General features: G+C 36.7%; 1 long non-coding RNA gene across 1 annotated transcript; it reads right to left on the bottom strand.

Moving 5' to 3' along the window:
* Positions 1–150,496: 150,496 nt before the first annotated feature.
* On the bottom strand, positions 150,497–267,634 carry LOC130456086 (uncharacterized). Its single transcript, XR_008914394.1, has 4 exons — positions 267,510–267,634; positions 188,138–188,244; positions 186,783–186,949; positions 150,497–150,560 (listed from the first exon to the last, which is right to left on the bottom strand). It is a non-coding gene; the product is annotated as an uncharacterized LOC130456086 (long non-coding RNA).
* Between the last annotated feature and the right edge of the window lie 20,724 nt (positions 267,635–288,358).

The following is a 288,358-nucleotide window of genomic DNA, read 5'->3' as shown; positions in this document are numbered from 1 at the left end:
TAGGTGACCACTGAAAGGAAACATACTTGAAGGGCTCAGGAGCTATAATAACCTTGATCATGAGCTAGCTTCCTCAAGGGTCAACTTGTGAGATGGGGGGTGTCCCAGCACTGTACATAGATCCTAGAGAAGTCCACCACCCTTTTTTATCCCCCTCAATCTATGGTTTAAATGAAAAGGAACAGTGTTGCCTGTTTGAAATTAAAGGATTTATCTCTAACAAGGACATATGTAGGCAAGTTGGCTCAAATCTGGAAAAATAAATTCACAACACTATGTTCCCAGGATGAAAACTATTGTGCTCATAACTTTCAACTGCCTTAAACAAAACCAGAACTGCTGAAATGCAGTCCTTTAAGCTACTGACCCAGGGGAACATTACTGAGGCCCCAAATAGTGACCTTGGTTAAAGCAGTGCATGTCACCAATGCCCACTTTGCTATTGACTCCCACCCAAATTAAACCTCTATGTATCTATGTACATATCTATGTATGTATCCATCTTTGTATCTATCTATCTATCAATCGATCGATCAATCAATCTCCTCTTTACCTTTACCTTTCTACCTCCATACCTTCACCACTATGCTGACCTGTGGAATTTCCTTACTTTTGTCCCAGCTTCTAGCCAATACCTCCTCAGAATTATCCCTTATAAGCTAAGAGCATGAATTTGGTGAATGGAATCTGAGGGTAAACTTTAACTTCCCTTTCCTCTAGAACCTTAACAATGATTCTCCTGGCAACTGTCTTTTGCAAGGCTACTTCTTGCTCAGTTCCTACAGAGCAAACCTTCTTTCTCTAGTTGAATCTGTCTTAGGCCCAGATACCAAGCAGTCAGTCCTGGAAGTGAAATCTCCTGTCAAGCCGGGATTACCAGGTGGCTTCCTTAACCAAGGTGATCAGGAACTAGGGTAAAACAATCTGTCTTCGGTTGTAAAAATAGATAGGGGCAGTACTTTCAGTTCTTCCATAGCAAGAAAAAAGATAAGCTTTGGACCTAACTTTAACCTAGGTAAAACTAGAAGCTACCAGAAAGGAGAACTTCCTAAATCCTATCCCCTGCCTCTATTTCCAAGGACTTCATTCCAGGCGAGATACTGCTTGGCTTTGGTTCCAACCCAAGAACATTGTGTAATGTGGGCTGGGGTCTTTGTCTACTTGAAGTATGGAGAGACATTCCTCTAGGTGGCTCTTTGTCTTCTCCCTTGCTCTTAAATTTTGAAGGCAAATTTAAGGATTTGTCTAAGAAACTTGATTATGTGGGTACTTTTCATATTGCTTGGCCAAGGTGCCAAAATTGCTTGTCATGACTCTGGCAGACTTTATGTCTTTGGGCTTGAGCCTATCTGTATCACTAGAGCCCTTTCTAACCACTTTAACCCATGGTCAAGGATAATAGAAACCAAAAATAGAGATCACAAAGTGGAAAGGGTCTAGACTGTCAGTCATGTAACCCTTCAGCAATCTAAAATAAAGGGCAAGTCTATGAGAAGCTGGCAAAATAGTTATATAGTAAGATAACTTTAAGAACCAAGGGAAAAAAGACATTTTTAAGGAATGCAGACATAAAAAGAATATCACAATAAAAATGTCAATATTTTGCTATCAATCTGTCACATTGAAATGAAAAGATCAGATGTTGTGAATCTATTAAAAATTACACGAATTCAAAGAGCTAACAATAGGAATGTAAACAATGAAAATGGCTGACACCGGGTGTATTGTGCTACTGGGTTACATATAGCATAGAAGACAGAGAAAATAAAGGAGAGATAAAAAAGGAACCAATGAGATCATTATTGCTCACTTTCTACCATGTCTCCTCTTAGAAAGCTAAACAGAATTGAGCTATCATTCAAAGGAAGTCAATTCAATTCAACAGTGTAGTTTTAATCTCTATGGGACACACAAATGATATAGATGACCCAGTAGCTGCCCTTGAAGGACTTATAGTCTAAATGGGGAAACAAAACAAAGATTCATAACAAAGGTATATGATAAAACAAGGTGGATATGATCAGTTGACCCAATGAGTTCATCGATAAGTCCTGGAGGAGTACATTTTTGATCAAATAATCATGCTACCAAGGGTCATTTCCAATGGGCTTTGGAGAAAAATACATGGGCTAGAGGAACTGGAGGATGAGCCCCTATTCTGTATAAGCTGTAACAGAATAGAAGGGCAAATGAGGTCAGCAATAGTTAACTGTTCTGATTCTGGGAGTGATGAAGGCTTTGTAAGTCACCAAGATTCAACCCAGTATGGAAGGCTAGGACATTGTTGCTACATTCCAGCTTGACAAAGAATCAAAATGACTCTGTGATTATGCTGTCAGAGAAAGGAGAATGGTGATGATGGTGGCAAGGGATGATGCTGGTCTCATCGATCTGCAGATAGGAAACAGTGCTAAGAAACCCCTTCTCCTCTTTCCCACTGATTTTTCAAGCTTGAGCAGAATGGGTATTTCCATGGCCACTAAGTCGAGCAGTCCTTTCTATTCTCCAGGAAATGATCAAAGAAGACTGTAGAGTATATCATACTATGCTGCAGTAGTACTGTGGAGCCAAGCCCTTTGGTGAAACAGAATTCAGTGATGACAATTCATGAGAATCCACATTCTTTTTTTTCTGATATCCTAACTGGTCTCACTACAGGGTTGAGTTGAATTACTGTGATGGATATATGGGAGAAGAGAAAGCAGGAGTAATGAGATGTAGAGATGTCATTTCCAAATGACAAGGTATGACAATGAATTGCATGTGTGGAAGAAGTAAGAGGGTGGAGTCAAAGATTTAGACTGAGGTTGTAAACCCGGGTAACTGATTTCAAGAGAAATTGGGAAGTTCAAAAGAGAAGGAGATTTGGGGAAAATACAAATTTTGTTTCAGATATATTGAGTTTGAAATATCTGTGGCATGTTCACTTGAAATACTCAGTGAACAGTTAGTAAAACGATACTGGACCTTAGGAAAGAGGTCAAGGCTGGATATATAGATCTGGGAGTTACTGGATTAAAGAGGACAACTATACCCACAGGAATTGATGAGATCATAATGTGTGAAAGTGTGGAGAAAAAAGTGAAGAGGGACAAAAGGACACATTCATGAGGATACTCATATTTAAGGTATCTAATCTAGAGGATGTACTGTAAAGATTAAAATTTAGGGGGAGACTGAGGCAGGTGGAAATTACTTTTCTCTCTGCAAGGAGTATTATATTTTTATGAGGTTTATTAAAGATTAAGGATTAAAGAAAATACAGGATAAGAAAGCACATGACTAGGCCCAGGGGCCTAGACAACCTCACCTACATTATGAAAAGAGTCGCGTCTGCTCCAAAACGGAAGTCCAAAAGAGAGAGGTTGAGCCTATTCACAACTAGGTTTAAATACCCCATCTCGCTCTCGGTCCAGGTGAGAATTCAGTGATATTACAAAGCATTCTGGGGAAGTGGAGCAAGGAATTCTGGGGATTGAAGTCCTGGATTCGAGTCTATTTTTTACAGTACACTCTAGAAATAGATAGGTAACAAATATACTCATGACTATTATGGAGCCCAAATAAATAGTAGGTACATAAAGTGTTAGGAAAGCTAGGTGGTACTATAGTAGATTCAGCACTGACCCTGGAGTTAAGAAGACCTGACTTCTACCTGCCTCAGACACTTATTAGCTGTGTGACCTGGGCAAATTATTTAACCTTATTTACCTCAGTTTCCTCATTTTTAAAATGAGCTAGAGAAGGAAATGGCTAACCATTCTAGTATATTGCCAAGAAAACTTCAAATGGGGTCATGAAGAGTCAGGCATGACTGAAATTACTAAACAACAACAATAAAAGAATAAAATATAAGATCCTTAGCCTGGCATTTAAAGTCCTCTACAATCTAGATAATAACTACTTTTCCAGCCCTATTTCATTTAACTTACCTTTGGGACCTCTACATTCCAACCAAACTATCTTACTTAGTGTTCACTGAATTCAACAAGCCATATCTCACCTCCATGCATTCACATATGCCATTTTCTATGCATGTATGCATGGAATGCACTCTTTCCTCAAGTTCATCTTTAAGGATCCTTAAGTTGTGGTTGCTGTCCCCTGATTGGAGAGTTTTAAGTAAGGGATAAATAGTTTATATTGTAGGGAAGTGGAGGAGGTTTTCTCAGGTTGAATTAAATGGTCCCTGATTTCCCTTCCAACTCTAGGCTTCTAGAACATACTTTTAAAAACATAATATAGTTTGTTCTTGATTGCCTCAAGTCTGATCAAGAAATTTACAGTTGCCTACTCAACCAGCTCCTTCATGGCCCTTCTCCACCGACCCCCACAATTCTAGGGGGTTGAGGGTATGACTGCCATCTTGCCCTCAAACTCTCTTTGCTGCAAGTATTTGAAGAGAGGGACAGTATTTTCCTATCTAGAAGTGATTTAAGTGTGAAAATGTCAGATTCCCACTAGGATGAGCAGACTGAGAAGAAATTAAGTATAGACATATAAGGTAAAAGAGAAGAAGGAAGGTAAACAAGATTAAAATGTTCAAATAAGAGACTAAAAGTAATGGTTGTTTACATGATGAGTGCTATTTTCCATGGCTGGAGTAAAGTTCCTTTATATGGATATCACAAAAATGGGGCGGCAAGTAGAGAATGTTCTACATACATATTACATTTAAGTATCTAGGCATATGGATAAAGTGGGCCTTTGTTCTTGTAGCAAGGCTAGAATGAACTCCTAGGCCCTTCCTTACCCTCTCAAAATGTTCCATCTCAAAGGCATCCCTATAGAAAGATGACTTGGGGTAACAGTCCTAAACTTGATGCATTTGAGAATCCTGTGTTCCTGAGGGATTAAGGGATGAGCAGAAGGCCAAAAGCTTTCTTGATTTTGATTTGGAATACAAACCATAAAAGTAGGGTGTTCCCATCTTTTGTGGAGGGGGTGCTAAGTGGAGTTTTTATGGCAGCATCAGGTGGGGCCCAGAAAACAAGATTCTGACCCAAGATAGTCCTTAGTCTTCTCAAAGCTAAGAAGTCTTTGTCTCTATATAGCCATGAAACAAATGAGTGGTGGAAGAATATCAAATGAGATAATACAGTATATGAAAAGCACACTGAAAACATTAAAGGTTTATATACTCGTTAGCTGTTATTAACAGTATTGCCCTGTTTCTCCTAACATAGACTTCTCAGATTGCATATAAAGTCCTGAACTTTCACAATATGCTCCTCCCCTTTTCCTCTTCTAGGTTACATTGCTCTATCCCAAATTAAAATCCAAATCTCTATTATCATGCCACAATGAACAAGCAGGAACAATTTAGAGAAACCTAGGAAGATTTCTATGAATTGATACAAGGTAAAGGAAGCAAGACCATAAACACAACATTTTTTTAAAAATCATGGTTATTTGAACAAAAGAACAAGAGATTAAAACCCAAAAGTAGTTTAAAGAGTAATGCTGTTAAGAATGTCAGGAAAGATGGGATTTTACCTGGAATTTGAAAGAATGCAGAGAGGAGGAAGGAGAGAATTACAGACAGGGGATAACTGATGAAAATGCTCAGAATTGGAAAGTGGAGTTTCTTTCTTATTCCTGGAACAAGGAAGCTAGTGTCAATGGACTTACCCTTTGTTTCCACTCACCATCTCTAACCAGAACACCTTTCTTTGTCCACCAATCCTCAATATTTTTTGATATCCTTATTAGAATGTAAACATCTTGACTGGAGAGACTGTCTTAGCTTTTGCATTTGTATTCCCAGAAAGTAATGGGCAAAGAGTAAGAGCTTGATGGAAATTTTTCATTCATGAAACCTCATATGTAAGAGGAAGATAATAATAATCTTAAAATTTTATGTGGATGCTAGTTATTTATGCCATAAATGTTCTGTATTTGTGCACATATGTAGCAGTGATACCTAGTATCTGTATGGTGCTCTAAGGCTATTATTGGTGAACCACTTTCCTTATGTTAGTTACTTCATTTGATGCTCATAGCACTCTCTGTTTTTGATCCCCATTTTACAAAGACTGAATGAAAGGCATTCATTAAATATTTAAAGCATTGCTCTAAGCTAAAGGGAGGACTCAGAGGAGGAAGAATACAGGTATGAAGGTCAGGACAGTTCTTGCCTCACGGGGATGAGTTGACCGGGAAAGGTGTTTTGGTTACTGAAGGAGAGCAGGACAATTGGACAATCCAAAGACTGAGTATCCAGAGGCTTTGACAGTGTGGATAAGTTAAATAGAGAGAGGAAAGTGGGGATTCCAGGGAAAGGAAGGAAGAAGGTAGTTACCTGCATCAAACTTAAAATGACTGAGCTAGAGATCAGGACACATGATCAAGGCAGTACAGAACACAGTGGCTTAGAAACTCCTAGTCATGATATGTCCGGTGTTCTAATTTGGAAGCTGGAACAGAGAGGAAAATAGGCAGAGTGAATATGAGGACTTTTGGTCTAGGATATACAATATGAAGTAATATACATATTAAATAATAAATCTGAAGAAGTCTAAAAAAATTCAAGAAAAGAAAGACTAACACTTGTCCTTGAAAAGAGATATAGCTCCCTCCTTATCCCAGAGAGGTAAAAAGCTATGGTTATATATGTTGCCTACACTGCCACAAGTAGGCCCTATGGTTTGGTTTTGATAAACCAAATTCATAATTATCACAAGGGAACATTCATAGTTTGAGAGGGTAAGGCTAGAAATGACAGAATTATGAAAACCAAAGTCATCAATAAAATGAAAACAATAACAACAACAACAAAGAAGTCATTTCCTCAGAGAAAGGTAAATTTTGGTCACACTCATACAAGTGTGAAGGAGTTGGCAGCCATGTTTAATTATTAGTTAGGAGGCATAAACAGAAACAACCTGGGTGGGTCATAGAGGAAGAGGGATAGACTGAGAATTTCTGGTTGATCTGAAGAGAATTTAATATATATTTATATATATATCATATGTACATATATATGATATATATATAAATTTTAAATATTCTGGCTAAAGTTTTATGATAAAATCTATAAGGGAATAATTCAAAAACACCACAGATGTTAGCATCACATTCAGTGGGATTCCAAAAGAATTTGAAACTTATCACTGAAAGTGGAGAGTGTTAAGATCATTTAGGCGGAAAAAAGACATCCAAGTGGATTTCCTTGGTCTTCTTTTTATTCCTCAGCAACTGTGCCACCACAGAGCAAAGGGATGGCTGCAATTAAACAGGAAACTATCTACCTGAAAATAGCAACAACAGATTTTTCTAGGAGTATTTCTGATTAGTACATTTCTAAGACCAGTGATCAAACACTCCCCTTAGTGCTCCCCTTTGGAGATGAATGTTAATGGAATTATGGTTTGTGGGGCAAGTTCATTCTTGTCATTTCTGATCATTAGAAAACCTCACCCACCTCTGGATTCATTGATTCTATTTTTATTCTTTAGAAGGAAGGATGAGCTGGTTTAACTATTGGCTAATGTATTCCCAATAATGAGAAATGATCATTATTTCCCCTTGGATTTTTAAAAAAAAACTACATAAATACAACAGTAATGTAAAACACTAAAAGTAATTTTTGCAAAAATCCCTGAAGATATCTATCCATTTATATATTACCTGGAAAGGGGAATGTACAGAATTATAACCAAAGAAACCCAACATTGTATTAGTTTCAAGGATAGTGTAGTAGACGTAGGGCACCTATGAGCATTTGTAAACTCCACCAGTCTTTTGGTATACTCGTCTAAAGAAACCCCAACATGGCATCAAAGGGTACAGGGCAGGACACTAGAGAGGAGAACAACCATTTTTAATTTTTCTGGGATTTCATGTCACTGTTGTCTCTTTTTCCTGCTACAGCAGAATCTGTAATGTAGTTCTACAAAACTCAGCAAAATGGCTCCTTGTTTAAAGTGGATCTCATGCAATGTAGGAGTCCTGGTGTGAATCAACATTTTCACATGCCTGGAATCCAGACATGCCTGCCATCACAGCTGACAGCCGCTCCCTTGGAAGACCAATTGAAGGCAAAGTTAACACTGCTAGCACTGAACATCAAAATCTTGGTTCAAAACAAGCAGACATAGAATTCTTTAAATTTTGTTTCCTTCTTGGGAATTTATTTTTTTAAGTTCTGGCTAATGGGAAGAAATGCAACACTTTTTTATTGGGGAGAAACTTTTACACCAATACATTAGGGGTAAATACTTTTTTTCTTTTTTGTATATTACATAAAATTTCTGCTGCTTTGTGTGGAACAACTTATTATTATGTAATGGTTGTCCCTGCCCAAAGGGCAGTTGTTAGGAATATCCATACATTTTTGGGGTTCATGAACTTAAAAATTTTTAATAAACACATTTCAGTATAATTCATTTCCTTTGTAATTCTATGTATCTAATAACATCGTTCCGTGAAAAGATCCATAGGCTTTGCCAGACACCCAACAGGAGCATCCACAACACAAAAAAGAAACAAGGCTCTGAGCTACTTCAATGCTCATAATCAATGTAGATCAATCAGTCAGGGGACTGACTTCAAGTTCAATGAATCCCCTGTGATATGGTAAGCCCCAAAACTAATGCCATCATAAACAATATTAAGAGATTTCTAATTATTTGCTTTAGAGTGTTCCTGTAACTATCAGTTATTCTCCTGGTTCTGCTCACTTTACTTCTTCACTGCATCAGTTAATACAAGTTTTTGTTTTGTTATAAATGTTTGTTTGTTATAAGAGTTTTATTTTTAGGTGACTCAGTAGATTGAGAGGCAGACCTAGAGATGGAAGGTCCTAGGTTCAAATCTGGCCTCAGATACATCCTAGCTATATGACCCTAGACAACTCATTTATCTCCTTCTGTTTAGCCCTTAGCATTCTTCTGTCTGAGAACCAATACACAATATTGATTCTATGACAAAAAGTAAGAGTTTAAAAAAATGATTTTGTTTTCCTTTTTCCCAAGGGGAGGGAGAAGATAGAAAAAGAAATAAAAGCTTATTAAGTGGAAAAAAGGTGATTTTCAAATTAAAAAGAGAGAAGTCTATAGTCTAGGAGTAGGGATGTTATAGTCCAGGTCCTCCAATTTAGAGATAAGATAACAAACTGAGTGCCAGAGAAGGTAGGCAGTCAGTCAATAAATATTTACTTACTTATTCATCCATTTATTTATTTAAAAAACCCTATTTGTCTTAAAATTGATACTAAGTTTTGGTTCTAAGGCAGAAGAGCAGTAAGGATTAGGCAACTGGAGTTAAGTGACTTGTTTAAGGCCACACAGCTAGGAAGTATTTGAGGATAGATTTGAACCCAAGACCTCTCATCTCCAGGTTTGTATCTCTATCCACTGAGCCACCTAGCTGCCCTCTAAAATATTCATTAAGTACTTACTATGTAGCAGGAACTATGCTAAGTACTAGAAATACAAAATGAGGCAGAAGACAACCCCTACTCTTAAGGAACAATCTAATGGGAAGGGTAATGTGCAAATAGATATGTATAAACAAACTACACACATGTTAACTAGGAAATAATTAACAGAAAGAAGGCACTAGAATTATGAGGGGCTGGGAAAACCTTCCTAGAGAAGGTAGGATTTTAGTTGGGACTTAAAAGAAGCCAGAGAAGGCAATAAGTGGAGATAAGAGAAAGAGATATGGTTTTGGGGGAACAGAGAAAAAGCCTAGGACTGTAAGACTGAAAGGGTCTTGTTCATGGAACATCAAGGAAGCCTGAATGTCACTAGATCAAAGACTGCATGATGGGAAATAAGGTGTAAGAAGACTTAAAAGGCAGGAGATGTGGTTATTGAGGGCCAAACAGATTTTTGTATTTGATCCAGAATGTTTGATTGATTGAGTAGGGGCAGACCTACACTTTAGAAAAATCATTTTGGTTGCTGAATGGAAGATGGATTGGAACAGGAATAGTACTAAGGCAGGCAGAGCTACCAGCAGACTATTGTAGTTGTACAAGGAAAATTGATGAAGTACCAGAGAGGTGGCAGTGTCAAAACAGAGAAAGGGGTCCAGTAGAGAGAAGTTGGTAAAGGTAAAATCAACAGGCTTTAGCAACAGATTGGATATAGGGATGGTGGTGAGGGACAATGAGATGTCCAGAGTGACTCCGAGGTGATGAGCCTGAAGGACTAGGAAGATGGCATTATCCTCTACAGTAATATGGAATGTGACTTCAATTTTGGACATGTTGAGTTTCAGATGTCTACCAGAAATCCAGCTTGCAATGTCCAATAGGTAGTTGGAGATATGAAATTAAAGGTCAGAAGACAGGTTAGGGCAGGATAGGAAAATCTGAGAATCATTAATAAAGAGATGGTAATGAAATTCATTGAAGGTGATGAGATCATCAAGTGAAGTAAGATAAAGAGAGAAGAGAAGTGGGCCTAGGACAGAACCATGAGAGACACTCACAATTTCAAGGCATCATCTGGAGAAGGATGGAGAAAATCAGACTCAGAGGGAGCTCATGACAAGCAAGATAAAAACTGATCACCACTCTCTTAGACATGGCTGAAATTAAAACTATGGAAATGATTCTGGCATGATTAGAGTAGTAGCTGGCATTTTTAGCATCTTGGGAGGTTTTCGCCACGTACATTATCTATATTATACCATTTGAATTCTCACAATGCCTGTGAGATAGGGACTGATAATCAAACAAGTGAAGCAAGTGGTCTAAACTACATGGGAAGTAAATGTGGATGTATAGGTTTTTGTTTCCCCTGAGCCAAAGTCACAGAGGAGAGAGTGGATGATTGTGGAACAGAATTCATATCTCTTGACTCTCTCTGTAATCTGAGTTAATATACTCACTTTAGGCCCAACAGGCACCTGAGAGGCTTGGGGGAAATATTTTGGGCTTGAGAAATCTCTTTCTTAAGACCCTATAGGTAATCTATTCCAAAAATATCATTTCACAGATGAGAAAACTAAGGATCAGAGAGAAGTGACAATTCAGGATCACAGCTAATAAATAGCAGAAAGGACTTGAATGCAGGTCTTTTGACTTCAAATCCATTGCCTGCTGATAGCTTCTATTGGTCCTGCTCATGTTTATATTGCGTACATGGCTCCCTATTCCTTCTCTACTCACTCTTCCTCAAATCCGTCCTCCCCGGAGACCACCATGAATCCCTGGAAGGGGAACCCACCAGAACCCTGTGGGACTCCCTCAAATAGACATCCTCCCAATGACCACAGCCTAAACTAGGAATCAGCACAATACCCTGGCCCTGGAACAATCATGAGTCTAACCCTCAATGGCCACATCCAGATCCTACCCTTTCCCCTACCTATTGATCCTAGGGCCTTGCTATTTGCACAGCTGATGAACACAAAGGACAATGGGACCAGTTCAACTCCATTGCAGCTTAACTTTTCTGTGTGACTTTGTCATCCCCCAGTTGGAATGTGGACTTTGAGAGCAGGACTCACTTATATTTCTATGTATATTCCTGATGCTAAAACACTGATCCGCATAAAGTAAGTGCTTAGTAAATGCTTTTCCATTCAAAATAATTTTACTCCATTCCATTTCACTTGTAGGCAGTTCTGTTCTAGCCAACAGCAACAAGTCTCTCATCCCTAAGGGCAGCCTGCTTCTAATAATTGGCTCTGAGGAGCATGACCCAATCTTAGCTATGTTTGAAGCCTCCTTCCCTGTGTGGGGAGGAGAGAAACTGGACTTAATGTGCACCTATTTAATTGCTTTCATATAACAGAAAAGAGGGAGAAGAGCATTGTAATTCTGCTGTTGTGGTCGAATCTATCTGACTTTCAATCTGATATCAATTTGATTTCCTTGAGGATATGAAAGATATACTAAGCAGGAAACCTTTGCATTAGAAATGAGAGGTAATCAAATCCTTAATCAGCCAAACTTCCTCTCTTCCCAGCAATACAAATTATGCCCAAGGAAGCAAACACCAGGGGGCCATCACAAAATTCGACATCAATTTCAATAGGAAGATTCTAATTGGGGGGGCAATTCCTGTATTGGGGGTCTTAGGAAATAAGGGAAAGGAAAATTTTTAACCTGCCACTTTTTTCTAAAATTGAAAATGCAAATTTAAATTGGCAAAGGGTGATTTTCAGCAACCTTGAAAAGCAGTGGAAGATGGCAGAAAATCCCTCCCTCCCTCCCTATTATCTCCATCTCATCTCCATTCTAGAAGACCTAAGATCCAAACAGAATCAGTGAAGGAGTTAAGGTTGCTGGTAAGTACCTGAACCTTCCAGGTAGAGTGATTTTAAGAAGTGAGGACAATTATAGGCTGTGGAAGGATGGGTAATTTCTACTGATTTCTACAATGGGAATGTGGCCTTGAAATATTAGAGCTAAATTTACTTTTTGTAAATTGAAGTATTTCTTTTTAATCATTCCATGGCATTTTATCTTTGAGGAAGGTTGAATAATTCACCCTTAGAAACACAACAAAATATTTTAAAACTCATAGAGTAGAAAATATATAACAGAAATATAAATGTAGTATTTGAAAGGTGATGCAGCATAATGGAAAGACCACAGGACTTGGGTCTAAGAGACCTGGGTTCTAATTCTAATTGCTATTTTTACTTTTTACTTAAGGAACCTTTGGCAAATTTCTTCAGAGTTCTTTCATTTGCAAAATGAGAATACAACTGTGAAGTATAATAAATCTTTCAGACTTCATATCCGGCCTCAAATGCTAGCTGTGTGACCTCACGGAAATCACTTAACCCAGTATGCCTGCCTCAGTTTCCTCATCTGTAAAATGAGCTGGAGAAGGAAATGGCAAATGACTTCAGTATCTCTGTCAAGGAAACCCCAAAAGAGGTCACAAAGAGTCAGCCATGACTAAAAATTAACTGGAGAAGAACAACAAAAATGGTTTATAGTGAGAGGGTGGGCATGGTTGACCTATACCTGAGAAAAATAACTTGGCAGTTGAATAGACAATGGAGTGGAATCAAAAGAGACTTGATTCAGGGAGACCAGTTAGAAGGCTATAATAGTAGTCAAGGAGAGAAGTGGTAAGACCCTGAACCAAGATTATGGCTTACATAGGCTATGAACATATTGGGAAAGATTCAAAGTGGTCTAAGGTGACAATAGAAAGAGTATTGGATTTTTAGTCGTAAGACCTAGATTGGATTTCTGTTCTGTTATTTGCCTCTTATGTGACTCATTTATCCTCTCTGAGCCTCAGTTTCCTTATCTATAATATGAAGGTGATAGCCAAGAGAGGACATATCAAGCATACAACCTGTAGGCATCATTGCAGTGGTAATACTCAGAGTGAGATCCAAACAAAATAAAATGTAATTGCCAAGTATTTGGCAAGGGAAATAAAACACAACAGAACAGACATAATGTTAATATATGCTTTGCTAGGTCAATATGTGACTTTAAGAGAAGTATGCATGGCTTAGTAGCCCCCATTTCTATCAGAGTTTGGTACCAATGAGTGTGAGGACCTCCAAGATCTCTTCTGGCTGAAGAGCTCTGATCTTTTATTCAATGTATTATGAATGAGTGAGAAGAGATACGTATTCCAAGGGGAATATTGGTAGAGCCAAGAGATAAAAAGATATTGGATAGATCCTCTATTGAGAACTTCTTGGAAAATAGAAAAAGAATGAAAAAGAACAGGAAAAAGCACGGGGGCACTGTGACCTGTACTGGTGGAAGGAGTAGCTACAATGAACACCTATACCAGTGACATCATTCAAAGCCTCTAAGTATCAGTTATACCTCTTAGCTTTCATAGTTATTGTAAGAACTGAAGGAAATAAAGGATGTGACAGCACTTTGCAATTTATTAATTTTATTCATCTCTATTGTTTTTCTTTTTGTATTAAACTTGTCTGGAACCCTTATTCAAGTGATAGGAGAAAACAACTAGAAATACTCCAGGAATTCATGCATATTTTTCTTTATTTCACTACAGGTGATTTCAGGCTGGTTACAGATGTACAATTTCAGGTGAGAAACCGTATTACCCATCCTATCCTTCCATGGACATCTTTTTTTCCCAATACATAATACCACAAAAGCTTGGGATACTGATCTTACAGATGAAAATAGTAACTCAAGGCCAGGACTGTTTTTCTTTTGCCTTTATATCCCCAGCATGTGGTGCATATATAGTAGGTGCTTAATAAATACTGGTCTGATTGACTGAATAAACTTGGAAGGGTCCAATCCTCTAAAATCTAATAATGGATAGCTCTAGTTCATGGTGGCTGCTCCGCTCTCAAAGCTCCCCAAGGGTGTGGTTTAAATCTCTGTGATTCACCTATTATGTTAACTTGAGTTGGAGCTAGTTCTTTGTGTAGATAACATAACCTACTATGACATTAATTAGGACATGGACATCTCTTATCTCAAATTCAAATTTCTCCTAAGCCTACTATGGTATTCTGTACAAAGACAGATCCTTAATTACTGTTTGCTGCATTGAATAAAAAAACACACAAGTAATTTGAAGGAGTATTGACGGTATGTTCTTTGCCAGAGATAACCCATTAGCTACTTAAATCTATTAGCAGGAATATCTGATCTGATTTCTTATTACTCTCTATAGGGGGGAAATATGCTTCTTGGGAATTCTATCCCTCACAAGCCTGTGTAGAGTATAGGTAGTGAGCATGCTGTTCAAAACTAGATTCTAGTTGGAAAAGGGAGTATTTTCAAATTGTATCAGGAGAGCCTTGATCCAACTCATGAAAGAGGTGGGCCAGGGAAGAAATATTCTTAACAGAGTACTAGAAGAGTGAGGAAGCAAATCCACGTCGAGCCAGAAAGCTGCCATGTAGCTATGTCTCATTCCTGGCACTTCTAACAAGAGATTTTTCCTTTTCTGTGACAGAAAGCAACAGCTGTACAAATGCAGACATTCTTCCAGCTGTAGACATTCTTCTAGTTGTAGGTCTTTATCTTGTGATGCCATGGTTGTAAGACATTAATGGCTCTCAGAGTTGGGGCTGAGACTCAGGCCTTTTGAGACTCTATAAAAGTCCTGGGTTCAATAGATGGGTAAATCGTTAATCCCTTAAAGTGTGTTCATTTAATAAATCAAAGAATGACAAGAGAGTAGACCCACGAGCTTGTTTTTCCTGTTCTGGAAGCTTCTGGTACTAGGCTCAGAGAAGACATATAACTTGCATTCCCTAAATGTTTGGGAGGTTATAGTTTAAGAAACTGGCTGTAAGCTTTTTGCTGCTTGATTCTTATCACTTGTTATATGTCTTGCTTCATTTTAACCTAAATGAGCTTTTGCATTGCTGTGCTATCATGATTAATTCTGGCTGGTTAGAGGGAGATTCAGAGAGAACTATGGGGGCTCATAAGCAATGGCTGAATTGAAACCTGTTTTAAGAAACTGAAGGTATCATCGGGATACTAAAACACCCACTATCACATGGGGGAAAACAAGTTCTTGAGAAACAGGGAACATGGGAAAGTGGAATAGTGTTCAGGACTGATCTGTAGGGAATAGTCACCCAGACTGGGTGCAGTCAGGAGGCAGCAAGAGGTCCCCTGGAGCTGCTGAAAGCAGTGGGAACCTGAAAGAAGGGCTGGTAGGCTACATCCCAACAAGTGTCACCAATGGTGTGTGGGACCCTGGTTGCTTTGCCGATATCTCTGCATCTGGACATTGTGCTCTAGCAAGTAGCAGCCAGAATGAAGTCTCCAAAGTGGGAATGTTCTGGTATGGAAAGTTTCTTGCGTTTATAGATTCTGAGGTATGGATTTATGTTGCTTTGAATCGATTTCTCAAAGTAGTATGAGATGTGACATGATTTTTGATGACTGGCAAAACTGTCTACAGATCCTTAAGCTAAATAAATCTGTGCATTCAGAAGTACAAACACATTTTCTCACCCAGCACTTCCAATGCCAACAAGTCCTACACAAATGATTTATTGTTTTAATACATAACTTTGAGTTGTTAGAGTTACATTTAAAACTTAAGTTGTGCAATTTCTTACAAAATCATAAATCATTGCATTTGACTTTTACTCATTCAACCACTATAAATATTGAGTTTTTCTGACCTTACTTCTTGAACCAGAAAATCAAATAGTTGGTCTCCTGTATTTTCTCAGATAATTAGCTTGAGTATTGAGCACCTGACCCAGGCTTTTTCAAATTTGAAGCTCATCACTTCTCTTGATAATCTTGCTTCATTTTATCACAATCGACGAGAAATACTTAAATTAGGCTAATTTAAGAAAAACTGGATCCAATGACCCGAGTCTTGCTAAAAAAAATAAAGAAGATATTTGTATAATGTTTAATTGTTGATTATTTAAAATCCAGCGTCTGTGTTTGGGACTGAATTAATGTCAGTGCCAAGTAGGAGCATGCAGACCACAGAAGCATATGGTCAGGGCACTTCCAGGTCTCTCATTTGTATGTAATTACCACTAAAAGAAGCGAACAGTTGCTTCTAGATCCTCAGCTAATAAGCATATACAAAGTAGTTGGGGATTTTTTTGGGGGGGTATTATTATTTGTACAGAAAAGAAGATGATATGCAATGGACTGCAGTAGTAATGCCAGACTGGATTATTTTCCAACACCTTTGGCACAATTTTTCTTGAAGACTACCCAGAAACCTCTGAGTAGTCTAAGCAACAGAACTGGAGGAGCATGGGTAAAAACTATCCCATACTTCACACTGACTGTTTCTTTGCTCCAGTGATGGTCTCTAAGAACACAAAAGAGCCAATTGAGAATTAAATAATTCAGTCAATCTCTAAAGGTTTTTTTTTTCATTTTTTGTTATTTCCTGCAAGACTAAACAATCCACTAGACTGCTGCTTACCATCCTACTGCCGGGCTGTTTGGTGCCTTGCAGAGATACAGCCTAGCATCTATTTTAGCATGATTTGAATATGTTTGGATACTAAATTTCCATTTTGGATACTATTGCTATGCCACTTTAGTCTCTGAAATCAGCTAAACAAGAGCTTCCCAAATCCTTAAAAAAAGAGAAGACATGGGGGCAGCTGGGTAGCTCAGTGGATTGAGAGCCAGGCCTAGAGATGGGAGCTCCTAGGTTCAAATCTGGCCTCAGACATGTCCCAGCTGTGTGACCCTGGACAAGTCACCTGACCCCCATTGCCTAGCCCCTAATGCCCTTCTGCCTTGGAACCAATACACAGTATTGATTCCAAGATGGAAGGTAAGGGTTTTTAATAAAAAAAAATAAAAAACCATCATTTCCACTGCTGAAAGAATATTGATCTTTGATGTTGAGTCATTTCATAGTGCCCTAGAGTTAATTTTGTGCTTTTCCATACCCCAGGAACAGGTAATCACCTTATATTAATTTTTCAGAAACAAATATTACAAACATCATGACCAATCTGGTGTCATTTGCATCTTCAAATCCTTCTTGTCTACTGTACACAAGCTTTTCATTAAAATAAATCATCACATATATTGGCTCTTCCTTCAAAAAGCTCCATTTGGGGGGGATTTCTAAATTAAGAATAGTTATGGGAGAAGTCACAGGCACAATTTGCTTTGGATAAACACTTAATTTCTACATTATGGGACTGAATTTTCTGGGATTATCTAAATGCCTAAGCAAAGATGAATTTACCATCTCCCCAGAAATGCGGTACTTCCTGAGACTAGACAAATACGAAATACACCTTTGCTTCCTTTCCTTTTCACAAACTTTTCTGCTTCTGGGGTGAACTTGGAAAAAGTCTTGAGTAATTTTAGTGACAAAGGAAAGATTTTGAAACATGTAACAATCATGAGAGTTCAGAGGAAAAAGAAAGGACTGTTGTGGATTAAATAAATGGATTGTTCTTCCTTTGCTTCAGAGGCTGATCATTTGAATGTTTACCAAAGAGAATGAATTTGGGAGATTTTTTCCCTACTAATTATGAGCCAGAAGTTATTTACATGCACTAGGTCATATGAAAGGAAAACAGCTGAGTGCTTTTGATATCTTCTAAAAAGAAATACTTTCCAGTAGTAGCCCCATTTCTCTAAGGGATAGTTGTGATTAGCACACTCAGGGGAAATGAAAATTGGAGAAAAAGGAACCAGAGTAATTAAGATATTAACGTAATGTTTCGAGCCATTCTGAATCCGGATCTTTTCAAACACATGTGTAACTAGGGATCCAAAAGTGCAATTGCATTCAAAATAATGAAGAGAAAATTCACGGGGCTCTCAGATGAATCACGATTATAGCCGAAAAGGCAATGCTTACATTAGGAAATTTATAATGGTAGGTAGAATACAAAATGAATATGTGGGTTCTGGGTGTTTCATAAGAGTGTGAATGTAGTTCAGTTCAACCGAAATATATACAACAATGAGTGCATAAGGAGAATTTTGCTATGCTCTGAGAACATAAAACCAACAAAGGAAGCCATCTCTGCCTAGAAGGAGGTCATATAGCCAATCAAACTGAGTGATAGTTTCTTAGGGCTGCCAGGTGCCAAAGTGGCTAGACTATAAGGCCTGAAGTCAGAAATATCCAAGTTCAAAGGTGGCCTCATGCACTTACTAGCTGTGTGACTCCAGGCAAGTCATTCAACCCAATTTGTCTCAGTTTCCTCATCTGTAAAATAAGTTGGAGAAGCAAATGGCAAAGCACTGTAGTATTTTTGCCAAGAAAACCACAAATAGGATCACTAAGATTCAAAAAGAACTGAAAAGCTGAACAATAGTTTCCAAAATAGCGAGTCCACAAAAAAATTACAGGAAAATTCTATGTAAATATTTGAATAATTGTTCATTGGGCATATACTGTAGGCACTAGGAGTTGGGCAGAATGAAGGAAAAAGACAATATAATCCGCTTCGGCTTTAGCTAGGAGACAGAATATACCTTTTAGGGAAAAAAAAAACCTTCAAGTTCAGGGAACTCTGCCCATCAATACAAACTTATTTTTGCATCAATCATCTTTGCCTTAATTCCCATTTCCTGAGATTGTCAAGGGATCGAGGTATGAAACATGATGTAGAAACCAGGTGTTTTGACAACATTGATTGTTCTGTAATATACGGTTGGCTAAAACGGTGTGAATCACCCTCAGAGTCACATTCATTATTGCAGTATCTCATAATTCGTCCCTTTTCCTTGTAACTCTAGCTGAAATCTTAAATCTCTTTTATGTTGCATGCTAATAGCATGGTGAGGGGGAAGAGGCAAAGCTCCAAGTGGAGGAGGAGATCCATCTGTGTTCCAGTGTCTGGCCTTCTGCAAACTGATAGTAAAGATGAATGACAAAGTGGCCACCCACTGACTCTGCTTTAAAGAATGGATTTAGGACGAAAAGTCAATGATCGGTTTGCGCCATGCAATAGAAATCATACACGAATGTCAGTCTCTAAGAGGTCTGTAAATGTAAGTTGTTGTATTGTCATATTCCATGGGGCTCTTGTCTTGCCAATGATGGCCTTTCCTTCCCTCCCCATGAAGCAGATTAAACCCAAAACAACAATAATAATCATTGATAATCAAGGCATTAGGGGTCCTTAGCATTTTAAGGAACATAAAAGAGGTTCTTTGTTTTCTTATAAAGCATGGAATTAATTTCTAAAAATAAGTCTCAGATATTTCTCATGCAAAATGGCATGTACTGAGTTTGCTTAAAGTGAAACATGGAAGCACAAGTCATTATCTGGATAACAGACACCTTGAATGGTTAGGATGAATGAAAATGATTGGGGCTGGGATTGTTTCCAATACTATTAAAGGGAAATGAACCTCTTCCTGCCAGGAATAGCCCCTTCCCTCCATTTTATACAATGCCTCTACTGTTCCACCCTTCCCACAAATATCCCCAGGTTACTTTTTAACAGTCAAACTTCCAATGCCCTCATTTGGAGGAGTAATCAATCTCATTCTCTAGCATGCAATTTTTTATGTATCAAATCCTGGCAAGTCATAAAAATATAAATGGACTGTAGTAACAATGGGGCTGGGCTCAGACAGGACACTGGGAAAAAGGATGAAAAATGAAGGTAGAGGGGGTGGGTGGGAGGGTTCCAGTGAACTGAAGATGTTAAAGCCAGAGGAAACAGAAAAAGTTTCGTGAGTACATCTCAATGGAGGACATTAAATAAGGAGCAACTATACTCATCATCATCAAAAGAATACTTTAATTTAGTCATAGTCCAACAATAAGTAAAAAGCTTAAAATGCAGAGAATAAGAAAAAGAAAACAGGCAATAGAGTTTCTACTTATTTGACACAAAACTGTTTTTATGACTGTGTTATTTTTTTCAATCTCGTGTTTCAAAAATAAAGGACCATTGACATAGGACTTAAACACCTTAAATCATCGGTTCTCTAAATAAAGTACAGACTAAAATAAACTTTCTGTTAATGGTTGGTAATGTTTTATCATCTCCTTTTTCAAGTTCATATCTCCCATGATACTTGGGGAGGCAGATAATCTTAGAAAGTGGCATATTTGAAGTTGTATGTACATGGTCTATTAAAAACAAACATAAAATGTTCTACCAAATGGAAGACATGAGACAGAATGTCACTGTCTACATGGAGGCTCTAGGGAACTGAGTCTGATCAAAATAATCAACTGATTGGTTTTAAAGCCCTGTCTAGGCATCCTCTCTAAATAACTAGAATCAGCCCAGAACTGGAAACGCAGACAATGAATTACTTTCTCAGAAAATCCAGAGTGTGTGTGACCTAAAATAGCAAGTCATGGAATCACAGTAGAGATCTAGCTTTCCACTCTACACTTGCTATGTAATCTTTGTGAAGTCATTTCCCCAAGTCTCAGCTTTATCAACAACAACAAGAAGAAGAATATAATGATTTTCTTATGTATAATAAAACACATATATACACACATATATATGCATGTGTGCACATGTACACATACATGTATATGCATATATAGCCACCGTGTCATGCTGCTTACCTCTATACACATGTGCATGTGTAAAGAGAAGTAGGTGATTTTTAGTTCAAGAGGTTTGTTTTATTTTGATTTTTGCTCATTTGTCTTACAGGAACTTGACTGTCCCCTGTAGTTGCCTGTCATGGCATAGAAGCGTGTGTGTGTATGTGCATATATGCATATACATACATTCAAGTACATGTACATATACATATATACATACATATATGTATATAAACACATACATACCACCATGACAGGCAACTGCAACAGACAATCAAATTCCTGTAAGACAAATGAGCAAAAATCAAAACAAAATCTAAAACCCTGAGAATCAAATACTTAGCTTTTATTTACACATCTGCACACATGTATATTTAGATAGAAAGAAGCAGCATGACATAGTGCGAAACCAGCCCCCTGAGTCAAAAGAACCTGAGTCTAAGTTTTGCCTTTTACCCATCCTGGCTCTGTAACTGTGGGTAGTCTGCAGTCCTCACAATGCTGTATTCCAGAGGTATAAACTCTTGCCTCCATGGCCTAAATCCCAAGTGAGCCTCACAGTGGATTAAAATGTAATTGGAGGACGTTTAGGAAAATACAACTGTAAAGTACAATACATGCTATGTTAACCTGGGGATTTCCAAGGCATGTACTTAAGAGAAATCTCTACAAATCTGGGTTGGAGAGGAGGTGCCTACCTGCATCAGGAGAGGGAATTCCTTGGACCAATGAAATCGCAGGGCCAGTCACTCTCCCTATTGTTATCACAGATTTCTCTACCAGATTCCAACAGAAGTTTCTTGCCAATATGCCAAGGTAATTTAACTCTAACATTCCTACATGTCCTTGTGTAAATCACCATGAGAATAATTTTCTTCATCTGTAAAGTAAGGGAATTGAGTTAGATGAATTATGTGGTCCTGTCCATTTTTAAATAAATTGCACACACACATACAAATTTGTGTGTGTATATGTATAGATAGACACATATACACACATATATACACACATGCACATATATATTTTGAATGGGATATATCATATAAAATATACACTATGTATGTGCACATATATGTGTCTGTGTGTATGTGTTAGGCTACATTATAGGAAATATGATTGAAACCCAAATTTATGGTTTATTTGCTTTTTAAAAAATGATTTCTCTCTTAGTTTGGCCCTCTATGCCTCAATTTTGGTCTCTATATCCATTTGAATTGTTCATCTCCAGTGATCCTGGGATGGAAACCTCCTCAGGAGTGATTCCACATTTCTTATTTAAAATTATATCTTCATTCGCTCATTCATCTGTCCATCTATTCATTCAATAAATATTTCTCAGGATCCTAAGTGATCAACAATTTACTAGTTATTAGTAATATAGAGGAAGAAGTTCTAGTCCTACCCAAGAGAATATTATATACTACAGCTACAAAGAGTATTTAGAAAGTGCATTATTTTTTTGGAGATTTTTATCTATACCTGGAGCTTTATCTTTTAAATTGTTAAGAAAAAATATCTGATGAGGATATACTATCTAGACATTCCCTGGGACACCATGACCCTGATGTCATGTACATACTGCTCTTCCTACCCATTCTCTGTTCCAGAATTCCACTAAGCTCTCAACCTCTTCACCAGGAAACAATAACCATCTCAATATCACCACTACTAGTAAAACAGGCTTGCCAGTCTACTGCCATGTATCTATATTCCTAATCCCTGTGACACTTCCTAGAAGAAGAGTTCTTCACCTTGGGTTTATGAACTTAAAAAAATTTATTTTGATAACTGTCTTTCAATATATTTATTTTATTTGTTGAAAGACGAAGAAGAGAGCTATGGGCTTTACTAAGCTGCCAAAATGATCTATGGAATAAAGTTAAGAACTTCTGATCTAAGCTAAAGTTCCATTACCAAGTCACTACTCCTGAATACAATGTTCCACCCTCTTAGAGGCATATCAATTGCTTGGGGGGTGCGGAAACCATCATAGTTTTGCATTTGCAATAATAAATATTTGCTTATTGATGGCATTCCAAGTATTGAAAATGTTCAATATTTGCCACCCAAAGAAGTATCTGTTCAAAATTTTCATAACAACATTATATTTAACTATAAAAAGAAACAAAACTAAAAAGAATCTAAATGTCCAACAATAGGAAAATGATTAAAAATTGTGGTTAATTAATATAATGGAAGGCTCTAATGAAATTAATATGTCCAGGCATGAAGAATGTGGAAAAACCTTTATGAAATAGAACAAAATGAAAAAAGCAGAGCAAGAAGAATGAAATACATGCTAACGACCATCATATGAGGTTGAGAATGAATGGGAAAAAGATGCTAATGGGAACTCTTTTGAGGGAAAGATTGGAAATTATTGAAATTAATGAATTTAAATGTAAATACTCAATAAGCAGTTTTTATTGTTTATATTGAAGTTTAATATCAAGTTTCCAATGAAACATTTACTTTTTTTTAAAAATCTGTGTTTTCAATCAAGTTCCCACATTTAAAAAACAATATATTTCACCAACAGAGCACTATTTGGTTGATGTAATCCCAGAAGTTATTTTTGAAAAGAACGGAAGAGAAGAGGAAGATTTTTGTTGGAGGCCCTCTACAGCAGGCCACATCTTGACTGTTACAAAATTGACTGAATGGTAAGAAAATACTACAATTTGCTATGTCTACTGTTCACTGATTTCATTAATAAACATTTATTAAGCACCTAATAATAATAGCAAACACTTAAATGAGCCAGGCTCTATGCTAAGTTCTACACAATTATTATCTCATTTGATCTTCACAATAAACCTGTGAGGTAGATTCAATTCTTATCTCCATTTTAGAATTGAGCAAACCAAGGCAAACAAAAGTTAGGTGACTCTCCCAGGGTCACAAGTTTGTCTAATAGAATTCAGTTCAGCTGTCTCAGTGTCAGATCGAGCTGAGGTGGCCCAATTGGCTTATGGTATGAAGGTTGTAGCTGTTCAGTTTAACTGGATGAAATTGGGTTCTCCAACCTCTACCTGCTCTAGGTGGTTCCTGGCCCCTGTTCCAGCTGGCTTATGTTGGCTGCTTTCCTCCCACTGCTACTTGTTCTTTATTGCTTTTGTTTTCATTCTTACCCTTCTGGGGCTGGACTGAGATGGCTCTGCTTTTTCCTACACCACTTAAGCTGTATCACATCCGAGTTTTGCTAAGGTTTGTTCAGTGTTCTCTCCTCATATTCCAGTGAGATTACTCTGCCTTGCTGCCTCTCTACATTGTTTTGAGTCCAAACACTGCTTCACCCCTTCTTCTGTAGTAGGTAGAGCGAGCCTCGTTGTGAGGCATAGTACCCTTCAATATTAATAATTAACACTCCTATCATTTTATAACTGTGCAACTTTTAGATAACTGTCACTACAAAGTGGCTGATCATTAGTAATTTCTTGCCAAGGATTCATATGTATGTCAATAATTGAAAAGTGCATTATAATTTTGATTATTCTGTCAACAACAAGCATCATGGAAACCTATGATGACGGGTAGACAATGAATTTTTTAAAGATTGTCCCACAAAAGGACTATCAAGAAAAGTTAATATTGAAATTAGATTTCGGAGCCAGAATGGCACACAGAAAAAACACTACAAGTACAATATAAGAATAGGACAAAAAAATCTCATCCGACAAATCAAAGGTCAGAATCTAATCAAATACTAATAAAAGGGAGTTGTAAACGGTTTGGAAGTTGGCCTTTTTCCTTCAATTTAAACTTCAGCCAAAGAAGTAATATCAGTAAAAAGGAATTGTTAACCAATGGTCAGGAGACTGTGAAAAGGTTGCCTCACTGAGGTATTAAAGACGCCAAGTGATCTGGGATACAATACTTAACAATTTCTGTCCTTCTGTGGGAAGTGCCACTTCTGTGAATGCTTCCAGGGTCTCTAGAGAATGATTAGAAATCATTAGGTAAAGAGGAAACTTCTTAATTACTTTTTCAGAGGATATATCTAATGTCATGGAATCACTTGCTTCAGCCTTCTCATTCTAAACATTAGGCAAAGCACAAAATAGGTTAGTGTATACCCAAGAAATGTGCATGCCTCTCACATGGAATAAAGCCACAAGAGAGAACAAATGGAAATGTGATTGCTTTGCCATAGACGGTAAGGTCTTCCAGCTGCTCTTGTATACTGATGACATTACACCAATAACATCAAGCCCCAGATCACTGTAGAGCCTCCTCATTTAACTCTTTATTCAATTGAAAAAATAGACTATATTTTTGTGAGTCTGACCTTGAAAAAAACCAATAAACAAACATTTCCAGCTATAAAAATAGAAATGGATAGTTATTCATAAAGACATACATCTCTATTTAAAAGGTGTCAAATGAATAAATGACTTCACAAAGTATTTATTAAGAGTTTACTGTTTACAATTGTTGTTGTTGTTCAGTCATTTCAGTCATGTCCAACCCTTCATGACCCCATTTGATGATTTCTTGGCAAAGATCCTGGAGTGGTTTGCTATTTTCATCTCTAGTTCATTTTATAAATGAGATAATTGAAGCAAGCAGAGTCAAGTGACTTGCACAGGGTCACACAGTTGCTAAGTATCTGAAGATAGATTTGATTTCAGATTTTCTCGACTTCTCTCTTTATATTGGTACCCTCAAGTTGCCACTTAACTCATCTGTGCTTCAGTTTCTTCAGTTGTTAAATGAAAAAATGGTCTAGATAAGCTTTAACACCCCTCCTAGCTCACAAATATTTGACTACAATGCCATAATACAGGTTTTAAAGTGTTCATGGAATAAACAAATCTTCCACATAATGAATAAGAATCAACTAAAAATAAAGACCTCTAAGACTAGGAAATTCAATCAAGAAGATCACAAAATGATTGGCAATACATTTTAATGCTTTTGACTTTCATCAAGGGACATTTGTTGCTTTCATATCATCTACCTTCTCACTTCTAAATCAATGGCCACATGGTTTCCAGCCCCATCTCTCTATGGAAGCTTCACTTTGACAATTTCACAAATAAGTCCCATTTTATGAGATTCTAGATTAATACCTGCAAAAAAGTTTTATTGGTGCTTTTCTTTAATTTGTAAGTATCCCTTCCCAATGACTCCTTCATCCCTCACAAAGAATCCTTTTGGATAACAAAGAAAACCAGTTAAACAAGTCAAAGTGATGCAGCCCCAGTATGTCATCACATGCAAACATCAATATTGGTGGTATGCCTCTCCACAGCAGTGTCTTTTTTTTTTGTAAGCACTGTTTAATCCCACTGTTCCTGCCTAGTTCCTTACTTGAAATGGGTTGGATTCCCACCCAGCATGCCCAGCCCTTTGGATGATCCTTAAGTCATCTCACAAAAGCCTTTTCCTTTTCCTACAAACTCCTATCTTTGTTAATGTCATCACCATTATTCCCTCATTGACTGGGCTCAAAAGCCTTACTTATTATCTTTTCTGCCTTTCCCTGCTTTGCCTTCTCAATTACTATCATTTTCATTTTATCTCTACACTATCTCTCACACTCATCTGTACCTTTCCACACCCTAGATAACCCTAGATGAGGCTTTCATTGTCACTCATTTGGAATATAGCAGTAACATTCTATATTGGTCTCCCTGCTGCCTTCTTTCCCCCATTCAATCTGTTCAGTGCACTACTGCCAATTTGACTGAATGAAAATAGCTCTCATCATATGTCATATGTTATATATCTTTTGAATGCTTACTGATAACATTCAAGTATCTTTGGCATTAAAGGCCTTTAGTAATCTGGCCCCAATATACCTTGCCAATATTATCTCACATTTCTCTCTTTCACTTCTCTTTAGTTCTAAGCCGTTTCTTATAACTGAATTACTCTGTCTCCTATTTCCAACTACTTGTTGAAATTCTACCCATCCTTTGAGGAAAATTCAATGACCATTTTCTCCATTGAATCCTCCTTGATCTCTCATTCTCCTTGGAACTCTGATGGCACTAGGGAACCCTCTGAACCCTCTGATGCCCTTATACTACTCTACATTATCTGAGTAAAGTTCCTATCCTTCCTAACACAGATAGTAAAGTATAATTGACACACAGCTGAACTTGAGCTACAGAAGGTTCTTGTACAGACCCTAAGCCTAATTCTGATTCAGTTTCATCCTCAAATTTCTACTGAACCTATTTCAAAGGGCTACTGGGATATTCAAAGGAGATTAATTGCATAAAGTGCTTCGTAAACTTCAAAGCACCCTTGGCACCTTACTTATTAATCCTTTAGTATAAGACCCTTGAGGGCAGGGATATATTTTCTTCATTTTTGATCACTGTTTTCCCTTCAGTTTAGGTTGGGTCTGGGACTAGGAGCACAGCAGTACTCACATCGTAGGGTTCAAATATAAACTTAGTGAATGAAAAGAGAAGATATATAAAAACAAATTTCAGAACGGGTCATACAGCATATTATAGTAAAACTGGGGAAAATTCAGGCAACTCAAAAACCTGATAGCATATAATGATAATTGGTAGTGGGTAGAGTGTTGAGCCTGTAGAGAGGAAGATCCAAGTTTCAGTCCTGCCAATGACATTTACTAGTTGTGGGACCTTGGGCAAATCACTCACCCTGACTGCATTTATTTCAAAAGATCATAGGTTTACAACATGAAGGGGACCTTAAAGACGATCGAGTATAACTCTCATTTTACAAGTTGAGGAAAATGAAGCCCACAGATGTAAGGTGACTTGTCTAATGTCACAAGAGTAGTTAAGTTACAAAGGGAAGGATGAGAGCTCAAGCACGCTTCACTACAAAACCAATGTTCTTTCCTGGAGATCGTGCTTCTTCAGACAAATCTCTGGGACTTGTAGGATTTAAATCAATGTGCAATACTCCAAGCACTAATTTTTATAAAGTTTATTAATAATCACTTGAAGTAGAAGGAATAAAAACCTAATTATCTCACAAAGTTAAGACCATATAAGTAATATTCTCCTGGCTGTCATCTCACACCCCTTCCACCAAACACAATCACCAGAAGAGAGAGAGAGAGAGGGGGGCGGGACTACATAAAACTCATATTCTCCCTACATCAGCACATAACATGAGAAGGAAAGTGGAGTGCTGGGAATTGTAGTTCTAGGGTTCAAATTAAATTATATAACCCCCCCCCCTGTGATTCCCATGGGAAATGAGCATGTAAAAATCTCCCAGATTTACATGCCTGGTTTCCCCATGGAATTAGATCACATAACAAACTAATATGTCTAAACATCTTCAACTAGAGGTACATATAATATTGTACTTTCTAAGGGGAAATTAAAATAATTTGGGGATAAGAGGGAAATAAAAGAGAAAGAGAACAAAGCCAATGATTGCTAGGCACATTGACAAAAAGCCAATTAGGTGGCAGTCACCTTTGGCATATGAGTTTACATTCAAAATAAATGGTTCAACCCCCCACAATTCAACTTCACCAAATCCCAAAGTTCATTCTGGATCCTTTGGTGCAGTTTAAGGTTTCTGATGGCATCTCCATCGTGCCTTTTCCTAACATTTCATTTTCTGGATTCGGGGAGAAAGCAAGTTTCTTATCCTGAAATTACTCTCAAACAAGAAAAAATTCTAAATCTAGAATTTTATGACAATTATACAATTCCCCCTGAGGAGGGTGTTGACAAACACATGGACCATCCTGAGATACATGGCTGATTTATGAGGTATGTGAATCAGTTGTTAAAAGGAAGTCAAAAATATAAAAAATAGAAGAGAAAAAAATAAAAATTAAATAGTATATAAAAATTCTGAATAAACAATAATAAGCCCATAACAGGTCTTAGAATCAGGACCCAAAAAAGTGATTTATGTACCATGAGCCTGTAGGTCCACAGAAGCAATATACACTTACCCAATCAGCCACCAGGACTACAGAAAATTGCCACACCATGAAAGGCAGAAAAAGGACTAGATTTTAGCAGCAAATGGGAAATATCCTTCCCTGGCCTGACTTCACCTTCACTCTCAGTGATAGGGGAGCCAAAATGGCCACTAGACTGAGGTACTTTGTCTGAATCCGGCACAGGGAAATCCTGTGTCTGACATTGTCAAACAGCTGCTTTCTCAAACCCTAAAACAAGTCCTCTGTCTTGGAGCAGATTCTCATTAATCTCACTGGGATTGGTTGGTCTCCTTGACCTTGTGCTTCTTGGTATTGTATAATGGCTCTTTTGTGATCCCTTCTCCTGGAATCAGACACAATCATTAATTAGAGTCCTATAATATTTAACAATTAATGGTAGGTTTCCATAGTCTAAAGGTTTGGGGTATGCATTAATATTAGGGCTAATGGATATTGTAAACTTATATTAGTGAAAAATTTAAAAAAACATTAATGCTGGTAACATGTGCTTCAAGTACAGAAAATGAGAGAGAAGAGAAAAATGCAAATACTCTTGCACGTATAACGAAAAAATAATAATTAAAAAAATAAGAAAATATATAGATCACAATCAGTGACACACTGTTACCCAAGGAGAGGCAGAATACAAAGGTTTATCACCCCAAAATGAGATCCATTTCCTTTTTAACTTAGCCATGATACATAGTGCAAGAGCAAATGATTTTCACCAAGTAATAGCTTTATAAAATAGTAGTATAACAGGTAATGGATATTCAAAGAAGCACCAAAATCCCCCAGTCACAGAAGCCCAGTTAATGGCAATAGCAAATAAACCCATTATCATTAGGATTCACATGAGTTGCTATGTGAGATTAAAAAAAAAAAAACCTTTGAAGCTCATGGATACTTGTCACAAGGTCTCCAGATCTATCTAGCCAATCTTTCAACCTTGGCTGAGATATTTTTAACAAAGGATATCACTGCCATCATTCCAAAATTTGTCAGAATAGCCCAGAAAAACACAACCTCTGTACTGCTGATGAAAACCTTCTGGGTCTAAACAATACCAAGAATCTAGATCATTCTGGTGGAAGGGAAGAGTAAGATGAAGAGTTATAAATATAAGAACCATCCAGAAATCCCTAGGCTTCTGGAAATTCTCCATCTTGAGAGTCATCCAGAGTTGCCACACCTCCTAGGAAAACCTTCCCACATTCTTGATGAGATTGTAACAGCCATAAAAGGCATGTCTTTACATGTCTCATCAATTACATTTTTATAAATGTGGAGATGGGGAACATAATAGTGCTATAGCACTTCACTTCAACTTCTAAATGGACTCTTATCTTTTGTTACAAACAACTCAAAGGCAGGAAAATAGTCAGTCAGAGGTAGTGGTGCTCCTAGATATCTCAAAATCATTTCTGAAGACCCCTTAAAATTAATTTAAATTTTTAGATCATTAAATTCTCCAAAGGTTGTATGCAGACAATAGTTTGATGGAGTCCATCCATCATCATCTATGTGACAATTAACAAAGGCAAAAAGGAACAAAAGACTGTATAGGCAACATGTGACCTCAATGGATCTGGAAACAAATTCAGCATCCATAAGGACCTATGGTTTTGCCATGGAAAAGGGTTTGTCCAAGTTAACTATGGGCTTTTACAATGATATTTTCTCCAGTCCAGTCATAGGAGAGGTACAAATAAAGACAATGTAACAGAACATATAGCTAATGTCCAAAACATGGTAGCTAAAAATGACACAGTATAAAAGAATAGTATAAATTAGATTAATATGTGAACTTAAAACCAAAATTAAATCTTAAAAGAAACAAACAGGAAATACAATATATGTGACAGGATGTGAGCAATTAATTCAAGAGTCCTTTTCTCCAATTTGATAGCTGTATTACAGCGACTCCTTCATTATTTGGAGGGGAACAAACAGAAACAGTTAGCAGTGGAGTCTGAAAAGGTAAAAAATTACCTCCACACTCTTTAAGGTTCCTTTCCCTCCCAAGTATCATCATCCATCTAGATTCCTTTGGTTATACTTCTGATGTTTCCCATACCCTCACTGTGCATAGTGTGGACAAACCCCATATTGTATGTGTTGCAGTGACCGGGCAGACCAAAATGGCAAGGGGGTATAAGGAGATGAATCTTCCCCCTGAATCTTAGGATTACTCAAGCTATCAACTTCAAGGTATCTATTCAGTACACTCAGGAATAGTAGCAAGAAAAGACACCCCAAAACTTTGAGCTGTGCAAGCTCTGTAATGCTCTCCTGGAACAGGAGCTGTTTGAGATAAGACAAGAAACTGGGACATGCTTACAATTCTACTTATTAAATTGTTTGCAAATCTACTTCCTGTCTGTAGATGGCACTAGTCTAGTATGTACTGGCTAGGAGTAAAGACCACACAAGACAGAGACAAGCCCCAATCAACCTTTGAATGGAAGTGGCCGAAAAGGCTTTAGCTTTCTATTTTAGGCACAGTGAAGGTAAAAACTCCTCAGACCTGCTTAGCTAAGTTGGTCTGGGGGAACCAAAAGGGTTTAAGTGGCTACCAAGCTTGAGACCCACATGGGGATTTAGGATAGACTTTAAAAAGAGAGCAAACTTCTAGGAGTAAGATAAGGCTTAACTTTTTCAATTTAGCTCAATAATTAATACGTTCTAATGACAAAAAGAAACTGAGCTGAAATAATTAACTTCCTCCAATACTCTAGGATTCTGGGCTAAGAGATGGTATCTTGTGAGGGGGCAGGATTGCTTCCCACAGGGGAAAGGAGTTAGGAAGGTTAGAGTTTATTAATAATCACTTGCAGTAAAGGAATAAAAAATATGAAAATATAATTATCTAACAAAAACCAGACCACATGAGTAAGTTCTGCCTGTCTCTCACCTCACACCACCTCAACCAAACACAATCACAAGAAGAGTGAGAGAGAGGCAGGGCTACACAAAACTTGCTACACAAAACTTATATCCTCCCTACATCAGCCAGTAATATGAGAAGAAAAGCGGGGTGCTGGGAATTGTAGTTCTAGGGTTCAAATTGTAATTATAGACTTGTAATATACATACTTGGAGAGAGTTTTGATCTGCATTGAGAGAAGAGGCTCCCAAATGCAGAATTCACTATTCAAGATGACGAAAGGTTCTAAATTACATTAAGAAACAATGTTTAAAAAAATCCTTATGGCTGCAACAAGTGGGACAGAAGTTTGCAATCAATGAGAATCCAGAATTAGCCATGCAAAATGATACACAATGTTCCTGTCTATTGGAATGTAGGGCCTTACATACTGCATCTAGGGCTTAAATTTGTCAAGTTTTCTGTTCCTTTTTTCTCCATATGAAGGGTGGCATTTCTGCATGCCAGCTGGCACTAGAGAGACAAAGGACAAACAGCATCTATTCAGTGTAATTTTTTTCCCAACTAGAAGTGGAAATTACTGGATTTCTTTCAAGAAAGTCTATTGTATTTCTACCCAGATTTTAGAGAGAAAAAATGTTCAGAAAAGGACCCAAACACTAGAGTATGGTGCCAAAATAAGCCTCTCCAGTTTCCTCTGTCATTCGTTTTTCAATTATTTTGAAGAATTCTCTAAGCTTAGCAGGCATTTGATACCTGACAGAAAATGAGGAGGAAAGAAACAATGGCTTCTTCCATGGAAGAGGAAGAGGAAGAGGAGAAAGAGGTAGAAAGAAAAAAATCTTTTAACATTTGTCACATCATTAGAATTTGCATATAAAAACAGCTAAAGATTTTCACAAATCTGACTGGCATTTCATTTCTTAGAGCTATTTAACTATTTCATGCTATAAGGGAATCAAGAGCTGGGGAGTGGAAAGATAAGAAGGGAAATTCCATTGATGCTGGCACATGTATTTTAAATGATTGGTTTGGTTGTGCTACAAAAGATAATATAAAAATAAAATGTTATATATGGATGGGAGGGCTCCAATGAAGAACCTCTAATAATGATCACATCTGATGTAGATTTGTGAAAATTTCTGGGTAGGCTAATATACTTTAGGACCAGAAGGGACCTTAGCAATTAGATAGTTCAATCCTTTCATTTTGACAGATGAGGAAATGGAGACTCAGAGAAATTAGGTAACTTGCCCAATGATATGGGTACTAAGCTGAAACTTTTTCCACTACTACCTTAAGAGCTGAAAATAGTATCTAGTACAATCCACTCATTTTTCATTTGAGAAAACTAGGGCCCAGAGACATAAAGTGAGTGGTCGAAAGGCCAACAGCTAATGAGTGGAAGAACTAAGGCTCACATCTATGTTTCCTGGATGTTTACTCTAGTACTGGCTAATCTGTTCCAAGCTTCTTCCCTGAAACTTCTTTTTCTATCCTGGCTTTAGAGGGAACAGTATATCCTCCTGGGAATGTTATAATCTCTCTTGGAGTAATAATAGCACTTATCTCACAGGGGTTACTGTGAGGGTCAAATGAGCTAATTCATTTAAAACACACTGCAAATCTAATGTGCTATATGATGATAATTGTTATTATTAGAATTACTAATTTTCTAGACTTTGAAGCCAGGATGACCAAGGTTCAAGTGTTCTCTTGAAACATCCTGGCTATGTGATCATGGGCAAATTACATAACCTCAGTACCTAGGAAGACTTTCTATACAAATTACAGGGAAGGTGCTAATCTTCATTGGCAGAAGATGTTTCCTTATCTAGTAGTTCCTTAAGTCAATGAAATCCAAATATTACTTGATTAATTATGTAGTCTTGCCTATAAGCTACATTATATTAGTGCCTGCCATAGCATATAGTTCCAAAGAGTTATGAACATGAGAAAAACTCATGATGAAGAGGAAAAGAAACTATATATGGTCCAATCTTACAAATAGAGAAATAGAGACCCCCAAGAAGAAAAGTAATTGAGAAGCCAGTCTACCAAGCAATGCTGTAGCTAAGAGCAAAGACCAGTACAAGAATTGGAGAGAGAAGACTGCGTTAACCTATGCCCTCTCCGGTGTGGAATACATCTCTTACTTCTAGGAGTCAATTTAACAAATATTTAGTAAACATCTGCTGTATGCATAGCTCTCTTCTGGGGGAGGGGGGGACTGGAAAATTTAAACAGGGCCGAGTTTCTGTTTCATGGAGATCACAGTCTATTGGGAGCACAAGAAAGCCTAAATGTCTGCAATATATAATGATGCACGCCACATGCATGAAAGAAGTATAAAGTATGCAATTCTCAGGGATAAAACAGGCTGAAAAGGTAAACTGTTAGAATATCCAAGTTAGTGCATCACTTATGGGGGGGGAGAGTTCAGGAGAAACAAACTTTAAGGGGATTAAATGACAATCTTGAGAAATACTATTATTCATTTTCCTCTTATGATTCTGGGATCTAGTCTAGAATCTACACTTATCAAGCAATTCTTCAAAAACAAACCAAAAAAAGAAATAGGACCATTAACAAAAACTCCAGAATACTAGCTAAACAATTTTATTTAATGTCTAACTGTTTCTTTAATTTGGGAATCATTTAAGTACCTATATCCTCTGTTCTAGGCCCTGAAGATAAAGAGATTAAAACAAAGTAATCCCCTTTTCCAGGACCCTGCATTCTCTGAGAGGCAGATGACAAGTAGAAACAACCTAGATAATGGCCTGGGAAAAGGTCAAAGATGACAGAAATGCTCTGGGCAAATGTGAGGACAGACTAAGCACAATGAAATAAAGGGATTGATTAAGGCTTCACTGAGGTACTGGCATTCCAGTTTAGCCTTCAAGGAAGACAAAGATTCTGAACGGTAGAGCTGAGTAGGAAAAACATGCCAAGTGTGGGGGACAACCTGTAGGTCAGAGACTGAGTATTAAGTTCATAACTACTTTATTAACTAATCGATAAAAGATAAATTAGAAAATGCAAGAAATTTCATGGCTTATTATTTGTTTCACAGATTTTTCACATTTGGGAAACATGGGATGATAATTCATTAGGTTTTCCAGTAAATGTCAACAGTAAATTGAAATGAGAGCCAATTCTTTCCTTTTACAACTATCTTACAGATATCCAATTCTCCATCAAGTCAAGTATAATATTGAAACATTTATTTGTTTATTTTTTGTATGACTTTGTATTTGTATGACTATTTTTTAACTTTAAGAGGAAATGTCAGAGAGTATACACACACACACACACACACACACACACACACACATATATATTTACTTTTTAAAAAATTCTATTTTGTTTTCAGCTTTTAATTATTTTCATACGTTTATCTCCCACGATTGGGAAAAAACATGATTAAATGGTTATTTACAATGCTTCTTTCCTACTTTCTGTTCTTCCTTGTTTTCTCCTATTTGGATGAAATAGAGAGCCCATTTAGGTTTATTTGAGACTAGAGGATGTTTTCTCTGTGGCTATATTTGCCCCATTACACCTCATTTATAGGACAGCACTTATTTAATTATTAAGGGGATAGTGAGCATGAAGTTTGAAAAAGCTCAGTTCCAACAGGAGCAGTGGGGGGTTGGGAGAAAGTAGGGGATTTAGAGTAGGCTCATTTCTGTAGCTAAAAATCTTTAAGCTTTAGAAGAGGAAGCTTTGGATAATTTTATTCTTTTGACTTCAAGAGTTACAAATTGCTGGAAGTAATTCATATAATGAACATTAAGGAAGCAAAAAGTATTTATTGGAAATTCTCCTAGGCAGTAGAATAGAAGGGAATAGAAGAACATTTATTCAGTGCTTATTATGTGCCAAGTACTAGGAATAAAAATAGGAAAGTGAGGGCCTCAACGTGTTCATGTTCTAATGAAGGAGGCAACATATAGAAAATTCAGCAAACAAGACTCAGATGTACTATGTCTTTCCATGTTCCTGTGAATCCTTCGTAATTGTCAATTTTATGCTATAATAATATCCTTTTCTGTTCTCATATTGTAGTGGTTTTCCACTATCCTCTAACTCATGACTACTCACTTTGAGGTTCTTTGATAACACAAAGAGTACTGTTAAGGAGATACTGGTGTATGTTGGATCTTTCTTTCCTTCTGACTTTCTTGGGATATATGTCTAGGATTACTTTCCAAATTTAGTCCTCCATTCCTCTTGGTTGACCCCCAATGACTCTGACCTTTGAAGACAGGAATGTCCTGCATATACACCACAGTACCTTGCATAGTATTGTCCATGGAGCACTAACTCAATATGCTTCCAATCATATTTATATGACACTTTATGGTTTGCAAAGCACTTTACATCAATTATCTTATTCAATGTTCACAATAGTCCAATGTGGTAAGTGTTATATCTGTCCCCATTTTACAGATGAAGAAACTTAGACTAAAAGAGGTAAAATATCTTGGTCAGATGACATCCTCACCCGTATCTTCCTGAATGCAAGTCTAGAGCTCTACCTGCTATGCTATGCAGCTTAATCCCTGCTTTAAAGTAAACATATGAACAAAGAAATAAAAATAAAAAAGACATATCCCACCCCCCACCCCCGAAAGGTACTGCCAGATGTGGTTCCACGAATACTTAAGTCTCCTGTATAAGTATCACTTTTATACAGAAGGCTGCTAAAAAAGTATTTTCTAAAAGTCTGTTGTCTCCCATAGGAGATTGTCCCTTTGAGCTTCCCCAATGTTCTATCCTCCCTTCCTTATTCTGAGGCTCCTTTCTTGCTTCCTGTGAATAAACCCAGACCTCTCCTAGCATCATAAAACCTTCACTTGGCCCTGTCATCTCCTCAGTCTGCTGAGCTCTCCCTCTTTCATCCCGTTCACAGGCAAACTCCTAGAAAAAGATGCCTCTACTTTCTCACTTCCCACTCACTTTTCAACACCTTGTAGTCTGATTTTCTCTCCAAAAGCAATCTCCAGGGTCACTAATGATCTCTTTACTGCTCCATCCAAAGGGCTTTTCTTAATCTTCATCTTTTTGATATCTGGCTATTGTTTTTATATCCTCCTCAGCTAGCACGGCATCAGGCAAGTGGTAGCTAATAAATGCTTGCCGATTGTTGACTGGAGTCTATCCACATTTTTTTTGTGGTTCTTATTGGCTTATCTTCACTGTGAATGTCAAGTTCCATTTCAGCTTGAGCTTTTATGTGAATTAATACACAACTCAAATTGGTGAACTTAACCACGACCAAACTTTTTAACTAATTTTTCTTCTTATCACTTATTTATAAAGAAACAGGAATACTTCCATTCAAAGGCTTAGAAAGGCAGAGTCTTAAAACTGGGAGTTGTTATCAGGAAAGTTTTCAGCTATCCACTAGATGCCACGAAGAAAAATGAGACTCATGTTTCATCATGCTTCCCTCTTACCACCCACGTTTTCCAATTATGATAGAATATGCCACCTGATAAAGATCCCAAGTCTAATATATTTTAGTCCTTAACCAACATGCTCACTAGAACCTCATGGAGGCAGACTTTTATACAAGGCACTATGCTGTTGTTTTTATAAGTGGCAATTTGTTTTTTTTAATGAACCAATGATTTGTACTACCAATAATTAAGTGAGGTTAAATTAAAATGTCCTGTTGTTGAAAAAGAGCAATGAGAAGGAGGTGGCCAGCGATCCGCAAGTTCTTCAGTCACTCGTGCTTGAAGTTTCACACCTTGCAAGTATAAAACTGTTTCCTACAATTGCATGTGAAAATAGTGTGGAAAGAGAAATCATTTGGGTGAGCCAACTCCAAGTCACCTTGTGAAACCAGGCACAATTAGTGATGATGCTTTTGCTGAATTGATTGGCAAAACTGATGTTTGTCCTGGAAAATGTCAGGGAACCAGAGGAGACATAATGAGTGATTTCCATGAAGTGGGGGAGATCGGACTGCGGGATTGTAAGAATGGACTGAAATGCTGAGCTCTCTTTATAGTACAGTGACCTGCCCAGCCACTCCAAATTTCCCTATTATCTGCAGGGCAGACACAAATGGCCACCACCTTAAGAATATTTAGTAAATAAAGGCACATTCCACAAATGGGCTTAATGAGCAGAGACATCTCCAAAGCGGAGAGAGAAGGCTGATTCAAACGTGGGCAGAAAAGCAAATTTTATCATTTTTCACATTTCGCCGACTTATGTGTGAATATGAATCTTTTGGTTTCTCACTTGAAGGGCACAACTCAATAGTTTTGTAAACCATGTGCAAGAAAACAGTATTTCAACATGGCAAATCATACTTCAAACTCAGTAGCATAAGCTTCATTTAGAAGTACCCTCCAGCCTACCTTGTTGGTCTTGTACTTTCTGGGACAATTAAATAGGCAAAGACTGTTCCTCAAGAGCAAAACAAATTGCTGGCTGCTATAGATTCCTAGAGAATTTAGAAATGGGTCAAAGAAAGAAACAAAATATTTTCCCCATCATATTAAGAATACATAAAAATATGTTCTCTTATCACTAAACTAGGCAAGGGAACATACTACACTTTAAAAACACCAATAAAATAAAATCCCAAACACAGGATTTAGAACTAGAAAGGTATAATCTCAAAATTTGACTCTAATGTTTAAATACTTATGTGACTTTTGACAAATTATTTAACCTCTCTGAATCTCAGTTTCCTCATTGATAAAATCAGAGAAATGGGCAAGATTATCTCTAATGCTCCTTCTAGTTCAAAATGTCTGACCCCATGATCCATATTTTCCACATAAAATCATATAAAATCATAGTTAGGAATATGTAAGTATACATATATACTTACAGAAATATAGGTAGACATGTTATGGCTAAGATCTATAATAATTAATTAATTAATTAATATTCAATTATTTTCTAACATCCAGCAGCTAGACAAGAAAATGGCCAAAACAACATGTGGGGTAATGTATTTGCTCTTTATGAGAATAAGGAGAAAAAATAATGACAAAGATCTGGAATAGGCTCTATTCATTAGTAAAAAATATGGCAAGGATAATGGCAAGAGGTACAAATATCCATATGCAGAGAACAGGTTGGAATGGAAGATGGAAAAGATCTGTTCTCCCCTCCAACCTCCAAGAAGTGCCAAAGTTCTAAATAGTGATGGTGACTTTTCCTGTATTCATGTCACATTTTTGTCAAATGGCTAGAGTCAATGTTGAGATTAGCTCACCAATTCTCACCTTACTTGTGGTTCACATTGTGGTTGTTGTCTCTTTTGAAGGCTACTGTGGTATATCACAAGGTGATGCTTGACTGATTAAAGGAATACTAAGAAATGGACTGTGAAGCCTGCTATCTTGAAGAACTAAGAATTTGCTCTCTTGTGTGCTCCTGATGTGCCCTGCTTGAAAAAAATCTAACTATTAAATCATATTAGCCTCTCTTAAGGTTTACAAAGTATTTTCCTTGCACCAAACTTACGGGGGTAGACAGTGCAAATATTATTACCCACATTTTGAGAACAACGCCCTTGAGGTTGAGATCTTTAGTGATTGACCCACAACTATAAGTACAGAATTGACATTCAAAACCAAGTCTTCAGTTTCCAAGTCTTATATTCTTCCATTACATATAATATATGCTTTACTATATATGTATATGCATTTAATAACTTAAAGCTGCACCAAGCCTTTGGGGATAGCCTATGTATGCATATATATCTATACTAAATTGAATGAATAAATATCACCTTTCAGTTGTCAAGATAGGAAATACATATCAATGTCTACAGTGGATTGACCTTTCTCATAACTAAAGTGTAAAGCCCATCCCTTTTAAAAAATGAATCAATTAAACTACTGTCAGTGGATTGACTTTTGTAAACTGCCCAGAGATGAACAACAGAGAGAACTGCCTTGTAGGACTGCCTTTTTCGAGCCTCAAATCTCATCCATTTTTCCAATTCTGAACATTACCAAATATTACATTTGGATTAATTTGCCTTTGAAGGAGAAACATATTAAGCACATGGGAAAATGAGGAGATTATAACCTTTCTCAAGGTGAAAATTGTCTTGAGTTTCATCTTCCTCACATGATTCATTTTTGTTCTTGTTGGTGAGCATTTCTACCATCAATGAGAAACCAAATGGTAATGGTACAAGCTATCTGGAAGGTGGAAGAAATGAAATGTCCTAGTTAATGCGATAGACTTAGGCCATCAGCCTACCCCAGTGGAATATTTCAGAGATGTTGGACTGTTCCACAAAAAAGGGTAGTTCTGTTCCAATGGGGATGTGCTGACCACTCTAATTATGATTCTCAACTTCTTCATTAATAATAATAATAATAATAGTGATGAGAACAATATGAACATATATAGTACTTTTCAGTTTACAAAGTACTTTCCAAAATAACCTTGTGAAGTATGTAGTATATTCCTATCTTTCAGGTGGGAAAATTGAACCTCTAAGAAGTCATGTCATTTTACCTCAATCACTGGGTTTCCAAAGCTCATGACTTGGGAACCAAATTCAGATCATTTTACTCTAAATTCTGAGCATTCCCCCTACCTTTATATTGCCCCTTGGTGAATATGGTGATAATGAGCCTTCAATTTATGGAGTATCAAGAATATGGCTTTTAGTTTCCAGAAGTCATTTAAAAATCAAAAAGATCACGAGGCAAAGTGGTGGAAAACAATAAACAGGTAACAAATTACCAATGGATTCCATTACCTGGCTCTCATTTCTATGATTAATTGATAGTTGATTAAAGAAAATAGAAAGTGATTCATGCCATTACAATTTTCACACTTTGAGAATCTTTATTTCTTCAACCCTTTCTGTTTTATTACCAATGAAAAACAAACTTATATAGGGGGCCTACTTAGAGCAATATGAAACATAATGATGCAGTCCCCTAAAGATTCTAGAGATTATTACGATAACACTGAAAAGAATTTCAGTTGTAAATCTGTATTATGGAAAATGAAACAGGTTACTTACATGTCATTGCAGTAAAAATACTCTAAAATTAAGTGATTATATTATCAGTATGTGTTTATCTTTAATGTAGAAGATTTTAATATGCTTTTCTGTTTTAAAGAAACCTTTTTTGTCTTGTTAACAACACTAGTTTATATCATCAGCATTTATACAAACTAGGCATTAAACATGTCCTTTCATGTTAGCATTCCTTCAAGTCTTTGTCATTCCAAGGCCCAACACTATATATCTTGGTAATCCAACTATCTTTTGGTCTTGGCAAAAAGCTCTCCATCACATCAATTAACAGTCAACCAATTTGAGTCATGAAAGGTTGGTTTGGTTATTTTGGAAATCTGAGCAACCCATCTGGACGGGCTACTACTTTGTCAAATGGTTGGCTTGGTGTTCAACTGTTCTGACCATCTTCAAATTCAGTTGGTAAAGGTTCATTATTGAATGAATGACATAGATTATTTGAACCACAAAGAAGACGACTACTAATTTTTCTTAAAGAAATATAAGCTTTTTAATAATAAGGTATCAATGGTGGCCCAAAACTGGAAAACGAGGGGATGCCCATCAATTGGGGAATGGCTGAACAAACTGTGGTATATGTTGGTGATGGAGTACTATTGTGCTAAAAGGAATAATAAAGTAGAGAAGTTCCATGGAGACTGGAACAACCTCCAGGAAGTGATGCAGAGCGAGAGGAGCAGAACCAGGAGAACATTGTACACAGAGACTAATACACTGTGGTATAATCGAACGTAATGGACTTCTCCATTAGTGGCGGTGTAATGTCCCTGAACAACTTGCAGGGATCCAGGAGAAAAAAACACCATTCATAAGCAAAGGATAAACTATGGGAGTGGAAACACCGAGGAAAAGCAACTGCCTGAATACAGAGGTTGAGGGGACATGACAGAGGACAGACTCTAAATGAACACTCTAGTGCAAATACTATCAACAAAGCAATGGGTTCAAATCAAGAAAACATCTAATGCCCAGTGGACTTACGCGTCGGCTATGGGGGGTGGGGGGGAGGAAAAGAAAATGATCTATGTCTTTAACGAATAATGCTTGGAAATGATCAAATAAAATATATTTAAAAAAAATAATAAGGTATCAAACTGTCTGAAAATGGTTTTATAGGCAGAGACCCATTTTGGAAGGAGGAGAGTGAAAACTTTGTTGAAAAATATGAGAGCCTCAAAAAAATGAAAGCTATAAAGGCTTGTAAACTACATAGAGGTTTTCTTGAAGAAGAAAATTGGGAAGTCAAGGATATGGGAATCACCAAATAAAATCACAAAAAATACAAATGATTGTATCTAAACTAACAGAAGAGGAGTGATTACAATTTAAGAATGCTTTGAGAATCAGTTGTCTATGCATATAGCCAGATCACTGATTTATGTGAAAGGGAATTCTTTGTTCTCTTTGAGTTTACACTCCTGAGGGTGAATTCTTTATTCCTTTTGTCTATTTTGAGTTAACACTTTGGTTAACAATAACTTGAGTACCCCTACTTAGTACCTCACTAAATTTTGAAGGAAGGATTAACTCTCCTTTGTCTACTTTTTTTCATTCTCTTTTTTAAATTAAATTTTTTTATTTGGTCAATTTCAAACATTATTCCTTGGTTACAAAAACCATATTCTACTCCTCCCTCCCCTCCCCCTGACATTCCCATAGCCGACCCGACACACAATTCCACTGGGTATTACATGTGACCTTGATCAGAACCTATTTCCATGTTGTAGATGTTTGCACTAGAATGTTCATTTAGGGTCTATATCCCCAATGATATCATATTTGTCTACTTTTGAATTGAATCAACAAACTATTAAATACCCCACTTCATACTTGGTGAGAAGCTTCAATCAGCCCAGAATCTGTGAATCTTTTTGATGAGAACTTAACTTTCAGAAGGTGAGAAGTCAATCCTACAGATACTGCCCCCTGGGCAGTGCTAGATAATTTGGAAATAGTGATTGGCTCAGGTGAAGAAGGGAAGGGACAAGAAGCCACCATAAAAATCAAGCCCCAAACTCCTTCAGAGGAGATTATCTTTGAGAAGATAGTCTGAAGAGATTGTCTTCTGGAGATAGTTTTAGATAGTCTTTGAGGGAGCTTCACTGGAGACTACAGCTTGAATCATGGGCTCAGAGCTCAGCTTCTACTTGGACTCTTGGATTATTTTGTTGGGTGAGTAAAAGGCTGACCCCTTTCCTAGCTTCTAGAGAAACTCACTTCCATCTTGGGGGAGGCCAAGTGGTTACTCACTACCAGCATTCCTGGTTGAGAGCTAATTAAGCAGACCCAGAGCAAAACATTTAGGTTGATAGGATAGATAACTTCTCTATCCCCCTCACATTTCTCTTCTTTATTGTTTCCTCTCTATTTGTAAATACTTGTAAATAAATTTCTAACTCAAGATATAATAAATACTGGTAATCACATAATTTCATATAATCATCCTCCAACCACTAATTTTAACCTTTACATTTTCTATAGCAAAGATTAAGATCAGTACAAAATTAGGGGAAGCAATACAATTTAGAAGTTCTAGCACACAATTAAAAAAGTTTCAGCCTGACCTACTTAAAAGTATGGCTGACCTTGATAAATGATGAATGGAGACAGGAACAGATAACAATGTAGACTATCACTATTTACTTTGGAAGTTTAGATGATATAAATTAATTTCTACAATAAGGAAGTCCAAAAGAATTTGGAAACAGTATCTAGTAAACAACTGATCTCTTTGCTAGATAGAGAGATAGAGACTAAGGGAAAGAACAGTTTATACTACAAAAACATTTACAGAACCTTATGGAAGACAGTGGTGAAAAATTATGGACACTACTATTTCATGAGACAGAGGATAGAAAAAATCAATTTGTGAAAGGCTTTGTATGAGACTCAATTAAGCCAGGTGATCCACAAGCTTTTGAGGATGAAATAAGAAGGAAGATAATAAATACGTGAAGAATTGAAGCCATCTGTCAAGATTTCTATAACAAACTATTTTCTCCATCAAGGACAGTGACAGTACCATATCTATACTCTGAAATCACAGTCCCTGAATTTGCTATACTAGGAAGTAGAAATGACACTGAAGGAAACAAAGACAGGAACACTGAATTGAATATGTATAGAGTACTGGAGCTAATATACTTTTGAAAGTGTTGAGGAAATGATCTGTAACCCTGAAAAATAAATTTGAGATTTCTCCTAGCTTTAGATCTATGATCCTATGGTTATAATATATATGAACTGAAATATAAAGATTACCTAACTTTAAGTCATCTAGTTCAACCCATTCATGTTCCAGATATGATTGGATAGCTATTACTGACATAAAGAGAGGCAAAGGGGTTTATCAGCACAAAATTTCAGGCCAGGAAGATACTTCAGAGATCACCTATAAAGTCCAATTGTTATTATAGTAGGTAAAATTTAAGCACAAAGAAGGGAAGAGACAGGATCTTTTCCATGACTATACCACAACCAAGTTCTGCTGAGAAATGCAATGCATTCTTCAAATTTGTGAATTTTCATTGGGCCATTGTCAGCTTTACTGAAGCTAGGGGTGAAAACTCAGCCTCACATACCACATACTATAACATTATGCTTTCCCATCAATATTTCCCACATGCTCTACTGTACAAGAAAGTAGTGGGTGGGAGATGGGGGGGAATGCAAGAAAGAAATGGTATGGTTTCTTAACCCCAAGAGTTTATATTTGGGAGAAGCAGAAAATTAATCAATTTAAGGACATTTTATAAAGCAATAAAGTGAGAATTAATTTAGGACAAAATTCAGTACATAAGTGTTTAGGGAATAAAAGATCTAGGGAGGAGGGAATCTTGGTGTTAGATAAAGAAGGCCATATGATTAAAATAATTGAGTCCTGGTATTAACAAAGGCCTGAAATGGGGGTAGAAATTGTGATAATAAAAAGGACAATGATTACAAAATTTCTCTACTATAATGACCTTGAGCAAATCATTTAACAATTCTAGACCTCAGTTTCCTTATTCACAAGTTGAGAGAGATGATCTCTGAGGACTCTTCCATGTCTAGATTCATGATCTCAAATACTAAGTTTTAATACCCCATGGTTTTATGATTATGTACCTAACTGATAGTGATCTCTAAGATAAGCACAGATGCCAATGAGAACTAGACTTTACCAATAATGGGAAAAGTTAGGTAGACATAGTGATGGAGATAGGAATAGACATCAACATAGACTATCACTATTTGCTTTGAAAGTTTGAATGATATAAATCAATTGCTACAATGAGGAAGATGAAAAGAACATAGAGACAATATTATCCAGGAAACAACTGATTTCTTTGCTAGGCACAGAGAAATGGAAACCAAGGTACAAACACTTTATAAAATTCTGCATCATATATGAATAACTGAATAGAAATATAATATTAATCATTCTTCTCTGATGACTAGTATGATAAATTTGGAGCTAGAAGAGCTGTTAAACAACATCCACTTCAACTCCTTCATTTACTAGAGAAGAAAAGAAAGGTTCAATCAATTTACAGTTGGCCTAAGACCCCAGAGTGGTAAAGTAGGATGGATCCCCAGGTCTCCTGCTTTCCAACTCCAGAGATCTTCTCCTCAAACACAACAGCTGAGTGTTTTCAGTGCTTTTACATGAACTGTATCCTCAAAAAAAAAAAACTAATAAAGAAAAAGGCAAAGGTATTGATATTCCCATCTAAAACATGAGAAAACAAGGTCACATAGTCTTTTCCTAGCAAAATTAGATGATGTTAGTTATAGGTACCATAGAAAGACATTCTTGATACTGTATTTGTGTTGAAGACAAGGGGAAGAGTAGGCAGGGGAAGGACAAAGAAGAGGGAAAGATGGTGGCTAAATTGCAGTGCATCCCCAATGAAGAAATGTCATCTAAAATATCCTAAGCTTTCTATGATACTGAAGGGTTCACTTCTCCCAAGAAAGCCTCTATTAAGAGAATATATTTCTAAGGAGGAAGCTATTGGAGGGGTTATACAGACAGGAACTCACCTGGAGTGAGGCCACTGGAGGTGGGAGGGGTAGGAAGCATACCTCAAAATCGTCCAGAGACAATCTCTAAATTTAGTTGACCAGGATAAAGCCCTGATTGTCATACCCTAATTCTAGCTCTGTATGTGTATAGTTGACATTCTGAGCCTTCCTTAGTTTCACAATATAGGCAAATTTTACCATTACTATTTTCCAAATGCATATAAATCATATTGGGATTAGTAAAATATAAATGTATTTAAAAACTTTAAGATCTTCACAATATTCTGTCATCTGTATTTTCTGGATTATCTTGCACTAATCATAAAAATAATACCAAGTTGAAGAGGTTGTTGAGGAAATGTTCTGTCATTAAAAAGTAGTCCCTTACTAAAACTAGAATTACCTACTTATTAAGGGCCAGGGTGGAGAAACAGACAAACATCTAAGGTATAGAGACTATTGCTCTGGGTTACTCATGTAATGTCAAGGATGATTTTTGAACCCAGGTATCCCTGATTCCATGCCCAGATTTCGAACCATTTGGAACCCTTTCAATGCTCTTGAACTTTTTTGAATTATTTTGAGCCCTTCAGCATCATTGTCTATATACAGTATGAGATATCTAATCTGACATCCTCATTTAGAGATGAGACGACTGAGGTTCAGAAAATTAAAATGTATTAGCCAGTGTCATGGTGGTAAAATCTTGAGAGTGAACCCAGATAATCTGTGCCCAGAGTCTATATGTTGCATGGTAGTCTTTTCCCATGCATAGGAAAGAGGAATAGGAGAAGAAGGGCATCATCTCTAATAATGCAAGGAAATGATAGCCATGTTCAAGACATAGCATGGGAATCCTAAGTGGCACTAGTCCGGTATCCTGAGGAAGAAGGCCCAGAGAAATTATGTTTTAAGACTCTTCTGGCTGACCTTTAGCTATGACAATCTGAGATTCTGTGAAGTTATCCTGGGGCTTAGCTTTCCACAGGGTTAGTCCATGATCTGAGTACAAATTCAGATATGATTCATGGAAAAGAGTGGGCTATCAAAAGGCTTAATGGAATCTGGGTTTTTATTTCTGAACAGATTTTTTTCAAGTGACTGTTGGGAACATTTTTATACCCATAAACAGTAGGGGAGAGTGTTTGCCTCTCCCTCTGAAGGCCAGGCACACAAAGTCACATACAAAGCCCAATTGTTTTGATTCATTCTTGAATCTTCTGAGGATTATAGAAGTAGAATCATCAAGCTATTTGTTAGACAATGGACGTGCTCAAGGTCTGGAAATGACATTAAAAATTCAGCCATGCCTGCCATGATATTAAAATTCATCCCTAAACATCGAAATCTACATGAAGGATGTACCTGGTGAGCTGTACCTTCTTCCACCTATGACTTTTATGACTTGAAAAATGAATTGTATTATGTATTTTTCCATGCAAACACTTTTAAGTATTTCTCAGATTACCTTCCATCTCCCTGTCTTTAAATGGGTCCATTCATTCCAGTTCCTAACATCTATAGCAGCATCATGTAATATAACAGAAACAGCAGAAGAGGAATTCTACTCACCAGCTCATTATAATGCAGGTCCTCATCAAGTGCTAGGGTCCAAAGAGCATTCCTGTTCCATAAGAGCCCACTGGCAGCAATTTCTGGCCATGATTTAGCAGTCCTGGCTTCTCGAGCTGAACTCTATGTACCCACTCTGAACTTAGTGACTTTGCATAGCACACCTAGCAACCCTCGGCGGCTTCATCTGCAAGGTAAGCAAATCCTGATATGAGCTCAGGAGTCATAAAAAAGGCAGAGGAGATAATAGCAAACATAAATTATTAATTGAAAGAGAGATAGGGACAGGCCACGCAAGATGGGTTGATAATACAAGAGCTATTCTGACCTAAAGCAAACACTAGAATCCATAGCAAAGAGGACAGTTATGAAATAGTTATGAATAAAGTTAAGTTATGAAAGAGTTACTATTGTGACACGTTTGTGGTAATAAACACATTGCATTAAATTCCTAAGAGATATCACAGCATTAAGTATAAAATGAAGGTTGGAGTGGAGCCAGGAAGAGCTGAGTTCCAACCCTCCTTTAAACACGTCTAATCTAATTCCTCCCTTCCCCCAGGATTTCCATGCTATGTCGTGGACATGGTTGTCATCTCCTTGCATTGGCAGAGATAGTGCCCTTCTTCCCTATGCATGGAAAAGACTTGCATGCAACATGTTACAACATGGGCTCTGGGAGCAGATTATCTGGGTTAACTTTGAGACTTTGACCACAGTGACTTTGACTAATTCATTTTAATTTTCTAAACCTCAGTCTTCTCATCTCTAAAAGAGAAGGTCACATTAAATATCTCATAGAGCATATAAGCAATGGAGCTAAATGGTTCAAAAATGTTCAAGAGGATTCAGAGGGTCCAAAAGGGTTCAAGAAGAGTGCTCAAAATGGTTCGAAAGCTAGGTGGGGAAGCAGGGAGACCTGGATTCAAGTCATCCCTGATATTAGATGAGTAACCCCAGGCAAGTCAACTTCCTTCTGTGTGCCTTAGGTAGATCCCTAAGATTTCCTACACTTCCTTTTCTATAATATCAGCAAGTTGGACTTCATAACTTTTATGATCCTTTCTAACTCTTAAGATGTTATGATAATACATTATTATGATAATACATTTTCATCAGAGTTGAGCCGGGGAATTCCCATTGCAAGAGACGACTTTGTATTCATATAAACTCATTAAAATCAAGGGGGCTTATCTAGTCATAACATATATAGCCCCTTTACAAAAACAATAATGTGGAAATAAAATACATAAGCTCTAAGGCAATATATACAGATTACACGGCCACACACATAATTTGTGTGCAGACATCTATAGAAATATTTAAAATCCAACTTCAGAAAAGGCCCCCAAGAGTTCACATATATTAAATAAAGAAATATTTCAACATATGATGTTACACATTTCTTTTTTCTCCCCCATTAACAATTATGATGATGGATGAAAAATTAAAAATGTAAAAGACATTGTCTTAGGGGCAAGACCACAATCCTATGATGGGTTCAAAGGGAGAGTACACGCAGCAGCAGAGATGAGAAGTTGCCTTTGGCAATAGCAGTGACAAAGCCCTCCTAGTAAGCAGCACTGATCTAGGGGAAAATACCTCCAAACTGGCCTGACCTAAGAGAGAAGGACATTTTGTAAAACATCTTTCACAACTGAAAGGTGTCAGGTGTGAATCTAATAAGGACATGTGATTAAAAACTATTCTCCAGAGTTTCTTCCCAGATGGCATTCTAACTTAAGGTACCCTACGATGGAGAAGGAGAATGGCATAGTGGAGAGAGTGCTGGAGTTGGATTACAATTCTACCACAGATAGATACTTATTAGCAGTGTGACCGACTTGGGACAAATCTCTGGGCCTCAGTTTCCACAGCTGTGAAAAGGGGATTTCACAGAGAGGGAAGGGGAATATGGGCTAAAACAGTCAAGGAAAGCAACATGGATATGTAACTAAGCTGGAGTTTATAGGCTGGGTAGTGTTGAGAGAAACAGAAAGGCAGGAGAAGGGTACTTCAATGGACCTTTGAGAAGCCAAAGTCACTATCATGCCACATTTGGGCAATGGGGTAGATATCAAATGAGTAGTTTGGGAAATAAATCACAAGTCTGGAACAGAGGCATAACATACTAGTTTTATGAGACTTTAACTCTTCAGACTTCTGTTAGCCCTCTCCTTCTCCTTCTCCTTCTCCCTCTCCCCCTTCTCCTCCCCCCCCTCTCTCCAAAGCAGAACAACTAATAATTCCTTGAGTTGTCTTAACAATAATTTGATCCCTCAAAAGATGGTGGAACCAGGGAGTAGAAAATTTTACTTTCCATCTGATTCCCACTAACAAGGAGGAACAGGTTACTGAGTAGAAGTAATGTGAGAAAAGGAGTTATCTTAAAAGATAAATATAGGTTCATAGGTTACCAAAGATACATATTGAAGATTAAAAGGATGTTAGGCAATCAACAGAAGGTGAAAACTCAAAGCATGGCATGGTCAGGTCAGAATAACATCAGGAGAATAAAAGCACAGAATGAACTGAGGTCAGCACAGAAAGGGAAGGACTACAGAAAGGGGTGGCTAGATTTTTTGTTTGTTTTTGTTAAATTTGAGAAAATAAGAGAATCTGAAAAGGGATGGGGATGACAACTTGGTGTGGAGAAGATCATGGTCACAGATAACAAAGAGCAGACTGCTCCTTTTCTCTGACAACAAGGAGCAAATTGAGCCTGGAAAGGAAAACCTAAAATGGCCTAGAGGGGAGTTGGTACTCAACTAAGTTGAGACATATTAAGGGAGCATCAATCTACCTTCTCTTGAAGAGTTCAAGTCAACTGTTCTAGAAGAATGACATCCCAGGGTACTGAGAGAATAGGCAAATATGTTCACTGTGATGCTGTTAGTGACATTTTAAAGACTAAAAATAGGAGATTGTGAGTTCCTTGAGAGCAGAGATTGTCTCTCCTTTCTATTTGTATTACTAGCACTCAGCCCAATACTAGTGAGAGAAATCAATATAAAGGATAAAAATGGAAGAAAATACAATCTGATGGGAGACTCAATGTTCCACATCCATATTGTTCTCCCTCTGCAAATAAGGGAGGGTAGTATATTTGCTCATTTCTTTTTCAGGGCCAATTTTAGATAGTATAATCATAAAGAGATTTTTAAAAATTATTATTGTGCTTTCCATTAAAATTATTATGACTATTGTAAATATTGTTTTTTTAATTCTATTTACTTCATTATTGTGCAAAACTTTAAAATACAATATTAGGAAAGAGGGTGGAGCAAAATATTCAAAAAAGTGTTTATTATGACTGAGAAGGATTTATATCAGGAATACAAGGATGGTTCAACATTAGGAAAACAACTGGCATAATCAATCAAATGGCAGGAACAACAATTATTTCAGTACATCCTGATGGACTTATTATGCAGAAGTCCTCCAAATATTTGATAGCCTAACTAATATTAGATCATGGTAAGGCAGGTGACTTTATCTACTGCTATAATGACTATTTACTGTCTTCAAATAAGAGATCCTGTAGTTTTGTCTAAAACGATTTTCTTCCACAATTATAAAAGCATTTGGTCCTTTCCCCATTTCCTGCCTATGAAGAGGAGAGCATTTTCTCATAATAAATCCTACCACTTACATTCCAAATTCTTCCCTTTTCTTCCTTTACTGATTATCCTTTTTATTTAGCCTTCTCTCCTGTTAATTGCCTTACTTTTCTTTCCCAAGATGTTATAGAATGCTGCTGATTGACTGTATACACTGAGTCTGAAAGGTTATGCAAACTAAATTTATATCCCAGAAAACTGAAAATTCCATCAATGAGAGCAGATTCCTTAGGATACTAATAAATCTTTCATTTTAGTCTTCTCTCTTACATCCATATTCCTGGCCTGATGGGGACACTTCTCACAAGAGTTCAAGAGAATTCCCTTATAATTACATAAACAACCAGAACTAGATAGTATATTAGCAAGTGCAGGAATAAGTTTACATAAAAACAGAACTTCCATAAGAACAGAAAAAATGCTAAAAAGCAAAGACAAGGAAAAGTCCATCTTTAATATGATTAAAAGTATATGTTGAAAACTAAGAGCTAGCATTTTTTTTGCATCAAAAAAACACTAAAATCTTTCCCAGTAAACACAGGAATAAACCAGAGGTTTCAGCTCTCCCTACTGTTATTTGATGCAGTAATAGAAATGTTAGATATAGCAGAAATAGAAACAAAATGAAAATTATAAACATTGAAAATGGGAAGACAAAATTATTTCTGTTAGTAGACAAGGGGATGATTCACTTTGAAAACTACTTAGACCATCAAAGAAACCAGCAGATACTATTAAAAACTTCACTAACAATGCAGATCCTCATTGGAGGTCTTTAGACTGAAGCTAGATAACCAGTTCTGGGGTATGATGGAGAGAAAAGGTCTTTTCAGGTTAGAGTTATGGTTGATCTAGATGGATGCTAAAACATTTTCCAACTCTAAAATTCCATACATCCACACAAAAGTCAATTAATAAAAATAAATTGGCATTTCTCCAATGTAATTTCTCCATTGTTCATGAGAACTTGATACCTATGTGTGTCATTTTAAAAATGTGACAAAACACAAACACTCTCCAAATAGAGCAGTTTAATTTGGTATTGATAGGCATTCAGTGCCTCAGACTCAGCGGAAGAATGGATTCCGAGCACCAGAAGGAAATTTGGCCATCCTCTATCATTTCCAGTGCTAACCAGATGATAATTAGAATCATAAAAATAAGTGGAAAATACTTTAACAACTTCACTGATAAGTCTAACTGGGGTCTAATTTAAAAAAAAAAAAATATATATATATATATATATATATGAGCTTGGACCTAAGTAGCAGCAAAAAAAAAAAAATTATTACTTCTTTCCTTAAAAATGAGTTGATGCATTTATGTCATTAAAGTGAAGCGGTGACAATCTACCTGAATATGGACATAAAACACTCCTAGTTCCTTGACCCCAAAACCCATTCTGTGGTCTTAGAAACTTTGCCTCCATATTTTTCCCTTTGAAAGTATGAGCACATCACTGTAACTTTGCTGAGTTTAAGTAGTAAAAATTCATAGCATGCTTAATTTTATTCATTTATGTTGATGTGATTAAAATATTGCTTAATTCTAAAATGCATCTAAATAAATTGGATGTTAGTATAAAATACTTATCAATTTGAAATATAAATATAAAGTGAGAGTGCTTTGAAAATTGATTCTTTGCACTATAGTTACTAGGGGAAAAAACTGAATATGGATAGATGTGGCCTGAGAAACGCAGTGAGATTTTTATTACAATGAGACAGAGATGGGCCCATATTGTAATCAGCTTAATGCTCTGGAACGGCTGTTGAAGAGAGAGATTTGATTTATTTTTACAGAAACATAAATTTTAAAAAGAAAACAGCATGGCACAGGCCAGTCCCTTGGTATGAATTCATTTCTCTCCCGTTATACACCTCCCCACAGCAGTAACAACTTGCATAACAGATAGACAGATCTAATGTCATTCTGACCTTCACACCCCCTTTATACTCCCTCCCTCATTGCTTGGGACTCCCCTTGAAGACTGCCTTGAAGTTCAGTTTCTGAGAATGGATCTTTGGTTGACCAAAGAGGGCAATGTGAGAGCATCCACAGCCCAGATGATGGTGCTTCATTTTGAGGAAGTGTTTAAAAAGGCTTGGGAAAAGAAAAGCACAAAGGAATAAAAGGTACGACACATCTCTAAATGGGGACACTGGTGGTTTCTTCACTGCAAAATATTTGGCTCCACTCTGAGAAGGGAAAGTGCTCCTTCATTCATTTATTTAACAAAGATTTAAATGAGTAACATCCTTTAGTTTATGTGATAGGTATTGGGCATTGAAAGGTGAAAACAAAACAGACGCTACTCTTCGAGAACTTACATTCAGCTTAGGGAAATGATATACACACAGAAACCAGATATAGCCCACAAACAAAGTAAATGCAAAGCATGGTGGGGACAAGCAACTGGAGGGTCCAGGAAAGGTCTTATAAAAAGAGATGGAATCAGAGATAAGCTTGGCAGAGAGTGGAGGGTTCTAAGAGGCAGCAATGAGGAGGGAAGCTTCATGACTGGCTATAAATGAGTCACATTTAATGCTTGGGAGACAGAAAAGAAATATTAGGAAGCCATCCATACTATCATATCTTATTAGAAAACACTTGCCCCCTTACAGTTAATGCTTCGAGCTCCATGACTTGGCCTGGCTGTTCATTTGTTTTCAGGAGCCAATTTAACATAACTCAATCGCCTCCTACATATGGTATTTTTCAATGCCCAGTCTGGTCAGTTTCTATTTAAGGCGATCATAATTCAACATTATCTGTGATAGGTATGGTCTATGCTGTATTTCACCAGGAGAGCCAGAGTAGTAAGGGGGAAAGAGTCAGGGAAGACCTGACTTTGCAATATGTGTCTGACCTGGATTAGCTGTGAGACTGGATAAAAGGCATTTCCTCTCTCTGAGCCTCACTTTCTTCATCTGTGAAACCATTGATGGACTAGATGACTTTTCAAGTTACTTCCAACTCTCCAACTCTAAAGCTAAGGTCCAGGGGGCAGCTGGGTGGCTCAGTGGATGGAGAGTCAGGCCCAGATATGGGAGGTCCTGGGTTCAAATGTGGCCTCAGACACTTTCCAACTGTGTGATCCTGGGCAAGTCACTTAACCCCAATTGCCTAGTCATTACCACTCTTCCGCCTTGGAGTCAATACTGTGTATTGGCTCTGAGACAGAAGGTGAGGGTTTAAAAAAAATAAAGCTAAGGTCCTCTCAAACTCAAGGCCCAGACACTCGGGCCTAAATCAAATGGTGAAGCCTTTTGTTCTCTTTCCCCCCCAATACATATGGAAGTAGTAAGAGTTGAGAAATTAAGATGATTATCCTCATATAAAAGGATTAGTGAAATAAACTGGAAGCAAGGTTGGCTTTTGAGAGCAGTGCTCTGATGATTTCATTAAGAAAAATAAAATGCCTTCCCCAACAATCTACAGCCATTCTTTTTCCCCATTGAAACGTAGGCATCACTAGGTGAAAATGAACAGCTTTACACTAGTCACTAAGGCCCACTCCAGATATTTAAAAAACCATTAGGGTTAGAATCAGAGTCTTGGTAGTAATCACGAGGGACCATTAATAGGACTATTCCTTGAGAAGTTAAAGCTACCCTGGGGATTCTGTTCTATAGGGCCTCCTGGACTAATTAAAAAGCCCTCTGGAGAATAGTTTCCATGTGAGGTAAATGACCCCTTCCAAGGTAGCAAATAGGGACCTGGCTACTCAGAAACACTGTCTACAAATCATGCTTTGCTCTTCCAGGAACGAGATTGAATCCAATAAATACCAGTGTGCAGGGAAGGCCTCCGTATTCTATCCTCCTCCAAGAATATAGCTACACCTGGGGAATAAGGATAGGGTAAGCAGAGAGGAAAAGGAGCATCTCTGATCTAGCCCTCATCTCCTCCTCCCTATCTTCATCCTCTCTTTCAGGGGAGAAAGAATTCCCAAAAGCCCCCATTAGCAAAGTTCATGACATTTTGGAGTGGGGGATAAGAGTGACAGACAATCATCACACCATGTAGCAGCAAAAGAACATGGCTGGGGAGGAGGTAGAGAGAGGACAAGTGCTGTGCTCATGCTTGGCCTCATCTCTGGCTAGGGACAGAGTCTCTTTAGCCAGTTCTATACTTGCTCTCCAAACTGATTTACTCAGTTCAAAGGACCATTGAACTTAGAGCTGGAATGGGTAAATCAATACTCTTTTTCGAAAACAGAGAACTCAGTGAGGCCAAGTGAAATCCCTAAGGAAAGGCCACAAAGGTCATAATTAGCGGGAGGCAAAATTTGAATTGGTAGCTTCTGACTTCAAATCTCAATCTTGCCAAGATGCCAAGTTGTATTCTGATCAACATTTGTAAATGGCCCACTATGAGCAATGTCTTGGGTTGGGAGCTAAGGATACAAAAAGTGATATAACACAAAGTCTACACTCAATGAATTTATTGTCTAAAAGAGGGGGCAGCTCGGGAGCTCAGTGGATTGAGAGTCAGGCCTAGAGTCTGGAGGTCCTGGATTCAAATTTGGCCTCAGACACTTCCCAGCTGTGTGACCCTGGACAAGTCACTTGACCCCCATTGCCTAGCCCATCTCGCTTTTCTGCCTTGGAATCAATACAAGACAGAAGGTAAGGGTTTAAAAAAATAAAATAAAAGAGAAGAAAAGAAAAGAAAAGAAAAGAAAGGCACAATACAAGAGGGGATATTTATGAACAAAGGAGAGGACAGGGCAAAGCACTCTGACAAAAATGAGGTTAAGAAAGAACTTGTGGAGGAAATAAAAGCCAATCTAAACCTTGGAAGGAAGATGCGTGGACCATATGAGCCTAGTTCTAGAGATGAAATGGATCTCAAGTGCAATCTAGTTTAATCCACATTTCTCCAGAGAAGAAAATGAGATTGAAGACCATGGCTTGCCCAAAGCCCCAGAAAGTAAACTTCAGAGTCAAGAACTTAACAGATGAATATGGGGTGAGAAGAAAAAGAAGTGAATTATAGAATAGAATGATGGGACACAAAGATGAAAGGAGTCAGGACAAGAATGGGAGAATAGTCTAGTTTTACTATATCACTAAATTCATGAAGAGGAGTAATGGAAAAGAAATATAAATAGAAAGGCAGAGGGCAGAAAAGCTTAAATACCAGGATTAGGAATTTCCACTTTATCCAGCAGACAATGAAGTCTATGTGTTACCCCGACTATCAAAAGGTAGCCCTGAGAATTGATATCTGTCTATTCATTCAACAACTATTGCTTAGTGTACACATAATGCTCTTCTTCAGGGAATTGGCCATTGGCTCAGTTTTGATGTAGAGGAATCTCATCTTTGTGGTAGAATCCAGCATCTGAAGTCTTATCTTCCACTCACAATTTCATCCTCAGGACATAGAATACTGCACTGGGAGTTAAGAAGCTTTAGAGTCCAAAGTCCACCTTCCAGATTATTCACTAAATGTGTGATTCTGGGCAAGTTATATCACTTCTCATGGTCTCACTTGCCTCACCTATAAACCAGATATAATAATAGTACCTATTCTACAGGACTATTATGGAGATAAAAGGTAACAATACATGTTAAGTGTCTAGTAAACCTTAGAGCAGAAGTGTCAAACATGCATTCAGTCCCACAACAATACTGAATTCCATCTACCTAGCCAGATTAAAATATAATTAGAAAATACTTAACAAAAGAAATAAAAATACAAAACACAATAGGTAATGTAAATATACTAAGTCAATAAAGGAGTCAGTGTCCCCTGTTTCGATTTCAGTTTGACAAGATTTCCTTAGAACATTATATAAGGGGGCAGAGAACAGAAGTAGGTCTAGACATGTGATTCACTGGTATCAAGAACTCCCAAGTAGGGAAATTTCCTTTATCAAAAAAGATGTATACTGGGGGCAGCTGGGTAGCTCATGGATTGAGAGCCAGGCCTAGAGATGGGAGGTCCTAGGTTCAAATCTGGCCTCAGACACTTCCCAGCTGTGTGACCGTGGGCAAGTCACTTGACCCCCATTGCCTAGCCCTTACCACTCTTCTGCCTTGGAGCCAATACACAGTACTGACTCCAAGATGGAAGGTAAGGGATTAAAAAAAGATGTATACTCTGTACAACTTTTCTTAAGAAAATTACATAAATTATATGGTGATCCCAAACCAGAATAAAATATAATTGGGAAATGTTTAATAAATAAAAATGTAATACAACATATATAAGATGAATTTTTAATTTTCTAAGCCAGTACATGGGGATCTAGTTTTTATATAAGGTCAAGAATAGTGAGACGTTAAATAAATTGTGCAGAGTTACATAGTCACTACATTTGGGATGTAAATTCAGGGCTTCCCAACTTTGAAGCCTCTATCCATAATGCCATGCTGCCTAACTGTTGTAATATCTAGCTTTCGTGACTTCTTTTTGTCCATTTTACCTGATTTTAAGCTAAAAACCCACAATGTTTTCTATATTTCTGATTACATTTAGATGATTTGGGGATGCAAGATGGCACCCTATTACTCCCTCTTTTTATCCTACCCATTATATCATCATTTGGTCTCCTGCTTCTTGTCACAGTTTCACCATTTCCTCTCCTACACACATGAGCAACTGAGATAGGGACAGGGGCTATCCCTCTTCAGGTGCATTTCTCTGAATATCAAATACAGTTTGGATAGTCAAGACTCCAGAGCTAGCTGTTCTGTTGTCAGGTCACATGTGTCTTTGCTTTCCCAGAGCAAGACTTGGATGAATAAAGAAGCATTCTTTACACATCTAGGCAACTTGTTTCATCCAGTTCTAAAGATAAAATCAGACCGCAATTTCAAAATCCTTCTCTAACACCTAAATTCACCATTTTCCAAAATTGGACTATGATCTAGAAAGTAGCAAAGAATTTCCCATGATGAGACACTTTGAAATAGCAGAATGATAGGGCTCCTTCTGAAGAGAAGAGAAAACTGAGGTCCACAGAAGTAAATGGTACATCCAATACAGAACAGTTAGTGAGTGGCAACATCATACATCTTTTTTATGCTTAAACCAGATTCTTCAAGAATAGAACATGCTCATCGTGGAAGTGGTGTGGTATAGTAGAAAGGATATTTGACCTCGAATCAGCAAAGGATCCTACCTCTGACAATTATCAGTTGTGTGACCGTGGTAAGTCACATAACCCATCTGAGCCTGGGTTTCTTCATTTGTAAAACTGAGATAATAATATAGTAGCATTGATCTCATGGGAATATTGTGAGATAAAATTGAGTTGCTAAGGCTAGAGAGCAGTATAGCTATCAATCATTACCAGAGGACTTACAAGAAAGTTAGGCCCTTGTAGAGCTCTGGTTTATGATATCAGTCAATAAACTGCAGTTTCATTGCATTAAAGTGGGCCCTTCTGACCTGAAACATAACCACAGATAGGATTTAGAGCTTAGGAAGAGACTTTAGAGATAATAAAGTCCAAGCCATTCATTTTGTATTGTGAAAAATGAGGCTCTGAGAGGGAGATAACTTGTCCAAAGTCATAGTGGTAAAAAGAGGCATAGCCAGTATCTGAATCCAGATCTCCTAACTCTAAATCCATTGTTCTTCCCACAATGTTACACTGCCTCCCTTCCCAAAGATCTTTAAAGACTCCTGGCTAACAGTATTCACAGTGGGCTCACTTTCTCACTTTTGTATATCTCCTAAAGAAACACTTGAGGTCAAGAGAGATCTTACCAGTGCAACATGTACACAACAATATGAAATCATGGATCATTAGTCCCCTGCCCAAAAAGGACATAACTCAGGAAATGTTTTTAAATGCTTCATGCTCAAGAAAAATAAAGCAATTCAGATTCAAAGGTTGGTCAAAGATGCCATGAATCAAGCTTTGTGTCTAACCATTTGAAGGTGAAATTAGCCTCAAATGGAAAATGTTTTTCTTAAATATTTACCAGGCAAAGCAAAAGGTTACAGAGGGGGTGATATATAGATGTTGCCATTAGTATTCATCATATGTTTTCTCTTAGAAAAATAAGATAAAAATGGGAACATATATTAATAACAATTTCTGACACATTCCATTTTTCATTTATTTGTACCAGAAAACAGAGAAGGTTTGGTAAAGACTTCTGGAAAAATCTTTAAAATTCCCTGCTAGCAAGACCCTGGAAGGCAAGTCGTATGATCTTCCTGCCTCCCTCCACCCACCCACCCTCCCAGCTCCCAGTGATTTTACCATTCATTTACTGTATGATCTTGAGAAACTCAGCTCCCCTGAAGAGCTTTGGGATGATATTTGCTGCATATCACTTGCTGGAAATTTGCTCCTGTTTGTAAGACACTTTGAGATCTCCCACAAAAGGGGTTTTTGTTAACAGAAAAAGTAGTAATTTGGGGGAGACTAATGGAATCACTTCCATTCAGTAAAGAGGTAATTGAAAGGGCTTCTACCTCACACCAAATCTCTAAAATTTCCAATTTGATCCGATAGTTGATCAAATTCCTAGGAAATAGCTACAGGATTTCATGAAATGTCAACATTCATTTTCCAATTCAAATCAGTCATCATTTCTTAAGTAATTACTATCTGACACTGTGCTAGGCACTGGGGATACAAAAGCAGAAACAAAGATATCTATATCATCAAGGAGCTGAAATTATTCTGAGGTAGGAGTAACAAGAACTCATCAGTAAATATAGAATATATATATATATATATAATATATATATATATACAATCAATCCAGAGGACAGTCTGGGGGCCTCAGGGAGGGAGCATCAACAACTGGAAAGGCTACCTGGAAAAAGCAGAACAAGAACTGTGCTCTGAAAACATGAAGGAAGGCAAGAATTCTAAGAGATGGAGGTGGGTAGGACTCATGCCAATTATAAGGATGGCAGCAAACATCAGAACATCCCAGAAAAGAAAAGGTAGATGGAGCATTTTGGGGTGCTATCTTGTATTCAAATGAAATACTTTTTAATGAAATTATAAATACAACAGAGATCTATGGGTTAATTCATGGTTATCTTTTATTCTTGTGCTATTTAGATGGTTTGATTTTTATTTTTAATTTCTTCCTCCTTTTTTCCTTTTGTTTGTCTCTCTCTCCATCCCTCCCTTCCTTTATCTCTTTCCTCACAGCCAGGCTACCTATCTCACTAGGACTGGAAGTGCACTGGCCACTCATGTCTGTCTTACTATGATCGACTACGTAGTCTTTACTTACTCAATGTCTGCACTGGAATGACTCATTCCTCCTCAGGTAGTCTGTCATTTCCATCCCTCCTCCTTCAATATTGGTATCAGACTTAGTGCCAACATCCAATTGGTTTAAAGCACTGAGTTCAGCAATACCAGGCTCAAGTGTTTTACCAGTGTCATCTTCCCTCAGTTGTAGGGGCAACAAGAATATGCTATTATGGTTACTAAGTTTTGAAACACTCATGTCATCATTTTATTTTACTTTTAAATGAAAGAAATCATTTCAATTTAATATTCTTTCAATCATTCAAAAGTTCCTTAAATTTATGATTTATAAAAAAGTGACCATAACAGATCTTGCTGTCTACAAAATCATAAACAGGATTATAGATTTAGACCCAAAAAGGCACTAAGAGGCCACAGAATCCATCTTCCTCATTTTAAAGATGTGAAAGGTGAAGATGAGAGAGGCTGAGTTAGTATCTGAATGTGAAGTAGGCACTTCATAAGTTCTTTTCTCTATCCAATCCACATCCTGGCTACCTGGTTTTTACCTCCTAAGCTTGATCTGATTTCAGGATCCTGGCAGAGAAACCAGTTAATGATTTTCAAGGACCAATCTACCTGCATAGAGAGCCATTTTTCCAACCAACCTAGAGGCAACATGGTATAATAAATAGAGAGCTGGGCTCAGAAGCAGGAAGATGTGGGTTCAAGTCCCACCTCTCATATACAGGTTATAGGACTCTGGGCAAGTCATTCACTGCTGTCCACCAGTGGTGTCAAATTCTAATAGAAATGGGAACCACTAATTCAGATATACAGATCCCTGGGAGCCAAATACTGACTTAGTTTTAAAATGTAATGTTATTTATGTAGTACTATATTTTTATTTTGGTAAATATTTCCCAATTATATTTCAATCTGTTCCGGCACATGCTGACAGAAGGAATTTGACATCTTTGCACTAGGCAATTTTCTAACTCTCTAAGTTGAAGAGATGGTGCTAGTCTGAAAATAAAAGGAAGTCCCTCACTAGGCTCTCCCTGTAACCAGGAAATCTCTAATTTAGTCTCTAGCTTTCCCTCAACCTATTTAGTATATGCCTCATCTTTGATCTTATCCTTTTCTTCCCACCCTATTATACAATTTCTTGGTCAAATTGAACTAAAAGAACCTTTTCCTTTTTTAAAAAACGTAATAAAATGAGGGGTTAGAGCCAAGATAGTGGATTAAAGGTAACCCAGCCAGATTCTTTTGACATTCCCCTCCAAATAATTTTAAAATAATTACTCAAATCAAGTTCTGGAGTGGCAGAATTACAAAGAGTGAGGCATTTTTCCAGGCCAAGAGACCTTAGGAGGCTTGCAGGAGAAGCTTATGACAATGAAATGGAAGCTTGTTTGAAACCCATACTTGCGGATTTCATGAAGCAGAGGTCTTAGGATGTGATATCCTGAAAGGCAAAGAAGTTAGTCTTATGACCAAGGATAACCTACCCAGCAAAAATAAGTATAATCTTTTAGGGGGAAAAAGGTATTTAATGAAATAGAGTACTTCAAGCATTCTTGAAGAAAAGACCAGAGCTGAATAGAAAATTTGACATTCAAACATAAGGCTCAAGAGAAGAATAAAAAAGTAAACATGAAAGAGTAATAATAAATGTCTCAATAAAGTTAAACTGTTTATATTGCTACATGAGAAGATGATACTCACAATTCCTAAGAACTTTATCATTATTAAGGCAGACAAAGGGAGTTTGAATAAACAAAAGTTATGGGTGTGAGTTTATCTTGGAATGATTTTTTTCAAAATGAAGGGATTAGAAAGAGGGATGTACTATGAGAAGGGGGTAAGGGAAAGATAGAATTGGGAAATTTTTCTCACAAAAAAGAGGTATAGAAAGAACAGCTTTTACAGTGGAAGGAAAAGGGGGTAGACAATGCTTGAACCTTGCTCTCATCAGAATTGGTTGAAAGAGGAAAGAATATATGTGTGAGTTTATATATATATGTGTGTGTATATAAACACAAACATAAACATACACAAAAAAAAGATAAAAAAGGAGGAAAATAGATTTTTAACAAAGGACAGGATAAAAAGAGAAAAATGAAGAAGTAAAAGAAAATGGGATGGAGAGAAATATACAGTAATTTTAACTGTGAAGGTGAATGTGATTAATTCACCCATAAAACAGAAGCAGATAGCAAAATGAATCAGAATCCAGAATCCAATAACATGCTGTTTTTAAGAGATATCCTTGAAACAGAAAGACACATAGAGTTAGAATACAGAGCTGGAAGAGAATCTAATATATTTTGAGTAAACTGAAAAAAAAGCAGTGGTAGAAATAATGCCCTTAGACAAAGAAAAAGCAAAAATAGACTTGACTAAAAGAGATAATCAGGGAAACTGCATTTCACTTAAAAGTACTATAGACAAGGAAACAATATAAAAATTTTATAGCAAATTTCTCTGATAAAGACATAATTTCTCAAATATATACAGTATAGAAGTAAGTCAAATTTATAAAAATAAGAACCATTTCCCATTTGATAAATGGTTAAAGGATATAATGGATACAATCCAGTAGTACTCAGAAAAAGAAATCGAAGCTGTTATATGAAAAAATTTCTGAATAATTTTTAGAGAAAGACAAAGTTAAAACAACTCTCAGATATCATCTCATACCTATCATAAATGACAATTACTGAATGGAATGAAGGAAAAATAGGTACACTAACTCACTGCTCACCAGCAGTGTTGTTCTGGTCCAACCATTCTGAAGAACAATTTAGAACTAGGTCCAAAGGACTACAAAACTATATATACATATCCTTGCAATCCTTGAGAAAAATGCATATCCCAGCAATGTTATTTCTAAATCTGCATCCTAAAGAGATCAAAGAAAAAGGAAAAGGACCTAAATGTACAAAACTATTTAAAGAAGATCTTCTGAAGGTGGCAAGAAATTAGAAATTGGGGGGATGCTCATCAAATGGGGAATGGCCAAACAAGTTGTGGTATATGATTGTGATGGAATACTATTATGCTGTCAGAAATGATGAGGGGGTAGCTTTCAGGGGAAAAAAGACAACAACCTAGCAAGACTTATCTGCATTGAAGGAAAGTGAAATGAGCAGAACTAGGAGATCATTGTGTATAGTAAGAAAAATAATGTAATGATGATCACTTGTGAAAAACTTGACTACTCTGATCAATATAATTATCCAAGATAATTTCAAAGGACTCATGATGGAAAAATGCTATCTACCAGCACAGAGAGAACTGATGAACTCTGAGTGCAAAGTGAAGTATAATTTTCCCATTTTATTTTTCTTGCTATTTGGAAAATATGGCAAATATAGAAATACTTTTTGCATGATTTCACATGTGTACTTGATATATTACTTGCTTTCTCAATGGTAGGAGAGGTGTAGGAGGGAGGGAGAGAATCTAAAAAACAGATGAATAAAACTTAAAAAGAAAGAAGGAAAAGAGGTTTTTGTAGAATCCTAGTAAATATGAAGTAATGTGGATTAAAAGGACAACAACTTTGTACAGAAAAAATTCTGATCAACTATTCTGATCACCAGTTCTTTCCCAATTAACAATCACATGAGGAAGTATGTTATTCATCTTTTGATAGACAAGTGATAGAATCAAGTTGCAAAAAGAGACATACTTTTTTTGACATGAAAAAAACCAAAGTAATCAAACAGACCTAGCAGAAGGAAAGACAATGTGACCAACGTGGCTAGAGGAGGAGTCTTGGAGGGACAAAACCTAGGATCATAAACTTAGAAGGAAAAGGACCTTTAAGGCCACTGAGTCAAAGTGCTTTATTCTACAGATGAGGAAACATACCAAGGTATACAAAGGTTATTGTTCAGGCTCATAGAGCTAGTATCTGAAATAGGATGTAAACTTGAGGCCTTGTGGCTTCTAAGTCTAGCATCTTAGTGACTAGACCACACAATACCTTTCAAGGAGAAAGGTCACACACTACCTTTGCCATGTGTATTGGTTCTGAAATAGGGGGCAGCAGGTGAACACACACAGATGTGAGAAGACGGGCTGTGTGGGAAGATCAGTAATTAAGCCTTCAAGATGAGAATAGTTTGTGAGGGGTAATATACAGGAGGTATTAGAAGATATGATGGTACTAGATCATTAATGGCTTTAAATGACAAACAGATGTGGTTATATTTTATCTTGGACACAAGAGCAAGTCACTGAAGACTCTTGAAAAACAAAATGACACAGAACAAACAATAAGAATAAAAAACAAATGAATAAAAAGAATTAATAGAAAGAGTAATCTAATACAAGCATTAAGCAATGAGTTCCACAAGCTCCAGGAATGGACGCAGAGCAAAAGGAGCAGAACCAGGAGAACACTGTACATAGAGATGGATATACTGTGGCACAATTGAATGTAATAGACTTCTCTACTAGTAGCAATGCAATGTAAAAATTAAATTGGATCTCATAATAAAAATACTATATTTTTTGAGGTTTTATTAGGATTGTTAGAAATCAAGGAATAACGAAAATACACAATAATAACCACATGCCCATGGCTGATTAGCCAATCCAGGATCCCCACGCTTAGCTTATTTACTACATCATTAAAGCTTCCCCAGAGGGGAGAGAGAAGCTTTAAGGTAGGAAGATAGAGAAAGGATAGAAGTTTTAGATACCACGAGGGGGATGACGGAGTCAAATTAGAGATATGAGGTGGCAGGAATGAGTCTTTACTAATTATCAATGAGCCACAGCCAAGCTCTGATCAAAGGACCATTCCGAAAGCTTATACCAGTCCAGAGATCCAGATTCAATACCACACAGGTCGGAGAGATGATAGAGAAAGATTAAAGACGGAGCCTGGCCAAAGGCCAGGCTCCAGCAAGGACAGGCATCAGGGCAAGCTGGAAGGGAGGAAGAGCAGAAGAGAGAGAGAGGCGGAGCTGGCTGGGCCCTATTTAATCTTTTTGCAACTATACACAGTACATAGGGATGATTATCATTGGTTAATGACAAGGCATAGGTGTGGTTTCTCTTAACCAGGTGATCACAAAGAAACATGTGTTCCCGCCTAACCTGGGGAAGCTGGGTCAAGGGTCAGAGGCTTTCCCAGCCATGTGCAATACTGAGCATGCTCAAGCCTGAGCATGCTCTCTTCTAAGGCAAGCTGTACATACCAACTGTTTCCCTTGCCCATAGCTAGGGGTGGACTACTACAATCATTGCAATGGAATGGAAGAGAGAGAGGGAGGCGTTAGTGCCAGTTAAATACCAATTGTGATCTCACCAACCTGGGGATTCAGGTGAGATTATAGGGAATTCTGGGAAACACCAAGGACTTCTGGGGATTTAAGTCTGGGGTTCAAAATCTCCATTTATACAGCAGTGATCCAGGACAATTCTGAGGGACTTATGAGAAAGAACGCTATCCGCATCCAGAGGAAGAACTGTGGGAGCAGAAACACAGAAGAAAAACAACTGCTTGATCCCATTGGTTGATGGAGATATGATTAGGGATGTAGACTCTAAGTGATCACCCTAGTGCAAATATCAATAATATGGAAATAGGTCTTCATCAATGACACATATAAAACCCAGTGGAACTGTGCATTGGCTACCTTGGTGATGTGGGGGAGGGGAAGAACATGAATCTTGTAACCATGGAAAAATATTCTAAATTAATTAATTAAATAAATGAACTTAATAAAAGAAATGAGTTACAATTCCAGCTGAGTTCTGAACTAGTTATATGACTTCTGAGAAATCATTTCACTTTTTTGTTTCTATTTTATTACATATAATATGGGAATCCATATCCGCCCTGCCTAGCTCAGACAGGTTTTTTCAAGATCCAGTGAGCTATGTGAGATTGTTCAAGAGCAAAATGCCCAAACGCAAAAGCATGATGATTTTTATATGTTTCTCATTTCATTCAAATTAGTGATGGCTATGTGGAACTCTCAGGGTGGAAATTCTCTTCACTTTACACAGATGAGCAACTCATCTGTAATGTATAACATGGGATAATTGTCTCAGGGTAAAGGAAAGCTAAGAAGTTTGTCCATGGGCACCTAACCAATGTGTGTCAGAGAAGGGACCTTATCTGATCTCCAAACCTGACCCACTGGCATAGTACCTGACATATAGTAGTTCCTTAATTAATGCTTGTTGATTATCTGATGCCATGGTGCCTCATATAAATTTCCTTTATTACTTTTTCTCTCCTCCCCACTCCTGCCCCAATTCACTATTTGGCCTATGTCAGTAACCTCTTTATTTATATTTAGCATTACTTTAAGTTCTGACTATCTCAAACCTATCACAGTATTTCCTTTCTATTGAATTTGTATTACAGTAATTTCTCAATGGAAACTGTAATCCTTGACCTGTCTTCTGTCTCAGGAGCTGTCAGGCTGCCATCAGAATTTTTATCCCAGTCAGGGTCTCATTGGAAAACTTTCTTCTGGAATAATGTCATAATGGGTTGTTTCCTTCGGTGTATAAGATGTGGCACACACAAGTGACCATCTATTTCAGCCTTCAACAGCAATAAAAACCTGTTTCCTTGATTTGTTCATATATCCCTAACAACAGTCAGCACACAATGCAGATCCTAGAAGGGTATCCACGATCAAAGGTAAATTAGACCTTTTACACAGATCACATAAGGTATTCACTCGTTTCTATGTGGGGCACATATGTCATTTATTAACACATCATTATCTGTATCACGATTGAAGTATACAGATGTACACAGACACACACTGACTTCCAATCCCACACAAAGTATCACTGGATCCTAATTGCTTGCTGGTCAGCATCAGGGAAGAGAAGCTTTAGACATGGGCCAAGGCTACGGCATGACAAGAGAAATCATAGGCATAAGGTATCCCAATCTAGAGTCTTAATGAATAAAACAAACAAATGTCGAATATTAGACAACTGGACTTGATGAAGAGTTTGGCAATGGAATCACTGCTTAGTAGTTGAACATTTTGAGTTAAAAAATCTATCAAAATAATAGTAGAATTGGTTGGGTATAAAGAAGAACATGGCTATAATTATACAGTTCAGGAGAGGATAGAAACATATTCTGAGGCAGTCTGAGTACCCTGGCATTCTAGTAGAAAAGGTTTTTCAGAGAAAGATTAAAATAACCAACCCAAAGAATTTTTCCATCCTATACATTCAAGTACTTAACACTTACTGTCATCACTTTAAATTCACAGTAAATTTGATCTATCCACTGAAATGAAAACTGCAAATCCAGTTACCATCTGAATGAATGAAAAAGCATTTACTAAGCTAGCTATATGCCAGGCACTGTGCTAAATGCTGGAGATAAAAATTGAAGCAAGCATAACAATACCTGCTCTCAACAAGATTACATTCTAGTGGGTGGGTGAAAGACAACAACACCCAAAAAAGAAAGCTGGAAAACAGGGGAGGGGAGGAATTATACTGCAGCAAGATATGGCAATGGCCAGGAAGTGAAGTAGAAGCCTGGCTTCTGTGAGATAAAGCCAAGTACACCTATCAAAACTCAAGCACAATTCAAAGTTTGTATTAAAGATGAAAATATGAGTGTGGGTTCTTCTTCCAAGGACATGTTACCAAACTCTTTATAACTTCACACATAGTCATAAGAGTTCCTAAGACTCAGACAGATGAAGCAATCTACCCATTAACCCACAGCTAGTAGGCTCTAAAGGTGAGATTTGAACAGAAGTCTTCGTTACTACAACTTTAGCATTTTATTCAAAAGGCCATCCTGCCTTTCAGCTGTAAAAAAAGATTTTATAAAAGTGAATGTGTTCCCAAATGTGTATTAATTTCGATCTTTCCACTTTGTCTCTTTTACCATCCACTTATACCTACACTCAAACAAGACATTTGGCTGCCATAACTGTTTCATAAAGATAATTATGAAAAATTGTGGAGAGAAAAACAATGCTTCTGTCAATGGAGAAACCAATAGTTGCATCTTCAAAATGTACTTACTGTTTTGGTCTCAACAGGGAGGCATGTTTTGCATGTAAATAGCAGGTGGTTAGGGAGAGTTACTTTGACAGCTAATGTCTTGTACTGCCTCAACATCTGTGGCCTAATAGAGTGACTGTGTAGTAAGTGAAGTTGCTGATGAAAGGTAACCAAATGAAATGGAGTTTTTCATCTCAGTTTTCAGCTGACTATTGGGGACCAGTCAAAGGGGGAATGAAGGAATGATTAAAAATAAATTGCACTCTAGTTCTGGTGGCAACTGATGTAAATGAACTTGAAAAGGCAAATAAGACAACCCTAATTTTAAAGACAGTGGTTTTTTTCTCAGTCAGCTTTACTGGAAATTGGCCCATTGGAAAGAGGAAAAGGCCAACTTGTTTGGGGAGTGAGCAATCATAAGCCACAGAAAAAATAAGTAAAGCCAATAAACCCTGTTAAGGTGTCATTAAGTGCTTGAAGTTTAAATAACAAGTTTTCTAAAAGGTTTTCCCACACAATTAAAGATTCTTAAAATGGGAAAGCCCCTCAGAGGTCATGCAATGGAAGGCAAACCTAGCCAGTAATCCCTCCAACAATAAACCCCATGAGTGGCCACCAAACCTTCACTGGGAAATCTCAAGCAATTGGTTCCATCTGAGGAATGCATTAATTGATTGGAAGGTCTTTCTTAACATGAAGCTTAAATTTGCTTCTCTCTAGTTTCCAAACCTTGCTCTGCCTGCCATACCAAGAAAATCCTCTTTGACAAAGAAACCTTCAAACACCACAGTAGCCTTCAGGCCTCCCTAATGTCCCTTTTCTAGGCTAAACATCTTTGATTCTTTCAATTTTGTCTGATCATTTTGATAGGCTTCCTCTAGACATACTTCAGTTCGTCAAGGCTCTTTCTAAAATGTGGTTTTATGAGCTGAACTAAATATCCCAGAAGTGGTAAGAGCATAAAGCAAAAATAGCACAATCCTTGTCTGAGCTACTAGGTCTCAATGTAGCCTGTGATAAAATTAGCTTTTCTTTTTTCATTTGTCTAAAACTCACCTATCTTTTCACATGTAATGTCATCTATGCACTATCTTGTACTTGTACAATTTATTTTTTTTACTTATTCTGTACAACTTCCCATTCATCCCTTTTAAATTTCATCTGGATAGATTTAGTCTATCAGGCTAACTTGGATAGTGCTCTTTGAATTCTGTAAGATTCAATTATCCATTTACTGAGTACCTACTATGTGTCAGGCACTGGTTTAAGCCCTGGGGATACATGTGAGGTAGTCACAGACCTGTAAACAATGTGTCCTCTCAATTTTGTGCTGTGTAAAAATATGATACTTTTATCTCAGTAAATGATATACATTCTCTGGAGAAAATCAAAGCAATACTTGGCACACTGCAGGGTGAAACAGAATCATCCATTCACCAGAATTCCCATTCAGCCTAATTGTTCAACATAGGCAAAATCCATTTAGTTATACTACTATATGACAAATACTTGTTCATCTGGTCCTGTGAGTGGCCAGTGCAGCAATAGTGTCCAAACCAAGAAAACAAAGTACGTGCAGAAACACAGAATTCCCAGTGGGGGGGCCTACCTCAGTGCTGTTTATCTGGCCATTTTTATGACAACAAAACTTCTAGGTCCAAAGTTAAAATTATAATTGAGACTTAAGAAATGTCTGTGGAAGTAATGAACTAATGCTGACATGTTGTTATTGGGCAGATGGGACTTGTGCATAATTGAAAATTTTCACTTATCATTTGGCCATGAATGTGCAGACCCTTGGGAAACTCCTTTAAACTGAAGACAAAGCATATAAGTAAAGAAAGATCTCTTTGCCTTACTTCTGTCTGCTTAGGTTTTCACTGCTTCCATGAAGCTTTCCCTGACTACCCCCAGCTGAAAATCAGTTAGTCAATAAACATTTATTAAGCACCTACCATGTGCCAGACTGTACTAAGTGCTAGGGATAGTTTCCAACCTTGAGAAGTCTGAATACAAACAGAGAAGACAGCAGGTAAATAACTCTGTATAAATAAGCCATAGGCAGGATAAAAAGGAAATAACCAACAGAGGGCAGGCAGTAGAATCAGGAGGGGATAGAGAAATGCTTTTACAGAAGACTTTAAGAAAACCAAAGAAACCAGGAGGCAAGGATGGGGATGGAGATCATTCCATACTTGGAGAATAGCCAGTAAAAAGTCCAGTCAGGAGATGGGACATTTTGTTGAAGGACCAAGGAGGAGGCTAGAGTCACTGGGCAGCAAAGTATGCATCAGGGTGTAATATCTGAGAAAACTACAAAGGTAAAGTTGGGGCAGCCTTTGAAGGGCTTAGACTTTCAGACAAAGCATTTTGGATTTGATTCTGGAGACAGTAGGAAGACACTAGAAATGCCTGAATAGGTGAAGACGTGGTTAGACTTGCTCTTTAGGAAAATTAATTTGAGTCAAATTAATGGATGGACTGGAGAAGTGAGGAGACTCATGGAAGGGAATCCAACAGGGAGGTTATTGCAATAGTACAGGCATCAAGGGATGAAGGCCCATACCAGAGCACAAGCTGTTGAGAAGGTAGAATTAAAAGGACTCAGCAAGAGATTGAATATGGATGTTCGAAAATGTGAGGAGCCAAAGATGGCATACAGGTTGCAAACATGGATTACTGGGATGATGATAGTACCTTCCATAGTAAGAGATAATTTAGGAAGCAGGTAAGGCATGAGTTATGGGGGGGGGGGGGGTGGGAGTGGGGAGGGAATAATGAGTTAGATTTGGATACAATGAATTAAGATGTTTATGAGACATCCAGTTTGGATGTCCAATAGGCAGTGGGAGATTCACTATTGGAGCTCAGTAGAGAGGTCTGGGGTGGGCAAATGGATCTGAGAATCTTCTTCATTAAATTTTCCTAAAGCATTTTGGCTATATCTGTCCTTTGCTCAATCCCATCCTATCTTGTCATATTTATGTAAATATCATATTCTCCCTAAAGGACTGGAAGGCCCTCAAGGGTAGGGACACACCTTTCTTCCCAAGCTTAACTATTCCTCTCCCTTTTGCTGCTTTCTCTCCTTAGAAGATTTTCTCTTTTCCTTGACTCTTGGATAAGCCAAGAAACCATTGTTAATAGAAAGCTGTGGCATCCATGGGACTAACGCTGAGTAGCCATAGGAGAAAATGCTTTCATTCCAAAGAAACCAAATTCTGCTTCCTCTGCAGGGCACATTTTTCAGTCCCTTCCCAAGGCCCCCAGGAGAGCCTGATATACATCCTGACCTTGATGTGTTTTCTTCCATAGCTGAGAAGCAGCTCTGGCAGTGAAATCTGTATGAGAGGACCCAGTAGGTTTTAACAAGGTAGGAAAGTACCATCACTGATCATGTCCATGCTCTGTTTTATCTCAATGAGACAAAAAAAGCTAAGAACAAGGTAAGACTTTTTGAGGCCTTCGGTAATCTTGTCAGGTTTGTCCTCACTTATCTAGATGGTTGTTGGAAGTATCTCTCTCTACCTTGCCAACTGAGAACAGTTAATCAATTCCTGACTTCTCTAAGTGACAATTTCATTCTTCAGAAGGTGGAGGAACCAATAAGGTACATTCTATTCAAGATCTGATTCCCAAGAGGAAGGAATAAGTTGCTGAGGCAGAAATGATAGGCACCTCGGAGGGAAGTGAGCATTCTATTATATAGCTTGTTATATAAAAGGAAAGAAAATTGAGTCACAATCTGATATTTACCCTAAATTTGGAGAAAATCTATTTCAAAGGCTAGATTAGCTGAAGAGACCAAAGTAATCAAGAGAGGTAGGTTCCTATAGAGGTTAGGGTGCTGAGCTTAGAATTAAGAATTACTGAGACTGAATTCTATCTCTGGCACTTACTGGCACTGGCTTTGTGATCACAGCCAAATGATTCAACGACTCCAAACCTGAGGTTCTGCTTTTATAAAATCCAATCCTAGCCCTCTGTTTTCACACTCTGGCACTACCCTATAGTTACAGTCTCTTAGACTTTATCATCAAGACTAAGCTTTCTTCACAACCTGGAACTCCACGGGGCCATGGTAGCCCCCAAGTCCCAGGGATGATTTCCATCAACAAACCCACATTTGAGAGAGGGTCCCAAGCCATTCACACTTCACATTCTTCCAAGCTGTGCTTCTGCCTCTCCAGACTTTGCCACCACCTTCCATATCAATAGATTCTCTCCGGTTCCCTTTTAGTGTCCTTTAAATTTGTTTCTATCTCGGTTTGAATTTGAGCTCCTTGATAGCTGGGAATGCCTTAACTTTTACTTTTCTCTGAATTCCCAGAACTCAGAAGAGTAATTGGCACATAGCAAGTGCTAAATATATATTTGACAACTGCCCACCTGCCTACCTGCCCATATGGGGTTACTTGGAGGCTTCACTTAGATCAATGATGGGAAGACCTTAGCAAGCTTAAAGCACCATGTAAATGTCTAATTGTTGCCATCTCATCTAACTCTCTATTTTACTGTCTCTATTCTGACAATGCTTCTATTTTTTTCAAGCAGAAAACTTAAAAGCAGAACCTGTTAGCCAATTATTCTCAGTAAAAGATCAGAATTACATTAAAATGAAAAATAGACTCTCAAAACTTCCTCCAACAAGTATTATCATGGAAAGCCATCAGTAATAGAAAAAAATACTGAATCTGCAGTTAATTGGACCTTGGTTCAAATCTTGAATCTATTTCCTGCTTATACTACCTTGGCTTAAATTGTCTTAACTCAGTTTCTTATCTGTGAAATGAAGATGATGAATTCAATGATCATGAAAAGGCATTTCAACCCTAAATCTATGTTGCTATGTACCAGTCCAGTAGGAGCTAACTTAGAGGTGCACTTGGTAGCTAATTCATACTGATGGTTTCCATTTCTGCTTAAAATCGGATATTTTACAGTCACAATGAAGTTCGTTTCTTGACAATGCAGTAAATAGTAATCACCTTCCTTAACGTGTTCAAGTACAAATTCTTTCTTCCGTATTACACAGAACAAACTTCTGGGGGCTCCCTCAAGTCTTTGTCCAAGAGCTTAAGGAGATTCGGCTTTCTTTTTGTAAGAAAAATATGAGTCTCCCTTAGAGGTGCCTCTCTAGTCCAAGTCTTTATGAAAAAAACACTCCTGGACACCTTTCAGAAACAGAATTTCAACTGTCTGAATATCCTTCTTGACAGTTCAGACTAACACTAATAACAGGATAGAGACTGGAAAAGTTGAATTTTAAGTTAAAAGCAGAGATTCAAATCATATTACCAGATGGGAGGGTAGGATTAATATCCAATATTAAAGTAGAAGTTACAAATATCAGAGCAAAAAAAAATCACCTATCTCTCTGGACAACCTCCTTGTTCTTCTCTCATAGGAACAAGGGTAATAAATGTATCAATGCTGACATCAAAGGACAGCTTCATCACAGTATTTGATTATACTTTATATGAGATTTTACAGCTTCAATTAATCATTTCTGTAGCCTTTTCTCTTATGATGTACCAGAAAATAATATTTATCTTTCGATGACCTTTCATAATGCAGAGCTGTGTGGTTTAATATCCTATGTTTGTCAGAAGAAGGTACTAAGAACAGAGTCTTCTATTTTTCTATTTCATTTGAAAAGGAAAAAGGTTATTTTACCATTTGAGGATAACACTTGAGTGGTATCTATGTTATAAAAATGATCTATATAGTTCAACAACCAACCAGACCTTAATTTGAAGTAATAAGTTTGACTGAAATTCTGGTACTGCTGAGTTGTAGCTGGATACAAAACATTACACATTAAAGGGTGGGGAAGGGGAGGGCTTTGAAGTGCTTTGTTGAAGAATATAAGACCCTGAGGTCAAGAGCTGTTAGGATGTCATTTTTATATTCCTACATCCTGGCACATAGACCATGGATTTAGATCTGGAAAGGATCTTATGTGAACTTTAAAACTACTCCACCATACTCAGAACATAATTTAGGAGATTTGATTTAGCTATCTCCTGATTGTAACAATGGAGATACTTGGTCTAACAGAATCAGGACTGTCTTATGAACTCTACATTGCTCCACCCTACTTAGTCTAACAAGGTCAGGAATGTCTGCAACAAATACTTAAGGATTAAGTATCTAGGAGGATGACCTTTGATAGACATCTGAAGAAACAGCTGACAGACCCCTGGGCTGTCCTAAGTCAAGCTAAGCTACCACTGGTAGAGATAAGACACAGGAAAGTGACGTAAAACCATCTATATAGGGCCCGTCACTTCCTTTCTTCGGTCTCTTTCCCCGGAGTGGTGAATCTGGCTGATCACTTCCTGTGAGCAGCCTGGGTGCCAGTTCGATCCTGGAACTCGAGCCTGGAGGAGCTCCCTCAGACAGCTTCATTGAGACAGTCTCATGGTGAGTGATAAGACTGACTTCCTTTTCCCTTGGTGCTCAGGGAAGGCCCCCTTGGCTGACGCCTTTAACTCCTGCCTGACTCAGCCTGAGCGAGAGCAGTTTAAATTAACTCTTTCCCCACTCCCTGCCTCTCTCTCTCTCCTCCTTAATTCCTTCTCTCTATATTAATTAAAGTCACCATAATTTCCAGCTGACTTGGGTATTTTATTATTTGGGATATCCCATGGTGACCAACAATTAAATATAGTTTAGGTTACAATGCTAAAATTATCCTCACACTTAGACATCTATTCCAACACCCACAGGTTATGAATAACTGAGGTTCCTTCTACCTATACAGTGACTTGGTCAGAATCATATAGTTAGTAGTTATTCAAGGCTAGGAAGTGTTTGACATGACATTTGAACCCAGGTCATTGTGACTCGAAGACTGGTGTTTATTTAGCTATACCACAAACGCTGCCTTCTTAATAGTAGGTATTTATTAAATGCTTGTTGAATTATATTGAATATATGATCACATTTAATTGTGAAAACCTTGCTTGTAGTAGGTACTTAAGTGATCTCCTAGCTCTGAAATAGTTAGTATCATAAGGAGGATCCATACCCAGTATTCCTCTGATAACAAGTCCAGTAAATTTTAGAACTCTGACCCCATAATGCAAACTTGGTTTCCCTATATCTCTAGTGAGATAATATCTGTCAGATGAGACTGAGCCTGTCGATCCTCTGTAGTCAAGAAGGCAGAGTAGAAGTAGGGAAGCTCAAAACCACTATAAGAATTCTCTCTAACTAATCTTAAAATAACACCATGAAATGAATACAGCAGTGAAAGTACCAAAAGGAGACAGAGTGAAACAACTTTCATGAAGACAGCAACTTGAAAAGTAGGCAGAGAATATCTGGGGCACTGGAGTGAGAGGGGAGCACAGCCAGCTGGAGGCTACAGCAAGAAGTAAAGAGCAAACCTAATAGGAAGGCCCCTATCACCTATTCCAGGTTCTGAACATGGGTCTAATTTCCAGACCCTGAGACCTTGCTTAGGACAATAGCAGTCCAACCCAACACATACCCTTAAAGTTTCAAGTAAATCTATGGTGAGGTCCTGAATTCCAGACCAGGGCAGTTTGTGTGGACTCAGAGTAAGGCCAGGAGTCCCAGCCCAGCCTCATGCTGTGGATGTATATCCCAGTTTAGGGCAGTAGGTAGAACCAGAGCTGAACCTCCTAAACTTGGCAGGGGCATTCCCCAGGGTGCTGATTTTAGGGAGCCTGGCTTACCCTTGACAAAACTCAAGATCAAGCCCCAGAGTACCATAGTCTGCTATACTTTGTGTCTGACCTGATCAAGTGCAGAGTGAGACCAAAAGCCTACATCCAAGCCTGAGGCTAGAATTTGAGCTTTTGAACTAGCAGCAGTCTCAGGAGATAATTGTATCAGTAGTGGAAGGTGGCTCTCTGAGTTCCCAGCCACACAGGACTGAAACTTGCAGAAACCCAGAAATAAGCTTAAGGACAGCATTAAGGAAGGAATGAAGTTGAAGAGGATGCCCTAACCTCCCATAGAATATAACCTACCTTTAAAAATACCTGGGAAAATGAGCAAACATAAAAAAAAATCTAACCATAGAGAATTTTTGTAGAGACAAAGAGAAAGGTACAGACACAGAAGGTGCCAATGAAAGCAAAGCAAATATATGCAAAGTCCAAGAGAAAAAATATGAACTGGACTAAGATTCTGAAAGAGCTCAAAAAGAATTTTAAAAATCAGTTAATATAGGCAGAGTGAAAATAGGAAAGACAAATGAAAGCAAAAGCAATGCAAGAAGAAATGGGCCAAATGAAAAAGGAGGCCCAAAAGCTCATTGAAGAAAATAATTTCTTAACAATTAGAATTGGGCAACTAGAAGTAATGACTTAATGAAACAGGGAGAAACAATAAAACAAAATCTAAAGAAGAAAAAAAACAGAATTAAATGTGAAATATCTCAAAGAAAAAACAATTGATGTACAAAAATAGATCCAGGAGAGACAACTTAAGAATTATTAGACTACCTGGACAACATAAAACAAGAAATTATCAAAGAAAACTGCCAGGCTATTCATGAACAAGAGAGTAAAATAGAAATAAAAAGAATCCACAGATCATCTCCAGAAAGAAATCCTCAAAAGACAACTCCCAGGAATATAATAGCTAAATTCAAGAGCAGTAAACAGCCAGAAAGAAACAATTCATATACCATGGAGTTACAATTAGGATTATACAGGACTTAACACAGGATATTAGCAGTCTCCACATTAAAGGATGGAAAGGCATAGAATATGATATTCCAAAAGACAAAGAATCTACATTTACAATCCAGAGTCTCCTATCCAGCAAAACTGAGTATATTTTTTCAGGGAAAATAATTTACTCTTTCAAAATAAAATATATTTCCAAGCATTCCTGAGGAAAAGACCAGACCTAAACAGAAAATGTGAAGTCCAAATACAAAATCCAAGAGAAGACTAAAAAGGTAAATAAGAAAGAAAATTTAAGAATACTTAAATAATCTCATCTCAGAAAAATAACAAACCATCAAAGAACTTCCTAAGAAAAAACCCTAGGGCCAAATGGATTCACAAGTGAATTCTATCAAACATTTAAAGAACAACTAATCCTAATACTATGCAAACTATTTGACAAAATAAGCAAAGAAGGAGTTTTACCAAATTCCTTTTATGACACAAATATGGCACTGATTTCAAAGCCAAGTAGACCAAAAACATAGAAAGAAAACTACAGACCAATCTCCTTAATAGATGCAAAAATCTTTAATAGAATACTAGCAAAGAGACTTCAGCAAGTGATCACAAGGATTATTCACTATGACCAGGTGGGATTTATAACAGGAATGCAAGGATGGTTCAGTATTAGGAAAACCATCCACATAATTGACCATATCAAAAAACCATAATCAAACTAACAGAAATCACATGAGTATCTCAATATATGCAGAAGTCTTAGACAAAATATAACATATATTCCTATTAAAAACACTAGAAAGCATAGGAATAGAGATGTGTTATTCCTTAAAATAAGTAGTATGCTACTATAACCTTCAGCAAATATCATCTGCAATGGGAATAAGTTTAAAGCCTTCCCAATAATATCAAACTTGAAGCAAGGATGCTCATTATCACCACTATTATTTAATATTTTACTAGAAATGCTAACTTTAGCAATAAGAAAAGAAGAAATTGAATTAAAGTAGGCAAAGAAGAAGCTAAACTATCACTCTTCACAGATGATATGATGATATAAGTATAGAATCCTAGAGAAACAACTAAAAATAGATGAAATAATTAATAAATTTAGTAAAGTTGTAGGACACAAAATAAATCCATGTAAATCATCAGCATTTCTATATATTACCAACAAAGTCCAGAAGCAAGAATTAGAAAGAAAAATTCAATTTAAAATCACTCTAATCAATATAAAATACCTTGGAAGCTACTTACCATAGCAAACATAACATCAGATCTAAACAATTGGAAAAATATTAATTGCACATGGGTAGGCCAAATTAATATAATAAATATGACAATTATGTCTAAATTAATTCATTTATTTAGTGCCATATCAATTAAACTATCAAATAATTATTTTATAGAACTAGAAAAAATAACAACAGAATTCATCTGGAAAAACAAAAAAGATTCAAATTGTACTATAAAGCAGTAGTCATCAGAAAATCTGATAATGTCTAAGGAATAGAATGTTATATCAATAGAATAGATTAGATAGAAAATATACAAAGGTAAACGACCTTAGCAACCTAATATTTGATAAACCCTAAGATCCAACTCTTTGGGATAGAACTCACTCTTTAACAAAAACTGCTGGGATAACTGGAAAACAGTATGGCAGAAACAGTGTGGGAAAAATTTATGATCAAACAAGTGATAAAGAGTATTATAAAATATAAAATGAATAATTTTGATTATATTAGATTTAAAAGCTTTTGTGCAAACAAAACTAATCTAGCTAAGATTAGAAGGGAAACAACCACCTGGGAAAATATTTATAACAACAAACATATCTGATAAAGGTCTAATTGCTCAAATTTACAAAGAATTGAGTCAAATTTACAAGAATGCCACCAATTCCCCTATTGAAGAATGGACAAAGGATATGAAAAAAAATTTTCAGATGAAGAAATCAAAGCCATCAATAATGGTATGAAAATAATGTTCTAAATCACTCTTGATTAGAGAGATGCAAATGAAAACAAAGCTGAGGTACCACCTCAGTCCCCGTCAGATTGACCAATGTGGCAGTGAAGGAAAAGAGTAAATGTTGGAGGAGATGTGGCAAAATGGAGACACTAATGCATTGTTGGTGGAGTTGTGAACTAATCCAACCATTCCGGAAGGCAATTTGGAACTATCCCCAGAGAGCTATAAAACTGTGTATACCCCTTTATCCAATAATACCACTACTGGTTGTATATTCCAGATATGTACAGAGATAATAAAAAGGGGGAAAGGACTTTATTTACAAAAATATTTATCACTGCTCTTTTTGTAGTGGCAAAGGGAATGTCCATCAACTGGAGAACGACTAAACAAATATTGTGCTATAAGAAATGATAAACAAGATGATTTAAGAAAATGCTGGAAAGATCTATGGGAACTGATGCAGAGCAAAATAAGCAGAACTGGGAGAACATTGTACACAATAATAGCAATACTGGATGATGATTATCTGTGAAAACTGACTACTCTCAGAAATACAATGATTTCGGAAAATCCTGAAAGACTTATGACAGGGAATACTACCTCCAGAGAAAGTACTGTTGGAGTTGTCTTTCACATCACTGTATTTTTTGTTTTATTTTGGGATTTTCATTATATTCTACTTTGCTCTTATAACAATGACTAATATGGGAGTGCGTTTTGCATGACAATATTTTTTTAATCAGCCTATCTAGGTACAAAGCAACTGTGTAATTGGAATTTGCTCCCCAGGACTCTGTCTCCCAGAATCCCATTTACATATCTACGTTACATAAATAATATAGGGAAGATATAAGTTTTATGTATCTCTGCCCTCTTGCTCTGCTCCCAGGAAGGTGGCTTTGGCAGTTGGGTGAGTGCCAGGCAGGAGAATTTTACTCATGTGGCTTTACTCAGGCTTTTACTTTTGTTCTTGTATTTCTTCTACTTCAAATGGTTTCTAATAAATCTTACAAAATATAATACTTGGAGTTATTGGATATCAACTTAAATTTTACACAACAAACAGGGTGGTTGTAGGGACAGGAGATTTTTTGGCATAACAACTCTGTCCATCAGGCCATCAAGGGGTTGGGGAAAGAAAACTCCTTTGAGAAGCCAAAGTCACTTCTAAGGCATAAAGAAGCATCAGGAGACACTGGAGAAGCTTCCAACATGTTATCAGTGGGAAGCACCTTGGTGGAATCACCAATCCTAGGACAACAAAATTTGGAAGTTATCAAATATTTTCAGAGCAATACCCAACAACCAACTTTATCACAAATGCTTTGGCAGCATGAAGTGGCACAACAACATCATTTAGTCAGTAAATATGTATTAAGTGCCTACTATGTGCCATTCATTGTGCTAAGCACTGGAGATACACAAAAAAGGAAAAGAAAATCATTGCCCTCAAGAAGCTCACAAATTAATGGGAAAGACCCCATGAAAATAAATATGTACAAACAAGCTCCAGAGGGGATAAAAAGTAAATAATTAACAGGGGAAAGGCACCAGAGTTAAAAGAGATTAGGAAAAGCTTCCTGTAGAAGATGGGATTTTAGTTGGTAGTTAGAGGAAACCAGTGAGAGGAGATGAAGGAAGGAAAGCATGCTAGGTATGAAGGACAGCCAGACAAAATGGCTGAAGAAGAGATATTTAAGTATCTTGCTCAAGGAACTATGGAGAGGCCAGCGTCACTGGACTGAAGAGTATGTAGTACTGAATAAGTGATAAGGAGAATATAAAATTAGAAGGGAGCTGGTCTACAAAAGACTTTGAATGATAACCCGAGGATTTTTTTATATGATCCTGGAGGTGACAGAAAGCCTCTGGAGTCAGTGGGGGACAAGAGTAGACCTGTTCTTTGGAAAATCACTTTAATGGCTGCCAGGAGGATGGCATAGAGTGGGGAGAGAGTTCAGGCAATCAGACTAGCAGCTATTGAAAGCGTCAAGGCATGATGTGGTGAGGGCCTGTGCTACACTGGAGGCAGAGGAATGAAGGGAGAAGAGGAGATATTACAAAGGTAAAATGGATAGTCCTTGGCAACAGATTGAATATAGAGAGGAGAGAGAGAGTGAGAAGTAAAGGATAACTTTTGGGTAGTGAACCAGAGGATAATGTTACCCTCTATAGTAAATGGGAAGGTAGATTTGAGACTCATTGCTATAAAGATGGTGATTAAATTCACAGAAACTGATGAAATCACCAAGTGAAGTAGGATAGAGGAAGAAGAGAAGAGGGCCCAGGACAGAAACCTGTGGGACTCCTATGGTTAGAGGGTATGATTTGGCCTTTCCCCATTAAGGATTATTTTTTCACAAGGGAAATCTCGAGTATCATATCTGAGTAACCAAACAGGTGTCTGCATGTCAATTAACTGAAAAGTGTATGTCCCACAGCAGAGAGAATCTAGGTTGCCTTGGAAACAACTGATTTGGCTGGCCCCTGAAAACATTCTCTGAGAACATTCATCATAGATCATCTGTCTTGCACATATAGTCAAGACTACAGATAAATAGGAAAAGGGAGGTTTGGTTTTGACCTTCAGAGTCTAAAGTGTTCAAATGTTCATCACCCAATGGAAAGGTCAATGAGCTAAGGATGTTTGTTTTCCTTTAAAGATTTTCTTCTTGAATGTCACTCCTTTCTAATGTTTACAGTACCGTCATTGACCTGATATGGGTCCCCCCCATGAAACGAAGGCTATATGGTTGTGAACTTTATAAAATAACAGATCAGATTTCTTGGCAAAAGGTATATGTAGGGAGATAAGCAGACACTTTAGAAAAATATATTTTAGACTTTTAATGAATTATTGCTTCAGTCTACACTATAGCATTCTCATAGACAAAAAGTGTCAAATGTACTCCAGGGAAATATTAGATACAGGGAAAGGTTGGCTCACATATGTGTTAATTCAGGCATTTTGAAGTTTCCTAAACAATAAACCTCCATCCCTCATCAAAAAGCTGGAGTTTAACCTCTGATGAAAAGTTCCACCTTCTCCCAGAGTGTTTAGAATGGATAAAAGAAGTAATCAAATACAGGGCCACCCAGGGAGGGCTATTGTAAAGGGTAGGCAATTGTTGTAGGTAGCTGCTTGGAATGTCCTTTTGGGATGTGCTATCTAGATTAAATTCTGCCAACACCCCAGGAGAGTATTTCACCAAAATCCTACATGTCGTATTTCCATGAAGGTAGACACCATGATCACATAAACTTTTCCTGCTCTGCCAATTAAATGGGCAAAAAGCTTGGAGCTTACATTTGACTCTAGATAGAATTATCATGCAAATGACATTTTTTCTCTTAAATCTCATGATCACAGTCAGAGTTTAAAAGTGGCAAATACTCATTGTCCTTTTTAAACAAGTAGTCCTAGGGCAGTATCTGGAATTGTATCCTTAACCTCCATTCAATTTATCAGGTCCTGTCCCCAGAGCTCAAACTACTATGATCCCTCAGGAGATAGCCTGAAAAGGACAGAGGGATTGACTGGCATTTCCAAAGTCAGTTAGATTTAATAAACTTTTATTTTGTTTTGTTTTCTTTAGAAACTCAGTATTTATCTTTTGTAAGTGCCTCACACATTGCCTTAACCTCTAGTAGGCTCCCAATTAAGATAAAAATGAAAAAGGAGGGCTTCCTGAATATTAGAAAACCTCTTTTCTAGGGACTTGAAAATAGCCTTGATACTTAATCAGCCTGGATGATTTAGGATCATAAGGCTGGAAGAGATTTCAGAGATTATCTAATTCAACCTCCACATTTCATAAATGAGAAAACTGAGGCTCCAAGAGGTTAAGTGATTTGCCCTAGATCACACAGGTGGTTAAAAGTCCTGGCAACAGAAAAATGCAGTACAAAACCCTGAGATACCTTCCAGACATTTAATTCTATGACCATTTACTAAATTCTGTGATTGCATTTTAATAAACTTTTAGAAGAAATCTTTTCAAGGGTGATATATTAAAACAACTGATATAAAACGTGTCCCCCAAAGTGTGACATGATCTCATACAGCTACATACAGAACCTAGGAAAGAGTGAACTCAAGCTGAAAAAGTACATCAGTTATAAGGAGCTGTTCAAAGTCTTTTTTTGCCATAGACATTAAGAAGTCCCCCTTGGGTATGGGGAAGCCTTTTTGCTCCAGAGTGCAGTAAAGCCTTGAATCTGCTTTCATCATCACATCCTGCCTGTCCTTAGGTCTCAAAATAGAGACTACAGTCAGAGATTCCAGAGAAACTGTTCAGATGACCATGAAAAGATGAGCAGTCCAAAACTTTCTAGGCCTCCAAAATTCATTAGTTCTTCTTCCTGTCAAGAAGCAGAGGTGTTCTCTTCTATTCCCACAATTTCAATAGCAGCTTCTAGGGGATTTTGATGGAATTCTCTCTCCTTATCTCACTTCACTTGAAGTTTCTTAGTTTCTGAACTAGGTTCTAGTTTTATACAAACTTCTCAGTGATACCAAGTCCCTCAACAAATCTGAACAACTTGCCTGCCAACAGCCTACCAGTTTATCCAATGTCTTTCAAAGACTTTTAAAACTAAGTCAAGAGCCATTGACTGAATGAGATGAATGCTTTCACTTGGACAAAGGATCATCTCATTTTCTTTAAGTGCTGTGGAATAATCAACGAATTCCTACTCTTAGACAGTATTTACCCAATTTCCTCTAGACTTATGTCAACTAGAGTATCCCAAGACAGCATCTGAAACAGTGAAAGACTTCATTTTCATGGCAGATGACAATCAGTTGAAAAAAAGTTGCAATATTAAGGCTGAAAAAGAGAAGGCTGGCCAAGAAAGTAAGCATCAAGAATTTGAAGGGCTGTCATAGGAAAGAGAGATAAGATTCATTTTGCTCAGCTCCAGAGAATGGCACAAGTACAAGAGATGGAAGTTGCGGGAAACTGTAAAGACTCTGAAAATAGTGGATCTGAATCCAAGGGTCTGGTCTCTGTCTCTTACAAAATAATGGAGAGTTTAATATGGCTACAGGTTCCCTGTAAACTCATTTTACAAAATGCATCTCATAAAATATTTATGCACCACAAATTATCCTATTGGATAAGAAAATGAATATAAAGTGATAGAAAACAGGCTTGTTCAGGCATAAGCAATACCCAGTGATGTGGCACTTATAAATTCACTTTATGTGATACTATCAGTGCTTAGTAGCATTAATCTCTCTCCTAGTTGGTTTCTTCTGAAAAAGTTTAATAATTGCATTGCAACTAGAATTTGTAATTGGACTGTTCTTGTTTCTAACTCTGGATTTGACAGATTCCTTTTTTCTTTTAAAAATGCAGTGGAAATGATAGTGGAAGGCAATTAAAATAATCACTAGAAATTTAATACATATCTTTTCACTCTGCAAAATAACTTTTTTCTTCCATTAGTTAAAAGATGTCATTTTACAAATTATGGTGTATGTTGTCCAGACACTCTTTCCAATAATGTGTTCTTTCCTTCCACATCAGTGGTCACAAATTCACTGGAATACTGTTCATCCTAGTCAGGCTAGGACTCTAATTATTGTTCTTGCAAGTATTAAACATTTCTAAGTCTGCCCTACAAGCTGTAGTTTGTCACCTGTGGGGGAGGTCAATTTCATCTACAAGTATGGATTTTCTAAGGCAAAAAATACACATATAACATATTGAGTTCAATTTCATGTTCTTCTATCACATTAAATATGCTAAAGTAGCCTGGAAAAGAAGAAAAAATATTTTATTTCTCTCAGATATGCTGGGAAATCTATATCCCAGTGGTGAGCATGTGGATTTCTTTCTCCTCCTTAACTGAGTTTTTCTTTGTTTTGATACAAAGGACATTCTAAAAAAATCACTCAAACTTCCTAAACAAAAGATTCTTATTAAAAAGATTTAATCAACTGCTAACAAAAATGAAGGATGTATCTTTTGGTTTTGACATAATAGTTCTAATGTTGACCCTTTTAATTGACCAGTGTTTTGTTGGTCCTTGATGTTGACTTTCTTTACTTTCTATCTATTTTCTTTGGCCATCCATCTTTAGAAATATGAGAGTAAGTGGACATTTCTGAAACAGTCAGTATAGTCCCTAGAACAGTGATTCCTTCTTCATTTCCATTTTCCAAAAAATCAGTGACACTATACTGGACCACTATTCACACTGCTACAGTAGGGAAAAATAAAAAATGAATCAGAAAAAGAAAAGATGTCTTAATACTATTAAGATCTTGTATTTGCAAAAAATTATGAAATAAAAGTTTATTTTAAGTCACTCATTCAAATCACTTCCCTTCCTACTTATATTTATTCTTTTGACTAGCTCTCCTTACTTCTTCTGCTTCCAGTAACAAAACAAATAAAAAATGACGTCAGGTTTTTAGTGGATTTCCTCAAGTTATTTACTACACTACTAAGGTACATGGAGATTCCTCTTCATCATCTTCCAAAGAGTCAATGGTAACATGATTCTTGGAGTTCATTAGCATAGAAAGATGAAGGCAGGATAAAACTGAAAACTAGGACATACCTAGCTACTTGAGAAAAAGTCTGCTGTATGTTGAATGTTTGCTATATTTATGTATTAAGAACAATTCAAATTCTCGATAATAACCTACTGAGTATGAAGTCTTTCATTTCTTCTGCCATTTGAGAAATTCCAAACAAGGTGCTATTTTCAGATGATTAACACAATTTAAGAACTCCATTTTAATTGAAAAGTGGTTTTCTGATAGTTTTATAAAAGGAAGTAACCTCTGCTGCAGACAATATAATTAACGTCTTCTGGAATCAGCAAGGAGAGGGGTGATATGAACAGTGAAAATAACTAAAATGAAATGCCATCCAAAATTAATCTGTTCCTTTTCCCTGCTCAATATGGTGAATTGGTTTTCATTTACAAAACATGAAAAATGTATGAACAATACACTAAAAAGTAGAGACATCACCCTGCCAACAAAGGTCCATATATTCAAACATATGGTTTTTCCATTAGCGATATATGGCTGTGAGAGGATGACTATTAGGAAAATTGAGCACCACAAAATCAATGCCTTTGAATTGCAGTGTTAGAGAAGACTTTGGGGAGTCTGCTAGACAGCAAGGAAATCCAACCAATCAATATTTAAAGAAATTAATTCAGACTATTCACTGGAATGTCAAATACTGAAGGTGAGGTTTAAATAATTTGACCACATAATGAGAAGAAAAGATTCATTGGAATAGATTCTGATATCGGGAAAGATTGAAGGCAAAAGGAAAAGTGAAGGAAGGGCAAAGGATGAGATGGAGAAAGAGTGTCATGAAAGCAATGAATATGATTTTGGACAGACTTTGGGAAGTAGTACAGAATAGAAAGGACTGTAGTGCTATAGATGGATGTATAGAGTTAGTTGGACACAAGTGAACAACAACAATAAGAAACTCACAACACATGTCACTGAGATTATTTAAAGACCACCATTACTAAGATACACAGTATTTTTTAATTGTTATTCAGTTATGTCTGACTCTTTGTGACTCCATTTGGGTTTTCTTGGTGTAGATATTTTAGAGATTTACCATTACCTTCTCCAGTTCATTTTATAGAGGAAATTGAGACCAATGGAGTTAAATGACTTATCCGTGGTAACACAGCTAAGTAAGTGTTTGAGGTCAGATTTGAACTCACAAAGATGAGTGTTCCTGACTTTAGGTCTGGCACTCTATTCAATGCACCATTTAGATGCCCACAGTGTTTATAAACAGTACTTCTATACTGCTGAGTGTGCATATTATGTGGAAAAGGGGAAAACATCATCTGTATTTGATTTTTTATTTTGCTCGAATGAGTCAGAATTCTATTAGTTCACACGTACAACCTTGCACATTTCAAACCTTGGTGACAGTGCCATTTCAGTTACTTAATATATGGATAATTTTTCAATTAATCCTTAAATTATCTTTTGTGCTTATACAAATATTTTCAAGTTTTCCGAGAAATGCCAAGTACTAGTACAAAGGAAAGTTGCTTCTTTCATGTTTTCATTGCTACTGTCAGTATGCACACACAAGAGAATCTGAAAATATTACAAAACCGATTTTACCAATTCTAATATTTTACTGCATTGAATAATAGCAAATAAAGTATAGAAAATTATCATTATGGTTTGTTATTTATTAAGCTTCCATGTTGAGAATGCAGAGCACATGTAATGTGAAAAGAGACTAAACAGTAATAGACCTCAGTTTTAGTCTAATCTCTAGCCTTCACTTCCAAAAGGTGATCTCAGGCAAGTAATATCACCTCTTTTACTCTTTCCTCTTCTATCAAATCATTAGATCTCTAAAGTCTTCCCTAATTCAAATTTTTATATTTCTAATGGTCTAGATGGACAAACTGTACAAACTTATAGAGATGACTCACATCAATGAATAATTTGCAAAGAATTTTCCTCAAAGCAATCCTGCAATGTAGATAGAACAGGTATTACTATTAATCCACAGATAACGAGACCCTAGTCTCAGAGAAGTGAAACAAATTGCTCTAGGTAACAAAGTAAGTAGGATGTAGAGATAAGACTCTTATTTCAGTATTCTGAGTTGGAGTTCAATATTCTTTCCAGTATAGAGTGCTGTTCCTGGAAAAAGGTCAATGATCATCAAGAAGAGGAGAAAACAAGGACATAAATATTTCTAATAATACAAGAAAGTCCATGGCAAACATTGGCACTTTCTTCCATTCTATTCAGTATATTCTTTTCAGCACCCAGGTTATATTGAACAGTGCCATTTCATTTCAGTACAGTCAGGAGCTGGGATAAAATGGAGGAACATGAAATATGCCAGCTTTACACATCTGAACTAATTGCGATTATTATTGGTGTCCCTTCTTTTAAAAATTATATAATTCATTCAATATGTCCTCATTCCATTTAAAAATTTTTGAGACATTTAAAAAATTTTTGCTCCAAATTTTCTTTTCTTCTACTCTTCTAAAGCCCATGAGAATGCAAGCAAATGGATATTAATTATATATATATGAAGTAATGCAAAACAAATTTCCATATTAACCGTATTATAAAAGAAAATAAATATACCCACAATAAGGATCCAAAAAATATAAAGAAAAAAATTTAAAGTATGCTACAATCTGCACTCAGAATTCTTCAGTTCTCTCTCTGGTAGAGGATAGCATTTTTCATCCTGAGTCCTTTGAAACTGTAAAGGATCATTGTCTTGATCAGAGTAACCAAGTTTTTCATAGTTGGTCATCATAACAGTATTGTTCTTACCATGTACAATGTTCTCTAGGTTCTGCTCACTTCACTTTGTGTCATCTTATATGTATTTTTAGGTTTTTCTCAAACTATCCTCTTTTCATTCCTTATATAATGACAGTATTCCATCATAATCATATACCAAAACTTGCTCAGCCATTTCCCTATTGTTGTGCATGTCCTCAATTTCTAACTCTTTGACACCACCAAAAGAGCTGCTATAAATATTTTTGTACAAATGGGTCCTTTTCCTTTTTCTTCAATCTCTTTGGAATAGTAGTAATATTGATAGGTCAAAGACTATACAGTTCTTTATAGCCCTTTGTGCTTAATTTCCAAAATTGTTCTGCAGAATTGTTGTATCAGTTCACACCTCCCCCAGTACTGCATTAGTGTCCCAATTTTTCCATATCTCTTCCAGATTTGTGATTTTCCTTTTCTGTCATGCTAGTCAATGTGATAAGTGTAAGGTATTATCTTAGAGATGTCTTAATTTACATTTCTCTAATCAATATTGACATAGAACATTTTTTCTAGGACCTATTGATAATTTTGATATCTTCTTCTGAAAACTGCCTATTCATATCCTTTAATATTTTATCAATTGGGGAATGGCTCATATTTTTATAAGTTTGACTCCATTTCATAAATATTTGAGAAATAAGACTTTTATCACAGAAATATGCTATAAATTTTTCCAGTATTCCATTTTCTTTCTAATTTTGGCTGCATAGATTTGTTTGTGACAAAAAATTTTAATTTTATATAATCAAAATTATTCATTTTATTTTCTATGATTTTCTATATGTCTTGTTGGTCATAAACTCTTCCATTATGTAAAAATCTAAAAGGTATATTTTTCCATGCTCCCCTTAATTATATTACTTATCATGTCTAAATAATTTATTAATTTTAATTTTATTTTATTATAAATTATAAAATTTTGATCTATGCCAAGTTTCTTCCACACTATCTTCTCATCAATTTTTGTCAAATAGTGAGTTCTTACCTCAAAAGCTAGGGATCTTTGAGGTTATCAAATGCTAGATCACTGCAGTTATTTACTACAGTGTACTTTGTACAATGAGCAGCTAGGTGGTTCAGTGAATAGAGTGCTGGGGCTGGGGTATTCCTGAGTTCAAATCTAGCCTCAAACACATACTAGCTGTGCAGTCCTACACATGTCATTAAAGTCTGCTTGCCTCAGTTTCCTCTTCTATAAAATGAGCTGGAGGAGGAAATAACAAAACACTTTTGTATCTTTGCTAAGAAAATACCAAATGGGATTGCAAAATGTAGGACATGACTGAAAAACAATTGAACAACAAAAACTGTGTACATAATCTATTCCGCTGATCTACCAATATATTGCTTAGCCAGTACCAAATTGCTTTCATGATAATTGCTTTGTAAGTTAGTTTGAATCTAGTACAACTAGACTACCTTCCTTAATTTTTTCATTGATTTCCATAATATTCTTGACTTTCTCTTGCAGAAGAATTTTGTTTTTTCTAACTCTATAAAATAATTCTTTGGCAATTTCACTAATATGGGACTGAATAAGTAAATTATTTTTGGTAGAACTATCATTTTATTATATTGGTTTAAACTACCTATAAGCAATTAATATTTTATATTTGCTTCAGTAATTTTAAATGAAATTTTCCTGTCTCTTCCTGTTGGGTTTTGTTAGTAGTATATAGAAATGCTGATGATTAATATGTGTTTATTTTATAACCTGAAATCTTGCTGAAGAGGTTGTTTAAGATATTTTTGGTTGATTCTCTAGGATTCTCTGAATATACCATTATGCCATCTACAAGAAGTGAGAATTTTGTTTTCCTCATTATCTATTTTCATTCCATCAAGTTCTTTTTCTTTTATCATTTCTATAGCCAGCATTTCAAGTGAATACTGAATAATGGTGATGATAATGGACATCCTTGCATCACCCTGATATTATTTGAAACGCATCAAGTTTATCATTGTTACAGATGATGCTTGATCTTGGTTTTAGATATACATCACTCATTATTTTAAGAAAAGCACTGCTTAGGATGCATTCCACAAATTTTGGAATGTTGTCTTAATGTTGTCATTTTCTTTAATTAAATTATTGATTGTTTCTAGGATTTGCTTTTTGACCCATTCATTTGTTAGGATTAGATTAGTTCCCAATTAATTTTTAATCTATTGGTCAATTATTATGATAAATTTTGTCAAGGTTCCATGAACAGCTAAGAAAAAAAAAATATATATATATATATTACTTTTAATTGCCATTCTATTTTCTCTAGAGATTTATCATATCTAACTTTTGCAATATTCTATTCATCTTCTTAACTTATTTGTTCTTTATATCATCATTTGATTTATCTTTGCCATGAGACAGGAAAGTTGAGACTCCTCCCCTCTCAGGATAGTTTTACTGTATATTTCTTCCTAAAATTCATTTAACTTTGCCTTTAAGAATCTGGATGCCATCAAAAATTGGAAAAAGAGGGGATGCCCATCAATTGGGGAATGGCTGAACAAATTGTGGTATATGTTGGTGATGGAATACTATTGTGCAAAAAGGAATAATAAAGTGGAGGAGTTCCATGGAGACTGGAACAACCTCCAGGAACTGATGCAGAGCGAGAGGAGCAGAACCAAGAAAACATTGTACACAGAGACTGATACACTGTGGTATAATCGAACGTAATGGACTTCGCCATTAGTGGCGGTGTAATGTCCCTGAACAATCTGCAGGGATCTAGGAGAAAAAAACACTATTCATAAGCAGAGGACAAACTGTGGGAGTAGAAACACCGAGGAAAAGCAACTGCCTGACTACAGCGGTTGAGGGGACATGACAGAGGAGAGACTCTAAATGAACACTCTAATGCAAATATTAACAACATGGCAATGGGTTCAAATCAAGAACACATGTGATACCCAGTGGAATCACACGTCGGCTACGGGGAATGGGGGGGAGGAAAAGAAAATGATCTTTGTCTTTAATGAATAATGCATAGAAATGATCAAATAAAATATTATAAAATTAAAAATAAATAAATAAACAAATAAGCAAAAAAAAAAAAAGAATCTGGATGCCATGCCACTTGGTGCACATATGTGTATTATTTATATTAATTCACTGTCTGTGATGCTTTTAAGCAAAATGTAGTTCCCCTGTTTATATCTTTTAATTGGGTCTATTTTAGCTTTTGCTATGTCTCAGATCATGGTGCCTACTCCTGCATTTTATAATAGATTCTGTTCTAGGTCCTTATTTATCTCTGTATGTCTTTCCTTTTCAGATGTGTTTCTTGTAAAAAACATAGTGTTGGATTCTGGTTTCTAATCCATTTTGCTATTCATTTTCATTTTGGGGGTAAGCTCATCCCATTCCTATAGATAGTTATGATAACTCACTGTATTTCCCCCTTCCTATTTTCTTCTGCTTATCCATTTTATCCTTCCCCTCCTCTAAAGTATGTTTTGCTTATGATCAATGCCTTACTTTACCCACCTTCTCTTTAATCAGGCCCCCCTTTCCTCTAATCCTCTTCAATTCTTATTTCTCAATTGGGTAAGAGATTTTGATGAGAGTGAGGCTCAAGCATTGCCCACAACTTTTACCACCCTTTCACCCTAAACTATAAAAGCTCTCCCTTGTACACTCCTTTTATGTGAGAAAAATTTCTCCATTCATCCTCTTCCTTTTTCCATGGCATCGCTCTCTTATTAAATATCCATTTTTTTCCTTTCAGATATATTATACTCCCAGTCTTCTACTCTTTTAATATACTGGCTGCTAAATTTTCTGTCATCCTGACTCTGACTCCATAATAACTCACTGGTTTCTTTGTGACTGCTTAAAGTATTTCTTCTCTGACCTAGGAGATCTGGGATTTGGAATATTTTCTGAAATTTTCATTTTGGTATCTCTTTCAGATGGTGATTAGAGGTCTTTCATTTGCTATTTTACCCTCTGGTTCTATGTCATCAGAGCAGTTTTCCTTGAAATTTTATTGAAATTTGATATTTAGGATATTTCTTTGATCATGGCTTTCAGGCAGTCCAATAATTCTTAAACTGCCTCTCAGTCTGTTTTCCAAATTTGCTATTTTTCTGATGAAATATTTCACATTTTCTTATTTTTTAAAATTCTTTTGACTTTTAAAAATTGTTTCTTGATGCCTCATAGATTCATTAGTTTCTAATTGACCAATTCTAATTTTTAAGAAGTTATTTTCACACTTCCAGGATGAGATGGCTCCAGGGTAGAAGCAATGGGCTTCCTCTCCTAACCAATTACCAATATAAAGTCCCTAAAAAGGACAAAAATCATAATCAGACAAATGAAAGGGCTCTACTGTAGGGCTCAGCCTTGAAGGTAGTCAAGTTGGGGCATTTCCACACTAAAAGGGGGTAAAATTACTCATACCAAAGGGCGAGCTGATCACTCCTCTCTAACTCCACCTACAGTGCCAGAGTCAAATTGAGCATCAGGCAATTGCTAGGTTCTAGGGGGACTGTTTGAGGACCCCACAGACTTACCCCAGAGAGCAGAATAACATGTGACCCCAGGAGGCTGAGGAAAGTGGATACTGGGCTAAGAGACAGGGCAGAGAGGGACTGCACACAGCAGATGGCTGGGACTTAAAAATAGCCTCAGGTGGAACAATCTCCAGGAAGTGATGCAGAGCAAAAGGAGCAGAGCCAGGAGAACACTGTACACAGAGACTGATACACTGTGGTACAATTGATTGCAATGGACTTCTCCATTAGTGTCAGTGCAATGTCCCTGAACAATCTGCAAGGATCTATGAGAAAAAACATTATCCATAAGCAGAGGGCAAACTGTGGCAGTAAAAACACCGAGGAAAGGCAACTGCTTGACTACAGTGGCCGAGGGGATATGATTGGGGATGTAGACTCTAAATGAACATCCTAGTGCAAATACCAACAACATGGAAAGGGGTTCGGATCAAGGACACATGTGATACCCAGTGGAATCGTGTGTCAGCTATGGGAGGGAGGAAAAGAAAATGATTTTTGTATCCAATGAATAATGTTAGAAATTGACCAAATAAAATAATGTTTAAAAGTCAAAAAAATAGCCTCAGGGCAAAGAACACTCTGTAGCTTGATACACAGAGACCTGGTTAACCTGTTCATTCACATTTCTGACTAGGAAGGGAAGAAAAAACTAACATAGCAATGGCCACCAATACCCAAGAATTACAATCTACAACTACTAAAAAAGATAAATGAGAAAAAAACTCTTAAGCCTAGATATTTTCTATGGAGGAAAACTCTAGACTACAGAGGAGACAACAGAGGATGACAAACAAGCAAAAACATCCAAACCTTCCAAAAAAAAATAAAAACTGGTGACAAACTCTTGAGAAGCTCAGATTTCAGATAATGAACCAAGTGAGAAAGATGGAAAAAACTTGGCAAGAAAAGTGGGAAAGAGTTAAAAAAGAAAACAACAGTGTAAAAGACAGACTTTCTCATTTGGAAAAAGAAACCCAGAAATCAAATTAAATGATAAGCAAATTGGAGGCCATAATTGACCAGCTAGAATCCATAAAAAGCAGTATAGATCAAACCGAAAAGGAAAATCAAAAGATCATAGTTGAAAACCAGACTTTAAAAACTAGAATTGGGAGAGTACAAGCTAATGTTATCACAAGACAGCAAGAATAAAGCAAAGGCAAAAGAATGACAAATTAGAAAGAAATATGAAATATCTCACTGAGAAAATGACTGACATGGAAAATAGATCCAGGAGAGATAATTTGAGAAATCCTAGGCCTACCTGAAAACCTGGAAATAAACAGAAATCTTTACATCATACTAAAAGAAATTATCCAAGAAAACTGCCCTGATATTCTTGAACAACAGGGCAAAATAAACATTGAAAGAGTTCATAGATAACCCTCTATATTAAATCCTCAAAAGAGAATACCCAGGAATATAATTGCCAAATTCAAGAGCTTCCAAGCTAAGGAGAAAATATTGCAAGAAGCCAGAAAGAAAAAAAAATCAGATATCAAGGAGCACCAATCAGGATTATACAGGATCTGGCAGGCTCCACACTAATGGACCACAAGGCTGGGAATAAGATATTCAGAAAGGCAAGAGCATTGGGTCTACAACCATTGATCAGCTACCCATCAAAATTGACTATATACTTCCATGGAAAAGTATGTGCATTTAACAAAATAGGAGATTTCTAAGTAATTTTAAAGAAGAGGCCAGAACTAAACATAAAATTTGATGTTCAGATACAAAACTCAAGAGAAATATGAAAAGGTGAATGAGAGAGAAAAAAACAATTTAAGACTTCAGTAAGGTAAAATTGCTTATACTCCTTAATGGAAAAATGACATTTGCAACTCTCAAAAACTTTATTAACTATAGTTAGTAGGTAGCAGACTTATTTATAGATAGTGGCTGGGAGTCTAAGTATTTTAAGATATATATTTTTTTAATTTTTAATTTTTAAATTAAAATTAAATTAAAAAAGTAAAATTAATTAAAATTTAAAAAAATAATTTTTTAATTTAATTTATGTTTTAAGATATATAAAAATGGGGGGGGGATAAAATATGGCACCAAGAAAAACTTGAAGGAATAATGAAAATAAGATAAAGTATACTACATAAAGAGTCCCATGGGAGAGGGAGGGGGAAGAATACTATTATAAGAAGGAGAGGAAGAGAGTGCTAATATGTAATACTTAGACCTTACTCTCAGTGGAATCAACTCTGAGAGGGAAGAGCATCTAGATCCATTGGAATATCAAATTATATCTTATCCTACAGGGAAGTTTAGAGGGGAAAATTTAGGTGCAGAGTGGGGTAGAAAGTACCAAAATGGAGAGAGATATAGGGGTGGTAATTTAATAGACCTTAAAGAAAAATAAGAGAAGAATAAGAAGGGAGGGGGTGAGAAAAGAAGTAAATAAGGGGGTGGGGAAAGGGGGACTGATTAAAAGAAAAACACTGGTTTACAAGGAAATACTGAAAAAATGAAAGGTAGAACTATGAGAGGAAATCAAAATGATGGGGAATGCACATATAGTAATTATAACTCTGAATGTGAATGGGATAAGCTCACTCATAAAATGGAAACAAACACCAGAGTGGATTAGAAGCCAAAATTTTACCATAATTATCTACAAGAAACACACACGCAACAGGTAGACACACACAGGGTAAAAGCAAGAGGCTGGAGCAAAATCTATTGGGTATCAACAGAGAAAAATAAGGTAGGAATTGCAATCATGATATCTGATGAAGTCAAAGTAAAAATAGATCAGATTAAAATAGATAGGGAAGGTAATTACATCCTGATAAAAGGCAGTATAAACACTGAGAAAATATCAGTACTCAAAAGGTATGCACCAAATGGTGTAGCATACAAAATTTTAAAAATTTTAAAGGAGAAACTACTGGAGCTTAAGGAGGAAATAGATACTAAAAGAATACTCATGGGAGACCTGAACATTTCTCTATCAGATCTAGATAAATCAAGCCAAAAAAATGAATAAGAAATAGGTAAGAGATGTGAATGAAATCTTAGAAAATTTGGAGTTAATAGATATATGGAGAAAAAGAAATAGGGACAAAAGGGAATATAACTTCTTTTCAGCAGCATATGGTACATTCACAAAGAATGACCATGTACTAGGGTATAAAAACATGGAAAACAAATAAAAAAGAGCAGAAATAATAAATGCAACCTTTTCAGATCATAATGCAATAATAATAATAATTAAGGATTCATGAAGAGGCAAATCAAAAATTAATTGGAAATTAAATAATATGATTCTCCAAAATTGGTTGATTAAAGAACAAATCATAAAAACAATTAATAATTGCATTAACGAGAAGGACAATGAGAATAAATTATATCAAAATATATGGGATGCAGCCAAAGCAGTACTCTGGGGAAAATTTATATCCTTAAATGTGTATATAAAGAAATCAGGGAGGGCAGAGATCAATGAATTGGACATGCAAATTTTAAAAAACCTAGAAAAAGAACAAATTAAAAATCCCCAGATAAAAACTAAATTAGAAATCCTAAAAATTAAACAAAAAATTTATAAAATTGCAAGTGAAAAATTATTGAATTAATAAATAAGACTAGAAAATGGTACTTTGAAAAAAACAATTAAATAGATAAAGCACTGGTTAATCTAATAAAAAAAGGACAGAAGAAAACAAATTAACAGTGTCAAAGATGAAAGGGAGACTTCACCTCTAATGAAGAAGAAATTAAGGTAATCATAAAAAACTATTTTGTCGAATTATATGGCAATAAATACAACAATCTAGATGATATGGATGATTATTTACAAAAATATAAATTGTCTAAATTAACAGAAGAAGAAATAGAATACATAAATAATCCAATATCAGAAAAAAGAAATTGAATAAGCCATCAAAGAACTTCCTAAGAAAAAATCCCCAGTGGTAGATGGATACACAAGTGAATTCTATCAAACATTTAAGGAACAAATAATTCCAACACAATACAATTTGACAAAATAAGCAAAGAAGGAGTTTTACCAAATTCCTTTTATGAAATAAATAAGCTACTGATTGCAAAGTCAGATCAAAAACAGAAAAAGAAAACTACAGACCAATCTCCTTAATGAACATAGATGCAAAAATATTAAATAGAATACTAGCAAAAAGACACCAGCAAGTGGTCATAAAGATTATGTATTATGATCAGGTGGGATTCATACCAGGAAGGCAAGTATAGTTTAATATTAGGAAAACTATCCACATAATTGACTATTTCAACAACTAAACCAATAGAAATCACATGACTATCTCAATGGATGCAGAAAAAGCCTCTCACAAAATATAACACTCATTCCTATTGAAAACACTAGCAAGTATAGGAATAGAAGGACCTTTCCTTAAAAAAATAAACAGTATATATTTAAAACCATCAGCAAGCATCATCTGCAATGGGGATAAACTAGAAGCCTTCCCAATAAGATCAGGAGTGTAAGAAGGATGTCCATTATCACCTCTATTATTTAACACTGTACTAGAAACACTAACAGTAGCAATTAAAGAAAAAGAAATTGAAGGCATTAAAAGAGCTAGTGAGGAGACTAAATTATCACTCTTTTCAGATAATATGATGGTCTACTTAAAGAATCCTAGAGAATCCACCAAAAAGCTAGTGGAAATTATAAACAACTTTAGCAAAAATGTAGGTTTACAAATAAACTCACAAATCATAAGCATTTCTATATATTTCCAACACAACTCAGCAGCAAGCATTACAAAGAGAAATTTCTTTCAAAATCACCCTATAAAATATAAAATATTTTGTAACCTATTTGCCAAGACAATCACAGGAAGTATATGGACACAACTACAAAACACCTTTTACACAATTAAAACTAGATCTAAACAATTAAAAAGAACATTAATTGCTCATGGGTAGGATGAGCTAACATAATAAAAATGACAATCCTACCCAAATTAATTCACTTATTCAATGCCATGTCTATGTAACTGCCAAGAAACTTTTTTACTGAACTAGAAAAAATTTATAACAAAATTCATTTGAAAGAACAAAAGATCAAGAATATCAAGAGAAATAATGAAAAAAAAATTTGAAGGATGGGGGCCTAACAGTACTAGATCTTAAAGTGTACTATATGGCAGTGGTCATCAAAATGACATGGTATTGGCTAAGAAACAGAAGGGAGGATCAATGGAATAGACTTGGGGAAAATGACCTGAGCAAGATAATGTATGATAAACCCAAATATCCGAGCTTTTGGGACAAAACAGCTTTATTTGCCAAAACTGTTGGGAAAATTGGAAGACAAGTGTGGGAGAGATTAGGTTTGGATCAACATCTCACACTCTACACCAAGAAAAATTCAGAATGGGTGAATGACTTAAATATAAAGAAGGAAAATATAAGTAAATTCGGTGAACATAGAATAGTATGCCTGTCAGATATATGGGAAAAGAAAGACTTTACGACCAAGCAAGAGATAGAAAATATTACAAAATGTAAAATGAATAATTTTGATTACTTTAAATTTAAAAGGTTTTGTAAAAAATGAAACCAATGCATCTAAAATTAGAAGGGAACCCACATTAAAAACCTCAGATGAAGGTCTAATTACTCAAATTTATAGGGAGCTAAATTATTTGTACAAAAAAAAATCTAGCCATTCTCCACTTGATAAATGGGCAAGGGACATGAATAGGCAGTTTTCAGTTAAAGAAATCAAAACTATCAATAAGCACGTGCAAAAGTGTTCTAAATCTCTTATAATTAGAGAAATGCAAATCAAAACAACTCTGAGGTATCACCTGACACCTAGCAGATTGGCTAACATGACAGCAAAGGAAAGTAATGAATGTTGGAGGGAATGTGGCAAAATAGGGACATTAAATGAATTACTGGTAGAATTGTGAATTGATCCAACCATTCTGGAAGTCAATTTGGAACTATGTCCAAAGGATGTTAAAAGGTTGCATGCCCATTGATCCAGCCATAACACTGTTTGGTTTGTACTCCAAACAGATCATAAGGAAAAGGTCCGGTACAAAAATATTCATAGCTGCACTCTATGTGGTGGCAAAAAATTGGAAAATGAGGGGATGCCCTTCGATTGAGGAATGGCTGAACAAATTATGGTATATTTTGGTGATGGAATACTATTGTGCTGAAAGGAATAATGAACTGGAGGAATTTCCTGTGAACTGGAAAGACCTCCAGGAAGTGATGCAGAGTGAAAGGAACAGAACCAGGAGAACATTGTACACAGAAACAAATACACTGTGGTACAATTGAATGCAATGGACTTCTCTCCTAGTAGCAATGCAACGATGCAGGACAATTCTGAGGGACTTATGAGAAAGAACACTAACCACATCCAGAGAAAGAATTGTGAGAGCAGAAACACAGAAGAAAAACAACTGTTGATCATATGGTTCAATGGGGATATAATTGGGGATATAGACTCTAAACAATTACCCTAGTGCAAATATCAATAATATGGAAATAGGTCTTGATTAATAACATATGTAAAACTCAGTGGAATTTCTCATTGGCTATAGGAGGGCATTGGGAGGAGGGGAGGGAAAGAAAATGAATCAAGTAACCATGAAAATAGATCCTAAATTAATAATAGTTAAAAAAGAAGTTATTTTCATCACTGAAGTTTTGTGCCTTTCATTCCATTTCATCAATTATATTTTTTAGGTTTTATTTTCTTCAGTATTTGTGTGCCTTCTTAAGAAGTAATTGTCTTTATAAAATTTTCTTCCTTTACTCTCAATTCTTTAGCCAATTTTCTCTCTACCTTGAATCGTGGCCATTAGTAATAATAATAGAATTATCAATTGCGTCTGGTCCTATGTCCAGTGCTAGCACAGTAGTACCCTGTAATTTCCTTCTGACCAGTTGCCAGGTCTACTCAACATCTGTGTCTTGAGAGTCTCTGAAGCTGCTGTTCCTGTTTGGTTTGTTAGCACCACCTAGTCCCTCTACTGTTTTTGTATCCATGTGGACTCTAGGCCAGCTTCCATCTCTATGTCTTCTATCTCCCCTTATGGTCTCCTAAGTTGTAATGGGCTGGAAGAATATCTTGTCCCCACCTTTTATAACTAAGGAACTTGTTATGAGACATTATTTTAAAGCTGTTTGGAGGGGAATGTTGGGAGAGGTTAGTTGAATGCTTTCTCTACTCTGCTATTGGCTCTGCCCCCAGAAGTCAAACTGATATGATCTTGGTATCATTTCAAATATTAACAGGAGGTGTTGTTGAGGAGAAGACTGTGGATACTTCATGCATGTGTTCATTTGAGAGCCTTTAGGAATGACTCTGTTCAGTTTTTTTGAAAGATAAGCCTTTCTTATGATCTTTGGCCTCAAGTCTACCCACAAATTTAAAGGTATGTTATCATAATTAATTATAATGTAAATGTGCTGCATTTGAAGACTTAAGTATACTTTGTAAAAATAGATTTTCCAGATGGAATGATTATAATTCTCTTATGAATGTCTTCAAAAGATACAAACTGATGTATACATATATATTTGCAGGAAATAAGTAGATCAACACTAAATGACTTCATGTTAAGAATGCAAATGTATTTCATGATTAAGCTGAACATTTGGCTATTTAAAGACAACGACTACTCTACTACAGCAGTGGCATTTACAAAATGTTGCTTATACAGGTTTGTTGCAACACCTGGTAGGTAATTTCCTTGGAGAACGAGCTTGTGCTCTAAAAGAAAAGAAAAAAATCCAAACATTTCTTTTCCTGGCTAGGAATTTGGATGGCATTCCTGTACAGAATTGTTTGGAAGGGTAATTACTATGTTTTTAAATTAGGAAACAATTATAGCCCTGGAAGTAATTCAATAGTTGTGTTTAAAGATATTCCAATCAAATTCATTACCAAAAGCATTCTAGAGATTACTCTATTCTTTGATTTGTACCAATCTGGAGCAAATTTGGAAAGTTTTCCCCTTTAATGACTTGCGCTTTCTCACTGCTTACGTAAGACACTAAGTCATTTTTATGGATTTGGATAACTTTAGCAACCTTCAACTCGTTAGGCAGAAATTATAACCTGTTTAAAGGAACAAGTTAAGTATATACACAGATACTCAGTCAAAATGCATGTACCAATTTGAAGTAATTTTGAGGCAGTGATATATAAAACTTCACCCGGAGTTGGAAGAGTTTAAATTGATTCACTTCCACCGGCCCAAAGAAGATCTTTATAGATGAAAAGTTAATCTGCTATTAGAAATGTCAGGTGACAGAAAGGAAAGCCATAGAGCATTAGTGGCAAAGAGGACAATAAAGCGGAAACAATTATGAGGATTATAAACCCAATTGGAGCAGACAGGAGAGAAGAATTGAGCCAACCAGTTCCACAAAGGATCTAAATCTTTAATCAAGTATATAGAGAAGCAAACGTTGTCATATTTAAACCTACTGTGAAGAGACTTGCCAGTATACTTGCAAAAGAGAAACATTTCAGCAACAAATCGACAATTGTATGGATGGTTGGAATCACTGACACTTTCTCTTTAGCCTCCTTTGCCATAGGTTTTATGGTAGGAAAGTGTCTTAGAAGATTCAACTATCTCATTTTATAAATCTGCAAACTGAGGCCCAGAGAGGGAAAATGATCTGACTAAGGTCACACAGATAGTAATGGGCAAAGTTGGTAATCAAACCTAGATGGTCTAAGGCTAAAGCCAGTCTAGATAGCACTTGGGTGCAGGTCTAAATGGTCTCTTCCAGATTTTGACATTGCATAGCTATAATGATTACAATTCTGGGTTCATGTTCTCTCCCTCTCTTTTTCCTTCCCCTACTTTTTCCTCTCCCTCCCTCTCTGTCCCTGTCTCATATATATATATGCGTGTGTACATATGCACACATATATCATCATCCCATTAGGGAAAATAAAACAACATGATTTACTTGTTAGGAACATGCTACTGATGTAACTTGAAAGGTACATTATTTCTCGAAGTTGTGTTAACTTTCTAATCCCTTCACAACTCAGTACATACAATATTAATATGCTAAAGAGACATTCTGTTTCCAATGAAAAATCAGTTTGTACTATTGGAGGAAACAGAGAACATTTAGCTGCTGCTTGATTTTAAAAAATGCAAAACACCCAACAAACTGTTCTTTAGTTAAAAGAAAAATCTAAATACAACTGGGGTCTTGTGACCAGCTTGCTTACAAAAATGAATGCAGAAATAACTCAAGCAGCTGGATTATCAGGATATACATTTGGACCCAAACCAATTTAATTATGGCCCTTTGACCTTTTGCTAGAAAAACCAAAGAAGTCAACTGCCCTCAACATTCCTAGGAGGAAGAAGATACCCCACATGTGAAAAAGTCATTTGTTTGGAGATGTGTTTATTTAAAAAAAAAAAACTAACACCTGGCAACCCACAAAGCAATGAGGTTTGAAAGGCGTTTACTTTTTGACCTAAAAACTACCTTAAGCTATTGATGAGTTCATTCATTCCTCACCTCATTCCCAATAATGTAATCACGGGAAAGCTGACTAAATGGAGTGCACCTAGGAAGGAACAGTAAAAAGCCCTGAAGCCCTTTTCCAAAGGTTCATGTTAAGTAGCTTCAGAGGGGAGCACTTTCAGGAATTAGCCAGAACCTCAGCAAATGCTTTGATTATCTTGAGCTCTAAATAGTAATTATTTATGAAAAGTTAGAAATTACAGCTCTGCCAAAATCTTGGGCTTTAAGTTCATAGCACAGAAAGCCCACATTCTATTTGAACAATTTTGGAAACATTCATTTCATCAGCAACTTGGGTGCTCATCACTTCTCCTTGGGGGAGGGAGTGGCTAAGGGGATCCCAAAAATGACACAAGGGAAGCTTTCAATCATTTTCCCATCTATGATTTCCTGCTATTTGCTTGCTTTGCGAGGTAGGAGGGAGGAGCTTGCAGTGTCAGTGCCTTTTTTAAGAATATTTTTTTCTCTTTCCTAAGGAAGTTAATGACCTTCTTTCTTCTATGGCACAGATTATCTCAGAATTGTGCAGTTCAAGAAACAGAAGGAGATGAAATTTGATGTGATTGAACTATTTTGTCTTTGTCTGTTTTTAGCTTTCATTCTCCTCCATAGGAATTAATGCACTAAGTCAAATTCCTTTTCAAATTTGCTTCCAACAAAAGATGAGCCACTCTGGCCTAGGCCCAGTTTGCACTTCCAAGTGAACTGCTACAACATGGCTTTGTCTATATTATTTTCAAAAGAGAACCAACCATTCCTACTATAGACGGTCCACATCATCAAGACTAAGTTGTTTTGTAAAACTCTTAACAAATACGGTAAAGACATGGCTCCAATTGTTAAATCTAAGCAATTTGTCCTGATAAACCAGAACATAGTCAATGGAGATTGACTCTTGGCTATTTTACAGAAATAACTCTCAGAGCACACTCCAAATATGTATGATAAATAAGAGAGAGAGTAAAATTTATTCCAATATAATGAAAACAATATGATGAAAAAAACCTCTCCCTCGATCAAGCTTGCCAAGAACAGTGCACATTTCAATAAGCAACTACTTCAAGATGAGCCACCTAATTTTGCTGTTCTTTCAAACTCTTGAATTTTTTTTAAGAGTGTACACTGTCCCAAGACCTCAAGGATCTATCTGTGTTTTCTTGGTATGGGAATTCCATCTAAGTAGATATCAATTTACTTACGAACTAGACTTTGAGCATCTCACCCAATGTTAGTTACACTGCTAATAAGACTTCTACAAAGGAGAAGTTGAATTCTGATCTTGCCAAATTTAAGATCAGTGCTCTATTAACTGCTCTGTAATTCCTCAGAGTTCTACCCTACTGTGTCATAATCATAAGATAATCAACAGGTGACTACACTTTAAAGCAAATTCAGTGTTATGCAGACAGAAAGACAGACAGACAAGTAAATCAAAGCATTTTCTATGTTCTATGCTATAACCAAGCAAGTCCACCCCTCCCCCAAGAAGCTTACATTCTAATAGAGGAAAACTATGCATAAAGGGAGGAGGAAATGGGTGGGCCATGACTGTGCACTCTCCCGGACTCTAAGCCCAGCACTCAGTGCTTTAAGCTACCAGCTGCTTTGGGAGATACTGGGCGTCCTTTTACTAGAAGTGTCCACATAGAGGGTAATGGTCATTTGTCAGAGATGTCATAGAAGGAATTCTTGGATAGGAGTGAGCATGTCTATATTCTATCAGAGTTTCCTTCCAACTCAGAGATTCTAAGAAGGCAGATTTTTGCATAGATCTGATGTACGCAGTGAAATTGGATATAACTGAGAGAATCAATTCTTTCAAACTTGTGAGGTAGAGTAAAAAAAGAAAGTATAATGGTTTTCTTCTTTCTGTGCCATCCCCTAGGGAGAATTAGACAATCTCACTAATGGAAGGGACTTCAAAAGCCATCTAGTCCAGACCATGACTCTCCACTCCAAGTGGCCATCCAAACTCTGCTTCATGACTGTTGGTGAGGAGACATGTGATAACCTCTCCAAGCAGCCTATTTCACTTTTGAATGTCTCAAATTGTTTGCCTTTTTTGATGTATATTGAGAGGAGTATGGGATTTAAGCCTCTACTTCTATGTTTGTAAAGAGCACATAAAACAGTAAAAAGAGCACTGTCTCTGTGACCTGCACACTTCCCTAGCTTTCCTCCTCTGTCTATAGTTCAGAGTTCAAGAGCAAGAAGAGATCTCAGAAGTCATCTATACCCAACCTCTCTTTTTACAGAGGAGAAAACCAAGGTCTACGGAAATGAAGTGTGCCCATTGTCACCAAAGGAGCAAACTAAGCAATTATGGATGGTACCCAAACTCAAGGCTTCAGACTTCAGAAGCAGTAATCTTTCTACTGTACCATGGCATCTCCCCAGCATCGTTCTATGGAAGAGGTGACCTCAAAGGGCCCTTCCATCTTAAAGTCTATGATTCTATAAACAAAGAGACCCACAAAGGAAACAAAAGAGAAGGAGGAGGAGGGAGAAAGGAAAGGTAAAAGGCTGGAGAGTGATTTCTCACTGACTTAGGGGAATGAGTTCAAAAGAGCCAAAGTACTACTCCTTCTGTTACACTCCACACCTCAAACCTTACATTTCTTCCCATTCCCCAAAGGCTTTTAATGACTTAGTAAGTGATCCTTTCTCTTGTGGGCTTGGTTTAATGAGCTGAGAAGAATTAGAACAAGCAACTACTTTGGTAGCACTGCATGTATTGATATAGCAATAGAGATATACTTGGAGCTTTAAGAGAATAAGGGCTATATAAAGATAATTCTATTGAACTGAATGGTGAATTTGCAGTCAACGTATTATTTTCCCCTAAGTAAGTCTTCAGTCTGAATCTTGCCAAGAGACCTCAGTATCAGGATTTTCTTTCAACTTGAAACATGAACCAGCCAATTTTGAAATCCCTGGATGACATCAGGATTCCACCAATCAGTTTAGCTAAGTATCCCACTGAGCAAAGAAAGTTCTTCTTACAGAAGGAACTTAAGTGAGAGATTGGAACTAGATACAGGTTGTTAAAATAAAAATGGCTTCTATTTTTTAGGGCTCAATATGGAGTCAAAGTGCTCCTGGACATTTTATCATGTGATGTTCACAACAACCCTTTATATTCTATAAATATTATTATTTATGGCTCACTCAGGGAGGAAGAGCAAGAACACAAAGGCAGGAGTGGATGCCAACAGCACTAAAGAAGATGCCAACTTCTATCCAATTCTTATGCTGTCTTAAAGACAGCTTTCTTAAACTATGAAGAAGTGGAGCCTTCGGACTGAGATTAGGCCTATCTATTGTAAACCTCAAAATTTCTCAGATTTATGAATGTTAGGGGTTTCCCCCATTGGGGAATCTTCTACTTTAAAAAATTCCCTAGCAGATGGTGAGAACTCTACTTGAGTGTGGGGGCTCCTTGCCTTGGGAATATCCCTACTCCACCCTACTTAGGACTGCTTTAGGACAGAGAGCTCCTTGAGAACAATGAAAAGTACTTTGATCCATGCTTATGGAAGAGACAGGAAGTTCTTTGAGTCATGACTGTTTTAGAATTGATACAATGGGATACTAAGTACCTATAAAGGTGGGGCAACTTGTAAACTACTTAAATCTAAAGGGGTGATAACTTATTCAGAGGTTTTTTTCCTAATGAAATTTGTCGACACAGCAGCATTTTTTCCTGACTTACTAAAGAGATTAAAACTACTCAGCTGTGAATTCAAAATGGGCGGTCCTTTAGAAACATCTACAGTGATTGGTAGATGTAAGGACTTAGGGGAGGTGACAGAGGAGATTTTGCCCTTAAAAATAAGAGCTCAGAGAAAAGCAAGAGAGATCTCGATTTCTGACTCTCATTCTGAAGGAGAGCTCCTTGAGGAGCTCCTCTGAGGGGATCTGTCCCTCTGGGGTAGGAGCTCTGGAGGGTCTTGAGAGAGGCCCTTTGAAACAATCTCTGGCTGGAAGACTCTTTGAGGAAGGACGCTGGCCTGGTGTTACTAGAATCCTTGTTTAGTCAGACCTTGTGGTGAGTGTTAAAAAAACTGACTGATTTCTCTTTTAAAACTCAGGTCTAGGCCATATTGGCTTGAAGCCCTTCATACTTATTCCTTTCTTACTCTCTCTCTCTTTCTTTGATTACTCATTGTATTATTAATTAAAATCTCTATAAAACCCAATTGACTTGGGTATTTGAATAATTGGGAATATTTCCCTGGCAACCACCTTATATTTGATTTTAAAACCCAAGACATTGTAGTGAAACATATTTCTGGGGTCAAATTTACTCACCCTCTCTTATATCTATCACAATTTATATCTTCCACCATTTTAACTCACTACAGTTTAAGACCTCAACCACTTGAAATCTCACACTATTTAGTGGAGACCTTTTTAGAGGTCTTCAAACAAAAGCTGGATGGCTACTTGTTGGAGTCACTGTAGAATGGGTTCTTTCTTTCTCAAGGACAATAGATTGCCTCTAGGCACTTCCAACTCTAAGTTATTATAATTCTATACTGTGGTTTACTCTTGTCAAAGGAGAGAGAATACAAGAGGCAGACCAGATCTTGATAAGGTAAAACTATGCAGAGTCAGTAGTGAGTTTGCCTGGATGTCTCTTCCTATATGCTTTTACTTACATTCCCTTGTATACTGTATTTCCTTGAGGAAAATCTTGTGTATTTGAACTGTACTATAAATGGCATGATATCTTAAGCATAGGACACACTAAAGGGTTGGGCAATGATAATGGTGAATCAAGGGGTCATCTATTGCTATATTTCTGTCAACAACTTTTATGCCATTTTCCATCCTCTCAGGTGAGTAACTCAGAAACTCCACTAATGGATGGTGAGTGAATTTATAACGATTATCCTGAGTTTACAAATGAGGAAATTGAGATTATGAAAAAGAGTGACATACCCAAGTTCATTAAGAGTTAATTAATGGGCAAGGTGGAACTCAGACCCCAAGTTTTCTCCCTCTAAGACTAATTCTTTCTTTGCTTCAACTGAGATTCAAAATACGTTTATCACTGGGTGTTGCATGTTTGAATTCTTTTATGTAAAAAATCAAATTTTGCCAATGAACAATTTCAATCTCAAGAGTTGTACATTTCAGATCATATGTAAAAATTGGCTTTTGCTTTTTATTTGTTTTTAAATGTATTCTCTTATGTGTAGAAAAAACAGTTTAAAAGAGTTTAAAATGTGGGGTAACTTGAACATAAAATATTTTTTTGCACAACATTAGTCTGAAAAGTTGTCTGAAGCAATGAGAAACATATGGTGTCATTTTCCAAGCTTCAAAACACAATGAAACCCAGTCGATGCTAATTAGAGAAGACACAATTCTCTACCTGAGCTTCAAGTCCAATTAATTTTTTGCAAAACATGAGTTCAGAGTGGCTGCATTTTTAAAATCTTGTAGATCTAAAAGTAGGGCAAATATTAATGTCAAACCTCAATCACGATTGTTTGCATAGCAGAGACTTTCATTTAGTTATAATAGCATACCAAGGAAATTCATCTTCTAGAGAGAACAGGAATAAATCTCATTAAAGTCAATGGATTTGCAAGGATGTATCTGAAGGCTGATTTTGATCAAGTTCTACAATATTCTCCATATTTGCATGGGAATGGGAGGGAGGAAGATAAAAGAGATATAGCCTGAATGATATGAGAAAATTCGTCATGGAAATTTGAAAGGTCAAAAATACCCTAGACTTGTAAATGAAAAGAAAATATTTTCTGCTGACCTCAGTGACCACTTAGTTCATTAGCTGAAAAATGCTGCTCAGTCTCCTTAAGAACCAATTTAATTAGGAGATTTAATGAAACTAAAATCAGTTCATTCACCTATTTCTGGGAAATACTAAGTACTTCTGTTTCCTTTGGGCCCATGAAGAAAGTAGGTAAGCTAGGTGCTGTCCTGGTCACTGATCAAAAGCCATAAGGTTCAAGTATCCCTTACTTCTTCAGCATCCTTATTATAAGGCAATGCTTGGATGGAGAAAAGAAGAGAAAGGTCATGTATGATTCATAGAGTAGATAAATATCTTGTCCAATATGAACATTCTTGGAGCACTGGTACACCCCCCTCAACTTCTACAAAAGGGTCCAACCCACAGATTCTGAGAAAGTGAGAACCGTTCAACATAACTGTCTCAAACAAAATTATTAGGTTTAATAGTTTTCTCCATGTTGGAATTGAGAAGCATAAGATATAAATGGAAAAAAGAAACCCAGGTTCATTTGCCCAGAGCCTGCTACTTTATCAAAACATTAGAATTCTCTCCTCATTAATTTAATGAATATCTATCTAAATATATGATTGTGGGTGAGATGTGATAGAACATTGAGCTGCACTGTAAATCACCTGAGATCTTAAGCACAGGACACTCTAAAGGGCTGGACAATGATGATGCTAGATAAAGAGGTCATCTATAGCTATATTTCTGTCAACAACTTTTAAGCCATTCTCTTAGAATGATCTTGATTTTTTATCTGTTTTTAGGATACTAAGGCCATTTTCATCACATGGAGGGGCAAAAACTCTTGTTTACATAAACTAGCTGGAAACTAAGTGGGTATTATTTTCATCTAGTAATTCAATTCAATAGCTAGATGTAAGGGAAAGTGATTTGAATTTTCATTCAGAGCACTGGCCTGTGTTCCAGTGCTGATTAAGCTGCTAGGTGACTTCATACAAGTCATTTAAGCTCTCTGGGTCAGCATTTCTTACTCTTTAAAAATGTGGGGAAGAGCAGATTTACCAGATGTTCTTTTCTAGGAGTCTTGAGAGCTCTGATTTGATGACCAAATTAACAGAGAATTATTAAATTTTATGTCAGACACTGGGAACACAAAGTTGTAATAATAAACAAACCTTTGCCTCAAAGAGATTGTGATTTGGGCAGTTGGTGTGGAAATAAGATATTGATATTAAGATATTAAGTAGGATATAAGACAGAACATAAGAAGTACAGAAAACTGATCCATATTGCTAGGAAAAAACTGAGAAGAAAGAAATCACAATCAGTTGAGAGTAAAGAGAAATTATGAGGATGGTAATGAACTTAGGGCTATCTCCATTATAAAGATGAGAAAAATCATTTCAGCAAGGTTCTTTGCTCTAGGTCATAGAACTAGTGTCAGACCTATAATGTGAACCTAGTTCTTCCTAAGCCCACTTCCAATGTTTTTACTACTAAGACATGAGAAAGAAAGAACAGCTAGCACTGGCAGAGAAGGAGAAAAACTAGGAGGAAACAGACTCAGAAATCAAAGAAGGAGAGGATATCAAGATGATGAGCTATGGAAAGATCAAGATGGCTGAGGATGGGGTCTGAGAAAAGACTGGAAACCTTCAAAAGAAATGGTTGAGTGAAGGGGTGGTGAATGGAGCCAGACTGCACTGGGTTATAGAGTGTGGGGACATGAAGTAGAGATAGAATATAAACAACTTTTTTCTAGAAGTATGGAAGGAAAGAGAAAAAGACAGGAAAATTGCTGCAGGAAGTAAGTAGGATTAACAGGATGTCTGGAAACAAATGCAAATTGAACTGGGAGTACCAATAGAAGGGATAGCTTGGGCAAAGAATGAAGTCACCTCATCCTAGGAAACTAGAGGAAGAAAGAAAGAATGAAAGTTATACCACTACAATCAAAATTTCCATATGTAAATTAATTTGCCAATTGGGTAATAAATAAGTGACAGAAGAGCAGAAACCCTTAAAAAACTCTATATCAAAACTGTTCATATGGAAAACTTATTATGCAGAAAAACAACCCAAATTTATTTTGACAAAGAATTTTCTTATATGTCAGACTATATTTTATAAATCAATACGGCCTGTTAGTTTCTTATTTGCTACTGTTTTATCTATTGTATTTTAGCAAAAATAACTCTGTCCTACACTAAAACTGAAGTTATGATTTACAGCTCTGAGAAAATCATTAGAAGTAGAGAATTTGCATTTTCCAGATTTTTTCATGAAAGGATCAAACAAAATTGAGTGTGTAACTGTCTGAGCAAAGCTAAGCTCAGAGTGGCTAATTACTGACTAGGAAGTAATGGATTTGCTTGGCTCTGGTGGCCAGAAAAACTCTATAACGAAAGCAAAAATGCCACAAGACTTAGGGAGCAAGAGTGAGAGAGTGACTCATTAATAAATACGACCCTTCTAAAAACACGGCTGCCTAGGTATAGGCAGAACTGTGTTCAAAGGGAAAACTTGAGCCTAAGGAAAGGACATGTTCAGCTGTCTAGTTTAGGGGTTGGGGAGGAAGTGTCCAGGGAGGGGTGAAACCCCAGGTTCGGGACAGGTTGCCCTTCGCAAGAATGCAAGACTCCAAAACTTAGCTTAAAAATAAAAGGAACAATTTATTAATTTGGAAGCCAGTGGAAGACTGCCTCCGCAAGGAGATGGGGTATGGGGATTTAATGCCTTTTACAAGCAGGGGTTATAGAATAAGAAAAGGGTATTGAAGTGAATCAGGAATGAGGTAATTTATTGAGTTGGGGGTGGGGAATAAGAAATGCACTGTGGAATTTGATGGATGATAAGATTAGGTACCACCCAATGCTTATCAGAGTGGAACTAGGAGGTGCATATCTATGTTAACTGAAGATCCTGGGGCAAGTCCAAGGAATGGGATGCCCCTCTCAGGAAGCAGAAAGGGATTTCTTATGTCCTCTCTGACCAGGAACACTTCTGAAGTTTGGAATGTACAAAAGGAAACACTGGAGCCCATGTCAGAAGGAAGATACAGCTCTTTCCATCCTATCCCATGACCTAATAAATGTAGAACTCCTGTGTGACCAGAAGCCCCATCAGTGCGACCCTCTGTTTCAGCTACAACAAGATTTATGATATTGTTGGAATAATTTTCCATTCAAAACAATAGCTCTGGGCCTCACCAACATCACTCCTTAAAATAAACCAAGCCAGATGACATGTGAATTCAAAAACAACATGCTTAATGAAACAGAACAATAGCAAGTTAGTAGTGAGGAAATGGATCTGGTACTGAATGCCCGAAGCACCCTCTCCAACTGGCCGCCACCTCTGACTCCACAAGGCAAAGTTAGTCTTGGTTTCTCGAAGATTTCAAGCTTTCATACAACTCACTCATCGAAAAAGCTACAGCCTAGCATACACTGCAGACTCAGTTAGTTATTTCTCTTTCCATTTCACTGTCACCGAAGCATAAGGATTTCTGGATTCTCAATAGAAACACTGAAACCTCCTGCTGTTCCCTTTGGCCATTATCTCATGGTTGCCATCTTTGCTATAGCTTTGCTGGCTGCCAGATATGATCTTGTCATCCAGGCAGAAGGCAACGGAAAAGTTTTGTATCTCAGAATGTTCTACAATGAAAAGGAGCTATACTTATGTTAGGACTGTGAGCCAGTCTATCTGTCCAATCAACAGGCATTTATTAAACACTTAGTTGGTGCCAGGTTACTAAATATAGGAGATACAAAATCAAACAGTCCCTAATTTCAGGTGGAAGTGCAACGCACTTAGGTTGACTATATTTTCATATATATGTATATAAGTTGTTGTTGTTTTAACCATAACAGTAATTCCATTGATACAGAAAGCTGCTTATGATGAATTCCCTCTACCAATGAAATTCAATATCTTCTCTGATACTCTGATACAGTATTAGAAAGGTGACACTTTAGTGGCAGGTAAAGTGACTTGCCTAGGGTCACACAGCCAGTGTATACCTGAGGCAGGACTTCCTTGTTCCGGTTAGCTATCCGTCTACAAAATAAGGCTGCCTACATACAGAATAGATACAAAGTGAATTCAAGGCAGTAGCTAAAGTGATGAATGAAGAAAGGCTTCTTTTAGAACGTAGTGCTTCAGCTGAGTCTGGCAGGAAAAGAGGATTCCAAGGGATGGATGTGAGGAGGAAGAGCCTTCTACTACCAGGTATACGGTATCAGAGCTTTTGCAAAGGCACCTAAACCAGGATATGTAGACTATGGAGAGTACAAGAGGAGAAATAGTGGGTATAGATCCAAATGGCTGGATTATGGAAGGAAGTTATATATAAAAAGAGCAGCTTCTGGAGCACATGTGATAAGGGACTGAATTCCTAAGCATCAGAAGCAATCTCCATTCTTATTATATCTGCTTACTTAAAAAGGGCAAAGGCAACATCATCACACCTTTCTGGAAGCCCTAAGAGAATTCAGTCAATAACTACTTGGAGGATCAAAGGAATCTAGAACGAAAAGGAACCTCAGAAGTCATCTATTCCACCCTCCTCATTTTACATATGAGGAAACTGAGGCCCAGAGAGGTTTAGTGACTTGCTCAAAGTTGATAAACTTAAGTGTAAAGCATGAGGTGGTGAGAATCAGAGGTAGACTGTGAATCCAGATTCTTTGACTACATCCAGATAGAAAAGGGAAGGAAATGGAAGAAACCAACATTTGGAAAATACCTAGTATATTCCAGGAATTACATAAAACACTTTAGAAATATTATCACATTTGATTCTCACAGGTACCCTAAGTATTATTATTATTCTAATTTACAGTTGAGGAAACCGAGGAAACAAAATCTAAGTAACTTGACCAAGGTAACACAAGTAGTCAGCTTGTAAACCTAGATTTGAGCTAGGTCTTCCAAAATAGGCCCTATGCTCTATCAACTGCACCACTTTGCTGCTTACCTGGCCCCTAAACGAGTATTCAGCAGAGTATGGTAGAATACAGGGTTTCTGGATGTTTACCAAAACAGGAAGAAAGTGGAACTCCCTGTTTGTGGAGAACATTAGGTAGACTTCCCCATGAGTACTACAAACTACAGGGATGCCTATTTTCAGTCTGACTCAGTTCACATGATCTTATAGCCTCAGAAGTCAGCACCACCCCTCAACTTCTAAAGACCTATAATTGCTACCAAGTTATTCCCAACAGCCTCTTTGCAACTTTAATCCACTGCTTCTAATTCTGCTCTCCAGGACTAAATAAACAGGGCCAAGTCTTCTCTTTGTGAAAATGACAGATTACTAGAAGTCATGACATTCTTTTCCCCTAACACCAAGCCTACTCTACAGCAGTTTCAAGACCTTCCAAGTCTTGGGAAAATTCTCTCTGAAAATAATTATGGTTCCTTGAAAGTATTGATTTAATTCTGCAAAGTACCTATAGATATTAAAACAGTGAATTGATTTAATTAAATATATGATCAATTAATTAGGGAAAATGGTGACATCAGTTACCTGATTAATAATGTCAAAATAGTGAAAGTATTAGACCTACTTGAATATAGGATTCTTTAAAAAATTTTAATCTTAATTATTAATAATTTTTTCATCACTTTCTTTTTTCAAATTTATTAATACAATTTACTTCTAGGTATCTCAGCCCCTACTCACAGCTTAGAAGGAATCATCCAGCAAACACAAATGTATATATAGATTATATCTTTCATATTACCATTTATCAGTTCATTCTTTAGATGTGATCACTCATAACTCATTCTTCAAATATTAAATATGTAACTATATATAATGTTCTCTAGGTTCTATTCATTTCACTCTCATGTAGTTCTTCCCATGTTTTTAAAAATTAATCTGTTCAATGTTTCTTATGGCACATTAGTGTTTCCTTACAATTACATACCATAATTTGTTTAGCCATTCCCAAATTTATGGAAATCCCCTCCATTTCTAGTTCTCTAACATCACAGAAAACTGCTATAAATATTTTGGAGCATATAGGCTTTTCTCTTTTCCCCAGTCTCCTTGGCAAGTAGACCCATCAATGATATTGAATTCTTAAGTGGTACAGGATTCTTAAACTTGTTTAGGGAAAACTTACTTCTAAGGATAGAGAATCATATAGATCAGAGGTATCAAATGTACAACCCACAGACTATGTGCATCACTTAACACTCTGGATGATTGCTAAATATACTCTCAATCATTTTTATCATAGAAATATTGATTCAAATCACTAATAAGAGAGATATAAATAAAAACAACTTTTAGGTTTTGGCATATATCAAGCAAATCAGGAAATATTATGAAAGATGATAATAGGCAATATTAGAGGAACTGAGGGAAGGTGAGCATATATTGCCATTAGAACTGTAAATTGGCTCAAACAGTTTAACAACAATTTGGAATTATACTAAGAAAATTATCAGCAAGGTCATATTTTTTTTGATCCAGAAATCCTACTTCTGGGTATACATGCAAAGGATGTTAAAGACTGAAAGGTTCTATGTACCCTACAATATTCATAGCAGTCCTTTCTGTGGAAGCAAAAAAACAACAACCTTCAAACAAAGTAAATGCCCAGTGTCTGTGCAATGGTGAACCAAATTGCAACATATTACTATAAAAGAATATCATTACATTGTAAGAAACACGAAATATAAAGAATTCAAAGGAGGAAGAGATGACTTACAAGAACTGATGAAGAGTGACACAAAAAAAGAGGAAAATGATATATAAATGACAAGAAAAATTTAAGCAGTATGAAGATGGGATTAATTATCCCTTAGCTATTTTTAGATTTAATCACTAGAAGTAAATACACCCCACTTATCCTTAAATGGGGGAAAGGTCTGTGACCCACATATGCTATAGTGGGTGAGAAATCAGAAATGCCTGACTGACCCCAGGCAGCCCTAAGGAAAGCTAAAGCTACAACTGGCCCATGTAAAGTGTAAGGAATACACAGGAAGTGACATAAAGAAGCATCTTTAAAAACAGTTTCAACTTCCTGTGAGGGGATTCTACATAGTTCTTGGCAGTTCTTCAAGCATTTTTGAGGTTGGTGGAGAATCTGCTTTGTGAACATGGGACTTGGATCTTCCCTTGGGACTACCACATGGCTGAGTGAGAAAGGCTGATTCCTTTCCCTGGCATGTTCTGGAAGATATTAGCCTCTGGAGAAGCCCCTTGTCATGGAGGAGGCCTTGTGGCTAGAACCCTTGTTTAATTTACCTCTGGGCCCGCTTTGCTGGGGTCTCTTAAGCCCTGCCTGGTTCTGACTGGGCTGGAGTAAATATCTGCTCTCTCTGATTTTCTTACTTTCACTCTTTCTCCTTCTGTAAATAAATTACCATAAAAAGTAATTTGGAATTGAGCAATAATTCCTGGCGACCATACTCTTAAATAATTTAGACCAACCCTTTAATTTTAACCCTTTACATTCTGGCCTTTAAAATGGCTAAGGCCATATAAGAGATTATACAAGAATATAGGCCTCTATTAGGGCATCTAGGTGGTTCAGTGGATACCACATCAGTCCTAGTGTCAAAAAGACCTGAGTCCTGCTGACTTCCAGGGGTGGAGCCAAGCTGAAGGAATAACTAGAGAGCAGTGCAGTTTCATCATGAAAATCCTCTCTGACCAAGAGTAAAATATCACCACAAAATGAATACAGAAATGAAGGAATCAACACAAAAAAGAGTAAAACAACCCTCAAAAGAGGAGAAACTCAAAAGGTAGGCAGAGATCATCTGGGGAAGTGAGGTGACAGAGCAGAACTAGCAGGAGGCATAGCAGTGAGTGAAGCGCAAGCTACACTGCTCACCTCTACACATTTGCTCTCACAGGTTCCAATCTCAAGCTCTGTCTAGCTGGCAGACCCTGAGATCTTGCTGGGCAATTGGTGGTCCAAGCTAATTCACACCCCTTGAAATTTCAAATCGGGGGAGAAGTCCAGAGTCCCAGGCCAAAACAATCTAGACTGAAGGGGGCCAATCCATGTGTGCCTAGAGCAAAGCTGGAATTCCAAGTCTGGGCTTGGGATGAAGACATAATCCATGGTTTGGGGTGAAGACACAGTTCTCAGGGGAAGCCTCCCTGGGATCTTTTTTATGCAAATTAAGGATAGAGTTCCAGGACAGGGCAATCAAGGGTATGCCTGATTGAATAAAGAACACTCTGAGATAAAAAAAAAATTGAACCGAAGCCTGGGGCTAGAATTTGATCAGCTCCTGACCTGATCAAGTTCAGACTGAGATCAAAAGCTTACACCCACGCCTGAGGAAAGACTTTAAGTTATCAGCACCTCAAGGGTCAATTGAATCAGCATTGGGAGGGATTCTCAGAGCTCTCAGCAACCAAATCATCTGATAAATTAGTAACAATCCAGAAAATAAGCTAAAAATAGCATAAAGGAATGACTGAAGCTTAAGAGGGTACATGAACTTTCCAGAAAACAGAGCCTACCTACCTATAATTAGATAGTAAAAATGAGCAAAAAACAGCAAAATAAAATACCTCAGTCTAAAGAATTTTTATGGAGACAAAGAGCAAGGTACAGACACAGAAGGGGACAGAGAAAGCAAAAGAAACACATGCAAAGTCCAAAATAAAAACATGGATTGGGCAGTCTGGAAGAGCTCAAAAAAGACTTCAAAAACCAATTAAGAGAGTTAGAGGAAAATGGTGAAGAAAAATGAACGTGATGCAAGGAGAAAGTAAAGTGATACAAGAGAAAATGAAAATGATGCAAGAAGAAATAGGCCAACTGAAAAAGGAGAATCAAAAAACTGACAGAGGAAAACCAGTCCTTAAAAATCAGAATTGAACACGTAGAAACAAATGATTTCATGAGAAATTAAGAAACAATAAAGCAGAATCAAAGGAATGAAAACACAGAGGAAAACATAAAATATCTTTTTGAAGGAACAACTGACCTAGAAAACAGTTCTAGGAAAGACAATCTGAGAATTATTGGACCACCTGAAAGCCATGATGACAAAAAAAAATCTTGGATATCACATTACAAGAAATTATCAAAGATAACTGCCCAGAGATCCATGAACAAGAAAATAAAATGGAAATCAAAAGAATTCACAGAATATAGTGAAAGGGAATAGAGTACATCCTTAAGGGGCTAATACTATGGAGGACAATACACAATTAATAATCTTAATGCTAAATATGAATGGGATGAACTCACCCATTAAATGGAAGAGAATAGCAGAATGGATTAAAAACCAGAATCCTATTATATGTTATTTACCAGAAACACATTTAACGCAGGGTGACACACACAGATTCAAGGTAAAAGGCTGGAGCAGAATTTATTATGCATCATCTAAAGTAAAAAAAAAAGGAGGACTAGTAGTCATTATACCAGACAAAACCAAAGTAGAAATTGATCTGATTAAAATAGATAAGGAAAGAAATTACATTTTTGCTAAAAGGTACTATAAACAATGAAGTAATATCAATACTAAACGTTAATGCACCATCAAGATTTCTGAAGGAAAATTGAAGGAAAACCAAGGAGGAAATAGATAGTAAGACAATACTAGTAGGGGATATCAACCTTCCCATTTCAGAACTAGATAAATCAAACCAAAAAATAAATAAAAAAGTAAGGGAAGTAAATAAAATGCTAGAAAAATTAGAGTTAATAAATATTTGTAGAAATTTGAACAGGGATAAAAAGAAATAGACCCTCTTCTTACAAGAAGGGAATTTGTGTGTTAATTTGATCAATCAGAAATTTGAACTTCCCTTCCATTTGTTTTGAATATGGATCAATCAGGAACCATGAAATTGATCCCACAGGCACTGCCCCCCTGGGTAGTGCCAGGCTAATTGCAGAAATGAAATAAAATTAAAAGTAAAAACTATTGAACTAATAAATAAGACTAGGAACTGGTACTTTGAAAAAACAAATAAAATACAAAAAGTCCTAGTTAATTTAATGACAAAAGAAAGAAGAGAATCAAATTAACAGTATCAAAGATGAAGAGGGTGATCTCACCTTTAATGAAGAAGAAATTAAGGTTATTATTAAGAATTACATTGGTCAAATATATGGCAATAAATGTGACAATTGAGGCAAAATGGATGAATATTTACAAAAATATTCTAGTGCCTAGATTAGCAAAGATGAAATAGAATATTTAAATAATCCCATATCAGAAAAAGAAAATGAACAAGCCATTAAGGAAATTCCTAAGAAAAAAGCCCCAGGGCCAGATGGATTCACAAGTGAATTCTATCAAATGTTTAAAGAACAATTAATCCTAATTCTATACAAATTATTTGACAAAATAAGCAATGAAGGAGTTTTAAAAAACTCCTTTTATGACCCAAATATGGCACTGATTCCAAAGCCAGGGAGATCAAAAACAGAGAAAGAAAATTATAGACCAATCTCCTTAATGAACATAAATGCAAAAATCTTAAATAGAATACTAACAAAAAGACCCCAGGATGTTATCACAAGGATTATTCACTATGATCAGATAGGATTCATACCAGGAATACAAGGTTGATTTAATATTAGGAAAACTTTATGAGCACCAAAACCAAAAGAAATGACATGGTTATCTCAATAGATGCAGAAAAAGTCTTTGATGAAATGCAATACCCATTCCTATTGAAAACCCTAGAAAGTGTAGGAATAGATGAGCCATTCCTCAAAATAATAAATAGCATATATTTTAAAACATTGGCAAATATCACCCAGAATGGGACAAGTTAGAAGACTCTCCGATAAGATCAAGAGTGAAGCAAGGATGCCCATTATCACCTCCACTATTTAATATTGTTCTAGAAATGCTAGTGATAGCAATTAGAGAAGAAAAAGAAATTGAAGGGATTAAAATAGGCAATGAGGAAACTAAACTATCACTCTTCTCAGGTAAAATGATGGTAGACTTTAAAAAACCCAGAAAAACTGAATGAGTAGTGGAAATAATTAACAACTTCAGGAAAGTTGCAGGGTACAAAATAAACCCACAGAAATCATCAGCATTTCTATATATTTCCAACATATCTCAGCAGTAAGTTAAAAAGAGAAACTCCATTTAAAATTACTCTGGACAATATAAAATATTCAGGAATCTATCCGCCAAGAGAAACACAGGAATTATATGAACACAACTACAAGACTTTTCACACAATTAAAACTAGATCTAAACAATTGGAAAAACATTAATTGCTCCTGGGTAGGATGAGTTAATATCATAAAAATGGCAATCCTACCCAAATTAATCTACTTATGCAGTGCCATACCTATCAAACTACCAAAAAATTTTTTCATAGAATGAGAAAAAATTATAAGAAAGTTCACCTGGAAGAATAAAGAATCAATAGTATCAAGAGAAATAATGGAAAAAAGGGAAAGGTGGGGAGCCTAGCAGTAACAGACCTTAGCAGTGGTCATCAAAACAATATGGTACTGGCTAAGAGACAGAAGGGAGGGGCAGTGGAATAAACTAGGGGTAAATGACCTCAGCAAGCTAGTGCTCGTTAAACCCAAAGACCATAGGTTTTGGAACAAGAACTCACTATTTGACAAAAACTGATGGAAAAATTGGAAAACAGTATGGGAAAAATTAAGTTTAGATCAATATCTTTTACCCTATACCAAGATAATTTCAAAATGGGTAAATTACTTAAATATAAAGAGTGAAATCATAAGTAAATTAGGTGAGCAAAGCATAGTATACCTGTCAGATCTGTGGGAAAGGTAGGGATTTAAGACCAAACAAGAGATAAAGAGCATTGCAAAATGTAAAATGAATAACTGATTATATCAAATTTAAAAGGTTTTTGTACAACCAAAACCAATGCAACCAAAATTGGAAGGGAATCAACAAATTGGGAAAAATCTTTATAACAAAAATCTCTGACAAAGGTCTAATTACTCAAATTTATAAGGATCTAAATCAATTGTAGAAAATATCAAGCCATTCCCCTAATGATAAATGGGCAAGGGACATGAATAGGCAATTTTCAGATAAAGAAATCAAAACAATCAATAAGCACATAAAAAAGTGCTCTAAGTCTAGCATAATTAGAAAAATGCAAATCAAAACATCTCTGAGTTATTACCTCACACTTAACAGACTGGCTAACATGATAGCAAAGGAAAGTATAAATGATGGAGACAATGTGGCAAAATTTGGACATTAATGCATTGCTAGTGGATTTGTGAATTGGTCCAATCATTGTGGAGAGCAATTTGGAACTATGAACAAAGGGCTTTAAATGAGTGCCTGCCCTTTGACCCAGGCATACCATTGCTGTGTTTGTACTAACAGATAATAAGGAAAAATACTCATACAAAAATATTCAAAGCTGCGCTCTTTGTGGTAGCAAAACCTTGGAAAATGAAGGGGAGTCCACTGATTGAGGAATGGCTGAACAAATTGTGGTATGTGTTGGTGATGGAATACTATTGTGATGAAAGGAATAAAGAAATGGAGGCAATGCAGTGTCCCTGAAAAATCTTCAGGGATCTAAAAACACTATCCACAAGCAGAGGATAAACTGTGGGAGTAAAAACACCAATGAAAAGCAACTGCTTGACTGCAGGGGTGAAGGGGATATGACTCAGGAGAGACTCAAAATGAACACTCTAATACAGATACCAACAACATGGAAATGGGTTCGAATCAAGAACCCATGTGATAACCAGTGGAATTGCACGTTGGCTATGGGAGAGGTGGGGGGGAGGGAAGAAAAGAAAACGATCTTTGTTTCCACTGAATAATGTTTGGAAATGACCAAATAAAACAATGTTAAAAAAAAAAAGAAATGGAGGATTTCTATTTCTACGTGAACTGGAACGATCTCCAGGAATTGATGTGGAATGAAAGGAGCAGAACCAGGAAAACATTGTACACAGAGATGGATACATTAGGGCACAATCGAATATAATGAACTTCTCTACCAGTAGCAATACAATGTCCCAGGACAATCCAGAGGAATTTAGGAGAAAGAATGCTATCCATATCCAGAGAAAGAAGTGTGGAACCAAAAATGCATTAGAAAAATATATGACCAACCACATAATACAATAGGGATGTGATTAGATTTTTGATGTTAAAAAATAGCTCTATGGCAAATATGAATAACATAGAAATAGGTTTTGAGCAGTGATACTTAAATAACCCAGTGGAACCACTTGTTGGATTCATGAGGGGAGAGGAAAGACCTGGGGGTGGGGAGCAGGGATCATGAATCATGTAACCATGAAAAAATATTCTAAATACATAAAAAAGAAATAAATAAAAGATCTGAGTTCAAATCTCACCTCAGACACTTACTAGTTGTGTGACCCTGGGCAAGCCACTTAACCCTGTTTGTCTTAGTGTCCTCAGCTGCAAAATAACCTGGAAAAAGAAATATCAAACAATTCCAGTTTCTTTGCCAAGAAAACAAGAAATGGAGTCATGAAGAGTTGGACATAACTGAAACAATTGAACAACAACAACATAAGGTTATATTAGGGAAGACTTCTTAAAACCAAACATTTAATTATATGATCTATCCTGGGAAAGGAATGACACTGCTCTTTTATTGGTGAAGTAAAGGAATCTGAGGGTATATTTTTGTATATGTGCCAGATGATGTAGTCTTTATTTTATCTCATAGGAAGGTTCACTGGTAGGATGAGAGTAGAGAAATGATTGTGATGCAAAAAAGGGAATGACATCATTAAGAATTTTTAGAAATATTTGTTTATGGAAAGTCCTAGTGAAAAACTTTAATAGCAATATTTTAGGGGGAAAATATCAGCTGTTTGAATCATTCCATTTGATGACAAAGTTTTTAAACTGGGTTGAACTAAGGATCAGGACCATTATTATTGACAGTGTTTGACTTGATTTGAGGAACTCAAAATGGAGTTAGGATTTTAAGTTCAAAAGGGCAGTTGGGAGGGGGGAGTGAGGGAGAGAGGGAGAGAGGGAGGGAGAGAGAGAGAGAGAAGCTCATAAACACTAGACATTAACACATACACCTACACTATGTCTCACAATGGTCCTATAATGAAGGTTCTATTTTTATTCCTTTGGGCGTATAAGGAAACTGAGTCTTCAAATGAGATACCCAGGGTCACAGAGCTAGAAAATGACAGCCAGAAATTCACTCCAATACTAGGTTTTCATCAGGTACACTAGGCTGCCATGGCATTGATCTGTTTGTTCTAAGCAATGGTATCTTGTTTGTAGAAGGTCTCAGCAATGTTCCTTTCATTTGCATAAAAATAATCATACTAATGTAAAGACTGACAAAAATTCCATTAGAGGTTAGATTTGGGGGGAAAAAACTTTCTCTGTGGACTTAAATTTAGCATGGACTCAAATTCTGCTAAATAATTTTAAAATGACAATGCAGTAGTTCTTTTTTATCAACATTATCTAAAATCCATTTTTTTCCAGAAAGGAACAGGAAGTTTCTGAACTTCTCAAAGAACATTGCGGTGCCAGGATGACAATGAGTTACTCTCTGTTTGTCTTCACGCCCAGTAGGAAGCACAAATATATTATCCTGAGATCACCAAGATTCATTATCACTCATTTGAGCCCCCACACAATCAAAACCACAATGGAAGTAGGTGTTCACCTATCATCCTGAAAAGAGGGTACCAGAAGATTTAATTAATGAGATATAATACAAGAATGTCAATGCTAAAGCAGAAAGTCTAAAGAGCAACCAGGATAAATCACCCCTTGAATGTATTTTGTAGTCTGTCAAAATGATTATGCCACTTTGGGTGCAGGTTTAGAAGTTATTTTCAAAGATAGCACAATTTGTACTACTGAAAAAAAAGATTAGTTAAAAGAAGCAAGAAGAGACAACTGTCAATACCAATCCCCCATGAAACTTAAACACTGCTTAATTAGGTTAGGCTCATATGATTATGACAGTCTTTTCACAACTGAAAGAATACGTAAGTACTCTGAATTGGAAACAGCATCATTAACAAGGCTCATTTTGCATGCTGATCCTTAGCAACAAAAGTTCATTTCTTCCATCCCCCTCCATTGCATCCAAGTATGGCCAACTCTCAGTTATTCAGGAGTTGATTATCTAACTTGGTATGAACCACTCTCTTTGTTTCTCTTCTTCCCCACTGTAATCTACCTCTTAGTCAATTTCCTGCCTATTAGTAAAAGTATTCAAATGAACTAAGAGTCCAATAAGTTAATTAGACTCCTTTTTAGCCATTCTGGTAATGGTTTGCTATCTAACTTCAAAAAGAAGATTTAGGGGACAGCTGGGTAGCTCAGTGGATTGAGAGCCAGGCCTAGACACAGGAGGTCCTCGGTTCAAATTTGACCTCAGACACTTCCCAGTTGTGTGACCCTGGGCAAGTCACTTAACCCCCATTGCCTAGCCCTTACCACTCTTCTGCCTTGGAGCAAATACACAGTGTTGATGCCAAGACGAAAGGTGAGGGTTTTAAATAAAAAAAGAAGATTTAACTCTCAGTGGATTTCAATTAGCCATGCACTCCTTTCCTCAGATAGCAGGCCTGGCATAAACTAGCAGTAGGCACTAGAGCAAAAGCCGTCAAGTTTCAGATTCTTGCCAGAAATGAGGTAATCCGGCCTTAAGATGTGGCTTTGCATGTGCATCTGACCGAGGAAGCAGAGTGTGCTCAATTTCTTCACTGAATTACGTTATGTGTATAGGCTTTGTTTGGGGTGTATGGGGTGCTCAGGGAGGGGTAGTATCTCTGGTATGGAGGGCTTATCATGCCCTCCTAGGGCAGCTCTCCAGCCTCTGACCCTCACCTGACACCCAGCTCTCACTTGTGGCTCCCAGTAGCTGCTAGCATGCAGCAGTGGCCATACCCCAGGCAACGGCTTCAACAGGCCAGCTAAACCTTGTGAGGGTAGCCATCGGGTGGTCGACCTCTGGTGAACCAGGGCTTTGCTCACACAGCATGTGAAGACTGCTTAGGCGGAACATGTGGAAGAAACCAACAAGAAGGTTCAACGGCTGAGATGGCGATGCAGCAAGGCACTGTGGAGTGCTTAGGGCGTGATGGAGCACAAAAGACAACACAGCCATCCAATGCAGCCGAGGAAGCCTCTAGGTGTAACGACTTTTTGTGCCACTGGACCCAGGCTTCCGACACCGAGAGAGTGGGACTGTCTCTGTGCATCAGCTTTTCCACTTAAATCTCCTTCACGCACAAGTGTCTTTGGGCACACTCATCTATCATAGATGAAAACGCACAAAGACAATCATCATCCTCGGTTACCGAGAGACTACTACTATAGGCTGTGTTTATAAAAACATAATTCCCCCCCATAAACTATAGTAGTTATATTCTTGGGTTTGGCAAGCTAAGCAAAGCAGAAGGTCACATTACAGAAGTTTCTATGAAGTTAATGGAGTTCCTATTATATTTTTGGCCATAAATTTCCATTTGGAATTATTGGAAGGCATAATTACAAAGTCTCCATGAAAACTCTTGTTCAATATACCATCAGAGGATGGAGGCAAAATGGGGTTCTTGAAGACTGTACTGGTAAAATGTAAATTACTGCAAAAAAGGTCTCAAATGTTAAAAGAGTTTATGTATGTCTGCTATCTGAGGATAAACGTAGCTAAGCACAGAGTTTCCTCATCAGGATGGCCATGGGGTCATGACTCTTCCAAGCACAAATACTTGTGAAGACTTTATTTGAAATAGACAGGTGGAGATGTGCACTGGGGAAGAGACTGACTATACTGGTAAAATCATATTTCTTTGAAGTAAATATGATCGTGGAGAGTTTTTTAATCAAGCTATTAATATTAATGAATATTAATGATGAATGTCCATTTCAAATGTATGTAAGTTACCTGTAGAAAAACTCCCTATGTGATAAAAATTGCTATGAAAACTGAAAAGCATTGCATCAAAAAAGCGATTTAGACTGGCATTTTATACCATATGTCATCATAAATTCTGATTAGATCACTAACCTAAATATAGAAAGTCATATCATTTTTTAAAATTGGAGAAAAATGAAAAAGGTACATTTCAAACTAAGAATAAATGGAGAAATTTTAGCCAAGTATGATATTGGGGGTGATTATAAAAGATATAATAGACAATTTTAATAATATAAAATTTGAATTTTTTAATGAACTAAACTGAATCAATTATAGCATTAAGGGAAATTGCTGATGGGGAAGGAAAAATCCTTATATTACTAATAAAGATTTTTTTATTCAAAATATATTCGAAATGAACAGAAATACATTAGTGGAAGAACCAACACTGAGTGGATAAGCACTTCTCAAAAGAAAAGAAAAACACTAAAAACCATACAAAACATTGTCCCACATCAATAAGAATAAAAGCAAAGCAAATTAAAACAATTTCAGTCTTATTTCATACTTAGCAAACTGGCAAAGAGGGCAAAAAGGAAGTGATCAGCATTGGAGTAATTATTGGCACATGGCTCATAGAACTGGTAAATGCCCCATTCTGAAAAAACAATTAAGATTTACACAAAAAGGTGACTAAATTCTTTAAGCCTTTGACCAAAAGCTCAGCTATCCATGAACTTCAAGGAAGTCAAATACAGAAATTTAGGTTTTATACATGCTCAAATATTTGGAGCAGCCGTTTTTGTGGAAGCTAAGAATTAGAACAAGTATACATCAATTGTGAAAGAATTGGATATGTGTTATAAAATTATAATCTATTATTAATGTATCAGAAGAAACAATAAGAGGCAGAATGGTGGAGTAGATAGACTGCTGATCTGGGATTTAGGAAGTCCTAGGTTCAAATCCTGTTTCTGACACATTCTAGCCTTGTGACTCTGGGAAAGTCAGTTAATCTCTCAGTATTCCCAGGCAACTTCCCAAGGTCCTAAATTTTAGAAAGAGATCAGTTTGCAGAAGTAGAGAAAGTTCTTTACCTGGATGAAATCACAGGCAAAATCAACAATAATGATAATAAAAGAAAGAATAAATAGTAATTCAGAGAACAGAACCACAAAAAAATAACAGTGTAGGAAGTAGTATGGATTGAGTTTTGATCAAGTATATTATGTGTTCACCCAGATTTGTTTCAATATAGTATGCAGAAAGGGAAGAAGAAATACTTTTAGAATCTCTTCCATGCTCTCATCGTTCTCCAAGGGATGGCTCAATTCCTGCCAGGACGGATCCAAAAGATTGGGGTAGGGGCTGGACATTCTACAACTTTCTTTCTATTGCTTCAATTACTTTGAACTCTAATGTACACATCACAGAATGATCCATAATGGGGAGAGTATAACAAATCAACAAAAGGATGGAGAATATATATCAACTCTCACACAATAGCCTTTTCTCCAGTATACCCCCACCCTTTCACTCATTACTGACCAATATTTCCCTACCAAACCCTCTCCCGTAACAGTGATAGTTCCCATTCTCTCCCTTTTGATGCCAAGCATTGGTCCTAGTCAATTATAACCAAGGCCCAATCTCCAAACAAGGAAAATCATACCTGAGTCAACCAGTATAAATACATCTTGCTCCCTAGATCAGTTTATGGCTGTGGTAACTTTCATGTTTTTACATTTTTAAAAATATAGTTACTCCACATCCATTTTCACCAAGAGGGTTATAAAAGGAAAAGAAGCTATGTTTCAAAATGTAGGATTTGGGCTAGATTTAAGAATAAACCACCTAAAAGGGAAAGTTGTCAAGCCCTAGAAATTTTTATTGAAGAGGTTGTGAAATATCCTTTTCCCTTAGATCTTTAAAATAGAAATGAAATGCCTATTTTCTGGGCTGCTATAAGTATAGTCTCTTTTCAGGAGGAGAGTTGGGGGGCACTTTCCACCTAATGATTCTCTGATATTCTTAAGGTAATCTACATAATACAGATTATATGGAAAGGTAGCATAATTTGTTGTGGCAGAAAAAGCACTGGGAAATATCAATAATATAGAAATTGGTCTTGATCAATGACACGTGTAAAACCCAGTGGAATTACATGTCAGTTACAGGAGGGGTGGGGGGAAGACGAGGGAAAGAACATGAATCTTGTAACCATGGAAAGATATTCTAAATTAGCTAATTAAATAAAATTTACCAAAACTCTAAAAAAAAGACTCCCTAAATAAATAGTTCTGGATTCAGTGAATCCAACACATACAAATATGCACAACAGTGTATAAAAATATAATAGATGTAAAGTTTTGTTTTAACATTCTCATAATAAATTTGAAATGACCCATGGGGGAAAAAGAACACTGGGGATTGACAGTGGCACTAATGAACTGTTTGACCTTGAGCAAGATATTTTCACCAGCAAGACCTCAGTTTCATTTTTTTGTACAGGATGAGGATTGGGACAGATCATCTCTAAGACCCCTTCAACCTTACCTCAGCATTATTAGAAATACCCTCTTTGGAGTTCTACCAAATTCCTTTTATGACACAAATATGGTACTGATTCCAAAGTCAGGCAGGTCAAAAACAGAGAAAGAAAATTACAGACCAATCTCCTTATTGAACATAGATGGAAAAATCTTAAATTCAGGATACTAGTAAAAAGACTCCAGCAAGTGATCACAACGGTTATCCACTATGACCAGGTACGATTTATACCATGAATGCAAGGATGGTTCAATATCAGGAAAACCATCCACATAATTGACCATATCAACAAGCAAACCAACAAAAATCACATGATTATCTCAATAGACAGAGAAAAGGCCTTTGACAAAATACAACACTCATTCCTATTGAAAAAAAAACTAGAAAGTATAGGAATAGAAGGGTCTTTCCTAAAAATAATAAACAGTATCAATCTAAAAGCCATCAGCTAACATCACCTGCAATGGGGATAAACTAGAAGCCTTCCCATTAAGATCAGGAGTGAAACAAGGATGCCCATTATCACCTCTACTATTTGTCATTGTACTAGAAACACTAGCAGTAGCAATTAGAGAAGAAAAAGAAATTGAAGGCATCAAAATAGGCAAGGAGGAGACCAAGCTATCACTCTTTGAGGATGATATGATGGTCTACTTAAAGAATCCTAGAGAATCAGCCAAAAAGCTAGTTGAAATAATCAAGAACTTTAGCAAAGTTGCAGGATACAAAATAAACCCGCATAAGTCATCAGCATTTCTATATATTTCCAACATATCTCAGCAGCAGGAATTAGAAAGAGAAATTCCATTCAAAATCATCCTAGAAAATATAAAATACTTAGGAATCTATCTGCTGAGACATACACAGGATCTATATGAACACAACTACAAAACAGTCTCTACACAAATAAAACTAGATCTGAGCAATTGGAAAAACATTAACTGCTCATGGGGAGGACGAGCTAACATAATAAAAATGACTATCCTACCCAAATTTATCTATTTATTTAGTGCCATACCAATAGAACTACCAAAAAACTTTTTTACTGAATTAGAAAAAAAAAACATAAGAAAGTTCATTTGGAAGAACAAAGGATCAAGGATATCCAGGGAAATCATGAAAAAAAAAATACAAAGGAAGGTGGCCTTGCAGTCCCACATCTCAAACTATATTACAAAGCAGCGGTCATCAAAACAATTTGGTACTGGCTAAGAGACAGAAGGGAAGATCAGTGGAATAGACTTGGGGTAAATGACCTCAGCAAGACAGTCTATGACAAGCCCACAGACCCCAGCTTTTGGGACAAAAATCCACTATTTGATAAAAACTGCTGGGAAAATTGGAAGACAGTATGGGAGAAATTAGGCTTGGATCATCAATTCACACCAAGATAAACTCAGAATGGGTGAATGACCTGAACATAAAGAAGGAAAGTATAAGTAAATTATGTGAACACAGAATAATATACATGTCTGACCTTTGGGAAGGGAAAGATTTCAAAACCAAGCGAGACTTAGAAAGAGTCACAAAATGTAAAATAAATAATTTTAATTACATCAAATTAAAAAAGTTTTGTACAAACAAAACCAATGTAACCAAAATTAGAAGGGAAATAACAAACTGGGAAACAATCTGACAACGGTCTAATTACTCAAATTTACAAAGAGCTAAACCAATTATACAAAAAAATCAAGCCATTCTCCAATTGAAAAATGGACAAGGGACATGAATAGGCAATTTTCAGTCAAAGAAATCAAGACTATTAATAAGCACATGAAAAAAGTGCTCTGAATCTCTTACAATCAGAGAGATGCAAATCAAAACAACTCTGAGATATCACCTCACACCTAGGAGATTGGCTAACATGACAGCAAAGGAAAGTAATGAATGCTGGAGGGGATGTGGCAAAGTTGGGACATTAATTCATTGCTGGTGGAGTTGTGAACTGATCCAACCATTCTGGAGGGCAATTTGGAACTATGCCCAAAGGGCGATAAAAGACTATCTGCCCTTTGATCCAGCCATAGCACTGCTAGGTTTGTACCCCAAAGAGATAATAAGGAAAAAGACTTGTACAAGAATATTCATAGCTGTGCTCTTTGTGGTGGCAAAAAATTGGAAACTGAGGGGATGCCCTTCAATTGGGGAATGGCTGAACAAACTGTGGTATCTGTTGTTGATGGAATACTATTACGCTCAAAGGAATAATGAAGTGGAGGAATTCCATGGAGACTGGAACAACCTTCAGGAACTGATGCAGAGTGAGAGGAGCAGAACCAGGGAAACAATGTACACAGAGACTGATAACACTGTGGTACAATCGAATGTAATGGACTTCTCCATTAGTGGCAATGCTGTGACCCTGAACAACCCGGAGGGATCTATGAGAAAGGACACTATCCACATTCAGAGGGGAAACTGTGGGAGTAGAAACACCAAAGAAAAACAACTGCTTGATTACATGGGTTGAGGGGCTGGGGATGTAGAGTCTAAATGAACATCCTAATGCAAACACCAACAACATGGAAATGGGTTCTGATCAAGGACACATGTAATACCCAGTGGAATTGCATGTCAGTTATGGAAGAGGTGGCGGAAGGGGTGGGAGGAAAAGAAAATTATTTTTGTAACCAAGGAACAATGTTTGAAATTGACCAAATAAAAAAATGTCAAAAAATAAAAGAAATAACCTCTCTATGACTTCCTAGTTAATCTTTTGGCTAGAAACGAGCCACTCTCTTCAAATCTCTGAAACCATTTTGTTCCATCTTATGCACTTAATTATTCTATTCTAATTTGGTTTGGAGTTATTTATTTACATGTCTCATTCGAATACTAAAATATGACTGCTAAAGTTCAAGATACAATGATAGTGCCAGACACGTGGAAACAAAAGTCCTGACCAGATCTGTTTCCTTCTTCTCTTTTGCTGAGCCAAACTTCCTAGGAAAATATCAAAAACTTTCTGACCTGCAGTAAAATATCTATGCCAAGATATTTAGGCTCAGGGTTTCATTTTATGTACTGAAAACACATCCCAGAAGGACTGAATTACATCCCATCATTCCAAATAATTCAAACACTCTGAAGGAATCAACAATGCAAATCTTGTTGTGCAAAGATCAGGGTACTAGTCAATATTCTCCAGTTTGATAGTGTAGAATTCCTGACAGAAGAAAAAGCTTCAATAACAGGAAGAGAAAGGAAGTGTCCCATTTCCAGAGACAATGTACTCTCTTTTTTAAAATTTAAACCCTTATCTTCCATCTTGGAGTCAATACTGTGTATTGGCTCCAAGGCAGAAGAGTGGTAAGAGCTAGGCAATGGGGGTCAAGTGACTTGCCCAGGGTCACATAGCTGGAAAGTATCTGAGGTCAAATTTGAACCCAGGACTTCCCGTCTCTAGGTCTGGTTCTCAATCCACTGAGCCACCCAGCTGCCCCCAACAATGTAGTCTTGAGTGGGATTGGGGGGGAAGTTTCAAATGAAGAGATTCAGAGACACAGAGAAACTAAGAAAGGCATCACCTCCAAAACCCGAAGCCAAAGAAAGATAAACCCTTCCAGATATCTTTCTTCCAGAAGTAGGAATCGATCCTTTTGGTCTTGGGACAATCAAAGAATCTGGAAGATGGGTTGAGACAGAGAAGAGATCATGGAATTTTAGATTCTTGAGCTAAATGACATTGAGGGAGTGACAATTAGAAGCTGAGCATTTACAGTGCTCACCCATTGCTCACTCCATTTAAAGACAAGATGCTAGAAGTGATCAACTTCTTTTTTTCTGATATTTAGCAGTTTCCAAACCATCCCCAATACTTCTTCCTACGGGCATGGTAAGGAGGATAGTCATGGGTGGCTGTGAAGCAACTGGAAATACAAGAAAATCAGCCCACTTTTCTAGAAATCCATTCCCAAAGGCCAATCTGGTTAATGTGCCATGGTAGAACTCAGCCTGAGGATAATGGAGAAGGGACATCATGTCATTCTGACAGCTGACCTGAGACTAAAACATTTCCAAGTTCCACTGGAAACATATTCCTGAAAATTATATAGGCTATTTATGGAAAGAAAACAAGAGAGTTCTAATCCCAAATTCTAGAGTCAAAGGAATAGTGTATACATTGCAATTAAAAAAGAAACATAATCCTAAAATAACAAATTAAAATATCTGTTTGCTACTCTTTACTTTCTACTGTGGACAACTCATATCTTTACAGGGAGACTTGATATTCTTTGATTATTGACTACCTCCAAAACACCGCTGACTTAGATCCTAAATGACAGTACCCTGATCAAAAAGCCTTCGGGCAATGTAGTAAAAGCAATGGAAAAAATTCCTAATTGTGGCATAAATCTGGAAAACAAACCAGAATTAAAGAATACCGAATGAAAAAAAAATTATATATTCTGAGAAAATACTCAAATGACTTTATGACCCTTTTGGATAGATAGCTACAAAGATTTGTGGAAAATACTGAAGATTTAGAGCAGTAGATCTCAAGAACAATAGATTTTAAATACAATTGTATCAATATTGCCAAATAGCTCTCCAAACCTTGATTTCTTTTTATGTAAAATGTGTTTAGTAATTTTAAATCTTGTCTAGTAAAAGTAAATAAAATATTTAAAATCTTTTCCCAAGAAAGTCTTATTCAAACATATCATTGTGGTATTGAGGTGATAAACATTGCATTCTCAAAGGCTTTGTTAGTAGAATCCAAGTTTTGGCAGATTCTCTCTGCTGGAAAGATTTCAAGGACAATCCTATACCCAAACTTCATCTGTTATTAGACAACTTACATAGCTAAAGATGGAAAAGCTCATAATTATGTTGGCTCATTTGGAATTGAATTCTTTGGCCAATGCAAAACACAAAAGCTAGGAAAACAAAAATATCTTTAAGTCTTATGTAAAACCCTTCTACTTTTAAAGTAATGGTAGAGAGACATGGGGTATGTGTATGGGATGTTTAGAGAGAAGGAGAACCTCAATGTGTCAAGCCCTTTTCAGGGCTGTTCATCAAATTTTGGCATCAACCTTTCAGCCAACTCTCACCTGTGGCTCCAAGTAGCTATAGCATGTTGCAGTGGGTACACCTCAGAAAATTTGGCTCAGCAAGTAGGCCAAAAACCAATAGGCCTCAAATCCACTAGTCATCTAGTAGAGATTTCTCCCCCACGCATGTGAAGACTTCCTCCAGTGGAATGATGATGAGAAGATGAATGAAGATGAGAAAAATTTATTCCAATGGCCAAGAAGGCAGCAAAAGTGACACTATGGAAAACTTACTTAGGGTTTCGTCAGACATCAAAGATACCAACCCACACCATCACCAGTCATCTTGAATTTTGTCTGGTCATTGAACTTTAACTACTCTGGAAGGGACAGTGAGGCTGACAACTTGGAGCAACCCTGCTTCACTTAAGTCCAGCTCAGGTACAAGTCAAGATATCACCCTGTTATGCTACTGGTACTCTTTAAAAATGAAGGATGAACAACAGAATGGAATAAAAGGGGAAGAGGCCACTAAGAATTACAAAAACAATGACTCAGATTATTATTTTACAAGTACATTTAAATGATCTAAAACATTAGCCATAAAGGGAGCAAAACAGGACAGAAACCACATCAGGCAGCAAAAACTTGATCTCCACTAATGTCCCTTCCACAGCTAAATCTATGAATCTATGACCCATGCCACGTGGAGAATCATGGCAACCAGTGACAACAATGGTTTTCATTACAAATTCATTTATAAAATATTTTGCAGGATGATCGTGGAATTTTACAGTGTCCTCTCAAAAAAATTGAAAATCATATAGTAGAAGTGCAAACCTGCATAAAGTTGGGCATTAGATGCAACTACATCTATGCAACAGATGCAACAACTAAGCTACAAATTATTAAGAGATTCTACAGATGAACTTAAGGGGGGTAAATGAAAAATGAAATAAACTTATCAAAGTTTTTCTATAAAGATCAGTTATTACCATGAGTAAAAATGAAAGCTCAAATGGTCCATAGAAGGTAAAATTAAAATAAACTACTGAAATTGACCAAGTTAATAGAAGAAATCTGGAAAAGAAAATTCCATTTTGAAGTTGTTAAAGACTTGATTTAAAAAAATTCTCAAAGAGGAGAAGGTGCTAGAAAAAATGAGGGAAAAACTTCAGATGTTTTCATTACTCCCTCTCCCAAAGGCCTGAGAACTGAGAACATATGAGCAACTATTCATTCATATGTTTGTACATAAGTTAAGGTTATCCTTGATTAAAATGTGAGAATGGAAGCTTTCAAATAATTTTTTATAGCAGACCATGTCTTAAATTTAAATTTTAATGATCCATAGACTCAAGATAGTTTAAAAGACACAGATTTAATCTTTTCTTCATTTTCTATTTTTTGTGAAATACTTCAAATTTGATATTCTACCAGCATCACATATTCAACACGACAAAACTCTTAGTATGTGCCACAAACTGTCCTAACATTGGTGATTCAAATACAAGCAAAAGAAAACTAGTCACTCAATACCAGGGCTCAAAATCTTTTTTCTGATCCTTACCAAGAGATATATTTTGCTTATTCTTCCTTATATCTATCACATTACTTCTCTTCTTTTAATCCTTGTAATCCTTTTGGTCGTTATCTTGGTTCAAGTTTTCATCTCTTCCATAATACCCTTAACACTGGTCTCCCTATCCCTAATCTCCATTTCTCCCTAATCCAGCCTAGTATCACCAGAATAGTTTTCTTAATGCATAAGTCTGCTGATGTCACTAAAGACCTTTCAGAGCTCCCTCCAATTTTCCTTTCAAGAATTACTTCACAAGATTTCTTCTGGAAGTTATAACATGAAATTATCACATGTCCTTTATGATGCAGTCAAACTGGATTACTGAGCATTCTTATCCCGTTCTCCCATCTCCATACATTTGCCTCCATTCTCATGCCTGGAACAGTATTCCCTTAACTCACTACCTATTTAAAATCTTATTCTTCAACATCCGAAACCAGTATGATCTCCTTTAAGCAGCTGTCCCTAAAAGCCCTATCTGAAATTACCTTCCATTCCTCAAAGTTCTTGATACTTGACTGGATCTCTCAATTTGCACATTCTAGTTTGTATTTCCTATTCCTTGTGTCCAAGTCTTACTGATTCAATTAGATTGTAAGTCTATATTTTGTCCTTGTACTCCCTGTACCTGGTACACTAAAAACATGTAAAAATGTGAAATGCATCAATTTAAGCATTGAAAAATAATAAATTTCATCATAATTATGTTTACCTTTTATTAACAATTTATAATACTACTGATGATTTCTAATAAGCTTCTTTTCAGTTTATTATAGCTCAAATTTTACTTGCTTAGAGCTATTCCAATCAATCTTTAGAATTTACTCAACAGATTTTTTTCCTAATTCCACAGTAACCATTTATTCAGTAACAGTTGAATAAACTACATACAGCACTTTTCTGTATGCTGTTCTCTAGAAGCTCAGAATGATTCTCATAATCACAGAGCTAGAAGGGACTTCAGAGGATTCCATCAAGTGATGGACACAGTTGAAAGAAAACTCCATCTCCAACAAGTATTTTGAAGATGTTCAGCAAAACAAGAGGGAAAAGTTGAAGGAGGTGTGAGTATATACACACACATACACACACATAACTTATTTCAATCTGACAACTTGTCAATGTCAATACTCCTTTCAACATGTACCTTGTAACCCATTGCCTTTTCATGCTATACTCTTGTCCATTTTCATAAATCCCTCATGGTGACCCACCACAAATACTCAATGCTTCCCGCTAGATCTCTTGACATTTCAAAGATACTAATGAAGCATACAATCTATCCACTACTTATCCCCCTCTGAAACTATATAGCTGGCCCAAATCCTTTTCTGGTCATACATCTCCCATTATATATCCTTTACACTGTTTGTCCTTCATCCATAATATGTTACTAGCTATAGCACTGATTACCTTGTACCTCTCCATTGCCCTTTTGATGTTTTTTTCAGTGACTGACATTCTATAAAAATCATAACTGATATCTATATAGTACTTTAACCTTTTCAATTTGATATTGCTGAGGTATTCTCTCTCCAATTTACAGATTATCTTGAAGAATACTGGGAGATAAATTTATAGATATAGATTGGGACAAGAAGATTACTGGAGAACTTTGAATACAAGACTGAAGATTCTAGATTTTCTGCACTAGGAAAAGAAGAGCCATAAGGGATTTCTTTAAATCAAGGAGTGACATGATCAAATTTATTGTTAGGAAAATTGTTCTGGTGTGCAGGATGGCTCAGAGAGTGAAGCAACTGGAGAGAGAGAAACCATTTAGGGAGATGTTGAAGTACTCACAGATTTGAGGTCAGGGAGCCTAGACTAAGGTGCATGCTTTCATAGCTGAGTTAAATGTTACACTTGCTGCTAAATGGACCAGAATCCTTGCTGGCAATTTTGGAGCTCGATGTAATCTCATAGAACCTGATTTGGATAAAACTCATTTTCTATGTTTTCTGAGTATAGCTCATCTATAGTTGATATTCCCTCAAAACTTGGTGAAACTACTCTGCATGGAGACCTTTCTGTAACTGTGGGTTTCTCTCTGAGAGATCATCTTTCCTCTTAAATATATTTTCATGTCCACTTTAATACTACTTTCTGCTTGTGCTAGTTAAAATAACATGGTCCATTTTCTTTTCTTCAGAAAGCATTATATAGCAGTCTCTTAAAAATCCTATTTTAAAGAAGGATTCAAGAATTCAGCTGAGTCCTGTTTTGGGAAGCCCAATTACTGACAATGATAATGTGTGATCAGCATGGGTGGGGGTGCCATAAAAATGGGAGCATTTTTATGTGTACCAAATTCCATCAAAATCAGCTAAGATTTCCAATAAGAACTAGTTTTCTTACTTTAATCCCATCTACTTGAAGACTGTCTTTGTGATATTACCTTTTCTTTATTCCTTTCCATTTTGTCTCTCAGAACTAAAAATAAGCAGGAAATCAAGATCTTTGCCTCTTCCGAATTGTTCTTAGCATGGGCAAGAAATTTTACTGGAAACAGCAAGCCATGAAAGTAGGAAGATAAGCTATTATCTTGCTACCTGTGATTACTGACTCAAACTGACAACAGTGATGAAAATGACAGGGATGATGTCAGTATCAAAACAAGCTAGCCATAGACACCCAACACTTTTGCACAGTTAGTTCAAAATAGTTGACGTACAAATTATAAATGGTTCAAATTGAAGGACCCCTTACAAGGAATGTAATGGTACCACCTATGGTTCAACAAATCAACCTGCTAGGTAAGAGAAGAAGTAGCTCATACAATTTGGTGTGACAACTAGAGTAAAGATGGATAAGGTTTCTTTTTTCTCTCCCATAATTTCCATCCTATAGAAATAAAGAATACATTTGACTTTCATTTCAATAAAGAAGCATTGGTAGTATCTGAGACTTCAAAGTGTCATCTACTATACTTTGCATAAAGAAGATGGCATATGCAATGACAAAAAGCTGTTAAGGAAAAATTTATGGGAAACTAAAGGGAGATTTGGAACAGAATGCAAACTCTTTGAGGGCAGAGATTGATTGGGTTTTTGTCTCTGTATCCTCAAACATGGCAGGCACTTAATAAATGTATAGTATATGAAGGGAAAATAATGACCCTGGAGTGCACTGCCACATGCTATAATCATAGATTTAAAGCTAAAAGAGGCATTAGGGGTCTTGTTGAATACCTTCATTTTGTGGACTAAGGCCCAGAAAGAGGTAATGAATTGACTGGAATCACATAGATAGGCAATGTCACTCTTTCTACTCCATTACACTTGCATCCTTGGAAGGCCTGAAAAGAAAGTGTCTTGAAAAACTAGAGATGAGCAGACAATGCCTCTCAACTGTAGTGCATTTACAGCAATATAAAGGCTTTTTTTAAAGTAGAGCATAATCATGAAACTTTTCTAACTTCCCAAATTCTTTTTGCCTCTTTCCTGGGTCTTGCTGACCTCAATACAACCTACTGTCCATCTAATTCACTCCCAGACCAAGTGCAGAGGCCCCAGTGATTGTGAAAATAGACCTAGGACTCAAGTGAGATAGCCAATATATCTTAGTCACAAATAGCAACACATTTCACTCCTCAGAAAAAGAACTTGATAAGCTTACTTTGGGCATTGACTTGCAAAGAACAATGCTGAGAGCACACAGATACAGATAAAAGTCCCATTAATGTGATGAATTAGAAGACAAAGTCAATGATATACACCTAGAAGAGCCCAGAGGGTACACTTTGTTATCTTAATATAATGAGTGTTTATGTTAAACAGATTATGCTTGAACCACTGCAGGTTGAACTTAATGTTTTGCTTCCCAAAAGCTCAGTTCAATATATCACATAATAGCATTTCCACCCCTGTTTATTGCTTTATTTGGTGTACTTTAGCAATAAAAACTTCAAGAAAAAAAAGGGGACTTCATTATTCCCCTCATCAATGCAAGTTTGATGTGGAGATTCTAGTTTGGGAGAGAAATGATAAGAATCTAATACAATGTTCAGGCCTTCTCATCTAAGAAATAAACATTTCATTCAAAAAGCCTACACATAAAATCCAAGAACTGTAAGAAGCTTCAGAGGTCACATGGACCCTCATCCTCTTCCTTCATGGGACTGAATAGTAGCAATAATGATAATGAGAGCCAACGCATATATAAAGAATTTGAAGACTTGCAAAATGCTTTATGTATATTATGTTTTTAACTCACAATGTCCCCAGTAAGGCTTTGAAAGTACAAGTATTTTATGCTCATCTTCCAGATGAGAAAAATGAGTTTCAGTTAATAAATGGTCAAAAGTATAATAAAAGAAGATAAAGGAGGGAGGGGGGAATCAGTCTCTGACCTCAAGGTCCTTACATTCACTGAGATCAAATATATAAACAGATTGACAGGCAGAGAGATAGATGATGAATGAGAGAAGAGCTCATAACATCTAGGGAAATAAGAAAAGGCTGCAGGGAGAAGGTGGCACTGTAGGTGAGTCTCAGAAGAAGACAGGGACTCTAAGAGGAAGGGAAGATGACATATCTATCAATTATGAGAGAAAGCCAGTGCTAAGAAAGAGGAAGGACGTGAAATTCTGACTTCAGGGAACTTGCCCACAGTTTTCCTGACTGAGTTCAGATTTGTACTCACATGGTCAGACTGTAAATCCATTGTTCATTCTACTGTCACAATGGTGTATATTTTATCAAAAGGATAATTTTGCAGCTAGACCTCCCTTATGCTGAAAGCATATCCGACCATCTGAAATGCATTTAACCTAAAAGAAAGGAGTAGAAACCAGAAATGAGGCTGGTTTTCCTCATAGGACACTTATGAAGGCAGTCTTAGGCTCTCATCCAAAAGACCCACATGTAAAATAAGGGAAGTAATTAGAAAATGCATTAGACTTTGTTGAAAAACAAAGTGCCACCAAAAACATCTCAAAGGAAGGTGAGTATCAAGCAAAGGTGGAGACACAAAAGTTGAATTCATCAAATGGCCTTCTGATTATATATCAAGTAAAGCTGAAAATTATGGGACTAGTAGAAGACGTAGCATTTGAGTTGGACTTTACAGGGTGCTTTTGAGTTATACAAATGGAGAGGAAGAAGGGCATTTGAGTGATAAGAAAAATATGGCAAAGAGACAGAGATGAAGTTTTCTAGTCGCAGAGAGTAGACTAGTTTGGCTGGAGTATACAGTTCATGGAGGGGAATTAGATGTGATAATACAGCTGAATGCGAAGGTTGGTACTGCATTGGGAAGGGCTGTAAATGCCAAATGAAGGAAGTGAAACTTTTGAAATCATTTTTATTATGAACTTAAACACATCTCAAAAAATATTTCCATGCCTAGAGTAGAACACAAAAGGGGATTCCCTATGAAACCAAGAATCTTCATTTCATGCTGCTAAATTCTACATGAAACCTTCAATGACGTGCTTCTGTCTGTGTTTCCTTCCTTCTTTCTGTTCTCTCTTTATGCATGTTTTTAAATACTATGGTGACTCATTTGTCATGACTATTGCTATCTCCCACCCCTCCCAACCTCTATTAAAAACTGAAATGAAAACACTGAATAAGTAGAAGCAAGGGAAATGAATCCACACAGTAGTCATGTCCAGAAATCTAGGTCTCTTTCTGCAAGTTGTGTCCATCACCTCTCTCAAGATGGGGCTAAGATGCTTTGTCATAGCTTAATGCATGGCTGGTGTCTGTATTGATTAGATCTGTTAGGTTGTTTTCTCTCCCTCTTTACTGTCAATGGATAAAATGTCCTCCTGGTTGTGTTCACTTCATTATGTATCAGCTCATGCTATTCAACATTCCCCAGAACTTGTCTAAATTGTCATAATATTCCATTTTCATGATTTCTTCAACCATTCCTCAGTTCTCCAAGCAGGAAGTCCAGAGCATGGCCTAAGACTTGAATTCTTTGATTTTACTTTTCACCCTTTGGTGTCAGGATTTTTATTTGTGCCTGAGAGTATTGTATACTCTCCTAGGAATTATCTTCACTTTTAAGACCTCCCCATACCACCCTTGGTTTTTTGTTGTTGATTTTGATGCATTTCCTTGTGAAACTCTATGTGTCCAATCATCCTATATCCATTTTAGATAATCAAGAGCTTTGTATAATAGGCACTTCTCTTTCCATATCTGCATAAGCTTCCACCCCCCATGTAGGATTCCAGGAAGAATCTCTGGGCCTGAGCCACAAAAGGCTTAGCCCTGGACCGGTCAGACAGCATTCCAATGCATGATTTATGAGGAGGCCATGTGGTCTTTGTTCTGGGAGTTTGAAAAGAGCGGGATGAACTTACCACGCCTCCAGCTTGTAGGTTATTAATTTGTCTAGCCAATGTAAATCCACTATATGCATTACCTACCTCTGACATCATTACCTCAATAAAGACAGGAAGGACGTGACCCTCCCTCTCTTCCTCTTTCTCTCTCTCATTCTAACCTGCCTGCTGGCCACATGGATCTCTCAGGTTATGGAGATCCAGTGGAACTCTAAAGATCTTCTCTCTTTATTCTCTTTCTTCCTTCTCACCTCACTCCTGATTCCTAAACCATGCCTTCTGGGTTAATTATTTATCTTTCCTCATTGTGTGCCCAACATAGGAAGATAAAGGGAAGCTGTGTCCTTCCATAACAAGATATGATCTGGTGTCTATCTCTGTTCATTAAACTCTCCCCTTGACTTCTTTCTACTCCTCAAAGTTATAATCCTATAGATATTCCCTTTGTGTAGTGGCTATAGGACAGACTGCTACACCCCAAACCCCCAGTTTTGAGAAGCAGGCTTCATTCGGTCTTTCCTACTTTTTATACTAGTATGTTCCTCAATTTACATCCCCTTACCTTTCCCCTCTTAAAACCCTGAGAATAGAATCAGGTCCTATCCTCCAACACACACACACACACACACACACACACACACACACACACACACGCGCACACGCACGCACACAATACGCAAACCAGAAGCTTTGTTTCTCTTATCTGTCTCAACACTATTTGTAGACCTTCAGATTCTGAAGAGACATTCACTTTTTCTCTCCTAGTAGAATGTTAGCACTAGGGCTTTTCTAAAAAGAGGGTTGACAAGACAGGAAGGGACTCAGTTCCTATTACACAAGGGCTTCTGGCTAACTTTCATTAAATTTCTAGAGTAGAAGTTAAATTACCTTCCCTCCTGCAAACTCTTTCCTCTTCTTAATTTCCCTATTGCTATAATTATAGCATAGCAACATCACCATCAGATCCCTCTCACCTTTCCAGTCTACTTAACCTTACATCTTCTTTTCCCTGGGCCCCTGTCTTACTCTGGGATCCAGAAACACTGGCCTGTTTGTTACTCCTCAAACAAGACATTCTCTATTTGAGCTCTGGGGATTTTCACTGGGTATCCCCATTATCATGAATGCTCTCTCTCCTCCTAGCTTACCTGGTTTCCTTCAAATGCCAGCTAAAATGTTATCTTCCACAAAAGTCTTTCCCTATCCCTCCCCCTTAAATCTAATGCCTTCCTTCTGCTGACCATTTCCAATTTATCCTGTATCTATCCTGTCTATACATAGCTTTTGCAAGTTGATTCTCCCTTAAACTAGAAGCTCCTTGAGAGCAAGGAATATATTTTGCCTTTCTTTGATCCACAATCCAGACCACATAGGAGGTGTTTACTGTTTATTGAGTGATTGACTTAAATGGAGTTTCTCACTGCAATTCTGGAACATTATTTGGACTAATCAGGATTTTAGTATTTTCCTAGAGTAGGTGTGTGAGAGCTGCTTGGGCTGCCTCTATTTAGGCAATCATCTAGGCAGGAAGACCAAATCCAAACTTTAGTGAGTGTAAAAGAGAAAGACCCTCAAGAATTCTGAAAAGGAGTATGGATATGTAAGAGAGATTCTTCTTCCAACATTGTGAAATATTTATTGAAGAGGAGATAGGTGCAGAACAAAGACCTGCTAAATGACCATTTCAATAATCAAGATGGCATAATAAGGACTTATGTACTCAAGAAGCAACCAGGGGAATAGAAAATAGACAATCAATGCACGATATTTGGAGACAAAGGAGACAAAGACAAAGAGACTTCATAAGTAACTGAATAGGAGGAGTGAGGAAATAGAGAGAAAAGAAGAAATCCAGAGAAGGGGGGAGACTCTGGAGACAACAAGAGATTATACAGGAGGAAAGAGTGGCTGACTGACAAAAACTGCAGAAAAGTCATTGAAACAATGGATGAGGAAAATAGCTACTGAATTTCATTATTAGGAGTTGACTGGTGATTTCTGAGGAAGTAGGAGACTGAAACGCTTGTGAATTTTATTTCATGCAATTAAAAGTATGATTCTAAAAAGGGTCCATAGGTTTTACCAGTCTGTCAAAGGGGGTACATGATATAAAAAAGGCAGCAATTCCCTAGTTCAGACTAGTTGGGTTTTTGTTTTGTTTTGTTTTTAATGTGATAGGTAGCTATTTTTAAGGTGGAAAAGTTTTACTTTTCTGACCACATGTGCCAGCCTAAGTGAATGATTTTGGGAATAAATTATTTATTGGACTAAAATTAATTATATGTAGATCTAGTTGTAACCATCCACACCCTTGAAGGGAGTTAGAAAGAAATAGGTAGATAATAAAAGCACATACTATGTGTAGGTATGAAGAGCTGAGGCTAAATAGATTTCCTCGAGAGTAAATTGTAAAGATGAATCTAGGTTTCACATCTGATGATAAATGATAGGATGTTTTTGGAATGAGATCATTGAAACAGGAAAATCAATCAGGAGGCCATTGCAACAGACTACGGAAAAGGTAATGAGGACGTGAAATGAAGTAATGGTTCTCTGAGTAGTGAGCAGAGAATGGATATGAGAGATGTCCATGAAGGCGGAAATGACAAGATTTTTTAATTGACTGGATATGTGACATAAGGAGAAGTGATAAGCTGAAAATAACACTAAGCATTCAAACTTGGGAAATTAGAAGAATAGTGGTATCCTAGATAGAAATTCTACAGAAGTAGGTTTGGAAGGAAAAATAACAAGTTCTGTTTTAGACAGACTGAATTGGAGATGTCTATAAAACATTCAATCTGAAATATTTTACATGTAATATTAATTTTCAACATATGTTTCACAAATATTCCCTTCCTCTCTTCCCTCCATTCACTTGGTGACAGTAGGCAATTTACCTTGGGCCAAATTTGAAATATCTAATGTGCAGTTGACACTACAATGCCATTTGTCTTTGATACATCAACAGGAAGAAAAATAACTCCAAAGTCTTGATCTCTGCCTATATAGAGACCAGTACGAGGTTCCCATTTTCCTTTAAGACTGACCTGGGAAGAAAACCATAAACCAAATAGTTTCTTCGAATTTTGAACAGAGAACTAAGATATGCAATGTAGCTACAAGTATTCACAGGATTGATGCACAGGAGATTTCATATGAAAATAGTCATTTTTGTATTAAGATGTATATTACTGCTACACCATTTTTGATTTATTAAATATTTAGCAATATTTACACATACAGATAGATATATTGATATTTAAACATATTACACATGTATACATTATAGTATATAGAGAGAAACACTTTTGTCTACCTGTTGCATTCCTAAACTTTTTAAGAGTCTTTGTAATGCCAAGCCTATTCCTCTCTGCAGTCATATACATGAGACAATCACCAATTGACAAGACCATGTTCAATGGCCGTCTCCACATGTGTATTGTGAATGATATATTTGCTAAACTAACCACAAACCAGACCAACCCTTTCTACCAATTCCCACCCATCCCCACATTGTGATATCCAAAGAACCTGCAATATAGACCCAGAAGCCAAGATAAATACATTGCACTTAGTCATCTTATCAATGAAAATAATGGCAAATTCAAGCAAGAAGTCAGAGCTAACACTCTAAAAAGTTGAGCCCCCAAAGTACAAAATCATAAGAACAGAGCCATCATTTAATCATGTATCCTGTGTCATAAATATTCTGTGTCTTATGCCATGTTTTATCTTAATTAAGGACCCGCCACCATGGATTTGTATCCCTGATGTTTTGGTGAATTAAAACAAAGACTTGGAAATATTAAACAAGATTAAAAAGTAATAGATCATAGTGAATACAGGGTCAGTCCTCAAGGCAGGAAGACATAAGTTAAAATTCTGTTTATAACATATTTTTCAAGTGCTGACCATGAGAAAAATCACTTAATCCCTCAGCACTCCAAGGTAACTCTCTAAGATGATAAATTATGGGTGATTTCCTTATTAGTTTCAAAGAGGGAACTTGCATACAAGGAGTTCCCACATCAATTGAATCATAGGTTTGGAAACTTTTCCAAACCTCACTTCCACCCCACTTTTCTAAGGAAGGAATCAGCACAGAGTAAGAGACTGAATATAAATGATAGCGTAGGGAATAGTTAATGGAGAAAGTACTATAGGACTTTGTACAAAAACATTAAATTTAATTCAATTCATACTTGAACAGGAATTGTAAGGGGAAAATAGGGTTATATTATAAAAGGTTGTACTAGATTATTTAAGAATAGGGTGGCCAGAAATTTATACTAATTCCAAAGAGATTTATTTACAATTTAATTACAAAATATGGAAGAATGAAGTAGGAAATCAGAGAGAGGATAGGGTAAGATATCTAGCCTAAGTACTAGGTAATTTACTCTGACCCCTGGCTCAAAACCAGGCAGGGGAGTTTAGTCCTTAACCTGAGAGGCCTTGGCCCTTGTAGCCAAGGACCTGGGGATACAGGGAGTCTCTCTCAAGAGGATAGGTCTCTCCTGAGGCTAGTTTCTTTAGAAATCCAGGAAAGAAGTCAGCCTTTTACTCACCACGTGTCCATCCAAAAGGAAGAGATTTAAGAACAATCTCGCCATTTATAGGGTCTCAGGTCTAGTCAGCTGATTCTTCACCAGCCTCCACTCCAACGAATGAAGAACTGCCTATCACAGGAAATTTTAATTCCTTTTAAAAACACTTTCTTTTGTGTCACTTCCTATGTCTTCCTCCACTTTTTACATGGACAAATCATAGTCTAAAGCTTTGCTTAGGACTGCCCAGAAGGCATTCAGTTGATTCTGATTCGTCACCCACTATTGCACACATGGATCACAGACCTCCCACTTAAAGATTAAGTGGGGTGTTTATACTTTTTGGTGATTAGATCTAAAAATGGGCACAACTCCCCACTCAACTTTTAAGTAGGGTGTTTATACTTTTTGTGATTAAATCTAAAAATGGGCAGGGGTTATAATTTAATCTTCACAATCAGGGAAGAGTTAATTAATTTCATTTTCATGATCAGGGGAGAGTTAAATTTAATCTTCACAGAATCTTCAACAACATCCTTGGCCAACTGCCATCTAGGCTTTGGATAAAGACCTCAAGTGAGAGGGAACACACCATTTCCTAAAGCAGCCCACTCCACTATGAGGTAAACTGTATTTGTTTAAAAAAAAAGTTTTCCCCCTTATGCCACATATATATGCCTGTTTAAAATTCCTACCCCTTGCTGACATTACTTCTACACTCTGTATGATATCAGAAGATGAGCACTTCTGGTCAGATGATGTCTAACACATTGTGGGGGAAGAGCAGAGGACAACTACAAATAGCACTACAAAGAATGAAGCAGGTACACCAGATTTGAAAGGAAGCTCAGCAGTAGATGGCTGGTGATGAAAGGAAAGTACAATGCTGGAAAGATCAGCATTTCAGAGGAACCTAGAATGTATCATCTATGAGCCAAGGTAAAATAGATGTGGTTAAACAGAAGATGGAAAGTTTAAACATCAACATCTTGGGTGTTAGTGAACTTAAATGGTTGGCAATGGGTACATTTAATTCAGGTGATCATTACATATACTAATGAGGCAGAGAATCTCTTAAAAGAAATGGAGCAGCTTGTATAGTCAATAAAAGGGTGAGAAAAGCAGTACTGGGATATAATCTCAATAATGACAGAATGCTGTTTGAATCAAAAAAACCATTCAACATCAGAGTAATACAAGTCTATGTTCCAACCAATGATGTAAAAGTTGCTCATCTCTATGAAGACCTACAATATCTTCTAAAAATAACATAAAAAGACATCACATTCATCAAAAGGAATTGTAATGCTAAAGTGGAAAATCAAAAGACAATTGGAATAATAGGCACAATTGGTCTTAGAGTACAAAATGAACCAGGGCAGAGGCTAATGGTGTTATCCAGATAACTCAGTTATAGCAAACACTCTTTTTCAACAACACAAAAGGTGACTCTACACATAGGTATCATTAGATGATCAATATCAAAATCAGATCAATTATATATTATAACCAAGAGTAGAAATACTCTATACCAGTGATGGCAAACCTTTTAGAAGTAGAGTGCCAGGTCCCATCCCTACCATACTCCCCAGACTGAGTGCCATGTCTGTCCCCCTCCAGAGACCTCATGTCATGCCCTTCCCCCCTACAAGTGCTGGGTAGACCCTGTCCCACCCTTACCCCACACAGGGGATGGAGGAAACACTCCCATTGGACTGCTGGGCAGAAGAGTGGGTGAAGTGAGGAATGTCCTCAGTGAATAGAGAGAGAGGGAGGGAAATGGCCCAAGGGCTCTGCTCCCCTCCAGGTCTGACACCTGTGAGCTGCCCACGTTACCCACTGTATGCTCCCATTGGGCGGCTGGGCAGAGGGGCAAGGGATGTAACAAAAATGTCATCAGGTACGGTGGAAAGGGGAAGGGGAGTAGTTCCACATAAGTCCCTCTGCCTTTCTAGTAATGAACTCTGCTTGGGGAAGAGGGGCAGTGAGAGCAGCCACATGCTCTGAGTGCCATCTTTGGTACCCGTGCCATAGGTTCATAATCACTGCTCTATACAGTCAGATAAAACAAGACTTGAAGCTGACTGTGATTCAGATAATGAACTTCTTATTGCAAAATTTAGATTTAAACTGAAAACAGAGAAAATCATGAGGCAATATAAATATGACCTAAATGATATCTCTTATGAATATGAAGTAGATGTGATTAATAGATTTAAGGGATTAGATCTGGTAGACAAAGTGTGAAGAGAACTATAAAAAGAAGTTCAAGTTATTGTATAGGTAGCAGAAACATAAAATATTACAAAGAAAAGGAAGAGCAAGGAATCAAAATTTAAAGCAAAATTGCTAGATGATGAGGCTTTACATATAATTGAGGAAAGAAGGAAAGCAAATGGTAAAGAAGAAAAGGAAAGTTATACCTAAATGAATGCAGAATTCCATAGAAAAACAAAGAGAGAAGGTTTTCCTAAATAAATGATGTGAAGAAATAGAAGAAAACAACAGAATAGGAAAGGCAAGATTTTTTCAAGAAATTTAGAGCTATCAAGGGAACATTTCATATAAAAATGGTCCCAATAAAAGACAAAAGTGGTAAGGACTTAGTAGAAGTAGAAGAGATTAAGAAGTGGCAACAATACACACTGACGAACTATACAAGAAAGATCTTAACATCACTGAAAACCATGTTGTTGTGGTTATTGATCTAGAGCTGGATATTCTGGAGAACGAAGTCAAGTGGACCTCAGGGAGCATTGCTAACAATAAAGCTAGTGAAAGTGATAGAATTCTAGTGGAGTTATCTAAAATCCTAAAAGATTTAAAGAACTGTCAAAGTGCTATACCCAATGTTCCAGGAAATTTGGAAAACTCAACTGTAACCACTAGACTGGAAGAGATTAGTTTATGTCCCCATCCTAAATAAAGTCAATGCCATAGAATGTTCAAATTGCTCAATAATTGTGTTCATTCCATATGTCAGCAAGGTTATGCTTAAAGTTCTATATGCTAAGCTTCACCAATATAGGAATCAAGAATTAGTGGAATAGCAGGCTGTTTGTCAAAGAGGCAGAGGAATTAGAGACCAAATTGCTATATGATAAAGCAATGGACTGTGAAGATCACAATAAACTATAAGGGGAGTACAAAATCATCCTACTTGTATCCCCAGGAAACTGAATATTTGTCAAGAAGCAATAGTTAGAACCAAATGTGGACCAACTAATTGATTTAAGGTCAAAAAAGGAGCTCGATAATGTTATATATTGTCATCATACTTATTTAACTTATATGCAGAACAAATCATTCAAAATTCCAGGCTAAATGAAATAAAAGCCAGAATTAAGGTTGCTAAGGAAATATCAACAGTCTTAGATATACAGACAATACCACTTGTATGGCAGAAAGAGAAGAGGAATTAAGAAGTCTCTTGATGAAAGTGAAAGAGTAAGGTTTAAAAGCTGGCTTAAAGCATAACATCATAAAAACTAAGACCATGTCCACTGATTGCATCACTTTCTGGCAAAGATAGAAAAAATAAAAAGAAGCAGTGTTAGATTTTTATATTATTAGACTCAAAGATCAATGAAAATAGTGACTGCAGCCATGAAATTAAAAGATGCTTGCTCTTTGGAATGAAAGTTATGGCAAATCTGGACAGTATACTAAAAATGCAGTCATCCCTTTGCCAACAAATTTTTGTATAGTCAAAGTTATGGTTTTTCTAGTAGTAATTTATGGCTGTGAGAATTGGAATTGATGCTTCTGAGCTGTGGTGCTAGAGAAGACTTTTTAGAGTCCCCTGGACAACAAGGAGATAAAGTCAATCAATAGTTAAATAAATTAACTCTTATTATCCATTGGAAGGACAAATACTAAAGCTGAGACTTAAATACTGTGGCCACATAATGAGAAAACATGACTCATTGGAAAAGACTCTGATGTTGGGAAAGATTGAAGTAAAAAGGAAGTTAAAAGGAAACAGAGGATGAGATGGATAGATAGTATCCAGGAAGTAATGATCAAGAGCTTGAAAAGACTTTAGGAGATAATAAAGATAGAAGGGCCTGGTGTGCTATAGTCCATTTGATCATGAAGAGCTGGACCTGGTTGAACAACTAAACAAAAACAAAAGAAAACAAGTTCACTCAACATTTGTTTGATGAGAATTTAGTATCCCTCTACTATGAGCCAGTACACTCAACTGAGGACAAGCGACACAAAAGAATGACACAGCATGGTTCTACACTTTCAGGAATTTATATTCTAAGCATGATGGATGTAGCACTCCACATGTGGCCTACACAATATAAAATCCAGCAGAACTAATACCTGTCTGTCCTAGATAGTATGCATTTCCTAATAGAGTTTAGGATCAGGGATTCCACAGTATTTTTTTTTAACTTTTACCTTCCATCTTAGAATTAACATTGGGTATTGGTTCTAGCACAGAAGAGTGGTAAGGGCTGGGTAATATGGGTTAAGTGACTTGACCAGGGTCACACACTTAGGAAGCGTCTGAGGTAATATTTGAACCCAGGACTTCTTGTCTATAAACCTGGCTTCTATCCATTGAGCAACCTAGTTGCTCCACTCCAATAGATAGGTATTCTTTAAATTTAAAAAACATCTTTGTTGAGTCCTGATCTAGACTATGGTATTCAGTTAGATAGAGAGTTCATCAAGCTAGTATATGCCAGGATAGAGGAAATGTGTCCATAATTAAACAGTTGGATTATCTTTGAGAAATTTTATAGTGTTTATAATTACTTAATTTTCTCCCTGAAATAAAGACCTATCTATTTGACACCAATATTCCTCTGATGAAGCTATGTGGCTTTTAAGTATAGACTATCAAAGACTACAAAGGATCAAAGTTACAGGAATGGAGAGACATGATGGTATGTTCACAGCAGTGTGTGCTACCAAATAAGAATTTAAGGCAGGTTAAAGATAAATATGGAGATGTAAGACCAAGGAAAGTGGGCTAGTAATGTACCAAGAACATGAGAAAGGCTGAATGTTTTCCATGGTATTCATGTAATGTTAAAAAGAAGCATTTCAAATATGTTGGGTAGACACTGTGGAAAATTTATGGAAGGACCTGGAAATGGGAGTTAAACAGGATAATAATGTATGGATGGCTTGTGAATAATACCACTGTATGGACTCACAAACAGATCTAGCATGTATTAAGTGCTTACTATGTTCCAGACACATAGTGCCTATGTCCCAATCAATGAAGCCATCCAGCCATTCAAGTATTGAAGCAGGTCGTGGTATTGATTTAATTTCTCTGCTTTGCCTACAAAATTATATCTACAAATTCTCTCAAAAGCATGAAAAGTGTTTCTTTCTTACAACAAAAATGAAATGAGATATGTTTAAGGTATTATTTTAAGAAGGTTAATTAAACTTTGAATGAATAATTATACAGTTTTATGCTTTATGTAAATCATCATAATTATTACATGTTAGTCAATGAGCAAGAAAGAAGGCTGGGAAAATTACTAAGACATAATAGAGCCAGTGAAATGGCTGTCTTAAGGTCATTTTAAAGAGATATTTTTATGGTCTTTGAGAAAAGGAAACTTAAATTCTGAGGAATTATAATCTTTGTATAATGGGTGGGAGAATGCTGCTTATTTTGCAGGACTAAATTATTTCTTCTAAAAAGTTATGGTATTTGAAACATTGTTGGACTATTTGTGAGATAATTCTCCATTAGAAGAAAACTCAGTTGAAAATGAAAAGTACCTTTTTGGGCTTCTCTCTCTCTGCTGTTCTATGCTTGATTTCTTATCTTGTTTTCTCCTTTTCCAGATCTCTGAAGCATTTGATAAAATCAAAGAAAATTAAATCATTAACAGAGCAAAGAAAAAAAAAGTAATCATAGGTGAATATGTCCAAGAAAAAACAGAGCAATCAATGTCAGAAATATCTTTGCACATGTACCTTTTGTTATTTTGTAAGGGAGACAGATCTCCCTCAAACAACAGATAATCCTGTTTGATTATGTATCATGGGTGAGGGAGGAAATCTGTCCATCTGAATAAAATTTAAGTTTTAGAAGAAGTATGGGGTCTTATTTGTAAACCTCAAAATTTCTCAGACTTATAAATGTTAGGGGTTTCCCCCATTGGGGAATCTTCTACTTTAAAAAATTCCCTAGCAGATGGTGAGAACTCTACTTGAGTGTGGGGGCTCCTTGCCTTGGGAATATCCCTACTCCACCCTACTTAGGACTGCTTTAGGACAGAGAGCTCCTTGAGAACAACGAAAAGTACTTTGATCCATGCTTATGGAAGGGACAGGAAGTTCTTTGAGTCATGACTGTTTTAAAATTGATACAATGGGATGCTAGGTACCCATATAGGTGGGGCAACTTGTAAACTACTTAAATCTAAAGGGGTGATAACTTATTCAGAGGTTTTTTCTTAATGAAATTTGTCAACACAGCAGCATTTTTTTCTAACTTACTAAAGAGATTAAAATTACTCAGCTGTGAATTCAAATTGGGTGGTCCTTTAGAAACATCTACAGTGATTGGTAGATGTAAGGACTTAGGGGAGGTGACAGAGGAGATTTTGCCCTTAAAAATAAGAGCTTGGATCTCATTCAGGATCTCGATTTCTGACTCTCATTCTGGAGGAGAGCTCCTTGAGGAGCTCCTCTGAGGCGTCTATCCCTCTGGGGTAGGAGCTCTGGAGGCTCTTGAGAGAGGCCCTTTGAAACAATCTCTGGCTGGAAGACTCTTTGAGGAAGGACACTGGCCTGGTGTCACTAGTATCCTTGTTTAGTCAGACCTTGTGGTGAGTGTTAAAAAAACTGACTGATTTCTCTTTTAAGACTCAGGTCTAGGCCATATTGGCTTGAGGCCCTTCACACTTATTCCCTTCTTACTCTCTCTCTCTTTCTTTGATTACTCATTGTATTGTTAATTAAAAATCTCTTTAAAACCCAATTGACTTGGGTATTTGAATAATTGGGAATATTTCCCTGGCAACCACCTTATATTTGATTTTAAAACCCAAGACACTGTAGTGAAACATATTTCTGCAGTCAAATTTACTCACCCTCTCTTATATCTATCATAATTTATATCTTCCACTATTTTAACCACTACAGTTTAAGACCTCAACCATTTTAAATCTCACATATTAATTCAATAATTATGACAATGAACCAAGTATCAAATCAGATCAGTTAAGATACTATAAGTAAGCTTCATAATATTATGTATATGTCAAATGTTATTTCAATTTCATATTTCTATAGGCATCATTGCATTTTGTTAACATATTTCCAATATTAATTAGTAATCATTGAAACTAATTTATACTGGTTAAAACAGAAAAGTGAATCAGTAGGAACTCCCATATAAGAATCAGGAAATATATAGCTCAATGTTAAATAATTATAACATAAATTACTTGGTGTATAACTCCTTTTCAAACTAATTGGTAAATAGATTGGCAGAAATTAGGTTTAGTCTAGCATCTTACACTTTTAGAATCTATGTCTATGGCAATGTTGGAAGAGCAGGAGATTAGTTCAATCACACTGGAGGAAATTTGGAATTATACCAAATGAAGAAGTAAAAATGTCATACTCTTTGACTCAGAGGTTTCACTGCAAGGTATGTATATATCATGAAGGCCCATGAAAATCGGAATTATAGCAATACTTTTTATAGTACCAAAGAATTGTAAATAGCCCATCAATGAGGGAATGGCTAAGTAAGTTATAGTACCTAAATGTAATAGTATATTGCTGTATGAAAAGATGAATATAATGGATGCAATGAAACACATATGAATTGATGGAAAGTGGAGCAATAGAACCAGGAAAAAATATAAGCAATGAGTACAATGCACATTGAATTATAATAAAACAGTTGACACTTAATGGTATGAAACGTTAACGGCTAATCTTGGCACGAAAGAGAAGATATGAGAATGAATCTTTCTTCTTTATAGAGGTGGGGGAATTACAATTGTGAGGCAATGAATACATGCTAGTCTTGGTTGAAGTGCATGTTAGCTCTTTGAGTTTTTTCTATTTTTTTAAATTCTTCATTATACAGAATGACTTTCTAGGAAAAGTGAGGGGTAAATGGATTGGGAATATAAGTAACATAAAAACAAAAGAAATTACTAAAATTTAAGAAAGAACATTTTAATGATCGATTCCATTTGAATATAGACTCCCCAAAGTTTAGTACTATTTCATTTTTCTCTTCCATCCCCAGAGCCGACCCACATAACAGATATTTAATAAGTTTGCTGAATTGAATTATGAGTAAAATGAAAAGTGTATCAGATTGGGTATCATATATCCTTGGAGTGAATCTCAGCTCATTCACTTTTACTGTGAGAATTTGTTCATATGAATTGCCCTTTCTGGGCCTCATTTTCTTTTTTTGTTGTTGTTAAATTAAAACATTAGATCTCTAAAGTTCCTTCTGACTCTGATAATGTGTCTATTTTTCTTTTCAGCTTTCATGAACCCTTGACCCATCAGGGTTAGTCAACTGAAAATACATATTAACTTCTAGATGTTATGTTTTTATTAGCATAATGTTCTGAAAACTCATGATTATTAAATGATGAGTGGAAGAATAATAAATATTAGGAATATTTATCATACAAAACTGTAAACAAGTTCATCCCAATTATTAAAAAAAACTGTTTCTCAACTGTATTGTATGATAAATATATCTGACTATAGTTTTGGTTTTCCAGGAGGGTTAAAAATATTTCTCAGTATATTTCATAAGGCATGCTAGAGGCAGCACAGAGGTAGGATTAAATTATTTGAACACTGAAAGTCAATCCTCCAAATATCTAGAGGATACTGTACAAGGATCTCACTTGGCTACTGCATCTGTGACTGAATACTGGGGAAACATTCTGGGGTCAGACAGTAACTACTAGCCAAGGAAAAAGATTTAGGATAATTTTTTTTAATGCTAGCCTTCCTGTGGGAAAAAAAAAAAGCAATGAACCATTTCTTTTTCAAAGTATAAATTCTTATTCTGCTCTTGAATGTTATATGACTTCATAACAAATTCTTTCGATTGTGACAGATCACAACCTCTTTGTAACTTAGCAGATGGCCAAAACCAATCAATAATGACATTCATCAGCCCACGGCCAACATAGTAATTGAGCCTGCCCAAATTTCTTTACAGTAGTCTTGGAACAACTAACATATAAGTTCTACTGAAGTCTTGGCAGTAAATAGCCCCTGGACTTCCCTGGCATGACTGGTAAAGAATGAGGCTTGCATCTACCCTAGTGATGCACAGAGGTAGATTCTGGTGGAGGAAATTCCTCAGGGTCGGACATAATCTTTGGAATATAGGCACACAGTGGTACCAAATCGTTCATCTATTTTGACCTAACAACCCCATTCCTATACTTTTTGTAGGAACTGTGTGGTATCCCAGTAGTGGATCTCAAAGGCTACAGAGTGGGAACCACTCTTCTAATCTAACAACAGCAAGCAGAAAACAAGAGAATCATTGTTCTACCTCATTCAGAGAACACTCGAAGCTTGGAGAGACCATGTGGTTAAAGTAAACTGAACCTGGAATCAGGCGTGCTGATTCTAATTTTGCCCCAGACACTTAACTATTCAATAATGGGTAAATCACTTAACCTAATTCAGTTTCTTCACCTGCAAAATAGAAATAATAAAACTTGCACTTCAGGGGTGCTTTGAGAAAAATGCTTTGTAATCCTAAACCTAATCCTAATCATTGTGATTGTTATGTAGGTCTATACTATTCTGAGGTGCATCCTTAATATCCTCACCTGCCCTTGTGGTGTCATGTTCCTCCTCTAATGAGATGAGAGAAAAATGAAGGAGAATGTATGGTGGATGAAAGGAGACAGGAAGGCAGAGGATAACAAAAAGATAAACTTGGCCCTTCTTCTGAATGGCAATAATAATGATGGTGACAGTAATAATGAAAATTAATAATATATCATTCCTATAATACTTTAAGATTTGCAAAGTGTTCTACAAATATTATCACTTGATTCTCACAATAACCCTAGAAAATAGATCCTATAATTATCTCCATTTTATAGTTGAAGGAACTGAGATAGACAGCTGTTAAGAGACTTGTCCAGGGTCACACAGTTAATAAGTGCATGAGGCTGGATTGGAACTCAGATCGGGCTAACTCAACACTCAGTTATCTATTTACTGTATTTTCTAGCTGCCTAGAAGCAGATAGAATACTGGCAGGGGAGAGAGCAGTATTAGTTGGAATGAACACAGAGAAAAAAGAATTCTTTTAAAAATTAAACAAATTATTTTTTCATTCTTTTCCCAAGAGATTGAATAGAGGAGGAAGGAAGCAAGTTGATTGCTACAGATTGGAGTAAGAATCAATTGTCTCATGTCACTTTCTAGACCTGGTCTAACCTTGTTTCCTTAGACCAAGAGTCCTGCTATGTCAAGACCTTATATACCATGACCGTAAGGCTATCATTCCTTTGATTCTGGACACTTAGTTTGCGAGGAGGAATCAAGTATCAACTCATGGTGAGAACATTAAAAAAGCACTAACTCAACTCAGAAATTAATTCATTATGAATTGCTGTGTGGGCTCTTATCATAAGTGGAAAACTGATAACAATAACATTAGGAAGGGAGAAGGGGAAGAATGTTATCCAAAAATGTTAAAATCCTTCCTTCCTCTTCACCATGGGAAGTTTTGTTTGTTTCCTTCCCAAGTCTGCATGGGCTGGGGAGGGATTAGTCACACTTGTATTTGAGTTTCTTTAATGCCAACTGAATTAACTATAACTAATGCCCAGAAAACTAAAATTATGGGAATTACTGTGATGGGAGATTTCAGATATCACTACTGTTTGAGAGTGACTTTTATACAGAAAAATAGAACAAGTTCATAGTATGTCTAAACAATCATCAGGCTTGTACTGAACCCTCAATTCTTGGGTAGTGGGAGAGAAAATGTGACTAATTCAAGTCATTACTTAGCTCCAGGTGTGGGGTGTGTAGGTAAGAATTTGGAGCAAAGAAAGAGGACAGAGAAGCCACATGTATAGACATCAGTATATAAGAGGCATGTAGTAAATGTTTGTGCATTAATCAAACGATCCAGTAAATGATACAGCCTGGGAGTTACTGGGGCAAAGTTGAAAGAAAGCTAAGTGAAATATAAAAGCATAAAGATTATATATAATATATATATATATATAAAGCATAAAGCTTAGGAAGCTTGTCACTGCCAAAATCTGTAGAAAAAGACAAAAAAGATGTAACAAAGGAATAACACGGAAACGCTTTGACTATGATCTACCTAGAGCAATTTTATCTTTTCCTTCCCCTCCTCCCATTCATTTGCATTTGACTCAAAAAATCTTAGTCTGAGGGAATACTGAGGTGTCTCAGACCCACCTGATTTTCATGTGGGGTTTTTGGACATGTCTACCCTTTGGCAAAAGATCTGCATAAGGGGATAAAGCAGGTATTATAAGGATTTTTGTAAATTATACTAAAAATAATTAAAGGGCATATATACATTACCCTAGCAATTATCACCATTAGGCTATATCCCATGGAGTTCCAAGGCAGGAGAAAAAGTTTCATAAATACAATAATTACTTATAGCAGGGCTTTTATGGAATAGAAAGTAGAAACCCATACCAATTAAATTACCAAAAAATTATTTTATTGTGTTAGAAAAAATAATAACAAAATTTATTTGGAAAAATAAAAGATCAAGGCTATCAAAAGAATTAATAAGAAAATGTAAAGGATTTTACCACCATCAGATTTTAAACTTTTTATAAAGCAGTAATATCTGGTACTAGATAAGAAATAGAAAGGTAGATAAATGGAAAAGAACAGACATACAATAAGCAAGAGGAAAAGACTCGAGTAATTGTGTATTTGACAAAAGCACAGATACTTTGGGGGATAAGAAATCACTACTTGGTAAAAACTGCTGGGACAACTATAAGATAATTTGGCAAAAACTAGGTATAGACCAATATCTTACACTGTTCACTAAGATAAGACCAAAATGGATACATGATCTAGATATAAAAGGAGATTTAAATAAATTAGGAGAACAGGGAACATATTACCTATCAGATTTATGGAAAGGAGAGGAATTTATGAGTCAATAAGAGATGGAGAATATTGTGAATTATAAAATGAATAATTATGAATATTTTAAATTGAAAATATTTTGTACAAATAAAACAAAGGCTTCCAAGATTAGAAGGAAAGCAGAAAACTTGGGAGAGGGGCAGAATTTTATAGACAGCCTTTCAGAAAGAAATATCATATCAAAAATATGTAGAGAATATGGTCAAATTTGTAAGAATAAGAGCCATCCCCCCAATGGACAATTGGGTAAAAATATCAACAATTTTCTGATGAAGAAATCAAAGCCACATATGGAATATGAAAAAAAATGCTCTAAATCACTGATTAGAGAAATTCAAACCAAAACAATTCTGAGATATCATCTCATACCCATGAGACTGGAAAAACGACAAAAGGGAAAAATGACATGGAATAGCATGGCTGGATCTGTTTCCCAAGTTGATCAGGGGAAGAGGTAAAGAATCTATAAGTTACATAATATTTAAAGCCACTCTCTTTGTGGTGTCAAAGAATTGGAGATTGAGGGGATACCCATAAATTGGAGAATGGCTAGACAAATTATATATGATTGGGATGGAATACTATTATGCCATAAAAGGTGATGAGCAGGCAGAAAAAAAATTTGGAAAGAATTACATGAGACAATGAACAATGAAATGAGTAGAACTAGAAGAACATTATATGCAGCCACAGAATTAATACTGGAAGAATAAACTGGATGTTACCTCCAGAGAGTGAACAGAAAGGTGAAATATGAAAGGCTTAATTTATATTTACAAATTGGTCTTCTATGATGGGGTTGGTAGTGAGCTGGGCCTGGGACACTTCTAGATGGGACTTATTATGTAGATATAAAGAAAAGTAAGATAAACGTACAGGAGATTCATGATTTCATGTGTGTACAATCTTCCTATTCTTTGTATATGGAAATACTTGTTTTGTTTTGTAAATTTTATTTTTTTGAGAATTTTATTTAATTAATTGAGAATATTTTTCTATGGTTACAAAATTCATGTTATTTGCCTGCCTTCTCCCAAATCCCTTCCAAGAGACAAATGTGTAATTCCACTGGGTTTTAAATGTGTCATTGATCAGGAACTATTTCCATATGATTAATATTTGCACAGGGGTGATCCTTTAGAGACTACATCCCCAATCATATCCCATTTGACCCATGTGAAGAAGCACTTGTTTTTCTTCTGTGTTTCTATTTCCACAGTTCTTCTTCTGAATGTGGATAGTGTTCTTTCTCATAAGTCCCTCAGAATTGCCCTGGATCATCGCATTGCTGCTAGTAGAGAAATCCATTACATTCGATTGTGCCAAAGTGTATCTGTCACTGTGTACAATGTTCCCCTGGCTCTGCTCCTTTCACTCTGCATCCATTCCTGGAGGTCCTTCTAGTTCACATGGAATACCTCCAGTTCATTATTCCTTTGGGCACAATAGTATTCCATCACAATCAAACACCACAACGTGTTCAGTCATTCCCAATTGGAGGTCATCCCTTCATTTTCCAATTTTTTGCCACCACAAATAGCGCAACTATGAATATTCTTGTACATGTATTTTTCCTTATTATCTCTTTGGGGTACAAACCCAGCAGTGCTATGGCTGGATGAAAGGGCAGGCAGTCTTTTAGCATCCTATGGGCATAATTCCAAATTGCCATCCAGAATGGCTGGATCAATTCACAATTCCACAAGCAATGTATTAATGTGTCAATTATGCCACATCCCCTCCAACATTTATTACTTTCCTTTGCTGTTATGTTAACCAAGCTGCTAGGTGTGAGGTGGTACCTCAGAGTTGTTTTGATTTGCATTTCTCTGATTATAAGAAATTTAGAACACTTTTTCTTGGGCCCATTAATACTTTTGATTTCTTGATCTGAAAATTGCCTATTCATGTCCCTTGCCAATTTGTCAGTTGGGGAATGGCTTGATTTTTATACAACTGATTTAGCTCTTTATAAATTTGAGAAATTAGACCTTTGTCAGAGATTTTTGTTAGGAAGGTTTTTCCCCAATAAATTGTTTCCCTTCTAATTTTGGTTGCATTGGTTTTGTGTGTACAAAAACTTCTTGATTTAATGTAATCAAAATTATTTATTTTACATTTTGCAATAGTTTCTAACTCTTAAAATATTCCTTTCTTGTGAATTGAAATGACCTCCAGGAATTGGTGCAGAGTGAGAGGAGCAGAACCAGGAAAATATTGTACACAGAGAATGATGCACTGTTGTACAATCAAATGTAATGGACTTCTCCATTAGTGGCAATGCAGTGATCCTGAATAACCCGGAGGGATCTATGAGAAAGAACACTATCGACATTCAGAGGAAAAACTGTGGGAGTAGAAACACCGAAGAAAAACAACCACTCTATTACATGGATCGAGGGGATACTATTGGGGGTATAGACTCTAAATAAAACATTGTAGTGCAAACATCAACAACATGGAAATAGGTTCTGATCAAGGACACATGTAATACCCAGTGGAATTGGGCATCAGCTATAGGAAGGGTGAGGGGAGAGGAGGGAGGGAAAGAAAATGATTCTTGAAACCAAGGAATAATGTTCTAAATTGACTAAATAAAATGTTTCCTTTCTCAAAGATATGACAACTATACTATCCTGTGTTCACCTAATTTACTTATAGTTTCCTTCTTTATATTCAAGTAATTCATCGACTCTGAGTTTATCTTGGTGTAGGGTATGAGATGTTGATCTAAGCCTCATCTCTCCCATACTGTCTTCCAATTTTCCCAGCATTTTTTGTCAAATAGTGGATTTTTGTCCCAAAAGCTGGAATCTTTGAGTTTATCATAGACTGTCTTGCTGAGGTCACTCACCCCAAGCCTATTCCACTGATCCTCCTTTTGTCTCTTAACAATACCATATTGTTTTGATGACCACTGCCTCATAGTATAGTTTGAAATCTGGGACTGCAAGGCCACCTTCCTTCACATTTTTCATTATTTCCCTTGTTCTTAATTTTTTGATTTTCTAAATGAACTTTGTTATAGTTTTTTTTTTATTTCAGTAAAAAAGTTTCTTGGTGGTTTAATGGGTATGACACTAAGTGAATTAGTTTGGGTATGATAGTCATTTTTATTAATTTAGCTTGTCCTAACCATGATAAATTAATGTTTTTCCAATGATTTAAAATTAGTTTTAATTGTGTGGAAAGTGTTTTGTAGTTGTGTTCAAATATTTCCTGTGTTTGTGTTGGCAGATAGATTCCTAAATATTGTATATTGTCTATGGTGATTTTAAATGGAATTTCTCTTTAACTCTTGCTGCTGAGATGTGTTGGAAATATATACAAATACTGATGATTTATGTGGGTTTATTTTGTATCCTGCAACTTTGCTAAAGTTGTTGATTATTTCCACTAGCTTTTTGGCTGATTCTCTAGGATTCTTTAAGTAGACCATCATGTCATCTGCAAAGAGTGATAACTTGGTCTCCTCCTTGCCTATTTTGATGCCTTCAATTTCTTTTTCTTCTCTAATTGCTACTGCTAGTGTTTCTAGTACAATGTTAAATAATAAAGGTGATAATTGGCATCCTAGTTTCACTCCTCATATTATTGGGAATGGCTTCTAGTTTGAACCTATCGTAGATGATACTTCCTGATGGTTTTAGATATTTACTGTTTATTATTACTAGAAAAAGCCAATCTATTCTTATACTTTCTAGTGTTTTCAATAGGAAAGAATGTTGAATTTTGCCAAAGACCATCTCTTTATCTATTGAGATAATACTGTGACTTTTGTTGGTTTGGTTGTTGATATGGTAAAATATGTGGATGGTTTTCCTAATATTGAACCATCCTTGCATTCTTGGTATAAATCCCACCTGATCATAATGAGTAACCCTCATGATTACTTGCTGGAGTCTTTTTGCTAGTATTCTACTTAGGAATTTTGCATCTATGATCATTAAGGAGATAGGTCTATAGTTTTCTTTCTCTGTTTTTGACCTGTCTCACTTTGGAATCAGTACCGTATTTGTAACATAAAAGGAATTTGGTAGAAATACATCTTTGCTTATTATATAAAATGGTTTGTATAGTATAGGGATTAATTGTTCTTTGAATGTTTGATAGAATTCACTTGTGAATCCATCAGGCCCTGGGGATTTTTTCTTAGGGAGTTCTTTGATACCTTGTTCAATTTCTTTTTCTGATATGGGTTATTTAAGTATCCTATTTCTTCTTCTGTTAATGTAGACAATTTATATTTTTGTAAATATACATATATTACCTACTTGCCATATTTACTACCATATATTTGGGCAAAATAGTTTTTAGTGATTGCCTTAATTTCCTCTTCCCTTTTTTTCTATGATGCTATTAATTTAGTTTTCCTTTTTTTAATTAGATTGACCAGTACTTTATTTATGTTTTTTTCAAAATACCAGCTTCTAGTCTCATTTATTAATTCAATAGTTCTCTCTCTTTCGACTTTATTAATTTCTCCTTTAATTTTTATGATCTCTAATTTAGTTTTCATCCGGGTATTTTTAATTTTTTCCCTTTCAAGTTTTTTGATTTGCATGCCCAATTCCTTGACTTCTTCCCTCTCTAATTTGTTAATATATGAACTTAAGGATATAAATTTCCACCTAAGTACTGCTTTGGCTGTATCCCACAGATTTTGAAAGGATGTCTCATCTTTGTAATTTTCTTCAATGAAATTATTAATTCTTTCTATGATTTGTTCTCTAACCAATTTTGGAGAATCAGATTGTTTAATTTCCAATTAATTTTTGATTTGCCTTTCTATGTACCCTTACTAATTATTATTTTATTGCATTATAATCTGAAATGGTTACATTTATTATTTCTGCTTTTTTGCACTTGTTTGCCATGTTTTGATGCCCTAGTACATAGTCAATCTTTGTGAATGTACAATGTGCAGCTGAAAAGAAGGTGTATTCCTTTTTTATCTCTATTTATTTTTCTCCACATATCTATTAACCCTAATTTCTTAAGATCCATTGACTTACCTCTTTCTTATTTTTTTGGGAGGGGTAATTTATCTAGATTTGATAGAGGAAGGTTCAGGTCTCCCACGAGTATTGATTTACTATCTATTTACTCATTCAATTCCACTAGTTTATCCTTTAGAAATTTGGATACTATACAATTTGGTGCATACATGTTGCTTGCTGATATTTCCTTATTGTCTATACTGCCTTTTATCAGGATGTAATTATCTTTCCTATCTCTTTTGATCAGATGTATTTTTACTTTGGCTTTGTTAGATATCATGATTGTAACCCTTGCCTTCTTTTTCTTAGTTGAGGCCCAATAGATTTTGCTCCAACCTTTAATCCTTACCCTGTGAGTGACTACTTACCTCATGTGTGTTTCTTATTGACAACATATGATAGCATTTTGGTTTCTAATCCATTCTGCTATTTAGTTTTATGGGGGAGTTCATCTCATTCACATTCAAAGTTATGATTGCCACTTTTTTATTCCCCAATATATGTTGATATCCTCTCCTAATTCTTCCCTTTCTTCTTTCTCTATATCCTTTTAAACCAGTGGTTTTCTTTTAATCAGTCCCTCTAATCCATACACTTATGGTTCCCTTTATGCTCCCTCCCTTTTAGTTTCATTTTTCTAATTTTTAGAGTCTATTAAGTTCCCCCCTTCTTTCCCTCCCTTTTTGTACTACCTGCCCTCAATCTCCCCCTTAGTTTTTCCCTTTTGATGTTCCTGGTAAGGTAAGATAGAATTTGTTAACACAATGGTTCTAGATGCTCTTCCCTCTCAGAATTGATTTCATTGAGAGTAAGGTTTAAGTATTACCTTCTCTTCCTCTCCTACTTATATTAGTATTCTTCCCCTCCCCTTCCCATGCCCCACTTTGTGTGATATAGATTATCCTATTTATCTTATTCCTTCATGTTTCTCTTTGTGCCATCTTCTATTCCCCTCTCCTTTTTTTGCATATCATCTTAAATCACTTATTACACCAATCTCTTCCTATGAATGATTCTTCTTATTAGTATAATAGTGAACATATTTTTGAGAGTTACAAATAACACTTTTCTATATATTAATATAAACAATTTGATCTTATTGAAGCCCTCAAAGAAGAAAATTTAAATAAAAAACATTTTTCCCCTTTTGCTCTCTTTATTATTTACCTTTACCTTTTCATATTTCTCTTGATTTTTGCTTTTGGATATCAAACTTTCCTCTATGTTCTGGTATTCTTTGTTACAAATATTTGGAAATATTCTATTTTGTTGAATTCCCATGATTTCCCCTAGAAGTATATAGTAAGTCTTGATGGATAGGTGATCCTTGGTTGAAGACCCAATTCTCTTGCCTTTCTGAATATCAAATTCTAAGCCTTGCAGTCGTTTAGTGTGGAAGCTTCCCAGTCTTGTGTAATCATGATTTGTGCTCCTTGATATGCGAATAGTCTCTTTTTGGCTTCTTGTAAAATTTTCTCCTTAATTTGGAAGCTCCTGAATTCTGGGGGTTGTCTTTTGAGGATTTAGTGTAGAGGGTGTTCTATGAACTCTTTCAATGTCTATTTTGCCCTCTTGTTCAAGAACATCAGGGAAGCTTTCTTAGACAATTTCTTGTAGTATGATGTCAAGATTTCTGTTTATTTCTGATTTTTTAGGTAAACCAATGATTCTCAAATTGTCTCTTTCAGACCAGTTCTCATGCTCTATCATCTTGTCAGTGAAATATTTTATGTTCTCTTCTATTTTGCCAGTCTTTTGTCTTTGCTTTATTAATTCTTGCTGTTTTGTGAGATCATTGGCTTCTAATTGCCCAATTCTATTCTTTAAAGACTGATTTTCCACTATAATATTTTGATTTTCTGCCATAATCTTTTGATTTTCCCCTATAATCTTTTGACTTTCCTTTTTGGTTTGTTCTATCCTGCTTTTCATGGATTCTAGCTGTTTAATTTTGGTCTCCAAATGGGTATTCTTGTCTTTTAAATTGTTATTTTCTTTTTGAACTATTTCCCACTTTTTTGCCAAAATTCATCCATCTTTCTCATAAGCTCCAATTTAAAGTCTTCAAGAACTTGTGGCTAATTTCCATTTTGTTGGAAGGTTTGGATGCATTCATCTGTCTTCTTCTGCTATTTCCTCTGTAGTCTGGATTTTTCCTCCATAAAATTATCTAGGGTCAATGCCTTCTTATTCTTCTTCCTACTGGGAAGTTGTTTTTCCTAGGCATTGTTTGACATCACTATGCTGGTCTTTCCTTTCCAGTCAGATGTCTGAGTGAGGAGGCCAGGCTCTCTGTGTATGGAGCTAAAAAGTGCTGTTTTTCCTGAGGCCACCTCTCCAGTCTCCACAGAAGCTTCCATTGTTTGCCACCCTTGTCTGTCCTATCTCTGACCCCAAGTTCTGAGCTCTTCAGCCTGCTGGGGTCTCAAGTCTAACTGCTCTCAGGTGTCTTTGGTGGTCAGGTCTTTGGTGGTCTTAGTCAGCTTTCAAGGACCTACAGGTGCCCCTCACTCACTCTAGAGGTGCCCCTCACTTGCTCACTGATTCTAGATCACTGGCTCTGACTCTAGAACATTATCTCCCTGTGTGTGCAGTGGGGGTTTGGTGGAATCTATTTCAGCTCCTCATAGTGTTGAAATGCCAAAATCCCATGTACCTTCAATGCTGTGCCCTACTGTGGAGTCCCTTTGTTCATATGGATTTGGTTCTTTTGGCCTTTTGAGGTAGTATATATCAGTAGGCAATGAAGAGAGTAAGAGTCCTGGGTTGACACTACTGCCATGTTTACTCGGAAGTTCCTGGTTTTGTAAATTTTAGAAGAAAAAATGTGGATACAAAGTAGGCTCCCATTTCCTTGGGAAAGACTGAATAAACAATAGTAATGGAATGGAAGGTGTGATAGGAGCAATGTCAACTAGGATCCCTGTCACGCAGATAGAGCTCATTTTTTTTCTGAAAAAGGGGGAAGTTTTCTCTGAAATTTGACTGTACTAGGGGACTGAGCATAGATTGCTGATGTGGCTTACCAGTTGCCTACAGAATAAATGAGGCCAGCCCAAAGAAATGGTCTTACTTAGACTTGTTGATTTTTCCCATTGCCATGAGAATCAACACAGTCTTATTACCACACATGTTTTCCACAGGAGATGAGGATATTTGAATCTACCTGAATCAATGTAGTGTCCGCGTTGAATATCCTTTCCCTACTGTTATTTCCTTTTTTTAAATTATGTCTTGGATAGTTTATGTGTTCCATTTCATTCCAATCCCAAACCTAAATCCCTTGACCAGCTCTGATTTAGTACACAGGAGAAATAAGGGACTAATATTGTACTTGGAAAAAAAACTTTCTATATGAAAAATTCAGAGACTTGTGAAAACTTAAATGGACTGATGCCAGGAGAACAATTTACACAATTACAACAGTAATTTGAAGGAAAACAACTTTGAAAGACTTTTAGAAATATAATAAATTCAATGATCAACCATGAGTAAACGAGACTGATAAGGAAGTTAGCATTCCTCACCTTCTTGGCAGAGAGGTGATAGAGTAGAGGGGTAGAATGAAGCATATAATTTCAGACATAATTAATATGTTCATTTGTTTTGCATGATTAAAATTATGTGATGCAAGAGAAATTTTTTATTGAGGAGAACAGTCAGTGGAAATAATACTGAGGTTTAAAAAGTAAATATATTAACAAAACTTCTTTAAAAACTGATTAACAAAGTAATCTATGAAGAAAAAATCTAGAGACGAAGCCTTCATAGTCACCAAATGATAGCAAGTGGTTAGATGCTATATCAAGAACTGAATAAGTGGAGAGCAGACCAGACTGTATTTGGGAAATTATGTTTTGCTTTGAACAATTCCAAGTTGGTTTTTTAATGCCTCTCCCCTCAAAAAATATTTTTAAAGCTATTATTCTCCTTATCATATAAACCATTGAACATCATAAAAATCTATATAGAATCAAAATTGCAGTTGATGCAAAGAGTGTCAGAAAAACTAGTGAATGACTTAGATAGGCTACGAGATATTACCAAGAACTGGCTTGCTAGTTATGGAGTAAAAGGGACAGAAGGATTCTAGAACATATTAAGATTATTTCATCAGAATTAAGAATTCCTAGCAAGCATTATAAAATCGTATATTAACAGGTGGAAGGAATATTTAACATCATATAGTCTAACTACCTCTTTTTGCATATGAGAAAACTAAAGTCTAAGAGAGGTTAAATGCCTTGTACAATGTCACAGAGGGGAGTAAACGCTGAACTAGGATTCAGAACAGGTCCTTTTTTCCATGGGGTCAAAGTAAGTCAATATATTACCATAGAAAAAATGAACCAGTCCTGTAGAGAAAAATAAGCCATAACAGATGAACAGTCTGTATGCCACAATGATAAACAAGAAATATTGAAAGACACAACGTCTCTGTAACATTGCATAGGGTTTATGGAAGAATATAGATAAGAACTCTACAAGACAGAAAAGCATAGATGATTTGTGAGGCATACTAGTAGAGGGAGTAGGCATACCGAAGAGCTCACATATTCTAGAAATTTGACATTGGAAGAGAATTAAGCATCAATTAAAACCAACCGAGAACTTAAAGATGTCCCTATTAGAATCTGCGCAAGTGGGCATCCAGTCTCTGACTGAAGACCTAGGAAGACAGGGAACCTAGCACCTTGTGATACATAAATGAAGAATTGCTTCTAGAGCTTGTTCTACTGATAAGGAAGTGAGGATGCAAATACCAACACCAATATTATTAGTAGTAGTCTCTCGGTAACGGAGGATGACGATTGTCTTTGTGCTCTTTCATCTATGATGTAGATGAGTGTGCACAAAGACACTTGTGCATGAAGATTTAAGTGGAAAAGTCGATGCACAGAGACAGTCCCACTCTCTCGGTGTCGGAAGCCTGGGTCCAGTGGCACAAAAAGTCGTTACACCTGGAGACTTCCTCAGCTGCATTGGATGGCAGTGTTGTCCTTTGTGCTCCAACATGCCCTAAGCACTCCACAGTGCTTTGCTGCGTCGCCCTCTCAGCCGTTGAACCTTCTTATTGGTTTCTTCCGTCTGTTCCACCGAAGCAGTCTTCACATGCTGGGTGAGCAAAGCCCTAGTTCACCAGGGGTCAATGACGACCCGATGGCTATCCTCACAAGGTTTAGCCGGCCTGTCGAAACCTTTGCCCGGGGTGTGGCCGCTGCCGCATGCTAGCAGCTACTGGGAGCCACAAGTGAGAGCTGGGTGTCAGGTGAGGGTCAGAGGCTGGAGAGCTGCCCTAGGAGGGCACGGCAAGCCCTCCATACCAGAGATACTACCCCTCCCTGAGCACCCATACACCCCTAACACCAATAGGAACCCTTTTTAAAAGGTATTTAAACCATGCCAAACAACCCATCTAGTCAACCACAAAGCAGTTTAACTAAATTTTCAACCTTTAGCTTTCTAGCTTTCAAAGTCAGCTCTTAGCAGATATGCGAGCCCATCTGATTATTAAAAATAGGACCAGTATAGCATGTGCCTGTGTATGTATGTATGTGGCTTATTCCCCAATATAGCCACACCTTTAAGTAGCACAAACATGCTGAGGCTCAGAGTCTTTCATTTGAAATAGAACTCTTTGGAGTTCTTCAGGGAATATAAGCATGGCTTTTATGCTATCTATAGACTGAGAATGAAAAATGCCGTCATTAATATTTAACCTTAAATTCCTTTTTTTCTCTGGTTATAAACTTAAATATTTCTATTCTTCCATTTCCCTTCAAAAGACCCTTTTGAAGTATGCTTTAAGCAGAAGGAGAATAATGGTCCAATCTCAGTTCTGACACTGGCTTCTTCTCTGGGCAAGTGCCCTCGGGCTCATCACTTAATCTTACTGCAGTAGCTTCTCCCAGTTAAAGGGATAAAACAATACACCTCATTATAGTTTAGCTACTGCATTGAAGATGAACAAATGCTATACATTTATTTTTCTAATTACAATGTTCATAATTTCCAACTGCAGGACATTTAAACAGAATCAATTCTATTTTAATGGCCAATTTGATCCAGCCCTGAGTGACTCACAAGGGTGAGGAGGGCTAAAGGGTAGATGAAATGATTCCAACAAAAGTACGTTACGGATGTGTCTATGCTTGCCTTCTATCACTTTTCAAAGACCCCATTCCCTCTGTTATGCCTTTAAACCTGAGCGTATGTGCTCCATTAAAAGTAAAAATGAAAAGTACAAAATGATTTCTTTCCCAAGAAATCACCCTATGCTGGATGCATTATAGACTCAACCACAGACACAATTTTCAACTTATCAAATACAGCTTCCCAGGAGCTCTGGAGCTATTTCCTCACACTGGACAAAGACAGACACTTGGAAAAACACATGTTTTTAGGGTGTCTGGGCACTACCTTCCATGTGTCATCTAGGAGAGAATTCTGAGCCTGAGGAGTTTTCTTTTTTTCACATGATTATTTCATATTGTCATTAGAACTTCTCTAGTCTTTGGTATCTTTCTCCTAAGTAGCTCTATCTTTTAGAGCCTGGTTCTTGACTTTAAATTAAATAAAGACTTTGAGAGAAGTGGAAACATATGTCTTATAATAATTTAGGTCTTCCTTAATGTTAGAGAAGACATCTAATGGTGCCAACCAACAGCTTGTGATTTACGGCAATGATGGGGAGCCTATGGCATAGGTGCCAAAAATGGTATGCAGAGGGTTCTCCCCATGTCCCCCAGTTAACTACTAGAAAGGTAGAGGAACTTAGGCAGGGCAGGGCTGCTCCCCTCCACCTCTCCAGTGTGCCTGACATTTATTCACATCCCCCACCCCTCTACCCAGAAGCCCAATGGGAACGCTTGATGGGGGGTGGAAGTGGGGGTGGTGAGCTGGAGGATGGCAAGAAGGGCAGCTCACAGGCATCAGAATTTTAAGGGAGAAGAGCACTTGGGCCATTCCCCTCTCCCTCTCTACACTTGCTGAGGACATTCCTTACTTCACCCACCCTGTAGCCTAATGGGAACACTTTCTCCCTCCACTGTGTGAGGTAAGGGGGTCAGGGTATGCCTGGCACTCCCAGGGAGGAGGGACATGGTATGCGGTCGCTGGGGGTTGGCAGGTATGGCACACAGTCTAGGGGTGTGGGGTGTGGGGTGGGGATGGGGCCCAACATTCCCTTTCTAAAAAGTTCACCATCACTGATCTAGGGTCAGCAAATATTTACAGAACACCTACTATGTGCAAATCATTGTAAGGGACATAAAGATGTCTAGGATACCTACCCTCAAGGAGCTTTGAAATTATTAGGGGATACTAATCATTTTAAAAGCAATATGTATGCAGCAATAGCTATGAGGGAAATATGAGTTGAGTGCTAATAAATGTGCAGAGGGAATGAGGATGGATTATTTCAAGATGGGGCAAACTCAGAACTAAAAGGGAGCTAAGAGAAACTTCACAATTCTTCCTACTACCAATCACAACAAAGCATCTCAAAAGGAAAAAAATAAAAATCATTTGAGGAAAGGGGCACAGCCAAAAGGCACAGCCTTGAAGTTAGGCAGAGTTTAGGCTTCTATAAGGGGTAAAACTACACATACCAAAACATGACCAAATCAGCCTTCCCCAACACCACCTACCAGGCGTGGGGGAATTGTCTAAATTCTCGGCAGCTGGCTAAGGACACCACAGACCTACCCCCAAAGGAAAGTACAAAGCCTTGGAGGTGAGACTTGGAACCCAAGGCTAAAGATCTAGGTGATATGGATGAATATTTACAAAAATATAAGCTGCCTAGATTAAAAAAAGAGGAAATAGAATACTTAAATAATCCCATATCAGAAATAGAAATCAAACAAGTCATCAAAGAACTCCTTAAGAAAAAATGCCCAGGACCAGATGTATTCACCAGTGAATTCTATCAAACATTCAGAGAACAGTTAATCCCAATACTATACAAACTATTTGACAGAACAAGCAAAGAGGGAGTTCTACCAAACTCCTTTTACGACACAAATATGGTAATGATTTCAAAGCCAGGCAGGTCAAAAACAGAGAAAGAAAACTATAGTCCAATCTCCTTAATGAACATAGATGCAAAAATCTTAAATAGAATTTTACCAAAAAGGCTCCCACAAGGGATGAGGATCATTCACTATGATCAGGCAAGATTTATACCAGGAATGCAGGGATGGTTCAATATTAGGAAAACCATCCACATAATTGACCATATCAACAACCAAACTGAGAAAAATCACGTAATTATCCCAAAAGATGCCTTTGACAAAATACAACACTTACTCCTATTGAAAACACTAGAAAATGTAGAAATAGAAAGGTCTTTCCTAAAAATAATAAACAGTTTATATCTAAAACCATCAGCAAACATCATCTACAATGGGGATAAACTCGAAGCCTTCCCAATAAGATCAGGAGTGAAACAAGGATGCCCATTATCACCTCTACTATTTAACATTGTACTAGAAACACTAGCAGTAGTAAGTAGAGAAGAAAAAGAAATTGGAGGTAGAAAAATAGCCAATTAGGAGACTAAACTCTCACTCTTAAAGAATCCTAAAAAATCAACTAAAAAGCTAGTTAGATGTGTAGCCATCTTTTCCAATTATTTTGAGAAAAGATAATTTAAGTGGTATTAACTTTGAATTATGCAAGGGAAAAAATAGAGTTTAGGGGAGGTGTGTGGATATTCTGACTATTAAGATTTGTCATCCAGGCCAAACTTCAGTGGTATTTAGACTTGCTTAAAATTTTAGACAATTTCAAAAATGAACAGACAATGGAGCTAAGGTAACTACATAAGATCAAGAGAGTTAGCTTAAACTTCCTAACTTAATAGCAAACCCCTCCACATTAGTGATTCTCTTTAGGATAGCAAAAAAAGAATGCAAAGTAAAGAAAGCTTCAAAAAGTTTGAATTCCATATTGTTACCTCCTGAAAAAACTCTAAGCCACAAAAACACAAGACCCTTCCAAATTTGCAATCACCTTGTCAGAGTGGTGATATATTTCTAATTCTGCATTCCTGACCTGTTTCTCCTACTTTAAATGAGTAGAAACATGGCTGAGTGGCCACAGCACTGGGCCCGGAATGTCAAGAAGACTTGGATTCCAATCTTGATTTCAATTCTTTTTTAAACCCTTACCTTCCTTCCATCTAAGAATCAATACTGTGTATTGATTCCAAAGCAGAAGAGTAGTAGAGGCTAGACAATGGGGGTTAAATGACTTATAGAGGTCGCATAGCAAGATATTGAGGACAGATTTGAACCCAGGACCTCCCATCTCTAGTCCTGGCTCTCAATCCACTGAATCACCTAGCTCCACCATACCCCCTCCCTTGGTTCCAATTCTGGCTTTGTGACTCACTATGTGACCATGGGCAAGTGACTTTGCCTCTCTGACCATTAATTTCTTCAATGGAAAAATCAGGAGAATTTTCACATGGTTGTTTAGATGATCAGTGACTTTTGATGATGGGTGGCTATTTCAGGAAAGTGAAGAGAGAGAGCAAAATGAGGAATGTGGAGACAGAGAAGACTTCTAGTTCAAGGAATATGGATATAGGACAGCTACATGTCTCAGGGGATTGAGAGCCAGGCCTAGAGATGAGAGCTCCTGAGTTCAAATCTGATCTCGGATACATCCTAGCTGTGTGACCCTGGGAAAGTCATTTAACCCCCATTAACTAGTCCTTACTGATCTTTTGCCTTGGAAATGATACCTAGTATTGCTTCTAAGACAGAAGGTAAAGGTTTAAGAAAAGGAAATAAGGCTATAAAAAGGAAAGAAAGATAGACTGAGTCTTCAATAAAAAACAGCTGACATGTTTATAGCCTTTTAAAGTTTGCAAAGCACTCTGCTCACAACTACAGAGTAGAATAGGTAGTATAATCACTAAATCACCATTTTACAAATGAGGACACTGAAATACAGATCTAAAACACAGAGCTAAAAACGAAAGCCTTGAAGAGGGCAACAACTGTGAAGGAAATTTTGTTTTGTCCTGTTCAGGGAGAGGTTTCATGTTGTTGTTGTTTTTTCTATTAAATTTTTTGTTTTCTTTTGTTGTTTGGAAAAAAAGGAATGACCTGGAAATATTTGAAAAGAGAAGGAAGGATCCACTGGAGAAAGATGGATCGAAGGCATAAAACAGTGGTATAAGACATGATTTGTGGAGCAAGGTCCCAAGAGAAGCCAAAGGAAGCCCAATCAATCTGTTCTGTGCTTTAGATGGCATCCTCCTGGGTAGGCTCTGGCAGCCAAAGATGCCTCAGATGGTTCTCACAGGTACTCAGCTTTCACTGTACCTGAAGAAATGGAGTCATCATACACTATTCCCTGATGGCGCTAACTATGCTCAGATTCTGGAATGGTATGACTGCAAATAAGGCAGGCACCATGCTAAAGGGGAACACACACATTCCATCCATTCATAACCATCCCATGGGAGTTAAGATACCAGCAGATCACAAAATGCACACACACAAAAGAGCAGATATCTAAAGAACCCCAAACATGGACTACAATAGAAAATACCCCTTCCCTCTCACCTCGGGACCCCAGCTCCAAGATTTCTTCCTATTCTTCATGGAGTGAGATACAATAAATAAGGAATTGTAAGAAAATATTAAAGAATACACAAGACCCAGTGGGTATTTTTTGAGAGGAGACCAAAATCTAAAGCAGAAAAGGAAACAGAAACCTTAGAAATGGGGTTTAGAATGAACACAGGTCTTTAAAGGGTATATCACTGAAATTTGCTACAGCAAAGAACCACACAGCCTCTAACTTCACTCATCTGACAAATATCTTCTCCTTTCCCCCCAGTTATTGATTGTGAATTATTTTTAAAAAGTCACTTTCAATCATTTGCCACCTGCAGAATGTTTCTAAAACAGTTCAATTACCTTTCTTGCCTTTCTTTAAAAATATAACGGGGCTCTTTCTTTGACATGGTATTTTAGAAGTCTTCCTGACCCTTCCAGATGAAAGAACACCATATTCAGTAGTTCACACTAAAAAGCTGCCTTTTATCTGACTACTCTGTTTGCATTATCACAGAGAGTCACACTGTTTTTCTATCCCTGCAGTAAACTACCGAAGTGAGTTGATCTCCAGTAAAGTAAATACTACAGGCAAAAATCTTTCTGCAGACACAACAGCACAGTTCTTGGGCATGTCATGGGGAATGATTATATGCATTACGAAGAACAGAGACAGCCTCTAAAACTTCCCTTTGTGGAAGCCCTCCATTTAGTTCCACTTTGCTGCATCATGCATGTTTTCAAGAGACTCTATCATCATAGAGGTTGGGGACAGAAGAACCTTGTCTTATTAAGTGGAAATCACTGAGCTAATACAAGTGGAAAAACAATAAAGCAATATAAAAAGAAAATGGATCCATCTCACTATAGGTGGAAACTATTAAATGAAGATGAGAGGACACCAGATTGATCTCATTTCCTTTTGTGACAGGATTACTAGAATGAGAGATCAATGGAATTCTAGAGATAGCATTTAATGAGATGTTATTGTAGGTATTTATTTTTCAGAGCTTTGCCTTTTAGTAATGTGTTTTATTGGTTCAAAAGACATACATCCTAACAAATACCTCCCAAATTATCTTATAAAGTATGCTTTCTAAGAGTCTGATTATCAATTACTAGCTAAAAATAGGGATATGCCATTTAACTATGATATTCCAGCACTCATGTTGACCACCACGACGAGGCAGTTTTGAGGCTTACCCCAAGTTCATTTTCTTCATATTGATATGATTAGTGTGCTGCTATCCTTTTGGACCTGCTTTCTGAATTCTTTATCCTTTTTCCAGGTTCCTTGAATTATACCTATCTATGATTAATTATAGTAGAGAAATTTATATTATATTTATGTACAATAATTTATTTAGCCATGACCCAATTGTGGAGCATATTTGTTTCCATCTTTTTGTTGTCACAAAAATTGCCACCATGAAAATTTTTATATAGACACCTTTTATTGCTGTAAAAAAATCCCATGAGATATAGTCCCAGTGTTGGGATATCTGGGCCAAAAGGTATGAGCAATTTAACAACCTTTCTTGTACAATTTTCAATGGATTCCGGAGTGGTTGAGCAAAATGCCATGAATTAGCCTGCCTGTCCTTCCAAAACCCCTTCAAAAATGAGTTTTCATCTTTTGGCATCTTGCGTATCTTAATCAGAGGGGGTTTGAGGGTTGAACTGATGGTTCTGAAGTGCAGTTCTCTAATTATTAGTGATTTTGAATATTTTTTCCAAGCAGTTACTGATAGTTCCATATTGTTTCTTATTCTTAAAATTGTTTATTCATTTATTTTGACCATTTGTGAACTGGGGAGCAACTCTTAAAAATTATCTATGTCAATTCATGCTATATTTTTGCATGTCAAGACTTTTCTCAGAAATGCTTGATTCGTGCTTCTCCCACAATGCACATCTTTACTTATGCCACTAGCTGTGATGACTTCATTTGTCAACGATAAGCTAATAAGCATTTACTATGCACTAACTTTATGCCAAGCCCAGTGGCATATTTGGACCAAAAGAAAAGCTAACTGTGCATAATCAAGACTGTCTTTTTTGTCTTGAATAACCTCCTCTACTCTGTTTAGTTAAGAATTTCTTCTAAATCCAGAACTGTGAAAGATATAACTCATTCTACCCTAATCATATTTAAATTTATATGCCCTGGCCTTTTATATTTAGATCATCTAACCACTTGGAATGTATAATGTGTATAAATGCTACCTAATGGCAGCTACATGACAAAATGAATAGAACTTTAGAAGAGAATCAGAAAGACCTACATTTGAATCCTGCCTAAGACATTTATTTCCTGGCTCTGTGACCCTGAGGGACAAGTTACTTAAACTCTCTCGGCCTCAGGTTCTTAATCTGTAAAATGGAGATAATAATAGCACCTACTCCACAGGAGTACTGTGAGGATTAAATAAAACATGTGGAAATTCCTAGTCAGACCTTAAAGTGCCATAAAAATGCTAACTATTTCTCTTATCACATATGTTAAGTCTAATTATGTTCATAAGCTTATTTTAATCAGTCTATCTTACTGAAACTATTATCTGAATTCATTTTTAATAGATTCATTGAGATTCTCTAGGTAAACTGCCATCTGCAAATAAGTGATTTTGACCACTCTTTGTCCACTCAAAATATGATTTAGCCTATGTCTTTGCTATATTTATTCTCTAGATTTCTTCTGTAGCACACATTTCTAACATTATTCATGTAAAATTGGGGATAATGTAATCTTAGCTTTACACCCATTTTTAATGAGATAGCCACTAGGATTTTAAGTTCAAATTTTAGCAGAAACTCAGGTTCATATCATGGAAAGGTCCTTTTCCTCATATGTTATCAATTAAAAAAATAAATATAAGACTTTGTCAGAGATTTTTTTCTGCACTGCACCTATTATTATAACAATATTTCAACTGATTCTTAAAATGATTTATGACTGTGATAGTTGTCTAAATGTTGAACTGTCCTTATATTTCTGGTATAAATACAATGTGGTCATGGTGAATGATATTTTTAATATATTACTATTGTCTCTTTGTTAATATTTTATTTAGCATATTAAATATATCAATTTACTAAACTGCTCTATAGTTTTCTATTGTTTTCTCTATATATAGTTTGGGCACCATGACTCTTTATTTTCCAGAAGAAATTCAGTAAGGTGGCTTTATCACTTTCCCTGTTTCTTCAAAAAAAGTTATATAGCACAGAAATTATTTGTTCATTAAACATTTGACAACATGTATTTGAAAATCCAACTGGACCATGTTTTCCCTTTGTGAGTTCATTCATGACTTACTGGATTTCATTTTCTGAGGTCAGATCACCCTACCGTGTTAATCTGGGGATTTTCATAATTTTGTAAATATCCACTGACAGCCAATGTGTTTCATTGGTATCTACAGAAAGTAAAGAGAAAATGAGGAAAACACCTAGTATATAGCAAGTGTACTCCTCCATGGCAAATACTTGGAAGGACACCAGATACAAAGGATAACAGGTATGGATGGGTGGATATCTACATTGTGGGATGGAATAAATATTTATATGAGCTCATAGATTCATGGAAGTAAGTGAGAAATGAATCATCTGGATAAAACATTTCCTAATAAGCCATATCAGGCTATCCCATTAGTGCACATAAGCATCCATGTTGTCTTTCAACTCCATTTTCAATTTAAGTTCAATTCTTACATAGGGCACATTTGGAAAATCTAATGAAGCTTTGGATCTCTGATACTTTAGCGACTGTGTAGCATCAAACTAATATATCAGAGTTAGATGCAAAAGCACTTTGCACTTTGAAAAGTAACTTTCATTAACTAACTCTATTGTCTTGAGTAAGACAATTTTCTGCTCTCACCTGGAAAATCAAGAAGCTAGAAGAGCTGATCTGCATGGTCTATTCCAGTTTTGAATATAATTCTGTGTAAACAAACACCTAGGAATTGGAGAGGAAGCTGTAAATAAATGTGATTAATAGCTCATATGTAAGCTTAGAAAGAGGTACATATAAGACACCCATTTATATAAAATGGAAGATTTTAGAGATACAAACTCCTAGAGAGAATGCTATGCTTCTCTTTTAGGCAATTCAAAGAGATTTTAGGGATATGAGGAGTTAGCATGGGTAAAAATACATCATTAATTTCTCATGATAAGTGTAGCCTTTGGAATGGGATGTATAGAGAGAGGGAATTGAAAATCAAGAAGATAAGGGAAGATGTTATAGAAAGTAATTTTTAAAAACTGGAGTTGTCCAAGATGGAATGGGCTGCCTTAGAAAGTCTTAAGAGCTAACATTTATCTAGGGCTTGAAGTCTTGGAAAGGTGTTTTATATCTATTATCTCATTTTATCAGAAGAAACTATAGTAGGTCCTATTATGATCCCCATTTTGTAGATGAAGAAACCAAGACACAGAGAGGTTCAATGACTTATCTGTAGTCATAGGACTACTAAGTGTGAAAAAAAGAATTCAGGGGCGGAGCCAAGATGCTGGCGTAGAAGCAGGGAAAGTGTGAACCACTATGGGAATCATCTCCAACCAACCTTAAAATAATGCCTGAAAATGAATTCTAGAGTGAAAGAAACAACAAGGAAAATGAAGCAACTTTCACGAAGAGAACAGTTTAAAAGGTAGGCAGAGAAGGTCTAGTTCCCTGAGATGCTCATAGGTGACCATGCCAAGGAGTACCAACACAAGCCAACAGCATGACCTCAAAACCCACATCTACTGTTCCAGATTCTGAACCTCGGTTCAAACCAACATTCAGACCCTGAGACTGCCTAAACCAACAGCAGTACAACCCTACAAATACTCCTTAAGGTTCCAAGCCCTAGTCCAAGCCTTCAGAGAGGCCCCAAACCTTATTATAGGACAGTCCACAATGTGTCTGGTTGGTTCAGGCCCAAACAGACGCTTTAAGCTTCAGCACAAGGCAGTCTGAAAGGCACCTAGTTGATGAGAGCCAAAGTGGAGGTATTTTCTCAAGCCTGTAGTGAGGTCCTGAATCCCAGCACAAGGCAATCTGCATGGCGTTCCTGGTCTGTGTAAGCTCAGGGTGAGGTCTGGTGCCTCAGTCAAAGTCAACAGTGAGGACTTAAAGCTCATACATAGAAAGAGGATGATGATATAAAATAATCAAGGGGTGAAAAAGAAAATTGCACTAAGAGAAAACCTATCACAGTGGAGGGAGGATTAAATTGGTGATGGGCAAGGCTTAAACCTTACTCTCATCATAAATGACTCAGAGAGGAATGACAATCATACTCATTCATTATAGAATTCTGTCTTATCCTATGTAGAAGTGGGAGGAATTTAGAAAAAAGTGGGTCTAATAGAAGGGAGGGAGAAGTAAGGGGAGGCGATTAAAAGCAAAACACTTGTGAGATGGGACAGAATAGAAGGAGAAAGTAAAGAATCAAAAGGGGAAAATAAGATGGAGGGGAAAACACAGTTGGTAATCATAACTGTGAATCTGAAGGGGATGAAGTCATCCATAAAATGAAAGTGGAAGGCAGAGTTGATTAAAACTTATAATCCTACAATATGTTGTTTACAAGAAATATGTCTGAAGCAGGGAGACACACAGAGTAAAGGTAAGGGGTTGGAGCAGAATTTCTCGTGCGTTATCTGAAATAAAAAAGCAAGAGTAGCAATCATAATCTTAGAAGAAGCTAAAGCAAAAATAGATCTGATTAAAAGAATGAAGGAGCAAAATTATATCATGGTAAAAGGTACTACAAATAATTAAGGAATATCAATACAAAACATATATACACCAAATAGTATAGCCACCAGATTTTTAAAGGAGAAATTTAATGAGCTTGAGGAGGAAATAAATATAAAACTATACTAGTGAAAGGCATCAACTTAACTCTTTTAGATCTAGATAAATCAAACAAAAAATAAACAAGAAAGAAATAAAGGAAGTGAATGGAATGTTAGAAAAGTTGGAAGTAATAGATCTCAAGGGTAGCTGGGTGACTCAGTAAACTGAGAATCAGGCCTAGATATGGAAGATCCTAGATTCAAATCTAGACCAAGTCACTTAATCCCCATTGCCTAGCTCTTACCACTTTTCTGCCTTGGAATCAATGCACAGTATTTATTCAAAGAGGAAGGTACTTTTTTTAAATAACTAAAAGATCTCTGGAGAAAACTGAATGGGAATAGAAAGGAATATACCTTCTTTTCAGTAGTACATGACAACTACACAAAAACTGACCATGTATTAGGGCATAAAACCTTCACAACTAAATACAGAAAAGCAGAAATAATGAATGCCTTATTTCCAATTCATAATGTAATAAAAATTATAATCAATAATGGCCCATTGAAAAAAATAAAAATTAATTGAAAACTAAAAATCTCATTCTAAAAAATGGGAGGGTCAAAGAACAAATTATAGAAACAATCAATATTTTAATTAAAGAGAACAACAATGAGGAGACAGCATATTAAAATTCATGGGATACAGCCAAAGGAGTACTTAGGGGAAATTTTATATCTCTAAACACTTAGCTTCAATAAGAAAGTAAAAAAGTAGATTAATGAATTGGGCATGCAACTAAAACAACTAGAAAAAGAACAAGTTAAAATCCCCATTTAAATATTAAATTAGAATACCTAAAAATCAAAGGAGAAATTAATAAAATTGAAAGTAATAGAACCATTGAAGACTAGTAGTTGGTTTTATGAAAAAACAAATAAAATAGACAGATCACTGGTTAATTTGAATTTAAAAAGGAAAGTAGAAAATCAAATGATCAGTATTAAAAATAAAAATGGTGAACAACACCAATGAAGAAATTAAAGTAATCATTATGAGTTATTTTGCCCAATTACATGGCAATAAATCTGACAACCTAAGTTAAATGGATGAATATTTACAAAAGTATATATTGCCCAGATTAAAAAAGAGGAAAATAAAATGCTTAAATAATCCCATCTCAGAAAAAGAAATTGCACAAACCATAAATGAAATCCTTAAGGAAATATCTTTGGGGCCAGATTTACAAGTGAATTCTATAATACATTTAAAGAACAATCAATCACAATATTATATAAACTATTTGGGAAAATAGGTTGAGAAGGAATACTACCAAATATTTTTTATGACACAAAAATGCTACCTTTACCTACACCAGGAAGAGAAAAAACAGAGAAAGAAAATTATAGGGCAATTTCATTAATGGATATAGATGCAAAAAATTTAAATAAAATACTACCAAGGAGACTAGAGCAATATATCACAAGTATCATTCACTATGACCAGGTGTGATTCATATCAAGAATGCAGGGCTAGTTTAATATTAGAAAAAACTATCAGGATAATTGACTATATTAATAACCAAACTCACAGAAATCACATGATTATCTCAATAGAAAAATAAAAAGTCTTTGATAAAATACAACAGCCATTCCTATTAAAAACTCTAAAAGACATGGGAATTAATGGGATATGACTTAAAATCACAAGTGGTATCTACCTAAAACCATCAGCAAGTATCATCTGCAATGGGAATAAATTAGAAATTTTCCCAATAAGAAAAGGGGTGAACATTATGATCACTCTTATTTAATATTGTAAAAGAAATAATAGCTTTAGCAATAAGAAAAGTTAAAGAAATTTAAGGAATTAAAGTAGGCAGTGAGGAAACTAAACTATCATTCTTTGCAGATGATATAATGGTATACTTAGAGAATGCTAGAGAACCCACTAAAAAACTAGTTGAAATAATTAATAATTTTAGCAAAGTTGCAGGATACAAAACAAATCCACATAAACCATCACTATTTCTATATATTAGCAACAAAGTTCAACAGCAAGAGATAGAAAGAGAAATTCCTTTTAAAATAACCCTAGACAATATTAAATATTTGGGAACCCACTTGCCAAGACAAACATAAGGATTATATGAATATAATTACAAAATACTTTTCACACAAATTGAGTCAGATCTGAACAATTAGAAAAATATTAATTGTTCATGGGTAGGTAGGGCTAATATAATAAATGACAATTCCACCTAAATTAATATACTTATTCAATGCCATACCAATCAAACTACCAAATAATTATTTTATAGAACTAGACAAAATAATAACAAAATTAATCTGGCAGAACAAAAGGTCAAGAATATAAAGGGATTTAATGAAAAAATCTAAAACAAGGTTCACTAGCAGATTTCAAACTGTACTATAAAGCAATAATCATCAAAACAGTCTGGAACTGGCTAAGAATTATTGACAATGGAATAGATTAGATACACAATATATAGGGGCAAATAACCTTAGCAACCTAGTATTTGATAAACTGGAAGACCTAACTCTTTGGGATAAGAACTATTTAACAAAAACTTCTGAGGAAATTAGAAAACAGTATGGCAGAAACTAGTTACAGACCAATATCTGATGCCCTATACTAAGATTAGATCAAAATGGATATATGATTTAGGTATAAAGAATGATACCATCAGTAAATTAGGGGAATATAGAATAATTTACCTGGCAGATATATGGAAAAGGGAAGAATTTGTGACCAAACAAGAGATAGAAAGCATTATAAGGAATAAAATGAATTATTATGATTATATTAAATTTAAAAGGTTTTGTAAAAATAAAACGAATGTAACCAAGATTAGAAGGAAAATGACAACTAAGAAAAAATTTATAATGAATTCCTGTTATAAAGTTTTCATTTCTTAAATCTTTAGAGAACTAAGTCAAATTTATAAGAAAACAATTCATTCCCCAACTGAAAAATGGTCAAAGGATATGAACAATTTTCAGATGAAGAAATTAAAGCAATCAATAATCATATGTAAAAATGTTCTAACTCACTTTTGGTTATAGAAATGCAAATTAAACAAGAGTGAGTAACTCACACCTATTAGATTAGTCAATATTACAGTAAAGGGATAAATGCTGGCAGGGATGTGGCAAAACTGGGACACTAATACATTGTTCGTGAAGTTATTAACTCCTCCAACCTTTCTGGCAGGCATTTTGGAACTATGCCCAAAGGACTATAAAACCGTGTATGTCCTTTGATTCTTTTATACCACTCCAAGGTCTGTATCCCAAAGAGATAAAAAAGGAGAAAGGGCTTGTAAAAATATTTATAGGGGCTCTTTTTGTGGTGGCAAAGAATTGGTTTAGGAGATGTCCATCAATTAGGGAATTGCTGAATAAACTGTGGTACATGGTGTTGATAGGATACTTTTGCATTATAGGAAATGATAAGCAAGATGATTTCAGTAAAAAACTGAAGGATGTGCATGAAATGATGCAGAGCAAAATAAGCAGAATAGGAAGAACATTGTACACACTAAAAGCAATATGGTACGATGATCAACATTAGTGTAATTACGGTTTTATTTTGGGGTTGTGGTCTTGTATGAGTGTGCACTTACAACAAATGATCAATATGGAAGTGTGTTTTGTGGGATAATACATGCATGGTCCAGATGGAGGGAAGGAAACAAGGGGGGGGGCAGTTTCAATCTTATCATTTTGGAAAATGTATGTTGAAAATTATTATTACATGTAATTAGGAAAATAAAATATTTTGATTTAAATGAAAGAAAGGATTCAAACTAAGTTCCCATTAAAATGTGAGCTCAGGGACAGCTGGGTGGCTCAGTGGATTGAGAACCAGGCCTAGAGATGGGAGATCCTAGGCTCAAATCTGGCCTCAGACACTTCCCAGCTGTGTGACCCTGGGCAAGTCACTTGATCCCCATTACCTAGCCCTTACCGCTCTTCTGCCTTGGAACCAATTGGTTCCAATATGGAAGGTAAGGGTTTAAAAATATGAGCTTCTTGAAGTAATTTCATTTTCTGTCTCTATTTTCAGTGCCTCACTAATACACATGAGGCAATCAATACGTGTAGCCTCTCCTTACTCTTTTACCACTGTTCTTTCTACTCAACTCCACTCTACTTCCACTCTATGGTGGAGCTTCTCCCTATCCACGGAGGAGCTTGAGTCTCAGAGAAATGGACCACTTTTCAGAGATGCCAGAGGACACTGCACGGTCAGTATAGTATTCCTTTGTCAAAAGGATTTTTCCTCAGGGGATAAAAGAAAGAGTCAAGGGACAGAATAAACTGGCCAACTGAAATTGTTTTCCTACAGATTTCTGATTCCTATGTTTAATGCATGAATATTTTTGTTATTTAGCAAAGTATTCCTTTAAAAATTCAAAGAGATTAGTCATACTCCGTGGGCAGAGGAAATCTCATATCTCCTATAGAGCAATAAACTGGCAGTTACTGGATTTCATTATTTGGCTCTGGCACTGACTTGGTGTACATGCCCAACACTGTTTCTTAGTTCAGGTCCTCAGAGCTAACATTCTTTCTACTCTGAAGAAGGAAATAGGAAACTTAAACAGGTAGCATCTGCTAAATGTTTTAATGTACTTGGAGGACAGGGCTATATAAATACAAGATCACCTCAATATTTTATTACAATATGGAAAAAAAACATTAAATATATCTAGGAAAATGGTCTTGTAAATCTTTTACAACTCATGAAGGTGGTCCTAATAAATTGTTTCACTGAAATGGATGTTAATATTGATTGCTTTGAATACAATTAGGATAGATAAAATCACTATAGAATCATAACAGAGAAAAGAGAATATACATGGACTATTTATTATATTATTATTATAAACAGAGCTCTCTTATGATGGGATATTTTTTTCCCCAGAAGATCACAAGGTAAGCATCGGGTAATGAATGGCGTATTAGTAAGGAAGATAACTTCCTTTCTCTATGTTACCATTAAGATGAGATTCAAAATCCCTAGGTTGCCTGTGAAACCCACTACAATCTTATTCCTAATTACCACTCTACTCTTCTTCCATATTACTCTCATTCAGATATTCTCCATTTTGGACACCTTCCTTAACTCTGTACATAAGATTCCACCTGTAGCTTCTATTTCTTTGCACATGTAAGCCCCTATATCTAGAATGTATTCCTCCCTCACCAACTTCCTAGAATTCCAATTTTCCTTCAAAGTGCAATTTTTGTCATCTTCCAAAGAAAGCTTATTCTGATGACTCCAGTTGTATTTAGTTATCAGAATACATGTGGCATCCCCTCCTGGTTCCACCACAATCCAGGCACAATGAAATGTCAACTCCTTGAAGGCAATGGCTCTCCTGTATGATCTCTATATCCTTAGCCCAGAGCATAGTACCTAAACAATATCCAGAGCTTCACCAAAGCTCCTTGAATTAAAGTTGGACAGAAAGGTCCATTGGCTGGCATTGCCATGCAAAGAACATTGACGATCTTATTTTAATTTATTCTTCACCGGGAAGTGTGGAGGGAAAGGACAGTCTTGTAAAGACTACTAAACAGAATCATAACCTTTGGCAATAATATTACATACAGTTCAAGATATATAAAGTAGGAAAATCCAATTATATGAGAAATCCTAGAAATTACAAAAAAGTCTGGGTAGAATTTGTGCCTTTACTTGTGTCAGGAGATTCAGTCATGTGTAAGTATTCTTAATTACTTGCACATGGAAAGTTCTTATCTCCAGGAAGACCTGTGTTTGCTTTAAACAGTGGAAAGAATAATGGAATTGATGTAAAGAAGATGCTGCTTCAACTCCACACTCTATTACTTGCTACCTATATGACCTTAAGAAAGTCACTTGTTTCTTATCTAGAAAAAGAGGTGGTTGGATTAAAATGATCTGAGAATCTTTCCATCTCAAAATCTATTAATCTTTCCCCTGTGTGTCATGGACTGTGTGACCTCAGACAAGGCTCCATAGCCTTCCCAGCATTAGTTTTCACATCTGTAAAAAAAGGGGACAATTACACTTTTGGTACTTATCCCAAAAGGGTTCTATTAAAGCACAAACGAGTTTTTGTGGTTGTTCAGTAATTTCAGTCTTATCCAACTCTTTGTGACTCCATTTGAAGTTTTCTTGGCAAAGACATGGGAGTGGTTTGCCTTTTCCTTCTCCAGTTCATTTTACAGATGAGGAAACCAAGGCAAACAAAATTAAGTGACTTGCCCAGGGTCACTAAGCTAGTGCCTAAGGCTGGATTTGTACTCAGGTCTTCCTGACTCTAGGTCCTGTGCTCTATACACTGAGTTAAAGTATGCAAAATATTATTCTAAACCTTCAAGCACTATAAAAATGCCAGTTATCTTATTCCTCTTTCTCTTATCACACTCATACCATCAATGCACATATAAAAGGGAATGATTGTGATGGAGCTTCATATCTACAAAGCTCCAAGTGTTCAAAATTAAAAAAGGATATGACTTTGAGCATGTTGGTAATAGAACCATAGAATATACTTGCATGGATCCGCCTTCATTCCCAACTTCCCTAAAGTCCTTGGGAAGAGCTCAGTCTTATAAATGATCATGCTCTGAGCCCGGAGAATCAAAATTCCAGGTATATTAATATAATTGAAAAATGTACCGGGCTTGTGACAGACATGTCAGGATGACCATTATTTAGAATAATAGCATCCTTTTAATCCTTCGTGAATAAGAAAATCAATCACAATCCAAAGTCTGATTGGAGTATGTATAATGCAAAAGTTTAGTTTTGTTCTGTTTGTCTCAGTCTGACATTATAAGCCAAGAAAGAAAATGACTGAGCAAACATGGTAAAAGGGGGTAATAAAAGTGCTGCTTTCAGAATTACCATCTTCTACCTTCTCACCGTATCAAAGCATCTCAGAGATGGAAAGGCTCTCTGAGAATGAAGAAGGTCCAAACAAGGAAGCTCTCCTATGACATTCCCAAAAGGAGCTCTTGCAGGTTTTGTTTGAAGGACTCCAGTGAGGAACAACTTGCCAATTCCTGAGCCAACCCATATCACTTACGGGTGTCTGTATGCACGGCTTCTTAAACTTTGTGGGTGGACCTATCGGGCAGTCTGAGGAAGCCTGGGGATCCCTACTCAGAATGTTTTTTTAATAATTGCAGAAAATGTTGCCTTTCAGTCAGAGTTTAGTGAAAATAAAGATGTTATCTTTTCCCGTCCATGTTCACAGACCACTACCATCACACAGTGACCCAAATATAGACCTCAGGTTAAGAATTCCTGCTCTAATCATATAAAAGTTTTCTTAAAGCTTTGTTTGCTTCATTGCAACTCCTTTCTGGGGTTCCTAGTGCTCTCCGGGGCGCAGAAGAACCAAGCTAGCTATTCCCTTTTTTGCCTGTCAGAACTTCAAATAGTGCCCTCTATGCAAGTCTGTGCTTTTCATTACTGCCAGATTCATGGGAACGCTGAGGGCCTTCCCAGCTCTAAAATGCTGACTTTTATTATAACTTTATGTTCTATTCTACAAACCCTAAGCATCTACTGTGTGTAAGGTGCTGGTGCTGAGTACTAAACAAATATGTAAAAATTAATTACAGTAGAGTCTCTGGTCTCAAGGAGCTTACAATATAACAAAGAGGGAGATGAAGACATGAACAAATAAAGATGGCACCAAGAAGAATGTATTCAGTGCCCAGGTTACAAGAAATCCAAGGACAAAAACATCAATTTTCAGCTAGGATGGAAAGGGGCCTAAGGGGTAAAGGCAGAGACAGACTAAAGACAACATCTTAGAAGAGATGGTAATAACAAAAGAATAGTTTAAGAGAGAGAACATGGGTTGTATAAGACACTTTCTGCCTTGCTGCTTAGTCTCTTATCTCAAAGGCCAGTCTTTTACAGTTCAGAGCTAATTTCTACATTCTGAGCTAAAAGTTGAATATTATCCTTTATAAACTCTACCCAAACATCCCTAGGAAAATCCAATCGTACAAGACACCCTTTATCTTGGCAGAAATTTGTTTTGTCTTAATAAATAATAACTATGGTTCATTTTTTCCCTAAAGGAAATTAATGACCACTTAAATCCATATAAGAAAAATCCAATTGTAGGCTCACAGAATTAAAGCTTGAAGGGACCCAGAGTTGTTTTCTGGTATCTGAAAGGCTGTTATGGGGCAGACGTGTTACAATCATTCTGCTTATTCCCAGAGATCAGAATAACAAGCAACACAGAAGTTGCCAAGAGACAAATATAAGCTTCATTAAAGAGAAAACTCTTAACCATCAGAGAACTGGCCACAATTTATATGGGCCCCCTTGAAGTACAATGGCTTCCTCCTTACTAGAGCTATTCAAAGTCTAGAGGAGCTCTTACGAGGAATGGTAAAGAGAGGCTAGTGCTTCACTATATGAACAGGAAATTCCCCAATCTCCAAGGATTCAATGATTCTTCCCAACCATAATGTACATGAACTTACTTTCCTAGATGAGAACAATCTATTCCAGAATCCATGAAGGCAGCTGAAGTAGGCACTGTGGAGCACTTAAAAGTTTGGTCAGACACAGAAGATGCCAAGGCCTTTGGTTCATCCTGGGCTATTGCCACACACCTTGACTTATCTTTTGCCATTGGACTCTGGTGACTCTGAAAGAGAGAGTGAGATTGATGGCTTTATCAACTCTGATTCACTTAAATCTAACTCAAACTCAAAACATTACCTGGTGATGTCAAATGGTTCTCTTTGAAAGAGAACAGTAACTTACTCTCTATTCTAATGATTACTTTCTCTACTCAATCCCAAATATGCTCTTACCCTGGATTTATTTTTGGTTTAATGGTTCCTTCTCTGCTTCCTTTGCTGAATCCTCAACTTGCTGCCACTCTTTAAAATTATATGCACCCAAATCTCTGTCCTGGGTTCTCTTCTCTTTCGTTTTTTTTTAAATCCTTGCCTTCTGTATGTACTATGTATTGGTTCCAAGAAAGGGGAGTGGTAAGGGCTAAGTAATGTTAGTTAATTGACTTGCCCAGGGTCACACAGCTAGGAAGTATCTAAGGCCAGATTTGAACCTAGGTCTGGCTCTATCTCTAGCTCTCTTCTCTTTCTAAGCTCTCTCCTTTAATTATCTCTTAATTAAATTTTTAAATTAAATTAAATAATTATCTCTTAATTAAATCTCCTCTCCTCTCGTGGATTTGATATCTCTATACAAATGATATTATAATCTTTATATCCATTCCTAGTCTCCTCAGAAATCTACTTCCATATTTTCAACTGCAAAGCAAAATGGAATACTTTGTGATCAAATCTATTTCTTAATCAGTCTCCCCCTTAATAGAGAAAAATCCTAGCAGTCTTCTCTAAGGAAAAATATTTCAAAAAGGAGGAGATTATTCTCTCTGCCATCTACTTTGCAACTTGAGAATAGCTGTAATCAAAGGACAACAAAAGACAACATAGAAAAAAGAAAGAATGTAACAAGGTTTGAAGAGAATATGTAGCAGGACAGCTGGATATGATGGGGGAGGCACCCTCCCCAAATCATTCCACTAGTTACCCTTTCACAACATCCCCAGGTTGCTCTTATATCACAGACTGGTTGCATTGGTTCTCCTGGATAGCTGATCCCAGAAGGGCATGAACAGTGTCCACTAGGGCCCCTGAATGATTGAGACCAGACTGAGATTTTAGCATAAGTAAACAATTTCACTTCTAAATGAAAGGGAGAAAGGGATTGGAAAATTGAGTCCAATCACTTGATCTTGCTGATTTGATCTCTTCAAATTGAAGTCCACCACTGCAGTAGTTGGCACAGTTCCTTACACACTTACAGCACAAGTTCCACTTGCTACAGGAAAGATTAACTTTGATCACAGCTACTAGTCCAAAGTTGTCTTGAGGCCCTTCTTCATTTGTCCTGGTGAATTCCAGAAGCTTCCTAAAATCAAGAGAAACAAAAGAAATATATTCTTATTTGTATGCCATATCAGAAAAGTTTGCATGTTTTTATTTTAAGGTGATAAATCCAAGAATAATTTATACCTGAAGAAAAATATGTGGAGTCTGAGGAGGGAAACAACACTTTATTATCCATTGAAAAATATAAAGGCAGTTCAGAATATATGAAAGATAAGGGCATTTCAGAATCAATCAATCAATCACCAAGCATTTATTAAAGGGGTATCTCACATCACAGACACTAAGAGGCTATATCTGGAAGTCCAAGATGTTCCCAGGCTGACAAATATCAAATGTGATGCATGGCTAATATTAAAAATATGAATGATTTTGTCTGCAAAAGGACTATGTCCTCTAAATTATACAAGAGACCCCTTTCACATGAGGGTACCTAAGAGATTTTACCAAGAATGTCCAATTAGATGGAAGAAAGAACTAGATATTCTAGTTAAAACTGACTCTCCAACTACACCTTGTAACCTCATGTCCTTTGTTTATGCCAGAAGTCTGAAAAATTCATGATCTGAAAAACCTAATAACCTCAAGAAAAGGTGTGAAAGGTCAGAATCTTTGTCAAATGGGACTCAGTCCAAGTGGTAGCTGTAAAGAGAGAAAAAAGCAAAGAAAAATATCTTAAATCTCTCTTCCAGAAGAGCTACCTCAATTGCTTACCAGTTTACATACTAGAAAATAGAAAGGAATAAACACGACCTTGTTAAGCTAGAGGATAATACCATACATACTGCCAAGGTTGTGTTCATGCTGAGGTTTAGAGCAGCTAAATGACTCCCAAATTTGTCTGCTACATTTCTTTAATTAATGTCTATTCCTTTGCAAACGGGCAAAGGAGGTAGGGAATGAAATAAAGAAGATGCTAAGGTGACTTTTCATCTGTGTCACAAAACTCGGAGTAGTAGGATGAGAGTTGGAGACTAGAGCAGCTACCTAGTGCAATGAGAAATTTACCAAGAAGTCCATTCATGACTTCCACAATAAGTGACATATAAGCCTTTGTGGAAAAATCCCAGTGAGGAGTCACCGGTTGACTGCTAAAGCAGGTAATTCCACTGTGGGACAGCTGTGATCATGAAGGAGTTCTTCCTTATATAAAGTCCATATTGTCTTCTCCCCAATTTCTATCCTTAGCCTCTATTTCTAGCCCTCTGCAAACAAGCAAAATAACTTTTCTCCTTCTTCAAAAGTCCTTCGAGCACCTTAAAGTTGCTAACAGAGCCCTGATAAGTAACCTCTCCTCCAGACTAAATAGTCCCAGATACTACATCCTGTCTTCATATAGTATGAATTCCCCATAATCATTCTGGTTGCCCTTCTCTGCATTCTCTCCAGTATATCAGCAGCTTTTCTGAAAGATGGTATCCAGAATGAAACATAGTATGTGATCTAGCCAGAGCAGAGTACCCTGAGATGAACACCTTCTTATTCCAGGACACTTTGGCCTCCAAAATGTAGGCTTAGATTATATTAACATCCCTGGCTTCCATCTGAGATTGCTGGTTAATCTTAAAGTTGTAGGCCACATGGCACCCCAGATATTTTTAGTAGATTATATTTAGCAGTGTTTGTCCTAGTGTGAACAGGGAATTCTTTGTTCTCTTTGTCTATTCTGAGTTTACACTTGTAAAAAGGGAATCTTTTATTCTCTTTGCTAGTTGGAGTTAATACTTTGATTAACAATAACTTAAGTACCCCTACTTAGTGCCTCACTAGATTGTGAAGACAGGATTAACTCCTTTGTCTATTTTTGGATTGAATCAACACAAGCTTGAACTAGGTGGAGAACCTTGCAAATCTTTAAGAGAATTAATATCCTCAGAAGCTCAATTGGCCAGGAAACTATGAATCCATTAAAAAAAAAACCTTACCTTCCATCTTGGAATCAATACTGTGTATTGGTTCCAAGGCAGAAGAGTGGTAAGGGCTAGGCAATGGGGGTTAAGTGACTTGCCAGGGTCACATAGCTGGGAAGTGTCTGAGGCCAAATTTGAACCTAGGATCTCCTGTCTCTGGGCCTGGCTCTCAATCCACTGAGCCACCCAGTAGCCCCAAGAGCCTTTTTGATGAGAATTCACAGCTCCAGAAGGGGAAAAGTGGATCCCACAGACACTGCCTCCCTGGGCAGTGCTGGGAAATTTGGAAACTGCGATTGGCCCCTGTGAAGAGGGGAAGGGACAAGAAGTCACCATAAAAGCCATGAATCCTTCCTCTTGAGGGAGGCTGGTAGAGATAATCTTCTGGGATGGTCTTCTGGGGAAAGTCGGCTTGAGGTCGGCTTCAAAAGAAAGTCAACTTCAGAGATGAGTCAGCAGTCATCCTCTACCTTCAGCTCCAGTCATTGTCTTGACATGCCACTTGGAAAGAACTTGGGTGAGTGAATAGCTGGCTTTCCCTTCTTGACTTCTGGAGAGTTTAATTTCGGTTGAAGGTAAACAAGTCCTGGCTGAGTTGAACACCAGAGCAATATTTATTTATTTATTACTTTTCTTTTTTTTTAATTTTTATTTTTTGAATTAATTTATTTAGTCAATTTAGAACACTATTCCTTGGTTACAAGAATCACATTATTTCCCTCCCTCCCCTCCACCCACCCTTCCCACAGCCGATGCATAATTTCATTGGGTATTACATGTGTCCTGGATCAGAAACTATTCCCATGTTGTTGGTGTTTGCATTAGGATGTTCATTTAGAGTCAACATCCCCAGCTATATCCCCTCGACCCATGTGTTCAAGCAGTTGTTTTTCTTCTGTGTTTTTACTCCCACAGTTCTTCCTCTGAATGTGGATAGTGTTCTTTCTTGTAGATCCCTCCGGGTGGTTCAAGATCACTGCATTGCCACTAATGGAGAAGTCCATTACATTCGATCGTACCACAGTGTATTGGTCTCTGTGTACAATGTTCTCCTGGTTCTGCTCCTTTCACTCCACCAGAGCAATATTTAGCTAGATAGGTTAGTGTCTTCTCTATTCTTTTGTATTTCTCTACTTTCATTCTTTCCACCTCTTTTATAAATAAAGGCTACTAAAGGTCATTTTGAATTTGAGCAAAAATACTTTGAATCAGTGACCACCATTTTTATTTATAATTTTCATATATTTTAGTCAAACCATTCATTTTAACCCCTACACTGATTTCCTTCTATCCCTTACTGTTGCCTAACTTTACTAGCCACTAAACATCATAAAACAAGATGTTATATGTCTCTTTATCTCTGATTTGTTTCCTACAATTTCTGTTGTGGGAGGGGGCACCCAGATAGTTTTACATCATTATTGATATTAATAATATGAATCACTGAAACTGATATTAACATAGTGCTTTACAGACATCATCTCAGCTGAGCTTTATAACACTCCTGTGAGAAGATGGTATTAGTATTATTAACCCTATTCTACAGATGAGACACTGAGGGAGAGGGGTGTGGGAATCACCAATGAGGGTATAGAGGAGCACTATAAGAAATTTTGTGTCCTTCACAATTTTACTCTGAAATACATGGTAGCCATAAAAGCTACATAAGTCCCCAGCATCTGCATTCTGCTGAAATTCCTCTGAATTTATTTACTTTCTTATGTAGAACATCTTTCTGTATTAATAGCAAATCAAAGAATCCAGAGAAGAAATCAGAGAGTGGCAGAATAGATCGGAACATTTTGATATTACTTAATGCAATCACTTGTCAGTTAGCCCCTTCATCTTCCATGACATCATAACCAACAATTGTCATAGAAAATCTTTTTGATTGTTTTAAAAATGAATAAAGAACAAGGTCCAATGTCACTCCACCTTTCAGAAGGTATCTCATCTCCTTAGTTTCCTCACTTTTAAGGACTAAAGAATCCCCAACATATGAGTTGAAGGTTTTAGAAGAACAGTGCAAAGAGGTAGGGATGATGTGACGCAAAGATTGGAAAGGAAGGGATACTTGGTTAGAGAGCAGCTTTGGAAGTAGGGATTTAGGGATTAGGGAATGAGAGAATTTTGGAGAGAAACATCGGAGTTATAAATTGAAGGATAGGAGAGAGTAGTAAGAGATTAAATCCAAGGAAAAGGAATTTTTTAACATTAACATTTAACATTAACATTTGTTAATCCTTGACTAAACAGGAGAGAATAAATTAAGCCTCAAGAATAGAGCTAAAACTCTTTATGTACCTCAAGGTATATATGAAATAGAATATATATCTGGGTAGGGCTGTACTGCTGTACCCTGAGTCCTAGGGTCACTCGGGACACAATATACTAATAGGGACGGCCCTGGGGAAAACATAGAAGACCATATTTTGCCCTCAGCACCACACCACATCAGAAGCATGGCTTATTAAGTCTTGGATATTTTCTCTGCCAAGGCAATGGGCACAGGGTCACCCCTAGCATAGGTTGTGCATGACAACAATGTGATAGACTGTCTCTGCAAAACCCCCATGATAGAGAAACAGATTGCTTTCCAAAATTATGGCATAGGCATCTGCCAAGAGGAAGGAGATGGTTCTGTGCTGAATTTTCTCACCATTTGAATTATCTAATCTAGTAATAGATGCAGCTTCCAAGCGAGGCACAGACAGACAACTATGAAGGCAAGTTACCATCTTCTGCGACCCTTCCACTCAAATGTATGCAGTTGTGACAACAGAGGAGATGGCCCAATATGAGATGGATGTGAAAACTGAAGTGTCAAGAAACACTTCACAGTCAGTGATTGTCATTGTCCTACAATGATGCACAAATGTGGGGCTATGGTGACTCTGGTTGCTTAAAGAGATATGCTAGCAGAGCACTAGTATGGACAAGCTTTATTAAGAAGAAATCAAAGATGTCTAGGAGCCTGGGGATAAAAATTTTATTATATTTATTATCTAAAGACCAGTTTGGCTGAAAAGTTCAGCAATGGCAACTCATAAAGACTCTTTTCTAAATCATAAGGAATTTATCCTGCATTGCTAAAAGAAGCACTCAAAAGATTGAAATGACAAATACTTTAAATACTGAAGTAATGGTAATATTATTATTGTTGTTGTTGTTGTTGTTGTTACCTGGAGAATGGGGTGGTAACCAAGAGAATTAGCCTTGAAAGGAGGAATACCCAAGATAAACCTAGGCTGACACATTCCAGCTATATGACTCCAGAGAAGTCACTTATCATCTCAGTTCCCTAGACCAGAGAAGTCAATCATGCCTACAGGCTGCCTACAGCCTACAAGACTCAGAAGTGTGGCCAAAACTCATTAAAATGTAATTGGGAAATATTTATCAAAAGAAATAAAAAGATAATAAAATACAGATAATCAGCCATGTTAAAATTAAGTAGAGTTTAGCAGCCTCCACCTCCAGCCCACCTCCAATTCTGCTGGAGTTGCACACCACTGCCCTAGGCAACTCTCTCTCAGAATATTCATTTGATAGAAGGAACTAACCTGTTTTGGTAGAGGGAGCTTCCTTATCAGGGAGTTCCCTATATCAATGATTTCATAGCTTCACTCTCAATTCCTTATTTATCTTATTAGGGCTACCAGCTACTACTAACTTGCTCTATAATCATTTACAAATCATTTCATGTAAGTATTCTTTTGTCTCCCCAACTAGACAACAAGTTTCAGAAGGAAAGATGTTTTCCAATCTGGCGTCCCTCTTCCTTTGCAGTGTCTCCTAGAATATTCTGTGTATATATACAGTAGATGGTTGATAACTAATACTGCCAGCTGATTCCCTCTATAGGGGGATGGCCAAAAGGGCCACCTTTCAGTTGTCATTCAAGGATGATCATACACCCATTCTTCATCCTTAGTAACAAAGTGTGCGAAGCTATTTTCAAGGGAGAGCCTTAAGGTTTCATCACAGGAATAATATCCCTGGAAAAATCCATAGTCTTCTATGGCATCAGAAACCTTCTCCTCATTGTGCAGTCTTCTCTAGACCCCCAGATGTGGATCAAATTTACTGGGTAATCATATGAAGCTTCCTTTGTTCCCCCTGTGTTCCTACCATAAAACAGTCAGCCAGTGACATGGGGAAGTAGCTGCAGAAGTCAGATAGAATAGGGGACTGGGCTGGACCAGCTAGTTAAAGGTATGCTGTTAATTAAATTTGAAATCACTCAAGATTAATATTAAACATGTTTAAGAAGAATGGGCTTACAATTAGCCTGGAAGAATCCTGATGGAAGCCAGAGGCAGCCTTGAGAAAGAGCATCCAGAGAGGACTGCTCTGGCCCCATGCCACAATCTGATTTATTCATATTTTTCAGATTTATGGAAATGTGCCTGTCAATGTGGTCTAAGTAAATGGATCCCTTTTAATTAAATGATTTGAACATGGGAAAGATTAACTTAAGGCCAAGTTGTTTTCTACTCCACATTGCTGATTCTGTTGGCATTCTGGGTTAAAACAAATTTACTTATTTAAGGAAATGTAATGATCTCTTAAGGCTTTTCCTATGTGAGCAGCTACAAAACCATTTTACCTCCCTTCCAAATATAACTTGGTCAAACTCATCAGACTGTGGGCCTTCTAAAGGGTGATATGATTAGTAAAACCTTGGGCTATTTGTCACTTTGCTTATACCAGATGGAAGGATCACTGTGGAAGGCTTCCAAGGAAAGTTCTACTTAAGATGTTTTTGGAACAGTAATGTTGCCAGGGACAGAGGAGCAGCACAAATGATTACAGATTGTTAATCAGTGTTCCTGGATTGTATAACACTGAAATAAAATATTTAGTGATTTCCAAAATGATGAGAAGCTACATTTATTGAATTAATGGGGCAAGTGTGAAAGTAGACAATATGAAGCCTGTTGGGTTCACCCTGAATCAATTAGATAGAAAATTGCTCTGGTAGGAAACTAGACATTGTAATTAAGAATTTGTTTATAAGCTGCAAAGTATCACATCAAAAAATGACTTATTCCTAATAATTAAGTCAAATCCACCATGCAAAAGATTTGATTAATGGCTAGTCACCAAGAGATAGTCAGATACAAGGTTCTTAATAGATGAATTCCTTAATAAGCTATATATTCTTCAAGTCTGGCCTTTAAAAAATACTGACTTTGTGACTGTGCAAGTCATTTATACGTTCAGTGACTCAGGCACTCTATTGCTCTAATGCTATACAATGTACATTTATATTTGTAAATTGCTGCTGTTTATAGTGTTGCACTTATAAATTTATAGTTGTAAAATTGCAAACAGGAGTTGTTCCGCACTGGTAGAGACGGTTTCCTTTACCCCAGCATTTTCTGTGCCAATGAAATCATAGGTCCAGTCCCTGTCCTAATATAGGTCTAGACATTTCAAAGAAGCCATTCAAAGTAGCTTTCTTTATGGTAAAAATCAGGTATTATAATGCTGCCTTTCTGAACACTTTTAAATCAAGAGTTGCCCAACACAATGCACAAGAAGAAAGAGGGAGACTTCTTCCTTCGGTTATATATTGGTAGCCCCACTGAGTGGCAGAAAATCAGTGTCAAGATGCTGTCAGCAAGATCTACAGAAATGCACCAAGCATAGATAATACGTGAGATATATGAGGGATCTTAATGGAAAGCAAACTGGATACTAGCAGAGAAGTAGTGAGTTCCCTACCATACTTCTCTTTCCCGAAGGGGAATGGCTATGTAGACTTTATTCTAGAGTAGCAATAGGAGAAATAAGTGAGTAGAGGTGAGTGAAAAAGCATCATATATAGAAAAAAGATACACCCAAGTGAGGAACTCCAAGAACTAGAGTAGTGGAAGGCATCTGAGTGAAGATCCAACAAAAAGAAAGAAAAACTGCTCAGGATGATGGAGTAGATTACAGACTACTGGCATAGAAAGAGGAGTTCTGGAAGGCAATAACTAACCTGGCATGGATAAGAGACAGAGCAGTGGTGAACTCAAATTTCCTGAAAAACTCTTTTCTCCCCTCCTTCTCTCTCACTTTCACTCTCTTATATACACTCTCTCCTATCTTCCTTCCTCTCTCTCCCCAATTGCCTAAAGAGGAACAAGTAATAATTTCTCTGACCTGTCTTAATGAAAAGCTTATTCTTTAAATGATAATGGGAATGAAGGGAATTTCTGTTGCTGAACTATTAGTTATAGTCAAAGAGAAGCTGGATCCTGGAGTAAAAATAATGGGAACCTTGAGGGGAAAGTTACTACTTCATCATAAATTTGTGAAAGAAGAGAAAGAATGTTACTCACTAGTGAACATGCAACATAGACTGCAGAACTCAAAAATCTCAGAAAAAAAGACAACATGGATCCCATGGCTTAAAATTCTATAGGAGAAAGCTGCTCAGAAGGAAGAAGACTCTCTCAAAATGGAAATCTAAGGACAAAAATAATTTTCCTAAGGAAGAAAAAGAGAAATTGGATAAAGAAGTCAGTGTAAATTTTAAAAAGAAAAATACAGAAGATGGAAGAACAGGTATTGAAAAATGAACATCAAATCCATACAAATCCAAAAGCATATTAATCTAAAATCCATTAGAATAGTCTCAGGAATGCTTAAGGTTCAAATGAGGTAAAGCTGATGAGAAATACTATGGTTCTCATCAGCTTTCACTTTCTTCTTATCTACGGGCTCCTTCTCTGCCATCTAAAATTTTAAAAATTCTCACTAAAGGAAACAGGTGATATGATGGTATACATAGAAATCCCCCAATGATCAACCAAACTTTAGCAAAGTTGCAGGATTGAAAATAAAACCACATAAATCATCAATATTTCAATTTAATGTACTCATTATCCATAAGCAATTAATGTATTTCTGAGCCAATATAATAAAAATGACAATCCTATCTAAATTAATTCATTTATTCAATGCCATTCCAATCAAGCTACCCAAAAATTATTTCACAGAGCTAGGAAAAATAAAACTAAATTAACCTTGAAAAAAACAAAAGGCAAAAGATATTAAGGGAAATATTGAAAAAAATATGATCTAGCTCCATCAGATCTCAAATTATACTATAAAGTGGTAATCATCAAAACAAACTGGGACACACTAAGAATTAGAGTAATGGATCAATGGAATCAGTTAGGTAATCAACACAGAAGTCAACAACCATAGTTACCTAGTATTTAATAAACCCAAAGAACCAAGATTTGAGGGGAAGAACTCACTATTTGACAAAAACTTCTGGGAAAACTTAAAAAAACAATATGGCAGAAACTAGGTATAGATCAACATCTCATACCATATACAAAGATAAAGTCAAAAAGGTTACCTAATCTAAAAATAAAGGTTGATATCATAAACAAATTAGGGGAACATGGAAAAGATTACAACTCAGACTTATGGATAAGGGAAGAATTTCTGACCAACAGATACCTAGAGAACATTATGAAAAATGAAATGGTTAATTTTGATTACATTAAATTAAAAACTTTCTGTACATACAAAACCAATGCAAGCAAGATTAGAAGGGAAACAAAAAAGTAGGAAGAAATTATAGCAAGTATCTCTGACAAAGTCCTCATCTCTTAAATATATAGAGAATGGAGTCAGCTTTATAAGAAAAAAAGGATTCTGCATTTGACAAATGATGAAAAAACATTAAAAGTCAGTTCTCAGAGAAAGGAATTAAAACTATCTGTAGTCACATGAAAAAATGCTCCAAATGACCACTGATTAGAGAAATGCTAATTAAAACAACTCTAACATACCACCTCTCACCTATCAGATTGGCTAACATTACAAAAAGGAAAATCATAAATGTTGGAGAGGATGTGAGATACGCTGTTAGTGAAATGGTTAACTGATAGAACTGTTCTGGAGAGCAATATGCAAACACTCTCAAAAGGCAACAAAACTATCTATGCATACTCTTTTAGCCAGCAATACCACTACTGGGTCTATATGCCAAAGAGATCAGTGATCATGGAAAAGAACCTACCAATACAAAAATATTTTTAGCAGTTTTTTTGTCATGTCAAAGAATGGGAAATTGAGGAGGTGTCCATCAACTGGGGAATGGAATGGCAGAAGTTGTGGTATTAACTTGTTTTCTGACAAGAGAAGGCAACATGTAAGAGGGAGCTGAAAAGCACAGGATGGGGCGAAGAGAGGTACCTAGTTGATGAACAGACAAAAGGTATGCCTAATTGTTATTATACTGTTAATCAGGAAACTATTGTTAGCTTGGCACAATGTTCACATAGATGTCACCCAAGACAAACTTCCTATTCTCTATTATTTGCAGATGCACTACATGCATCAAGTGCACACGTATGTTTATGTTTACACAGCCAAATATAAAGGAACATTTCCAAACAAGGAAATACTGTCACAGACATATGGTTGCCGACTTATTACAAAAGGCCTAAATAAGCCTGGCTAACCACAAAACTGTCATGGTTATTCAACCATTTGGAAAGAGGAACTTTCAAAGTCAATATTTTTGGAATTGTTTCTGTCCCAACTTTGTCATCAGTTTAATTTTGAGGCAGCTACCAACTTTCTAACTAGGAGATCACAGGCCCTCGTGGAAGTCTTGCTCTCCCCATGACTTTTCCCATCATTTCATTAATGATCCCCATCATTTCAGGTTTTTACCCCGACTCTCCTCACCTCCCTTTGCACCAAATACACTGAAGTTTTGTTTCTGGCTGGGCTACTTTGGAATTGATCTTTGAGAATGCTTCAGGGCAACTCAATCTTCCACATATTCATTTTAACCTTTAGTTCTCTGCTGGTCACAGAGGCCTTGCTCATTTCTTTAGACGACCTGGGGAAAGACTACTTGACTATCTCATACTTTCTAGTATATACTGAACCAAAAGCTTGTTTTCTATAGTATAGTATCCATATGGAGAGCAAGATGCCATTCCTAAGAAGAAAACAGAAGCCAGAAGTTATAAAACTCAAACAAAATAAGATTCATTTCCTGCTCACATTAGCACTCCTTTATTGAGCAGAATACATTGCATATTCTATACAACTAGGAAGAAGGAGGTCATAGCAAACAAAAAAGGGATGAAATTGCACATGAAGCTGTGAACAGTTTCTGAGGCAAAGAGGTTGAGGCATAATAATGAGGAAATGATTGCATTGGTGTCACAGAACACATACTATCATTAAGATCACCATGAAAGTTAAATATTGTCTACTTTTGATAGCATTTCTACAACCTAGAATGTTCAATGGCATTCTCTGCTCAGGATATGGGAGGACAGAGAGAAATGGCTGGCAAAGAAATGGCAATCTGACCAGTGAAGGGCCTCAATATAATGCCATGTGGACTTCAGGTGAAAACTGGACATGCTTACTGTTGAAAAAAAGTGGCATATTGGAGGAGGAGGAAGATATGATAAATATCTTCAAGTATTCAAAGTAGAAGGATTAGATTTGTTTTAAAAACTATGCAAGTTATGAATCTACAAAGAAGCAAGGAAAGAAAGGCCTTCCTAAACACTTTGAGCTATCCAAATGTGGAATGGACTGCCTTATGAGGTGTCAAGGTTTCCATCTTTTGAGGTCAAGTGATGGCTGTATTGAAAATGCTGACCAGAGGGTTCTTATTCATCTGCATCATGAACGGTTTGGATGAGATGACCTCTGAGGTCTCTTCCCATGCAGATTTTGTGAATTCAGCAAAAAAAGCTTCAAAATCACCCCACCATTCACTTATATCTCCAGCACTTAGGATAGTGCTTGGCACAGATAAATTAGCCAGTTAGCTAGCCATTTACCATATACACATGAGCTTGTTAAGAAATAAATAATAACATTCTTATTTCACAGATGAGAAAACCAAAGAATATGATGAGTGAACATTAAGATTTTATAATCACTTGACAGACATCACTAAATGATCTGAAAACACTATTTGGATCTTCTTAAAAATCTCCTTCAGATAGGACAATCTTATTGGAAGAAGAGAAGAAAAGAGAGAAGCAAGATACGTGGGTATATACATATATATGTGTATGTAAATATATATGTGTGGGTATCATATATGAGTATATGCATGCATGGATTTAATCTGACACTTAGAAGTTAACTAGATCTTTGTTTTTGAAATGTATCCTCTATCGCAGAATTCCACCAAGAAACAATTCTTTACAATTGATCTTGAAACCATACAGACACAAGTTGAGATTCCTCCTCTGACACAAAATGACTATGTACACCTTGGCAAGGCATTTAACCAACCAAACTAAGTAGCTCTCTAAGACTATAGGTTGCAGAGTAGTTGACTGGCGTGGGGAGAAGAAGTTACCTCAGTTGGGAGATTACTACATCAGGGAAATCAATGATCCCACATACTTTAGGTGTATTAAGTGACAACAGTACTGAATTTGAAGTTATAACTTGGATTTGAATCTCTTCTGTGATAAATCATATAATGTAGGTGAAGTACTTTGAAAACTTCATATAAATATAAATTATTACCACTATTACTTAGCACATATACAATCTTAAGAAGATTATTTCACCTTTGGGCTTCAGTTTCTTCTCCTGCAAAATTAAAGAGTTGGCCTAGATACTCTCTGGGATGCTCTGCAGTTCTAAATCACACAATCTTTGGTGATTCAAAAAAGACGATCAATGGACCCGAGGCACAGTCACTGCCTGGATTTGGGGAAGACAGGAGTAGAAGACAGACATGCCATTTGGATCCCTTGAGGAAAATTCCTTCTGGAAGGTGAGACACCCAGACTAATCTCTTTCCTTCCACTTCAACCCCTTACTCAAGTCCTCAGGCATCATGTTCTCAGTGGATCTCTGGAATAGTCTGACAGTATCTCAACCAGAATTTCAGACTAGTGTCATATTCTAATTAGTACTACTTCACTTAAAAATAATTCATTCAATGAACATATGACACAAAATGATTCTGAGTAAAATCTCTTAGGAAATGATTGATTTTATTTATCCACAAATATTGATTTTATGTAATAGAATTGGCATGAATATCAGATGTCACTTTATGCATAACTGTATGTACAATTGCATTGCCCCAGGTAGAATTCCTTACTTTCCAATAATTTATAAATTAAAAAAAACAATTCTTGGAGCTGAAATTTTATAACTCTTGACCTTCCCCATGATGACCTAAATCTTGAGTTCCCCATAACACTGTCAGTCTCCAAAACTTGCTATGGCAAAGTAATTCAACCCACCACAGATAGCTTATTGAAAACCCAATTCAAGCTTGGCCAGGCTGGTCCTGGCCTGGAACAACCAATATGTATTGTGAAAGGGAATTCTTTATTCTCTTTATCTATTTTTAATCAATCTACTTAACCCATACTTAACTCATACTTAATCTCTATTTAACACTTTGTTAGCCATCAAGTAAGAGAATTCACAAGTCACTTGACTGGAGAGCTCCACCCTTTTAACCCAATCAATCAGAAACTTGTGAATCCTTTGATAAGAGTTGACACTTTCAGAGAGAGAAAAGTGGATCCCACAGACATTGCCCCGCTGGGCAGTGGTAGGCAATTTGGAAACTGTGATTGGCCCCTGTGAAGAGGGGAAGGGATAAGAAGTGACTATAAAAAGTCTTGAACTTCTTCCGCTGTAGTCCTCTTCAGCCTGAATCTAGAGCTCAAAAGAGCTTGGAATGGGACTGAGGCTTGGAGCTATGACTTTGACTTCAGACCTTTGTTCTTGAACTGTTTCTTGGGTGAATGAGTAACTGGACTTCCTTTTCTGGCTTCTGTAAAGAGATTAGTTCCACAGAGGCCTTCGCCCCTTGGAGGAGGCTGTGTGGGTGGAACTCCAGGTCCTCTGGTTGAGGGTTAACAAGCCCTGTCAGGCTGAACTGAGCACCTAAGCAATATTTGGTGTGATAGGTTAGATATTTACTCTACCCTCTTTTTGCATTTCACTACTTTCACTCTTTCCACCTCTTTATAAAAGGTATTAAAAGTCATCTTGACTTGAGCTATAATATTTTTAAATCGGTGACCACAATATTACTTTAGAATTCTCACATATTTAGTCAAACCCTTAATTTAATCATTCTCTTACTACTTCAAGTAACTGGCGTGAGTTCTCTTACTTGATGGCTAACAAAGTGTTAAATAGGGGTTAAGTATGAGTTCAGTAGATTGATTAAAAATCAGAGACAAAGATAATAAAGAATTCTCTTTCATAAAATCTCCCATCACTTGGCCTTCACTCACTAGCTTGGTAGGACTTAATAGAGCTTGGGTTCTGCTAACTGAACCTTAGAGAGTGTGGGATTATACCTCCATTCCACAGTGAAACAACAAAGAAGATTTTCACAGAAGGGGCTCTATTATTGTGGTCATTAGTAGACATTTATCTTACTCTGCTTTCTAAGTTAGTTATTATTTCATAGATACCTCTTATTTTCTAATTGGATTATGAACTCAGCAAGGTTTTTATTTTGACCTCTAGAGCATCCAACAGAGTATTTTGCATGTCATAAAATATTTAATTATGGTTTAAAAAGGGATTTTGGAAATACAAACTGCTTATGTATTAGGGGCTAATCCACTAATATCTATTCTTGGATATTAACACAGCTCTTATTGACGTGGTGGGTTTTTTGTGTGCTGCAATGGGAAAAACCCCATATATTGAGTCAACTGACCTGGGTTCTAATTCCAGCTCAGCTACTTTCTGCCTGTGTGATCTAGGGCCAACTACTTCACTTCTTCCTACACCTCAATTTCCTTATGCAGAAAATGGGGTTGTTAAACTAGGTGGCCTCTGAGGTGACTGATGGCTCCAAAGCAATGACCCTGGGAATCTCAGTCTATGTGGATTTCCACTGTAGTATCTTAAAATCAACACTTCTGGTACATATTAGTTGGAAAGATCACATAGTAATTATTCCCTCCATGGAATTTCTTAATGTGATCAACAAGTCCTGCTTTGGTCTCTTCAATATATTCCTACAGCCTGGACAGGGAAGATGGAATAATAATATGTCCTATGGGTGATTCTTGCTTATTTCATTTGACTACGTCCACTGCCTTTACATCTGGAATACTAATCCCTTTGAACTCACTGTAGGCCTCCAATGGTTATATTTAATAAGAACAAGTTGTTCAGGAGGAGCTTAAGTTTCTAACAGTCTCAAGCAGATGCTGGAGAGATCTGTTTCAGTCATATATTTACATATTCAGGTGCTGCACCCTCTGCTCCCCCTCCCCTTTTAACTTTCTCCAGAAGAACATAAGGGAGAAAAGATCAAAAGACCCAGAAGTTTTACAAGATGCTAACTTAGTCCATAAGACCGAAGAACAAAGCAATTCTATTTCCTAAGCTGAGGTGGTTTTCAATGTGTATCTTCAATGTGCCCAAGCAAGCTGGGAGCAAAATATTTCTCCTCTGTAGACCCTCTTTTTTCCTTGTTTCATTCCTCTTGTCTTCAGGCTCCCTTCCTCTCCAATTGATTTACCAGGAGACATTTTCAAACTAGATCCTTTATTTTCTATTTGGTAAAATGTCAATAGATAATTGTATTATTTTACCTGATATATACTCTTTAACATAGATTATTATTCATTTTATATGTCAGAGATATATAAATATATAATTCAAATCTAGGTTCCTGAATGTCCCCTGTCTTCAGTTTTACTGTGTTTACAAGTATTATCAGTTCTCAGCAAGTTCATATGCTCTTCAGAAATGGAACTGATTTTTTAGACAGCTGTTCAACTGAGCAAAAAGACATTTATTTTAATGATTGAATTAGCCCTCTATGTTTTCTTGGGTACTTTTCCTCATGGGTTTTGGTTTCTCTACTTTCATGCTGTCTACATATGCTTGACTTTTACCTATGAAACATGAGATGCTTTAGAGTGTCACTAGTAGTTTACCTGCCTATTTTTCTAAGCAACGTGGTTTTTTTTATCTCTCAGCTCTAAATATAGCTCCTGAAAAGACCAAGTCATTGGATTGGCCACCCTACAGTTTAATTCACCATCCCTAAGACTTCCTCAACAGAATTTAAACTTTTAGAGGAAGAATGGTTCCTCTTTTAGTATTTGTAACCCCTTTGCTTATTTAGCACAACTCATTATGATTCAGAAATTATATTAGTCCACTTATTTAGAAAAGTAAGAAAGCAAAAACCTAATTTGAACCCAGATCCTCCAAGCCCAGATCCACTGCCATTTCTATCAAGTATCTTCCAGGGCTTATCAATTACCAAAACGGGTTTGCTTTCAGGGAACCACATGAACATACCAACACAATTTTGTAATAATCCCACTTTTGCCAGGGACAGAGACATCACCTTTGTTTTTTATTCCATTTCCCCCCTCAAATACACGTAAAAACATTTTCCAACATTTTTCAAAGAATATTGAGACTTGAATTCTCTCCCTTAACCTCTCTCCATGCCTTCAAACTCTTGCCTGAGGATGGTAAGAAATCTCACATAGATTTTACATGTGCAAAAATACATTTCCCCATATTAATCCTTTTGCAGAAGGAAACTTGAATAATAAAACTAAGAAAGTGAAAAACGTTTGCTTTGGTCTAGATTCAGAATATCAGATCAGTTCTTTTTCTCTTGAAGCAGATGCTCTTTTTTCTCTGAGTCCTTTGGGACAGTTTTATATTATTATATCCCTGAGAATAGCTAAGTTATTCACAGATGTTCAGTGTACAGTATTTCTGTCACCAGTACAGTGTTCTCCTGGTTCTGCTTATTTCAGTCTCATTTAGTTCATCTAAGTCTTTTCAGGTTTTTCTGAGCTCTCCCTACTTATGTCTAAAAGAACATTAAAGTATACCATTATAATCACACTCAGCCATACACTCATTCACAGATATTCCTTTACTTTCTAATTCTTTGTCCCCACAAAAAACTGCCTTTAACATTTTTGAGCATACAGATACTTCCCCTTTTTCTTTTTTATTTCTTTGGGATACAAACTTATTAATGGTATTTCTGGGTCAAAGCTTTATATCCCTTTGGACATAGGTCTAAATTGTTCTCCAGAATGACTGAATCAGTTTATAACTCCCCCTATTGTGCGTCGGTGTCTCATTTTTCCAATATTCCTCCAAGTTTTGTCACTTTTTCCTTTTCTGTCATAATAGCCAGTCTGATAGGAGTTATTTTCATTTGCATTTCTCTAATAGTGTTTTGGAGCATTTTGAGAACTGCCTTTGACCATTTATCAATCAGAGAATGACTTTTATTCTTATATATTTGACTCACTTCTCTATGTATTTGAGAAATGAGGTCTTTGAGACTTGTAAAAAATTTACATCATTATGACTGCTCTATACCCTTTTGATTGTGTATGTTATTCTCACATTGAACCAATTCTGATGAGAGTAAAGTTCACATTTCCCTCCCCATCTCGGCCACATTCCCCTTCACTTTAAAAGCTTTCATGCTTCTTTTATGTGACGTAATTTACCTTACTCTACTTTTCACTTCCCCTTCCTCCTAATGCATTCCTCTTTATCATGCTTTAATATTTTGTATAACGTCCCATCATATTCAACTCACATCCTAACTATCCGAATAATGACTAAATTCTCTGGAGTTACAAGAACCATCACCTCATGTAAGGATGAGCACAGTTTAACCTCATTGAATGTCTTTTGATTTCGCTTTCCTGTTTACCTTTATACGCTTCTCTTTAGTCTTGTGTAGATGAGTCAAATTTTCCATTCAGCTCTTGTCTTTTCATCAGGGATGTTTGAAAATCCACAATTTCACTAAATATCTATTTTTCCCCTGAAGGTTTATGCTCGATTTTGCTGGGTTCTTGGTTGAAATCCTACAACTTTGACCTATACCCTCTGACCCTTGAAAGGAGAAGCTGCTAAATCTTGTGTTATTCTGTCTGTAGCTCCATGATATTTGAATTGTTCCATTTAGCTATCTGCTATAGTTTCTCCTTAACCTGTGAATTTTGGGATTTGGCTATAATATTTCTGGGAGTTTTCTTTTTGAGATCTCTTTCAGGAAGTAATTGGTGGATTCTTTCCATTTCTATTTTACTCTCTGACTTTAGAATATCAGAGCAGTTTTCCTTGACAATTTCTTGAAATAAATTGTCTAAGGTCTCTTTTTTGGGTCCTGGCTTTCAGGTAGTCTTAGGTGATATCTCCCAAATTTATTTTCTAAGTCAGTCATTTTTCCAATGAGATAGTTCATATTTTCTACTTTTTTGTTCTTTTGATTTTGATGTTTTTCTTAATGTCTCATGGAATCTGTTTCCACATGCCAAATTGTTCTTGAGTGAACTTTTGTATCTCCTTTTCTATTTGACCAATTCTACTTTGTAAAGAGTTCTTTTCCACATTGAATTTGGGTATCTCTTTTCCCATAAGGCTAATCTTGCTTTTGAAGGAGTTCTTCTCCTCAGTGGATTTTTGTGCTTTTTTTAACCAACCAGCCTATTCTGTTTTTTTAAGATATAAATTTCTTCCTTATTTTTTGTGCCTTTTTTTATCAAGCTGTTCTCTTTGTCATGATTTTCCTGCATCACTCATTTCTTTTCATGATTTCTCTTCTACCTCTCTTATTTGAATTTTTTATATTCTTTTTGAGTTCTTCCATTAATTTTTGTGCTTGAGAGCAATTCATAGTTTTCTTTGAGGTTTTGGTTGAAGTAGTATCTATTGTACTGTTTTCTTCTCAGTTTGCTATGGTATTCCCTTTCACCAAAATAACTTTCTACATTGAATATCTTTTCTTTTGATGCTTGTTCACTTTCCAACATTTTTTTCCTTTTAATTGAAAAAAATTGGTGAAGTTGGGTTCTGCAACTGAGGTGAATAGAGCATTGATTCAAGCTTTAGGCTCTTTGTTCAGCTGCCTTCAGAGCTGGTTGTGGATCTATTTGCTTTCAGTTCTTCCAAGGTGCGGTGATGTAAGGAGAGGTGTGTTTAACACTCTCCTGGCCTATGCTCTGATTGGTTTGTGAGGAACCATAATTATTATATTATCCCTTGGAATTGTGGCCAGGGACCCCTGTTCCCCGTGGTTGTAAGTATTGGCATGTGCTAGTGATTCTCCTCACCCTGAAACCTGGCCCAGAAGTGCTACCTGGATCTGCCTATGGGAAATACAACAAGTTTTACACCCAGAGCCAGTAAAGGAACCCATGTAATTTCCTTCTGAGCAATACAGAAGCCTTTGCTTCTGCTTCAGCTATGCCTAGGCCCTGTTTCTATGGTGGTGGTGGGGCCTACCCTGACATGCTGCTTTGCATTCCACCTCCATCCTGGTATGCTGATCCCTTGGGTCAGCCTTCAAAGTTGTTTTTGGCTGAAAAGTTACTTCACCCCATTTTTTTGTGGGTTTTGATGTTCCAGAATTTGTTCCAAGGTGTTATGTTATAGTTTTTTGAAGGATAATTTGGAAAGGATTTGATGAGTCCATGTACCTTCTCCACCATCTTGGCTGAACTCCCAGATCTCACCTTTAATGAAATTCCTTAGTTCTGAATTTTATTTCTAAATTTTGAAACTGTTTTGAGGTCCTAAATGAAAGGAGTCACTGAAGCAGAATATTACGATAAATGCCATTAGGAGGTAGCATCTACAATTGAGATGGGAAACAGAGAAACCATGAATTTGGAAGATTTTTTTTAACGGATCATATTTAAGGGAGAAAAAAAAGAAAAGATTACAAAAGGTAACCTGAGATCTAATTCTTTTCCAAGAGAATGACAAGCCATCTGAAACTCCAACTTTAAACATATTGTGTGGGTTAGAAATGTGCCGAAGTCTGAAGCCTGAATGTGAAGGCAAAAGCACATACATATCTAGGCAGGAAATGAAGGGTTTATATGCTCTCAGCAGGAGAAAGGAGAGATGGGAAGAAATACACTGAATGAATTCTCTTCATGCAGAAATGCCTTGCTGTCATCATTCACTTGATGTGTTGAAGAGAAAAACAAAATGTCATGGTACTTTGGTCTGCTACTGAGAACACAGATTCTACAGCTTGGAATCCTAAGCAAAAAGCAGTATTAAATGATCATTGTTAATTTCCCAATGCTCATACCTCTCTGCCATGTTATTTGGATCTTTCAGAGTCTCAGGAAGCACCAGGCACCAGAGTACTTCAACATTTCTTTAAAGGGCTAAGATCCTAGAAGAGATCATTAGTTTGGCCAAATTAACCCATAGTAACTTGGAAGATCATGACAGTAATAATGCTGCGACTCATTTCTTTTAGCAATATGAGTAATGCTTTGGTATATGGTACCGTTGTCAAGTCATTCACTATATTGCCACTCTGCTCTGGTCCCTCTATATCTGTGCAAAGGGTGAAGGAATATGGGACACCTCTTATACAGAAAGGAAGGGACTAGGGCAGAGCAGTAATGATTATAACATTTTTATCAATTGAGAACTCTTTGAGTTACAAAATCACAAAAGTTGTGTCACCTGACAAAAGTATGAGAGTCCAGAGCAAGCTAGGCAAGCAGTAGACAGAATGTTAGAACTTGGTTCAAACCTAGTCTCACACATTTATTAGCTATGTGACCATGGACAAGTCACTTAACCTATCTATGTCTGACTCAGTTGATTCAAGTGCAAATACTATCTACCTCCCAGGTGAGTGCCATAAAATTCTAACTACTATAAGCTTTACTAATATAAGGTATTTCTTTTTATCCTAAGGAACAAGGGACTACAGGGAACTGAGAAATTACAAGCTAGGTTAGCCCTTGTTCTAGACCTCCTGCAAAGTTGCCATTGGGGAAAAGTTGAGCTATATGAAACAGATAGGGTGTCTTCACATCTTTTAGTCATTTCCCCTGAGGACACAGGTCTTTAAAAGGTATCTTGTTTTCTGTTGGGTCTCAAGATTTTTATTCATTCTAGGTTAAAAGTAGTGTGTGTTTGTGGGTGTCTTTCTCACTATGTCTCCCCTTCTCTCTCTTCCTCATTATCATCTCTCTTCTTGGTTTCTAACCTAGACATTCAGCAACCTGTGCTCAGTGAATTAGTTGCTGTTGTTGTGCAACTGAAGGAAAATTTCCATTTTCAATGTTTTAATCATTATAAAGCCCATTAATTTCCCCTCTCAGTTCTCCTGCCTCCTCTTCTCCCCCTCAGCTTCACAGAGCCAAGGCAGGAATAAATAAATTAAATAGAATTAAGTGATTCTGTAAAAGCCTAATGCTAATGTGCTACCATCAAGTCCTTCCTTCATGAATAAATTCTAGTGGAATCCCTTTCCCCTGGGCATTAAGGATATGGGAATAGCTCCCAGGTTCAATGAATACTACCCTCCCCCCTTTCCCTCAAAGCATAACACAGAAAAAGAAATATTCTTTTGTGTGGTTTGCCATTGTTTTCCAGGCAGTTCTTCCTATTGGCCCCATCTACAGCCCCTTCCACTCTCTGGACTTAGCTAAATAAAGAGTGTTCTCAGGGCTGCCAGGGATTTAGGAGGTCAGGGCTCCTAAGAGGCATTCATTGTAGATACCCTAGACCAGATAAGGAGTCAGCAACACTGGGGACTGAGTAAGAAGGATTATAATATACAACTTTTTCACTGTCATACTATGTGAACCTAAGAGGAGGAGAGTTGGTCTCAGAAAAGCTTCCCAAAAGTAGAACCCAAATAAGGCTATAGAAAGTGTTTGCTAAGGAAGGTGACTCAGCTGTACCAGACTTCAAACTGTATCATAAAGTAGTAATCATCAAAACAATCTGGTAATAAGAAAGAGAATAGGTATAGAGCACACAGTAGTAAATGACTATAATAGTGTTTGATAAATCAAAAGATCCAACCTTTTGGGAAAAGAGCTCACTTTCTGAGAAGAGCTACTAGAAAAACTGGAAAACAATATGGCAGAAACTACGCATAGACCAACATCTTATACCATATACAAGATAAAGTAAAAATGAATAATATGCTTTAGAAATATGACCCCAAGGTTACCAACTCTGACTCTTTAAGATCACCAAGTCTGACAAAGTTATGGAGATACCATTAGAAAATTAGAAGAGCAGAGAATAGATTACCTGTCAGACTTATTAATGAGGGAAGAATTTATGACCAAACAAGAAGTAGAGGACATTATGAGATATAAAATGGATAGTTTTAGTTATATTAAGTTTAAAAGATTTTGTATAATAAAGCCAATGCGACCAAGGTTATTAAAAATTGCAGGGAAATTTTATAGCTAGTGATTCTGATGAAGACCTCGTTTCTTAAATATATATAGAAATGAGTCAAATGTATAAGAATATAAATCATTCCCCAATTGATAAATGGTCAAAGGATATGAACTGGCAGTGTTCAAATGAGAAAATCAAAGCTACCCATAGTAATATGAAAACATTCTCCAAGGCACTATTGATAAGAGAAATATAAGTTAAAATAACAAAGAAATTGGGAAAGGATCTATTTGCACAAAAATATTCATAGCAATCCATTTTGTTGTGGCAAAGAATTGGAAACTGAGGAACTGTCCATCAAGTATGGAATAGCTGAACAAGTTACTGTGTATGATTGTAATGGAATACTATTGTGCCATGAAATACTAGGATGAATTCAGAAAAAATCAAGAAAGACTTATGTGAATTGATGCAAAGTGAAGTGAGGAGAATGAGGAGAACATTGTATACAGTCACATTAATAGTGTATGATGAACAACTGTGACTGATTTAATTTTTATCAGCAATACAAAATTCGAAGACAATTTCAAGGGAATCATAATGAAAAATGCTATCCACTGCCATAGAAACAACTGAATGTAGAATGTAGACTGAAGCATACAGTTTTTCACTCTATTTTCCTCATGAGCTTTTTCTTGAATGCCTATGTGTCTTCTTTCACATGATGAATATGGAAATATATATTGCATGACAGCACATGTGTAAACTATATTGCCTCTATTCAGGGAAGGGAGGGGGAAAGGAGGGAGGGAATTTGCAACATGAAATGTAAGAAGTTTTTTAAAAAGTATTTCTACCTGTAATTGGGAAAGTACAGTAAAATATTACTGAAGAAAAATTTTAAGAAAATATTATAAAGTGTTTCTCCTCTAGGCTATAAAAGCTCTGATGAGGGACCGGTTCTTTAGGTTATTTTCTAGATGTCTGTCAACAGTGAGTGATTTGTGTGGGATAGAGAGTAAATGTGCATTCTGGGACCATTACAGGGGAAGAGACATCAGTCAGGAACCTCTGTGTGTGTTTCTCTGCTACTTTCTTCCCGACCCTACAGCAGTGAGGGCATTTAAGGAACAATAATCATATTGTAAAATTGAGATACTGAGAAGCCGGATGGTCTCCCATTACATATAAGGCTGGCATTCAGTGTCTGGATGTGGGTGGAATGGAGGGGTGATTTTAATATAAGGAGAAAAATTACTAGACATGGGTATGGTCTCAAAACAGGATCAAATAAGGCCCTAGAAAAGAGAGCTTACTACATGACTTATGTTTTGTTCTTATCACTGTAGCTATCCTTGTTCAGTGATGACTATTTCCATTTGTCTCCTTTCAGGAACACCAGTGCCAGTCTCAGGGAGCCTTTCCTTTTTATGTTCATTTTTATTTTTATTTTATTTTGTGGAAAATTTTATTGAATTAATTTAGAATATTTCCCCATGTTTACAAGATTCATGTTCTTTATCTCCCCCCTCCCACACCTCCAGTAGTCAATGAACAATTCCACTGGGTTTTACATGTCATTGATCAAGCTCTATTTCCATATTATTAATATTTGCACTGGGGTAATCATTTAGAGTCTACATCCCTAAACATATCCCCAATTGACACATGGGATCAAGCAGCTGTTTTTCTTCTATGTTTCTACTCCCATAGTTCTTTCTCTGGATGTGGATTGTTTCTTTCTCATAAGTCCCTCAGAATTGTCCTGGATCATTGCATGGCTGCTAGTAGAGAAGTCCATTACATTCAATTGTGCCACAGTGTATCAATCTCTGTGTACAATGTTCTCCTGGTTCTGCTCCTCTCACTCTGCATCACTTCCTGGAGGCCGTTCCAGTTCACATGGAATTCCTCCAGTTTATTATTCCTTTGAGCACAATAATGTTCCATCACCAACAGATACCACAATTTGTTCAACCATTCCCCAATGGAAGGGCATCCCCTCAATTTCCAGTTTTTTTTGCTACCACAAAGAGTGCAGCTATGAATATTCTTGTACATGTCTTTTTCCCCCTCCATTCTGGATGAGCACAGAGAGGTCCCTCCCAGCTTGCTCCTGATAAACATCTATTTTACATACCAGATATCTAATTATCCTCTACACTGAACAGTTCTCCTCCTTTCGACTTTGAGAGGCATAGAACACAACCACATGACCCACCTCCGGTTCCAGAGACTCAGTAACACGCCATCATCATCCTATCTCTAGTCACATATGCCCTGTTGTTGAAAGGGTATATAAAGCCTAGAACACACCTTCACTAGAAGGCAGCATTCTACCCACTCTAACTCCCTCAGCCATCCCATTTGACTTAATAATGTGACTTACATTCAAATTAATAAATCTCTTTTATGTTTAAGCTAGCTATTGGGGTATGTCATTCTTGATAACAGCAACCTGTCCAGATCCAGAGTTTCACTTCAAAGCTGTCCCACAACAAAATGACCAAGAGTCTACCTCAGACTAGTTGAGTAGGCAAAGTTGACAAAAACAAAAAATAAAAAATGCTGGAGCCATTCTAGGGGAAAAAAATGACATACTATTAATGCACAGTTGGTAAAGCTGTAAAATGACTCAGCCATTTGAAAAAAAAACAGTTTGGGACTAGCTCAAAAAATGACTATACTATGCCAATACAAGGTCTAAACCCTAAAGACTTTTAAAAAAATTGTTAAATAATATTTTATTTTTCCCTATTATAGGCAAAAACAATTTTTAACATTGTTTTTTAAAATTTTGAGTTCTAAATTCTCTTCTCCCTCTCTAAGACAATAAACAACCTGAAATAGATTTTAGATATACAGTCAAGTAAAAACTTTTTTTATATTAATCATTTTGTGAGGAGATCTTGAACAAAACAATAAGGTATGTCTCAATCTTCATTCAGACTCCATCAGTTGTTTCTCTGGAGTGAGATGGTATTTTTCATCATCAATCTTTATGATTGTCTTTGGATCGCTGTAATACTAAGAATAGCTAGCTTGTTCATGCTTGTTCATCAAACCACATTGCTATGACTATGTACAGTGTTCTGGTTTTGTTCACTTCACTTTGTATCAGTTCATGTCAGTCTTTCCAGGTTTTATCTGAGATTATCCAGTCTGTTATTTCTTATAGCACAATAGTATTACATTACAATCATATACCATGACTTTTCAGGAATTGCCCAAGGAATAGACATCACCTCAATTTCCAATTCTTTGCCTCCACAAAAAAAGAGCTGTTACAAAAATTTCTGTACAAGTTGGTCCTTCCCTTTTTGGTTTTTTATCTCTTTAGGATATAAACCTAGTAATGATATTGCTGTATCAAAGGGTTATACATACTTGTCAGAGTCCTTTGGGCATAGTTCCAAGTTGTTCTCCAGAATGGTTGGACCAGATCACAACTCTACCAACAATGCTTCAGTGTCCTGATTTTCCCACATCCCCTCCAACATTTATCATTTTCTTTTTCTGTCAAATTGCCCGATCTGATAGATGTGAGGTGGGACCTCAGGGATGTTGTTTTAATTTACATGTCTCTAATCAAGCCCTAAAATACACTGGGAAAGAGAAGGAGAAGTAGAAGAAAACTCATACATACAAAAAATATTGATGTAAGCACTTCCTGATTTAGGAGCAAGCTGGAATAGAGATTCTTGTAAATCAGAGAATGGCTTAACATATGAATGAAATATGTACATGGATGGAATATAGTATAATAGTAAAGCCAAACAACTTTGACTTAATCAGCCTTAAGTCTCTGATTAATGAAATTAACAAGGATAATTCTAGAGGACCCATGATGAGAACATACTATGTACCATCTGACAATGAAGACATAAATTTGAGATGCAGAAAAAGACAAACATTTTCAGATATGGTCAAATACAATAATTTGTTTTGCTTGACTATTCATATTTGTTTTTAGAATTCTGTTTTTTTCTTTCATTTTCTTTTCTAAGAGAAGGGGAAGCAGAAAGGAGAAAAAAAGATTTTTTTGTTAATTGAAAAAAATATATTTTTAAGCAGAGTTTTTAGTGTATTTTATTTTCATTTTCATTTTACAATAAGAGGAGAGTAGAAGGGGGGAAATAGAGCCTTGTAAAATGAAAAAAAACTAAATTAAAAAAAAATTGCGGGCACCTGGCCAGCTCAGTGGATTGAGAAGCAGGCCGAGAGACGGGAGGTCCTGGGTTCAAATTTGATCTCAGACACTCCCTAGCTGTGTGACCCTGGCAAGTCACTTAACTCCCATTACTTAGCCCTTACTGCTCTTCTGCCTGGGAACCAATACCCAGTATTGATCCCAAGATGGAAGAAGAGTTTAAGAAAAAAAAAATTAAGGTTGCTGAAAGCTTCTGTTAACTTCTTGGCTACAGTGTGACCTTATTCCCTTCTACCTTAAAAATAACTTAAGAGATGCTGCCTATGACTAGGTAGCTAGGATCAGGGCTATGCCAGCCACAGGAAAGGTAGCTAAAAGCTTCATGCCAGAGAGCTGACCTTGTTTTCCAAGAGCCCTCTTAAGCCATCAATGATCACTTCTTGTGCTAACACATCACCCCAAAGGAGGCAGAGAGAAAGACTCATTGTAATAAGTCTTTTTTCTTCAGTCATCACAAAGTGGGCCTGGGGCACTGGGTATGGGTGAGTGTAGGTATACCTTGAGGAAAGTATTGGGGGGGGGGGGTAGAGGCATGGAAAAAGTGAAGAAAGCCTCTTGTCACTTTGTCCCTCCACTGTTTAGTTCTGGCTCTAATCAGCTCTCAGCATGTTCCGGGAAAAGGTCCTCTCAAACATGGCCTAAAAGTCATTTTGGATAATGCCAATTCTTCCTAATACTTCCCACAGAGGTGCTGGTCTCTGACTACCTCAGTTTCCTCATCTAGAAAATGAAGTACCTATCTCCTAAGATTGTTGAAAGAATCAAATGAAATAGAACTAAGCACATTGCCTGGCATGTAGTAGGAATTTAATAATAAAAGAGAATAACGCTCTCCTTCCCCTAATAAAGAATAAAATAGCTTAAAGTTTACTAATTATAATATTCCAGAGAAATAAGGATACCACCACAAAATACAAATAGTAAAAAGGACCTGGTTAAACTATTTACCATCATAATATCCAAGACTATCAAATTTCACTTCTTAAATTTACTTTCTTGCTGGCAAGACTTTTAAAACCAGTATCAAGTGTTAGACATAGATCCCCAACTAAACTTAAAAAAATAATAATAATAACATTGAGGGGAAAAGCTTGGAAAATTCTCGGGCAATAAAAATGAATACTGCTGAAAGCTGTCAAGGAGGGAGGGAGGTCCACCAGCCTCAAATATTCTTGCAGGCTCACAGCTGGGGCCATCCCATCCTGGCCACAACCCTTTCCTGCTTTCCTAAATGAAGCACACGAAATTGTTTCACAGGCTACTGATGAGGTTGGGAGGAGAGGGGTGGGTGGGGACAGGCAGAAAATTTCTCATCAATGTAGGGGCTTGTTCCTCACTCATTATTTCTGTGTATCTCTACTATACATGTGTGTCTCTAAAATTAAAAAAAATACTAAAAAGCACTCAAGAAAAACTAATTTTGGAGGGGAAAAAGTATTGTTGTTTTCTGATATTTTAGCTGTTAGGATTTTTTCTCATTTAAAGATGGAGAAGGGGCAACACACAGACTGAAATATTACAGGTATGGCAACTCAGTAAAACTTAGCTTGAATGTTTATGAAGGGTTACAATCGGAACACTACAGAAATTTTAAGGAAAGTTGCTTTTTTTAACTTGAGGACATTTCAATTCAATTTAATAAGCATCTAGTAAGTACCTACTATGCATAAGGCACTGTAATAGACTTGCCAGATATGAAATAGTCTTTACTCTCTAAAAGCTTACATTCCACTGGGAAAATATAGCGTGCGGGCAGAGAAGGATCTAGCCTGAGAAGAACATTGGCTCTGGAGTAAGAGCCCTAAATTCAAATACAAATTCTGGAACTTACTACCATTGTGACTTTGGACAAATCCCTTAATGATTCTTAGCCTTAGTTCTCTCATCTATATGGATGTTTTGAATAAATGGCTTTGGAGGTCCTTTTCAGTTCTAGATATAAGGTCTTAAGATGTAGAGTGAAATAAGTAAAACCAGATGGAAGAAACTAAAAAATGGAACTGAAAATTATGTCATTATAATGTCCAAACATGGCCATGGGAAAAATGCCTGTCCCTCTCATCTCTGTAGGGGAGGGAGACTCCGCATGTGGAACCCTGAATATATTCTCAGACTTGGTTGATCTCTTTTAATGAATTGCTTTTTTCCTCCTCTTTTCTTTTATTACAAAGGATGCTTTTTGGGGGAAAGGAAAGAAGAGAAGGTTATATTCAGAAATCAAGATGATAGAAAAACAAAAGATATCAGTATATTAAAAATAAATGTAATGCCTTAGAAATAGGTCTCTTAAAATACCAATTTGCTTTCTATGGGGAGGATAGATTGAAGATAGGATGGGTTTAAGGAGACTGATTAGGAGATTACTGAAACAGACTAGAAACATGATGAGGACTCAGACTAAGGTGGATGTGTATAAGTTTAAAGAAAGAATGGAGGAAGGTAGGTGGCTCAGTGTATTGAGAGCCAGGTCTAGAGATTATTGTGGAGTGCTAGAGGTGAACCCCTGGGGTTCGGGAAGGATACCTTTGCAAGAATGCACGACTCCAAAACTTAGCTTAAAAATAAAAAGAGAAATTTATTAATTTAGAAAGTAATGTTGAATATGGCCTGGAGGATAGCCAGGTGAAACCATCAGCAAGATGAGGAGCTGCCCCTTGGGAGGACAGCATGGATGGAAAAGCTGTCCCCCCATGCCATCAATTCTGGGGATTTTATACTCTTTTCAACAGTGTAGATGTGATGCTGTGTCATGGTGACTCTAGAGTAGTAAACACTCAGGCATTCGGTGAGGCGTTTGGTCATCTGACTGGGCCTGCCTGGAGACATAGGGGGTAACCCACATAGTATAGGGGACAGATGGACATCTCAGATACAGTCTTATGGTATGAAGGTGTATCCTGGAGGTGCATCTCTATATCCATCTCAAATTTAAAAGATGATTATTCAAGGATGATACTTCTCTCAGGATCTTATAAAAGTTATCAGATCTTATTGAGTTAGGAGTCACAAGGACGGAAGGGAAAAAAGGGATTTCCCTGCTAACAGTTTGCTTGAGTTTTGGGGATATGATGCCTATGCCATGATGAGAGGTCTTGGGTTCAAATCTGGCCTTGGACACTTCCTAGTTGTGTGATCCTGGCAAGTCACTTAATCCCCTTGCCTAGCTGTTACCATAATACATAGTATTGATTCTAAGATGAAAGGTAAGTGTAAATAGGAAGGAAGAAAGGAGGAAGGGAGAGTTGTTGTGAGAGGTAGACACATGATATATCAGAGGTCAAGGAAAGGAAAAAACTTGAGGATGATATATAGCTTGAAAACTCAAGTAAATGTAAGAATTGTAGTGTTGCAACTAGAAATAGAGCTTCAGGGGAAAAAAAGAAGGAATTATTTTTGGATATATCAAGTTTCAGATGTCTACAGGACATACAGGTAGATCTATCTAGGATGCAGTTGGAGATGCATGACTGAACTCACAAAAGTGACTAGTATACATGGGGATCATTTAAAAACTCTTTTTTTTAAACCCTCACCTTCCATCTTAGAATCAATACTGTGTATTGGCTCCAAGGCAGAAGAGTGGTAAGGGCTAGGCAATGGGGGTCAAGTGACTTGCCCAGGGTCACACAGCTGGGAAGTGTCTGAGGCCACATTTGAACGCAGGACCTCCCGTCTCTAGGCCTGACTCTCAATCCGCTGAGCCACCCGGTTGCCCCCTATTTAAAAACTCTTTTGATAAGACAAAAATGCCATTGCCCTTTCCCTCAAGAAGATTACATTCTACTGGGGATAAAGGTGGGTTCAAAAATGTGCACAAATAAGACAATAAAAAGTAATTTTGAGTGGGGGAAAAAACCTCTTTTGATAGTTAAACACATGGGAGCCAATATGATGAGAGACAGAGAGAGAGCAAGTGAGAAGTGAGTCCGAGACAAAACTCTGAGGTACCTCAACACAGAAGATAGAGCATGAATGGTCATTTTTCCAAGTAGAGCGAAAAGAAATGGTTAGACAAGTAGGAAAAGAACCATGACAGAGAAGAATCATAACAATGCAAGGAAGAGGGGAATAGTCAGAAATGTAAAATGTTACAGATATACGAGCTGTCTTGGCAATGTGTGTGCCCTGGCTCCACGAGTTTCTGCTAAATGTCCTTTCGTGCAGGCTCCTCAGACCCATACACATCTATATATGTACTATTCGTGCTTTTTCATAGTCACAAATGTTTCATATGTGTGTGTCCTTCCCTTTTGGTAGAGTAGTAACCTGGGAAGGAGTTTAACTTTCTGGTACATTACTTTGATTGTACATTGATTATTTTGTTTGAACTTTATCCTTTTCCCAGCTGGAAAAAGTACATACATTAACAGGGGTTTGCGTGCTGTGGTTTTGCGTGGCATGGGGTATCTCACAACTGGTATATTCTTTCTGGGGGCCAACACGCGAGGCCCAGTGCTTCAGAAACTAGGTTCACAAATCAGAAGCGCATAAAGTGTCTGCAAAACGAATGAGTCTGGACCAGTGGATTTCCTAACTGGACCACAGACGGCAGACAGAGAGCCCAAGGATTAACACTAAACCAACTTTTAAAGCAGCTGCATAACCACTCTTGCCTGCCAAAATCCACATATTATGATACTGGAAGCTTTGCATTTCTTAGACTTATATACCGAGAAAATCAGACAAAGAACCCTTTTCAGTAAAAATGCCCTAGTAAACGTTCACTAGTAAGTTTTTTTAATAACTTGATTTCCCCTCCTTTCCCTACTCGAGGAGAAGTGTACATACTGTTCTTGGATATAAATGTCAGGATAAATTCACATGAACTTACAAACCCCAAACATATCAATGGGCTTTGTCTACTATGGACCTTGGAAGAGGCCAGCACTACCAGCCTGAGAAGTGATCTTTCTGGGCTACAGAGCGACTTCTTAAACATGACTTTTTCAATCTTAGAGTGAGACTTTTCCTTATTCTCACCTGTCAAATGTTGCCAAAAAAGATGTTCTACATACAACTTGTTGTTCTGGTAATATAGAAAGTTCACTTCAGACATACCTGTCCTAGCTTTCAGTGGTAAAGATATTTTCTCACTGTCTTAACATGTAACTCAAAGGGAAAAAGAAACCATGGGCCATCTTTCTTTTCAGCCTAATTAATTTCCCAGACATGTATCCAGGGCAAATCGCTATAAAATTCAGGGATTTTTGTTCTAATTTATTAACTCAATGGTTTGAGATTAAAATTTTACAAGAGATTTATTCAATCTTTAGCTGAACAAAATCTATAATTGGGGTATGCTGTTACCAGTTGGTGTTGATCTAAGTTTTACAATACCCCCAGGGACCTCTGATGTCCTCAGCATGGGGAATTCCCTCCACAAATAGTATCTCATTTTTTATTTAGCAAATTAGTCCCAGAAAATTGTGTCGAGACTCAGGTGAAGTGATTTGTCCAGGTCTACACAGCCAGTATCTGTCAGATACAGCAAGGGTGCAATCTAGGTCTTCGTGACTCCAAATCCTATATTTTTATCACCTCCTTTTCTCAAAATTCACTGAGGCACATCCTCAGCATTAAAAAAATAGCCTTTTAATAAAGCAGCTGAAGTTAAATAATATCAAATACTGCTTAAATCTGAGGAGCAATTTAAAAAAAGAATCTTTAAGGAATAGCTCTCACACAACCAACAACATTTAAGACCAGTTGCTGAGTTCAGTCTGCATTTGTACTGGTGGAGGGTGGAGAGTTTCCATAGCAAGAGATCCCCACAGCAATGAAATCATGGAACTGGACCAAATCACGCCACACTTCCCAAAGGTTTCCAATCCCTTCTCTTTCCTTGTGTTCATGTGGCAAGAATCCAAAGAGGAACAGAAGGAAGTCTAAAGCATTTTTTATCCAGTAAGCCCCAAGACCAAATTCTTTCCATTCACATGGAAGTAACTTTCTATTTCACTCTGGAAAAACACACCACCCTCCCTTCTGATTCTGGGCATAATTTATTTAAACCACTTTGCAGCCAAAGCTTAATTAGTTTACTACCAGACCATCCACTGAGTTGCCCTGAGGCTTGTAAACCTACAACTGAGAAACTGGCTAGCTAGGGGAGTTCTTCAAAAACTTTTCTGAAAGAGCCTGTGTCCCTTTCAGAGATCAAGACCATCCTGAACATTTAAAGGAGGGTTTGGAGCCAAGATTGAAACTGGTTTCATGGCACATGACTACACCAGAGAAGCACTTTGTATTTCTCACTTTTACCAAATCCTTTCACTCATATTTTTGGGGTCCTCGTGGTGGCAATTCTATTGCTATTAAAATAACAACAAGTGATTAATATGGAGGAACTCACTCACTTGTGAGGAGTGATTTACAATACGTGTCATTTTTTTTTCTGAGGCGTCTCCCAGTTAAGAAGGAATTTGGGCAGCTGACAGATCAAGCACCTGTGTGGCTAAAGGCGACAGAGAACTAATTTTGCTCCAGCACATCTGCTACGTTGCAAAAAAATATATATATATATATATATATATATACACACACACACATATATATTGCTGACTGGGGAGTGCTAAAAACTCAGCTGCTCCTAGTTTGGAAACCTAGGAGTTTTTAGACTAGTATGATGTTCTAGAAAAGTAATTTCCAGGGAGAATCTTAACAGCTACAAGACAAGGAAAGCAAAGTAAGGACCATGACTAGAGAATTTGGGATTCTCCACATTGAGAAGGGGTATATGGCACATAAAAACCAAAATGATGGATAATCTAAAGTTCCTATTTCATTTGGATTTAGGATGCCCTTTCGTCTCTGTATTTGAATCTGGATTAGTTTGAATCTTGGCTTTACCTGTATGACCTTAGACAAGTCTTTTAACCTGTATGGCCTTCATTTTCTTCACCTGTCAGATAAAGAGGATTGCCTCCAAGATTCCTTGAGATATAAGAACCCAAGACCTGCTCTATTCACTGCCTGAGGTGACATCTGAACACAAGTTTCCCTGACTGATAGCAAGCAAAGCAGTCTTTCCACTGTTATCTGCAGATATAAGCATCACTCCTATTCCTAACATCAACTTTAATGACTCCTACTCCCAGGGGAGAAAGTACCACGTAGGTTTAATAATGGCACTCAATATCTTCTTCCATGTCCCCTCCCCAAACTCCTCTTCAACTTCTGAAGCTCAGGCAGGCAGAGAAACTCCCATTAGAATTAACATGCAAAAGCTACAACTGTTTCTTTCCTCTTAAAATACTACTAGTTCCAAAACTCACAAATTAGACTACTATGGCCCACGCCTCCCCAGTGCCTCAATCTTGGGTTGATCATGTAACAGCTCTGAAGGAAAACCGCCAAGTCCCAGAAGCCTTTATACTGCTCTCACAGGAAATACCCAACTTTCCAATTCTGAGAGATACTGATTATTAAAAAAAAGAATAGATAAAATCCTCATTTTCATATGTACCAACAGTAATTGCAATAAGCAAATAGAAAGGATTAGGCTAGCCAACTTTGAGTTAAAGGCAAAGGGGAGGAAAATGTTTCTGTTAAATCTGTTTTGAGTCATAACAGGGATTAAATTCAAGCAGAAATACACTGATTTGTACCCAAAATAAATCCTGATGCAGTATGTTCTTTATGTGAAAGAATATTAAACTCCATTTCCTTATGAATACTTTTATTAACTCTGATTTTTCTAGCAAAATGATCCAGGTTTCAAAACAGAGGCTATGGAGGCAATGAATTTTCATGACAGCTATTTAAAGCACTACATCTCCTGGTGCTGTGGGATTGACTTTCCGAGGGAGTTTCTGTTGTTGTCTGGTCCCAAGTTTTCAAGATGCAAATAAAAGGGTGTCAAAATATTTCTTAGAACCAATCAGCAGGATTGAGAAACATCAATAAGTTTTGTGTTTCCATGCCAACCAATCTCATGCCATATGACTAGTATCCTTAAAGAATACTACTTTGAAAAGTATAAAACATGCCGAGTGACATATTTGCAAGGAATGTTAATGGGAAGGAAGGAAGGGAGAGTGCAAGATACATATCAGGACCTCCCTCCCACCTTGCCACACTATTTTTTCCAATTTAACTTTTAGAGGGTTCTTTAATTTCAGCAAGTATCATTTGAAACTTTCTAATCCAAAATAATTTGGGCTAGTCTTTTCTATTAGCTGCACCAGTTTCCTAGATGCAACCATTATGATACATTCAAAAAACTCTTCCTAAAAGCAAGCCAATGAAAATCTATTCAAATTGTCTGGATCCTTGGTCCCTCTGCTTTATCAGTCTATTAAATTTTCATTGTATGAAGTTGAAAAACATCTTAGAAGCATGCTTTGTAGAATTTGGCTCTAAACATGTCCAGGAGTTCTCCATTCTTTAAAGAAAAGGGAAAGAGCAAGGCTGTGACCTATGTGGAATATCAAGGATTTTGAATAATCATTCACCTTTCATTTTTGTTTTTTGTAAGTCAGTTCTTTTTACTCTGTCAGCTAAAACTGGGTCCTTTTTTCCCCCTTTCTTGGCACTAATGAGTAGCTTTCCTAAGGATGCAACAGAAACCACCCAGCTCTTTTCCAGAATGAGATGGATACCTTTGACTATAGTTATGTTGTGGCCAAAAACCTCATACAAAATGTTCAAAAGCTGGAAGTCATAATCCAGAAATCATACAATATTTCGTTTGGTCTCTCTGGCCAAATGCCCTGGTGAATTCTGTACTGAAGCCTGGGTTTTTTCCCTACATCTATGCATCAATTCTCATCCTTTTCTAGGAGAACAGAAGAATAACTTGGCCTTTCTAGGACTAGGTTTGGAAATAATTTAATGCAGGAATCTTGACAGTTATTTTAAAATCATCTGTAAACAGCCCTTTTAAATGATTCACATCTTGGTGGACTCAAGGGTTTCAGAACTGCCCTCCTTTGTCTTTCTTCTCCCACTCCTTTTTGCTCCATCCTTTCAACCCTTAACTGACATTGTTTTATATTTAATAGGCTCAAATAAACAAAGTAATTTAATTAGTACTGAAAATGGGGGCTGGGGGTAGAGGCACCACAAAGAGAAAACATGTTAGAACTGGAAATGATGAACAATAATGGGAACTTTCAACACACCCAAAGTTCTCACGTTCCACCCCACTCCTACCACTGGTTGATAAATCCTTCCATGTGGCAGACCTCACACTCATTAAATCAGGTGTAATAAAGTACAATGAAACCCTGGAATGAGAAGGTGCAGGTTGGGCAGTCTCAAGTTTAGGTCTGGTACTAAGACTTCCTGCCATAGGATCCTACATATTTTAAGTTGAAATCAACAACCCATCAATTAACAGACATTTTGAAAGCACCTATGTGCTGGGGATATCAAGGCAAAAATGAAAAATCCTACCCTAAAGAAGATTTTGGGTTTTCTTTTTTTTTCTTTTTTCATTTTTTTGTGAGGGGAGGGGAGGGCAGCTGCGTGTAGGATAGGAGTAGAGAATAGACTTAGAGGTAGAGGAATGAACTGAAGGCTAGTGCAGTAGCCCAAATGAGAAATGATGAGAGCCTAATCATTAGGGTGGTGGCTGTGTTGGTAGAGAGAAGGGGGTAGATATAAGAGTTGTTATGGAGAGAGAAATAAGATTTTTGTGCATATACATGCATGTACACAAAAAGGTGCTAAGAAATCCGTTTTTAAACTATCAATAAAATTTGATCTTAATGTTTATACTCTAAATATGAGATCCTTGTCCAATGTCCAAGAGGTAGACAGATTAATGGCAGAGCTGAGTCATATCAACCTTGACATAAACAAAGCCATAAGAAGAGAAATTTCAGCTAAATGGAAGAAGAGCTCACAGATACTCCATAGAGGCAAAAAAGAAGTTGGAAAATGGATTTTACTATACACACAAAGTCAGCAAGAAATACCACATCATAGGATATTTGGTCATTATTTTCACAGTCATAATAACACATAGAGGTAAAAAAATATACTCCTACTATGAAAATAATTATAGTTCTTGCTTAACATTGGTTGCTGAGTAGAAAACAACAACAACAACAACAACAACAACAACAACAACAACCCTTCTAGAAAGTCCCTAATAGGATCCTCTGAATAAAATCCATCTACTGCTGGATACTTGGGGGAATTCATTGCAAAGACAGAAAAAGGATGGAGGGACATATATGGTACATTACAACTCAGGAAGAAGAAAGTAGAGAGGTCAAAAGCTTGTTGATAATGTCAAAGCCTCATACCCCTCTAGCTTGAGCACTTCCTCAAAGTAATAGTAGATGCTAGACATGGTGAGCACCCAAAAACGAGACAGAGAATGGGAAAAAATACATATTTTAGCCAAGAGAAAAAGACTTGTTATTGATGTGGTAGATGTCTCTGAGTTTGCAATCTATATACAAATTGGATCATCAATTCATCACAGGTAAGATCAAGTAAAAATAAACAAGAAAAAGAAATAATAGTGTAAAAAAGATATGACATAAATTGAAACAATTTAATGCTGAACTTTAAATGAGGAACTGAAAATAAAAATGAAGAAATGGACAGTAAAAATATAAACACCAGCAATAAACAGTTTTATCTAGAAATTTAATCAATATAAATTGTTACAAGAAAGAGACCAAAAGAACTCAAAGTGCACTTAAGTCAGCTAAAATCTGACTTACTGGTGAAGCAGAGTAAGATAACTTTCAAAAGCAATCCAGAGATGGAACATAAAGTCACCTGTAAAACTTTTATAAAGGTCGATGGATGGTTATGAGCAGTATTGTCTTGTAAAGCAGGAAGAAGCAGTGGAGGGTAAAACTAGTTTAAAGAAAGTTTGCCAAGAGATTCAAGTAAGTTAAGTCATCCCAAGGCCATTTCAGGATGAAAATGGAAGAAGGACTACAAACAAATGAAAAATAGAAAAGATTTGCTGATGACATTATGCTGATTGCATCAAGGCCCTAAGCAATGAAGAACCTCCTGGAAGGATTTGTAAACTCTCAAAGGAATTTGGCCTGTCTATATACACAACAAATACCAAACAGATGAAGCATGTCCAATGCCTAGATTCAAACATTCATTTTTATATCTACCCCATAGAATTAGTTCTTCATTATGCATATCTGGGGAAAATAGTGCAGATGGACAGTGGAATAGGTCCAGAACTAAAGAGAAAAAATGGGCTAGATTGCCTTCAGGAAACTGCAAAACTTTTCTGTACTGACTTCCAATAAAAGCCAAGCCTCGTCTTTTCAATACTAATACTATATTAGTGTTGCTACAATTCAGAGAAACAAGAAATACATCTGCATCTACTTAGCAAAAATGAGTATGAAACAGAAGGCAATGGAAAAGTTCACGATAGATGTGAGCAAGTTGCAACATATAATGACCCAGAAGCTCAGAAAAAGAATAGAAGAGATGCTAAGAAATTGTTTTATTTAAAAAAATGGTCCAGAAACATGGCAAGAAGAAAGAGTAACAAGTAGACAGCCAGAATGCTTCACCAGTACCCTCAAGAGATGATGAGGAAAGCCTTTAGTATGCTGGGCAAAATTCTCTGTAGCGATATTGTGAGATGGCATTGCCAAGAATCACGGATGCTGCTCAAGCCTGAATGGGCAATGAACTATATCATTTCAGGGAGCTCCAAAATCAACAAGGTCAAACTCCTTTCAGGGTATGTTTGTCAGATGGAAAGTTAGTCCCCAAACAAATCCTTTCTCCCCCAGCATAATCACAGATAATGAGTTATGAAATTAAGGTCAAGTCTTATACATACGGCACATTCATTTCCAGGTTGTCAAGCTTTTCTATTTGCTTAATTTTGAGTTCCTGATGAAGACTCTATGGGTGACTGCACTATTTCGGTAGAATTAATTTCTGTTAGCAGAATCTGAACCCCCTTTAGTCAGAAAATAGCGGTAGGAGGATGCTTTGAAGATGATAAAGATGAGCATGCTTTCTGTCTTTGAGGCCTACATTTTGAAGTGATCAGATTTTAATTTATACTTAAGCACATTCCCCCTCCTGAGACTCAAGGAAGCTATCTTGAGCCCTCAAACTTCTTTTACCACCATAGGCTTGCTTCTCAAAACAGAACCCTTAATTAGAGAGCTGCCTAGAATGTTCGGCTACTAAAGCCTCTGGCCTAGATAGACTGATGTCCAACATAGAGACCCTGTTGTAAAGCATATCTTAGCTACCCATGGAGAAGGCAGTCATAGCCCATCAGTCAGTCCCGCTTTTCAATTCTATTCAGAAGACCGAGTGAAATGAAAATTGTAAAACATGACAAGGAAGAAACACCAAGTTAACCCAGTATTATGTCCAATGGTACATGACAGATGTAGGAATTGTGACTTCACAGGAACTGTCAGAAAAACTGAACTGCGGAAAGAAAAAGGATTACACGTGAATAGGCAGAATATCATTCCTATATGGTATCATTATTTCTATATTTAGAGATATGAATTTTCACATTTTCTGTAACTATCTTGCCCCATGGTTATATCCTGCAAGATATTATACATTTGCTTCTTTTCCCTTCATATATTTACTTCCTGGTAATGTTTTCTCATAAATTTAGATAGCACAGATACTACAGACAATTGAAATGTCTAAATAGAGTTCACAACTATTGTAAATTTAGAGTGAAATTCACACATGACTTAAGATTTTAATTTAAGTTATTTACATGAGTTGACAACATTCACTTTAAGCAATAGTTTTATTTGGACAGGGGATTATACAATGCAATATACATTTATTCTCCAATTCTCATTTACTATTCCCTAATTTGGTTATTATCTTTCAGTATCCTTTAAATAATTGAAGGATTCTGTTTATTAAATTGGTTTGCTTAAAAAAATTAAGTGATTTCAACACCTCAAATACTTCAGCATACAATTTATACCTTTCCAGCAATGAAAAAATTATATACTCCTGGCCAATTAGGATTTGATGTGCTAGATAACCATAGATAACTACTCAGGAAAAACATTTAAAAAATGCAAGTGGGTATAAATGTTATATGACTAAAATATCATAGTTACTCAGGGCTGACAATTAAACAAAATTAATCTTTTCAGCACTGGGACATTCTTCTTAGAGATGACCAGCATGTCCACATCAATCAGACAAAATTAATTTTCTTTCTTATAGCCTTACGATTTGATTTCCCTTATTCAGCACAGCAGTGACATTGTTTTCTCTGTCATGCACCATTTTTGTGAGCAGCATTTGAAGGCATATACAAATACATTGTAACTCTAAATGGTACATGTTATCAACAGTTTGAGATTAGAAAAAAACATTAGTTCCTACTATTTGAGAAAGGAGAAAATTTTAGCAAAGGTCTTGTTATCTGTGTAACTATGATATGAGTATAAAGAATGGAAGTGGAAATAATCCACTATAATGGGGCCAGGTATCCAACTAGCCATCTCTAGTTATAGTGATTTAAGAGATTAGACTTTTTTTAAAAATCCAGATTTATCTGATCTTCTGAAAAGGAACACCAGGCTAAGAGACAGAATATTTTTGTGGGTTTTAATCCTAGTTCTTTCCTCATGGAGTTTATAATCTAGTAGGAATGATACATTTACAATAACTTTGATATAGAACATTAAGGTACATTATAAGAACTACAAGGATCATAAAACATAGAAATAGCATTGCTAACTGAAATGCAAATATAGAAGGTTTTAAGGAATCTGAAGCTTCAGCAATTTGTTGGCTTAAATTCTATAAAGAATATGTGCTCTTTGAGGGCCAGGACAATGACATTTGGTTTTTTAATAAATATTTGTTGCGCCTGTTTTAGTGCCACACACACACATAAACTCTGCACCTGTAAAGGTTGAGGCTCATTAGTCCTGAGCTACAATGGGCTAAGCTAACAGGTTGTGTTCACATCATTTCAGGCACCTACATGCTAGTCTTCTGGGCTGAGAGCCTGAGAAAGGAGAGATAGGCATAACAAGTCGCATAAAAAAAGAGTTTGTTGAATTGCACTTCATTGATAGGTTAATTGAAATGGGCTTCTAAGGGTAAGAAGGAAAATAAGATATTAGCATCATAGGATGCAGGCAGAGCTATTAGTGTTATATTTTTTCAGCCATGAATATAAATATGAATATAAACAAAACAGGTCTGGTACTGGATGGTATTATAGCGCTTCTGGATATCTATTGACTCCTAAATTTAAAAAGGATAAATGGATCTTTTTTAAAAAAAGGTTTCCTTGAGGGCCAAAGAATATGAAATTATGATAATATTTTCAGACAATGGTTTTTTGCTTTGGCTTTGTATTTCTTAAAAGTCTAATAATAACAAAAACTAGTATTTAAATAGCATTTTAAGACTTGCAAAGCACTTTTCATATGCTAATTTGATTTTAGCTCTTGAACAGCCCTGTGAAGTAAGCACTATCATTAACCTCATTTTATTGAATAAGTGACTTGCACAAGGGTATACAGTCCCTTCAAACTGCAACTGGTTCTATGCTCTCCCATCACCATACATTCACCCAGGCCCATATCAAGGCCTAGAAAAGATCCTCTCTCCCCCTCAGCCTAGGGGAATTCTTCATTTCTTTCTAGGCTCACGTTAGGGGTCACATCTGCCATAAAGTATTCCCTAATTTTGCCACTAAATGGGACTTCTCCAATCATATATCAATATTTCTTTATTCCTTTAACATATTTTACTCTGCATCAAACTTATTTATGAACATAATTATGTTCTCTAGTAGATTGCAAACTCTTTGAGAGCAGGGAATAAGATTTTTTATTTTTCATCTATATGTCCCAAGTCTCATGGCCTAGTTCAGGGATGGCAAACCTTTTAGAGACTAAGTGCCCAAACTGCAACCCTCCCACCACATGTGAGTCCCTTGCCTTACCCCAGACAGGGGAGGAAGGAAGCATTTGCATTGGGCTCCTGGGCAGAGGGGCAGGTCATATGAGAAATGTCCTTCAACACAAGTGGAGAAGGGGAAGGGAGCAGCCCTCTTGGGTACACTCCAGCACATGTGCCATAGATAGGTTCTCTAACCTGGGCCTAGCCGTACCACTCTTCTGCCTTGGATATAATACATAGGATTGTTTCTAATACAGGAGATAAGGTTTGTTTGTTTTTTAATCCACAAAGGAAGGAGAAGTGTAGGTGGAGAATCTGACCAAACAACCTAAGTAATTTAATAAGGAGAATCAATGTGACAAAATGGTAAGAATATTTGATCTTGTGTTAATAAGCCCTAAGTTCAAAGTATATGTCAGACAGTAACTACTTATGTGATCTTAGGCAAATTACTAGACCTTCCTGAGATGCATGTTTTTTTTTTCCATTTTTAAAAATTTTTATTATTGTTTCATTTTTCTCAATTATTCATAATTATATTTAACATTTATCAAACTATTTTCTCAGCTTCCCTTGGCATTTTCACAAAAATTACTATTTGAGTATAAAATCCCCACAACCAAAAGCAGAAAAGAAGAAATAGTAAATGCATCCTTTTCAGTTTATAATCCAATAAAACTATATTCAATAAAGAGTCATAGAAACATTGATTAAAATTATTGAAAAGTAAATAATCTACTACTAAAGAATGAGTGGGTAAAATAATACATCATAGAAACAGTAATTTCACTAAAGAGAATGTCAACAATGAGACAACATACCAAAATATAAGGGGTCCAACCTAAGCAGTACTTGGAATAAAATTCATTATCTCTAAAAACTTACATTAATAAAAAAAAAGAATAGATTAATGAACTGGGCAAGCAATTAAATAAAGTAGAAAAAGAATAAATTTTAAATCTTCAATAAATACCAAATTAGAAATCCTGAGAATCAAAAGAGCAATAAATAAAATTTAAAGAAAATCAGTGAACTAAGAAATCACACTAGCAACTATTTTTATGAAAAACAAACAATAACATAGGTAAACCATTGGTTACTTCGAATTTTTAAAAAATAAAGACTTAAAAGTATTGATCAAAGTAGCCAAGTTTTACTATGCACAATAGTCTCCTGTTCTTCATGCTTCATTTTGTCTCAATTGATATAGGTCTTACCAATTTTTTTCTGAAATCATTCCTCTCCTCATAATAACACTCCATCACAATCATATATGCCACAACTTATTAAGCTTTTCTCCAATGTATGGATATCCCCTCAATTTGTAATTCTTTGCCATTACAATAAGAGGAGCTTTAAATACTTTTGTTTATATAGGTCCTTTTCCTTTTTCTCTGGCCTCTTGGGGATACGGACCTAATAGTAGTATTACTGGATGAAGGGTATGTAAAGTTTTAGAGCCCTTTGGACATAGTTCCAAATTTTTCTCCAGAAAAATAGCAAATTATAGCATTCTTTGTATGATTATAGACCATTTTGATTTCTTCTTCTGAAAACTGCCTATTTATATCCTTTGATAATTCATTAACTGGGAAATGGTTCTTATTTTTAGAAATGTGGCTCAATTCTCTCTATATTTGAGAAAAGATGCCTATATCAGAGAAACTTGCTCAAATTTTTTATTATATTTTTGATATTACTTGATTAGTCTATGGTACCTTTTAGCAAAGCGTAGTTTCTCCGATTCTCTTAATTAAGTCTGTATTTGCTTTTGCCTTGTCTTAGGTCATGATTGCTGCCCTTTCTTTTTCTACTTCAGCTGAAGCATAAGAAATTCTTCTCTAGCCTTTTATTTTAACTATTTGTGTTCATTTCAATCTTGTAAGGGACATGCTGTTTAATTCTAGTTTCTAATCCATTCTGCTACCTGCTTTTGTTTTATAGGTGACGTTATCCCATCCATATTCACAGTCATGATTACTGTGTATATATTTCTATCCCATTTTTTTCTGTTATTTCCTTTCTCTTTTTATCTTGTCTTTCTATAAAAATATATTTTTTTGCTTCTCACCACTGCCTCTGTTAATATAACCTCCCTTATATTCTACTCCCTCCCCCTGTCTCTAATCCTTTCCCCCTCCTATTTCCCTACTGGGTAAATTTCATTTTAATTTATTTTTTTTTAATTTTATCTCTGAACCAATTCTGAAGAAAGTGAAGTTCAAGTACTGCCTGCCACCCCCCACACATTTTCCCCCTCTACTATAAAATCCCTTCTTTATGTACTTTTAAGTGAGAATATTTTGACCATTGTAAACCTCAAATTTCCTTAGACTTATAATTGTTGAAAATTTCACCATTGGGATATTTCATACTTGGAAAATTTCTTACTGATAGTCTATTGGAATGGGAACTCCATTGGCATGGGAGGTTCCTTCTCTTCCCTTCTTAAGATTACTTTAGGACAGAAACCCTTTGCTGAACAATGGAAAGGACTTTGACCTATGCTTGAGCATAGAACAGGAATTTCTTTGAGTCTTGATTGATTTTAGAATTGATACAATGGAGATACTCCACCCTATTCAGTCCTAATAGGATTGAGTAAGGGCTGCAGCCTAGATCAAAATTTAATTATTCCAATCTCTACCATACTCAAGTTAACAGGATTTAGAAAGGGCTGGAACAAAGGAGTAAAGATTTAATCATTTGAAAAATATGACCTTCAACAGACATGTGCAAAAGCCAGAAACCTCTGGGCGATCCTGGGTTAAGCGAGAGCCTCCATTGACAGGGAAATTGATGAAGAGTGATTGGTAGATGTGAGGACTGAGGGGAGGCAACTTGGATGGTGTCCTTAAAGATAGGAGGGTCTGGAGACTCAAGAGGAGAGGATTGAGTTTTTGGGTCGGTGTGGTTCCTGGGTTCTGAGGAAGCTTGCTCTGAAGGAAGCTGAAGGTGGGGGCCTCTGAGACTGTTTCTCCATTTTGGACACGTGAGTGAAAGGGACTGATCTCTTTTCTTTGCCCCAGCTATCTAAGGGCTTGGGCCTTTTGGCCCAGCCTAAACAGAAGGGGTATTTAAGCCCTATTCCCTTCTCTCCCCTTTCTCTCTCTATATATATCTCTAATTCCTTTCTTGCTCCTATTGTAATTAAACTCCAAAAAAGGCTGACGGCTGACTTGAGTTTTTCATTTAGGAATTACATAGCTGATTCCTTGGCGACCTTAAATTAATATATATCAGTCTTTTAAAGTGATTCCCTTGTAACACCATTCTACCTCTCCCTTTCCCCTTTTCCAAGTGCATTTCTCTCTCACTCCTTTATTTTTGTGAGATCTTTTTAACGTAATCTACTCAAACCTATGCCCCCAGTCTTTTAACTGACCTAATAATAATAAAATTCTCAGTGGATACATACTTCAACTCCCCATATAGGAAGGCAAATAATTTAACCCCACTGAATCCTCTATAATTACTGTTTCTTGTATACCCCTTTAAAAAGTATCTCGAATCGGGTTTGAAAACTAAAATTTCTATTCAACTCTGGTCTTTTTATCAAGAATGCTTGAAAGTTCTCTATTTTCACCCAAGAAGGGGCCTTGTTCCCCTGTAGCCACAAATGGGAATGTTCTACATGGCACTGAAATTGTGACCAGTTCTCCTGCTCTCCCACAGCCCCAAATACTAGTGTTCTTTTATACCTCAGACCCGAAACTACTACCCCGCCGGTGAGTACCACAAGCACTCTTCTTTACCCTGGAACTGCAAATGGGAAATGAAAAGGGGTACTGAATATAGCACCAGCAAAGGGTCCCCCAGCAATCTCCTTCCAACCAGGTGCCAGAACTCATCTCCAACATCTGTGGGCTGAGAGCTTCCAAAGCACCTACTACCACTCAAGTAGCCACTTCCAAGGGCTGCTGCTGGCAGTGTCATGGTAGGCATGTATTGCATTCCATGTCTGACCACTACTTTATTGAGAATGATCTTTACTGCTAACATCCCAAGTTGTCTTTGGTAGGGAAATTGCTTCACACTGACCTTTTGTTGGCTCTACTGCTCCAGAATTGGATTTGAGACATTATTTTAAAGTTGTCTCAAGGGGATTTGGGGAGAATTCATTTGAGTTCTTGTTTCTATTCTGCCATCATGGCTCTGCCCCCAGCCTCATTTTCTTACTAGTAAAATGAAGAATAATTAAAACATCTACCTCACAGTATTGGTATGAGAATCAGAAAAAGTAATTCTTCAACAGTCCTGTAAACCCCAAAGTATTATATAAATGTGAATTATAATTGATTTTATTTTTAATTGGGCCTGTATATCAAGTAGTTGGTAAAGAGTTGTGAAAGGTTGAACTACCATATATACTACAATAACTTTTGTTACTGGTGCCTTCAACTACCTTCCAAATTGGAACAACTTCTCGCTGAGTAGCAAAAGAATGACTCAAGGAATATTTATTTACAAGACTTTTGTGTGTCAGCCAGTGGAATCAGTAGACTGTGAAATGAAAGTTTAGCTTTACCCACCTAACAATGACTGATTTTAAGGGACTTACACCTCAGCACATTTATTATGTTTCTGGCTATTTAGAGAGTGGACCTGGATGCTGTGATAAATTGCAATTGAAGCCAACAAAAATTTCAAGTCTCATTGGCTAACAAAGAGCCCAAACCTTGACCTTCTTAGAGACTTGACATCGAGTGTCACAGATTTGGAGCAGGTGACTAATCATACCACGTATCCTACTTTCCTTAAAGCTTGGAGTGATCAATTTTTCCTGTGACCTTCAAAGGATCATAAGATCGTTTATACAAAAGCTGAAGGATTCTCAGAGGTCATCTAGTCCAAACCTCTCATTTTATAGATGAGGCACCTGAGGCCCCAGAGAGGTCTCATGCAGATAAGATAGCACATGAACACTGGTTGGTCCTACAGATTCAGTGCCATGTACCTAGCACTTCACTCTACTCTATTGTACAAATCTCCCTTCTTTTAATTTCGAACAACTTGAAATCAGAAAACTAGGTAAATTTTGCTATTCATAATATTTCTGTCACATGCAACTGACTAGAACTCTTCTGAAACAATCCCTCTGGTAACACCCACTAATTTTCTACAACTGGTTGAAGCAGATCCCATTGCCAGCATTTGAAGAATGGAGAGGGTCAATAGACAATTTCATTTGGAGGCTTCTAGGGAAAACCTGTTCCTCTTCCCTCAAAATACTCTGTACTTGGAAAATGAGTTTTTCCTCCTTTCACTAGTGTCTTTCTATCCATTTCTCCTACATAATAATCTTTCAGAAAGTATATTTTCCAAAGAATATGTACAATGTCATAATGTTAAGGAAAAAAAAGTTCAAACATTATACTTCTCAGTTCTCTTTCCTCTTGGTGGAAGACTAAGATTTCCATGTAAGAAGTCTCAGGGATAGAAGTAAAAATATGCTCTTTCTTCTCTGAGGCACATCTTTCTTGGCAACTACTTTTCTGTACAAATCGCTGTTAGAGACAGCAATACCAATTTCCTATGTTTTCAAATGAATAATAGTCCAACCTGCAGATGCAAGTTCTAGGGGGGAAAAGCCATTCACAATGGAAAGTCTAATTCAATGAGCTGCAATATGATTGGTCACCACTGGAAGCATCAGAATTTTCTATGCATCGATGTCTCCACATTTCTTGCAATAATATTTCCATTTTGTTTGATTGATTGACTCTTTGAATTATACTCCACATTTATTTGAAGTATTCACAAATCAATATACAGTACCATTTTTGAAAGTGTTATCGAATCCCCATAGAAGTGAATTGACATGATAGATTTCATTTCTATGTGAATTAGACATAGAAAATAAGAAAAAAAGAATTTCAAATGTGTCACAATGTTTTCTAAGAATGGGATGAGCCCCGTGATATATCATTCTTGGAGGACTGCTTTCAGCCTGTCCACAATCTCAATTTGCTATTAGTGTTCTTCAAGAACATTGTATCTGAGTAATAAGTATTAATTATTAAAAGTTGTGATATGTAGCATCAATCACTATGAATAGAGGTGTATTTTATGGAATAGAATTACTGCTTTAACTTTGATAAAATGGCAGAGAAACTCAGAAGGACAGATTTACACAAGTTGCAGTCATTTTGATTACTAGACATTTACAGATCTTTAATGTGATTCGCAGTGATGCCACAGAATTAAAATAGCTTCCATAGATGATAGGCAAGTGACTAAAAAGATTATTTTGAAACATGGCACAGAGAGAATTGGGTTTCTGAGAATTCTACTCTGGCAGGTACACTGTTAAATTACACTGCTGCATAAACCACATGAAAGCTGTGTTGCCAAGATACTTAAAAAATCAATTTAAGTAAGGGGGGGAGAGTCAAACTGGTCATTCTGCATTATATAAGTAAAATAATTATTTTGTTGACTGCATTTTTTCCTCAAAAAATCCAGTTATTTGTATATCATGTAGGCATAGACTATATATTAAACAGAAGCAAGTTTTTTTAACTAGTTAATTAGACAAATCATCTAATAGGAGGCTACACGATTGAATTTTAGATTGTTATTTAATAACTAAGATGAGTTGCAAAAAGGAAGCTCTCAATTGTACACTGCATGAACGAAAACAGTCATCAACCTCCCTCCTTGGAGTCAAATGGATTCATTAGCAAAACTTTTTTCTTTTTTTTTTTAAAGTTTGCCAGACAGCCTCTTTTCATCCCAGATAAAGACACTAGGATATTAAATTTGTATGTTTCAAGCCAGAGTCCCCGAAGAAACAAAGAATTAATGTAAATTGCCCAAACTATCCACAGCTCTGAAGTTTTTGCTAATGGTAATGGAAAAATTATTCAGAGGTTTAGATGGTATAACAATTGATGGTTTTTCAAGTTCTGAAATTGCTAATATTGCAAAATATTAAATAATAGCTAAAATTAGTTTAAGAAGAAGTGGACAAAGAATGAGAAAAGTAGCATGTATTATTTTCTTAAAAGCTGAGAATTTTTTTAAACATAATGTAGAAAAATTGGTACCTTCCACTGTATATCCTAAAGGATAAAGTACTTAGGGTCTTAACCAAATTGCAACTGCTATGGTGTTAATTACTGTAATTTTATTTTCCTTTAATTTCCTTAATTTTCCTATAGATTTTTGATAAAAATGTTTCCTTCAAATGCTGAAGTATTTTGAGACGGCATTTTGAAAATGGGAGAAAAAATTCATGTTTGGGAATATTTTTAGAGTAAATTTTTAAGTTTTCTTCTCTGATTGTAGAAATGGACAAAGCCAGGATTTGACTTGATCAGTAACTAGGAAAGTGAATTCCACATCAACAAGAGTGATGGACTCATGTTCTTAGTTTCCAAGGATGGGTATATCCCACCAAGGAATCCAGTGTTGCAGGTGCATATTTCTATTTTTGAATCTCCCAGGAAATTAAGTGTGACCAAGGGCCCTCATAAAAAGCCTTTAGAGTAGTGGACAGATTACACCGAGCCCTTTCCATTGTCTCATTTAATTAAAATGCTTTTTCCATTAAGATTTTTGGAAGCCAGATTATAAATGAATGATTAATTGGGCATAAAAAGCACAGACCTTCAGTTCTAGCAGGAGGACAGGGAGCTATACTGAAGGGTTACCGTGAAAAGGTGCAGGTACAAATGACATGGAGAGAAGAAGGCCTACAGGTTTTCCAGCCCAGTTTTTCCTACCTAACATCTGTGCCATTTTGAACATGTCACAGAACCTGATCTTCCCCATCTGAAAAAATGAAGATTTCAGTCTCCATCTCAGCAGAACTTCATGGAGAAAGAGCCTGGTAAACTGGAGGGAGGCCACAACAATGGCCTTCTGGTATCATTTGAAACCTTTTAAGTCTATAAAACTGCATCCACAACATTCCAACAACAGAATGCTGGGATTCTGGCTCAATATCAAGCAGCAAGATATAGTAGAGTATGAATTTATTTATTCATTCAAAGAAACCGTTTACTCAGTGCCCAGTACATAAAGAGCTTTACACAAGGCTTTAAGGTCGATACAAAAAATAAGTAAAGCCTGTCCCCTGCTCTCAAGGAGTTTATCATCTGTTCCAAAGAAAACTCTCAAAAAAGGTTAATGGAGTCAAATTATCTTGGAGGCTAATTAAATTCCCAAGTTGTCTTGTGCTTTTCACTTTATAAGAGCTACCCATATTATTCTATTCATTGCCATGTCCTTGCATCAATCTCAGCCCATTACTATTTTTCTTTTTTTTCTTTATTAATTTATTGAGTCAATTTAGAATATTATTCTTTGGTTATAATAATCACTTTATTTCCCTCCCTCCCCTCACCCCACCCTTCCTGCAGCAGATGCACAATTCCATTGGGTATGACTTGTGTCCTTGATCAGAATCTATTTCCATGCTGTTAGTGTTTGCATTAGGTCGTTCCTTTAGAGTCTACCTCCACAGCCATATCCCCTGGACCCATGTATTCAGGCAGTTGTTTTTCTTCAGTGTTTCTACTCCCACAGTGTTTCCTCTGGGTGTGGATAGTGGTTTTTCTCATAGATCCCTCCAAGTTGTTCAGGATCACTGCACTGCCACTAATGGAGAAGTCTACAATATGGAGTGTCTACACTGCTGCAACTAGGCTGCACACTCTGCACTCTGAGTTTCTTCTCCAACTGCTTCCCCACCGCCTGCATTCAACGCTTTGAGCCTGGCACAGCCCTGCCCACAAGGTACTTCTTCCAGACTAGTACCCTTGCCTTCCCAGAGGCTCCCGCTGCCGCTGGAGGCTCAGTGCTCCAGGTGGGGGAGGGGTCCCGGGACCCTCCTTCTTCCTTCCCCTTAAATGCAAGTGTTCTCAAATTCTGGCTTTTGGTGGGGCGTACCTTTTAAGTTGAGGCCTGGAGGAGGGTCTCCCCGGCTCTGCCTTGTTGTTAGGTTTGATTTTCAGTCTCCCAGGAGCATTTAGCTTGTAATTGGTAAAGAAGGGTTTTCAGAGGTCGGAACTTCTGCTGCCTCTAGGCCCCCATCTTGACTCCACCTCCCCATTACTATTTTTCTTGTGGAAAAGACAGAGTGAGCATCTAAACAAAAGTATGAATTAAATTAAAAACACTCAAGTTACCAAAGAAAAATATGACTCACTATGGAAAGCAAGCTCTTCCCTTGAACTTACCAGTGGCCCATTTACTATCAACACTCCATAAGACTGGTCTCTCTCTTAGCTGCTCCACTTGGAAGTTGCCCGGGTGAACCTGAAAAGCACCTTCTCATGTGGGTTTCCATCTTGACACACAGCTCCTTCTCTAGTATTCATTTATGCTCCACACTTTTCACAGGCTTCATTTGTTATTCCTCCTTGACGGGAAACAGCTGAGAAAACTCAAGAACCAACTGGGATAAAACAGAAGGCTCTCCAAATGAAGGAGGGTTTCATGGAACTGCTCTCAGCATTCACTGGCACCAGCACTGAGTGGTCCTTTTGGGAGAAAAGGCCCTGCTCCCATCCCTTCTGCTGATACCCAAGCTCTCCCAGATCCTGAAGCAAATCATGAGAGTTTCCTTCCTAGTTCCCTCTCTCCAGCCAATGAATTGCAAGTAGCCTTGAGACTTCCAGGTCCAGCTGCAAGCACCAAAGTTCAGGCAGAATAAGAAAACCCAAGATAACAGCTGCACCCCCCACCAACTCTCAGCAACTGTCGTGCTTTCCAGGGGTCTCTCTCTTCCCTAACCTCCAGGAGATCCCTCTTACTAATCCCATAATAGAGGACTCTGGGAATTCTCCATGCTCTGAGCCACTGACCAGATAACCAGAAAGGCAAACTCAGCTAGGGAGGGATAGGAGGTGCAGTGATGGCAGTGATGAAGAGTCTGGAACTCATTGCAGTCAGTGACTCAACCAAGTGTTCATTAAATGCCTACTAAGTACCAGTCACTGGGTTATGTGCTGGCTAATGAAAGGCATTTGAGTGGAGGGAACAAAATGCCAATGGCCAAAATACAAGATGCACACAGACATGGATGGTAAGCTCAGAGGGACGGCACTAGAATCTGGGGCATGTGGAAGGAGCACTTCCTTCTGTCACCCTGACAAGGCATCTGGGAAGGTCCAGCTTCAAAGCAATAACTTAGAAGAGGCTGGTCACAAACATGCTGAGTTAGACTTTGAGGAGTAGCTATAAAAGGCACACAAGAGGAGGCTTCAGCTAAGATGGAAGCTAGGCGCCTTAGTGACTGGAACATGAGACACAGAGTCACAAAGGCCTCTGTTTCCCTGTCTGTAAAGTGGGGAAAACAGGAGAAGTTTGTGCTGAGGATCAAATCGCATAACAGGTATAATATGTTTTGCGAACTTTCAAGTGCCATTTGAAAGTTTCCTGTTATGATGATCCTTTTAGGGAGTTTGAAGAACTTCCACACAATGTTTGAAGAAGAATGGTGATGATTTCTGAGTACGGCGCTCCATTACGTGAAATGGGAAGAGCAGTAGCCCTCCCTTTTCTACAGGCGACAATTATATGTTCAAAGAACAGAAATTATTTTTGAAAACCAGCAGTACTGGCCTAAAGAACAGGCTTTGCCTTTGTCTCTATTGTCACAATGACAAAGCTTGCATTCATTCTAGGCATGAGCCTCTTGGGTTACTGCACAATTATAAATATGGGACCCAAGAGAAGCCATGCAGAGTTAACATGTGCCAATTCATAAATATTCCTATCCTGGTAAGACTCTCTTTGACCAAAAACATGTGGACATCAATAGGTATTAGAGGCAGTGAGGTATAGCCAAGTGCAGGCTAGATTTGAAATAAAAAAGATCCAAGTTCAAATCCTGTTCTTTCTGCTCCCCAGCTGTTTGACCATGGGCAAGCAAGCCAGTCATCTCTCTGAACTTTCTTCTCTATAAAATGTAGATCAATCAGTCAGTAGTCATTTTGTCTGCTATGTGCAGGCCCTGGTGATGCAATGCCATCCATGCAACACCCTCTTCCCTGCAAAAGCATATGATAACCTATAGAGCAGGGTTCTTAACCTTTTTGGTGTGTCATGGACCTCATCTGGCCTACTGATAAAGCCAGTAATAGTATTTCTTGATAATAATATTTCAGAATAATATTTCTTAATAAACTAAATAAAATATACCGGATTGTAAAGAAACCAATTCAGCTGAAATTTATCAACATATTTTTGGAAAGTGCAGACTCTAATTTACTCCATTTTATTTATATATATATATATATATACACATATATATTAAAGTATACACAAAGTTATAGTCAAAATACCTTTTAAGCTCCATATATACATGGAGAGAGAGACAGAGAGGCAGAGAGAGAGAGAGAGAGAGAGAGAGAGAGAGAGAGAGAGAGAGAGAGAGAGAGAGAGAGAGAGAGAGAGCGAGCTTACTAAGCCTCTTCAATGCAGATCAGATGGGCAGAAATTTCTTTATATTAAGTTCCTTATATATCCAGTCTACAAATGGGAGAGGGAGAGTATAATACTTGTAATAAAAGCGAGATAACAGTACCCCTCAAATAGAACTGCTGTGGGCTCCAATGAAATATGCTACCTGTTCTATAGGAATATCACCATTTCAATAATGCTAACAGTGACAATAGCTGTGGCCAAGTAACATCTACTCTCAGACCTCAGTTTTCTCCTCTGTAAAATGAGGAGAGGAAAAATAGGAAAAATTAGCACTTGGGTCTCTTTCTATATACATGGTCTTCTGCTCAAAGTTACTTGCCCACTTACCACTGAACTGTGGGCCATCAAAAGATGCTAAAAGGAAGGAAAAGTAGAGCTATGGGGGCCAGAGTTCAAACTTATCTTGCCTCCATGCCTCACCCTCAACATTCCACAAGCCAGCCCAACAGAGGGAGATCATTCATCCTCTATTCTTTTTTCTGTACTTCTTGGATTTTTAAATCAACCCCATCCACTCCCCTCTACGGCAGAAAATTGCTAGGAAAAAGAAAGTATTTGCCTTGAGTGAATTTTTGCAGGCAAGTTATAAATCCTTGAAATTAAGAGTTTATAATGGAAATGCTGACACAATCTTAACTTTAGCAGTTTGAACAGCTCCACTATAATAAATCAGTCACTTGTCTTGTGTTCTATAAATCAAAAACTTGGAATGTAAATCATGCTTTTAAAAGCACTTTTTCATAAATCAGCTATGCAGATCAACACTAGAAATAATATTTTGGCAGTAAATTACATTTTACATAGACATGCAAGCTCACGGAGAGTTCATTGAGTTACTTTAAAATGACTTAAGTTCTATTCCAAGGGTTTTGGTAAATACTTCTCCTGAAGTTTGCTCCTCTCCTCACTAATGCCTTCAATCTCCAACTCTTGGAAAAAGTCAAACTTCAGAGATGAGGAAGCAGATCATAAATGCTACATACTTTGCAAAACCTCAGGACCACTATACTCTGACCTTTACTGTACTTTCTGGGAGAGTTCTGGCTGAATACATTCATACACAAGATGGTCAGCTCCACCACAAGAAAGAAATAAGTGAAGGAAAAAAGTATCCTTTTGTAGTTATCCATTAAAAGCCAGAAAAAGATGATGATGAATCACCATTGCTCATTTCCAGTTGTTTCTAGGAAAGTATTAATCTTCTGATTATTTGTGTGTTGACTTTATGTTGTTGTTATTGTTGTTGTTTTTAATACAATTTCTACAAGGTTTCCTCCAAAGGAGAATCATACAATGCTAATCAGAGTGGTTATTGTGTCTAGTCCCTTGTGAGAGGCATTGTCATAACTGTGGCGTTCTTACAAACACCAAAGAATCCCTCTTGCTAATTAAAATTGTGCTTTGCAGACTAAAACACAAAACCAAAAAGCACTGTTTTTATTGAGTCCAACTTTATTTCTTAAATCTTATTGCTTTAACTTTTCTCTTTATATGTTATTTCCTTCCAATTGAATCAAAATTCCCTGAGAGCAGAGAATGTTTCAATTTTCCCTTCATATCCCTAGATGTGAAGGCTACTCACTACAGAGCCTTGTATAAAGTAGGTTACTGAATTGAATTACTTCACTATTGTTCCAACCAGCCACTAACAGCTAGCAAGGAAAACTAAAAGTAACATATATGGAGTTGATTAAGACATTGAAGAACACTAGGAGAGGTAATCTGGACCATTGATACCCAGTCTGTGGGACAAGGAACACCAAATCATTATAAGGGACGAATGAATCCTTGGATATAGCAAGTACTACCATTTGGATGTGTATTTGGCAACAACAAAATCTTCAGGGTGACTAAGGATTGACTAAATGAATAAATGGACCTTCTATGGACTAAATAAGTATCTCTGATATATGTTTTATTATTTTTAGAAGGCTGAAGATGTCTTGCTGAATTCACAGTATTTTTTAGCGTCAAGTATTTTCCCAAGCAATGGATAATTCTACTGTCCACTTGAGCTCTATAGAACTGCCTGATGTTTAAAAAGATGAACCCAACCTCAGGTAGATCTGCTGATCAAGATGATGTTTCACTGAATGCCTTTAACTTCACCTTTTGCTGGGGCAAACAGAAACAATAAGGGTAAAAGATGAAAGATTGAGCTCATCAGTTTACAAGGGACTTTTGGAAAATCATGAAAATAGCTCATACCTGGAGAGAAAGCTCTTGAATAATGAAGGTATAAGTATCCCACCTTTAGCGATCTCATGATGCAGAAGAGTTCAGTGACTTGTCTAAAGTCACACTCAGCTAGTATATGGTTGAACTGAAGCAATTATCTTCCAGCACTAAGTTCAGTATTCTTCTCCTATTGCATCAGACTGCAGAATCATTCTACCAGGAATCTCACTGACAGAGCTGGGTAACTGCAAAGGGCAATAGAAGCAAGGAGGGCTGAGAAATGCAGTAAGAAAAATTGTAGTAAGTGAAGGAGTGAGAATAAAAGAAGCAAAGAAAATGACAACAAATAAAAATGAATATGCCAAAGGGAGAGCACACATAAAGGACTAATAGAAGGGGGTGTGTTTTGGTGGATAATTCTGTGAAACATTAGCTGAAGGGAAAGCAAACCACACAGGCTGAGAGGTGGGCAAAAGTATGTCAATAGCCAGGGGAATGAAATAAATGAAAGCAAACAAAGATGCTCTAACTTATTCTCTAAGTTTTCTTTGAAGAATCTGCATATACTATATATGGCTACCATTAAACCCTGACTCATTTCTGCAAATAGAAAGACTCATGGAACTGCATTTCATTGACTAGGGAAGAACAATGAACAAAAAAATCATATCTGGTCTCTGTTTGGATTTGTGTCTGGTTTGATTATAGGTGTCAGTACATACATGTGTGGGAACAACCTCAGTTCTTCCTGCTATTCTGTGGAGGACATGTGGAAATTCAACCATATTTTTATTTGCTCTTGGCCACAAGGTGATTTAATCAAAGTACAATTCTATTCAAAACAATCAAATATCTCTTCTTGCCAATGAAAGTGCAAACAGGATCCCAATGGACAGACATGTTCACTTTTCTCTCCTATATGTTGCCTATTAGAGTGTCCATGAAAGAAAATGTTTAAAAAAGAAAACTGGGGATGAGTACAACTGGTAAAAGAGATGGGCTGGCCTCCTAGAAAATACAAGGGAAAACATGTAGAAATCCTGGGTGATATTCTGTCCTCTTTGAGATACTCAGAAAAGGATAAAAAGGAAGGCTTCTACTATTCAGGGGGAAAAAGTGTCCCATGGAAAATATATGAGAAGAAAGGACAAGAGTATCAGGGTGGAAAGGTGCAGAATGGTTGCCATCTGCATAAGTGGATGCACTACCCACTCAAATGTATTTAATTTATTATTCAATTACTCAAAAATATTACTCAAAATATCCAAGTATCTTTCCATCTGCCTGTCTTTACACTAGGCTGTGTTTAGCCTGGCAGATAACATGATGGGTAAAACATAGTATACCTACTTTGCATCATCATGAATTTTTAAATGTATCACTCAAATGATGGGAGCACTAGCTTAGCAACTATTATATCCTGGAATCTTCACTTCTTGAGACTTGGCAAGAATCTTGGTTCTAATGTCTTCCCAAAATATCTCAGGCTATCTACTATTGATGTAGTGACCCTTATTCCCAGGGACTCTGGACATGTGCCTAAAGTTGTACTCAGATGTATACACAAAAGCATATAATAGCCTAAGATGAAAAAGGTGAATGGAACCCAAGAGCTATGAATATAGGACCAATCTGTCAGCACAGAAGCAATACCAAAGTCAACGCCATCCAACACCACCAAGCTGGTATCTTGTTTTGTTATTTATTTTTTCTCCTACTGCTTCTTTGACTCATAGGATACAGAGAGATTTTCTCTATTCGTTGTATCCCAGTTGGCCATAAGACAGGAGGGGGAAAAACAAGAAAAAGACAACTGAATAGTTTAGCAAGTGCATACAGGCTATGAATGTGTGACCATCTCATCCTTATGGGATGCTAATTGTCCACAGCATGGGGTGAGAAATGAAAGCATCATGAAGAAGTCTGCTCTTCAGGAAGGATTATTGAGCCCCTTGTCAAGGTTAGATATTAATTCAGTAAGTTTCCTCTGAGGTCCAGCAGTAGTTTAGCTGGCCTCCATGCATAACTTATAAATTAAAGGGGAAGCACTAATCTTTTCCCATTCTCAAAGTCCTTGAAAATCTCTGCCTGTATTAGTGCTTCCCTGTGTCATATGAGTAATAATGTTCTATAGATAAGGCCTCTTTTTACATAAATGGTCACATCCCAGAAGTAAGCTGCTTATATTCCCCCTAAATTTCCTTTGGATCAATTAGAATCACAGGTACACTCTGCATTACCACAGGCTGGATGAGCAGAGTGGGATTAGAGGAACATAGTGAAATAATGAGAGTTTCATCTTTCCCCTTGGAAAGTTTCTTTTCAAACAGAAGTAGGGAAGAATTTATGTCCAAAAAAGACAGAAAGAACATTATGAGATGTAAAACTGACTACATTAAATTAAAAAGTTTCTCTACAAAAAAATCAATGCAACTAAGATTAAGAGGCAAACAAAAAAAAAACCGGGGAGAAATCTTTCTGGCAAATGTCTCTGACAAAGGCCTCATTTCTTAAATATATAGAGAACTGACTAAAATGTATAAGAATACAAAGCATTTCCCATTTGACAAATGGTCAAAGGATATGAACAAGTAATTCTCAGATGAAGAAATTAAAACAATCATCTTTAGTCATATGAAAAAATGCTCCAAATCAGTACTGATTAGCGAAATGCAAATTAAAGCAACGCGGAGGTACCACCTCACCCCATGACAAAAAAGGAAAATGATTACTTTTGGAAGGCTATGGAAAAATTGGGATACCTTTATACTCTTGGTGGAGCTGTGAACTGATATGACCACTCTGCAGAGCAGTTTGGAACCATGCCCAAAGGGCCATAAAACTGCTTATGCTTTGACCCAGCAATACCACTACTAGGTCTGTATCCAAAAGAGATGAAAGATTAGGGAGAAAGGAATAACTTGTACAAAAATATTTATAGAATCTATTTTTGTGGTGACAAAGAAGTGGAAATGAAGGGATATCCATCAATTGGGGAAGGGCTGAACAAGCTGTGGAATATGCTTATAGCGGAATACTACTATACCATAAGCAATGACAAATAAGATGATCACAAGAAACCTAGAAAAATTTTAGGAAGTCACGCAAAGTGAAGTGAGGAGCACTAGGGGAACATTGTACACAGAAACAGCAATAATGTATGATGATCATCTGGGAATAACTTAACTGATAAGCAATTCAACGATCTAGGACTACTTCAAGGGATTCATGACCAAAAAGGCTATCTATCTATGGCTATAGAAGGAACTGACAAAGTCTGAATGCAAATTGAAACATGCCAAGCATGCCATTCTGCATTTTATTTACTCCGGGAATTTTTCAGTAATATGTGTTTTCTTTTACAACATGATATACATGGAAATATATACTGTATGATAACACGTGTATAATCTTTTTCATATTACCTTCTATCTTGGGGAAGTTGTAAGGGTGGGAGGGAGGGAGAGAAAATGAATTACAAAATATCAGAAAATGATCATTAAATATTATATTAACATGTAATAAGAAATAAAGAACTAGGGAGGACTGGCATTTAGAAGTCTAGTGTTTGGGAAGAGGATATGACAGCAAAGAGCATGTATATAAGATAAATAATCTAATTCTTTTCTATAGTTAATTGGTTTACTTTCTTTCTGATTCTGAGGACTAATATTCTGCTTTTTTACAATTTTCCTTTTAAATGTCTCTAGACACCTAATGAGTTTCTGGCAAGCTGCATTTCCCCCATAGCATTCTAAAGGCTGCATAAGAAACACAAAAATACCTACTGGAAGACCAAGTTCGTTCCATTCTGTCCTCAAACCCTCCCCTTCTACCTAGAGTCCCATTAGAGTTACATGGGTGGGATTCCACTCAGGAGCAAGCATCCAAAGTAGGAGTAAGAGGAGAAGGGAAGAAAAGGTAGGACTTTATATAATACTTTATACAAGTCCTTCATTAGGTTTGTGATATCTCAATCTTTCAACAATTGAGATGGCAAGTGGGAAAAAAAGTCACCAACACTTGTGTTGTTATAAATTCTGCCTTTCAATTGATAAAGAATCCTGTTTCAAGAGTGAAACCTACTATGGACCAATGTCTGAAGGTGACTGGATTTTGAGGCTTAGGTAAGCAATTACCCCTCCAAAAATCAGCTTAGTTTCTTTGTCTCCATTGTTACATAAAACACTCAGGACAACCCTTACTACCCCCAAAGGAATACCGATAGGACAAAGTCATCATTAGCCAGTTAATATGTATTGTGGAATGGAATTCCCATCATTTCTTTTGAAATTGTTGTCAAGTTATAAATGTTCTAGTGTTTTAGTTTTCACAACATTGTGGCATGAAGTTGAACCTGGGTTCCAAAAGGTTATATATACCAACTGTCTGATAGGGTCTACAAAGATGGAAAAGCTGTGTCTAGTGTCTGAGGACCTACCTAGTTAAGTGTGTTTGTGTAAGTAAGTGCAATATGGTCCTTGGTCCTTTGTGGTCTCTTTCTCCTTTCTCAATGTTGGGGATATAATGGAAAAAAGGAGACAGAGGATGTTATGAATTGTCCCATTCTTAGACTGCCTACAACAACTAATTTAACTTTTTATGTGCTTAATATGCCATCTCCTTGCAATAAGCAACACTCCTGGTGGAGTGAACTATATCTCTATTGAAAGTCTACCTCCAAATGAAGTGGAAGACATGAAAAAGTTGTAGTTAAATGGAAAGAAGACAGCTCACAAAATATCCTTGGAGAAGCAAATGGAGAAGTTGGCTTCATTGTAGATTCAAGGGCAACAAGCAACATAATTTCACGGCATACTTAGGCCATTGCACCCTTCAATTCTAAATCTAAGTCTAAGTGAAAAGACCACCAGGAAGATGAATAGCTGAAGACAGTTTAAGAGGCAACAGCTGTCATCTTCTTAGAGAATGTCTTGGGACCTCTTTTCTCTCTTTCTCAGTGACCTCATCAGCTCTCATCAATTCAATTACCATGCCTACCAAAATGACTCTCAAATCTTTATATCAAACTGAGCCCTCTTGCCTGGATTCCAGTCTCATATCACAAACTGCCAGCTGGACATCACCAGCTGGATCAGCCCACGGCTTCTCATACTCAACACATTCAAAATTGGGGTGGGGGGAGAAATCCATTTTTCACTTCCAGTAATATTTATAAATGAAACAGAACAGCCCTATGGATGGTTCAGTCCATTTCAGAAATATGTGTGGGAAACAATTTGAACCAAAGTATGTGGTTAATTCATACATGATTACACAATGGATCTGTAAGTTCCTCAGCAGGGGGACTCCTGGTCTGGGAATTCCCAGGACTGCCCATCACAATCTGCTTAGGTAAATCCTGGAGCATTTACTGAGGTACATAAAGACTAAGTAAGTTGCACAGGATTATACAACTAGTAAATGTCAAAGGCAAAATTGAACCTAAGTCTACCTTACTCCGAGGTGAGCATATCATCTGAAATGCGGCATTGCTTGGATGGTAACATCAGAATCAATTCTTGTCAGGATCCCAAAGCACACTAATAAAGCAAAGTCCTTTGGAGAATAAGTAACAACTATCAACTGCAAAACTATTATTCTTAAAATGCAGGTTTGAATATCATGCATATGTTCCTGTTTCTCCCTTCCCCAGAAGTTTCAATGGTTCCCTATTTTAGTATCTAGAGCAAAATGCAAACTCCTCTCTTTGGTTATAAAGCTCTTTGCAATCTGACTCCACTGTATTTTTGTAATCTGATTTCTCATTATTCTCCATCATACACTCAGTGCTCCATACAAACTGGAACTGATCCCCATACGTAGCATCTTATCTCCTGCTTTCATGCCTTTGTACAAACTGTCCCTTCTCATCTGGATATCTTGGAATTTGGAGCTCCATTTAGGACTCACATTACCTCTTTCAGAAGACTTCTAATCTATTTATTAGCACGACCTTCTACTACTGTCAGCCTACGAATAAATTACTTAGTGTTTATTTATTTGTTATATATTTGGAATTCATTTATTTATGTACTTGTTATTTTTCCTCAGCAGAATGTAAGTACCTTGAAGGCAGGGATTTTTCATTTTTGCTACTGTATCCTAGTACTAAGGACATTCCCTTCTTAGCACAAAGAAGCCACTTAATAAATGGTGTTAAATGTAACTGACTATTAACTTGCTAAATATTTTATCTGAAAATTCCACGTTTTAAAAGTTGCTTTTTTCCTGGAAGAAACACACACACACACACACACACACACACACACACACACACACACACACACACTGGACAGAACAGTAGGAACTATTATTGTTCATTTCCACTGAGTAATGGGAATTCTGAATGTCTAGTCCTTCAGGACTCTAGAACCATCTAGACTTGGTAGCACACCTTAGAGGAGCAGAGACAAAAGAATACAGCTGAACCATTGTGATTCTCTAACTACCCAACACAGAATTTGATTTCTAATTGTAGAGGGCAAGAATGTTCAGGGCAGCTAACTCATATGTTCTGATAATTGCCAAAATCAATTATTTGGGGGCGAAAACTAATAGAACAGCCACCAACATATCAGCCATCAGATGAAAAAGTGGCTTGCTAATAAACCAAAGGCTACCTGTGACCAAAGGTGAGATTGTGAACACTGAGTCCTGTAGATGAAGCATTCCAGGTAGGAAAAGAATCTTAAACCCATAAGCAATATATCCCCTTTTGTTAAAATGAACCCCCATTCCCAAATCCCTTAATGATTCACCACCAACACTAGCACCAGCAAAGGGTCATATAAGTTTCCATTTCAGGTTTGAATTGCATTTGGATGGCTATGTAATAACATAAAACATGGGATTTATGATTGTGAATGAGTGAAAGAATGAATGTTTGAATAAAAGGATGACTATATGAAGAATGAAAGAAAAAATAGCATTTATTATGCACTTACTAGATGCCAAGAAATATGCTAAGTACTATATATATTTGTTTCTATATGTATTTAATATGTATTACATTTACTACATATTTAATATGTATTATATGACATATAATATATGTGATATAATATATAAATGTATATTTTATTAAATTATATATATATGTATATATATATAAATATATATAAATAATATACATTTGAAGACCACAAGGAGCTTCTAAAGGTAAAGATGACACACAGGAGGAATAGGTAACCAAGGAAGTGACTTTTTTCCCTAGGTAAGTAGAATGAAGAATGGACAACAGTCATATGCCAAGATGGCCTGAATGAATGATTGGATGACTAAAAGGGATGTGAAAACAAAGCATAGTCTGATTTCTAGTGCCAGTTAATAGATTTATGTTGCTTATTATTTTCTTTTCATAGGAACTTATTGAAGGTATGATGATCATTTACTGAAAATGTTGTTGCAGAAATTTCTTTTCAAATATAAGTTGGATCAGATGAATACTGAGGTCTCTTCTACTTCTCAAATTCTATAATCATTTATCTGGAGGTAAAAGGAACTATAGAGCCCATTCAGCCCAGCATTTTAATTTTACATATGAGAAAGAAGGAAGGTGGCCTAGCAGTACCAGATCTTAAACTGTACTATAAGGCAGTAATCATCAAATTACTGGTACTGGCTAAGAAATAGAGGGGTAGACCAATAGAATAAATAAGATATACAACATACAGGAGTAAATTACCTCAGCAATCGAGTGTTTGATGAGCCCAAAGACCCCAGATTTGGGGATAAGAACTCACTATTTGACAAAAACTGCTGGGAAAACTGGAAGAGTATGGTAGAAACTAGGTATAGACCAATATTTCATAACCTATCACATGCTGGCAAACCTATGTCATACATGGGGCACTCAGAGCCCTCTCTGTGGGCCTGCCCACCATCACCCCAGCACAGAGTTCACCAGAGTTTGTTACTAGGAAGCCAGCGTAATGCACTGTCCCCCTCTCCCTCTCCATACAGTTAGCAGTTCTCTGTCTCTAAAAGGTTACCCATCACTGCCCTATACCAAAATAAAGTCAAAATCGATATGTGATTTAGACATAAAGGGTGATACTATAAGTAAGTTAGGAGAACAAAGAAGAATTTACCTGGCAGATATACGGAGAAGGGAAGATTTTATTAACAAATAAGAGATAGAGAGCATTATAAGATGTAAAATGAATAATTTTGATCATATTAAATTAAAAAAAGGTTTTGTATAAACAAATCACTGTACCCAAGAATTCAAGGGAAAAATTATGGAAAAAATTTTATAACAAATTTCTTTGGCAAAGGTCAAATTTCTCAAATTCATAGAGAAATAAGCCAAATTTATAAGACTACAAGTCATTCTTCAACTGAAAAATGATCGAAAGATATAGATAGGCAATTTTCAGAGGAAGCAAAGCCATCAATAATCATATAAAAATGTTCTAAATCACCCTTGATTAGAAAAATGCAAATCAAAACAACTCAGGTACAATCTCACACCTATCCTATAGACTAATATAATAGTAAAGGAAAGTAATAAATGTTGGAGAGGAAGTGACAAAATTAGAACACTTCATACATTGTTGGTGGAGTTGTGAATCGATCTAACCATTTTGGAGGGAAATTTGGAACTATCTCCCAAAGACCATAAAGGTGTGCATATCCTTTGATCCTGTAATACCCCTACTAGGTATATATCCTAATGAGTTCATAAAAAGGGGAAAGAACATACTTGTACAAAAATATTTATAGTAATTCTTTTTATATTTGCAAAAATTTGGAAATTGAATGGATGTCCATCAAGTGGGTCATGGCTCAAAAAATGTTGTATATGATGGTAATAGAATACTATTGTACTATAAGAAATAATTAGTAGTATGATTTCAGAAAAAAAAAAAGTTTGAGAGCCCTCATGAACTAATGTAGAGTGAAATAAGCAGAACCAGGAGAACATTGTACATAGTAACAGCAATACTGTATGATGATCAATTGTGAAAAACTTAGCTACTCTCAGAAAGACAATGATTAAAGACAACTCGTAGGAATTAGAATGTAGATCAAAGCATACTATTTTTCACACATATATTTATGTTCTCATGGAGTTTTGGTTTTATATAGATATTTTCTTACAATGACTAATTTGGAAGTATGTTATACATGATATTATGTGTATCACCCAATTCAAAATGCTCAATCTCTCTGGAAGGGGAGAGGGAAGGGAGAAAGGGAGATAATTTGGATCTTATAATTTTAAAAAAGATATGTTGAAAATTATTACTAAATGTAATTGGGAAAATAAAATATCTTTAAATAAACAAAAAGAAAAAAGCTAAATGAGTTACAGATGGAAATGGAAAACAAAGCAATAATAGGGGGACTTTAGTTTTCACCTCTCATAAGTAGACAAGTAACCAAAAAGTAAATAAGAAAAAAGTGAAGGATATGAATAAGACCTTAGATAAATTAAATATGATAGAGATCACTAGGGAATTGAGTGGGAACAGAAAAGAGTATACCTTTTTCTCAGAATTATGTAGTACCTTTATAAAATTGATCATAGATTTTTGTTCAATGTAGAAAAGCAAAAACATTAAGTATATATTTTTTTCAGATCACAATGCAATAAAACTATATATAATAAGGAACCAAGGAAACAAAAAGTAAAAACTAATAAGAGACTATAAATAACTTTAAGAAAAAGTGTATCAAGGGACAAATCATAGAAAGAATAAATAATTCATTAAAAAGAATGAAAGTAATGAGACAAAATACCAACAAACTATGGTTTACAGACAAAGAAGTAAGTAGAGGAAAATTTCTATCTCTAAATACTTAAATTAACAGAATAAAGGGGAAAAATCAATGAATTCTGAATGTAATTTTTAAAAATTAGAAAAAATTAAAAATCTTCAATCATACACCAAATTAGAAAGCCAAAAAAATTAACAGATAAATAAAAGTCAACATAAGAAAACCATCAAATTAATAAATAAGTCTAGGAGTTGGTTTTAAGAAAAAAATCAACAAAATTGATAAACTATTGGATCATCTTATTAAAAAAAGAGAGAAGAAAACCAAATCATTACCATTAAAGATAAAAAGAGTGAACATAACACCAATGAAGATGAAATTAAGACAATTATTATGAGTTATTTTGCTCAATTACATGAAAACAAATTTAACAATGTAAGAGAAATAGAAGAATACTCACAAAATAAGTAGCTGCCTACACTATCTGAGGAGGAACTAAATAAAATACCAACTAGGAGACTACAATATGCCAGAGAAAATATATTGTAACCAAAGGTTAATATCAGAACTACAAGGATGGTTTAATATAAGGAAAAACATCAACATTATTTACAATATCACTAACAAAAGTGATAAAACCACATGATTATATCAAAAGATGCAGAAAAAGCCCTTAAAAAATACAACATTCGTTCCTATTAAAAACAATGAAAAGTGTAGTTATAAATGGATTTCTTTCTTAAAATGATACAAAGCATCTATTTAAAACCATCACCAAGTATTATTTGTATTGGGGAGATGCTTCGTCTTTCCAATTAGATCAAGTGTGAAAAGCATGCCCATTATCACCAATATTATTTAACAGTATTAGAAATATTGGTAATAGCAATAAGAGAAGAAAATTAAATAGAAGGAATCTGAATGGGCAAAAGATTAATAAAACTTCTGTTATAGATGGCATGATAATAATTGAGGAAAATGCTAGAGATTCAACTAAAAATTAGTTGAAACTATAATTTTATCAATGTAGCAGGATATAAAATAAACCCACGTAAATCATCAAAATTTCTATATATTATTAACAAAGTCCTGCAATAAGATAAAAAGAGATACTACATTTAAATAACCATAGATAGAATGAAGTACCTGATAGTATACCCACCCCCCAAAAAATCCAGGAACTCCATGAACACAATTACGAAACACTTTTAAACAAATAGAGTCAGATCCAAATAACTGGAGAAATATTAATTATTCATAGATGGGCAGTACCAATGTAATTTAAATGATAATCCTATCTAATCTCCTTACTTAATGCCATCCCAATTAATTTACCAAAATTATTTTATTGAGTTGAAAAATAATAATGATATTCATTTGGAAGAACTAAAGATCAAGAATATAAAAATAATGAAAAAAGTAAAGGAAGTAAAGCAGTACCACATTTTGAATTCCATTATAAAGCAGTAATTATCAAAACTATTTTGTATTGGATAAGAATTAGAAAGATAGATCAGTAGAACAGAGAAGATATACAACATAGCAATAAGAGATCATAGTAATCTTGTATCTGAAAATAGCATAGCTCCAGGTTTTGGGGATAAGAAATCATCATCTGGTAAAAATTGTTGGAACAACTGGAACGTAGTTTGGCAGGGAAAATGCATAGACCAATATCTTACACTATTCACTAAGATAAGTCCAAAATAAATACATGATCTAGACATAACAGGTGATATAATAAGTAAATTAGAAGAACAGAGAGAATATTACCAATTAGATTCATGGATAAGAGGTATATTTATGAGTCAACAAGAGACAGAGAGTTTTGTGAAATGTAAAATTGGGTACATTAAATTGAAAAAAAAATTGTATAAATAGAACAAATGTTGCTAAGATAAAAGGAAAGAAGAAAATTGAGGGAAATTTTTATAGAAACCCTCTCTGATAGAGGTCTTAAATCTAAAATAAACAGAGAATGTTGTCAAATTTATGAGAATCAGAGCCATCCCTCAATTGATAAATAGGCAAAAAATATGAACAAATAATTTTCAGATGAAGAAATCAAAGCCATATATAAGTATATAAAAATGCTCTAAATCACTACTAATTAGAGAAATGCAAACAAAAACAATTCTGAGATCTCTCACAACCATTAGCTAGTTGGGTAAAGTTAAAAAAAGGCAACATGAAAAATGTTGAGGGGGATGTAGAAAAATGGCAACGATAATACACTGTTGGTGGAGCTGTGAAATTATCCAACCATTTTGGAGAGTAATTTGGAACTACATCCTGAGTTATAAAACTGCGTATACCCTTAGATAACAGAAATACCATTGCTGGGTCTGTTTCCCAAGGAGAACAGGGAAAGAAGAAAAGAACCCATATGTTTCAAAATATTTATAGCAGTTCTTTTTATGGTGTTAAAGAATTGGAAACTGAGGGCATGCCCATCATTTGGGCATATTGGGCATATGGGGAATGGCTAAACAAGTGGTAGTATGTGATTGTGATGGAATACTACTGTGCCATAAGAAGTGATGAGCAGGCTAATTTAAAAACAAAAACTTGGAAAGAAGTACAAGGGATAATGAAGAATAAAATGAGTAGAACCAAGGGAACTTTATACACAGCTACAGAATTAATACTGAAAGAATAAATTGTGAATGTTTGCATCCAGATTGTGAACTGAAAAGTGAAAACATGAAAGTCTTAATTTGTATGGACATGCTGGTCTCCCTGATCATATCTTCTGTGATGCATGGAGGGTCTAGAGGGGATGGGACCCTTATGAATGGGATATATTAAACATATAAGAGATTTGTGGTTTCGTTCACATAAAATTTATTTATGGAAATGCTTGTTTTGTTTTGTAAAATTTGAAAGAAAAAATTTGTTAAAAGGGAGAGGTAAGTAGAATATAAGCTTCTTGAAGGCAAAAACTACAGATTGTCTGTGCATCCCGAGCACCTAGAACAGTGCCTCCACATAGTAGTACTTATTAAATGTTAACTGAATTTAAAGGAAACAGTGTGGTGCAATGCAGTTGTGTTTGGAGTCATATGAATTAAGGTTTTTTTAGTTTTAAATTTATTTTAAATTTAAAGTTAAAATCTAGCTAGACTACATATCCTCTTTGTGACAAGTTTCTATGTATGTAAAAATGAAGAGGTTAGCTTCAAATGCCTTGGATGTCCCTTCCAGCTCTGCAGCTTTGACCTTATAATTTTCCATGTTAAAATGAGGTATCATAGTGGAACTTGAGGGAAGGATGTGACACTTTAAATGGGCCTGATCTTTCAGGAAACGGCATGAAGAAACAAAAAAGAATTTCTGTTGACTTTAAATCTTCTGACCATTAGTCCTGTCCTTCGAGGAGTTTATAATCTAAGAGACACAGGATGTTGAGGCAAAAGTCGCATATGCATAGAAAAAAATACCCCCTCCTCCAAAGCATAAACTGATACATAAATAGAAGACATATTAATGATATTACCCTCAGGTCAATAGGAATTGAATTGTGCCATTAAACTCAGAAGTAGGCTTGGGATTAGGGAGAGAATTACCAATGTTTTATACCATTAGAGAAAACTGTCCTGTTGATGGTTCAGTCTTGGAAACGGCTGCTTTCTATAACAGATCAAGTTTCCTAGCAGCTGAAGAGAGTTTGTAAGAGCTTTGTTTTTGAGTGATAAAAGAGCTCATAGTATAAATATGAACACCACCAGGATGGGAAGAGCCAGGGGTAATTCTCTCTGTGCTTCTGCTCATTACTAGATTCTGCTGATGATTGAATCATGAAGATGATACTAAACCACTGGACTAGGCAGGGATCTGAGCTACCTAAGAAGAAGAAAAATAATGTTTATGTTAACAATCATCATAAATGGTATTAATAGTTTGCATAGACCTTTGCAGATGATGTTACATCATTACTAACTACTTTAATAGTATGGAACCTCCAAGGTGGAGCCAAGATTGTAATTTAGAGGAAACAACACAGTGGAACAATTTCAACATTCCCCTCTAAACAACTTTAAAATAATGCCTCAAATAAAATTTTAGAGCAGCAGAAACAAAAAAAAAAGGTCAGGGTAAAAGATTTTTCTAGCCTGAGAAAATTTAATAGGTGGGCAAAAAAGGTATGTGATATTGGGATGGAGGCCTGACCCAAGCACATGGACATGGAGACAATAACAGAGGTGGTAAGGGGGATGGACAACTTATCAGAAAGAAATTACAGGCCACCCTTTGTTGACACTGGGTGCAGGTGGTACTGACTGACAACTTTATTGCCCATAAACAATTTAGAGTCACAGTTTTAGGGCACAGAGAATCATTAGTGACCAGTCACAAAGGAATAAGGGCTCTTGTTGCAGTTGTAAGGCAAAGAAGAGCCTTAATGCTTATGGCTATAGGAAACAGGGACTTGGTTATAGTTCCGTGGTTAAGAGGAATACTTATGCTTGTGGCTGTACCAGAACAGAGACCAAGAGAGCAAGGACCACACCTCTCCCAGGATCATAACAACTTGGAAACATCCCAAACTGGCAGAATTCCAGAACTAACTCTGAAAATAGCGGCATAAAAAAGCATGAAGCTTGGAACAGTGTGTCCTCATCTCCCGAAGAGGAAAGCCCAACTTTTACATGAAGTTAATTTTAAAAAAAAACCTATAAAATGAGAAAACAACAACAACAAAAGAACTAAACCATAAAAAGCTACGAAGGTGGAGGGGAAGGCTAAGTCATAAACCCAAAAGAAGACAACAATGTGAAAACATCTATGAGCAAAGTCTCAAAAAAAATGCTAATTGACACAAGCCCAAAAATAATTCCTGGAAGATTTAAAGAAAGATATTAGAGGTCAAGAGGGAAAATTGGGAGAAGAAATGTGAGAAATAGAAGAACATTATGAAAAGAGAATTAACCATGTGGTAAAAGAGGCACAAAAAATACCAATGAATATAACAATTTAAAAAGCAGAATTAGTCTAATGGTAAAAGAGACACAAAAATTCACTGAAGAAAAGAACTCTGCTTTTAAAAAGCAGAATAGACCAAGTGGGAAAAGGAGGTGAAAAGTTTGTTGAAGAAAATAATTTCTTAAGAATTAGAATTACGTAAGTGGAAGCTAATGACTGCATAGGACATCCAGAAACAAAAAAACAAAATTCAAAGAAGGGGGAAAATAGAAATATATGAAACATCTCATCAGAAAAACAACTGATCTGGAAAATAAATTGAGGCAAGATAATCTAAGAATTATAGGACTACCTGAAAATGTTGATCAAAAAGAGAATATAGACATCATGTTTCAAGAAATTATTGAGGAAAACTGTCCTCATATCTTAAACCAGAGAGTAAATAGAAATAGAAAGAATCTACCAATCACTTCTGAAATCCTTAAATGGAAACTCCCAGTAATATTTTATCCAAATTCCAGAGCTCACATGTGTAAATTTTAGATTACTCCACCCTACTTAGTCTAACAAAAATCAGGACTGTCTACACCCGTACTTAAGGATTAAGTATCTAAGAGGATGGCCTTTGATAGACATGTGCTAGCAAATGACAAATCAGAAATAGCTGACAGACCCCTGGACTGTCCTAAATCAAGCTTAAGCAACCATTGTTACATGTGAGATGCAGGAAAGAGATGTAAAACCCTCTATATATTTTGCGTCACTTCCTCTCTCCGGCCTCTTTTGCGGTGGAGAGGAGGCTGGCAGCAGCTTGCTGAGCATGTTAAGCATTCCGGCATCTTGGCGTGGCGGCAGCTATTGTCCGGGTTTAGTAGTGAGTTTTCCTTGATACCATACTGGAGGAAGCCTAGTAACCTAGTTCAGGTGAGGCTCTTCTCAGAGATCTCTCAGAGTTTAGGCTGATTTTTCTCTCCTTTACCTTCCCACTAACCTTTTAGAGAAGGCCTCTAATTTTCAAAGACTTCGTGGTGGAGGACTTTGAACTAGCCTGGAACAGGCTGGGCAAGAGAAATCCTATACCTTTCCCTCTCTATTCTCCTTGATTTCTTCCCAAGAAATGCTATACTTTTCCCTCTCTCTTCTCCTTGATTTCTTCCCTATATGTGGATTAAACCACCATATATTTCCAAACTGACTTGGGTATTTTATTTGGGATATCCCCTGGTGACCAAAAATCAAACTTAGATTAGGTCACAACCCTAAATTATCCTTACACATGTCAAAGAAAAAATATTATATACAGCAAGAAATAATAAATTCAAATATCATGGAGTCACACTTAGGACCACACAAGATTTAGCAGCTTTAATGTTAAAGGAGTGGAGAGCATGGAATATATTTCAAACAGCAAAGGAACTAGGTTCAGTACCAGAAATAATCTATGTAGCAGAACCAAGTTTAATTCTTCAGTGGAAAAATTAGATATTTAAAGAAATAAAGAACTTGCAAGTATTCCTGATGGAAAGACCAGATCTAAAAAGAAAACTTCACTTTCAAATACAAGACTGAAGAGAAGCATAAAAAGGTAATCATGAAAGAGAAACCATGAAAGAGAATAAGGGACTCAATGAAGTTAAACTGTTTATATTCTTATTTGGGGAAATGGGACATGTAACTCCTAAGAAGTTTGCCATCATTAGGGCAGTTAAAAGTTCAAAGGAAAAGGACGTATATGTACAAAAATTATTTATACAAGCTTCTTTTATGGTGGCAAAAATATTGGAAACTGAGGAATGCCCATTCTTTAGGTAAGAGCTGAAAAAGCCATGGCATATGATTGTAATGAACTACTTTTTTGCTATAAGAAATAATAAGGGGGGATGGTTTCAGAAAAAAAACATGGCAAGATCCATAGGGATAGATGCAAAATGAAGGGAGAACCAGGAGATCATTGTGCACAGTAATAGCAAATCTCTAAAGATGATCAACTGTAAAAGACTTGGCTCTTCTACCCAATATAATGATCTAGGACAATACAAAAAATGATGAAAAGATGTTTTTTACTCTCAGGAGAGAACTGATTAACTTTGAGTACAAATTGAAATACTTTTTCTTGTGTTGTTTTTTTTAAGAATATAACTAATATCCCATCAGGAGCCCTCAGAGCCCAGGCAAGCCACAACCCCTCCCCCCTTAGAGAGCAGGGTCTTCTGAAAGAACCAGCTGAACCTAATCCCATCAGGAGCCCTCAGAGCCCAGGGAGGCCATGCACCTCCCTCCTTAGAGAACTGGGTCTTCTGAAAAAAACAGAAACCTAGAGGCGAAGTCAAGATGGCAGCCTAGAAGGAGCATAGATCTGGCAGCCTGGCCAGAGTTTTGGAGATCCTCCATATTTGCTCCAGCCATCCAGGAAGTTTAAAACTCAGAGTAAACCGAGCCCAACTAAGCTGAACTCAATCCCATCAAAAGTCTCCAGAACACAGGGAAGCCCAGGCTCCCCATCCATCCTCATTGACTGCTGGACTTTAAGCCAATCAAAAGCCTCCAGAGAACAGGGAAGCTCAAACCCCCAAAAATCCTCCCTTAGAGATTACACCAAGACATCTTCTGTTAAAGCTCCAAGAGGGGAGACCAATAGAAGTCCTCCAAAAACAAAAAAAATGAGAGGAACAAGAGCACAGACAAATATGGGGAGTAAAGAAGGGGTGAATTTGAACAAACAACAGAAACAGAAGAAAGAAACTATAATAGACAGCTTCTACTCAGCAAATGGAACAGAGGGGGAGAGATCAGCAAACGATAAACCAGAAATCCCAGCGAATTGGATACAGGCTGTGGAAGAACTCAAAACACAACTAAGAGAGGCTGAAGACAATTGGGAAAAGAACTTAAAAATTAAGATAAGTCATCTGGAAACAGAGGCACTTGAACTAAAACAAGAAAATAGTGTCCTGAAAGCCAAAATCATCCAGCTGGAAAATGAGGCAAAGGAGATGAAAGATGAGGCAAAGGAGATGAAAGACAAGGTAAAGAGGATGAAAGACGATCTTCAAAGAAAATCAGACCATAAGGAAAAAGATGACCAAAAAGCCAGAGATGAAATCCAATCTTTAAGAACCAGAGTAAAACAACTAGAATCAAGTGACCACACAAGGCAGCAGGACACTATAAAACAAAACAAAAAGAATGAAAAAATTGAGGAAAATGTGAAGCATCTCATTCACAAACCAGATTTAGAAAATCGTTCAAGAAGAGACAATTTAAGAATAATTGGACTACTAGAAGACCAAGACAAAAGAAAAAGCCTGGTCATAATACTAGAGGAAATTATCCAGGAAAACTGTCCCGAGATCCTAGAACAAGAGGGGAAAGTGGAGATTGAAAGAATCCACAGATCAGCCCCTGTATTTAATCCCCAACTGACAACACCAAGAAATGTTATAGCCAAATTCAAAAACAATCAGATGAAAGAACAGATATTACAAGCTGCCAAGAAGAAGCCATTCAGATACCATGGAAACACGGTGAGGATAACACAGGATCTGTCTGCATCCACACTGAAGGACCGAAAGGCATGGAATACGATATTCCAAAAAGCAAGGGAACTAGGTCTTCAGCCAAGAATAAAATACCCATCAAAACTGACTATATTCTTACAGGGGAAAGTATGGTCATTTAACACAACAGAAGAGTTCCAAGCATTCATAAATAAAAGACCAGACCTGAACAGAAAATTCGAAGTCCAACCACAGAACTCAAGAGAATCATTAAAAGGTAATTAAAAAAGAGGAGAAAAACAACAACAACAACAAAAAAGGTTTTTTTTAAGAGACTCAATAAGTTAAAATGATATGTATCCCTATAAGAAAAGAAGTCATTGGCAACTCTTAAAAACTGTTGCTATCACCTGAGCAGCTAGAAGAATTACACTCATAGGGAACAGTGAGAAACTGTATAGGATCAAAGGACAAGACATAAATAGGTATATAGATATATGCATGCATAAATACATATACATGTATATATATATATATATATATATATATATATATATATATATATATATATATACACATGACTAAAGCTAAAAAAGAAAAGAGGTTATGACCAAAAGAAATGGGAAAAGAAACAAATAGGGGTAAATTTATATGTCACAAAGAAGCTCATGGCGGGAGGGGGGAGAACATCGATACACTGGAAGGGTAAAGGGGTTGGAGATAGGAAATACTCAACTCTTACATACCTTGAAACTGACCCAAAGAGGGAAGAACAATCCAATCCATTGGGGAAGAGAATAGATTTGCGCCCTATAGGGGAGTAGAAGGGTAAAAAACAGACTGGTAGGGAGGGAAGCAGTACAAGGGAGGAGAGGGTGGGGGGGAATTTTAAAAAGACTACAGGGGAAAATAAGGGAGGGAATAAGAAGGGAGGGGGGTAGAAAGGGAAGTACAAGGGGGACTGATTTAAAGTAAATCACTGGACTAAAAGGTAGAGCTGAAGAAGAAAGGTTAGAATTAGGGAAGGATAACAAAATGCCAGGGAGTCCACAAGTGACAGTCATAACTTTGAACTTGAATGGGATGAACTCACCCATAAAACGTAGACGAATAGCAGAATGGATTAGAATCCAAAACCCTACCATATGTTGTCTTCAAGAAACACACATGAGGCGGGTAGACACCCACAAGGTCAGAATTAAAAGATGGAGTAAGACCTTCTGGACCTCAACTGACAGAAAGAAGGCAGGAGTGGCAATCATGATATCTGATAAAGCCAAAGCAAAAATAGGCCTGATCAAAAGGGAAAGGGAAGGTAATTATATTTTGTTAAAAGGGACTTTAGATAATGAGGAAATATCACTAATCAACATGTATGCACCAAATAATATAGCACCCAAATTTCTAATGGAGAAACTAGGAGAATTGAAGGAGGAAATAGACAGTAAAACCGTATTAGTGGGAGACTTGAACCAACCATTATCAAATGTAGATAAATAAAATCAAAAAATAAATAAGAAAGTAAAAGAAGTGAATGAAATCTTAGAAAAATTAGAATTAATAGACATATGAAGAAAAATAAATAGGGATAAAAAGGAATACACCTTCTTCTCAGCACCACATGGCACATTCACAAAGATTGAACATACATTAGGTCACAGAAACAAGGCACACAAATGGAGAAAAGCAGAAATAATAAATGCAGCCTTTTCAGACCACAAGGCAATAAAAATAATAATCAGTAATGGTACATGGAAAACCAAATCAAAAACTAATTGGAAATTAAACAACATGATACTCCAAAATCATTTAGAGAAGAAATCATAGAAACAATTAATAATTTCATTGAAGAAAATGACAATGGCGAGACATCCTTTCAAACCTTTTGGGATGCAGCCAAAGTGGTAATCAGAGGTAAATTCATATCCCTGAGTGCATATATTAACAAACTATGGAGAGCAGAGATCAATCAATTGGAAATGCAAATAAAGAAACTTGAAAGCGAGCAAATTAAAACCCCCCAGCAGAAAACCAAACTAGAAATCCTAAAAATTAAGGGAGAAATTAATAAAATCGAAAGTGATAGAATTATTGATTTAATAAATAAGACAAGAAGCTGGTACTTTGAAAAAACAAACAAAATAGACAAAGTACTAGTCAATCTAATTAAAAAAAGGAAGAAAAGCAAATTAACAGCATCAAAGATGAAAAGGGGGACATCAACTCTGATGAAGAGGAAATTAAGGCAAACATTAAAAATTACTTTGCCCAATTATATGGCAATAAATACACCAATTTAGGTGATATGGATGAATATATACAAAAATACAAACTGCCTAGACTAACAGAAGAAGAAATAGAATTCTTAAATAAGCCCATATCAGAAAAAGAAATCCAACAAGCCATCAAAGTACTTCCTAAGAAAAAATCCCCAGGGCCTGATGGATTCACCAGTGAATTCTATCAAACATTTAGAGAAAAGTTAATCCCAATACTATACAAACTATTTGACATAATAAGCAAAGAGGGAGTTCTACCAAACTCCTTTTATGACACAAACATGGTACTGATTTCAAAACCAGGCAGGTCAAAAATAGAGAAAGAAAACTATAGACCAATCTCCCTAATGAATATAGATGCAAAAATCTTAAATAGGATACTAGCAAAAAGACTCCAGCAAGTGATCAGAAGGGTCATCCACCATGATCAAGTAGGATTTATACCAGGGATGCAGGGCTGGTTCAATATTAGGAAAACTATCCACATAATTGACCACATCAACAAGCAAACCGACAAGAATCACATGATTATCTCAATAGACACAGAAAAAGCCTTTGATAAAATACAACACCCATTCCTATTAAAAACACTAGAAAGTATAGGAATAGAAGGGTCTTTCCTAAAAATAATAAACAGAATATATCTAAAACCATCAGCTAATATCATCTGCAATGGGGATAAACTAGAAGCCTTCCCAATAAGATCAGGAGGGAAACAAGGATGCCCATTATCACCTCTACTATTTGACATTGTACTAGAAACACTAGCAGTAGCAATTAGAGAAGAAAAAGAAATTGAAGGCATCAAAATAGGCAAGGAGGAGACCAAGTTGTCACTCTTTGCAGATGACATGATGGTCTACATACAGGATCCTAGAGATTCAACCAAAAAGCTAATTGAAATAATCAACAACTTTAGCAAAGCTGCAGGATACAAAATAAACCCACATAAATCATCAGCATTTCTATATATCTCCAACACAGCTCAGCAGCAAGAATTAGAAAGAGAAATTCCATTTAAAATCACCCTAGACAATATAAAATGCTTAGGAATCTATCTCCTGAGACAAACACAGGAACTATATGAACACAACTACAAAACACTCGCCACACAACTAAAACTAGACTTGAGCAATTGGAAAAACATTCCGAGCCAATATAATAAAAATGACCATCCTCCCCAAACTTGTTTATCTATTTAGTGCCATAGCCATGGAACTCCCCAAAAATTTCTTCACTGATTTGGAAAAAACTATAACAAAGTTCATTTGGAATAACAAAAGATCAAGGATATCCAGGGAAATAATGAAAAAAAAACCCACAAATGATGGGGGGCTTTCAGTCCCAGACCTCAAACTATATTACCAAGCAGCAGTCATCAAAACAATTTGGTACTGGCTAAGAGACAGAAAGGAGGATCAGTGGAATAGACTGGGGGCGAGAGACCTCAGCAAGACAGTATACGATAAACCCAAAGACCCCAGCTTTTGGGACAAAAATCCACTATTCGATAAAAACTGCTGGGAAAATTGGAAGACAGTGTGGGAGAGATTAGGAATTGATCAACACCTCACACCCTACACCAAGATAAATTCAAAATGGGTGAATGACTTAAAGAAGGAAACCATAAGTAAATTGGGTAAACACAGAATAGTATACATGTCAGACCTTTGGGAGGGGAAAGGCTTTAAAACCAAGCAAGGCATAGAAAGTGTCACAAAATGTAAAATAAATCATTTCAACTGAATCAAATTAAAAAGCTTTAGTACAAACAAAACCAATGTAACTAAAATCAGAAGGGAAACAACAAATTGGGAAAAAATCTTCATAGAAACATCTGACAAAGGTTTAATTACTCAAATTTATAAAGAGCTAAATCAATTGTACAAAAATCCTAGCCATTCTCCAATTGATAAATCGGCAAGGGACATGGATAGGCAGTTTTCAGATAAAGAAATCAAAACTATTAATAAGCACATGAAGAAGTGCTCCACATCTCTTATAATCAGAGAGATGCAAATCAAAACAACTCTGAGGTATCACCTCACAGCTAGCAGATAGGCTAACATAACAGCAAAGGGAAGTAATGAATGCTGGAGGGGATGTGGCAAAGTAGGGACATTGATTCATTGCTGGTGGAGTTGTGAATTGATCCAACCATTCTGGAGGGCAATTTGGAACTATGCCCAAAGGGAACTAAAAGACTGTCTGCCCTTTGATCCAGCCATAGCACTGCTGAGTCTGTACCCCAAAGAGATAATGGACAAAAAGACTTGTACAAGAATATTTATAGCTGTGCTCTTTGTGGTGGCCAAAAATTGGAAAATGAGGGGATGTCCATCAATTGGGGAATGGCTGAACAAATTGTGGTATATGTTGGTGATGGAATACTATTGGGCTAAAAGGAATAATAAAGTGGAGGAATTCCATGGAGACTGGAACGACCTCCAGGAAGTGATGCAGAGCGAGAGGAGCAGAACCAGGAGAACATTGTACACAGAGACAAACACACTGTGGTATAATCGAACGTAATGGACTTCGCCATTAGTGGCGGTGTAATGTCCCTGAACAATCTGCAGGGATCTAGGAGAAAAAACACTATTCATAAGCAGAGGACAAACTGTGGGAGTAGAAATACCGAGGAAAAGCAACTGCCTGACCACAGCAGTTGAGGGGACAGGTCAGAGGAGAGACTCTAAACAAACACTCTAATGCAAATATTAACAACATGGCAATGGGTTCGAATCAAGAACACATGTGATACCCAGTGGAATCACGTGTCGGCTACGGGGGAGGGGAGGAAAAGAAAATGATCTTTGTCTTTAATGAATAATGCATGGAAATGATCAAATAAAATATTATAAAATTTAAAAAAAAAAGAATATAACTAATAAATATGTTTTACATGATTTCCCATGTATAAATGATATATTGCTTGCCTTATCGGTAGATGTAGGGAAGAGTGGGAGGAAGAAAATTTGAAATTCAAAATTGAAGAAGAATATTAAAAATAAATATATATTTTTAAAAAATAGTGTGGAATGTCCTTGCAGGGAGGAACTGGTTCATCTTTTGTCTTTGAAATTTCAGTCCCTAAAATAACTGTGCCTTGCACACAGTTAATTGACTGAGTGGCCTTTTCCATTTTTGCCTTGTGATAGCTCTGTAAACCAGGGTTTCACTTATTTTGTTTTATCTTCTAAGACTGTTAGGTAAAAAGGGAGAATTAAATTTGTAGGCAGCTTAACTGGAATGACATGGCAAAGTATTTGATAGGGCAAAATGGCCTCTTAGGCATTCATTCACATGTTGTTAGCTCTAGAGCATCCAGGCATCCCCCAAAGCTTATCTTTTCTCCACTATGGCTCGCCAGGATTCCTGTAGCAGTGTTATGAATTACTGTGGTTGAAAGCCATTCCTAACCTGCTAGCCATAGCCTTATGCCACACTCTATCCTAATCTTGTCAAGTTGGTCCTAAATAGAGACACCTAGTTCCTCACTGCCTGGTACCACTTCATAGCCATGCCATAATGCCAGAGTATACGTCCCATTTCTGGGCACAGCACAACCTGGGAAGCCCCAGAGACATCTCCCTGAAGCAGTGAGGCATCCGAAGCCGATGTCAGTGGTATAGTTCCAGAATGACAGTAGATAGTTTGTGGAGAGGCCATTCCTGAAAAGAAAGAGTTTCAAGGGAAAGGACAAAGGTGCTATACAGAGAAGATACTCCCAGAATCCTTCAAGCCAGAAGAGATTCTAGTGTAAGTAAGCTTATAACTGAGATTCCTGAGGCAATTTTTTAGGTAACACCTTTAGCTAGCAACCTGGCTTCTAGTTAAGCCTAAATTTATAGGTGTTTTGACCCTTTCTCTCAATGTTTCTATCTATGGAGGTTCTTTTTTAGCATTGCAAAAATGTCACTAACAATCACAGCATCTGTAATTCTGATGAGGTGATCTTTCTGACCAGAAGAACGCATCACAGGCCAAGTGCCCTAAATCTTAATATGAGGACTCTACAACTGTCTCTAGTTCTGCTCATCTGCATTTCAGCACTTCACTCATTCAAGACAAGAGACCCTTACCCACTCACTCACCATTTCCGACTAGATCTGAACAGATGAAAGCACAAACTCCTGCCGAGTTAGAATTGGGCCTTATGGTGATCCACTTTAAAACAACAGTCTTCAGGAATATATTACATCAGAAAGTGGGGACCACCTGGAGAGAACAGAAATTTATCAAAGTCAAAACAGTGAAGCATTACCATGGGAAATAATTGTTTTCTGTACCCACTTTTGCAAGTAACCAAAGTAGAGAAAAGGCACCCAACGTAGGGACCAAAAATCACATACTTTTCAATCAGTGAATGCATTTTCTGTTGGAATATTTTTAATCATTTATGTCCAATCTGGTCACTTTAAGATTTCTGTTCAGTGCCTTCCAAAATATACTAAAAAGTAATGTAGCTATATTTAAACCATTCGTATACATCAACTGAACTTTAAATGGCTTATTTCATAGCTTAGTTTGCATTCACCAACTTGTGAGGCCTTAAGTACAGAAGGAAGGAAGGAAGGAAGGAAGGAGGGATGGAAGGAAGGAAGGAGGAATGGAAGGAAAGAAGGAAGGAAGGAAGAAGGAATAGATGGAAGAAAGGAAGGAAGGAAGGAGGAATGGAAGGAAGGAAGGAGAAATGGAAGGAAGGAAGGAAGGAAGGAAGGAAGGAAGGAAGGAAGGAAGGAAGGAAGGAAGGAAGGAAAAAAGGATGGAGGGAAGGAAGGAAGGAAGGATGGAATGAAGGAAGGAAGGAGGAATTGAAGGAAGGTAGGAAGGAAGGGAGGGAGGGAAGGAGGGAGGCAGGGAGAGAGAGAGAAGGAGGAAGGAAGGAGGGAGGGAGAAAAATATCATATATCAAACACTTACTAAGTGCTAGGAGCTGTGCGAAATGCTTCAAAATATTTTCTCATTTTATCCTTACAACCCTGGGAAATAGGTACTATTGTTTTCCTCATTTTACAGTTGAAGGAACTAAGACTGAAAGAAGTTAAGTGATGTGGCTAGGGTCACATAGGTAGGGGACTTCACCATACATATTGATTCTCTCTCAAATAACCTAACCACTCATGGGCTTCTCCTCCATCCTACTTCAGTCACATACAGTGATGGTCATACCTTTGATCTTGCCAACACTCACAAATATAACTGTTCTATGTTCACAACTTCTGAAATCCCTTTATCTGATCATAACCTATTTCATTTTTACCTCTCTCTTCTTTCTATTACAAAATCCTACTATTTATCCATATTGAGATCTCCAATCAATTGACTCATCAGTTCTCTCCTAAGCTATTTCCCCAGCAGATCCTCAGCATTCTCTCTTGTTCTTCCTCCTTGAACTCCTGGTAAATCAATTCTACTCTACATTTGACTCCTGTTTAATCTCTAGCAGCTTTATCATACTGCCAAGCCTCTGCCATGGATCACACCCAACATTTGCCATCTTCACTCTAATTTATGTCCTGCTAAGGAAAGATCAAGGAAATTGCACAACCATCTGACCAGGCCCACTACAAATTCATGTTGTACAACTTCAACTAGGCTTTCAGTTCTACTAACCAATTCTACTAAACCTACTTTAGCAACTTAGTCTTCTACTTTCCAAATCGTTTTGTCCTTATTCAAACATCCCAGAGCTCACCCTCCACTCTCTCAGCTGAGAACACTGTCTCCTATTTTACAGAAAAATTAAGGCTTTTCATAATGAATTCCTCTTCTCTCCTCTTCTTCATCTATAACTCATTTATCTTCTACCACTTTCTCCTCCATTGCTCATGCTTCACATAAGTGTCTTACTCTTTACCAAAGCTAACCCTTCTTGTTCAAGCAATCCCATTTCATCACATCTTCTCTAAAAGAATGCTCCCTCTTTCACCTCAACTCTTTCACTTACATCCAATCTTTGTCTATCTGTCTCTGTCAGTCTCTATCTCTCTGTATCTCTTTCCTTCTGCCTCTGCCTCTCTCCAATATGCACATCTCCCCCATGTTGGAAAAAAAACAACAACCTTCTCTTGATCTTTCCATTACTAATAACTATTGTGCTATATACCTTCTGCCTTTTGGAGCTAAATTCCCCCAAAAGGCCATCTACAAGTGTTGCCACATTCGTTCTTCTCAGTATCTTTACTCCTTACAATCTAGCTTCAGACCTTATTATTTCAATAAAGCTGTACTAATAAAGTTACTAATGATATCTTAATTGCCAAATCAAATGTCCTTTTCTCAATTCTCATTCTTCTTGATCTCTTTGCAGTCTTTGAAACTATTGATCACTCTCTACCCCTTGATGCCACTCTTTCCTCATCGTTCTCCTTTCAGACAGCTTGAATTGGATAAAAGTCCATTAGATATGTTTAACTGAATATGTTCAAAACAAAACTAATTGCCTTTTCCCTTAAACTCTTCCCTGCTCTTACTTTCCCTAGCACTGTAGAGAACAATTATTCTCTCAGTACCTCAGGTTTGCAACCTAGGAGTTATCCTGGATTCCCCACAATCTCTCACACCCTATCTCCTGCCTACTCCCATCTAAGGTGTTGCCAATGTCTGTCAATTTCACCCTTACATCAATTGGTATATACCCTCTTCTCTTTTCCCATACCACCACCACTCTAGTGTAGGCCCTCATCAACTCATGCACTCAAATCTCTTTCCACTCTAAATTCAGGCTCCATTTAACCAATAAAGTGATTTCCTTAAAATCTAAGTTCATGTCACTTCCCTACCTGATAAGCTCCAGTGGTTTCCTGTAAACTCTAAAATTAAATACAAAATGCTCCATTTGTCATTCAAAGCCCTTTATAACTTGGATCTCTCCTGCCTTTCCAGTTTCCTTATACTTTACTCCTCAAAATATATTCCTTGATCTGATGATGCTGGCTTTCTTTCCCTTGAACCAGGTATTCCACATTGTAGCTCTGGGCATTTTTTCTGGCTATTCCTCAGGCCAGGAATGTTCTCTCTCCTCATCTCTACCTTAAAGGAAGCCTTCTATGGTTTCCTTTAAATCCTAACTAAAAATCTGTCTTCTACAGGAATCTTTCTCAAACCCTCTTAATTACAGAGCCTTTCCTCTGTTAAGATTATCTCCTATTTATCCTGTATATACATACCTTGCTTGGTACATATTGGTTTACGAGTTGTCTCTACAATTAGATTTTGAGCTCCTTGAGGGCAAGAACTGCCTTTTACGTTTTTTTCTTTTCCTAGTGCTTAGCATAATATCTGCAACATAGTAACTCCTTTATAAATGTTTACTAATTAATTGACCGACTGAAGTGTCTGAGGTCACATTTTACTCAGATCTTCCTGACCCTTAGGCCTGGCACTCTCTCCATTGCACCACTTACCTATCTTTGAATGGTCTCTCCCTTATCCCCGTTTTTGTACAGTTTACATCATTATATCACTCTTCTGATAATTTCCATTTCACTCCTCCCACTTCTTCTACTTATCTTTAGCCCTTTTCATTTTGATCATTAAGTAGAACAGAGAAAGCAAGTATACCCTCATTAACTAAGAAGACCCACTTCAAAAGGGCCAGGAGATGCTTGGATGCATGGAAGAAATATTTGGGTTGCATACCCTTGTTAGGAGTACAAAAGGGAGGAACATAAGTGTTCATGCCCAAGATGGGTAAGGGGGAATGCTTCTGGAACAAAAAAGTAATTTTTCTCCATCTGTTCTAACATTATTTTAGAGAGAGACATCTTCAGTTATACAATGGGGAAAGAAAGAGAATTTCATTTCACGTAATAGCTTTTTTCCAAATCTATTATTTATTTTGAAGGAAATGTCTGTGTCTGATGCACCAGGGGCAATGTTGTGAACCATCAGATTATGGCTTGCCTCAGAACACTTTGAGTTTTTTTGAATGCTCAGGGTCTCCACGCTCATTGTATTCTCTCCCTCTTCATCTCATACCTTTATTCTAAGACATCAAGAGTTAATGATTCTTTGAATTCCTACCCAAAGTTAAATCCTCTTTCTTCATGCCTTACTGTAGAAGATCACACAGATGGAGAAAGGAAACGAAACTTGGGATTAAATCATGATATTTACAGAACTTAGGTTTATATACATTCTTTATGACATGTAAGCAGCTGTGTTTGTGTTTTTTTATAATTTCAAAATATTTTGAAAAGATATCCAAATCTCTGCCAAGTGATACATCTTGAAGACTCACAGAGTTGAGGAAACTGAAAATATTCAGAAAGAAATAATCTTTGTGTTCCAAAGTGATTCTATGGCCCTGAAAAAGCCCTATTTGGATTTGTGAAGGATTCTAATAGCAAGTTATCTTATGATGAACTGTTTCTGTAGTATAGGTGTTTCTATGGAGTCTCTAAGGGATTCCTGAACAATTTCAACAGTAATTGAAAAGATTAGAAAACTCTTTCTGAATTTTAAGCAAAATCTTTTAAATATGAAGAATGATTCTTTTTTAATAGGTTTATTATAGTTTATAAAAACTGGAAACCAACAGTAGAATTGCTCTTTTTCTAGATTAAAAAAACCTGTGCTATTCTAAAAATGGAGCTTTCTGATATTTTCACGTTTAGCTTTTTGAAGATAAGTAAGGCCCTCTTTGTGATCCTGAAAGTAGCATTCTGGTTGCAAATTCTGAGAGCACAAAGATGTCCCTACTTTCTTTACTCCTCTCCTAGCTGTACCATGTTTCAATGCTTCAAGGATCTAAGGATGATTTGGTTTGTGGGAGCACTACATCTACCAATGAAGATTACAACCCTTTCTAGTTTTTTTTAAACCCTTACCTTTCATCTTGGAATCAATTTTGGGTATTGGCTCCAAGGCAGAAGAGCGGTAAGGGCTAGGCAATGGGGGTTAAGTGACTTGCCCAGGGTCACACAGCTGGGAATTGTCTGAGCCTAGATTTGAACCTAGGACCTCCCATCTCTAGGCCTGGCTCTCAATCCACTGAGCTACCCAGCTGCCCCCCCTTTCTAGCTTTTTTTAAAGATGATTTCATGAGTTGCCATGGTCCATAAAATAAAATAAAATCATAATATAGTGGCTAATTCTCTAATGAAGAGCCCCTGGACTGAGTGGTTTAGATGATAACCATGAATTCTACAGCCAAATCTTTTCCAGCTTGTTAGAAGTCATTGAAGCTCATGCTCCATTTGAGAATCTGGAGTCAGTACCCACTTTTGACAAAGAAACAACACATTCAGGGAGACTATTCCTTTTTTCCCTTTACAATGCTATTTGGCTGCTACAAATATGCCTCCTCCACGAAAGTCCTACTCTAATGCTTCACTGGGGAGTGAAGTTGACCTTAGGATCTCAGGAGAATGCCAATGGATCACCTTCAATGGGTTCAACTGAGCTAAAAATGAACCCATATGAAAATGATATGAACTCAGAAACTGACTGCCTACTACTACCAACCAATAGTCAATATAAAAAGGCTACAGGTAACGGTTATCCACAAGTTAATGAAGTTTCCACCCCCCACATGGCAACCAATTAAACAAATGAGTGTGTGTGCGCATAACCATGCTTTCATTTGTATGTGGCAATTGTCATGTGAAAGCTCCCTTCAGTGATGAAGAACCTTATTATCTATCACTTAAGATCTTGGAGGGTCCTGAAAAATTGAATTACTATGTGTCAAAGGCCAAATGTGAATCATGGTTTTCCTTACTCCAAGGCTAGCACCTCTATCTAGTAGAAAAGAACTACCCTCACATAATCATTTTAATTATGTAAGAAAGCAGAAGCTATAAAAATGTTACAACCAAATTAAAGGTAAACAGGTTGTTTTCAGGAAGTTCATAAAGGAGTTGTATATACACAAAAAAGACACACATATACGTATATATACATACATACACATGTGTATATATACAATAGCAGTCATACATCATATATATCGAATATAAATATAAATATATAACTATATACATATATAAACACAAATACACACATACATACACACTAACTTCTGAAGGGTTATTTGGTCCTCCATTGTTCCTTAAGGTAAAAGGAATAGGGAAGAGGATGAAATGAATTAATATTTCTTGGAATGTTTGGTGGGGTGGAGAACATCAATGAATGTTTTTATAGTAAGATAACTGAATTGTACTAAACCATACTATTATCAGAGGTAAGAAAAGAAAAGGGAAATGAAGAGTCACAAAGACCGAGAAAGGGAGAGAGATAGGGATACAGAGAGAAGGAACAAAGACACAGAATAAATGTAGAAACAAGGAATTCAAGCTTAGAGGGTGGAGGGAATCCGGATCAATTAAAGCAAAATAAGCCACAAGGACTTGAAAGTGGTTGAACTTCTGAAAAATAACAATAGTAATAATAATAAATCAGAATTCTAGGGAGGGAAAAATAAATTGACTAAAAATAAAACCTAATAGGCAATAAGAGTTAACATTTACATAGTGTACATAGAAATGAGTTCTTTAGAAACATTATATTATTTGATCCTCACAACATCCCTATGAGGTAAGTGCTATTATCGTACCTGTTTTACCAGTAAGGAAGTGAGGCTAAGAGATACTAAGTGACTTACTCAGGCTCATTCACCTAAGGGTCATAAGAAAGATTCAGAATTAAGTCTTCTTGATTCCAAGTTTAACATTAGATCTACAATGAATTTAATGCAGAATGTAAATGGAATTGATTCACCAATAAAACAGAACATGGCAAGATGGCGGAGAAAACAGAATTCAACAATTTGTTGAATATTATAAGTACATTTAAAAGATGAATACATGTAGAGAATTAAAATAGTGGGCTGGGATAAATTGTTTTATGCTTGAGGCAACTGTTACTATCAAGATTTGGGAAAAACAGCAGCAAAATAGGATGTTATCAAAAGAGAAAAATAGGAAATTATTATTGTGCTTAAAAGTATGTCAGATAATGAAGCATTGTCATTGTTAAATATAAATTCACTGAAAGGCACAGAATCTAAGTGTTTAAAGGATAAGCTAATGAAAATCCAAAAAATGCTGATAATAAGACAGTAATTGTTGATGACTTTTGCATTATTCTTTCAGAGCTAGATAAACCTAATAGTGATAAAAATGCAAATAGATAGGAAGGGATTGGCTTCTGAATTATACTGTAACAAGAATAGATTATTTGGAATTATAAAAGAGCTTTACAAAAAGGTTTGTGTCCTAGAGTGTAAAGAAACAACAAAAATGTAAAAAATAAAAAATATTAAACATGTACTTTCAAAGTGAAAACACAATAACACAAAAATTAATAAAGGAAAAATGAACAAAAGATATTTCTTTTATTTATACAGATGGTAATCCAATCACTTCTGTCCATCCTATGTGACTCTAGTCCTCATCTTTTCCCAAATACCCCATAAAGAGTTCTTCTGATGTAGTAGAAGCCATCTTCTATTGACTGCCATGTAAATACCCCCAGGAAATGTTAGCATTAGTATCATAACCAACTTAGTCTAAATCAGTATACTCAAATTATTTTTATTCAAGTAGTATGTTAACACTACTGTCTGGAGGGAATGCGAGTTTAAATAAGTGGAACAGAAAAGAAGGGGGGGTCATTTTAGAGCATAGAGTACTGCTCAGGGAATGGGGCAGAAAGGAGATATTGAAGTAGAGGTGACATGTTTTCCATGCTTTACAATTTTATAAAGTGTCGTGGACAGTTGATGTGATTGACTTCAAGGTCTGTAATTACTCACTTCACCACATGTGAGAAAATAAAGAGCAGATCACAACACAGTCTGGAATCTTTGACAGTTGAGGTCACTAATCCAGCATTTCTGTCAGTATTTTCCCAGAACATAAAGTGTAACATATCAAAAAGCTGATCGAAGAAGTTGCAAGATCTTGTACAATGATATTAAAATCTCTTCCTCCCTGATTATTTGTAACTATGATTACACCAACTTGCATGCCCATGTATATTAGAATGTCTTCCCTTTTTAATTAGAAAGTAAACAAAGCAATGTAAGAACATGTTATTTTGATGTAAGTGGAATTGAAGATGAGATTATATATGAAAACTGAGAGTAGCTAAAGTCATTATAAAAATAGACTGTTTAAAAATTCAATTTCAGTTTTATGCCTTTTACATGACATTCGATATGACTACTTGTTCTCAGATGTCTGGGCAATAAATCTCTTCTTTGGAAACACATTTGTGAGTCCCACTTCAGAGGAGGTAGAGTTTCCTTTCTTTTTGTGACAAATGACATGAAGGAGTAAACTATTTACTGAATTAGTTAGTGAAAGGAAATTAAGGACAGTTATTAATACCTTTGAAGAAAGGAATAGAATTCAAAGTGGCTTTGACCAGTTAGAGAAAAGGTTCTTTCCAAGCTACCCTGAACTTCAATGAGTGGAAAGTAGTTTATTGTGTGGATACAATGTAGGGATGCTAAAGAGGTCTTTGCTAAAGCAGCATAATTTTATTAGAGTCAAGCAAAAGGGGGCACACTGATATAATTTTCTGACTTTATAAAAACTATTTCAGCCCAAAGTTTGAAGGGACAGGATGGTTACCCGTAGTACAGAGGAGCCCATTCTCTCTGTTTCATAATAACTCTTACCCCACAGTTTCTTCCTACGGTTCTTTCTCATTTTCATATACCTTCCATAAGGATTAGAAAGCAGCACCCACCCTCTCTAACTACTTTCTATTTACTTGCATTTACTCATTCCTTTATGCTCTGTATGTACTTAGATAAAACTTTATTATCTTCCCCACTAGAAGGTACACTCTTTGTGAGCAGATAGGTGGGATGATATAAAAGATCTCAAAAAAGACATCTGCAAGGAGATGGGCCATTGATGTAGCAAGAACCACAGGTGCGAAATAGGCTACGATACCCACAAAATAAACCGAGAGCCAGGGGAAGCACCTTAACTAGGTGCTTTGTGAAGGATTTATGGAAAGACCCAGGGAAGAATGTAGAGAATAGAAAGGCATAGAATGATAGTGATCCAAAATAGTAGATAACATACCTGCCCTGACAGAAGCAGAGTTGGAGACTCATCAAGGTAGCCAGGAAAGACTATACTCCCATACCCTTGTCAGAGCAAATATTTTATATGGGCCGACATAAACAGTAGCTGTTTTCCTGTTTGGACATTAACACATTGTTGAGATAATGCTGGATCATTGACTCCCATACTTCATTTTCCTGTGAATCATGTAATTCAGAACCATGAATGTAGAAAAGGCCAGTCTGAGCAGAAGGAAATGGCTACATTTAATATTTGTTTCCTCCAGTCTTAGAGTCACTGGCAAGTTTTTCCTCCGAACAGTGATGTTAGATGTTCCCATAAGCCTGTTTTGTATCTCTGACTTCTCTTACTACCAGCAAACATGCAGAAGAAAGGCCCAGGAGAAGAACAACTCAGATGAGATATGTGCCCCATTCAATGTGGGATTACTTTTTTGCTGGTGATGTTCTCAGAATGATAATTTACAGAGGAAGTTTATTTGAGATCAGACTTGAAGCTAGCCTGTTGAGCACCTCTCATTAAGAGGTTTTGCTTCCAAGGCCTGGAATGCTCGTCTGGGTGCAGACTCAAATTTCATATCTCTCTACCTCCTTAAGTTCTTCCATGTAATCTGATTCCTCCTTAAATCCTTCATCGGCAGTATATGGTTTTTTCTTCATGTCAGCAAACAGCTGCCAAAATCCAACCCCAAGGTAGACAATGTGATCCCTGTAAAACATCAAGCCTTTCCCTTCTCAACAGCATACATGTTTTGGATGACCTCTGAGGTCTGTCTTGAATCATTTGAAATTCCCCAATTTCTGACTCCACCAATAACATACAGTCCTTCATTCGACTTGTGGAGCTGAAATGTGATCAAATGCAGACTGTGTGGATGCCACGCCAAGTGAACAGTTGGGGCCGCAAAAAGGCAGTCGATTCCATTAGCTGCGGGAGGTTCCAATTGGCTGTCATTGAGTCAGGTTGCCTTCAGCACCTCCTCCAGCTCCCTGGAGAGACTATCTGGAGAGGGAAGAAAATGTTTGGGGCCTAAGTTTGGAAACACTTGCATCCTGTAGATACAACCACAGATAGATATGTCTAAACTACAAAAAGAACTTCCCTAAGCTCAACATTTCTGAAGTATTTTTAACTGAGAACATTATAATACAGTAAAATCTCACACTAATTCATCTGCTAAAAGAGGTTCAGAGGAGCTAAATTTGAACTCAAGGTGTGCCATTTAATCTCCATGTAACCTTGGGTATATCATTTAACAGAGCTCTCCGGGCTTTAATTTCTTCATCTGCAAAATGAGGGGTGGTGTACTACTTGACCTCCAACATCCCTTCCAGCTTTCAATCTATGATACTACAACTCATGACCATTACTTTGGGACTTAAGTCGATCATTTCATTATTGACATTGTAACAGAACAGGGCAATTGAAAGGTAGTGGGTAAATGGCTGGCACTGGAATCAAGATGACCTAGTTTCAAGTTTTGATTCTATCATATTCAGTCTATGTGACTCTGGGGAAGTCATTTAACTTTTTGGTACTCAAGATAACTCTATATAGACTCCATAACTCTATAATTTCCAGAGGAGTTGTTGATCTACATTGAGGGAAAAGTTTCCTCACTAAGAGTTCTCTACATGAATAAAATGACAGACACAGATCAAAAAGTAGAAAAAGGAGACACTCTGGAATCTGACTATCTGAGCTCTGAGGCCTATTTTTGACACTATACGGCTACATGAGCTCCTCATATGAATAAAAAAAAGGATCTGAGAAAGTTGCTCACTGAAATTTCTTCCATCAGAAATGGCAAATGGCTTTGGCAGTTTAAAAATGATTTTCTGGACCAACCTCAAAGGGGTTCTAGCGGCTCCAGCTACTGCAAAAGCAATGACAGTGGACACAAGTTCATATACTCATGAACCCAACCACCTTTTAGCAATTTGCACAACAAAAGATACTAGGGTAATAAATGAACTATTAGGGACTTTGCTATCCAGAACTCAGTTATCTATCAACTCCATTAACCAGAACATAGCCAAGAATAATAAATAAATAAATAAACTTTTTAAGTAATTCAATTTTAAAAAAAGTGTATTAAGTTCCAACTATAGTCAAGATCCTATGTTAGGTACTAGGGAGACTAATTGCTACAGTGGCTAGAGCCAGACTTGGAGTCAGGAAGATTCATCATATATGCACATATATGTATGTGTATAGATAGATAGATATAGATATAGACATAAACATAGATATAGATATAAATATAGATATAGATATAGACATAGATATAGATATCTTAAATTCTCAGAAAGTTTTAATGGGCAGGGGAAGTTTTTGTGCATTCAACAGTATGGAGTCCTTTAAAGGCTGAATCGGGAGAATGAGAAGTCAGAGGGCAAAATATAGATTGTGGGTGCTGGACAATAATAACTGTGAAAAGTGCTATCCAAACATAACCAGAGCTGAGATTCATAACAACGCTATAAAGTACGTAACAAGGTTATCATTAATTCCCCCTTAACAGACAAAGAAGCTGAATCTGATAAATTGAATAAGCTGCCCATTGCATCTCAAGCAAGTAGCTGTTAGGATCACATTTCGAATCTAGCCTGATAAGATCTGATTTTGTTTGATTTTGAACCTATATTGTTAAATCAAAATCCAACATTCTAACCAATAAGGTACACTGAAATATGGCATAAATAACTGACACAAAGAGAAATATACATAAGAATTCTTGTGAAATCAAAGAATTTCAGAAAAGCTCCAGAGTTTCTGGAAGAGAAGGATCATTTCAGTCCAAACCTGTCTAATGCGAAAGGGACAGCTGTAGTCACAGAGACCATCAAGGATCTTTCAAGTCAGGGAACACACAGAGGCAATGAAATATCAATCAAACCTATAAGTTATTTCGGTCTGACATTCAGGTTTCTGAATCCATAGAGTCTTTCCTAAAGAATGTGGAAGATTAGGCATTTGAAGGCTGAAGCAAAAGCCAGCTTGTTTACAGCCTTCAATGAAAATCATGCAGTTTCAATGAAATGATGTTTTTAGAACATCAACTTTTGAGAACTTTTTCTTGAATTGCAGCCATGTATATGGTCACGATGACATGATATCTGGAAGGACTTGTATGTGCCTTTGATAATTTCCTGTAAACTAATTGGTTTTTCCATTAGTCATCTCCCCACAGAGACAGGGAGCAGAGATTTGAAAAGTAATCAGTTTCGGCAGATAGACTTACCTTCCAAAGAATTCTACAAATGTATTTCTAATAACTCTGTGTTCAATGAGAATTTTATCTCTGGTCTTCATTCTTGGTTTTTTAATCACAATATAATACCTTTGTAATTAGTTGGCTAAGACAACTGTCATTTCATTCCCTTTTCCATAAACTTTTTGGCCTTTTCTTGAAATATCTAATTTTTCCCTCATTATGAAGGTCTTTTTTAAAGCATTTATCTAAATGTAAGTCAGATTGTGTCTAAATGCAGCCTGGTTCTCATGCTTTCCTTTTTCTGGCTATTTTCCCATTCTCTTTGCCTTTAGAGAATTTACTGACTTTCTAAAGGGGTGTCATTTAATAATCTCCCATTTTTAATTAAATATTATTGACTCTAAATTAAATGTTTAACCATATATATACACATTTTTTCAATTATTGAATTTATACTTTTGTTCTCTTCGATTTAGCTGGTAAATTGGACTAGGCATTGTGGTAGGTTCATTTACAAAACGAATATTATAAAATATATTCTTCTATTTTACATTATGGCATTATTGTAATAAGAAAAATCATGGAAGGTTCTCCAAAGGTAGAGTGAACCCATAACAGCAAATATATGACAGGCTGGGGTGAAGACATGCATAGGACATACAATTATAGAAAGATTATGATCAGTGATCAGCCTCATCAGAAGGACTATTCACATTGATGTGGTTGTGAAGCCCCTGGAGTTTGGGAGGATCTTACATCATAAAATAGAGTCTCTTTTATAAGGAATTGAGACCAAATGGAATTTCAAAACCAAATGTGGGTTTTTCACAGCTGAGCCAGTGCCATCATTCTTGAGGATTCACACAAATCAAAGCTGTTTAAAAAATAAATGTTTGGAGAATATTTTCAAGACCACTCAACTAGGCTTCCAAATATCCATATTTTAGACTGCTGACACACATTTGTTTAAACCAGAGTTAAGAAGGAAAACAAAAAAAATAGTTTCCAAAAGTTTAAAGGGTACAATTTATAAAGTCCTATGAAAAAAGTTCAACTGAAACTAGAGGTAAATTAATATCTGCTTCTGTTATCCTTCATTTCTTCATTAACAAGTTTTTCAATTACTAAAATAATTAGCAATCTTGTGAGATAAAAATAATCATATTGTTCTCTGAAATGTGATCTCAGAGATATAAAGGATCTCAGAAATCATCTAGTTCGAATCTAAAATTTTACAAAGGAAAGACCTGAGATTCCAATTAGTTAAATGACTTGCCTGAGGTTGGTTTATAAGTGGCAGAGATTAAAATTCAGACACAGATACTCCTAAAATCCAGTGCTCTTTTCACTGGACCATAATTCTATCCCACTCTTTTGAGGAACACATCGACATAGTGGACAGAGAACCAGCCTCAGAACCAACAAGAACTGAGTTCAAGTCCCACTTTTAACATATACTGGCAATGTGATACTGCACAAGTCACTTTTTTAACCTCTCAGTGAGCTAGGGAACTCTCTAAAACTATAAATTGCAGAATAATTCACTGGCAAAAGGAATTTCCTCAGCATAAAGTCCCCTATATTGATAAAATAACACATCCAAACCAAAAGACCTTGTTGTTAAGATTGGGCGAGATAATGAGGTAGTATTTCCATGAAGAAGACAAATGTTATAATGAAGACAAAGGAAAATAAAAAAGGGGGAAAGGAAGAAGAAAGGAACCAGGAGGAATATTAAAGAAAAACTTGGGACTTGAACTCTAGAATGATTGATGATATTTGCTCCTTTTTTTTCCTTTAAAATTCAAAATTTGTGTCATTACTTTGACCTCAACAATATGAATACTCCCTTCACTGATTGAGATCATGACCCATCTCTCTTCTTTCATTCTATGCAGTTCTTAACATTCTTGCTAAGCTGGTGATAACTGAAATTGTTTCTGTCTTCTGAAGGAGTCCAAATGCTATCCACAAAGTAAATTTTAGCACCCTGGTTCAAAACTCCAGTTGCCCATCTCTAATGACAGCTAAACTTCACAGGGAAAGGGACATATTCCATGTAGCTTAAATGGAGAAAAAATAACTTCCTTTCAAAATCCCCATAAAATATCTGAAAGTTTGACTACCAAAGATACATCTAGGAATTATATGAATATAACTGCAAAACAATATTTACAGAAATGCAGACCCAAATAATTGGTGATATTAATTGGTAATGTTTGGGGTAGCTAGGGGTAGAGGGGATAAAGCACTGGCCTGGGAATCAAGAAGACTCATCTTTCTAATCTCAAATATGGTCTCAGATATTTACTAGCTCTGTGACCCTAAACAAGTCACTTAACCCTGTCTATCTCAGTTTCCCATCTGTAAAATAAGATGGAGAAGGATATGGCAAAATTACTCCAGTATCTTCACCAAGAAAACTCCAAATAGAGTCACAAAGCCGAACACAACTTAAAAAAAGAGGGAAACTCGGCAGTTGCAGGGCACAGTGGAGAACTCATCTTCCTAAGTTCAAATATGGCCTCAGATACTTCTTAGCTGTGTGATCCTGGACAACCCACTTCTTCCTGCTAGCCTCAGTTTCCTCATTTATGAAAGGAGCTGGAAAAGGAAATGGCAAAGCATTTTATGTACCTTTGCCAAGAAAATGGGGTCATGAAAAGTTAGACACAACTGAAACAAGTTAACAACCACAAAAACTGTCAATGATTAGGCTGTGTCAATATTAAAGAAATGACAATACTATCCAAATTAACTCATAGATTTAATGCCATACCAATCAAACTATCAAATGGCTCCTTTATAGAACTAGGAAATATCAAAAACAATTCTTATGAAAGAATAAAAGATCAAAGTTGTCAAAGAAAATTACAACAAAGCAAAAAGTGCAGCTTAGCAGTATTAGATCTTGAACTGTATTACAAAGCAGTAATCATCAAGATTATTTGGTGCTAGTTAAATTTTATAAATTATATAACAGTATTAGATTAGGTCCAGAAGGTCCAGAAGCATGTTGCACTATTGGAACAAGTGGAAAATAAACTGTCACCACTGAATATAGTGACCTAGTGAATGACACTCAAGGATTTAATCCCCAGGATTTGGACTCATTATTTGACAAAAATATTCTGGGAAGGGGGCAGCTTGGTGGCTCAGTGGATTGAGAGCCAGGCCTAGAGATGGGAGGTCCTGGGTTCAAATCTGGCCTTAGACACTTCCCAGCTATGTGACCCTGGGCAAGTCACTTGACCCCCATTGCCCCTTTACCACTCTTTTGCCTTAAAACCAATACACAGTATTGATTCTAAGACAGAAGTTAAGGGTTTAAAAAAATATTCTGGGAAATCTGGAATCAGTTTTGCAGATTTTAGGATTAGACTCACAAAGTAGGCCACAATAAACTCCAAATGAATACATAACCTAGATATAAAAGGTTATGACATAAACAAATTAGAGCAGAAGAGGAGATAGCTTTTACAACTTCAGAGGGGAGAAATCATTCTTTATCATTATTATGTGAAATAAAAAAGACAATTTTCATTACATAAAATGGGAAAGGTCTTACATAAAAACAATGCAGTTAAAATTAGAAGAGAAGCATTAGTTAATCAGAAAAAAATCTTTGCGGTAAATTTCTCTGAAAAAGGCCTGATATCCAAGATATAATGAGAAAATGAAAGAAATCTATAAGAACAAGAACCACTCCCAAATAAACTGCTATATTATCTGTACAAGTAGTTTTCAAAGGAAGACATCCAAGCTATTAACAACCATGCGAAAAAATGCTTTGAATCATTAAAAATTAGAAAGATGAAATTCGAAACAACTTTGGGCTCTCACTTCACACCCTGCTAGAAAGCCACAGATGACAACATTTTCCTAGAAGTTTTGGACCACCTCACAGCTCTTGTCGCCTTCTATTTAGGTACTTTCCTTTGTCTGTCCCACTTCAAATAAACATTTATTCACTTCCTTATGTGTTGTATCTCCCCAGAAGCATTTAAGATCCTTGAGAGTAGGAATGGTTTCATTTTTGTCTTTGTCTCTCCAGCACAAAAATATCATTGACTGCCTGGCTCTGCCACCTGCACGCTAAGCACTTTTTGCAGAAAGTGACAACACCAAAGGGAGTTGTTTGAAGTGAAGTCAATTCAATTATATGGCCAGCTTGTTAATTCAAATGGGGTAGGGGGAGTGACATAATTGGGTAATAATGACCCAAAAGGTAGGCACTTATTGTCAGCCTGAGCTCTTTTAAATCATGGGTGAAGTAGAGAGCTTTACAAATTCTCGCTTCCTCTTAATAGAATTAGATAACACTTGGCAGCACCGCCATTTTACCAGTTCTCTTTTCTTTCAGCCATTCTTTAATGCTGTCCATGTAAATGAGATGTATCTAGCATAATCCCGAAGATGCTCTCGACAGCACCAACATGGGCTTCGCCTCTGTTTCTCAGACAGTGCCACTCTACTTACTGCTTGTTTAAGTAGCTCAAATCTAGGTAACATATCAAAGTACACAACATTTAATCAAATTAAGGTGATGTCAAGGGAATCCGCTGGGGTTTAGCAAAATTAACTTTGCCATTTGAACACAGTGTACTTATTCCAATACACATGGCAAAATATCATTTTCTGCTCTTGCCTGAAGGAAACTCATTTCAGAATGAATATGAAATCATAATACATGTGTGTACACTGTTTGAGTTTCATAACTTTGATTAAAGGGTAGTATAGAATAATATCAAGGGACTTAAAAGAATTAATAACAATTCTAACTCATTTAGCCTCATTTCACAGTATATTACAAACTCCAAAGACAAATTATACAAGCAAATCATTGTACCATAGGAACATGTCTAACCAAACACTTAGAATGTGGCAACACAGGTAAAGCTGGAATAAAAGATGATAAAACCAGCAGGTCTACTTCCATTAGAAGATTCAGTACTAGCAAATCTAAGATTAGATCCTCGGTTTCAGCTGCCAATTTGCATTGATCTCTCACTACTTTCATTCTCTGCCTCTCTGACTTTATTATGTAGCATTCCAGATCCCAAGATCGCTGAATTTGAACCAGAAGGGAATGCACAAGAGTGTCTAGTACAACCATCTCATTTTCCAGAGGAGGAAACAATGGCCCAGAGGGGTGATGTGTTCAAGGCCACAGAGGTGGTAAGTTGCAGATAGAGTTGAGATCCAAGGCTAGGTCCTTCTGTGCTCTTCCCTCCACACTGATACTCATGGGAACACATTGCTAGTGAGAAATGGCACACAGTTGTTAGGACTTCAGGTCAGAGAGATGTTACAGACATACAAAAATGCAAGTTGAAAAAGAATTTAAGCTCAAACTTCATCATATTGCTGAATAGAGAACTGTGATATGTCCCATATACTTTTATTGTTTTGGTTTCCCAATTTGTCATTGACTTTGATATTTGCTTAAAGAAGTTGGCAGCCTGACAATACACAAGTAGCTGATGGAACCATAACCATGACGCCCACATTAATACTAGTCATTTCAGACCTATTATTTTTTTGTTTCCTTCAAGTTTCTTAATGATAAAACACTTTCCAATATACTTAAGATAATCCTCCTTCATACTCACCTTTAAAGTGAGGTCACTAAATAGTCAGGCAATGATGGGGAGGAAGAAGGATTAGATCTGTGATTTAAATTAAGTATGGAATTACCAGGGTTGAAACTTCCTTCACTTGATATACATGAGCACCTAGCCTGGGCCACTTAGAGGTGATGTGACTCTCTAAAAGTTACACAAGGAACAACATGAATTCAGACTAGCTTGACTCCCTGCTATACCAGAATCATCTCTCTATATGTGCTGTAATTCTGAAAGTTTTATCATGTTTTTCATATAATTAGTCAATCTGCACCTTCCTTCTAATAGATATTGGTGCAAGGGTTGTAATTATCTTCATGGTGATATTTTTATAAATGTTTATCATGAGTTCTGTGATACAAGATGGTCAAGGGGGCGGGGGGAAGTCAAGATGGCCACTTAGAGGCAGCAAAAGTCAAGTCCTCTGTGAAAACCCTTCCACAACAATGAAAAACAAAGGACTCCAAGGGGGTCAGAAAACCAAATACAACCACAGGACAGAGCCAGAAGACTCTTTGCATGATTCAACTTAAAAGGTATGCAGAGAAGGTTGAATTCTCTGGTTTAGGAAAAAATAAAGAGGGACCCAGGAACACTCCCCCTCCTACTGTGCTGAGACTCCAGCAGTTGGTGGGATCTCTGGGAGAGGGCTCAAGCCCTGAGGGAGTGCCTTGCTACCACAGTTACTAAAGACTCAGTGTTCTGACCACAGCTAGCAGGGAGACATTTGGAGAAGATGGGCACAGAAGAGGGCAGAATGGTCTCAGCCTTCAGCTACCCTCCCCCATCTTGGATCTCTACCTCTGGAAGTTTTGGCCTCAATGGCACATTTAGCTTTTCAGATCAGTCCCCAAAAACCAAAAAATGAGAAGAGCAAGAGCACAGACAAATACGGGGAGTAAAGAAGGGGTGAATATGAGCAAGCAACAGAAAAAGAAGAAAGAAACTACAATAGACAGCTTCTACTCAGCAAACAGAACAGAGGGGGAGAGATCAGCAAACAATAAACCAGAAATCCCAGTGAATTGGATACAGGCTGTGGAAGAACTCAAAACACAATTAAGAGAGGCTGATGACAATTGGGAAAAGAACTTAAAAATTAAAATAAGTCATCTGGAAACAGAGGCACGTGAACTAAAGTGAGAAAATAGTGTCTTGAAAGCCAAAATCAACCAGCTGGAAAATGAGGCAAAAGAGATGAAAGATGAGACAAAGGAGATGAAAGACGAGGTAAAGAGGATGAAAGATGACCTTCAAAGAAAATCAGACCAAAAGGAAAAAGATGACCAAAAAGCCTGGGATGAAATCCAGTCTTTAAGAACCAGAATACAACAACTGGAATTAAGTGACCTCACAAGGCACCAGGACACTATAAAACAAAATGAAAAGAATGAAAAAATTGAGGAAAATCTGAAGAATCTCATTCACAAAACAGATGATTTAGAAAATCATTCGAGAAGAGACAATTTAAGAATCATTAAGACCATGACAAAAGAAAAAGCCTGGACATCATTCTACAGGAAATTATTCAGGAAACTGCCCCGATATCCTAGAACAAGAGGGAAAAGTGGAGATTGAAAGAATCCACAGATTGTCCCCTGTATTTAATCCCCAACTGACAACACCCAGGAACGTTACAGAAAAATTCAAAAACTATCAGACCAAAGAAAAGATATTACAAGCTGCCAAGAATAAGTCATTCAGATACCATGGAACCACAGTGAGGATAATGCAGGTTCTGGCTGCATCCACACTGAAGGACCAAAAGACATGGAATATGATACTCCGGAAAGCAAGGGAAGTAGGTCTACAATCAAGAATCAACTACCCAGCAAAATTGACTATATTCTTACAAGGGAAAGTATGGTCATTCAACACAATAGAAGAATTCCAAGCATTTGTAAAGAAAAGACCAGACCTGAACAGAAAATGTGATGTCCAAGCACAGAACTCAAGAGAATCATCAAAAGTTAATTAAATAAGAGGGGGAAAAGAAAAATAAAACAAAATAACAAAAAAAATTTTTAAGAAACTCAATAAGATAAAAATGATATGTATCCCTATAAGAAAAGAGGTCATTGGTAACTCTTAAAAATGGTTGCTATCACCTTGGCAGCTAGAATTACACTTAGAGGGAACAGTGACAAACTGTATAGCATGAAAGGACAAGATGTAAATAGGTATATGCATGCATAAATACACATACGTGTGTGTATATATATATGTATACAACTAGAACTAAAAAAAGAGGTTAATACTAAAAGAAATGGGAAAAGAAACAAATGGGGGTAAATTTATATGTTACAAAGAAGCTCATGGCAGGAGGGGGGAGAATATCGATACACCAGAAGGGTAAAGAGGTTGGAGATAGGAAATACTAAATTTTTACATGCTTTGAAACTGACCCAAAGAGGGAAGAACAATCCAATCCATTGGGTCAGAGAATAGATTTGTGCCCTTTAGGGGAGTAGAAGGGTAACAAATGGACTGGTAGGGAGGGAAGCAGTACAAGGGAGGGAGTGGGTGGGGGGAAATTTTAGAAAGACTACAGGGAAAATAAGGGGGGAATAAGAGGGGAGGGGGGTAGAAAGGGAAGTAAAATAAGGGTGGGAACTAGGGGGACTGACTATAAACAAACATTGGTATAGAAGGAAATAGTAAAAGAAGAAAAGGCAGGACCAGGAGTAGAAATCAAAATGCTGGGAAATACACAGCTAGTAATCATAACTCTGAATGTTAATGGAATGAACTCACCCATAAAAAGCAAGCGAATAGCAGAGTGGATTAGAATCCAAAACCCTACCATATGCTGTCTACAAGAAACACACATGAGGAAGGTAGATACGCATAGGGTGAAAGTAAGAGGATGGAGCCAAATCTATTGGGCATCAACTGATAAAAAGAAAGCAGGAGTCGCAATCATGATATGTGACAAAGCCAAAGTAAAAATAAATCTACTTAAAAGAGATAGGGAAGGTAATTACATCCTAATAAAAGGAAGTATAGACAATGAAGAAATATCTGTACTCAATATGTATGCACCAAATGGCATA

Source organism: Monodelphis domestica, chromosome X (genome assembly GCF_027887165.1).
Source record: "Monodelphis domestica isolate mMonDom1 chromosome X, mMonDom1.pri, whole genome shotgun sequence".
In the NCBI taxonomy this organism is placed as follows: domain Eukaryota; kingdom Metazoa; phylum Chordata; class Mammalia; order Didelphimorphia; family Didelphidae; genus Monodelphis; species Monodelphis domestica.
Note: the sequence above shows the minus strand (reverse complement) of the source record. Positions and strands in the feature narration are given on the sequence as shown.